At 44.1% G+C, this 231,660-nt stretch overlaps 2 protein-coding genes, 1 long non-coding RNA gene, 3 other non-coding genes and 1 pseudogene across 10 annotated transcripts; 5 read left to right on the top strand and 2 right to left on the bottom strand.

Annotated features, from left to right (window-relative positions):
* Positions 1-31,876: 31,876 nt before the first annotated feature.
* On the top strand, positions 31,877-32,008 carry LOC116276754 (small nucleolar RNA SNORA36 family). Its single transcript, XR_004186248.1, has one exon. It is a non-coding gene; the product is annotated as a small nucleolar RNA SNORA36 family (small nucleolar RNA).
* Positions 32,009-35,898: 3,890 nt separating this feature from the next.
* TMEM131L (transmembrane 131 like) lies at positions 35,899-195,077 on the top strand. Of its 2 annotated transcripts, none has more exons than XM_072975396.1 (35): positions 35,899-36,091; positions 36,795-36,865; positions 46,069-46,112; positions 112,190-112,258; positions 116,621-116,744; positions 118,086-118,202; positions 119,033-119,143; positions 141,430-141,507; positions 141,692-141,845; positions 143,276-143,334; positions 143,642-143,750; positions 144,762-144,858; positions 145,475-145,628; positions 146,202-146,372; positions 147,648-147,717; positions 148,804-148,921; positions 150,300-150,441; positions 152,431-152,540; positions 153,513-153,585; positions 156,624-156,751; positions 158,619-158,761; positions 160,411-160,597; positions 160,807-160,992; positions 161,617-161,766; positions 162,889-163,427; positions 169,608-169,756; positions 178,258-178,382; positions 180,879-181,045; positions 182,374-182,559; positions 184,588-184,666; positions 185,543-185,625; positions 190,523-190,643; positions 192,102-192,190; positions 193,796-193,935; positions 194,667-195,077. In XM_072975396.1, exons 1-35 carry the CDS (start codon positions 35,968-35,970, stop codon positions 194,940-194,942), a joined length of 4,743 nt encoding a protein of 1,580 aa, XP_072831497.1. In that variant the 5' UTR covers positions 35,899-35,967; the 3' UTR covers positions 194,943-195,077. The 2 variants fall into 2 exon arrangements, with proteins under 2 accessions (XP_072831497.1, XP_072831493.1); XM_072975392.1 differs by having other exon boundaries at positions 192,099-192,190.
* On the bottom strand, positions 98,867-98,939 carry TRNAT-UGU (transfer RNA threonine (anticodon UGU)). The gene has a single exon. It is a non-coding gene; the product is annotated as a tRNA-Thr (tRNA).
* Positions 170,967-171,041, top strand: TRNAS-GGA (transfer RNA serine (anticodon GGA)). The gene has a single exon. It is a non-coding gene; the product is annotated as a tRNA-Ser (tRNA).
* On the bottom strand, positions 184,776-185,543 carry LOC140700808 (uncharacterized). Its single transcript, XR_012079509.1, has 2 exons — positions 185,322-185,543; positions 184,776-184,917 (listed from the first exon to the last, which is right to left on the bottom strand). It is a non-coding gene; the product is annotated as an uncharacterized lncRNA (long non-coding RNA).
* Positions 195,078-214,080: 19,003 nt separating the features above from the next.
* Positions 214,081-219,838, top strand: LOC102544590 (toll-like receptor 2; annotated as a pseudogene).
* Positions 219,839-221,264: 1,426 nt separating this feature from the next.
* TLR2 (toll like receptor 2) lies at positions 221,265-229,357 on the top strand. 4 transcript variants are annotated; one of them, XM_072975384.1, is made up of 3 exons: positions 221,889-222,178; positions 225,729-225,792; positions 226,805-229,357. In XM_072975384.1, the coding sequence occupies exon 3, from the start codon at positions 226,821-226,823 to the stop codon at positions 229,176-229,178; it is 2,358 nt and encodes a 785-aa protein (XP_072831485.1). In that variant the 5' UTR covers positions 221,889-222,178; positions 225,729-225,792; positions 226,805-226,820; the 3' UTR covers positions 229,179-229,357. The 4 variants fall into 4 exon arrangements, with proteins under 4 accessions (XP_015102483.2, XP_006213232.2, XP_072831485.1 ...); XM_015246997.3 differs by lacking the exons at positions 221,889-222,178; positions 225,729-225,792 and adding an exon at positions 221,265-221,628; XM_006213170.4 differs by lacking the exons at positions 221,889-222,178; positions 225,729-225,792 and adding an exon at positions 221,629-221,762.
* Positions 229,358-231,660: the final 2,303 nt, after the last annotated feature.

Here is a 231,660-nt window from a genome sequence, read left to right as displayed (position 1 = left end):
CGAGATTATGCAACAGAGGCTGTATGTGGCCTGCAAAGCCTGAAATATTTACTACCTGACCCTTTACAGAAAAAATTTGCCAGCTTCCAAAAGATCAAAACCTGACAGGCCATGGTCTAGATATGACCTGCGAGGTGTATTTTATTTTGCTCAGACTTTCATTGTTCATTTGCATTAGTTGCTAGCATGTCCACGTATAAAACGTCACATGCAAATTGAGATTTTCAGCTTCTTTTGGTAACAGTGATTTAGCAACCCGCATGGCAAGCTGCAAGCCCACGAGAGGTGAGCAGGCCTGGCCCAGCGGTGACTGGTTCCTTTCTGAGAGGGAAGCCTCCCAGCTTTCGTCTTCAAGTCACAGTTTTGTTCCAAAGTTGATAAACCAACTTGAGGTCAAACTTTAGTTTCAACTTTTCAAATTCCAGGAAAAAAATCTTGGTGCTATTTTTATTGTTGAGATTGTATTAAATGTATAAATTAACATAGAACTGGTAATCTTGATGATGATGAAACAAGTCTATTCAAGAGCAAAGGATGTCTTTCCATTTGCTCAAACATACTTTTGTGTTTTTCCAATAGTTTTACAGTTTACTTCACGTAGAATTTTCAGTTTTCTTAAGTGTATTCTCAAGTATTTTATTTTTTTGTTGTTGCCATTGTAAATGGAGTTTTCTCTTCCATCTTATTTTATTTATTTTATTGAAGTTTGGTCAGTTTACAATGGTGTTAATTTCTGGTGTACCATCTTATTTTCTAACCGGTTGTTATTTATGTATCTGAAGGCTATTGATTTAACATATTAACTTTACATCCTGCTATCTTCCTAAATTCTTTTTTGTTTGAGTTTGTTTTATAATTAATTCTCTTAAGTTTTCTAGGTATCCTATCATGTCATTTTCACATAGAAATAGTTTTAATTCTTCTAACTGTTACGCTTCTAATTGTTTTCTCTTATCTAATTGCATTGGCTAATACCACTCTTAAAACTGTAGTGGAGATAGAGAGCATCTTTGTCTTGTTTCTGACCTTAGTAGGGATACCTTTATAATTCTGCATTAAGGAGAATGTTGGCTTTTTAGAATATGTAATTGGTAATGTTAAGGAAGTATTAATCTAGAAGTATTTTCTCAAGAATTTGTGTAAGGAATGCTTCTTGAATTCATCAAAGGATCTTCCCCGTCTGTGTAGCTAAGCATATGATCTTTCTTTTAAAATCTGCTAATGTAAATGACATTACTACATTTCCTAATGCTCAATTATCCATACATTCCTGGCATACAACCTACTTGGTCATGGTGAATTACTCTCTTAATATGATGTTAGAGTTCATTAACAGTTTGTTTAGATTTTTTGCACCAATTTTCATAAGTGATTCTCATCTGTAATTTTTTCTTTATGTGCTATCTCTGTAGATTTGAGTATCAATGTTTTACCTGCTTCTTTAAAAAGATTTGGAAATTTTATTTCATTTCATTTGCTCTGAAACAATTTATGTAACACTGGGACTACCTAGTCTCCAGAGATACTTCACTATAATTTTAGCTAAGAATAAAAACAAAAATTGGATCATTCCATATATATGAATCAATGCTGTTTTGTTTTCCATTTAAAAATCTGACGTTCGTTCAGAAAGTGTGTTTTGCTTGCTATGTATTACCTCTTCGTAAAGATGGACTAAGATTGATAGACATTTGGTTTGTTTTCAGTTGCATGCTATTTCAGAAAATATTTTTAAAGACCATTTCCAAACATATCTGCTTGCACATTTATGGGTGTTCTGAAGATGAATCCCTTGACAAAAGAAAAGAATCCCTATTCATGAAGAAAGGATCTTCTAAAGAGAATATAAGAAACATAGGACAGAGCTGAATTTTACAGAAAAGAAGTTGAAGGGTAATGGCTTTGAGGGCTTTTTAAATTGCTTTTTCCATGGATTTTCTGAAATGAATTCTAAGTAATTCTTTATTAAAAAGATTTGTGAAAAATGAGCTGGGAGTCTATTATCAAAAACAGATTTGTAAAAATTGCTGCCTTTTAGCTGGAATGGATTTTTGTTTTTATTATTTATTTATTTTTAAATTGAAGTTTAGTCAGTTACAACGTGTCAGTTTCTGGTGTACAGCAGTGTCCCAGTGCTGTAGTTGGAATTTATTAATGAAAAAAATGTGTAATTAATGCTCAAGTGTCTTTAGGTTAAAGATTAGCTTTTAATAGTTAAATCCCAACTGCTTTCTGAAAAACCTCTCTAAAATGTACCTGACCAACTTGCAGACTGGGTTTGATGCAGAAAAAGGGCGAGTTATTTTGTAAGCCCAAACTTGGAAGGTGTCATGTTTCTCATAACATTTTGAAAAGTAACTATGGGAACTTTTTACAAATTTAAATTGAACAGATGTGTGACTTTTTTCTGTCCAGTTGTGGTTGTTACCGTTGTACTTCCTGCTTACGTGTTTCCTGTGTTATGAGAGCTTTGGAGACCCACACCTGGCATACAACCTGACTGAGTTTAACTTGCTTAGCAAGTTTCCATCCAAGCAGATTTGGTTTGATGCTGATGTCAACTGGAACAAATATTTTGCCTTTAAGGGCCCTAATACAATCAGTTTGTGTTTACAGGGACTGAAATGGTCTGCGTGTTTGTTTGTTTTTAACAGATAAAATACACTTTTAATGACAACAGTTTCCTTAGTGGATCCAGAAAGATAACGTCTTTTTTGAAACGGTGTCAACATTTTGACATAGCACACCTTCAGGGAATAAAGTATCTGGATATCAATATTATTTTGCATAACCATAACTGAGAGTATCTAAGAAGTTGCTTCACTTTTCTCCAATGTGGACAGAAGATTTAGAAGCAGTGACAGCCATGTTATATTGCAGTGTTAACTATGTTCTAATAAGATCATTTAACGAGTAAGGTGGTAATGTGGGAACTAAATATATTTTGAAGGGTCGGATGACCTTCTCTCTACTAGAAAAAGGCTCCTTGAGGGCATGTTAATTTTTCATCTCTGTAGGCCCCAGAGCACCTCACGAAGTATTTGGCACAAAAGAATTACAGCTTCATAATCTCCTGCCTCAAATAGATTCTCAGCATTGCTTATCAACATTTTTACTTAAAGCTGTAACTGGCCTTATTCCAGAAAGGCTGTAAAGCAGCTGTTACTTTCAGTCAGCTTTTCCTCTCAGTCCCGAAAACTATTTCAAACATTTACCACCCAGGCCTCTGTACTCAGCCCAACTTTCCTCAATTTTCTCTATTAAAAAAAAAAATTAAATTTGAGCTCTTCAATCATAAATTTCAACTCCCTAACCCCCCACCTCTAATTATTTCCACACCCATGCTTCTGTGGAGGCCAGCCTCTCTGCTATGCCCATGACCCAACTCCCTCCTGGCTGCTCCAAGACCTTCATCTTCCTTCTCTTCCTCTCCCTCCAGTGTCTTCCCTCTTCCTCTCTGCTGCCTGGTCTTTTGTCACACCCCTACAGTGTTTCATCAGACTACATTGCCAGACAGAGCAAAGTAACGTTCCTCCCCTTGTATTCTGACCCCCTAGGGCTCGGCCAGGTTGCTCAGGTTGATTTTTGAACATTTTATTCACATTCACTTTTTCTCCATTTATTAAAACATTTGAACATTCATTTACTAATCTCATATTTGCCAGGCATTATATTAGATGTTGATGATACGAAGATAAATGAGTTCTATGGTTCTTTCCTCAAAGAATTCCAATTAAGTGAAGGAGGCAGACACACAAACAGGGGATGAGAATACTGAAGAAAGCCAAGGCGAGGAGGCACAGAGTGTTAAACGCGAATGTGGAAGAGGCGCACCGCTCACCGACCTAGACCCACACTCCTTAGGGTTTAGATCCATAGACAGAAAACTGACTCTGGGTGAGTCCACCCCTGGAAATCACTCTCCCAATTCTTGATATTTGTTTAATAAATCCATAGTGGGAAGCACCATTATATTTTAATAAGTAAATAGTCATTTTTAAATAATACTAAGAAAAAAATATATATATATATATAATTTATTGCTATCCAAAATTTCTACAGACCATATGCTACTTTTTAATAAAGGGGGGAAATAACATATTTATAATTGCTTGTGTTTACTCACACACACAAAAAAACCCTGAAAGGATGCACAGGACACTTATTAGTCATGGTTATTTATGTGAAAGGGAGGAATTTTTCCTGTGCTTTTTATAAACTTTATTTTTGAACTATATTTTGCTTGTACAAAAAGTTGAATTACAACAAAGAAATCCTTAGAGGTCTTGGCACCATCTGGCCCCAGCTTTTCAATCTTATTTTCCACTTCTCTGCAACATGAAACAAATCAAGCTGGTCTTGTATCTTAATTAAAGAATCATGAGGATGCAAATTTTGCTCATCTGAGCCTTTCATCAGGCATGTCCTCTGTCTAAACCCTGTTTCTACAAGGTGCAGCTCAAATCCAGCATCCGTCATGAGACCCTCTGTGATATTGCTCACAGTGACCTGTAAAGCCATTGCTGTCTGTAACAAGTGAAGGTATCTCCACTCACGTGGCACTGGCCACCTGCAGCTCTTAACATTACCTAAATCATGTTCGTGTTTGGACATCTTGTATCCGCGAGATTCCCAGCTCATTCCTCCTTGCATCATCCACATATAAATAAAGCACTTAATATTTCTTGAATCAATTAATCCAGTCCCTTCACTGAGGAGGATAATTACTGTCTTAATTAAAACCACTGAATGAAAATAAACAAGCTGTTGGAAGTGTTCCCTAAGTCCCTGGAAATCTATGGATTTGGATCAAACAAACTTGAGTTCAAGTGCTGGCTCTCACTGTGGATTTAGCCTAAGTTACTTAATATCCCTTAAGCTTTTCTGTCCTGTTTCTGAAATGCAGATGAAACAACTGGCCTCGAAGATGTTGAGTTTGTTTGGAGAATTAAGTGAAATAATGGAGACACAGCAATGAACACTGTGCTCTGTGCTCAGTAGGAGGTAGTCCTCTCATTCTGAACCTTTATAAAGGAAGTTCTTGCCAGAAGAAAATAACATCCTTAACTGCAAATACAGTGACAGGTTACTTTCACAGGCGCACTGCCTTCCAGGGCTGGACTCCACTTGACCTCACCCTGGAGCCCGTGCTGTGGCCTGTGGAGAAACCAACTTCCCATGCATCGCGCCCGCCTGCAAGCAGCCTCTGCGTTCAGGGCATCCTCATGCCTCCCAGGACAAGGGAATCCCAGCTTAGAAATCAGGACACAAGCACTGTCCTACGTGGCGGTCAGGGTCTTCAGTAAAATTGCTGATGGGTTAATGGGCTCCTGTGGCCATATCTGGCGATCTGAGCTACCACATCTCAACTTGTTTCTATGGGAAACTATGTTCCAGCCTAACAACTGACTTAGAAATGAGGTATTGGAATGCAGCTTGTTCGGGGACTGTCTGTAGGTCAACGTTCATAACCTCATTGCCAGTGAGAAAGGAAACGACATTCATCCTGCTCTTACTGAAACGAACTACACACATATTTTGACAGCTATTGCTTGAGGACTCCACCTAGCTAAACGGTGTTTAAAACAGCAGCCGCCCAAGCCCATCAGACTGAACGGATTTTCTGGGTCTAATTATATTTGTGCTTCTAACTCCAGCAGCTCTGCTGTGCTTGTTCGGTGTCTTTTAGACATTTTTAGAATGTCACATTTTTAAGGAAGGCAGGGAGCTTTTCCTTTCGCAGCGCTCCTCTTGTGGTTACATAACACTGTGCTAAGGCAGCCGCTCCCTCCCGCCCTCCCTCCTGGAAGGCTTCCTGCCCTTGTATGGTCACTGCTCCACCGCAGTTCCCGGGACTGAGGCGAGCAAGTCCAGCCTTATTAGGATCCAAGCTTAAAAGTTAAACAGCTCAGGGGCTAAGATTAAGTGTCTCCTGAAATCTAGTCGATACTATATGAATCAACCCCATGGGGCTGGGGACGAAATTATTAGATAGGAAGATAGGTGATCTGTGCGAGGTTGGTGTCCTAACCAAAAAAAAAAAAAAATTACTTATTTTGTTTTAAATTTTTCCTAAGTCCTGAGAAGGCATTTAACTCTCCTCTGTTTCCATTTTGTGTAATTACCACAAAAAGCAGCAGGCACGTCTTTTCCTCCGTTTTCCTTCTCTTTCTTTGGTCCTTGTGTTGGTGGGCAAAAGCCACTTCCATGTCCTCTTTGCTATTTATTCCAGCTTTACACTCAATCCCTGTGTCACCCTTCCTTCTAAACTGGTTTCTCTAAGAGAGAGAAGAAAACTGCAGAATCAGGGAGGCTGTTAATTTTCTTCCGTCCCCTCAACAAAGCCAGTTCTCAAGAAGGGGAGTGCAAGCATTTAATCTATCATAGTGAAGCCTTAGTAAGATCCCCCAAGCCCCACCCAGCGCACTTGCCCTGTTCTAAGGGATACTTGTAACTTTCTGAGAATTCTGGAAATTAAGCAAGCTGAAACTTTTTCTTACAAAAGAACTTGGAACACCAGAGATCTCCAGTCCCCTAGGAAATGGCTCCTTTACATCATTCCCAGAGATGAAGGAGAGGTCTTGCCCTGAAACGGAAGTAGACCTAGGTGGTTACTCATTGCTCGGGGCTGTAATCAAGCTTTTCAGGGGGTGCTGGGGAGCAACTGTTCCGGGACCTCGCAAAAGTCCTCATAGAGAAACAGGTGGTTCCTAGTCTTAGGTGTTCTGCAGTGGGGCAGATGAACCCCGGCAAGGATAGAGATCCCCTGAGGTGATGCTCTGGGGATCCTCCCAGGCTCCCTAACTCTTGAGAATTAAATGCAGGAGTGAGAGTTGGTACATTCATTCATTCTTTTTCAACAATACTGTGCCCTTATTAGGTGCTGGAGGTTACAGTGGTAAACGAGTTTTCGTGAAGATGGTGGCCTAGTGTGGAAAACATTAAACAAAAACCTATACATACATCATAGCAACTCTACTAAGTACGGTGGTGGAAAACTCAGGGTTTAAGAGAGTTTAACCAAGGGACAGTTTGGATTGGGGAGAGATGGTGTGTGGGGAAGGGGGTGTCAGGGAAGAAAACAGCATTAAAACCAAAACCTACAGCTTTGTGGAGGCAGAGGTAACAGGGGTGTGACAATTTCCTGTGGCAAAAAACCTGGCTTCAGGGGAGTCAATGGGAAAGAGCCCCACGCCCAGGAAAGGGGAGAGGTGGCCACACAATCAGAAGGTGACAGACCCTTCAGGGTTTGTAGGAATTGTCACAGATTGTGGATTCTGTGGACAATGGGAATCCATTGAGTGGCTTCAGCAAAAGATTTAACCCAGTCAGATCTGGATTTTTCAAAATCACTCTGGCTGCCATGTAAAGCTGGGGTCACCAAACTTTTAAAATAGTGTCCCTCTACCAATAAAACATTTAAAACCCACGTGCCAATGCAAGTATATTTGTTCTTACATCATGTTATGTGTATTACAAAATACAGAAGAGGGAGGGTCTAGCTCAGTGCTGGAGCGCATGCTTAGAATGCATGAGGTCCTGGGTTCAATCCCCAGTACCTCCATTAAAAAAATACATAGATAAAAAATCAAATTATCCACCCCAAAAGTAAATCAAAGAAACAAATAAATAAAATAACTTTAAAATAAACAAAATACAGAAGAATAGTCATTTTTAAAGGACAAGTTGAAGTCCTAAGTTTTCATCCCACAGCCCACTGGCTCCTCCTGTGATCTCTGTAGCTGCAGGTCCCAGTCGAGGGGCTCCTGGTATGCGGTGTGGACGGAGAACAAGACTGGCCAAGAGGAGAGGGGTTACTATAATAATCCAGGTCAGAGGTGCTGGGGGCTTGAATGAGGGCAGGGAAGGAGAGAAGTCAACAGATCTTAAACATATTTTACAGGCTGAACAGAGGAGACTGAATGGCTGGTTGGATGGGATGGAGGGATGGAGGGGGAAGGAGCAGGAGGAAGCATATGATGTTAAAAGTGGTTCCCAGTTTCTGGTTCGAGTAACTTCCCAAATGATGCTGTCAAATGACACTTGAAATACAGCTGAATAAGAGAAGTCTGCCATTTACATTTTGGAAGAAAAAGTAAATTGAAGAACGCTTACAGTCATTTTAGCTGTATGTGTGTGTGTTTATTTTTGTGAGAAGGATTGCCTCTAGCCCTCAACTGTTCTGTTCTCAGCTTTTATATCTCTAAGGGTAGGAAGTTCCAAGATTTAGAAATCTTAGACCCCACCTTTCTCTCTCTCTCTCTCTCTCTCAGTATTGAATACAGGCTGGATTGTAAACCTTACTGGAATATTTTTATTGTTTGCAATTTCGATTGTGATATATATTTAAATATATATATATGTGTGTGTGTGTGTATATATATATCACATATTAAATTATGTGTATAAAAATTATAACTCCTCCTTTTTCCCACTGACCCATTTTATGACCCTTTTCTTTCTTTTCTTAAACTGAAGTATAGTCAGTTTACAATGTTGTGTCAATTTCTGGTGTACAGCATCATGTTTCAGTCATACATATACATGCATCTATTCATTTTCATACTCTTTTCCATTATAGGTTACTACAAGATGTTGAATATAGTTGCCTGTGCTCTACAGTAGAAACTTGTTTATCTACTCATGACTTTTTCGTGGTCCATTTTCAGAACTACTTGAGTATTTCAGTCCGTAGTAAGTACACTGAAAGTAATGCTATTCATGGATTTCCACAAAAATAAGAAGAATGGGAGGAGTTACCGTCGTTCTAATATGTAGCTGGCAGGCCTCTTCTGCGCATGTCCGGAGACCTGGCTGGGCTCCCCTCGCTCACTCAGCCCCTGGCTCGGCTCGTATCTGTAGCCAAATGTCAGCTGCAGGTACTATTTTAAAAGCCCTTTAAAAAACCACAAGTACTTAGAGTTATTATGAGGCGCCAGAAGATAATGAATCTAGAACATTGGGTAAACTGCAGGTTCATGTACGAATGTACATTAACATCTGTAAAACAAAATTATTTCAAAGTGCTCCTGAAGTAGCAACTTATATGAAAACTGAATAAATCAATGCAAGAAATGTGAAAAGCTGTCCCAGCCACAGCCCTGTGCCACAATTAAAAGTTTGCTGCACAGAAGGGTAGTAGCTGACTGGTAGAGCATGTGTTTAGCATGAATGGGGTCCCAGGTTCAATCCCCAGGACCTCCACTAAAAAAAATAAGTCTGCTGAATGATTCCAAGTTTGGGGTATTTAGGATGGAAGCAAGATGATTTTCCTAGATGCATACTGAGTAAAAATAGGTATTCTATACCCTGTTAGATGTCTTTAATTACTTTTGCTTCACTTTTTAGTTATAAAAATTAGTAAGCAAGCCAGAGCTGTGGGCCTATTTGGTAGTCGTAAATTATAGGAGTATTATCTATAAACTTAGAAATGTCTTGCTAATTTTCTCCAGGAAATAGAGTTTGAGTAACTCATGAACTAATTTTAGCGAAATGCAAATTTTTCGTCTATATATGCAAATTTACATAAAGACTAGACAATTACTTAAAGTGAAGGGTGCTCTTTAATCAGTGAGGTAGCCAAAAATCATTTGTAACTATCACATTCAGTGCTGGTGTTCAAAAACTCCTGCTCACTATTTACAATAGCCAAGACATGGAAACAGCCCAAATGTCCATCAACAGATGACTGGATGAAGTAGATGTGGTACATATATACAATGGAATACTACTCAGCCACAAAAAAGAATGAAATAATGCCATTTGCAGCAACATGGATGGACCTGGAGATCGTCATTCTAAGTGAAGTAAGCCAGAAAGAGAAAGAAAAATGCTATATGATATCACTTATCTGTGGAATCTAAAAGAAAGGTCACAAGTGAACTTATTATTTATAATTTAGATGACTGATTTCCTGAATGTGTGTAAGCACATTTGACTGTCCTTTATGACTGGATTACCGCATTCTGTTGATTCTTATTTTGTGGTTGGCTTTACTCCTTTGATAACTATGTAAGTTTAAAAAGCTGAAGCTCTAAACTGTTCTTAGAAACAATGAACAGTACATATATGTAGGTTTAAAAACTTTGTGAAGTATATTGTATATATGAATTTACATGCAATGTCTTGTATATGTGCAGTCAAACTGTGTCAATTTTACCTAATAAAACTGAAAAATGAAAAAAAAAGTAATAAAGGAAAGTAAAAGCAGGCTTAAAAAAACAACTCCTAAAAGCATGAGGGAAGGGGAGTAGCCAAAATATCTCGGCCAGAAATATGAAGGGAAGACGTCCCTGCTATTAGAAGCAAACTCCTCGAAGAGCTGCCTGCCTAGGGGTCTTCTTTGCAGCAGGTAATGACTATGAATAGAGGACCAGCTGTACAAGCCCTTGATAGTTGGTAAGAGCCCAAAACTGTGGCACAATCTTGGGAAACAGGGTGAGGTTAAATTTCCCATCCTGCAGGATGGGATCTGAAATGGAAAAGAAGTTGAGGTAGAAAATAAAAGCATATTTCTGCAGAAATGAGTTTGGGGACTGATATTTATAACCACTACAAAGGGCAAACTCTTTTTTGGTATAAGTGTGGCAATAAACTTCAGCTTAGCCTGTCTGAGCACTGGTACACGCCCCAGAATAGCAGGATGGGAAGGGGTGAGGGTTAACCACACTGGCACTCTAAAATGAAAAGATGCAGAAGGGGTTCTGGGGACCAAGTCAGAGTCACTTAGACCGAGTCAACCTGGAGGGGATTTAGAAGGTTGTATAGGATCGGAATTTTTGGCAGGTAGTGAAGGCCCTGATGAGAATTTAGATTTCAGAAGCAACTTACCCGCTACAACTCTCTTTTATTTCTATTTTCCCAGAAGACACGATTGCTGTGAAATGAAGACCTGTAACTCCAGGAAACAGTGGGAGGTAAGGGCTTCCCCAGGAGTCTCTCTGAGTCGCCAGGAAGCACCAGGGAAGCTCACACGTACAGAATTTACCTCCCTCGCACCCTAGACGCCTGGTGGCAGGTGATCGCAGCCAGAAGGCAGCCCTGACTCCCTCCCCCAGGGCCTGCTGTGTGCAAACGTGCCAGGAAGAACCACTGGGATCGCAAAGGCCACGGAGGCTCTTGAAAGCGGCAAGTTGTGTTTGCTAGAGGAACGGCCCGCGGATATGTTGGGGGAAATGGAACTCAAGATGTGAAGACAGAGAGATGGGCAGTAGCAGGGTGACAGGGACCAGCCCCTAAGAGGTGTCGAGAGAGAAGCAAAAGGGAAATAACAGGGAACTGAGCGGAGAAAGCATCGCCACCACAGGGGGATTTCTAATGGGAGGGGAAGTGAGAACCACAGAAATAGAAAGAGGAACTCGGGGACCAGAGGGCTTTATTTCCCAGCGTGCTCCCCACCCACGTCCCCCGAAGAGGCAACCACACTGGGGGAAAGAGACACAGGAAATGTCCCTCGCACCTTCGACCCTGATTTGGTGCTGGCTAAGCTGCCAGCTCTTTAAAAGGGCACTGCCACATTGGAATGGAATGCGGGATGTTCCCAGACTGGAATGTGGGTTGTTTGCAGGCAGAGAGGAATGACGTCCCCATCCAACTCTGATGCTCCTACTTAAAAAAGAAAAAAAAATTACAAATTGACACTTTTTATGTGGTGCTCATGAGGGACAGAAGGAGAGAAAGAGGGTGGGAAATTAAGAGGAAAGCCTTGTCTTCCAAGAAGTTATTTTATCACGCATTTAATCAACTCTTGCTTGAGGCTAATTACAAAAATAAATCGTGCACCTCTGCCTGCGGCAGGCAGCTTGCAAACTTCAGGTGCAGTTTGAGAGAGTCACTGTCAGGTTCCCAGTTGCGATTCAAAAGATATTTATTAAGAGCTAAACCAAATTTATGAGCATAAACATTCAGTCAGAATCTGATGACTTTTTAATAAAATGTGAATGTAACATTTTTATTCACATATTACGCTTAAGAAATGAATAGACTCCTTAAATACATCACAAGAATTTAACAATCAAACCTTTTTTCCAATCTTATTGAGATATAACTGACATATAACATTGTATAAGTTTAAGGTGTACAACACAATGATTTGATAAATGTATATACTATGAAATGATCGCCACCGTAAATCTAGTTAACATCTGTCACCGCACAAGGTTATACATTTCTTGTCTTGTGATGAGAACTTTAAAGATCTACTCTCTTGGCAATATTCAAAAAGACAATTTAAAAAAGGCATTTACTAAGATAAAACAAATTTACGAGTCTCGCCCTGTGTTTTGGGAACCAGACATAGATTACATCAGGTTAAAATAGCTAGAAAAAAGAACTGTCACCAGATGAGGGCCTACACTTAAAAAAAAGTTTTACATTGTGGTAAGTTATACATAATGCCAAATTTACCATTTTAACCATTTTTTAAAATTGAATTACAATGTGTCAGTCTCTGGTGTACAGAACAATGTCCCAGTCATGCGTATACACACTTATATTCATTTTCATATTTTTTTCAATTAAAGGTTATTACAAGATATTGAACATAGTTGCCTTATGTGGAATCTAAAAAAAAAGTAAAGGAGATTTTAACCATTTTTAAATGTGGCGTTCTGTACCACTCAGCACATTCGCATTCTTGTGTAACCATCAGCACTGTCCACTTCCAGAGTTCCTTCATCTTCCCAAACTGAGACTCTCTACCTATTAAACAGTAACATCCCCGTCCCCCCGTCCACTAGCCCCTGGCAGCCACACCACTCTGCTCTCTGGGTCTATGAGTTGACTGGTGTAGGCACTTCATGTAAGTGAAATCTGAGAGTGTTCTTTTGTGACTGGCTCACTTGATTTAGCATGATGTACATCCATGTCATAGTGAGTGTCAGAACTGTCTTCCATTTTAAAACAATTTTTTTAAATTGAAGTACAGTCAGTTACAATGTGTCTATCTCTGGTGTACAGCACAATGTCCCAGTCATGCATATACACACATATATTCGTTTTCATATTTTTTCCATTAAAGGTTATAATAAGATGTTGAACATAGTTCCCTGTGCTATACAAAAGAAACTTTTTTAAAAAATCGACTTTTATATACAGTGGCTAACATTTGTAAATCTCAAACTCCCAGATTTATCCCCTCCCTCCCGCTTTCCCTAGTAACCATAGGATTGTTTACTAAGTCTGCAAGTCTGGTTCTGTAAAAACAATTTTTAATTTATTTTTTGGTGTTCCATTTTAAGGCTGAACAGACCTATATTTTTTAAGAGGGAGACGTGATGCAAAGGGTCTTCTTTTTCTAAAAAAAAAAACAAAGTATATCTTTCCACATCACTTTTTAAAAACAACTATGGCAGCGAATACATCTTCTAGCATTTATTTGGTTGCCAAAGAGGCTGGGGCTGGACTTCAAGGGCCTCGTTCAAGGGCCTCTTAGTTTCTGAGGTGGGTCCCTTCCGATCTCACAGACAAGAGACCGAATCCAGACCCTTGTCTCTGTTTGTGGGTGAGACTGAGGCCTGAGTTCACCCTCAGCTCCCCTGACTTCCTCCTCCCCTCCCTCCCTGACCCCTGACTCCCACGGTGGTTTTCTGGGTAGAACATATGGGGACAGAAATAGGAGGAGGCATGTCTCTGCTCTTTCAAGTGGAATTCCTGACACAGGAATATCTTTCCTGGATCCAAATTTTGGACACTTTGAGTGTTGAGCTGGGTTCTGGCTTTTAGGTAAAACGAATTAAAGAAATTCCTAACCTTTCTCCTCTCAGCTCTCACCTTAATTTCAAAAGTCTGCCTTTTACTGAATTTTTACTGAAATAAGACTCTCTTTATCAGCTCTAAAATGGCTTTGGGGGCAGCTTTTGACCTTATCCCCCCACCCCCCAGTGAAAAAGTCCTTTTCCTTGAATTCACTGCAGGGCATCCGCTGTCAGGCAGATGGGAATGCCACCTTATATTCTGAAAGGACCAGCTGGCCCTGACGGTGTGCCCCCAAACTCAGTGGGCTCTCAAGTCTCTGGTGTTGAACGCAGCACATCGGCAGCACCAGGACTTGGGAGGAACCCACCGGCCTGTCCAGTCACTCCCTGGACAGGAGCCAAAGGGGATGAGCATTTACAAGAGCAGCGCAGAGACCTGACCTGCGTGGAGATAACGCAAAGGGCCGACATAAGGGAAGTGGGAGACATTAGAATTCTTCTACCTTTGAAGGATTTTTAGATATACGCATGTATACCTGAAAATCTATTTAGATAGACTTTTAGAGCCTTGGATAAAATTTTATTTTGAGGGAGTACGTTCATGTCTCTTACAAGTCATCCTGAGCTGTTTTCACCTAAAGTTATTTTCTGGAAGATTAAAACGAGTGAAGGCCTCTCCTTTCAAGCCGGACAAGAAAGTCAGTTGTCGCCCCCATCAAGTGAGCTGAGGAGAGGAAACTGTAGCCCCTGCAGTTCAGTGTCAAGTTAGACCACTGACTGTTCCACTGAATAAAGTGGAAGGAAGGCCTAAGGTCAGGAGTGGAGGGAACCTCTTCCTGAAAGGGGAAAATTTGGGAATGAAGAAGGCCCGGGAATTCATATCTCTAGACTCAGCTCTCAGGGACATTTCTGCCTGATGTAAAAAATCTTGCCCCACTCACCCATGCTCACAGGTGTACTGGTCCCCAGCCTTGACTCAGACTCTGCCCAGAGACGGTCAGGGATGTGTCACCAACTACATCCAACCACTCTGCGCCCGTATTCAAGTCAGAAGGCTACATTCTAACAGTCTCCATTGCTCCCTTGAAGTGCTTTTGCAGGAAAACTGAGGCTAGTAAAAGCAACTGAGAAAAATAGATGACTTGGTATATTTTGGGCGCTGTGTAATAACATTCCTAAATATTCCTAATATGCCTAAAAGTGGCATTATTTGGGAATTGGAAACATATTAGCTCTCATTTTCTTTCATGGATATTGTGTGTGTGTGTGTGTGCACGCGCTTTAAATATACATAACATAAAATTGACCATTTTGACCATTTTTCAATGTACAGTTCAGTGGCATTAAGTACATTTTATGCATATTTTAGAAATCCTTTACTGCTCTGACTGCAGAGGCTTCTTCCTAATTTTGTAGAAGCCATGCTCCACAGGAGTACTGACCAACCCTTCATTTCTCAACCTCACTTTAAGAAAGTTATGAGACTTCCATCACTTCTTTTTATCTTTTATTTTATTTAAAAAAATTTTTTTTTAACTTGAAGTAGAGTCAGTTACAATGTGTCAATTTCTGGTGTGCAGCACAGGGTCTCAGTCACGCACATGCATACACATACTTGTTTTCATATTCTTTTTCATTAAAGGTTATCCTGTAATGTAATCCTACATTACATCTTTTTAAAAATAGAGATTCTAAGATGGAGTGGCTGGAAGATTATGTCTTTTTCCCAGTGGTCCCTTGCCCCTCTGTGACCTTTTATCTACTAAAGATCACTATTAGATTGATCCTAAACTTACTTTCCCCCAAGCTAGGTGATTTCTGTTTCTTTGTCTATTAATAAACACCTTCGCCCACGCGTCAGTCACGGTGGTTCTCACCGGCGTTATTCTCTGAACTCTGCCTAAGTTATTTATACTACTAAAGTTTTGCAGTCTGGCAGTAGTGTCTCTCAACTCCACTGAAAAGAAACAGAGCAGAAAGTCAAGAAGAATTTACCAGGACAGATTCCTGGACTGGCACCACGAATGTGAGAAGCAGTGACGGTTCCAGTGGGGCTGTCACATCTTGTCCTTTCTCTCCCTGTGTCTTGCTCCCTCTCAGACCACCCCCACCCCTTTCCTCTGCCCCCTCAGCTCTGGTCTTATCTCAAAATTCCAGTCCAGACTACGAAAAACGCTTCTTTCCTTAGTTCCTTACAGAGGAGACAAGAGGGCAGTGTGGTCCGGGAAGGAAAATGTTAAACTATGCTTTTCCAGGGCAGACTGGACTTCAGATGTCCTGAGCCGTTATATATCCTATGTCAGGCGTTTGACTGACTTTTTTGTTCAGAAAATATTGGGAACATATTAATTTATTATTATTTGAACACTTAATCAAGGCTTAATGGAGAAAAAAGCAGCCAAAGAAGAACAAGCTTGATGTGAAGAGCATCTTGGTGCGATGTGAAGGTGCTAACTGGCGCTCCTTCCTCCTCCCAGCCAGGTCCTGTAAACACGGATCTTTTGTGAAGGTTTGTTGACAGAATAAATGAAAATGGGTCTGTGACATTCTAGCCTCCGGTAAGCAGAATAACTCCAAAGTGGGAGAAGAAGCGAGTATGGCAAGTTAGAGTGAGAGGTGCTTTTGACCTCAGGTGAGGACGTGATTCAAGTGGGAGAGATAAAGTCCCGAATGAGTATGAAATTTAACCGTATCGTCCTGGCTGTGACAACCCCAAATGATTTACAGATGGCTCTGCAAAGAAGATATAGCATCAGAATCCTAAACCAAGGGGGGGAGGGTACAGCTCAAGTGGTAGAGTGCATGCTTGGCATGCATAAGGTCCTGGGTTCGATCCCCAGTACCTCCTCTAAGAATAAATAAATAAACCTAATTATCTCTCTTCCCCTAAATAAATTTTTTTAAAAGAATTCTAAACCAAAGTTAATTAATTATTATTTTAAAAAAAGAAAGGATTAATTCGTTAATTCTCTTTTGCTTGCTCCCACCTGCATTTTTCTTGCCTGTCACTCCTCATGGGCACGAACCTAATTGTTCTGCGGGCCCTGGCCCTACACAGCAACACAGCCATACCCAGAACGCCCCATGAAATGGGGCTAATTCGGAGTCTGTTGGTATTGTAGCTTTGATCATATTTACTTTGTAAATTTCTTTTGATTTTATAATAAGTGCATAAGGGTTATATACCCAGTTTTATGTATGTACATTTCAAGATAGCATTCAAATAAAAATTTGTGTTAAGTAAAAAAAAAATGCCCTTCAATCTTGGGTATATTCAAGTGGTAGAGCACATGCACGAGGCCCTGGGTTCAATCCCCAGTGCCTCCATTAAAAAAATATATATGTATGCCCTTCAAATAAAGGTTCCAATTCCTCAAAATTGGAAAACCATCAGACTCTCTTGTCATATGTAAATGTCAGTCACAGTCACCAAGTACTTAATTCAGTCCAAGTTTAAAATGACTTGGTTAAAATACTGTACTGTAAGTCGGAAGGACTGACAGGCACACCTGTGTCTCAGAGAGTCTCCCTGAGCTCGGTGAACATAACTGATGGGACGAAGGGGGATCCTTCTGTGCCAGTTCTGGGCAACGTCCTTCTCTCCATCAGGAAGGGGTTAGCAGATTGGTGTCCCCTGTTCCAGCCCTGCTCTCGGCCATAAGCAGCCGCTGGAGGTTCTGTAAGGGAAAGGCACAGTGGAAATGTTTTAGAGGATTAAAAAAAAAGGGGGGGTTTAGAAAGTCTATTAGAGAAATGATGCTCATTCTAGATTTACATGAAGACTCTAGGAGGTGGCATTATTGCTGCTGATCCTGGCGCTCGCTGCCATTTGGGTTAGGTCCGGTGGAGGACACAGGTAGGTGCTGACTTGGTTTTCCTGAGGACACGGCCACCTGGTTCTGATACGTGTGCATGAAATGTCCCAGGTACTAGGGATGCAAAGAACAGTAAGATCACAAAAGTGTGACCAAATCTCCTTGAGGGCAACACAGATGAGAGGGTGAGCAGCTCTGCCTGGGGGGGTCTAGACAAGAGAGGGGCACCAGCTCTCCCTGAAAACTAGGAGAAGGCACCACCAGGTGGGCAGGACCGGGCCTGACAGCTCTGACCACCTTGTGTGGTCATAAAACCCAGTTTCTCAACCGGACTCTACCACTCTGCTGCTCCTGAGCAAGGCGGGTTGGTGGAGGGGGCGGTGACATCTTTTAGAGTGGCTTCATGCACTACTTGGCATGGGGTGATTGTTGCTATAATCATAGCAAAAGCGTGGAATTGGGAAATTCAGTGAGATTTTTAGGAAATGCAATTAGTTCATTCCTGGAACTTGGGGTGACTAGGGGAGGGGTGGGAGTTAAGAAATTCTGAAGTGTGGCCAGGAGTCAGACAGGAGGGCCTCGCAGGCTCTGCTAAGAATTTAGACTTTATTCCATAGGTAATAGGAACCCATTCAAAGTTTTCAAGCAGGGAAATAATTAAATGTGTGTTTTAGAGGGATCACTGGCAGCAACCTCAAGATGGGCTGGAGTCAGGGGAGGGTCAAGGTCACACCCATCTGTCCTTTCGTGTGTGGGGACAAACATTTATGAGAAAATTCAGAGTGGAACTCCTAGTATCAAGGGAATAGAAAACAGAAACAGACTCACAGACATAGAAAACAAACTTCTGGTTACCAAAGCGGGAGGGGAAGGGATAAATTCGGAGTTTGGGATTAGCAGATACAAACTACTATACATAAAATAGATTTAAAAAAAATAAGGACCGAGGGAGGGGATAGCTCAATGGTAGAGTGCCTGCCTAGCATGCAAAAGGTCCTGGGTTCAATCCCCAGTACCTCCAGTTAAAAAATAAGTCAATAAAAAAATAAGGACCTACTGTACAGCACAGGGAACCATATTCAATAGCTTGTAATAACCTATAATAAAAAAGAATCTGAAAAAGTATATACATATAGATGTATAACTGAATCACTAAGCTATACACGAGAAACTAACACAATGTTGTAAATCAACTATCTTTTATTTGAAAAAAAAAAGGGAAACTAGAGTAGAAGGTTTCTAGTTAATTTGACATTGAGCAAGAAATCAAGAGAAGTCATAGAAGAGAAGCAGGTAGGGGAAGAGAGACTCATTCAATTTTGAATTCTGGGAGTCTGAGGAGTCTACACATTTCCCAGGGAGAGTCATGGGTGAGCGGTTAGCAAGCAGTCGCCCAGAAGAGAAATCGGGCCGGAGTCACGGTTCTGGGTGTGGGAGTTGGAACTGTTCCACTGGATGAAAAGCCCTGAACCTTCACCCAGAGAAAGGAGAGAAACTGTGAGCCCGGGAAACAGAGATTTCTTTCCCTATTTTAAAGTTCACTGCCTTTCTCCCTGTTATAAAAATACCTGAAACCAACAGCAAGACAAGTGAAGTGGAAATGACACCCACATTTTTCCCCAGAAGTCCTTTAACGTCTGGCCCTGGGACGGATGGGCTGGCACTTTAGAGCTTAGAGGTGCTTCCCTGGGAGCTGAGCGCCGTGGGGGGGATTGGGGATCGGGTGACAGGAGCCCTTCCCTGAAGTCAGCTCCTCACCAGCCTCCAAATGCCTGCACTCGCGACCCCAGCGCATCAGGACCCACGGCTTCCAAAGCCTTTGTGTTGTCCACCGTCCGGAAACATCCAAAGATGTCAGGATGGCGAGCAGTCGCACCCACCAATTCTGGTGGCGACCAAACAAACCCCCCCACCCCCGCAGGATGAACAATTTCTTTTTATTATATCAATATTCTGTTTTATTTCCATTATATTTTTCATAAACCAAGGGAATCAAGATGTTTCTTTAAAAAGTTAGATGTTCTCTCTCTTATTAACTCTGTATCATGATATTTACAGTTGAAGAAAAACTGTTTTAATTGAAGAGCAAAATGGTTAACAAAGGCCAATGATGCAGTCCACTTAGAGTTTACAAAGAAATGTACAGCAGACAGACATTTAATAAATAAAACAAGCACTTGGAAAAAGTCCTTTGAAAGCAGGTCTAGGGACATCACCTGCCTCCTTGGCACCACCCCAGCCTGGAACATGACAGTGTGAAAGTCTGTATGTGGTAACTCAGATTGGGGCTGAGCGGATTCTTGGTGCGGAAGATGAGAGAAAGAGTTCGAAGCTGATGAATGCACAGAGGTCAGATTGGTGGTTGCCAGAGGTAGAGGGGAGTGGTATCAGTGGGCGAAATGAGTGAAGGGGTTCAAATCTACAAACTTCCAGTTATAAGACACACACGTCCTGAGGATGTAATGTGATGTACAGCATGGTGACTATAGTTAACAATACTGTATTAAACGTTTGAAAATTGCGACGAGAATAGCTCTTAGAGGTTCTCATCACAAGAAAAAAAGTTGTAACTATGTGACTTGATGGATATTAACTAATCTTATTGTGGTGATAATTTCCACTGTATACCTATACAAAATCATTAGGCAGTGTACCTAAAAGGAATACATTACATGTCAATTATATCTCAATCAAACTGGAAAAAAAGAAGTTGAAGACAGTAACAACTTAAGCAAAAACAGCTATTGAAGGATCACACTTAACAGTAGTTTCATGAATAATAGTATTTCATTCAAATAAATCATGGCAGATAGCACACTGAAGACAACCATAGTAGAGCTCTGTGGGGATGTGGTCAGGGTGGGCTTCCTGGAGGATGTGGAGCTTGAACTAACCCTTTAGTGATAAAGAGAGTGGCAGAGAGGGAAGAAGGAAATACGAGTTATTACAGGCAGAGAGAATAGTTTGGGCAAAAGAACAAGCTTGTGGAGGGTGGATATAGCTCAGTGGTGGAGCATGCACCCAGGACCTCCATGAAAAACAAATAAATAAATATTATAAATAAGTAAATAAATAACTTTTTTAAAGAACAACCGTATGTAGAAACTGGAGTGATCATTGAAATTATGCAGTTAATGCAGATCATTAAAAAAAAACACACGGAAAAATAGAGATTTGTGGCAGAGTGGGATGTTTCATTTTATCACCAGCTCAGGTGATGGTAACTCCACTCCTCAGGTTGCTTGGAGTCATTCTTGGCTCATTTTTTTTCATTTTCATCTTTATTTATTTATTTATTTATTTATTTATTTTAATTGAAGTATAGTCAGTTACAATGTGTCGATTTCTGGTGTACAGCACAATGTCCCAGTCATGCATATGCATACATATATTTGTTTTCATATTCTTTTTCATTTAAGGTTGTTACAAGATATTAAACATATTTCCTTGTTTGACTCTTTTTTTAATCACAGAAAATATTTATTTCGGAGGATTGCAATTCTATGCATTTTGATAGATAGATAGACAGACCAGACAGCTAGCTAGATAAAGATTTCACGTAACCACAACCACTTTTAGGATACAGAGCAGCTTCATCATCCCCAAAGAAACCTCCCTTCCTGGTCACAAAGTCCCTATCAACCACACCCCTACCCCTAACCCTTTGCAACCAGTCATCTCTTATCTATCACTATAATTGTTTCTTTTTGAGAAAGATTTGACTCTTTTTTTTTTTTAAATTCACATCCCACATCCAATCTATGTCAGGAAATCCTGTTGACTCTACTTTTAAAACAGATTTGAAATCTGACTACCTCCGCGCCCTCTCCTGCTAATACCGTCTCCACGTCGCTGTAATCTCTAGACTAGATTTTCACATTAGCCCCCTACACTGGTTTGTTCCATCCTTGCCTTCGGACAGTCTACTCTCAAGACCAGAGAGGGAGCCCTTGAGATGTATGTCAGATGAGATCTCTCTGTTTAAAACCCTTCCTGATGCCCCATGTTTTGCAAAGCAAAAGTACATTTCAAAGCTTTGACAGTGGCCCCCGAGACACCACTCATTCTGCCCTCTGATCTCATCTTCCAAACTCTCCCTCTCTCCCGACTCTGGCCACCTTGGCCTCCTGCAGGGACACTCCTGCCACAGGGCCTGGGCTGTCCTCTGCCCGGGGCGCTCATTCCCCGGGTAGCTGCAAAGTTAAGTCCTGCTCAACTGTCATCTTAATGAAGCTTACCTCCTCCTTCCCCTTGAAAACTGTATCTCTTCCTGTCTGCCACCTCCTCCTCAAGGCCGTACAGAAGAAATGTCTCCAGCCCCCTTAAAAAAATGTTTTTTAATTGAAGTGTAGTTGATTTACAATGTTAGTTTCAAGTGTATCTCCTGCCCTTTTCCAGGTGGTTCTTATATTCTCATCTCACAACCAACTAGAGCAGACCTCCTTCCTTCCAGAGCATTCCAAGATTCTCAGGGGCGACCCAGGTCAATGGATCCAAAGAGCTTATAGTCAGTGGCTTTTGCAGCAAAATGCTGACCATGATATCTGCTGTAACAGAATACACAGAAATAAAGATAGGAGAACATTTCTCAAGAGGGACTTTTAACATACTTATGTCTTGATACTTAAGAAGCCACTTTTGCTGCTATAGCATTTAAATCTAGTTTTCTAGACGTTGTTTGTCATTTGGCTTTTCAGGAAATGAAAACATCTATTATACTTGGACTGAACTGAATTATTCTTTCCTACTACAGCCTTATGTATTGCCTTTCCCAAACAGACATAACCACACCTTTTTAAAATGGTGTAATAAGGTTAGAGTTCCTTTATTTTGAGAATACAGCCTCCTCCTTCCAACTTTATTGTTTTCATATCTTAAAGGTTTTAGGTTAGCAAGATCAAACCAACCAACCTGGAAATGGACAAGAAAATCTTGAATCTCAGAGAAGAAAGGACCCCTAGGGAGGAGCAGCACTGGGTCTGAGCCCGAGGGGAGAGATTCAGGATGTACTGCAGCCCAACTCCTCCGTCTTGCAGTTAAAGAACCGGAGGCCCTGACAGCACAAGTGGAAGTCACTCAGCTGGCTGACCCGAGCTGGTCCCCGGACCCAGGCCTCCCGGAGGCTAGTGGAGCAATGTCTTCTTTATGCCAGACCAACCTGAAAATAAACTGCGGTGATTATTCAGTTAGCCACATTTTATTTATTAGTTAGCACCGGCTGGTTCACTTGGGGAAAACCAGGCCATGCTACCATTACACCACCATTCTTCCATATATGATGAGATTTAATGTGAAAATACGCGGAACCCTCTTCTATAAAGTTTGAGGAGCCTGTCTGGCAGTTTGCCCTCTTGCATTAATCCGTTTGTCAGAAAGTATTTAGTCCCTGCTCCTATGTGTGCATATGCGGCTCTTTCTTAGGATCTAATGAGAAAGAGTTGGATCAAAGAAGAGTGGGAGGGGCTAATGTTCCAGAATGATGAAGCAACGGAGACCTTGTCTCGTGAAATTGTTGGGTGGAACCGTATTGCCGTGGTAACCAAGCTGGGGCTCCGGGCTTCCAAGGAGATTCAACCAACCTCCCTGCTTATCCTCAAGATGTTCCCAATGCCAGGTGGCAAGGGACACTTACTGTCTCTTTTCCCAGCTCCCACTCGTCAGTCCTCAAAAGTCACAAAAATAAAGAGAAGTTTTAGTGATAGTTGTTCGCTAATCTATACAATTACTCCGAATAAGGAGTAAATTGACAGCAGCTCAGGTTATCCACCAGGAAACGCATAGGACTGAAAATAGATGTTTCCTCTGTACATTGCCATCCGCGCCAGGAGTTCATTTCCAAAGTAATTGCAGAGATTCTGCAACTGTTTATATACCACTTGAAATCCTAGACCTCTCCTCCCAGGAGACCATCACAGTCAGACTGTTTACGTCTCTCATCAGTTGAAAGAGAGGCATTTTATTATCTTAAATGTGCTCTCCCCTCCGTCTTGCCCTATTTCCTGTTAACCACCTTTCGCCAAGAGACTGGAAGTGACATTAACAATCGAAGGGACTGGGGATCTTCAAAATAAAGTCTATTGTCACTAAGGTGTAGAGATTTTGTGGGCTGTTGTATGTTTTCAGAAAAAAAACCCCAACATATTCTAGGAATCAACTGTGTGTAGCAAACTTATTCATGCTTATACCAAATTAAAGGTGGAAGCATGGCATATTTACTTTACAATTCACTGTCCCAAAGCCTCAGGTATTTGGAATGCAGACTGTGCCCTGTTGGCAGGGATTTGGAATCAATTTACAGTGTGATATGATAACACATGTTCTGGATCAGTGGCAGGGGAATGTTTGGAGCTGTAATTCTGTCCGTCTCCCCATTAGCAGGAAGGCTTGCTAAACTCACAGCTGGAGAATTGCCTGAAAAGAACTAAGCTCTTTGTGCATGTGCGTGTGTGTGTGTGCGTATGTGTTTATAAAGGCAACACAAAATCCAGCGGCAGGGATAAATGCTAAATTACAGCCATCAAAAATGAAATGGCACTTCCATCGCAAGGATAAACTCGTATCAAGTCAAGATGACTACCTTAATCTTACGGTTACCGGGGGAAAGGGAGTGGGAAGGGAGAAATTTGGGAGTTTGAGACTTGCAAATTTTAGCCACTATATATAAAAATAGATCTAAAAAATAAATTTCTTCTCTATGGCCCAGGGGAATATATTCAATATCTTGTAATAGCCTTTAATGGAAAAGAATATGAAAACAAAAAATAATGACTACCTTTCTCAGCTGGAATTGCCACCGTGTACTTTCATCCAACTGGGATTAATGATATCAGTGATGTTTAACAACAGTAGAGAAAGAAAATAGCCCTAGACCCCAGTGGTCACAAGGAGAAAATCAAAAGAAAGTTTTCATTTTTATAAGGCACAGGGGGTGGGTGGGTTGGGGGGAGGTGTTTAGATTCAGACATCAAGAGTTGAAACCTGATATCTCTGAGGCATGAGGTAGAAGCTGACTCTTGGCCCTGGTGAGTCAAACATTAAGGGAACATGTAAGTGCGTGTTAAGTGCATGCAGCGAGCATAATTCAGCAAGCTTGATGAAGCCAAATGCTAAGCTCAAGCAAGAAAGATCAAATATTGTTCTTTGCAAAAATTTCAGTTATTTATTCACTGAGATCAGCAGAAAGGACAATCTGTATAACGTAGCCTTACTTTCATATTTCTCTTTTCTTAAAGTCTATAGTGTTCCATACCTTTCTATTGCCTTACTTTACCCTGCTTATACAGACGCACCGTGCCTCTCCAGGCTGATCTGAATGAATGAATGAATGAATGAATGAGTGTTCGTGTGATTTAAAATATTCAGAATTCAAAAATCATTGAACCAATTACGGTTGATCTGGTGTTTGGGGCTATTTCACCGATTCATGTGATCAGTTTAATTATGGCTAGCTTAGAGATCACCAGAAATCCCTTGAAAAGAGTCAGTCTGTTTAAATGGCTAAGATACAAGCATATGATTTTATCATTACTTGTTCAGAACTAGAGCTGGAAGAATTTATATATAAAGTCATCTATTGATTTAGGATTAATGTACCTACCGGCTAACTTTGCAGTCTTTTTCATTGAGTAAAGCCCTGGTCTTCAGAGCAAGTATTTATAAAGCATTTCTCAGTTGGCAGAGTGTCTACACATATTTAAAAAATTTTTTTTAATTGAAATGTAGTTGATTTACAGTGTTAGTTTCAGGTGTATACACACGTTATTTCATCTAATTCTCTCAACCTCTTACCTTTTTAAGATACCACCTGGGCTTGTTTTTCAGCGGTGATCTGAACTGTTTGGGCTTAATAATTGAGCCACATTTTCCCAGAGTCTTGTCTTCATTACATCAACTTCCTTTGACAACTAGAAAGACCGTCTTAGCCATTTCCTGTTCAGAGCCCTGCTCCCTCCAAGCCACCAACCTGCATACCGGCCTCCGGCTTCAGAGCTGATTTTGATTATCTGCCCATCAGAGGGGCAGAGAGAAGTCCAGCCACCGATCCCCTTGCCCACGGAGGTTACTGACTTCACCCCTCACCCACCTTCTCTCCTACAATCCAGTTGTTTGTGACCCCTGAGTTTTTCAGGTCTTGGTTTTGTTGAAATCTACACGCCTCATCTGTGCAGATCCCAGCACTTACACCCTTCCAAGTGGGCCTGACCTCCTCTCTTCCTTCATGAACTCCACGTTCTGCCTGAATTAAACACTGTCCTCCACCCTTGCCCAATTTTGTTGCCTGGACATCCGTTTCACTCCCACCTCATGTGAATGTACCTTTTCCTCTGTGCAGTATTTTAAAAACCATATATATATACATGTCACTGTATCTAACCTAATTATCTTTGCCATTTCTGTGTTCTTGGATTTCTTTGGGGTGTTTCCAGTTTAGAGCTACTACAAATAACATTGCCATAAGTAGCTTGCAAAGTATCTCTCATTTAAAATGATTTTTTTCAAAATAAATTTCCAAGAATATTACTGTGGCAAAAGATCTGGCCATTTTTATGTCTCTAATTCTGTAATCAGGCCACCTTCCAGAAGAAGTACCAACCCGTCCTGTCTGTGGCATTGATAAGAGTGGGCTTCTTGGAATCTTTCCCACCCCTGGGTTTTATTATGATTCGCTTTTTGGCTGTTGTCATTATGTCATCTTAATCATCATGAAATGATACTGCAGAGTTTTCTTAATCTAAGTAAGGCTGACCTAGCAATAAACATTTTCAGGACTGAAGAAATCTTCAGTAGAGAGCAAAAATAATTTCTAAGGGGAGTGGGTGGGGGTCATTTCTTCAGATCTGTCCGGTTGACAAAAGAATTTGCCTACACACTGGGGGGGGGGCGGTGCGGGAGGGGGATCTCTTGATTTCTGTTTAGCAAAGTTGCTATTACTGCTTTAGTCTAGATTCTTCTCTCCTCACACACAAGTGATTGCCGAAGACTGCTAACCAATTTACGGATCTTCAGCTCTGCCAGTCGTTTACTTGCAGCAGCTCCGGGCTGAAGATGCTCACAGAGGAAACAGGGCCCGGGGAGGAGCCAGGGGCACAGCCAGCTGGGACTGAATCTGGCCCCCTAGAGCTAGACGGATTTCTTACTCCACCATGCGCCTCTCCCTACTTTCCGGGAATCCAGACGGCTCTGAAGAGCTACTGGCTGATGCTGGAGGCCTTCCTTGCAGCCCCTTGGCTGCAGCAGCGGCGGCCGCTGCGCGAGGTCCACACCCCGCTGTTTGTGATTCTGCCCCTTGGCCTCCCGCGGGCCCGGGCTCCTCAGGCCTCAGCGCTGCGCCTGTTCCTGCTCCCCCTGCCAGGTTCTCGCTGGCGGCCGACTGGCTCAGGTTGTGTTCCCGGCCTCTGTCTGCCTCCTGTCTGGTTTCTAGGGCCTGCTCTCCTGCGCTCGCCGCCCAGGCGGCCAGGGTGCCGCAGGGATGCGAGATGCAGGGAACAAGTTCCGCGCGCGGCGGAACCGCCCCCCCGCCCCCCCCCCGCACCGAACGCCCACCCCGATCACGTGTCTGCAGCTTCTTTCTAGACCCAGGTGTCGGGAGGTCTGAGTTTCGCATGATGCAGTCACTGTCCCCTGTGAGCGTGTTGTGTTTGATCATCCAGATCGGGTATTCCGCAAGATGCTCCTTTTCCAAGTGGTGGGCAGTTTTATTTGCAATTGGAGGGAAAATAGAAGCCCTCTACTGTCCTGTGTGCCTGGAAGTGAAACACGAGTCTCAGCGGATGCACTGAAGTGGAGCATTTTCACAGCACGAGGGCACTGGGTTCACACGGCCTGGCATTAAGGTTGACCCGCAGAAGCATTTTCCAGGCCATCACCTGAAGTTTCCTGTTGCTGTGGTCCCACAGACTCTTTGGGTTGACCTTCAAGGTCTCATTTTGTTTACCTTAATACAGGAAACAATTGCAACAAAGCAACATAGGCCAGCCACTCCTCTAGGGGCTTGTGTCTCTGGACTCACTTTTCTGCCACAGCTGTTGAGGTAGACCATTACCATCTTACAGGTGAGAAACTAAGGCACAGAGAGGTTAGGTGAGTTGCCCAGGCCCCACAGACAGGACACTAGGTTCCACGGACTGTAGCTTAGCCAGTGGCCAGAGCCTGGCAGTCCTGGCTGAGCCACAGAAAAAACAGAACCCCCCCCACCCCCGCCCATTATCACCTGGGAACTGGGACATCTGGCTCTCTGCTGCTGACCTGGCAGCTTTTTATTTGAACTTTAAGTGCCAAACTTAACATGATTGTAATCCGAAAGCACGCAGATTCAGGAAGCCGTGAAGTTGCTTTACTCAGTGGACTTTGGAATCGTAAGAAATGATGAATAAAAACAGTTTAGGCTTCCACCTGCCAAGCCATCAGGTCTGGCCAGAAAATCATTCAACGTTAGACGTGGAAAGGACTTCAGAGGTCAGATTACTTTAGGGCTTTAGTTTCTAGGCAAGAAAAAAGGCCCAGGAGGTGGAATGCCTCGTTCAAGGTTGTGAAACCCATTTTCCAAAATTGCAGTTAGATTGTTCAGACGGGCAAGTCAGATAAGAATTGTTGCTATGCAACTTTTGGATCGGCTCTAGTTATGGGACTTGATGGAGGGTATTAATTTGGGGAGGTCCGACAGCAACATGGGTTCACATGTCTTAATTCATATTCATAACCCTACATTAGGGTTACCTCACCCAGACAGACCCATTTCCAAAACTAAGCATGCCATTCTTTCTGGAACCATGACCCATTCCATGACCTGGAGTTAGTTATACCAGCTTGACATCCTCTTAAAAGCGATTTGTTAGTTTTCTTAGTGCCATGATGGCCTTCATTCAGTGTCCCCAATTCCCTTGTGCTTTGCCTACATTTCTAGTGATCGCCATTACATCACTGCCCATTCACATGAGGGTCTATGGCGGTATTGCTCTGGTGGTGAAGAATGTGGATTTCGGAGACAGCCAGCCTGAGTTTGAATTTCAGCTCTGCACCTTATTGGTTTATGACCTTGGGCAGTCATACTTCCCCTATCTGTGCATCAACTTCTCCATCTGTAAAATAGGATAATAATAGTACCTACACCCCACAGGCTTGCTGGAAGGATTAAATGACTTAATATAAGCAAGGCCCTTAGGGTAGGATTTGACATGACGTGAGAACTATATGAAGATTATCATTATTTCTAGAAGCGGAAGCTTACAATGGATCACTTCAGACTGTTGAATGGAGCTGAAAAACTACTTCCTATATTACTGCTTCCCAGATGTCTTGTTTCATGGGTCCCCACTTTAAAGGACCTTAAAAAACAGTTTTTCCAAGATCATCTACCAAGAAATCGACTCAATTTACAGAATTGTGATTCTCGCCAAATTTCTGAATGAAATATACTTCTTTAACTTTTCCAACAACAAGGAAGAGAAAAATAAATTCTACTCTTTGGTTTACATTTTGGATCCCCAAGTAGAACATTTTAATAACAAGTACAAACAACTAACTTAAGGCAGTCACTATTTTTGAGATTTTCACAAACAACTTGCTGAAATAGACTATAAACTAGTATGTTCAAAAGTCAGCAGAGGGAAAAGATCTGTCTGTACCAAAGCGCGGAGACTCAGAAGAAAAATGATGGATTTTAGTGGATTTCATATTGACCTTAGTTTATTGCCTGGAAAGTGTGTAAGAGGTTTATGCTCTGTAGGGATATGTGCAATAGTAACTTCTTCTTAACGGCTAGAGCTAGGTCTTCATAGACTATTCCAACCTGCTTACAAGCATCCTAAAATAAGTAGTATTAAAACATGAAGACAAATGGGTTTCCAAGTGAGTTCTTGCTTCTTATCTTTAGAGACAGTATAGTGTGGTAGAATTAGAGTCCAAATTCTAACTCCAGATGAACAATTGACCCTTCCAGTCTCAGTTTCTAACATGTAAAATAAGGCCAAGTAAGGCCCCTCAATGGGGGTCAAGCCCAATGAGCTTGGAGGACACAAAGGTCCCCGGGCTGAAGAGCACTTATCAAGGGGAAGACGGTAGATGAGGCCAGAAAGGGGAGCAGGGCCAGATGTCACAGTTCCTTGTAGGACAAGGCTAGGAGTCGGGGTTTCATTCTAATTGTATGGGAAACCAATGTAGTGTTTTACACCTAATAAGAATTCTGTGTTAAGATCAGTTTGGCCATTGCACAGCAGAGATACAAGTGGTGAGAGCTGAAGCAGAGAGACCGGTAGAGGGCAGTTGTAGGAGTCTACGTGAGGGATGGGGCACTCACATCCGTCCAGGTAGCAGTCCGGAAAGAAAGGAGAGGTATGGGAACTATTTTGGAGGTGAGGACCACAGGACTTGTGGAGAGATCTAAAGGGTGGAAAGGAAAGAGGAATTAAATATGACTCCTTGGGCTTTTGGTTTGAGCTACTGGGTCGATGGTGTTGCCAAGGACTGGAAGTTAGGAAGGGTGGGGCTGTACCAGGTTTGGGTAGGCGGACTCAAGAGTTTCGGACATGCTAGGTTTGAGATGCTTATTAGCCATTCAAGTAGAGATGGCAAGTGGGCAGTTGGATAGATGATCGCGGAACTTCAGGATAGGGCTAAAATTATAACTTGGGACTCACTGGCTTATAGACATTTAAAGACATAGGGCTGGATGAGTTTGCCCAGAGAGAGAGAGAGGGTATCCAGGACCAAGCCGTGGGATCCTCTTACTTTCAAAGGCTGGGTATAGAAGGAAGTGGCTGCAAAGCAGATTGAGGAGGTAGAGAAAATCTCACAGGTGGTAGTCATAGCTGTACACCACTCAAACAGACTTGCAGTGATGGTTCTGGTGACAGTAGACTCTCCCTTGGAGAATAAACTAGTTTATTAAGAGATAAGCACTGTTTCTCTGCAGCTGTCTAATCTGTATTTACTTTTGTTGCTTTTATTTATTTTGCAAATTTGATATAAAACAATGCACGAAAGTGCTTTGAATTTGCACTTGTAAAATAAACCGAGTATTACTTTGCTAGTTCTTCTTGTTATATGAGCATTCTGTTAATATCTTTGAGATTGGTTATTGTTAATGATTATTGTTTACTTCCACTTTTGTGTTGGTTTTTTCCCTTCTCTCTCTTGGGATTGTTTCTAGCTGTGAGTAACAGAAAACTTGACCACAGTAAGAAGGGATTACTTTTGCTTACAAAACAAGATGTTGAAAGGGAAACTAGCATTTCCTAATTCTTCTAGGATGCAGACTTCTGCCTTTCCAATCCACCATCCTCAACAGGTACTTTTCTTCCTCAGGCTTGTCTGATGGCTGCCGAACCTTTGTACATCACATCTTATATTCCAGCAGGAAGAAGAACACGGAGCAAAACTCTTGTCCTAGCTGAGTCTATTCCTCTTCATTAGGAAAATAGCTTTCCTTGAAGCCATGCCAGTACAAGTCTGTTTGCATCATATGGACCAGAAGTAGACCAACTAGCAAGCAAGTTGCAAAGGAGGCTGGGAAGGTGACTTTTTTTTACTCCATTCATGTAACATTCATTTAATCATCATTAAACATGTAGCAGGACCACACTTAAGGCATCCTGTGTAAATCACATGCTAGACTCTCTTTAAATTTTTTGTCTCTACAAATAGTGTATGATAGCACTTATATGTGGATTCTAAAAAACACAACAAACTAGTGAATATGACAAAAAAGAAACAGGCTCACAGATATAGAGAACAAACTAGTGGGTACCAATGGGGAGAGGGAAGGGAGGAGGGAAATAAGAGGTACAAACTATTGGGTATAAAATAAGCTGGAAAGACACATTGTACATATGCACTTCAACAGAAAAAGAACGAAATCCTACCATTTGCAACAACATGGATGAAATTTGAGGACATTTGCTAAGTGAAATAAGCTAGTCACAGAAGGATAAATATTGCCTGATTACACTATACAAGGTATGTAAAATAGTCTCGTAGAAGCAAAGAAGAGAATGGTAGGAGGAAGGGTATAGCTCAGCAGTAGTGTGTGCTCAGCATGCACGAGGTCCTGAGTTCAATTCCCAGTACCTCCATTTAAAAAATAAATAAATAAACCTAATTACCTACCCCCTCCCAAAGTATGTAAGATTAAATAATACAATTTAAAAAAAGAGAGGCAGAACGGTTGTTATCAGAGGCTAGGAGGAGGGAGAAATGGGGGAGTTGCCAATCAATATGTATACATTTCAGCTATGCAAGATGAATAAGGTTTGGAAACCATGTGCAACATGGTGCCTGTAGATAACAATACTGTACCGAACTCTTCATCTGTTAAGAAGGTAGATCTCATGTTATCATGCCAAATGAGATAAACAAGAATAATCATGTTTATTCCAAAGTGTTGAGTTCAGTTCAGGGCAGCTTCCCTGTTCTGTTAATTAAACTTTGGGACATTGAAACAGGCTACGGTTGCTGATTGAGTGCAAAGCATTACTGTGTTCATTTACCTCCTAGCCTACAGAGATGAAAAAAAAAAAAAAAGAATAATCATGTTTAAAAAACTGTCTTTAATTTTTAAAAAAGTGATCTAATTTAAAAATTTGAATTTAATCAACTAAATTTATACGCAGTCAAATTTACCCTTTTTGTTGTAGTTTCATGAGTTTAAAAAAAGTGGAGAAAAAAATGACTATTTTTTTCTTTTTTTAATTGAAGTATAGTCAGTTTACAATGTTGTCTCAATTTCTGGTGTACAGCATAATAAGATGACTATTTTTAGCTATGAATACTGCCTCTCCCCCTAAACTGTCTGATGGTCCCAGAGCAGAAAAGGACAATTGTTTAACACAACAGAGTTGTCTGAGAAAGAAAGGTGAGAACACTTATCTGATGCACATGACTGAGGCTTCCTGAGATGAGATGAAACAGAAGAAAGTTAAAGAAGAGTCCCTTTGAGTCAAGGGGGCAGTTTGCATCTCAAGAGGACCTGCCCATAATCCCTAGGTTTCTGCCATGCTCAAGAACCCTCCCTCTGAGGATCTCCTCCCAGCCAAGGATGACGCTTGCATCCCAGCAATGATGGTGGTGGAGATTTGATGAAACAACTTTGTTGTCTCCATTGGGGTGAGGCCCGAAATGTATGCATAGATGAGCTAGAAAACAGCTGTTTCATGTGCACTGTCATCAGTCACTCCCATTTCCAGCATGTCTGAGTGATAAGAGATAAGACAGGAATAGGTAATATGACGTCCGTATCAAATCTACTACATTCAGCGTGATGCTGTACACCAGAAATTGACACAACATCATAAACTGACTATACGTCAATAAAAAAGAATGTTAAAAAAAAAAGAATAAGAAAAAACCCCACCAGGATTCATGGCATTCTGGCACAGTCCCACGATGCAAACGCATGGTAATACCGTTACTAGCATTTACTCAGTCCCTATACTAGGTGCTTTACCATCCGTTATCTCAAAGTCTTCACAACCACCTTGTGACCTGCTGTGCTGAATCTTCTCTAGATCAGAGGTAAGTGATTTGGGCTTGCCACCACCCCGTCAGTTTTATGTAGGCTGTGTTGAGATATAACTCACATTTATAAACTTGCTTGGTTTTCATCTGTACTAATTAAGAAAAGAAGAACAAGAGTAAAGTAAGTCAAAAGCATGGTCAACATCTGGCACGTTTAAAATAAGTATAGATTTGTCAATTTTAGGTGTGATTTTACAAAAGATCATTTAAACTTATACGGATCTAATTTAAAATGCATATACTCCAGGGAGGGGAGGGTATAGCTCAGTGGTTGGGTGTGTGCCTAGCATGCATGAGGTCCTGGGTTTAAGCCCCAGTACCTCCATTAAAAAAAATAAATGAATAAATAAATAAACCCAATTACCCTTCAAAAAATTTTTAAAAATTGATATACTCCAGTAAAATATCTCCTTAGTGTCTCTTCCACGCTTTACTCTTCTTCATATAACTTGCATATCGAGTTAGTTCATGTTTACATTAATTTTTTTCTGGGTAATATTATTTCATACATACGTCTCCATAACTCTGCCACTACACAACTTGGGTATTTCTCATCCTTTCCAGGCTTCAGTTTCTTCTGCAAAATGAGGCATTTAGGCTATTATTTAATAGACAAAGTTTTTCCAGCTCTAACAGAATATCTATTATCCACAGGGGAATAATGGAAATACAGCACCAATGACACAGGAGTCTTCTCTGGAGAACAAGTTTACTTCAAAACATGGATGCTACTTAATGGGCCATAACTTTCCTGTTGTTCGTGAGTCAGCATGAAAAATACCTCCAGAGAAGGCTAAGTAGGTCGGATTTATCTAAGAAGACAGCTGTGTAATCCTGTGTCCCTCTCCAACCCCATGGCACTGCAGATACACGCTTTTGGCTTTTTGAACAACAGTCAAATAGCATTACCAACTTTGTAAAGTCCACGAGACCACAGCTCGAAAACTTAAGCTGGTCTTTAAAAAGGTTCAGTAGAAGAGCAAAATAGAGCTTCATTTATATATGATCCGTAGCAATTTTCCTCTATCTTTTAAGCCATTTCCATTGATTCTGTGATACTGGTTAGTGCTTGGAAGACTTTGAGTAAAAAGTAAAATATCTTAAAAATCAGTAAGAACAAAAAGTTTTGTACTGCGAACCTGCTATGCTGTCAATGTTTGCTTGCTTTCCTTTCCGAGTAATATAGTCGTAATAGAACTTAAAAATACATGTTGTAAATAAATAGGCCAATGAGGGAACTTTCATGTAAAAATTAACTTTGAAGGAGCAGTTACTGCCTAGTGGGCTGTGCAAGTAAGTATTCTTGTCATAAGAGGCCCCCTTAACACAGTAGAAGAAAGACCTTCAGAGTCCTAGAGGCAAATACGAGTTTAGAGAAATGAAATGAAGAGAAAAAAGGGCCGAGCTGGGTTGGGAGTGGACAGCCTCGCAAAGGAAAGGTAATGCTGGCAGGCAACAGAGAAAAAAGGCAAAGGACAGAATACTGGAGGAATTTGAGTTGGATAATGCAAAATGACTTTTTTTTTTCCACATCGAGGGCTTATATTTATGCTAATCTTCTTAAATGTTGAGTTCTGGCGGAGCAATTAGGCTATTTAACCTTGCTTAGAGTTACGCCCAGACTGCGTGAGACTGAGTTCACAGTACTGTATTACGTCCTGGGGAGGGAGAGGATCCATAATTGGTTTAGTCCTTCTCCGCATCTGTCCTGCTATCCGACCACTGCTTTTCCATTGTCTAGACTTTAAGGCACCAGAAGCAATTAACTAGAGGATCAACGCAAGCAGACAGGTGTGCCCTGGGCACTCCCCTTCTCTATTCCATACTGTTCATATTCTCTGAATTTCATACAAGTTACTTTGGAAGTAGCAAATTAATGAAAAATATCTTAAGACTGACAATACTTCCAGATTGTGCAAATAGATTTCAGAATAAACTCTTGCTAGCTATACCTCTGGCAAGGCATGATATCAACTTAAAAGAGACCTCGGATCTTAGTCATGCATTTTGGTTACAGGCATCAAAAAATGGGGCTAGAAAACACATTTCTAAGTACCACGTATATTACTCTGTTAATGTTAGAGACAGACAACTGATCACGTCCTCAACTCCAACCAGGTTTCAGAAGAGGCTGGCTAAATTTTGTAATAGGTATCCAAAGGGGAGTAGGTGCAGGGTCTTTAAAGCGACAAATCCCCTAGGAAGAGGATTCCCCACCTGTCACAACCTGGACCGGTTCCATGGAGGGTGCCGGGCGTCCCACCGCCACGCGGCGCTGAGGTCAGCCTCCGGGTCTTGGGAGAGCTCTTTTTATTCTAAATTACAGACTTTGCAGCCACCGGATATCCTCGCTGCAGAACTGGCAGTAGCAATGTGGCTGCACTCGCCTTTCCTGACAACCACTGCATTATTTCCACTAATGTCCTGTCTAGGGCCTCTCGCCGGGCGACTCCTCACTCCCACCACCCACCGCCGCCCCCGCCGCGTGGGCAATAACCCGCTTGTGGCCCGTGTGCCAGAACAAAGCGGAAACCACCCCCAAAGTTCTTGGCGACAGCGGCCCGGGAGCCCCTCCCGCCAGCTCTCAGCGCCCCAGTCACCGTCGCAGAGCGCGCCCGGGCCCCGCAGCTTCGGGAAGCCAGCGGCAGACAGCTGCGGGGCGGGCCCGCAGCCATGTGCTCCGCATCGGGCGGGGCGGTGGCCGCGCCGTGCGCATTGTCCACGTTCCCCGCGCCCCGCCGCGCTCCGTCCCTCCCTATCTGTGGCGCACACGCGCGGAGCGGGCGGCGCGCAGGGCGGGGCGGGGGCGGGGCTGCGCGGGGTGGGGCGGGGCGGGGAGTGGAGGGGCGGGGCGGGCGGCGCGGGGGCGGGTCCGGGGCGAGGCGGCTCGGGCGCCAGCGAGCGAGCGGCGAGCGCGGCGAGCACCCGAGAGGAGCGCGAGCAGCAGCATGGCGGGGCTCCGACGCCCGCAGCCGGGCTGCTACTGCCGCACCGCCGCGGCCGTGAACCTCCTGCTGGGCGTCTTCCAGGTCCTCCTGCCCTGCTGTCGCCCGGGAGGGGCTCAGGGACAAGGTCAGCCTGGCGCCGCTTCGCTGGCTTCCCTCTTCACCCCGCCCCCCCTTCCCTTTCTTTTGGGGAACTGCTGAAATCTATCAGAAGGCGAGGAGGGGAACGGGAAAGGGGCCGAAGAAGGAAGGAAAGCGATTGCAATTCCGTGCTAATAACCTCTGCTAACCGCGGTGTACCCTGCCGCGCCCCCCACCCCCTCGACACCCGAAAGCTGGGAAGTCGCGGGGCTTGGGGACCGCCGCGCGGACCGCTAGCCGCGCACGCCCCGGAGCCTTTGTGCGCGGGCCCCGGGCGCCCCGGGCGCAGCCCCCGCTTTGTGTGGCGCGCGCTGGGGCCCCGCCGCGGCCCGGCTTCCTGCAGCTTTGTTCCCCGAGCCTGGCTGCCCGGGTCGCATCCCGCACACGCCCGCCCCGGCTGCCGCGGGATGCGGAGCGCGGCGTCCCGCGGAGTGGCTTCCCCTCTCTTTCCCCCACCAGTACGAGAGCCCCGGAGTCCGCACGCCCTCTCCTCTCCTTCCGAGGGGCCGCCGGCTTGCACCCCGTCCATTGTGTTCTGATCCTCGCCTCCCTCCTCGGGTGGCCTCCACTTCGAGAAGGAAAGGGAGGCTTGTTTTGGTGAGGCGGGTGCTTGGGGGGACGATCGGGAAACAGGAAGCGTTTCTTTTCCGTGCATTAAAAGCGCGGTGTGTTTTTCGGTGTTCTTGCAGCGGTTGAGCCTTTGCCGAACGTGGTGGAGCTGTGGCAGGCAGAAGAAGGGGAACTCCTGCTGCCCACTCAGGTGAGGACGACCAGGTGACAGGGCGGCTGCGCGCTTGCGAGCGAGCAGAGGCCCGGAGGCCGCCGGCCCCCCGGCGGCACCGACGCTCGGGCCACTTTGCAAGGCAAATAAACGGTCGGCCGAGCCTTAACACCTGGCAGCGGTGGCCTGCCCGGCCTCCTCCCGCGCCATGTGACAGGCCGTGAGTCACGCCCGCCCCAAGTTCAGGAGGTGGGAGCCCAGGCCACCTCAGCAGGGCTGCGGCCAGCGGCGGCGGTGCCGAGGGGAAGGGCGGGCCCCGCGGCCGCCTGTGGGCCGGGGTGGGCGAGGGACCCGTGCCCTGATCTCTGCGTGAGCCGTGCTGTGTGCCTGAGGACCACAGGAACAATATAGAATATTGATTTCAGAAATGTTAGTGAATGATACTCACCATTAGCGTTAAGTAGCTTTGGGATGGAGATGTGACTTTAAAGGATTGTAATCTTGGATTTTTTCCAAGTACCTTTAATTCGTGTTAGAATACACCCTCCTGTTAAGAACCTGAATTTCAGGTTTTGGGGTTTTTTCCCCCCTATAGGATATAATGATTGCATGTGGAAAAATCATTGCTAACAATTTGTTGGGCATCTGGCATCATACAGGGTTCACTGCTGCCACAGATACAGGACTGCAAAGCTGTTGTGTTTCAGGTTTAACTTTTAGCTGAGATTCTCATTGACTGCAGATGTGCACACTGAAATATCATGTTGGCTGTTTTTCAGCAGCAGCAGTAGTAACCTCAAATGCATGGTTTTTTTTTTTTGGTGGGGGGAGTATTTTGAATTACAAAGAAATATTCAGCTTGTGTGCCGTGATTTTTCAGATGTTCATTACTTCCCACATTGGTGGCAGCACTTAATTCTATGTTGTCTCTTGTGCCTGTTCAGAAAACAGGATGTCTAGCTGTAACTTGACTGGAGTGCACTTTTACATTTCAGTGTTCTCCCTCCTGTGTGAAGCGTTTAGAGTGCTGGTTTTGAGATATTTGGAATATTCCTTTTAACCGGGCTAATGAATAACAGCTTCAAGGTAGAGAGGTGATTTTTAGAGGAAAAATTTCCTGAACCTTCCTTGAAGGCCAGCGGGCTGAATGGGACCAGTCCTTGGAGAAAAAGCCCCATCAGGATGGGGAGCAAATAGTTTGTCCTTCTCCTAAAAGTTCATTCTTAAGTGGATTTTTTTCCTGATTGTAGTTAGCAGATATATAGAATATAGAAAGAGAAAAAGAACGGAATAGAAATCATGCAGTTCCTGCTGCGAGAATCACACTTAACATTTGACATATTCACTTTTAAAGAAATACAGTGTAGTTGTGTTTGTGTGTGTCAGAGTTTTCAGCAGAGGCGTTAGTGACTGGAGAACTCCTTATTGTGGGGGACTGTCCTGGGCACTGTAGGCTGCTGAGCAGTTAGGGCATCTCTGCCTCTACCCGCTAGATACCAGTGGCACTCCCTACCCCACCCCCCAAATAGTGACAGCTAAAAATGTCTCCAGACATTGCCAGATGTCCCTGGGGAGCAGGATTGCCCGGGTTGAGAAGCACTGGTGTATATCTATACATATTTGCATTTTCACTCAGTTGTGGCCTCTACCTCTTACTGGTTAGTCTTAGAAGCCAACTCAGACAGAAAGGAAAGGAGATTAGAGACTTTCATTTGTTACAGCGGTAGTTGAAATCAGTCGCTGTGCTCAGAGGTGGACATGTCAGAGCCTCTGATGTGGTTAATGATTTTATTTATAGGCTCCAAAGTTATTTTATACAATTCTTAATTTCTGGTTTTGTTTATATGTATAATGCAGTTTGTTTTGGGGAAAAAATAGCATTTGGAAGCCGTCTTTCTGGGCTACTTGTTACAGAAGCATTTATAGCTATTTTAATCAAAGCTATATTGAAAGTGAAACTGGTATTCAAAGTAATTTTCTAAATATTTCATCTCTGTCTAGATGCATATTTTTAGGGACTGTTTTACCTGGTTGTGGGTGAAGATATATATGGGTCTGTCTATTTATCTATCTGAACTGCATATATATTTCTCTCTAAACTGCACATGTGTATGTGTGTGTTTTCTGAAGACAGTTATTTTTAGGGAATTCTTTTCAAAGTATTTTGAATTTTTTTTCAGAGAAGGTTCCCTCATGTGTATCACAGAGTCTGTTAAAAAGAGAACAATTATAGGTGTTATTTAAATTTGAGGGTTTTCTCCTTGATTAATTTGTAAGTTGGCTTCCTTTCAGGAAGACTTAAAGATGGCCTTGGAAACTAAGATTTGTCAGTGATAGGTGACGTAGGAGCATCAGAAGGTGTGCATTAAAACGTTGAGTACTGACATTTGCCACCACTAATTATTTATACAGTTACCTATTTTGAAAATGTTTTCTGTAGATTGGGCCTTTTTTTTCTTTTTTTTTTCCTTGTCCTTGTTTTTTTTTCTAGCGAGTCTCTCTGAAGTAATCAAGAACTTGAAAAATGCATTACTAGTAAAATCAAATATTACAGTTGAATACTTATAAACTGCCAGGCTTATAAATCCCTCTGGCCAGGCCTCCAGGATTTGACTCATCGCTCCATCCCTTTTCACCTCCTGTCCTCGGTTTCTTCATCTGCAAAATGGGGTGAATAGCAGTGCTAGTCTCAGAGGATTTTGTGAGGATTAAGTACCTGGAAACTTAGCACTTAGTATAGGTCACCTATTACTTTGGCAGTATCTCAACTGACCCCTGGATTTGGTCATTGGAGAGCACGGAACAGCTTTCCTGCTTTGAAGGGCCTGAACCAGTGCAAACAGCTCAGTACTGTTTTGTGCCCAATAATTGCATAGGTAAGTTACGTTATTCACATCTTTTTGTTATATACTCTTTGATGTGGTAAAATATTTTGGTCTAGGAACATTAAAAGCTCTATCAATGGTGATAATAAGAAGAAGGAAGGAAAAAAACATGTGATTTTATTTTTAGATTTACAGAATTTTTCCCTCTCCTCTGACTCTACTTCACTGCCCTCACCCCAAAGTGGTGATATTACAGAAACCAAACAAATGTTTTCATCAGCTCATTGGCAAGAAGTAATTGTGTGTGTGCAAGATACTGCTTTGTGCGCCTTCTGCCTTTTTTTTTTTTTTTTTAGGAGTGAGTGGGGAGGTAATTAGGTTTATTATTTATTTATTTTTAGAGGAGGTACTGAGGCTTGAACCCAGGACCCCGTGCATAGAAAGCATACACTGTACCACTTGAGCTATACCCTCCCCCTGGTGCACCTTCCGACTCCACTTCAGGATCAGAACCTTCTGTGATTCCCTGTGACCCACTCGACTTGGCTCTGGCCCTCGGGGCCTTTTGCGCTCTGACCTTGTCTGCAGCTCCGGTCAGTCCTCTGGGCTGCTCCCTCCAGCTTGCACCTTGGCCAGGCAGATCCAGCGGTTCCCTGCTGAATGAAAGCACAAATGCTCCTACCCCGTGGTTCGTCCAGGGCTGGTCCTTCCTGACTCCCAGCCTGGCAGTGCCACTGTTACCGTCACTGTTCCTCTTCCCTCCTGGACTTTCTTGAGAGTCTGGATGTTTTCTTTGTTTTGCGGATGCCTTGTTGCCCTAACTGGAATCCCTTTAAGAGTGTTTGGGTTCCCTGTTGTGGCCACGATGTTGGGCATATAGTAGGCATTCTAGGGTAAGCGCATGCGTTCTTCCTAGTGGAGAGGCAGTGGTCAGAGTCTTGTCCAGTTCCCCTGTGTATGAGTTAGTCACTCCTGAAGATGGCAGGTGGAGTGTCTTAAGGGTTGAGTTCCTATTATTGGTTAATAACCACACTTTTGTTTTGTTTTTGGTTGGGGGCCGTAATTAGATTTATTTATTTATTTTTCTAATGGACGTACTGGGGATTGAACCAAGGACCCCATGCGTGCTAAGCACGCGATCTACCACTGAGCTAGACCCTCCCCTCTAATAATCACATTTTGGTATCAGGTCTAGCAGCAAGAAGGGCGGTGTAGAATTTGTTCATTTAATCCATTCACTCCTGAGGCCCCTGGCTGGGTCTGGGACGCGGACCTTGGTGCTGAGTGGGAGCAGCTGTCACCTGCTGAGAGCACGTTGGTCTGGTTTGGGATGGGGAGGCTCGGGGCTCTCCTGGCCTTGTTGGTCCATCTGGCAAACACCTGACATGGGCCTGGCCCAGATAGGCCCTGCAGGCCAGTGACGAATAAGAAAGTTTCTGCCTTTACAAGTCCCACATCTTGTTTATTTTAGTCCCTTAAGCCTGAGAGTGAAGATAACGGAAACTGGTAGAAAGTGAAACAGGAAATGGCACCCGAGTGGCTCAGGTACTGAGTTACGTAACAGCATCTCGCGCCAGTCCAGGAAGCACTGACTAGTGTTTGGAAATCTTTTTGTCATAGAGACTTCTTATTGGTTGAATCACCTTCCACTGTTAACATAAAAAAAAAAAACAACTAACAGGGGTTGAATACCATTGGCATTGTTGAAGTGCTTTACAAGTATTAACTCATGTTAATACACTAAAAAGTATGACGTGTTGTGAGCTGATTTTAGATAAGGAAATGGAGGCACCCAGTAGGTAAATGACTTGCCCAAGGTGACAAGGGAGTGGCAGTGGTGGGGTTTGAACCCAGGAGGTGTTTAGCTCCAGAGCCTAAGCTTCTGTATTGTCTGAGTTTTAGGAGTCTGACCATAAAGTGGTATTGTGGTGAATAAAGTTCCTGTGTCTCAGAGAAATAATTTCATGTTCTGTGTTGAGTTAGGAAAATTTTCTTTATGATGTTAAAAAGAATAGTTCCATCTACTGGTATTTTTAAATTTTATTTTTATTGAAAAAAATGTTTTATTGAGGTATAAGTAACATGTTATATTAATTTCAGGTGATTCTGTATTTGGAGAGATTGCAAAATGATCACCGCAATAAGTCTAGATAATGTCCATCACCATAGAGAGTTACAAATTTTTTCTGTCTTGCGATGAGAACTTTTAAGATTTTCTGTGTTAGTAACCTTCAAATATGCAATAGAGTATTATTACCTATAATCATCATGCTGTACATTTCACCCCCATGACTTATTTTATAAATGGAATCTTGTGCCTTTTGATGCCTTTCATCTCTTCTACCCACCCCCCACCCCCTGTTTCTGGCAACCACTAATCTGTTCTCTGTATCTTTGAGCTTGGTGGTTTATTTTTTATTAAGATTCCATAAAAAAGTGAGGTCATATGGAATTTGCCTTTCTCTGTCTGACTTATTTCACTTAACATAATGCTCTTGAGATCCATTCATGTTGCCCCAAATGTTAAGATTTCATTCTTTTTCATGGCTGAATAATATTCCATTGTATATATATACACCATATCTTCTTTATCCAGTCATCTACTAATGGACACTTGGCTACTGTAAATAGTGCTGCGGTGAACATAGGTGTGTGTATATATTTTCAAATTAGTGTTTTAGTTTTCTTTGGATAAATACCCAGAAGTGGGATTGCTGGAGCATATGGTAGTTCTATTTTTAAGTTTTTGAGGAACTTCCATACTGTTTTCCACAGGGGCTGCACCAGCTTGCAATCCCAGCAACAGTGCTCGAGGGCTCCCTTTTCTCCACATCCTCACCAGCCTTTGTTAACTCTTGTCTGTTTCATGAGAGCCGTCTGACAGATGTGAGGTGATATCCACTAGTATTTAAACAGCTGGACTCTACTTAGCCCCGCAGACATTCATGAACATGTACTGAGGGCCAAGCACTGTTTCAGGCTCTGAGGCTGTCACAGGGAACCAAAAAAGAAACCCCATTGCCCTCGTGGAGCTGGCAGTTTAGTGGAGGCATGTAGATAATAAATAGGAACTAGACCCAGTTGTGAGTTACATAGTCTGTTACAAGGGCATCAGGACTGTGTGGTAGCAGACTGGAGGAAGACTCGGGTGATAGGAGTTTTGATTTTAATTTAAGAGGTCAAGGCAGATCTCTTTGAGAGGGCCTGTTTTTGATATTTGAGCCAACCCCTGAAAGCAGTGAGAGAATTAGAATAGCTCATGCAAGGGCCCTGAGGCACTGTCAAGAGGGAGTGGGGAGAAGTTACAGGGTTTGGTTTCTGACCTTTGAGAGCTTGGTGGTGGTGGGGAGATAAGGCCGGGTTCAAGTGCTGAAATGTAGATACTGAGGGGAGAGAGGAGCTGTGTGTGTTGGTGGGTCTGTTAAGGCTCTTGGGAGAGCGGGGCCACTTAGAGACCTGCATTGGCCTGGAACCTCACGTGGGTGTGTATGCTGAGGTTTTGAATGGGAGCCAGCACGTCTGCTGAAGTGTGGTTGTAGAGATTGGGATCAGTGTGTTAAGTTCAAGTGATAGTTGCTCAAGTCCAGGTTCAGGAGCTTGGAGTGTACCTGACTAGAGGTTAGGCAGCCATGGTAGGTTCTTGAGCAGAGATTAACACGATGATCTTGACTCCTGGGTCCATACTGTGCAGGTGGGAAGTAATGACTGATGTTGAGGAAGGTTGGTTCCTCGTTGACACACAGGATGGGTTGAAGGCAGCAGTCTTTTTTAAAACAATTTTTAATTGAGATATAATTGATGTGCAATATACATATGTTTCAGGTGTATAACATAGTGATCATAATTTTTGAAACTTATATTCCATTTATAATTATTATGAAATATTGGCTAGATTCCCTGTGCTGTGCAATACATCCTTGTAGCTTATTTATCTTATACATAGTAGTTTGTATCTCTTAGTCCCCTACCCCTGTCTTCCCTCTTCTCATTGGTAACTTCTAGTTTGTTCTCTGTATCCGTGAATCTTTCTTTTTTTGTTATATTTACTAGTTTGTCTAATTTTTTAGATGCCACATATAAATGATATCATCATATGGTATTTATCTTTCTCTGGCTTATTTCACCAAGCATAACCTCCAAGTCTATCCATATTGTTGTAAATGGCAAAATTTCATCATTTTTAATAGCTGAGTTATATTCCATTGTGTGTATGTGTACACACACACACACACACACATACATACATAAACATTTAAATATATATTCCTCATCTTCTTTACCCATTCATCTGTTGATGGACACTTAAGCTGCTTCCATGTCTTGGCTATTGTAAATTGTGCTGCTGTGAACATTGGGGTGCACGTATCTTTTCAAATTAGTGTTTTCATTTTTTCTTGATGTATACCCAAGAGTGGAATTGCTGGATCATATGGTAGTTCTGCTTTTAGTTTTCTGAGAAACCCTATACTGTTCTCCATAGTGGCTGTACCAATTTACCATCCCACCAATAGTGCATGAGGGTTCCCTTTTCTCCCTGTCCTTGAGAGGCAGCTGTCTTAAACAGAATGACAAGCCCGTCTGCGGTGGTAATGCAGGCCTGGGCTACTGAAGGCTTGGTCTAATTTGCTGGCAGACAGGATGGAGGACAGTCTGAACTTTATTTCCGATGAGTGGGGAAGTCCTCATGCTTGGAGATAAAGGAGACCAGTGTAAGATGACCTTAAGCTTTGCCCAGGGGTCAAGGAGTATGATGGCATCCCGAACAGAAGGAGGCCCTTGGCAGGGACCCCTGCCTTTGAGAAGTCTGGTATGGGTCATAATCGTCTCTGGGGACACAAAGTGCGTATATCCTGGAGGTTCTGGCAGTAGGGCTGGAGCTGTAAACGAATTCATCTGACACGGACCGTGGAGTCCCTGGCATGTGCTGGACACGGCTTGGTGCTGTGCTGACCAGAGCCACCCGAGCCTTGGCTCTTGTGGGAGGATAGGCTTTTGTTGAGTATCTGCATGTGTGATTGAGCAGTTGGGGCCGGAGGCTGGGGTTTGGTCTGATGGTTGCCAGCGTAGGTCAGCATTTGGAGGGCGTTAGTGGAGAGGGGTCTGGGCCCAGGAGGACTGGCAGTGATGGGGAGGAAGAGGGCAGTGTGACCAAGAGAAGCTGGAGGAACAGGAAGGGTCGGTATTCCCGAAGCCGCTGAGCTTGGGGAAGACTCTTCCGTCACCAGCGCATCTGCCAGGCAGACAGCAGTGAAGCGTTTAACTGGATCTGCCCTTCCGTTTCTGCTGCAAGTGCCTTTCCTTTTCCCCGCCCAGTGTGTGAGTTTTGGTCCCATTTTGGCCCGGGCAGTCTCGGAGAAGATGTTGAAAGTCTTGTCGAGTATGATATGTATGCCACGTATAATGTTATCAGCCTTTTTACGTTGGTGTCACAATATACCAGGGGTTCATTTGGAGGAGTCTGAGCTAAACAGTGCATTTTTGATATTGGGGGATTTGAATTATCATTAAATTTTATCTCATGTGATTAAACTTAAACATCAGAGAAAGGCTCGTGGAGAGAGGAGTTTTGTCGAATTTTGAGATTATGTTTTGGCTGTGATTTTAATAGGTAGAATGTTTACTTACAATGACTATCTAAGGGATCACTTGGCAATTTATGGCTTTTAGTGGTGTCATTCTAATGTCATTCTTTTTTCCAGTAAATATTCATTGAATGTCTGTGAGATTTTTTAAAAATTGTATTTGCATTCTTCTTTTAATTGACATATAGCCAGTTTACAATGTGTCAATTTCTGGTGCACAGCATAGTGTTTCAGTCATACATATACATACATATGTTCATTTTCATATTCTTTTTCATTATAGCTTATTACAAGATGTTGAATATAGTTCCCTATGCTATACAGTAGGACCTTGTTGTTTATCTATTTTATATACATTAGCATCTGTAAATTTCAAATTCCCAATTTATCTTTTCCCACCTCCTTTACCCCCTGGTAACCATAAGTTTGTTCTGTCTGTGAGTCTGTTTCTGTTTTATAAATAAGTTCGTTTGTGTCTTTTTTTTTTTTTAAGATTCCACATATGAGTGACATATGGTATTTTTCTTTTTCTGGCTTACTTCATTTAGGATGACAATCTCCGGGTGCATCCATGTCACTGCAGATGGCATTATTTTATTCTGTTTTATGGCTGAGTAGTATTCCATTGTATAAATACACCACAACTTCTCTATCCAGTCATCTGTTGATGGACATTTAGGTTGTTTCCATGTCTTGGCTATTGTAAATCGTGCTGCTGTGAACATTGGGGTCATCACCCCTGTGAGAGTTGAAGAACAGTTTTTTATTTGTTTTGTTGTTTTGGAGATTTCATGTTCCTTTGAAACAACTGTTAAAGCATTGTCTTTCTCAATAGGGTGATTCTGAAGAGGATGTGGAGGACCATTCTCAAGAGCAAAGGTAAGGAAAAAAATGGGAGCAAATACATGCTGAATTTCCTTGCCTGCTAGGATGCTATCTGAAGTCTTGGCCTATGTCTGTGTTTGTATATCTAACATTATCTGTGATGTACCTTTGTCTTTGGCATTAGGGTGTCTGTACTCTCTAATAATTAATATGACTTTGTTTAAAATAAGGTTGCACAGAAAGCTGTTAAAACACCCCCTCCTCCCACACCAACTTCACTTCTCCTTGGCGTGCTTACACCTTCCTTCTTGTTTACAAACATCTATGGAGCATCAGGCATGGTGCTGGGTGCTGGACTTAAAACATTGACCTTCCTGTTTGTGTGTAATAGAGAAGTCAGACATTATTGTAAAAAAAAATTATGCTTATAATAAGAACTATCAAGAATTAGATTTCTGTAGATGAGAGTAATGAGGTGGATAGGGTGGTCAGGTGGTCAGAGCTGACAGCTGAAGCCTGGAGGATGTGTGGGAGCAGCCATTCAGCAGGTGGAGGGAATGGCAGGGGCAAAGGCCCTGTGGTAGGAAGTGCTGGCAGCAATCCAGGAACTTGGGGCAGGCAATGTGGTTTTGTTAGGATAGTGAGATGAGGCTACAGTAAGGAGGCTGGGTTTTATTATTATTATTATTTTTAATGTTTTTTAAGTGTGGGATAAGTTGTCAAAAGATTTAAAGCAGGGACTAGCAAATCAAAAGATGAAAATTAAATTTTTAAGAGACTGCTTTGGCCATAGGGCAGTCTTGGTTAGTTGTCAAACTGGGATATCTGTTAAACTGGGGTACATGAAGATGCTAAGTGGTACCTGGGCATGGGGATAACTTTCAGAGGATCAGCTTTTAATCCCCAACATTTGTATATTCTCCTGAAACTAATCTGTCTGTAGGTTGCAAGTTGTCCTTTTCCACGTCTTCTTTTTCAATCTCACATCTCCACTTCGCCAAAGAAGGGCATACCTCTTACCCAGCCCTGATCCTGCTATGTGCTTCATCTTGGCGAAGGGACAGTGTGAAATATTGGTTAGGAGAAAGCAGTTTAACTCTGATTGGATGACAGATTCATTTGTAACTCTGGTGGTTTTCAAATCTCTCTGTAAAATTGAAGGCGGACCCGATCAAATTGGCAGTTATTAGACCATCAAAAGTTCTTTTCAATGATAGATAAAGTGATTTTTGGATAAAGTGCTGAGGGAGTTTAGAGAATCTAGGGCCAGTGCTATACAAAGCTGCTTCCTGAATCACATCTACTTGTGTGAACAAGCTTTTCCAGTGCTTACATTCAAACCAAACAAACAAACAAAAAAACCGAGGACGGTAAGACGAACTTGGTGCTGATCACTCCTGTCTCATTCTAGCAGTAATACTGACATGAACCAGTTAGGGGGAAGACAGGTCCATCCATCTCATTAAAGGATGCATTTTTAATAAAATGTGAATTTGTATGTTCAGTTACCCATCCAAATTTGTGAAACTTGTTGGTTTGATAAGTTGTGTGCTAATCAAAATTACATTGATAATTCAGAAGAAAAAAAATTTAAGATCTCGACCCTATGGTCACAGGAAATCTCAATTTACAGTTTTGTTGAATAAGGCTTTGAATGTAAAATATATATTACTTTCAAATTCTTTGTGGGACTTCTCAGCAAGAGAGGAAAGAAAGCCTCTCTGTATATTTTCAAAAATGGATGATGACAGATGTCATTGCAGTGTTATTTAGAGTCCTTTGAATATGTTTGAAAAAGTGTGAGTTTTATGAAAAACGCTGATATTTACAGTACGCCAGAAATTACATTCTTTGCAAACATTTAAATGCAGAGTGTAACACCTTAAATACTGGAGTCACTTAACTATATGGGGCAGCGTTCAGAGTTTGTCACAGTCTTGTATGAGGGTCTGGAAGCAAGAAACACTGAGCAGTGCTGGTGGTGGTTCCGGCTGGGCTGGCGGTGGTGGGGACGGAGGTGCGAGGAGGGGTCTGAGATGAATTTCTGTTGACTTGGTCGTGGAGAGGGAGAGAGGAAAACCGTGGAGGGCTTCTGGAATTCCAGTTCAGCATCTAGGGAGAGGATGACTGTGATGGGAGAGGATCTAGTGGGAAAGAGATCAGCCCGCTTGGCTGTCTTCTCGGAATCTCAGGCTTGATGGAACACGTCCCGTGGAGGGGGCAGGTGGGCAGGTGGGCAGGGGAGGTGAGCGTGGAGCTGGGAAGGCCCAGGTTGGGCTCCGGGGGCCTTGTGTGTGTGCCTTGGCCCTGGTTTTCCTCTTTTCCAGGTGTAGTTCTCCTCTTTCTTATGAATGAGAATCAGTTTCTTTTCACCAACTTCCCGTCACAGGTAAAGGTATTAAGTCAGATTTTATCCTTGTTGCTGGTTTGGCATAGATTATCAGAGTGAAGGTGTGGGAGTGAGGGAGATTGAGTCAGTGGCTTTCAAGCCTTTTGACAGTGACTCACAGTAAAAGATACATTTTACATCACCATTGCTTACGCACCCAAAGGCAACCTGTGTAGATATATGAATATGTCCCTGCATGCTTATTTATTTATGTATAAAATAGTGCTTACTCTTGCTACCTGTGGTGTCCTCTATTTTCTATTTCATTTTTTTTATTGTGGCAAAATATATATATTTACCATTTTGGCCGTTTTTAAGTGTAGAGTTCTGTATATTAGGTAAATTCACATTGTTGTGCAACCATCACGACCATCTGTCCATGGAACTTGTTTTGTTTCTTTTTATGTGTATTTTTTTTTCCTTTTTCAGTTTTAATAGGTGGAATGATTACAGTTTGCACACGTATACATTATGTTGCATGTCAATACATATATACAGTGTACTGCATTTTTTTTTTTAGTTTACATATATGTACATTGTTTCTAAGAACAGATTAGAGCTTTGGCTTTTTAAATTTACATAGTTATCAAAGGAGTAAAGCCAACCACAAAATGAGAATCAACAGAATGCAGTAATCCAATATTAAAGGACAGTCAAATATGCTTATGCATATTCAAGAAATCAGTTATCTAAGCTATAAATAATAAGTTGTTCATTTGTTTTTAAGTGTAGAGTTCTATGGTATTAAATAAGTTCACATTGTTTGTAACCATCATGACCATCTGTCCAGGGAACTTTTTTATTTCATTCAAAAAATGCTAGTTGCCACGGCTGAGTTGATTTCAAAACTCCTTAATCATGATTCACAGTTTGGTCAGCCCTGATTTATATGTTTTAATCTTCTCAGAATCAACTCTTCCAGCATTTTGCTGTGTTTTATCCCTAGTTGCTTTCCTTTTAGCTGGACTTCCAAGCCTCTTGGTTGCTTTTGGGTTTTTTTGTTTGTTTGTTCTCAGTTGAGATTTTTTTTCCTCTTGTGTGACGGCAAGTTCGTGATGCAGGTTGGATGTTGAAAACCTTCTAGAACACCTTCTTTGTGTCCATTTCCATAGCTTCTGGTGTTCTCTCTGGAATTCTAAGTCTGATGTCCTTTGATGGGTAAAGTAATCACCAGAGTTCTTACTATTTATTTACCTTCTACTGCACAGAAGGGATTTTTTTAAGAAGTTGAAAGTTTTAATACTTTCAAAACTCATATAATCTCTTGTGACTTTTAAATTAAACCTTTTGCTTTAAGATACATGGAAAAGCTGTAAAGATCGTGCAGAGAGTTTACCCTAATGTCAGCGTCTTATGTTACCGGGGTACATTTGTCACAGCTGAGAAACCAGCACGGGTCCTTTACCATGAACGAAACTCCATTCTTCATCCGGATTTTCCTGGTTTCCCCCTAATGTTCTCTGTCCCAGGGTCCTACCCAGGACACCATATTCCTTTTAGTTGTCACATCTTAAGGTCCTCTGGGTTGTGACAGTCAGACGTCCCTGACCTTCGAAACCTTGGCTGTTTTGAAGTTCTGGTCAGGTGTTTTGTAAAGTGTCCCTCCATTCGGAGTGGTGTGAGGTTTTTCCTCATGCTTCTGTTACCGAATCCAAACTCATTCCGCTCGCTGCATGACAGGCCGGTAACTCGGTAGACAAAGTGTTGGGGCAAGGAATAATGACTTTATTTGGAAAACCCACAGACCTAGAAGATGGCTGACTACCGTCCTGGAGAACTATCTTCCCCAAATCTTAATTCAGGCTCTTTTTTTCCTAAAAAGGGAAGGGGTGTGCTTGTTGCAGACTTCTTGGTGTAGGAATCCTTTGTTCTTGCAGCTGTCCACGTGGGTCCGATCATGGTGTCCCTGTAAAACCTCCAACAAAACAAACTTTTCCTATTCTGCAACTTGTTATCTCTATATGAATGGGAAGGTGTTATGCCCTTAAAGGTCAGAGTCTTGAGAATGGGCTCTCCGGTATATTTCAGGCCGTAGGCAACTTTCTGCAGAAGGTTCAGAGCCAGCAGAACTAAGAAACAGAGCACAGGGTTAAAGCCAAGGGAACGGCTCTAATGTGGAGTCAGATTTGGGCTTTTCTGTTACTGTCTGGTTGAGTTTATGGGCTTTGGGGAGGAGGAGCATTCCCATCCTAGTCAAGGGTACCGCTGTCAGCGTGACTTAGCACTTGACATTGACCTTGGCCACCTGGTGGAGGTGCTGCTTGTCAGCTCTTTCCACTGTAAAGTGACTTTTTTCTTAAACCTCTTTCTTCAGAGGCGAGTCATTAAGTGGAATCACACTCCACCTCCATGAATTATTTAGAATTCTTCTGTGTGGGAGATTCGTCTCTTCTCTCCCATCCATCGATTTACTCATTTATTTATGGCGCGGGTATTCATTTTCTACTCTGGGCTGTGATCAGTCCTAGGTTTGTCCTGCTCTTTTCACGCCATTTTCCCTTAACTTGATTTATGAAGTTGTTGGTATCTCTCCACACATTTTTCAAACTCTTTTCGGACTGTCATTTTAATCACTCTCCTGCTGTGCTAACTTTAGTGAGATTAAGATGAACTTGAAGCAGGTGGGAAGGGTTAAATTGGAAACTGGAAAATTGCACCTCTTGGGGAGTGATAAAAAGAAAAAGAAAAAAAGAAAAGAAAAAGAAAGGAAAGAAAAAAAAAAAAGAAAAAATGAACTTGACTTCAGTAGAACCAGCATGTGTGAATCCCACAAAATGAGCGGGTCTCTGAGAGAACCCATATAGGAGAGCGGCTCCTGACTTGGGATTCAAGAGAGCAATCTGACCATAAAAGAGAGTCTCAGGATGTCCCGGGAAAAGTGTAGGCGACACTGACATGTCGCTGGAGAGTCTAGACCGTGAAGGGGGCTCTCTGTTTCACTCCCAGACTGCCCACGGTGGGACCAGAACCAGACCACTGCTGACTGGGGAGCCGGCGCAGGGCACCAGAGCTGCTTGCCCGTAATCTCAAAGTTCGGGAAAGCTTTTAGGGTCATTGGCCTCATTGAAGATTTTGTTTATATTATCTTGACTTCATCTTCCGTGCATGCTATTTAATTGTTCTTGGTTGAAAGCCAAAGAAGCAATATTTGAAAAATGTCTTCCCTCTCTCTGGTCCAATCCCCATTTTTCTCTGGGGTGTTCTCAGATATCCACAGTCATCTGTTCCTCTGCTGAGAAAGAAAGAGTGCTGCTGTGAATTCAGGAGGAGAGCGGAGGGGAGCGAGAATTGACTGCTCTCCGGGAAGCAGGTCCAGCTCTCCCATACGCCTTTGTGGAGTGTATTTGTTAGAAGGTGAAAAGTTTCAGCATTGGCCAAGTATGAATAGTATATTATGTCAACTTTTGAAATGATCATGTTAAATCACAAATACTGACTGGCTGGGGCTAGCTAAGTTGCTGTGGAAGGCCCCTTTCTAAAAAAATGTGCTTTTATCTGGTTGGAAGCAGCAGCAACATGTGTTCTCCTGAAACCGTTTACAGCCGTTAGAGGCCATCGGAAGAGTCAGAACACGAAGGAAATCTCATTAACCTTTCAGCAGCATACTGAAAGATGTAATTGCAGACAAAAATGACTTAATCTTCAGGGAAGCTTCCTTTTGGCGATGAAGGGATCTCAGAGCCCCTCAGGGAACAGAACTCCTCTCCACTTTTCTTTGTTTTCCTTCAGAAATTGGAAGCTGTGTTTTTAGCACAACCCTCAAGTTCCTTCCCTGTTGATAGGATCATGCATCTTAAACCTGAAGTTGGCTCCCCAGGACTCTGTCCTGATCCCGAACGCCCTCTCTTCCCCTGGGTCATGTCCCTAGGCGATCATGCCTGCTCTCTGGGCTTTTTACGGAGAGAAGGAACTTGAACTCAGTGGTACCTGCTGCCCAGAGGCCTCACCTGTGCACTTGCCCACAGAGCTCACCTCAGTGTGTCCTGCATGCAGCTCTGGGCTCAGTCTGCTGCAGCCCCTTCCCCACGCTGCTCCTCCAGCGTGGCCCCTTCCTCTCTACTGACCTTGAACCCCTTTGCTGGAAGTCAGGAAGCCCCTTGCCGCCTCTCATACTCTCTGTCCCCAGTGGCTCACCAGGTCTGGCAGCATCTTCTTCAGATGGTCTCCTGCCTGGGTTTTACAGCTGCCACAGCCTGTTCTCCGCATTCCTACCCAGGTGACTCATCTCAGACGTCCATCCTTGGGGGAGGGCCTCGCTCAGTGGTAGAGCGCATGCTCAGCATGCGCTAAGTCCTGGGTCCAATCCCCAGGACCTCCATTAAAATAAATACATAAGTAAATAAACCCATTTACCCCCCCCCCCCAAAAAGATACATCCTTGCCTGTTATTCCTCTGACAAGCAGCCTTTTGTGGACCCCCTTACCTTCTGGATAAAGTGCATGGCACAGAAGGCCTTTTGTGATGGAGGTGCTGCTCACCGGCCTTCCTCCCCCTGCTTCTCACTTCCCCTCATTCTCACGGCCTCTCTCTCTCCCTGTCTGCTGCCCAGACACTCTTCTCTCCCCTGGCAGACCCCTCACCCTGATCCATCCGTCTTGCTCCATGTGCATTGTGGGCTTCTCCCAGCCAGGTGCGTACCCCTCTGTGTACAGTCGCCTTTCTCAGGGGACTTGTCCGCGTCTCAGTCCACTGATTCCCCAGCACCTAACCTAAGTACCTCACCCCTTGGAGAGGAGCTGAGTATAGGGGTGCCCCTCCCTCCTACTTTTAACGTTTCTTTGACGTTGATTGCTTGTCGTGCTTCACTTGTTCTTCATATCCAAGTGCACAAACTGTGTTTGCCCTTGAAACCACAGTACTGCTACGAGTATTAGGGGCTGGTGGCTTTTAAATTGGATTATTGCAGTCGGCGTGTTTTTAAAGAGACTGGGTTCTCTCCCTCTTGCCCCGTGGTACCTTCTGCAGGGTTATATGGTCTCAGGAAGGTTGTAGAGTGAACAGGTTCAGTCGTAGTCTTCGTGGTCACGAGAGTATAAAGTGACTTCCCTTTGACTGTAATAAACCTCATAATTTAGATGTTGTCCTTTGAATACAGGCTTTAAACAGGGTTCTTGGTATGTATTGAGTTTGTTAAGCCATGAACCCCTTTTTGGGTTTTCTTAGGTTGTGAAATTTTTAGCAGAGCTTTTGACACTTCTATAATGTTGTAGCCCTCAAATGAAATCAGTTAGAAAATGAATATAATCGGATCAGAATCCTAATTCTGATTTTCACCGAAGGTTTTACTTCTACCAGATATATATATATATATTTACACACTCCGGAGTGATGAGGGTTGTGCTAATTTGTATCTTTATGTTGAAAAGGATGTTTGAACCAAGTTTAATAATTCCAGGTATATTTTGAAGGGTTAATTTAGAATAAGGACAGGCAAAACACTTCATTAATGTTGGTATCACTGAAACAAAAAAGTGGAATTGAAGTCTGGAGAGCTTGGGTGTGTTCTGTAGATGTGGCGGTCTAGCGCCGGGACCTGTGGGTTCATGACGTGGGGTGCCTTTAGGGGAAGTGGCTTAGCTATTAACTAACCCTGAAAGTCTGACCCTCATTGGCTTCCTTCCCCTTGCCGCTCAGTGGCCTGACTATTTATTACTACTTGTCATAATATTTAATGGTGGAGTAACTGGAATCCATGCAGTCTGGTGGGCGTTCCAAGCAAAGAGCAAGGCAGATTCAACAGTCCAGGAAGAATTCCCCGTGGAAATTACACATGGTTAAAAAGCATTAAAAAAAAGATTTGAGAAGCTTTATTTTAGACAGGAGTGAAGGTATGGCTCTGAGCAAGACATACTTGGGTGTTTTGCCATTGGGAACCCAACTTACGTCTTAAGAGATGAGCTGACATTTTGGTCATTTGGGGCTTCTTCTACCCCCCCCCCCCCGCAACAGAGGCCCAGGGGACTGAACCCGGGACTTTGTGCACACCAAGCACGTGCTCTACCCCTGAGCTGTACAACCTTCCCCCCAGTTTTGGGCTGCTTTTATGCAGCAAGCGTTGTGCTTTGGGTTACTGTTTGCTCCCCTTGCCATGGTGGGTCAGTGAGGAATAAAGATACTCGAGATGGCTCACAGTATCTTGGCAGCAGTATTGATTGGTTCTGTAAAGGTGTTCCAGACATGTTGTGACACCAAGCTGCTTATCCTTAAGAAGGTGTCAGAGTCTAGGATTTCCAGGTTTAAAAGAGAAGTAGAATTTCCCAGGGCAGTGTTCTCTGTCTAGGAACACCGATAATAAGATAATGGGGTCTCCTGGGAGCTTGTTAATCTAGTTTTAAACAAATTGTCATCAAATTATTAGTTTGTTGTTAGAATCTTCCACATATGAAATAGGACTCCAGGGTGATAGTGACCCCCCGCCCCACATTGCCACTTTCCAAGTAATTACTGTGGTAGTCTGGCGTGTATTTCACAGACTTTGTGCTCAATAAAGATGTTTTTGGAACCATTGTTTTAGGGTTTGCCGGGTTGCATCTAATTTATAAATGATGCAAGAAGAAGTCTTGTGTGCTTATTGTAGTCTTTCCTAGTGTTTCCCCCCAAAACAGTGGGGATGTAGTTTTGAAAAGTGCTCTGAGCATAAAAATTCTGTGAAATCAAAAAAGAAAAAGCATTTATTGAGAATTTGCAGTCATTTAGAAGTTACTCACTGGTGATTCCTTGTTTTTTTTTCCCTTCTCCCAAAATCTTTTAATAAAATATATGTTTCAGGAAAATGGCCATATTTACCTCCTGGCATTTCCCTCTACCATACGGATACTTAGCCCAGGTGGGGAAGCCTGGATTTAGTGCCGTACCTGCTTCCCCCTACACCCCGACTCCAGTTCCTGTTGTTTCTACCCAGTTTGTTCCAGCAAACATGGCTCTGAATGGCATGCGGCTCTTGGGCTAAAACCAAACTTCCCCAGTAGTAAAGCTGATTTGTCAGCTGTGGAATGTCCAAAGGAGCCCACTGCTGCATCTGAAGGTAGTGCCCAGAGAATAGCTTCTGTGAAAGGGAAGACGCAGCGTGTGGCCTCCCGAGGTGACCGCTGTGGAAATGTACATAGCAACTGCGGCACGTGGACGCCGCCTTGTACAACGCTGACTTTCCGGGCTGTGCGACCTACCTTGCGGGTGTTGGTTCCTGTAACTGTCACTCAGTTATTGGTAATAGGTGAAGTCCTGTTTGAATAACAGTCCAGCAGCGTTCCAGTTCACAGTTGCAGCAGATGCATGTATTAGGAATTTTTGGTGAAGTAATTCTGCTGGTATTATGATTAATCTTTATCTCTTAAAGTCAGGCCATGTTCATCCAGTTAATCCATTCTGAGTTGAATTTAAATCATTGCCTAGGACTTTATGGTTTATAGAGTGTTTTTCACACATGCATTTTTCTTAGGAAACCAGCATGTATGTACTGGTATTCCCATTCTGTAGCTGAGGAACAAGTTGCTAAAGGCAAAGCAGTTTAAGATCACAGAGCTACGTGGTGGCAGAACAGGCCAGTCAGCTGGGGTGTCCTCTTCCCAGATCCACTGGTCCACCTTGTATCTACAGTGAAGTAGGTTAGAAAACTATTTTCCCTGTTAGATATACTCCATACCTGCTCTCCACAGAAGGAAGGTAAGTCTAAAATTGATGTGTGAAAGCAGGTGAATTCTCTAGGAAGCTTTAGCAGCTGGGGTTCCTAGCAAACCCCTGGGAAAAGTGAGCATGGTTCTTGTAAGGCAGACCCTGAGCCGGGTCTTCAGAACCCTTCCCCGTGGGCTGGATGGTTTGTTTCTTCAGTTTCACATGATTTCTAAGTGTTCCTCCACTGTCAGCTGCATGGCTTTTGGAATCATTGGCAAAGTTTACCTTTGGGATTTTAGGGTGACATTTTGGAACACCTGCCACTGCAGCGCCCGCTGAGAGGTTGCCCTGTGTCCTTGGACGGATGTGCTATCCGGTGAGCTGGCTTTGCTTTGTGATTAGATATTTTCAGCTTCAAGTAACAGAGAGCCCTGACTCAACCAGCTCAAATAATAAAGAATGTATTATGTCACTTAACAAGAAGCCCGGAGGCAGGGTGGTGCTGGGTTGGTTTACTGAGCAGGTGAGCCCAGCCAGGCAGCCGGGCCCTTCCCACCTGTCTGTGCTGCGGGCCCCTGTTCTGCCCAGCACCCCCCGCCACCCAGCTTGCAGGAGGCCTGCGGGGCTTCCCACGTGAACATCGTGGTCAGGTTACAAGAGCCTCGGTCCTGTGCCTCTTTCTCAGGGGCACCCCTCGGCGAACTTCCCTTTACACCTCACAGATCAAAATGGGTCTGTACCTACTCACCCTGCACCCTCCCCAGCCTAGGGAGTGGTGGGACCGCTGGGATCAGCCTTGGGGTCAGTCACGGGGTATGGTGCACCCCGAGCTACCGTAGGGGAGGGGCTGGGTGGGAGAGGGTCATTGCAGTCCCTGTCACTTGTGCCCAGCAAGGAAGGAAAGAGCCAGGCAGCGTTTCTCAAAGTCTCGTCCTGGAACCGACAGAATCAGCAGCGCCTGGGAACCTGTCGGGCCCGTTCCCAGACCCCACCCCAGGCCTGCTGAATCAGAGGCTCCCGGGTGGGGCCTGCGAGCTGTTTGAACAAGCCTTCCAGGTGATTGTGATGCAGCCCAGGGCCGAGAACCACAGGTCTCGGCCAAGGCATCTAAGGAAGCACTTTCTGAAATATGCTTTTGGTTGAAGGTTGAGTAACGAGAGGCAGAAGTGGACTTGCAGATGAAACAGTGGGTGTGAGTGGGGAGACCTGGCTGTCCTACAGCACCGGCCCCCCATCACCACCTGGGGTTTTAGCAAACCCAGATACCCATGTCCCTCTCGGTGTATCAGGCTTCAGCCAGCCAACCGTTTTCCTAACAGAGTTCTGTCGTGGTTATGGGATTGGGAATAGGTTCCAGGGTGAGCCTGACTGTCCCTCACCCCCTGCTGGTTGAGGTCCATCCGGCCCTGGCAGGCCTGGTCAACAGGTGGGTGAGGCCGTCCAGGGCGGCTTCCAGAGAGAACTGAGGAACTTTCTCAGGGATAATCCATTCATTATAAGGGAAGTGAATCTGGCAGAAAACCTTGGCCCCAAAACAGAAAGTCTCAGTTATGGGATGGGAGTGGCCATTCACAGTACTGGGTGGTGTGTATGTGCTCAGATCTGCTTCTTGGCCCAGCTCCCTGTGGGCACGTGGCTGTATGTGTGTGTGTGAGAGCGAGTGTGTGAGCCTGTAAGGGGGCTTGCTAGGGCATGAGGAAGCATATTACTTAAGTAAAAACTGAAAGAAGTGTTCTAAAAATGCTGTGAGAAAGTGGGGGGGTGGGCGGAAACAGCACAGGCCCCACCCACACCGCAGGACCTTGCACATCCGGCCGATTCCCCCACCCCACGCCCCTCCCGGCAGGGACACTGGCTGGAGGAGCAGGGATGGTACCCAGGGGCGGGGAGGGCTGGAGAGAAGGGACATGGTTGAGACCAGGGCCTGGGGTGGCTGAGCCTGTCCTGAGACCCCTTGGGGGAGGGAGGCCCCCCAAGACAAACCACAGGCTAGGGGTTCCCTGTGGCTCTTTGTGGTGCAGTGGGAGCCGTTGGCAGCTGAAGGGGCCAGAGAGGGGAGGGCTGGAGGAAGAAGCCCAAGTTCAGGTGTGCTGCCTTAGTTTCCTGGGGCTGCCATAACAAAGTACCGCAAACCGGGTTGCTTCAAACAACACAAGTTTATTCTCTCTCAGTTCTGGGGGCTGGGAATCTGATAGCCAGATGTTGGCAGGGCCACACTCCCTCTGAACCATGTAAGGGGGCTCCCTCCTTGCCTCTCCTTAGCTTCTGCGGACTTGCCAGTGACCTTCAAGATCCTTGGCTTGCAACTGCATCCCTCCAGGCTCTGCCTCTGACATCACACACGGGTCTCCTTGTGTGTCTCCATGTTTTCACATGGCTGTCTCCTTAGAAGGGGTCCACCCTACCCCATAAGGCGTGATCTCATCTAATGACGTCTGCGACCACCCTGTTTCCAAGAAAGGTCGCGTTCTGAGGTCCCGCGGGTTAGGACCACAGCATGTCATCATCGGGCACACAATGCAAGCTGCTACAAATGGAGACTCGCTGACTCGCTCCTGAGCCCTCCTGAGGGTCCCCTCACCTCCTTTCCCTGTGCCCTCCCCCAACTCTGGGGCTCCTAGGAAACACCTTTGGTACTGAGCTGGTGTCCTGTGAAGCCACTGGCTGGGACTGTCATTCTTTGAGCTGCACTTTCCAGGACTCCAGGGGTCGCAACAGGCCCCATGGGTTTTCTTTACCAACTCATTGAACCTGGCCTTTTGGTGGAATGGGTTTTATTTCTAAATTATGTCTTTGTGTATCTGCAAGAGCACATCCAAGGGAGTTCTTTATTTTATTTACACAAAATGGTGGGCGCTAGAGACAAATTTTTTTGTGGGTTTTTTTTTGTTTTGTTTTTCCTTCTGGGAAGATTGAAGAATATTTCAGTATATACTGAGGCTTAGCAAATAGGCAAAACCTTGAAATCAAACCACAGTCCTTTGATTCGTATTCAGAAAAATACAACCACCGAAGCCGCCGCCGGGCTGCATGTGTTGTGTTGGGTCTGCGTGTGGAAGTATCTGAAACTGGTTTTATTGCCAGTTTAAACCCAGCAAATGAAGCGGCGTGGGTTGACTCGCATGCTGCAGCCGATCCCTAAGAGCCGTTTATTGGTTTGGAGGGAGAATCCTTCTGTTGCTTCCTGGAAGTGCTCGAATCACGAAAATGAGTCTCCTTCTGCTTCCGTGTGCTTTAGCTGCCATGATCTGGGTGTGTTAATAGCGCTCACGGAAGGAATAGTTGCTGTTACTGTGAATGTTAATACTTTATCTCTCCATCTACTTTGAGGATAAATGTCACATCCAAATTGCCTGTTAGTTTGACTTTCATGTAACTTAATTAGCAGATTTCATGTTTGGGGAAAATCTGATCTGTGATCTTGAAATTGGTTACGGTTGGCGTAATTCGTGGGCAATTAGGCGCCTTCGCAGTGACGACTCTGGTCATTAGAGGGCTGGGGTAATTTGAGGTTGAAATGTGAGAGTGAGGTGGAGAAAGCCCTTGCTCGCTAGTCCTTAATCTTATAATCCATTCAACCTGGGTTGTAAATTCAGGTTTCGTTTTAATTTGAAAGTGTGTTTAGGTAGTTGGGAAGGGGTTTCATTAATTGACCACATTTAGACCATAATTAAGGGAGGAAGGTACTTCCCAATTGCCTAAGCTTCTTAAAGTTACCGTGGATACAGTAAGGGTCCATTAAAGTCATGTTGCTCCCCACTGGAAACTGAATTCCAGATGGAAAAAATGTGCCGAAAACCAAAGCACACAAGCACAACAAAGACAGAACGCAGTTCAGAGATGTGTCGTGGGCACTGTTTTGGAGAGTTCAGAAACATATTCGTGGCATGTGGAGCTGGGTTCATGGACGCTCAGATATCAGGTGACCTGGTCTCTGGCTGAGTTTAAGGACCGTCTCTCACTTAAACGCATACTATTTACATTTTCTTTTTATTTCTGCTTTTGAATTGGGGATAAAAAGGGAAACTGGAGAAGGAGAGAGATGCTTCAGGAGACCTGCACACCTGGGATATTGACTAATAAAGGAGAGAAGGGGGAGGTAAGTGGAGTAGGATACTGGGATGAGGGAAAAAACATCTAGAGATTTTGGACTGTGTTTTTTGTCTGTGCCCCCTTCCCTTTGGGATTTTGATCAGGTAGGTGGTAATTATAGGTGTTGATCATATGAAACTAAATCTCAGTCTTCTGTATTGTTTTCTTAGTGAACCATGTCACTTTTCTGTCTCTCTCTAAAATCATTCAGGTGGTTAGTAAAAATCACTCTTACTCCTTTAAGTCTGTTTCGGGACAGCTTTATTTTGTCACATTAGTCGTTTTCTTCCAGTTTGTATGATTTGTGCATTTATTATTTTTTAAACATACTGAAAACCCTCCATATATATTTAATATAGTTATTCTCTGTATTGCCTTTTAAGTAATATGGGTGGTCTCCGACATGGAATAGTTCAACTTTATAAAGGTTCAACTTCACGATGGTGCAAAAGCGATATGCACTCAGGAGACGTCACGTGTGGAGCTTGGAATTTGCGTCTTTTCCCGGGCTAGCGCTGTGTGATCTGATCCTCTCGTGTAGTGCTGGGCTCCCAGTCAGCCAGGCGATCACGAGCAAACAACCGATATACACTGACAGTCATTCTGTTTTCCACTTTCAGGGCGGTATTTAGTCAGTGGCATGGGATAGTCAACACTTTATCAGCTCTGTTTTAGGTGATTTTGCCCAAACTGTAGGCCAACGTAAGTGTCTGAAGTATGTTTAAGGCAGGCTGCACCAAGCTAGGTGTTCAGTGTTCAGTGTATGAAATGCATTTTTGACTTAACGATACTTTCAGCGTGTGGTGGGTTTGTCTGGACATAACCCTGTGGTATATTGAGGAAGAGCTGTACTTTCCTGGAGTGCTACTATTTTGTAGAGTACTTTTTTTTTTTAAGGTTTCTTTTGTTTTCCCAAATAAACGCTTTTAGTATCCAGAAGTTATTCAGACTATTAGAGTATGTGGGTTTTCTAAACTTAACCACTTTTGAGGCATTTATCCTATGATGTCTAGTTTTAGATATATTTGGTGGTTCTTCGCACATGTTACTTCTACTGTAAAACAGAATCCTGAGCACGAGACTTTAGCATACTTCTTATTATAGTAAATAAGTATTTAGCTTAATTTTAATGGAAATTGAAGTGCTGAAGCGGTAAGTCTGTTCTGGCCTTCAGGGAGAGGGGCTGGAAGGGTAGGTGACCTGATTGGTTTACTTTGTGCTGCTGCACACGGGTGGCCACACCAACCTGCTGCCCTTGCGGCTGCGTCCTCCCAGAGGGGGCCTCTCATTCAGATTTGTACAAAAGCACCATACGGGCAAGTCCTGACCTTGACTCCACTTGCTACCGTTTTTATTTTATTTTTATTTTTTATTGAAGGATAGTTGATGTACAGTGTTGTATTAGTTTCTGGTGTACAGCATAGTGATTCAGTTATACATACATACATACATATATATTCTTACTCATATTCTTTTTTATTATCGGTTATACAATATATTGAATGTAGTTTCCTGTGCTGTATGATAGCACTTTGTTGTTTATTCTGTATACAGTAGTGTGTATCTGTTAATCCCAAACTCAGTTTATCCCTCCCCTTCTGACCTTTTTCCTTTGGTAGCCATAAATTTGTTTTCTATGTCTTTGAGTCTCTTTCTGTTTTGTAAATAAGTTCATTTGTGTCATTTTTAAAGAATTTACAGATAAGTGATATCATATGATATTTGTCTCTCTGTCCAACTTACCTCACTAAGTGTAATATTTTCTAGGTCCATCCATGTTGCTGCAAGTGGCATTATTTCATTCTTTTTTATGGCTGAGTAGTATTCCATTGTGTGTATATGTGTGTGTGTGGGTATATGTGTATATATATATATGTACACCACAACTTTGTTATCCAGTCAGTGAACATTTAGGTTGCTTCCATGTCTTGGCTATTGTTGCTATGAACATTGGGGTGCATGTATTTTTTCGAATTGGAGTTTTCTCTGGATATATGCCCAGGAGTGGGATTACCTCGTTTTTTAAGGACTCTCCATACTGTTTTCCATAATGGCGGCACCAGTTTGCATTCCCATCAGCAGTGTAGGAGGGGTTCCTTTCTCCACATTCTCTCCAGCATTTATCATTTGTGAGCTTTTTAACAATGGCCATTCTGATCAGTGTGAGGTGATTACTTTATTGTAGTTTTGATTCGCATTTCTCTGATAATTAGTGATACTGAGCATCTTTTCATGTGCTGGTTGCCCATCTGCATGTTTTCATTGGAGAATGTCTGTTTAACTCTTCTGCCCATTTTTTGAATGAGTTGTTTGTTTTTTTTGTTACTGAGTTGTATGAGCTGTTTGTATTTTCTGGAAGTTAAGCCCTTGTCAGTCGCATCATTTGCAAATGTTTTCTCCCTGTCTGCGGGTTGCCTTTTTTGTTTTGTTTATGGTTTCCTTTGCTGTGCAAAAAGCTTATACATTTAATTAGGTTCCGTTTGTTTATTTTTGCTTTTATTTCTGTTGCCTTGGGAAATGCTACAGTTTTTACTATACTGGGCATGTATCCCTTTTGTAGCCTAAAAAATTCACTTGGATATTAAATTAAAATTAATTTTTAAAACTAAGCATGCTGGTTTTCCTACACAGTTTCCAGCATAGAACACGCGGCTGTGTATTCTCACCTGGTCTGTGTGACCTTGTAGAGCGGACCTTGGCTGGAAGATGAGGGCAGTGAAACCAGGATTCTGGGTGTAGACAACGGACAGTAATCAAATGTTTCACATTTCTGGTTGTTTTTATAAGTATCAGCTTATTTAATTCAGGGACCCTCCCAAGAGAAAGTGACCATCTCGCCATTTCATTGTGACCGCAGAGACTCGTGCCTCTCAGTTCTTCCACGGCTGCGAAGTGGTGGAGCTGAGCCCGGGATCAAACCACTGGACTCGGATTTCTCACGTCAAAAGGCATAAAAGGACTAGAAAGTTCTCCCTTGTGCTCATTTCTTTCTTTAGTTTCCCTCTGTTCTAACATGAGTAGAACAAGAAACACAAGGTGGGCAAGTGCCATTTATTTCCATGTATTGAAATGTTGTTAATCCGTGTAACAAAATGCAGTATTGAGTTATGAAAACTTTGACCCAAAGATTATTTAAAAGAACAGTTTTTTTTAAAAGTACATCATTTAGCTCCAGCGAGCTGATCAAAACATCCATGAGGATGGTGCCTTACAATTAACATATTGGTCTGATTGTAGGTAATTCTTATTAGTTAAATGCATAGTATTATTTTTCTCTTCAGTTCGCTTGGGATTGAAAATAGTGAGAGCTTGTTGAAAATTTGTTTTTTCACTCATCCTCATCCAAATCATTTCATTTTCCATGTTGGAGAGATTTTCAAAGGCTATTTTGAATCTCTACAGTTACAAATATGCACAAAACTTTGCTTAAGTCATTGTTTGAGTCCCAAGGTTATGCGGCAAGTATCTCAGAGTTACCAGATTGGACCTGGGGAAAATGAATATTCTGCTGTGATCAGTGATGAAAAGACAATATTCCAGTAATAGGAACCGGCATTGCGTGTTACTAGAAAACTCGTAAGCGCTGATTAAACTAGGACGTTATAAACACAGGCTCTGCTCTCAAGGGCTGTAGATAACGTTTTTAAGAGAAGGAATGTGTGACTTTGGCGACACATAATGTGTGTTTATGAGCTGGGTTTTCAGTTTGGTTCTTTTTTGTGTGGGGGTTTTATTTAATTAATTTTTTATTGAAGTGCCGTCAATTACAGCGTGTCAATCTCTGGGACATTGTGCTGTACACCAGGGTTTGGTTCTCTTTACTTACATCTTTGGCTTCGTAGGATGTTGGGTTGGGGCTAGGGGAGGGAGAACAGACCAGGAAGCTGGGCAGAGGTCGGGGGTGTGGAGGGGTCCTGGATGAGAGGAATCCTGGGTGGGAGGGTGGGCGGTGGGTGGAGTGGAGGAGACAGCTGGTGAGGAGGGGCCCAGGACGGTAGGAACTGAGCCAGGCTCGGGCCCTTCCTGTCAGGTTTCTGAGGTGGTTGTGGGCAGAGCTATGAAATAAGATGTGAAACTCCGCGGAGGTGGGAAGGATGACCTGAGACAGGGCGTGACTTCTAACCTTGTGGTAGGGTCGTAGGTCCGTGGCTGAAAAGTGTGCTTGGAGCCAGACCATCTGGGTTGGGAGCTGACTTCCTACTTCTTAGCAAGTTGCCAGAGCTCTCTGTGCCTCAGTTTCCCCTTCTCTAAAACATGTGGATTGTGAATAGTTCTTACCACAGAGCTTGTAAGAAACAGGTAAGTAAGCGTAAGTGCTCCAGTATCACCTGCTGTGAGACTGAGGAGGTTGTCATCGTTTTAGTTGTGGCCCCCGTGGCACATCCAGGGACCCTGCTCCGACCTGCACCCTTTCCCTTCTCCAGGGGAGAATCCTGTTTTTTAGAAATTGTTGCTTTTGAGAAGCCAGAATTACTGTGAGTAGGGCCCCTGCCTCTGTGACTTACCAGCTGTATGATCTTGAGCCTCAGTTTTCTCATCTGTGAAATTCGGACAGTAATTGTACCTGTAGCACAGTCACAGGATTATGTGAGGATTAAAGGTGTTCTGGGTAAAAGAAACTCTTCAGAGTGGAGTAGGCCGTCAGCAGCACATATCAAAGTGTGTGTGTGCTTTAAAGAAGTTAGACTGCTTCTTAAAGAAACAGTAGGCTAAGTTTACAAAGATATCCTTAAAAGGATGTTTATCTTTCTGTGCTGGGAAAAAATTAGAAACAACCTATATGGTCAACAGTACATCCATGTAGGTAATGTTATAGTGAAATATTTGAGAGAGAAAGATGTTTATGATAATGAATTTTTAATAGAAAAAGTTATAGGCAGATGTTAACTTTTGTGATGATCATTTTGTAATACACACAATATCAACACATTATGTTGTACACCTGAAACTAATCTAATAATGTTATATATCAGTTGTACTTCAGTAATGAAATCATTTATCTTCAACGGGGATGTTGACTGAGTGGGTCTGTGCCAGGTTCTATGATAGGGCTACCCATATGTTTGTTTTATCTTTGTAACAGTTCCCAGGGATGCTATTCAAATCCGGGAACTACCAGAGGTGGGGTGGGGTGGGGTGGGTATAGCTTGGTGATGGGGAGCATGGTTAACATTCACAAGGTCCTGGGTTCAATTCCCGGTACCTCCATTTGAAAAATAAATAAATAAATAAATAAAATTTTCCATTTAAAATAATTAAGTAAATAATTTAGTAAGTTAAATACTTTAATAAACCAAATAAACAAAAAAAGTTAAAGAGAAGAAACAGAACTACCTGTATGGCACTGCACAGACAGACAGAATTGCTTGTGCAGTCGGGAAGAATGCACTTGAAGCTGTTCAGTGTTTTCACTTGGTCGTGAAATGTTATTTTTGCTTCTTATGCCGTAAGGTACATGAGAAAATAAGGCGTCTTGGCTTAGGGAGACTCAGGATAAAGAGGGAAGCTGACTGAGAAATAGCTACCCGGAGTGCCTGATACCATCTGCACGCCAGGGCTGGGCTCCCGCGGAGGTTGTTAGCACCCAGTCATGGACCACCCAGTTGGAGACCTCGCTGAAGGCTGTCCCACCTGGAGAGTGGAAACTTGTCTTCTTGCAGATGAGGGTTCTGAGGCCTTGGGAAAGGGGAAACTCTGCAGAGCTGTTTAGTGACCAGGAGCTGGGGTTGTGGAGGTGGGGCTGTGGCATAGGGGAGCTGGGGTAGAGCTGACAGCCTCAGGTGGGTGGGGATGAGGCTCTGGACACGGGCTCTGACCTGGGCAGTGGGCTCTGGGGGCACCTGCTCTGCCAGGCGTCTCCCCTTTACTTGCTCAGTCCTGGGGAGGTGGGAGGGGTCCTGGGGGAGGAGTAGCAGCTCTCTACCCAACAAGTGTGAAACTGCTGCAGCCTGTTAAAAGGATGTGGCTGCCCTGCTGCCTAGGGAGAGGGTGGTGGCCCTGGCCAGAGAAGTCTGAAGGCTAATTCCTCCAGGGCCTGGCCAGCAGGGCTTGTGATGCCAAGCCAGCTGCGCTCCGGGGAGGGGTACCGGAAATTGGAAAGTGGCTGGTTGCAGAGAATCCCATTCAGAGTCAGGGTAGCCACATGGATGGGGGTATGGATTTAGTGGATGGCAATTCCTTAGAAAGATAACAAATAGTACTTGCCTTGAAGCTTGGCCTAAACCACAGTTTCAAAAAATAAAACATTTTAGAGGGGAGGGTATAGCTCAGTGGTAAAGTGCATGTCTAGCATGCACGAGGTCCTGAGTTCAATCCACAGTACCTCCGTTAAAATAAACAAACAAATAAACCTAATTACCCCCTTCCCTCCAAATAAAATAAAACATTTAAAATCACTGAGTGCTTTGTTGAAGAAGAATTTTCTGTAGAAGCCTGGTGTACAAACCATACATGCAGGCTGCTCTGTTACGCCAGGGATGGGGAGGTCCACTGAGGCAAAGGGATATTTTCCTTTCAAGGACCTCCCTCTGCCCATCTCATTAGGCCGACCCTGTCCCCCAGCCCCAGAGGCTGATCTCAGTTCATCTCAATCAGTCCCCTCTGCACAGATGTGTGTGTGTAGTGTGACTACAACAGTGTCACGCTGGTTCCCTCGCTTTCACCAGCGGGTGATTTAGGATTGGCCATTCTGAAGACAGTTTTGAAGGGAGTGTAGCTTGAGGACTCTGGGGAAGGTTTTTCTGGCCTCTGAAGAACCCTAGTGAGGATGTGAGGCTGAGGGACCGGCCAGGTGGGAAGATGCCACAATGCTATGACGTCACTGAGCTGCGGAGTCAACTGGCCCCAGAACCGTCCGCCCCAGGACGTGGGCTCATTGGAGTCACAGGAGAGAAATACCCTCATTCACCTTGTTCTGAGCTAGGCCTTGTGATGCTCGAAGCGCAGAACAGCCTGTCACACCTGCGTTTTCAGCACCTCTCCCTCAGCCCCCGAGATAAACTGGTCAGAAACCTGTAACTCTCCAGCCCAGTTTGAAACGCTATGCTCCATAGAATCATCTACCTGGAGACTTAATTTGTTTAAATTAGATCTTACATTTTATGTTATTCATACTTTCAAAGATACATTTTTGCTGTCTGCCTCTCAGGTCAGGCATTTTCCACATCACAGTGGAACGACGGCTGTAGGTGCTTCTTTGTCCTGTTCTGGAAAATAAAGTTATTTGTGTGTTCACCTCTCAGACTTGAAATTAGAAATTACTGGCAAACATGGGTGTCTGGCTCTTTTTTTTTTTTTAAATCACAGACTATCCTCTTTTCCACTTTTCATCTGTGTTCACCAAGATACCTCTAAAATGCAGAAGTACGTACATTTTTCTTCTTCTCATGAAAAAGTTCAAAGAGAAAGAAGACTTGGAAGAACTGTAGAGTGAACATCCAGTTCCGCATCTCCTGGATTCAGCTTCTGTTGACATCCTGAAAGCTGTTGATAGGAGAGGCCAGCGTTTCAGCATTTTGAAGTTTCTGTCTTAAAGAAAAACTGCTCCGTTGCCTTCTCTGCCTTTTTATGCTGTCAGATTTAAGGCATGGCTCCTTTTCTGTCCGCCTGCCGCTCTCCGAGTTTATGTAAGTTGCAAGAGGCGGCTGGGAGAAGGGGGGGGCCAGGGAGAGACAGGGGTGCTGTCTTTATGCACACACATTGCTCAGGGGGCCTGAGCAGAGACAGGGGTGCTGAGGGGTCCTGTGCAGGGAACCCTTTTCCTTCAGCCCTTTATGTGCTTTAGCCCCTCAAGAGGATGGAGAGACAGCAAGGGGCCCTCCCCTACTAGACACTGTTTCTAAAAGTCCACTTTGGGCAGAGAAGCAGGGCTGCGGCCGCAGAGCTGGGGGCCAAGGCCAGCTCTTCCCAATCTCCCACTCATTTCCGGCTCGCTGTTTAATTTGAAATCCTGGAACATGTGTTTCAGTGAATTGGTTCATAAATTTTTTTTTTCAAGATTCTGGAGTAGAGGCTGCACATTCCTTAGTACAACATCCATGGATAAGTGCACTATGTGAGAGAGAGAGAGAGTGTTTAGTATGTCGTTTTGGAGGTGCGCAGCGCGGTTGAGTGTGAATACGATTCTTTTAAACTCTGTCTTCACAATGTGCAGACTGTTTTCTCCCTTAGTATTTATGCCGAGTGTGAACAAGGAAGAGCTGAGACCCTGTGGTCCTCTGGGACCCCAGGATCTTCTCCCTTGGCCCTTCTGGGCAAGGCTGGGCCTCCCACTTGCTCTCATCTCTTTCTGTTTCAATCTCTTTGGAAATGAGTAATTAGAAGCTGGAAATTGAGAAGCTGCCATTTAGAAGTTTATACAACATATGCAAGAGAGAGTCTCTTCCAAACTTTGCAGTTATATCAACTTGGAGTTTTTGCCAGCCCTTCTTAGGGAAAAAGATAAATAAATAAAAAAACGGCTGGAATTAAGAGAAGCCTCCCAGTCCTGCACAGAAGGGCTCGTCCTGCATTGCAGGGTGTGAGCCTGCATTGTTTTTGTTGTCTTTTTCTTGGAATGCAGTCTTTCATCAAGAGCGTGGACTGCCTCTTATTTTCCAAATCCTTTATCTGGTTTATCCTTGGCAGTTCTTTCTTTGGCAGCATTTAAACCTGGGTGAGGCCTGAATTCACAGTTTCTTGGCTCCCCTTCTACCTTTGCAGCACTGGTCCTGGGCCGTCCCTTTCCCCCAGGGGGCAATGCTCAGGTCTTAGGTGGGGTAGCTGACACAGGTCCTCCGGAGGTTTGGACGCTGCCCAGCGCCCCGCCCCCGCCCGCGGCAGCGCCCTGGGCAGCGTCACGCAGGCGGCTAGGGCCGGGCTGCAGCATCCTCTGCTGGAGTCTCAGGCATGACAGGAGTGGTCCAGCTCTCTGCCGATGAAGAAATAAATCCCTTTATAGCATCCTCTACACTTGATTGGTTTTTCAGCCTCAGCTTGGACACATCAGGGATGGGAGTTCACGTCCTCAGAAGCTGACTTTCCATCGTTGGACCCCTCTCACGGTTAAGATGTCCCTGATGGGATTTCACACCTGCTGTCTTGGCTTTCCCAGGTGACCCCAGCTGCCTTCTGCAGCAGCGCAGAACAAGGCCACTCTCTGCCGGAGGGCAGACAGGTCTTCACAGGCTTGGAGACGGTCATCAGACATTAGCTGTTGGTTGATTTTACCTAATTATTTTTCGAACATCGCCAAGCTAAATTATTCCTCATTTTTTTCAGTTCTTATGTTGACTTGGTCAGAACTTTTGTTTTTAGATTGAGCTCAGCCAGTACTGGATGAAGGGAATCAGTTGAGATCCGAATGGTGCCATGTGTAGTGAACTCATTTCTTTTTTTGTCTGGACTCTCCTTATTTTAACAAAGCCTAAGATTTCGTTAGCACTTCCGCACAGTTTCTTCCTACTTCGACCATGTGGATTTTATGGCCAAATGAAAACAAGGACAAATGCAAAAATAAACAAACAAACAGAAAACTCCAAACCCCTTAAGCCTTTCTTTTTCTCTTATCCTTTTTCTTCTTTTACCAATCTCTTTCTCTATATACACTCAGGTAGTTAATTGTCTTCTTTTAGAAAAAACAAACTTTATGTACTTATATTTGGTCTTGTTAAGGTTTCATCTTTTTCATCTTGTTGATTTGGACCTATATTGGCCTGTTGAGACCAGAGAAAAATACACATGCGCGTGCACACACACACACACGCACACAGAGGCACTTTTTCTCCTAATTGTGAAAATTGAGTCCTGAATGACCATGTGACTTAATCTCCTCTCTCCTCAAAACCTCATTAATATGATGGGAGATAAATTTAAAAGGTAGAGAAAGCCCATAGCAAACGTGTGTCTGGGAAAGGAGTTATCAGTTGATAAGAAATTTCAGAAAAAATTCTGGAAGATTGAAAATGGTTGAAGATGGTAACTGATGAAGGAAACAGAGAAGGCCAACAACATGATGATGAAAATGGCCCACCATGTGTGTTGTGGACTTTCAGAACCGCAAGGATAAAGAGATGGTTTTTCTTGGGAGGTGAGTGGGGCTTGGTGGGGACTAGGTCGCTAAGGACGATGCCATGGGGGGACTTCTGGTCGACCCCGTTGGGTGCCTAATGAGGACATGGGACTAGAATGCCCACCCCATGAGGTTGTTGCAGGTATTAGATAATGCATGCAAAGCATCCAGTGGACTTCCTGGCACGTGGTAAGAACTGTCAGGTGAGTGTGCAGGTGTTACTGCTGCCCTTCCTGTCACCATGACTGCTGTGCCAGGGAAGAAGTGGGTCAGCTAGGATCAGGATCCGCTTCGCAAGACAGACAACCCAGTGGCATAAACAGAATGGAAATGGGGTAAACAAGGTATCTTTAGACTGCTTATCTGAGAGAGCCGTGGGCAGGCCAAGCCTGATGTGATGACGTCATGATCCCCAAGGTTGTGGCCCCTTTGTCTCCTAGCCTGAATTGACGCTCACCCTGCAGGGTCGGGTTCATATCTGCTCTAGGGAGGAGGGAGGAGCTGCAGTAGCATTTGGCCACCCTGCCTCACTTTAAGGTCACTTCCTGGAGGGAGCCCCCAAATTTCAACATACATCTCATTTCCAGAGCTTAGCCACATGACTGCATCTCAGTTGCAGGACAGGCGGGAAAAGAAGTCTGTTCTGCAGCCATGTGCCTAGTTAAGAATTGCTTTTAATACAAACCAGTATGTAGAGAATAAACAGGGTGCTACTGTATAGCACAGGGAACCAGAATTAATGGCTTATAGTAACCTGTAATGAAAAAAATATGAAAAAGAATATATATATGTATAACTGAATCACTGTGCTGTATGCCAGAAACTAATACAACATTGTAAATCAACTACAAAAAAAAAAAAAAAAGAAAAGGAGTTGCTTTTGAGGAAGAAGGGAAAAAGCTATTGTGGTTAGTAGCAAGCATTCTCTTTGTCACATTAAGCTTTTACTTACCATTACGTTAGATCCCAAACTTTTGGAATATAAGATTTGTTTCAGTCCTTTGGGAGTTAACACAAAGGTCCATTGACATTAACATATACGTTGGTTGACTTAACAGATTATGATGTGTTCAACTCGGCATTAAACCGCAGAAGCTGTTAACATGGTGGAAATTCATTTAAATGAGTGCCACTGCAAAAGTTCGGTTTAACATTACTTTCGAAAAGATCTGCTGATAAGGAGAAAGTTGGAAAGTACTGAGACTGTCTTGCGAGGCTGGTGTGAGTCACCCATTATCCTTTTGGTATGGAGACAATTTGTGCAGATTGCTTTGACTGTTAGAGGATGCTTACAACATTCGGTGTTTATAACTTGTTACTTGATCTGTCTGCCCTGGGAGTGCTGTGACTCGCTATCGTCACTCCTGGGAAATCTGCATCTTAGAATTTTCACATTATTCTCGTCTGTTAGGAAGATAACCGTGGGGTCCCTGACCCTGTTCCTAGAGAGGAAATTTCTCGAAAGCCAGTTACTACAAAGGCTCATCTTGCAGGATGACCTCTTTTTCCGTCTTCCTGTGTTTATTTCTATTGACCCAAATACTTTAGATTTATTTTTAGTTGGAAAAACTCAGAGATGGCTGAAGGTTAATCTTAAACTATATAAACTGTGCATTAAGACAAACACAGACTCAATTTCAGTTTCTCACACATCGCTTGGAGTGTACTTTCTCACTTAGGCAATTTCTCAGGAACCCTTAACACTTAGCAAATGTTCATGTGATGTTTTCCATTGCTGTAACTTTCTTGTTCAATTAATTTTTTTCCTTATTCATTTTTAGAATGCAAGGGAATTTTCACGTTTCAGGGATTTGGTTATTATTCCTTCTTGGCCTTGGAGCATAACATAGCTTTTTAAAAATTTTTTTAATTTTTAAAAATTTTATTGAGTTACAGTCAGTTTACAATGTTGTTGACACAGCTTTTTAAACATAAACTAGGACAGGATTAACCATGTTAGATAGGCTAGAATGGAGTACGTTAAGTAGCACAAGTGAACAGCTGTTTAAAATACAGCAGAATGAGTGGATTCTTTCTCTGAGTCACTGTCATTTTCAAATTCAGGCATTATTTATGCTAAATTCTGTTTAAAGCAAGTACTAGGATAGAGCTTTGAAAGATCTGTTAAGATAGATGTTGGTTAAACCAGACAATTAAACAGTTAAGAAAAAATGTTAGGTGTATGTTAAATTAATGCCTGAATTCAGTTTTGTGGCCAGAGCCAGGACAAGGAGTCAGGGCATCTGGGTCCTGTAGGTTGCCAGTGATGTGATTTGGGCACTTGACTTCTGAGTTTATTTCACCAGGAGCGAAATAAGGCTAATGTCCACCTTGCCAGCCTCATTGCAAGAATTTAATACGATGCAGTTTGGTTATGAAAGTGATTTGAAAATGATTGATGAGTCATGGAGTGTAAGGTTATGTTATGGAAGAGTCCCAGCTGAGACGAGAAGCAAGTCTTTAAATTAATGAAGAAGAACAGAAAACTCGCTGCTTTTCATTAAATATTGTTTTCTCTATATATATTGAAGTCTTTGCTTTTAAGATATAATTAAATCTAAATGTGTTGATTCTTTGTGTTGTATCCGAAGAGTTGTAATAGAAATTTTCTTCTAGGTCATTTTTTTTTTCATCATCCCATTGAACTAGCAAAATATTATGATTCCTTTAACTAGGTTATCAGATTGTCTTCTACCAAAAGGCTTTTTGTACAAATGAATGACATTTAGGGCATATGAAACACAGAATCCTTGACTTTGTGCCTCTTCATTGCTTTTACCGCTGACAGCATGCCTTTGTGGGGGTGGATGTGCTCACTGGAATCTCAGCTTGTTTTTCCAGAGTGAGCAGCCTTGCTGAGCAGTGACAGAGGTTTGGGTTCTGGGGTGGGGGGCCCATGGGAGGATAGGTTAGGGTTGGCTAGGTGCACACTGTAGGAGTGGAGAGCAAGTGTCAGGGGACCTCGGTGGGAGGGTCAAAGCAGCTTATGTGTATTTTTGACCATAAATAGTTGCAGCGTAATACTTCCCTGTAATGAACTCCAAAGCTGTGAATTCATTTTTTTTAATATATTTGTGTGTCCCTTGAATGAGAATTTGAAAGCACACTATGTCCTGAGGAGGAAAAGAAAGAGCATTAAGTCATAGTCTCAGCATTCAAGTTCTCATTCTGTTTGGGACTTGAGTTGTAAGCCCACGGCACATCAGTGGTGTGAGATAGTGCTGTAATTTTATTGCCTGGCAAGAATGTCTTATGCCACTAAAAGGAGATGGGCAATAAAATAATAAGGATTCAGGAAAATGGAGTTAATCTGGGGACAGAATGGTAGGAGAGAGACTCATGAAGTAAGCAAGAGAGGACTCTAGAGGAATGAGGGACATCAAATTGGAAGTGAATAGGGCAGACCCAGGGTTCTGCCAGGGCACTGCTGACCAAAGCAGAGGGCTTTTTTTGTTGGTGGCAAACAGATCTCGTGGATAGGTACCAGATTTTGATAGCTTGAATTCTTGTGTGAGCAATTAAACTTTCTCAGGAATTAAAAAGGATCACAAGCTAGCCCTGTTCTTTCTTTCTGTAACATTTGATGTGTGACACAGTTGAATTAAGTCAGCCAAGTATTGCGCTCCAAGGTGAATATGGACACTTGAGGCAGAAAGCCCTGTCTTCCCCTAAGGGAACACTCTAAATCATACGAATCAGCTGAATTTTGACTCTAAATGGTTCTAGTTCTCTAGCAATTATACTTCAACACTCATCCATCCAGGAGGGAAGCACCTCACCCCCACCTTTCTTGTCTGTCCTCTGAGTTCTGTTCAGTTTGATCTGCTATGAAGGTGAATCTGCCTCCTAAATTCCTGAACTCTTCTTTGATCTCTGAGCCAGTCACAAGGGAGGCTGGATGTGCTCCTTCTCTGTCTCACTCCCCCCAAAAAGTGCTCGAGCACGGAAGAAAAAAAAAGGATGAGAGAGAAAGTGAAGAAGAAGATGGTTGCAAAGAAACAACTTATGTATAATTGGGCAACAAAGGAGAAAGACAAAACTGTGCAGTTGTACTGATATTTAAAGTCCAAAAACTTTCTGAAGATAAAAAGGAGACTTGAATCTATCTTAAATCTATAAATTGGAAGAGCCTATCAAGTATCTGGGGAAATTAACCCAAAAAGACCTATGTGGAGATATATTCTCAAAAAAGCATTAGACTTTGAAGAAAAGGAAGAAAAAATTCTCAAGGACTCCTTGTGAAAAGATGGAGTAACATACGAGGGCAACAAGGGTTTGATGATCATCACACTTCTCAAAATAACATACAAAGCAAGGCCACAGTGGAACAGGATTAGCAGAAGATGTTAAAGTGACAACCATGGATACATGATGCTTCAAATGTCAAAGTTAGAAAATAGTTCAGTTTTAAAGATACACAACCTCAGGGAATTCTGCACCTTTGAGCCCTTGTTGAGGAATTTGTGAGAGAATGCACTTCAGTTAGCCAAGAAGTGACTGGGGGAACTTCAACAAGGTGACCGAGGGCAAGCATTGCATATTTTGTTTGCAGATCTGAGACTAACGTGGGGGGAGAGACCAGGATGGGAGAGAAGAAACCGTCCCTGTAATCTTATGGGAAGCTCTTGGAGGTGGTTTTCTGTCTCAGTGTGGGTTCCTTAGAAGCTGATGCTAAGACAGAGTTTGGTGTTGGGATATTTCTGAAGGATTAATGCCTGTGGAAGGGAGGGGGCAGAAGCAAGATGGGGCAGAGGGAGAGGTCAGCTGTGTCCAGGTCTGCAGAGCCTTGGCCAGCACTCCAGGGAGCTTTGCAGGGAGCTTTGGAGTGTTTACGGCCCATCAGAACTGTCCAGTCTTGAGCTGGAATGGCTGGGCTCTTGCACCCTGTCTTCATCCACCCCTGGGAGTGGACTGCCCTTTGAAGGACACATTTTTGAGTGCGTGGCCGAGGAAGACCCTGCAGGAGCTGGCCGCTGGAGGCTATCCGCCCACCACTCTCTGCACCACCACTAGCTCGACTCAGTGCCCACCATACCTTTCCTTTTGGAGAGGCCTGTGGTCAATGTGATAATTTAGACCATTGCGGTAGACCTCTGTTCTCTGGTGAGTTCCCAGAATCTTCTGAACCTCCTCTCCACATTTGGAGAGCTCTCTCTCTTGTGAATCCCGACTTTCCACAGAGAATACACAACAAAACCCCCAAACATACAGACCTCTCACCCTTTTATTACCAGCCTCTCTGGCTGTTCGGGGGCAGACATATGACTTCAGATCTGCCAGTTTGAGTGTGATCCCCGAGCAAGACTTGCATTCGGAAGTGAAATGTGAAAAAACAGGCCAGGCTGGAAATACCCATTCTGAGGGTGGGGTGGCTTCCGAGGCAGCTTTCTGATCACAGGAGAGCTGGGCGGTTCCGGCTGGTAGCCAGCCGCTCCTTTGTGAGGTGACTTCTGTAATGTGATTTCGCCTAAATCCTAGGACTGGGTCATAATCGAGTTCCCGGTTGCAATAAATGCCTGGAAAACCTGTAGAATGGATTCTGTCACAGGCAACTAAGAACCTGACACAGGCATAGAATGGATTGTGGGGGAAACAGCCTGGGGGCAGGGAGATTATAAAAGACACTGAGTGTAGTACAGGTGGGAACCGGTGAAGGCTTGAACTAGGAAGGACTTAGTGGAGGAGCATAAGGGTGGGTTCAAGGAGAGTATGGAAGAAGGAATGCATTGCATTTCGTGTTGGTTAGAATAAGGAAATGAAGGGAGAAAAGTCAGGCAGCATTCAGTGTTTCCTCTGGGGAGATGGATTTGGGTGTGACAGGAATGTTTGGGTATATGTGGATGATAGGGAGACAGACATGCTTCTCAATTTTTACCCTCCCATGTGTTGGGTTTCTTATATGCTTATAATATTTTCATGATTTTCAAAAAGATAGTTCTGAGGTTTGAGCCAGGAGGGTCGGAAAAATTGGGGTGTCCAGATACCAGATTTTGCTATGTGCATTATACCTGTTTGAACATGTTATTGTTTCTAGTCTGAGAAGTCACAAGCAGTCAAATGAGGGAAGGCGGCATAAAGTTAGAAAATTAGGTAGCTTTTACATTTGAATCCTAAGTTCAGAACTTGAGCACAGTTATTCTGAGTTTCGGCTGTGTAGCAAACGATGTGCTAGGTTCCGTAAATGTTTTCTCATTTAGTGCTTTCTTCTCACCTCTGTATTGTAAGTAATGGCATTCACTAAATAAACTCCTGGTATACATTGATTAAAGATGTATCTCATAGGTTTCCTTGAATTGAGGGATGTGATTTAGTGTTTGCTTTAAACGGCTTCCTTTAAATAAAAAAAGATGGTACATTTTTATCTGTGTAGAACTCTTGTCACTATAATGCTTTTTAAATTATTAATAATATATCTTAAAAATGAAAATAGTTTAACCTTGGGTTAATCTACAAGTCAGGAATATACATCACCCTTCCACAATTAACAATGAATTTTAATATTTACGTATTAATTAGTTTAGTGATTCTCAACCCTGGCCACACTTTAGAATCACCTGGGGAGTTAAAAAAAATAACAACAAAAAACTGGTGCTACTGGCCCCACCCTAAAGTAATTGAATCAGAATATGGGCAGCCAAAGTTGACACTGCTGCATCAGGATTGCTTTTGTAATAGCCCAGCGGCTGCTTTCATGGTGCCCTGGTTTTGATCTTGCTCCCTGGAATATGATCTGTCAGGAAGAGGACGACAATGTTCATTTTGCAGAAGGCTAAATTTTCATTTTTAGATGAAAGCACGTCTGATGATGTGAACGGGTATGAAACACTCATCCCTATGTTATAATTTTGATACCTGACTCTCATTTGTCAAAGAATATGTGTATGAGACAGCCCAAATATTCTTTTAAGTTAAACTCTTTTATTGAAGTATAGTCAGTTATAATGTGTCAGTTTCTAATGTACCACGTAATGTCCCAGTCATGTATAATTATACATATCTTCATTTTCATATTCCTTTGCATTAAAGGTTATTACAAGATACTGAATACAGTTCCCTGTGCTATACAGAAGAGATTTGTTTTTTATTTATTTTTATATATAGTGATTAACATTTGCAAATCTCAAACTCCCAAATTTATCCCTACCCACCCCCCTTTCCCCTGGTAACCATAAGATTGTTTATAATGTCTGCGAGTCTGTTTTTGTTTTGTAGATGAGTTCGTTAGTGTCCTCTTTTTTTCTTCTTCTTCTTTTTTTTTTTTTTTTAGATTCCACATATGAGTGATATCATATGGTATTTTTCTTTCTCTTTCTGGCTTACTTCACTTAGAATGACAATCTCCAGGTCCATCCATGTTGCTGCAAATGGCATTATTTTATTTTTTTATGGCTGAGTAGTATTCCATTGTATAAATATACTGCAGCTTCTTTATCCAATCATCTGTTGATGGACATTTAGGTTGCTTCCATATCTTGAAGACAGCCCACAATTGAATCAGATTTTGGATAGTTTTCTATTTTTTCAGTCTTTGTCCTGTTTTTCCCTATCATCCCTGTCTGGTTTTGAATTTAAGGTCTATCCACGCAGGAGTCTTAGAGCCTTCAGATCAAGAGGATGCACTCCTGGGGCAACTTTGAAGCCTTTCTGAGGGACCTATGTACAAAGGGAATCAATTTCGGATTCTTAGATCTTGGGTGTTATCAGTCCGAATATTGACCTGCCCCAGGAAATGCCTGTGGCCCAGGTGGCCTGCTGACTCTCCTTGTAAAATTACCACTCTTTACAGGGAAGGCACACCTCTCATCTACCCCTGGTCATCAGGGTGCCAAGAAAAGAGGTAATTAAAAAACTGGTGTGGCTGCTGAGACAGGGAATGACTCAAAGGACTAGGTAAATGGTCCTTTGCAAATGAATTTCCCATTCTTTACTTGCAGTAAAATTGAAAGAAGACTTCGTTGAGTGGTCAACTGAGAGATTATGAAATATTATTTTAAATTATTTATTAAATAATTAATATTTATGATATTAAGTTATCAAATAATGAATATTTATTATATTAAATAGTAATTAAATATTATTATTCTTTGCTAGAAAAATCTTCTATTTCCATCCACCTGTTTATGTGAGCATATTTTCTCAGTGCCTACATCTATAAGAACTAAACATAATAATAGCTTTCATGTGGAATCTTGTCTTATTCCAGTAATAAGTAATAATCTTCAACAAGGAATGACTAATGGGAGGGAAAGGACCGTCCATGTCATTAAGATATACGTTTCCAGTAAAATTTTACTTAGAATACTTTATAATATTTCTTTGGTCAGTTTTGTTTTTATGATACTATTATATTTATTATTATTGTTGTTTTTAATGGAGGCACTGGGAACTGAACCCAGGACCTCATGCAAGCTAAACATGTGTTCTACCACTGAGCTATACCCTCCCCCCCATCTAATTGTATTTAATTCAATTTGGAAGAAACTTTTAACACTGATTTTAATGGTTAAATCCATAAATCTCAATTTGTTTACAGATTTTTGAGGTATGATGGATTTGCAAGCATAGGAGGCTGTTAGGATGGGATCCTGTGCGGAGAGTGGAATGGAAAGATGAAGTCAAGAAGAAAGGGAAATGATGTACAATTTCCAACTCTTAAGGAGTTTATTCATGTATTTTTTTAAAATGAAGGTTGGTGTGTGGGAAATGGCGATGGAACTTAAACTAGAATAGATATGTTTAAAAGCGATATAATAAATAATTTTATTTAAAAATCATTGTTTACAATATGCCAGAAAGCATAGGCTTTGCAACCATTTAAAATTACAGTGTGAGATTTTGCATGTTAACTTAAAAATGCATGGAGTACATAGTTTTTCCAAATCCGCTTTTGGATTATGCGGACAGAAATGTGAAGGCCTGTTGTGGGGGCGGGGATGGGGAGGAAGACAGGGTCATTTACTTTTTTTCCTTCATTAAAATAGCTGGAAGGATGATACACTTGGATATTTTTAAGCCTCTCAGCAATATTTGAACAAAAAAAGGATAGCTGCCAAATTTTATTATGGTGTCCAAAAATGCACACCCTTTTTTTTTTTTTTTCCTAAGATGACTTAACTTTTCCAGGCCCACTCTGTCTGAGCCTTTGTCGATAACATTCCTGTCATCTCCCTGTCTTCTGCCTTCCTCCTGCGCTCTTCCGTTTGAGATACGCAGGCCCCTTTGTGTTATCAGTAGACGGTGGTTGGGTTTTAACTCACCAGTTTGTCCTCCTCAGGTATGCCTTTATCTTTTGCTAATTTTCATTTTTATCTGCTGGTTTTAGTTACCAAGGAGTCTAGAGAGATTGGGAATGCCCGGAGAAGTAGATGGAGCCCTAGAGAAAGGCAGGATACACATGGTCGCCTGCTATTGCCAGCAAGCTGTTTGAGTTTACAGATCCTTTCTGTCCTGGGAGCGCACAGTGGGGCGCGGTCGGGGGTGGGGAGCTGGTGTCTGTCTTTCTTGCTGCCTTCACCTGAGCACGTTTATGCCCTTAGTGGAGGAAACTGTGAGATCTGACTACAGAAAACTTATTTCTGTTGCTTCTGGGTCTCCTCTGGGTAGGATAGGACCTCTCCTCTATCAGTTTTGAGTTGATAGTTTTGAAAAGATATACTAACCAAAATATATTTAGCAAATGAGTAAACTGAAGATCGGAAAAGGGCAGAAAGAGTTCAGTTTGGTTTTTACACTTGGTGAGCAGATTAGGTCTTGGGAGGACAGGACAGGGATCCTTGTTTTCTTGTTGATTCTCTGAGCTCCAGCATGGAGGTTTCAGAGCAGTGCAGAAGCTGCCACGACACAGAAACATTTAATAAGAAATGTAACACTTGTGAACTTGGGCTCCGTTCAAACATGCCTTCCTGCTTCATTCTAGCTGCTGTATTAATGGGTGCATTTCCCATCTGGTTGGTAGCCAGTGTCTTTGTGTTGGCACTTGGAGAAGAGGAAAGGGCACACAGATGATATATTTGATTGTTGCGTGGTTTAAATGTCAGCACATTAAGATGTGCCCTTGTGAAAATGAATATGGCCCTTATAGATTTTAGCTGAAATTACCTCCGTGTTATATCATGCTAATACTTGCTAAGAATCATGCTAAAAACTTTCAACTTTTGACTTTTTTTTTTTTTTTTGTGCCTGGTGAGATTTAGGGCATGGTTGGGATTATAATGAAATTTATTAAATGCAAAACACTTAACTGATTTTTTTAAGATGTCAAGTCCCAGATAAGTCTCGCTCTCCCTGTCTCTCTCTCTCTTTTTTTTTCCCTCTTACTCTTACGGATTTCAAGTGATGCCTTTGAGCCACTGTTTTTTCAGGTACCACAGTTCTCCCTCAGGTGTGGCCTGGCACAGACTTTGGAAACAGAAACCTGGGTTTGAGACCTGGTTCAGCCCCTCACCCTGGGAAGGCTTGGTCAAGCAAACCCCTGCAGGCCTTGATTTCACTTCTGTAAAGCAGACTAATGTCCGTTTGCCACAGCTGCTGGGAAGGTTTAGTACACGTGCACATGAAGCTCGTGGTGTGGGCTCCACTCAGTAGCAAACACTCCCCGACAGGACGGGAGGCTGTCGTCAAGCAAGTGCCTCGTGACTCTAGTACCTCAATGGCTTTGCCCTGGGCCAGTTTGTCTCAGCTCCTGTGATGCTTAAACAATGAGAAACGAGTCAAGAATGTGTAGTGAGTGACGTAAGTAGGAGGACATGTTTCCATTTTCAAAATGGAAATCATTTTTTCATTTAAATGCTTAAGAGATCGTAAAGCTAGTTTTTGAGTGCCTGCTTTGTGCTCGACACTTTAAAGCCCTTTACAAATGGAATCTCATTCAATCCTCCGGAAAAACTGTGAGCTGGATACCATTAAGGTGGGTGGAATTACCATCCCCATTTTATAATAGGAAACTAAAGTTACAGTTAATACTCACTCAAGCTTGCTCAGCTGGGAGGTGTAATGCCTGTTAATTTTTTTTTTAGAAAATACCGTAAAATATAAAGAAGAAAATTTAAGCCACCTTTACGGAAAGAGTTACTGTATTTTAAAAAACAGCAGCTTTATTGAGATTTAATTCACAGTTCACACAATCCCACATGCATGCACCCTGTGTAGGTGCCCAGTCCAGTGGTTTTTAGTATATTAGCAGCTGTGTAGTCATCACCACCATCTAATTTTACTTTTATTATTTTATTTTTATTTTTATTTTTTAAACTTTTTTTTAATGAGTTATAGTCATTTTGCACCACCATCTAATTTTAGAACATTTTCGTCACCCTCAGAAGAAACCTCACACCCATTTGCAGTCACTTCCCATCCTTTCACTCCAGTCGCTGACAACCACCAGTTTACTTTCTGTCTCTCTGGGCTTGTCTGCTCTGAATATTTTATATAAAGGGAATCATGCAATATGTGGTCAGTCTTTTGCGACTGGCTCCTTTCATTTGACATAATGTTTTCAAAGTTTACCACATGGTAGCATGCATCAGTATTTCCTTCCTTTGTATTACCAAATAACGTGCCCTTGTGTGGATATACCACATGTCTATCCATTCATCAATCTCTGTACTTTTGAGATGTTTCCATTTTGGGGCTGTTATGAATAATGCTGCTGTGAACATCGGTGTGCAGGTTTTTGTGTGGACATATGTTTTTAATTCTGTTAGGGATATATATCTCAGTGTGGATTTGCTGGTTCCTATGGTAACTCGATGTGCAACATTTTGAGGAACTGCTGAGCTGTTTTCCAAAGTGTCTGGACCATTTTATATTCCGACCAGCAGTGAATGAGGGTTCAGATTTCTTTACACCCTCATCAGCACTTACTAGCTGACTTTTTGATTATAGCTGTGCTAGTGGGTATGAAGTTTCTCATTGTGGTTTGGATTTGCATTTCTTTAATGACTAGTCATGTTGAGCATCTTTTTATGTGCTTATTGGCCACCTGTATGTATTCTTTGGAGAAATGGCTATTCAGTTCCTTTGTCCATTTTTAATTGGGTTAATTGTATCTGTTGTTGAGTTGTATACTGAAAGTTTTTAATGTATCCTACCAGAACTTTTTTCTGTTAAATAGTGTATTGTTTTTACTGTACATTTTAATTTTTTTAATTAAAAAATTTTATTGAAGTACAGTCAGTTATAATGTGTCAGTTTCTGGTGTGCAGCACAATGTCCCAGTCATGCATATACATACATATATTCATTTTCATGTTTTTTTCATTAAAAGTTATTACAAGATATTGAACATAGCTCCCTTTGCTATACAGAGGAAACTGTTTTTACTGTATATTTTTAAATAAGATTTTTTGACACATATAACCTTGTAACTTGATTTTTTCCCTTTTTTCCAGCTTTACTGAGATATAATTTGACATACATCACTGTGTAAGTTTAAGGTGTACAGTGTAGTGAGTTGACTTACATATATTGTGAAATGATTACTGCAAAAAGTTTAGTGAACATCCATGTTGAATTGATACAATAAAAAGAAAAAGCAAAACATGAAAAAATTTTTTTCCTTGTGTTAAGAACTCTTAGGATTCACTCTCTCAACAACTTTTCTGTATATCCTACAGTAGCGCTAACTGTAGTCATCATGTTTTACGTTACGTCCCTGGTACTTATTTATCTCATAACTGAAAGTTTATACCTTTTGACACTTGCCTCCAATTCCCCCTTCCTTCATCTGCCACCTCTGGTAACCACATGTCTGATCTCTTTTTCTGCAAGTTTTTGATTTTTAGATTCCACACATAAATGAGATCATACACTATTTATCTTTCTCTGTCTGACTTATTTCACTTAGCACAATGCCCTTAAGGTCCATCCATGTTGTTGCAAATAGCAGAATTTCGTTGTGTGTGTTTTTTTTAATGACTGAGTAATATCCAATTGTACATATATACCACATCTTCTTTATCCATTCATCCATTCGTGGACACTTAGGCTGCTTCTGTGTCCTGGCTGTTGTAAATAATGCTGCTCTGAACACGGGGGTGCAGATATTTTTTTCAAGTTATTGTAGCTTGGTTTTTAAACTTAATTTATTCTGACCATCGCTTCTCATGTTTGCTTTGTAGTACATTATATAAATGTTCCATAATTTAAAGTCTAATACTTTATGTGATTTATTTAAAAGGGAAAAAGAAAAAAAAACCCTCATTTGCATCTGCATCTTTGAACAGTTACTTCTTTAGGAAGCATTCCGAGAACTGGAATTACTGGGTCAAAAAGTGGGCATGTGTTAAAGCCTTTGAAAAATATTCCCAAATTGCCCTCCTGAAAGGTGGTTCTGAGTTTTAGTCTCATGCCAGGGTTTTAGGGCTGCTGTTTGCCCACAGACTTCCCAGCACTGAGCCACCAGCATTTTGTTAATCTTTGTAATTTCAATCTAAGAGCCCCAATTGGTGTTACGTACCCTTTTTTCACGTTCATTTATTAATGAAAGTGATTGATATTGTTTCCCACCACTGGACTTGTTTCCTGAGCCTGGAGATTACCTCCCACGCCTCCTCCAGGTCATCTCTGCCTGGACAGCCCTCATCTAGGAAGTGTCTCCTACCCGCCCCAACCTGCTCAGACACAGACACGCTCAGACTCTGTTTCACGGGTCCTTCCCAAGGCCCTGGGAGGGAGCCTAGGAGTGTGTTCACACGGTTATGTTTTTATTAAATTTTCAGAAGTAAAATATATTGTGTATTTTTTTCCCCCCTTAAACAACCCCTCCCCACCCCAAGCAATAAGTTTCAAGCCCCACAAGGACAGATCTGCCCTTGCCAGGGACGTGTTGGGTGCTCAGTACAAAACGGAATTGAATGAAACTCATGGAGTGTAGGGCTCAGTAGCTTTTCTAGCATTTAGGCGAGGAACCTTTTGTTCACCTGACACTTGGTTCCGTGGGCTCATGAAGAATATGGTAGCAATGAAAGAGATGCTCTTGGAAGGTTTTTAACAGTTAAGGTTTTTAAGTTATTTTCTGGGCAGTATGTGTGTTTATGCAATTGTGTGTTCCCAAACTTTGTTACCCAGAAGTTGAAAGTCTGTTTTGGCACATGCCTGATTTCCTGTGATAACCTAGTTAAATTACCCAGTGCGCTTACAGCTGCTGCTGCTGCTGCTTTGTTTTTTTAAGACTCACTCTGTGATTCACCTCTTTTAAACTTTATATGGAGTTAGGAGTCTTTTGGGACCCTACTTTAATGTCTTGAGAATTTGCCCGACTTGAGTGATGAGGTTTCAAGGTGATTTGTGTACCTCACTAGTTTTCTTCCTAAACTTATTTCGAGTGTGTATTTAATAACGGGGCGAAAAGAACCTACGAAGCCTTTTGTTGAGCAGAACATTTCTGAACAGGGCGCACACACAGGACGGTCACTTGACTCCAGCCTGGGCTGAGTTTAGAACTGAGGCAAGTCAGCAGGTGTTTGAGTTCTTACACGTTTCCCCCGAACGTGCTCTGCCCTGTGACGGTAGGGTTGACCACTTAATGTAGAAATGTCATTTCCTGAGCAACTCTGGATAGCCCTGTTGGATGCTCCTGAGTATTTCAAAAGGCAATGTTTTGGGTGTCAGAGAAAGCTGTGGCAGCCAGGGGGTGAGGCAGGGCATCCAGGAGCAGATCCCAAGAGGATGCAGAACCAGACGCGGCTGAGCCCAGGGTCGAGGTCTGTGAAAATAAGCAGCATGTGCCATTAGCTGAGCAACTGTTACTGGCCTAGAAAAGCTTGAAAACACAGTGAAGAACTTAGCTTTGTCTCAGCATTAGCTCATCCTGCAGGGAAAGCGTGTGTGACGCCGCGTGTGTGATGTTGCGGGGTGGGGGGCGGGCTAGACTCGCGAGATTCTGGTGTTGTGACGCTTGGAAAGGCAGAATTGGGTTGTTATTGAGAAACTTAATATTGATTCAAATCATGGGTGATAGTTTCAAAAAATTAAGGCAGACTTTAGTATCGGTTAGTATAGGTTTCCTGTAAAACTCAGTGCCTGTCTGGGGGCCCAGACTCTCTTCGCAGTATCCTGAGGGTAGGTCAGAGCCAGTGTTCAGCTTTTGGATGGAATCTGAGACTCCGGCGGACACAGTGCTGGTCATTTAGGCATTGACTGGTGGGTCTTTCCCTTGTCTGTTTGCTCCACATGAGGGCAGCCACCTGGGAATCCTAGTTGTTGGGGTCCTACAGACATTGGTTCACTTGCTGTACTTTAAACTTTTGACCACCTTTCTGTCTGCCCTGTGATCAGTTTATAGTCTTTATGTGCAGTACGTTTCTGCCCGCCCTCCTGGAGGGGTGATACTCTCTTGTGTGAGGGGCTTGTCAAGTGGGTGAGTTGGCCTTGGGCATTCAGAGTGGATGGGATCGGGTGGCGGCAGGCGATACTTTGTGTTCTTTGCTTAGAGATTTGGTTGAGAAAGCTCTCTGGGATTTCGACAACACTTGTCCTGATGTCATATGTAAATATTATCTTTCTGAGTTGCTTGCTTGGGGCCAAGCTTTCAAGGAAAGTTGCTGAAGTGACAAAAGCTGTGATAGAAAATTTGGTAGTGGCCCAGCGTACTTAGTTTTGAAGTTGAAGACTTTGGACCCAAACCCAAATGGATCGTAGGTCTCCCACTTTTATCCTTGCCATGGGGGCTATGAAGTTGTACTCAAACCTCAGATGACATTGACATCAAAGCAGAGAGAAACTAGGATAAAAGCAGGGAGACACTTAATTGCTGTGGGAGGAGTTTGAACATCTTTACCTATTGGCCAACACGTTTTGAATACGGACTGTGAGCAATTTGAAACTTGAATTCTTGGGTCTGCATTAGAGGGAAACAGTGGCAAATGTAATTTTAGAGCAGGTACATGAATTTAGTGCATATATGACTTGGCCAATTGTAGCAGCAAGGACAAAGAAAAATGGTCCTTAAGGCGGTCGGATAAATTGGTGCCCTCTTCTTGGTCTGCATCAGAGCCAAGTGGCTTCTTAGGCTTTGAGGCAGAAATTCACTGAGTCTCTAGGAAGATGGCCTCTTGGCTTCTTAGGCTTTGAGGCAGAAATTCACTGAGTCTCTAGGAAGATGGCCTCTTGGCTCTTGTCACACTCTTCTTTCACACAAGGACTCTTTGAAAAACTGCTCTACCAAGGGTCTGCTGGGTGTAAGAAACAGGGTTGGATGCCGTGGAGGACAGGAAAGCTGACAGCCCTCGCTCGACCACAGGGAATTTACAGTGATGCATGTGAAAACAAAACTGGCAGGGTGAAGCCCAGGACAGAAATGCCACGTGAGGGATGCAGGGACCTCCCGGCCCTGGACAGCCATGCCCTTTTCTTCCTCTGATCTGACTTAGGGGGTGGGGGTCTCTGGAGGCTTTGAACATCCGTGGTCCATCTTCTTGGGTGCTGATTTTACTTAAGATTTGGGAGATTTTTTAAAAAAATTCTTAAACCGCAAAGCTAGAGTGCTTAGTTTGTATCTTAAGAATAGACAATGAGCCTTTAATTATTTTTCACATTTTAGGCAGGAAGCTGGGGAGGCCCCGGGCCCCCGGAGCAGCTTAGTGTCGTGTATCGGGCGCTGAGGCGGGGAGGTGGAGAAGCAGTGGCTCGAGCTCGGGAAGGCAGACCTCTCCTTTCCCTATTGACTGGCTGGGCTGGGTCAGGAGCCCTTTGAGTTACACGTGGGGCCTGGGATTCGTGCTTGAGTTGGGTTAATGATCACAGGTAAAGACCTGGAGCATGACTTAGTTTCTCTTTGGAGCCAGTTAATGGGAAGCCCTGAGCAACCTTCCACGGGATGGTTGTAGCTTCTGCTTTTTCTGTTGAGGTCTTTGTACGCAGCAGTTCAGTGGCGCCCTGAGGTTGTAGAGCAGGTGGCCCACGTGGGTGGGCTGCAGGAATGGGTGGGTGGAGGGACTTGCAGTCCTGTCCCCACTCTGCCCCCAGGGAAGCCAGTGCCCTGTGTGTGTGTGAGGACGGGTCAGGGGAACCCCGAGCTGGGACACACACAGGCTTCAGCCACTGTCAGCGGTGTCCTCTTGGGCCTTGTCTCTTCATGTGTAGACTGGGGACGATACCCACTCTTCCGGGGTGGCCATGGAGCCAACTTGTATCGGGTGAATCTGTGTTAGGTATTTGGCTAATTGTGGTGGTTGTGTTCGGGGTAATGGTGCTGATATCATTGGAAGGGAAAGGGGTGGCTGTTTGTCCCAGGAAAATTCTGGGCCCTGGCTTTCCAGGCAGGAGTGTCTCAGTACACATTTCCGTCCTTGACGTGGTGGTTAGGAAGGAGACAGTCTGTGCATCCCCCAAGAAAAATACGTCTTGTTAAATACAGATGGACCGTAGTTTAGATATGATACGTTCCGAAAGACTGCTCTTTTAAAACATTAATTTATTTTAATTGTGATATATATATAATATACAATTTACCATTTTAACCACTTTTGAGTATACAGTTTAGTGGCATTAAATACATTCATGCTGTGCGACCATCACCACCGTCCATCCACAGAACTCTTTTCATCTTGCGAAGCTGCAGCTCTGTACTTTTTACATACCAGCTCCATTCCTGGTCCCCCAGCCCCTGACAGCGACACTTCTGCTTCCTGCTACCATGAGCATGACCACCCTCAGCACCTCGTGTAAGTGGAAGCATCACAGCGTTTGTCCTTCGGGGACTGGCTTATTTCACTGAGCATCATGTCCTCGAGGTTCTTCCCGGTTGGAGCCTGTGTGGCCTCTGTTTTGCTGCTGTTCTTTGTTTTATTTCTTATTCTTGTTACAGAAGAGATACGTGTTAATTTCACAGTCTTTCAACAACGTAGAGAAGGAGGCAGACACTCCAGAACGCTCCTGCTGAACATAACCCCTGCTAGTCTGGTGTCCGCTTCTCCGGAGGCTGCGTCTCAGAGCAGAATGGCTTAGAGTAGAATTGCATGTACACCGGGGCCTCGGCCTCCCCTCTGGATGTGAGGGAACTGTGGGATCTGAGTCGTGAAGACAGTGGGGACTCAAGCGTGAGTCAGTCTGGGGCTGTGGTGGGGGAGCTGGGAGAGACCGTGGAACAGAGAAGTGGGAACCCTTAACCGCCTTTTATGAAATGGGACATTCTCATCTTTGAAGCTTCAGCTTGTGGCTTTTGAGTTCCTGTTGTGTGCCCTTTAATTTCAACTTTCTAAGTTCCTAAGGGTGTAGTAAATAGGTGTGTTGGCTTTCATTATGTGCAAATATTAGGAGGCCTCAGAAGGATGGGCTCTTTCCTTCGGGGGATGGGCGATGGTGGGTGGTGGGCTGGGATGGAGGCCATGTGCTGGGCATCAGGCGAGGCAGGCTGGAAGCAAAGGAAGATTCAGGGCCAAGAAGGTCCAGGGTGGAGCTTTCAAGAAGACTGGCCCCTCCCCCTGCCACTGGCTCCTTCTGAGAGTATTCTGCTCTCTGCCTGCCTGACTCTCTGGCCTGTGCCTTCACCCTGCTAGATGAAGTTCTCTCAGAGTAAGGTCCTTCTGTTTTTAATTTTTGCAGCCCCAGCACGTCACTGGGGTGCCTTTTAGTAGATGTTTCTGGAATGAGTCGAGAGCTTGCCTAGAAGGTGGCCGTTCCCAGCTCTCAGAGTTCGCCACGCCTGTTTCCATCCGCCCCTCAATTTTTCCATTCTTTACTTTCACTCTGGTCCTTACACCCCAACCCGCAGGGCCTCCCCATCCTCCCACTCCTACCTCCCACGGACCACTTTCAGCTCTGGGTTGGCCTGAGGCCCTGCCTCTAGTTGCCTTTGGTGATTCGGAAAAGTCAGAGGAAATCCCCGTGGCCTTTGCCTGGGCCGGAGGGCTCCTGGGTTTTCCCTTAGCCCACTCTTGAGTACTCGGTGGTTCGGCTTTACAGGACTTCAGGATTGCGTAGGTTTTTGTGGCTTTGTCTATTCACTTAACTATCATGTAATATCTGTATGGTACTGTGTTTTCTTTGGTCTTAAAAAAAAAATTGAAGAACATTTGTGCCTATAGGATGACCTGTATTTTTCGCTTTGGACATTTGTTGTGTCTTTACCATTTCACTTTAAAATAAGACCCAGAATAGAGTTTCCTGTGAAGGTAAAGTCCCATGTGTTATGTCAGACATCAGCAAACCACGTTCATGAAAACAGTCAGGATTACGATGCTTTTTAAGTAGAAGTATTTGTGAAATTTAGGGATTTCCTAAAGTTTATCTCCATTACTATCTGCTGAATGGGATTCCTTCTGTGAGACGTGAGGTTAGGCAGTTCGCCTGAGGCTGGAGAAGGGGGCAGATGTCTCAGGAATGAGATGGAGAGGGGAGAGAGGCATAATAGTAGACAAAAAATTAAACTTTTAAAAGAAAGCATCACTGCATTGTGTGCGATGAGACTAGATCAGACACAAAGCCCGAAGGTAAGACTTGGGGTAAAAAAGAAGGGAAAGTCTTTGAGGAAGAGGAACTGAGGTTCAGAAATGCATTAAGGCTAACATTTGCACAGTTGGGTGGCTGTTTTGGAGGAGGTGCTGAGGGGAGCAGTCAGAAAGGAGGTTGCGTGCTTCTAGCTAACCTCAGGTTTTGCTGTTGAATTTTCCTGTGCTCTTTACTGATGGGATTGTAGGAAATAGCCTGCAGTTAGCTCGTGTTAAAATTAAAATGAATGTCCGAATGGAAACCACACCCAGAAAAGAAGCTATCACCCTCACCGTGCAGTCAGCCTCATAGATTTTACAGAAAGTTTTTTTTGTTTTTCACCCGGGGTCAGGGTGATACCTGGGATTCCAGCCAATCAACAGAGGCCGCAGGCAGTCAGGCAAGGGAGGCCATCCTAGGGGAACATCAGCCCCGCCCTTACTTCTCAGAGTTTTCTCACTGCATTTCTCATTACGAAAGTCATGTTTGGTGTAGCAAGATGAGCTAATTCAGTAAAGGCCAACTGGGATCGGGGCTGCCCTGGTCCCACTCTCCTCACTGAGGCTGTTTGACCAGCACACCTCACTCTGCGTGTGCAAGGCTGGCTTCCTCTCCCATCTTTCTTTAAGTCACTTCTGTTTGACTTTTTCGTTCTCTCCTGCAGAAAGTCAAAGGGGGAATTGGGCCACTGGCCGTGTGTGCTAGGTAGCCCTTCACAAAGCTCTGCACCCTGAGAGCTCCCTTCCGGTGCACGTGGTTTGGGGAAGGGCCAGGGAGGAGGGGATGGCCAGGAGCCATGGCTACTTGGGACCGGCAGACCACGTCTTCTCCTAACACTTTGTAAATTTTAAAAACACCAGAAAGAAAGGTAGCTCATCACAGGCACAGAAATATATAATTTTTAATGGTGGACACTGCTGGCAGGTAAAGTGTGTCACAGGGAAGTCATACATTTGTTTGTTCTGTGTGTTGTTTTGGAGACAGCTTATATAATAGCTGTCTATGCTTTTTGTCTGTTTTCAGGGACTCTGGTGAAGAAGGTAAACTTATCTAGTAGCACATGATTGGTTGGTAGGAGACCTGGGTTTCTCACGTGGCTTCTAGCTCATCCCTGACCATGGGGAGGTGGTCCTCTGGGCTTCCACTTCCTGGCCTGCTGATGCTATGGTCTATAAGGTCACGGCTAACACAGAAGCTCAGGGTTATGGCTTGAGTTTATTGCTTTATATTAATTATTTAGAGGACTTGTCACTGGGTCTTAGGTTTTGTGCAGCATTGTCACTGCTGTTTGTTTGGTGCCTTTAGCTAGAACGTATGTAGCCCTTTGATTTTACAGTGTTAGTGTTGTAGTTCCTATGGCAAGATCTGATTGGCTTTCTGTGCTGGCTTCTAGGAGGTACTGTGGTGGGGGGAGCGGGGACTGTCTCTGGGGAAGGATGCCTCCCCTTGAAGACCGCACTGCCTGGGTGGTGCTGCCCCCTGACGGTGCTGAGGGTGTGGCCGGCACTCTGTCCAGTACCGACAGGTGACCCGCTCCTGCCCGAGTGTTAGCCTTTCCTGCCTTAGTGGACCACCTTGCCTTTGTTTTTCCTTCCTTCCATCTTTTTGGTACCATAGTTTTACAACATGGGAGGCTTCGTTGATTTCTGGTCCTGTGTGTTTCGAGTGTTGGCCACACTGGTTGTGTGAGCAGCTGCTCTCTCCCCTGGTCTGCCCCGAATTTCTCGGGCACGCAGTAGACCCCCGCCTGCCTGCGCCTGACGGGGCCCCCGCCGCTGACTTCTGTCTCTCCGACGCGGATAGCAGCGTGGAGCCAATGGGATTTCAGATCTGGGGGTGAAATAGTTTAACCTCCACTTACTTTCAGATTTTGACATTAGGTAATATAAAACAGGTGACAGCTTGCCTCTTTAAAGAGCAGGTTACTTGTAAAAATGTAAATTTACGAATCGACAGAACCCAGTGTATGAAAACAGGACGGAGAGTAAGCCGCTCTGGAGCTCCTGGCCGTTGGCATTGGTAGATCTGTGTGGGTTGGAAAACGTAAGTTATATATTTAGTGCATCCTTTTCCAGTTACTGGAGAAAACTATGTGGCATGTTTGAAAATACTGAAAAAAGAGAACTGGTTTTAAAAATAGAGTGTGCAGACTGGTTACAGTAATGCAGATAATCTATCCACCTGTGAACGTGCAGGGAGAAACCTCTGGGTTTAAAAACAAAACAGTTTAAAGCGATGAGAACAAGTGTCGGTTTAAAAGCAGGTAGAGGAAGGAAGGACTGACTTGAGAACGTGATGAAACAGCTTTCTCACTTCCATTTCCTCCTACCTTCCTCCCTTTACTTTCTTGAAAATATTGGTCTCTCCTCTTGGGGGTGCCCATCCTAGGCCTGTCTCCTAGTGTTTGTTTCAGGAAGGCAGTTACAACATGTGACAACCTCAGTTTTAATATTTTTTATTTATTCATCATCATGTAATTTAATGATTTTATTTGGACCGGGTGGAGGGGGAGGTAATCAGATTTATTTATTTTTAGAGGAGGTACTGGGGATTGAACCCAGGGCCTCTTGCATGCTAAGCATGCGCTCTACCACTTGAGCTACACCCTCCCCTGAGGGCTTCAGTTTTAGAGTTTCTAGTAGGAAAGAGCACTGGGAGAAAGGGGCTTGGTCTGGGTGGGGAGCATGCGGGCTGGAGATAGGGTGGACTCTGGAACATCACATGGGCCTGGCTTCTTATCTGGCTTGTATGCTGTAGGTGATGTGAGGCGCTGCAGTTTTGCTCTGTTTCTGTGGGGCACCTTTCTACTTAGTCTGATCTGGGAGGCTTGTGTCCTCTGGATTAAGTAAGGAAGGGAGGGTCCTGGGAGGTGAGGAAGGCCCTTCCATCGCCTTTCCCCTCCTTGTCCAGAGGGCTCCGGAGACCATTCATCAGTTGTCAGTTCCATGATTATTGGTGATTTCCAGGATATTTTGTGATTAATTTTATCCTGATGAGAAATTACACTGAATTCCGTGTCCATAAACGCTGACTCTCACCCGTACAAGATGGAAATGTTCCATTCCACGTAGGGTTGGTGGTACTGGCAGTAGTAGAAGAAATGATGTGATTACTTTGAACTTTCTGTTTGAAGAAATTGCATGCTTCTAAAATGTGGTAGATGGGATGGAATCCTTTTACAAAAGAAATGAAAGTAAAATTTCCACTTAAATGAGCAAACGTTTGCAGGCGTGTGTCTTCCACCCCCTCAAGCCCACCTTGAAGAGAAACTCAGTGTATGTTTCCACTTACCGGAAGTATGTCAAGTCAGAGACCTGTGTGGACTCCTTATTTAGAAGCAGGCGCTTCTGCTTTGGAAGGGAGTGGGTTGAAAGAAGTAGAAAAACCAATGAGAAGAGAAGACTGAGTGGGAGAGAATCTTAATGCAGGTACAAATGTGATGCCAAATTAATCTAGGAGTAAAAGTAGTTTATTCACAGGACAAGACAAATTAAGAAATTAACATGCACCTCTGTAACACATGTTGTGTTCTCTGGTCAGCTCCTTGTGATGGAAATGATTCCATTTGCTCGAGAGACCTCTCCTCCCTCCCCACCCCATCTGGGTAACTGTGGGAGAGTTTTCGGATTTGACATATGCCTGCGTTTAGAAGTCACACGGTGTATTGAATTAAGTAAGATCTGATTGCAGAAATGGACTCTGTGGGCTGTTACACAAGATGTTACCATATGTTGGTTTCACGAGACCTCACACACGCTTTAAGAGAAGAACCACTGACATTATTTCAAACCTGAGTGGTTCATAGTTCATACTGGTGTCAGATGTCCTGTTCGCAACACCTAGATTTCTTGCTGTTTCTGCTGTTCTTTTTTTCTCAGGTCTCTGCTGCTGCTCTGAGAATACCAACTTCTTGTTTGTGGTCAGGGGCTTTCATGCATTTTCAGGATCTCATGCTGTGTTGGACGTATAGTCCAGAAAACAGTGTGTAAGAAGTGCTGGTTGACTTTGGGCAGATCTTGATCATGCTGATCTAATGTTAGAGCTTCCAGGTGAAGGTGGTTTTAGGATAGCTTTAAAATTAACCTTATCTGTTCAGTTCAAATATCATTCATTTGGTGAATGACAATTTGGGGGCAAAGAATCAGTTTATTGGATGATACAAATCAGGACGCTAAAGATCTTTAAAAAAGTTTTTTTTAAATTGAAATATAGTCGATTTAAAATGTTGCGTTAATTTTAAAAGATCTCGACAGACTGCATTTTGCGCTGAATCAAAGAAGAAATTCAAAAGATACCTGAATGAGCATGGTCCCCACAGGAAGGGGAAATGCAGAGTAGAGAGGCCAGTGGCGGGGAGGAGACCGGAGGGGTTCGACTGCTTGGAGGCCACATGGGTGTGTGCCAGAGGCGAGGGCCTCTCATTACAGTAAGGCTGGCCTGCCGGACACGGTTTTGATGACTACTGTTCGGTGCAGCCGTTTCAGAAGCACGTTTAACTCACGGAAGTTCAACCTTTGGATCATGAAGGAGTGAGTGGGTCTTCCCGCCATGGGACTCCGTGGCTGGCTGGCGCAGGGCAGGCGGTGCTGGCCGAGGCAGTGTGCGGGTCCTGGGGTCTCAGCCCACAGGACGCCCCTGGCTGTGTGGGCCCAGGGCAGCCTCCTGAGGAGGGATGAGGGGGCGGTTCCCTGTTGCTCTGGGGCTCCTTCCTGGAGGCCCAGCACCAAGCCTGCCCCCTTGAACCCTCTCAGTGGTCTCATAAGCACCTAATTCCCTGTATTAAAATCCCTTTCTGCTGAAAGCAGCTAGCCTGCTCCCTGCAGCCTGACCCTTGCTGGGACTGAAGCATTTTATACTGGGAATGAGCTGCACTGGAGACATGTTATCACTGGGAGGGTCCCAGAGTGAACGCAGATAGATGGATCGATGGACCTGTGGTCCCCGGATGCACACACTCCTACTCCCCTCATGGGTGCAGGGGTGGTGGGGTTGCTTGAGGGAGTTATTCCCAAACACAGATTTCCAGGCTCTGTCCCCAGAAATTCTGATTCAGGAGGAACTGGTGGAGCCCTGGATCCATAGCTTTTTAAAATTTGTTTAAGTTCTTTTTTGGGGGGTAGTAATTAGGTTTCTTTATTTTTAGAGGAAGTACTGGGGATTGAACCCAGGACCTCGTGCATGCTGAGCATGCGCTCTATCACTTAAGCTATAGTTTTAAAAAGCTGCCCCTGGTTGTCCCTAAGATGTGGCCAGACTGGATACCAAGGGACTAAATCATTTCTTGACTCTAGGAGCTGATGCTCATGATTCTTTTTAAAAGGGAGGAAATGTTAGGAGCCATACATTTAAAAATTCCACTGCTGGGGGATTTACCTTTTCTTGGATTTAAAGGGATTAATTCTATAACTGCTGCCAGAATGTGGCAGTATTTCTAGTGTGCAGTGTACAAGGGTTTCCCTCTTTTGTTATTACTAGAGGAAAGGAATATATTTGGGAAGTGTTACTGAGTATAGAATGAAAATTGCGTTGTCTGTAATGAGAGTTAAAAATTTAACTGAATACTTGATATCCGGCGCTTTATTGTATAACTGTGGCATGTCACAGTGTCGTCCCCGCTTTCATTGTGTAAAGTACTGTTAGTGTAGTTTCTTATCTCTGTTTATAGTTAAAGGGAAGCCACAATGGAGGCTGTTTGAAATACGGAAATGACTCCTCAGAAGAGAGGTCAAGGGATTATTTGGAGAACCGGAGAGTTCAGAATCATTGAGCAGGACTGAAGTTCATTGTGCGCTGCAGGCCTGTGGTTTAAGGATCAGGGCTCACGCGTCCGTGGAGATTGATGGCAGTGGGAGGACCTGTCTTGGTGTCAACACTTGTGTCGCTCTTATTTGATCTCCTCCTTCTAAAAAAATAAAGCCCCAAACAGAAGCCCACAACCCCAGTTCTGATTTCTGCCCTTCTCATGCTTTTGTACCTTTTGGAAGGTACATACCAGTCTAACGCATGAAGTCAAAGGGCGCCTCCTTAATGGAAATGGATTTCGCCCTGGATGTTTGGAGTCCTCGTAGCAGCAGGGGTTATCTGTCAAGTGGGGCTCCACTGAGGGCCAGGCCTTCCTTCCCCTGCAGCTGCCAGGCTGCTTGAAATGAGGCGGAGTGGTTTTGCACTTGGATAACAGGCAGGAATTAACTGCAGCTTATTACAGAGTGCTGCATAATGACAGGGATGCAGCCCGCGCTCGGCAAGGGCATCTGCACACGGCATTTTCATTATGCATACGAGGGGTCTGTGTGCATAGAAAGGAAGCGGGCCTGGAGGGCTTCTGTGGGGACATGTCTGAGAAGACGCATCTGTAGAGACAGCCCTCTCTTCCCTTTCCTGCACTGCATCCTGACAGAGTGAATTAGGAGGCTGGCATGTGTACTTGCCTTTTTTTTTTTTCCTAAAAAAATCAGCTTTATGAGATATAATACGGATACCATGTAATTCACCCATGTAAAGTCTGCAGTTCGGTGCTTCTTAGTATATCTGCCAGGTTGTGCAGGATCACCACCATCTAATTTTAGAGCCTTTCTGTCCCTCCTGAAAGAAGCTGTGGTTCTTTTACGAAGAAAATCTAGTTTATACTTTTTAAGGGACACTTTTTTTTTCTTGGTGGGGATGCGGGTTACCTGAAGCCTGTTGCGAATCATCCTATTTCTCAGAAAGCGTTTGTTTTCAGACATCAGATGTATTTTCATGTTCCAAGGGCTACCAGCTTTCCTAATTTTTGGACCCAAGCTCATGAATTAGGTTTTAGTGACCAGGTTCATCTAACTACTGGTTGGGACCTTTTCAGCTTTGAGTGATGGATTCCAGTGGAAAGGAATTCATCAGTTCACATGACCTGGAAGAAGGAGGGCTGTCGGCTTCAGGAGGAAGCGGAGTCAGGGATTCTCTCTCCATCCCTTAGATCTTTTATCCCCATGTTGGTGACATTCACCCTCAAGATAGCGGGGGGACTGGGGGTGGGAGTGGGGGACAGTCTGCTCCCACCGGTGCTTGAACCCGGGATGCAGTTCAGGTAGCAGAAGCGAGGTCATCAGGTGCCGGACCTCACCTGAGCTGCCTGTTTTTGTGTACCTGCCGTTTGTAAATATTACAGACCTTGATTTATTTCTTCATTCTGGAATTGTGAATCCACACATTCAAGCAGTTGAACCATCTCAGGCATGTTGCAGTAACAGGTGCTGCTGACTGGGGTGGTCAGTCAGAGGATTTGAACCGGCTCGGGCCTGGGGGCTGCTTTCCAAAGAAAGACCCTCCCCAGGCAGGCGGCAGCAGACAGGGTCTCTTCTTATGGCTCTAACTTACTTTATCCACACGTTTCAGTGCCGTATTTTTCTCGATAGACTTAATAGCCTCTCCGTTTTTAATTTCTTAGTTTTCTCAGCATTTTTTAAACAACTGCAGCATTTGCGATTTAGCAAGTCACTCTATACCCTTGACATGACTAGACCTGACTTTTTTTAAGGTGAATAAAAAATATAACTTAACCTGACATTGGTTTTTAAAACTGTTCTATACATTGTTTATGACCCCTTTTTAAAAAAAAATTAGATTTGGTAAAGATTTATATTGAAACTTGGGAAACCTTTTTCCATGACATTTCCTGTGGTTTCTGATATATTACGGTGAGGCTGACTTTATACTGAATAACTGAAAAGATATTCTGAGGCCTGAATTGTGATTTTATAAATCCGTGACGCTAGTTGAGAAGTTTTTCTCCTATTCAGCAAATCGTATTGAGCCCCTGTTCTCTAAATGCTTGGGACACGTTGGCACACAAAATTGGCGCATGAGACCAAAATCCCCGTCCCAGTGGGGCTTATAATCTAATAAAATATGAGAAAGAGACAGCAAACCTCAGTATAATAAACAACTACAGTTTTGGACCAAATATGCCACACTGATGAGGGATGTTGAGGGTCGGGGAGTATATATGGGCGGGTGGGGAGGGCTATGTGGGAACTCTGGGAACAGAGTTCACAGAAAGGAATTTTCTGCTCAATTTTGTTGTGAACCTGAAACTGCTCTAAAAGAATAAACTCTATTTTAAAAAAGCGCAAAAAAAAAAAAAACCCCTACATTTTTGGATGTTTGAAGGTGTTATGTCGAATGGAGAAAGTTGAAAAATGGGGCAAGGAAAAAGAGGGTGAGGATTGTGGGCTGGGGGCTGTCATTCTAAGCAGACGGGGTGTCTAGGCTCGTTCAAAGGGTGAGATTTTACAAAGATTTGGAGGAGGTGAGGGAGTTCACCGTGGAAGAAGAATGTTCCAGACTAAACAGTAAGTGCGGAAGCCTTTAAAGAGGGAATTAATGCCTGGAGTGTTTAGAGCAGCGGGAGCTGACCAACTGTGTCCCAGGGAGGGGAGGGGACTGAAGGTGGTGGAGTCACTGGGGAGAGCGTGCTGTGGGGTTCACGTGAGACCTGTGAAATGGGGAGTCATAGCGGAGTTCTGAGCACAGCAGTGATGTGGTCTGAGTTAGGTTCAGGCAGGCCATCCTGGCTGCTGTTGACCTAAACTGTGAGGAAACCACGGGAGGCCACTGCAGTCAGTAGTCAAGAGATGGAGAGATGCTGGTACTACCCGGGCCAGGACGGAGGTGGGGAAGGTGGTGAGGGCCTGGGTGTGTTTTGAACGCAGAGCTCCCAAGCTCCCCAGTAGACTGATGTGGAATGCAAGGCAGAGAGCAGTCAAGGATGATTCCAAGGGTATTGGCTTCAGCAGCTGAAGGTGAAGAGTAAGGCGGGGTAAGGGGAAGAGTTTTGTTTTAAACTTTGTTTTTGAATGTCTTCTAGACTTCCCAGTAGACCTGTAGGAGTGCTGGAATTGGAGAGAGGGCTGGGCTCAAGATGTGGGATTTGAAGACTGTATCAGATCAGTGAGTGAACAGTTGTAGATGGGAAAGGAGGAAGCCGGGGGCTGGATGGAGCCCAGGGGTCTCTGTGGAGAGAGGTGGGGGAGGAGGAGCCCAGAGAGTCAGGGAAGTGGAGCAAAGTAACAAGACGTGTTTGGGAATTGAAAATTTTTTAAAAAATTGAAGTATAGTTATTTATAATGTTGTGTTAGTTTCTGGTGTACAGCGATTCAGGTATACATATATATAGTCTTAAATTTTTTTCCTTTTTTTGGCGGAGGGGAGAGAGAATTACGTTTTTATTTATTTTATTTTATTTATTTATCTAAAAAAATTTTTAAAGGAGGTACAGGGGATTGAACCCAGGACCCTATGCATACAAAGCACACACTTTACCACTGAGCTATAACCTCCCCCATATATGTATTATTTTTCATATTCTTTTTCATTATAGGTTATATAAGATATTGACTACAGTTTCTTGTGCTATACAGTAGAAAATTATTGTTTATTTATTTTATGTATAATAGTTTGTATCTGCTAATCCCAAACTCCTAAGTTATCCCTTCCCCTTTTCCCCTTTGGTAACCAGAAGTTTGTTTTCTATGTTTGTGAGTCTGTTTCTGTTTTATAAATAGGTTCATTTGTGTCATTTTTTTTAGGTTCCACATATAAGGGATATTATATGATATTTGTTTTTCTCTGTCTGGTTTACTTCACTTAGTATGATCATCTCCATGTGCATCCACGTTGCTGCAAATGGCATGATTCCATTCTTTTACCTTGAGGAGTAGTAGGAAATTGGAACTTTTGTTACCTTTTAAATAACTTATAAATGTGGAAATGTGTTACTTGAATCAATCAAAAGAAATAATTACAAGTTGTATGTAAGACGCATGTACCTTCCTCTTACTCTTGAGTTTTCTGAAGGCATATACCTCTGAAAAGTGTTAATATTTTCAAAGATATTGAACCACTTGATAGTTTCAGAAAATCGGCGGCGGGGTGGAGGGAAGCGCTACCGGGTCCCCCCCTCCCCCACTCCTAACATTGCCGGTCGGTGTTTTGGTAATTGCCTCCTCGCTTTCCTCTGTGTTTTTAGTTGTCATCGCGCTGCACATGCCTGTCTTGCTTCCCTGTATTTACTTGTTGGCAGCTTTCCCCCCACGTTGCTATTATTATCTTCACAACTAGGTCTTTACTGGAGAGCTCTACTTGTTTTGCAATCGCTGTTCACTGATAAAGCCTGACCCTTGCCTTGCCCTCCCTGCTCTGCTGGGCCCTGGAGCCGGGTCCGGCTTCACACTTGGTCTGAGAATGCGGGAAGGAGAGAGCGAAGTGCTGGACGAGCAAGACCCGAGCTGGCCTGGCCGGTGGGAGGGGAACCAGCCCGCAGGGCCGCACAAAGGGAGGGCGGGCCTGTGCCCAGGGGCTCCTTTCCTGGGCCCTAGTGACCTCGAGGCCATTCTTTCTTCCGTGACATCTTCAGTGATTACATTTCAGTGCCTCAAGGCTTTGAAAGAAAAATTACAATTTAAAAGGAAGACTCTTCATGCACTATTTGCATATGAGTGGCGTCTGTATAATTAAGAACAATTAAATTCTCTGGGCTGGATTGAAAGGGAGGCGCCTGCTACTCTTTCAAGTGGGGTGCACCTGGAGCCGGCGCTCTCTTGAAGTAGATAGGAGCCATTCTGCCCACCTCCCCAGCTCTACCCCCCTCCCCAATAAATGAAATTCTGAAAGATTCTTCAGCCTTGTCCTGATTTGCTTCTGTAGTCTTTCCTATTGAATGTGAATCTTTACTATTTTGCTTTGATGCTGGCCTAGAACTGACACGTTCCCTGCCCCCACCTCCCCCTGCCCTTTGCAAAGCTCTTTACATCCAAATTTCATTTAATCTCCTCACAGTGGACCCAGGGGGTGTTACCTTAATTTTACAGTAAACAGAAATTCTGGTTACATGGACATTAGATGATCTCAAGCATTCATCTGGCTCGTTGAGACTACCTTTGTGTATTGTTCTCTGATGGGGACCCAGTGACTCTAGGCCCTGGGACTCCAGCAGATTTCTTTCTTTCACTGCTATAACCCTCTTATCATCCTTGGACTCCTTTCTCCCGAGACTGACTAGGAAACTGGACCCAGTCTGGCCCCCTTTTTCCCCTTCTGATTTTGCAGAAACTCTGCACTTCATCACGGTGTGGAAGAACTTCGGATAGAGCAGGGAGACGGGCGTTTTCTATTGCAGGGTTCCCGCCCGCCACCCCCGGGGTGGGAGCTAGTGTGTGTCAATGACTGAGGAAGCTGCAGCAGTCTTCAAAGAGTAGAAGAACTTTTACTCCCCGCGCCCTCTCTGCAGTGGGGATGGTGTTAGGCTCTGACTGGCAAGGCCCCTTCTGGGACTTTATTCCTAGAAGTGGGGACAGTCACCTTTGTGTTCCTTCCAGCATCTTTTGTAGTTCTGCTGTGGTCACGTGGTCTGGGTTCCCCAAAGTGTGTGACAGAGGTCCTTGGGGTCCCTGGGTGGGACAGGTCCCTGCCTGTGAGGTTATGAGGCAGGACAGGATGCTAGGTTCTGAACAAGAAGGTAGTTTTTGTGTGCCCAGCTCTGAGGACATTTCTCACTTGGCACCAGCCTGTGACCAAAGCCACCACAGGCCACCAGCACAGTCGGTGGCTTTCCCCAGTGTCGGGCAGCGGAACCAGCCTTTCTTTACTCAACAGTTTTCTTTGTTTTACTGTCAGGTTTGGGTTCCTTTTATTGCTTTCACCACTTAGCCTTCTGGTTTATTGGGGAGCTCTGGTTCTGGACCACAGGAAAGGCTGGTGGTGCTGGAACTCACCTACCCGGAGCTGGCAGAGGCTGGGGGATGGTGCTGTTGTGTAGTGTGGGTTCTGCTGGGCAGTGGTCACTGGCAGTTTCTGGTGTTTGAAATGGGTGAGAGCTGTTTCAGTTAGTCTTAAGTTTTGAGGGAACGGAGTTACAAAATACCAGTGATTTAAAACATGATAGAGTTTTTTTTTCTTTCTCGCTCTCATATGACACCTCTGGCTCCAGAAAGTCTTCAGGGAACCCACTCCCTCCAGCTCCCTGTGTTCCGTCCCCTAGGGTACCAGGCCTGGCACTCAGGGTGGATACATGGGATTAGCAGCAGCAGATGGGAGGAAGGCGTGCAGGAAAGGGCCAGAAGCTTCCTGGCAGCCTCCACTCAAACCTTCCACTTACACCTCATTTGCTGGAACCTGGTTCCGGGACCATTCCCAGCTGCAGGGGCTTCTGGGAGATGTGCCCAGCTAAAAATTATACAGAAGATAGAGAGAAGGTTTATTAAGTGCCGAAGAACAGTCTTTGTCACAGAACCCTGGGAAAGAAAGCATGAAACTGTATTTCTCAAGGGAAAATTGCTTTTGACACAACACATCTCCTCCATCCCTGGGAGAAAACCCAGCCCTTCTGCCTTGTGTTAAGGAGTACTTGTTTTTCTGGGCACACTCGGGATGATTTCTCCAGTGTCAGTAAGCCTCGGGTTTCATACGAGAAGAATCAGCGTTTAAGGCATTCTGACAGTGGGATTATATCCCATAAGCCGTGAACTTGGCTCTTTGGGCAAGTACGGAGTATCTGCTCGTGTGTTAAGTGGACAGCCTGATGGACCAACTAAAAAGAGCTGCTTCTACTTTTTTTTTTTTTTTAGCTTACATCCAGAAGGTAAATTGTTTTTTTCTTTTAAAGGGAGAAGACTTATTTTTTTTTTTATTTGGCATTTTTACTGCTGACAATCTATAGAAGTTTTAGTATTTAGTGTCAGGTCTGGCTTAAGGAGCAGTTTCTATTTCTTTCTTTTGTTTTTTTAACATTTTTTATTGATTTATAATCATTTTACAATGTATCAAATTCCAGTGTAGAGCACAATTTTTCAGTTATACATGAACATATATATATTCATTGTCACATTTTTGAGACTTTTAAAAAAATGGTTTTATAAGATAATGTCTTTATTCTTAAAGTTTCTTTTTTTTAATTGAAGTGTAGTCAGTTTACAATGTTGTGTCAATTTCTGCTGTACAGCATAAAGTTTCAGTTATACATATACATACATATATTTGTCTTCATATTCTTTTTTCATTATAGGTTACGTGCAAGATATTGAATATACTTCCTTGTGCTCTACAGTAAAACCTTGTTGTTTATCTATTTTATATATCATAGTATCTGCAAATCTCGGTCTCCCAATTTATCCCTTCCCACCTCCCCCTACCCCTCCACCGCCCTGGTAATCACATATTTGTTTTCTATGTCTTTGAGTCTGTTTCTGTTTTGTAGATAAGTTCATTTGTGTCCTTTCTAAAGATTCCACATATAAGTAATATCATAGGGTTATTTTTCTTTCTCTTTCTGGCTTACTTCACTTAGAATGACGATTTTCAGGTCCATCCATGTTGTCACAAATGGCATTATTTTATTCTTTTTTATGTCTGAGTAGTATTCCACTGTATAAATATACCACAGCTTCTTTATCCAGTCATCTGTTGATGGACGTTTAGCTTGTTTCCATGTCTTGGCTATTGTATACAGTGCTGTTACAAACACTGGGGTGCATACATCTTTTCAAATTAGTTTCCTCTGGATATATGCCCAGGAGTGGGATTGCTGGATCATAGGGCAAGTCTATGCTTAGTTTTTTAAGGAATCTTCATACTGTTTTCCATAAAGACTGCACCAAACTACATTTAAAGGGAGAAGACTTGAGCTTGTTGAATAGTGACATGCAGTCCAGGGAGTCCGAGGAGCAGGAGTGCCCTGGACACACAAGTTGCTGTCGTGCAAGGCTAGTAGCCACTGTGTTCTTCCCAGCCCGCCCAGGCTTCAGGCCCCACGGCCAGTGGGGCACGAGGCTGGCCTTCGAGGGACACTTAAAAAGCTTAGGCGTTTTTCATTAGATTTTTTCCAACAGTATTGCTAATATTCTTTGTAATTGCCTAAAGAGTGTTTCGATATACTTGCTCACATTGGGATTAAAACATCAACCAGTTCATTGTGTTTGAATTAACATGTTCTGGGCCGGGAAGTTGTATAGGTTTATTCTTTCATCCTACCAAGAAACTCCAAGAAATTACCGTTTGTACTTCCATTCTTATGTTACCAACCTTCCTGCAGCCCATATGCCTTTGTTTGTCTTTTCCCCTTGTCTGGAACTTCTTCCTCTGTTTTTACCTAAAGACAGCATCTCCGGCCTGTTGACCCTACTCCAGTGCCACCTCTTTCAGAAAGCTTTTCTGAACCGGCTCCACACCATCTTTCCCTCTTCTGGACTTTGTTCCACTTTGTGTCCTGGTGGGACTGTCAGCCCGTGAAAGTTAGCTGGTCTCTCATTCTTCTTCGGACTCTTGGGTCAAACTGCCTTGGCTGCAGTAACGTCTAATGCAGGTAGAGAGAAGGAGTGAACGTCAGTGGGATTTGGCATTGTTGCTCTTACAGTACGAGTATATTTATCTGCAGAGTTGCTTGGAGGCTCAGAGATGATCGTTAGAAAACAGCTTGTTCTCTGTGTCTGTGAATTCTTTTCTGTTATGATTACAAAAGGGGAAAGGAGTGGGAGAGGGATAAATCAGGAGCATGGGATTAACAGATACACACTACTATATGTAAAATAAACAACAAGGGTTTCCTGTAGACCACAGGGAGCTCTTCAAATCTTGTAATAATCTATAATGGAAAAGAATCTGAAGAAATACATATACACACACACACGTGTATCTGTATAACTGAATCACTTTGCTGTACACCTGAAACTGATGCAATATTGTAAATGCTCTATAGTTCAGTTGAAAAAAACCCAACTTGTTTATGTTCACAGAACTAATATCTAAATTTATATGGGCACTTTGGAAACTCAAAATTGCTTTTCTAAACATAGCTACAGTATTGCACAAACTTGTTTTGCTTACCTATGACTGGGGAGGAAAGGCCTTTATACCCTGTCTCCCCATTCATTTATCGTCTGTGTGAGTTTCTGCTTTGGCTTCCTCTTTCCCATGGGCAGCATCTGGCCAAGATGAATATCGCTAGAGATGTCTAATACTGAATTACTGTTTCATGCTGACTTGCCCTAGAGCTGAATGGTGGTGCGGAATGCATTTTGTATTTTGCAGATTTCAAAATCATATTTAATTGTTTTAACATATAGCAGAGTCTAGGAAAAGATGTTACATCTTAAACCATAAGAAGCCATGCATTGCAGTAAAGAGAACGCTGGATGGGTGTTAGGAAACATTAGCATAATTACTGGCCTTTTCTTTTATAGGTTTTTACAAGGGTATTTAACCACTTAACTAAAGGAGGTCTTAATGGCGTATGGACTGTGGTGTGATTAAATGTGTAAATGTAATAATATATTCTTTAAAGGGCAAATGTAATGCCTTTTGAATGTAAGGTCCTGCTAGTGAGACTAGAAGGTGGAAGCTGATTTGCGTGGTATCAGTGTGTCAGGTCCCAGGATAGCCCTCAGCATTGGCTGCACGTGGAGCTAAAAAAGGTAGAGTCAGGGTCTCAACAGGGCTCCCGGTGGACAGGGTGGCTGTCACTCACCAAGTTGGGGAGACAATGCTGTGAGCTGATGGGGAGACTAAGTCCGATGCCCAGCTCCGTCTTGGGTTCCATCTGGAGGTGCCCGTGGACCGTCTGCCGGGTGGCATCTGGTTCAGATGGAAACACAAGTCTGAAGCTCAGCAGAGGTGTCCAGGCCGCAGATGCACAGGCTTGGGGAATGAATCAGTCAGACCACAGGAACCAACTCTGGCTGATTTAAGCAGAAAAGGAATTTATTGAAAAGATGTTGGGCAGCGCACAGAATCTCGAGGAAGACTTAAGAACCAGGCTCAGAAAACAAACAAGCCAAAAGGGGACTTAGCAGCTAGAACCACAGCCAAACCGTGCCGTGGAAGGAGGCTGCCAAGGAGACTCCCGCCCCTGCCGCTCTCACCCTGCTTCTGGTGGCTGTGGTTATCACCCCCAGAGCCAGTCTCCACCTCCGGCCCTCCTTGTGGCATCACCTCCTGGTGCCCTGCCTCAGGCAAGTGACTCAGGCTAAGTCTGGGTCATACGCCTGCAGCTAGGGTGCTGGCCAGGCTGCTAAAATTGGTACAGTGGACCCTTCAACAACACGGGTTGGAGCTGCATGGGTCCACATAAATGCGATTTTTTTCCTGTAAATACGGATGACAAGACCTGCAGTTGGTTGAATTTGTGGGTAGGGAACCGCGGATGCGGCGGGCATCCCGAGGGCTGGACTGTAGTTATGCACAGACTTTACACCGTGTAGGGGCGGAGCTGCAAAATGCTAGCCGGTGTTCAGGGGTCACTTGTAAATGATCTTTTCACAACCCAGACGGGGTAACTGTGGGCAATCTGTGAATGTGGTAAGGAAGCTTACGTGCTAGACAGCCAAAAAAATCCAGATGTTTGTATAGGAAAGCACCACTCTCTTGGTGATGGGTGCCCCTTGAGCCTAGGGGGTGAGTGCAATTGGCTGGAAAGAGAGGGTGACCTGGTACAGGTGAGCAGAGGGGAGGACCTTCACGGAGGGCAGGAGCGGCCGCAGAGCGGGGAGGAAGACTGGACTATATTTCCTAGAAACCAAGGGAGGGCACTTCAGGAGAGGGTAGCTGGTGGAGAGATTAACTGAGCTCAGCCCTCGACATCACAGCTTGTTATCATCGGTGACCTCAGCAAGAGCAGTCCTGGTTGTGGGAGGGGCAGGATGCCAGAGGGAAGTGGGGTGGGAGGCAGCGCAGGGGAGGGGCTCTGAACACACATCGTGGTCCCGTTCAGCTACCTGGCCGCTGAGTGGGCTTTGGCAAGTTGTTCAAGCTCTCAACGCGTCTATGTCCTTGTGTGTGGAAGTGGGATAGTAATAACATTCACAGGGTGTGTGGGATTATGTGGGATGGTCAAGGGCTTGGCGCAGCATCCAGTACACTGTAAGTGCTCAATAAATGTGCTTGCTGTCATTGGTACTTTCATGGGCAGTTGGGCTGCAAAGGGAAGAAGAGGGCTTGAAGCAGGTAGGGACCATCAGGGGGTCTTCTCAAGTAAGGGGCCGTGAGTTTCAGGTGTGTAAGTGGAGGAGAAAGACAGTGCTGGTAAGGAGATGGTGGAAATCCTGGGGAGGGCAGGAAGCGGCTCTGAGGCCCTGGAATCAGCCCAGGACCCATGCATTAAGGGGCGGTCGGGGTCACCTTGAAGGGAAAAGAACACCTCCTCTGTGGGTGAAGAAGGTCATCAGCAACTCAGGGGACAGACTGGTGTGGAGGACGTTTGTCTTGGCCTGGGAGGGCTTGGCCATCCGCTTGCTAAGTGGCTGAAACCCCAAATGTCTTGTTGGCGAGAGAGCCTCCAACAGTCCGTTGTTGGTATTGCTCCAAGTACTTGGCTTGGCTTTGACTTTGAAGCCAGACGCTTTCTGTGAGTAGAAGAAAGTGGGAAAATCCTATTGTACCAAATGACGTTTTGCCCCTCTGTAGGAATTTAGTGGGGAAAAAGACTGGTTTCTGCATCCATTTTTAAGTGGTTCTTTGCAAGTGGTTGATTTACTGGGAAGAATGACATTTCTAACTTAAGTAGATTGTGTGTTTCACATTTTTTTCCTCTCAATAAACTTTTGGGGAGAAGCATTTTTTAAAATTAAAAGTCAAAAAGCCCAAATTCCCTGGGAATAGCAACTGAGTCCTAGAAACACCTGTTTCCTGCTCAAGGTCCAAGGGGGTTAACAGTCCCTACCTTTGGGAGTCTCCAGGTCTCTTCAAGGTGCCTCACCTTCTCTGACTCTAAGGAGAACAGCCCAGTAAGTAGCTCATTAGCATAACATATCTTTCCTTGAATAGTCTAGACAGGAGCATCATTTTGGTGTGGTCTACTTTGTTACCTTCCTGAGGCAGAGAGGGTTTGTGAAATGGGTGGGAAATCTTTCCTCTTGTTCCTGCAACCTTTTTGCCCTCATCCAGTGGCTGAAACCATTGTCTTAACCTTAAAAATTAAAAACAAACAAACAAACAAACAAAAAAGCCAAAACGTGCTGCTTCCCCCGGGGTGCTGAAAGAGTTTAGATATAAAAGGCAGCTAGCTGTGGATGTTGGGGCTTTGAGAAACAGATGAAAACCAGTCCATTTAGGAATATGGAAAATCAGGCAGTCCCACCCTTCCTGTCGGTGGTCACCGTGAAGTTGTCTCCCACCTGTTTGGCAAGGATGGCAGCCTCTGCAGTCCTGTCCTGAAACAGCAGTGTTTTCCAGAAGCTAGGTAGACCTGTAGGTTTACCGTGAAAAGGTCCAGCACAGACCCACGGCACAGGAGACTTGCTTCACGGAGTGATAGGGCGCACATCTAGCTTTGCCACTGTTCCCGGTCCCCGTGGTCCAGGAGTGCCTCCCGGGTAGCGGCACTGCTGTCTGGGGCTGCCCTCCTTTCTGCACCGCTCACACCGCCTTCTTGGCTCTGTGCTCCACACTACCAGGTGCTCAGAAGTTGTTCTCCCAGTGTGGCTCCTGCACCCTCAGCCGTTGCATCTTCCCTCACGCTGTTAGCTTTGCTGGAAGCACCTCCGTTCCATTTCCACTTGGGGAAGCTGTCTGTTGAGTCCCAGCCCTTGATGCCTTTCCTGATTCTTTTGGGTAGATTTCTTCTCTCCCCTCTTTGAACTCTCTTGATCTTTGAGTTTTGCGCATTGGCACACGAGCCTTGTCTGGATGATCATCTTGAGGGGCAACTCTTCCTGAGCCGGCCGCTCCCCTGACCTCCCTTCCTGAGTGGCCCAGAGCTGCCGGGCTGGGTCCGGAGCCCCGGGCCCTGTTGCTCACTCCCAAGAGGTGGAGCACCGCGTTGAAAATGATGTGTTTTGGTCACATAACATTTGTGAATGGCCAGAACGGTTGGTGATAGTTAATTCATTTTTATATCTACGTTACTGGACTGAAGTTTTTTAAAGGGTGTACCTGATATCGGCAGATGGATTTAATTTGCTTCGGAAGAAGGACCGGACTTCCTAGCACGTTTTTAAGGATCTCGGAGGCACCCAGTCCAACCCGTTCAGTTTGCCGAAGAGGGAACCGAAGCCTTGTGTCCCATGCCAGGGCTCATGGCTGGGACCTGAGCCGGGGTCTTCTGGTTTCTTTCCTCTTGTTTGTATTAGCTGCTTTTTCGAAGTGTGTTTCTTTGGTATATAGAGGAAAAAACGATGGCAAAAGTTAAAAATAAAATAAGTCAGGTAGCCTTAGGCAAAGATATTCTTTCACAAAAGTGTGTGTGGAGTTCCTTGTCCGTATGTCCTGCTGCCGAAGGAAGGTGCAGCTCTTGGCAGAAGGTGGGCGTCTTCAGAATAAGGGCTGAGTGGGTGTGGGATGGGGTCCATATAACTGAGATGCCTCAGCCCAGATCACTGGCACTTCCATGCCCTGTTCCTGTGCCTGCCTAGTCCTGTTACAAAAGCAAAATGGCCCCTCTTGCTTCTCTCTTTTACTAAAAGACTTTTCCTTATAATTATCTTGCAGATGGGGAAAGGGTGAAGATTAGAAATATGTGGTATGAATTTATAATTTATCTTTACAAGATGCACGTGTTCATTTTATGGCAGTTGTGGGGACTCTGAGTGAAAGAGGCCAGCTGGACTTTGATGCAAAAGAATCATCCGTATTATTAAGGATGCACATGTGAAGAGGTTAATGCTGACTCTGGAGGGAAAGGGGAAAGGGGGAGACATTTTATCTTTTTATTTCTGTAGCTCTTGAGGCTTAAGTTATTTTTTTCGACGTTGTGGGATTTAGGAATGAAAGCGTTGGCATCTTTTAAACACAGTGAAGTTTCCTCGCTAGCCCTGATGTTTGAGGAGAATTGCTGATGTCTGTGCTTGACGAAATTTCGGCAGTTCGCTGCTTTTTCCCTCTTTGGTCTTTAACCAGTGCTTGAGGTCGTGTATGTGTGTGAGAACTCTCCATGTCTACACCTGTATCTAACATGGTTTTATCTATGAGAACTTACTTTTAAACTTAGAGAGTGGTGTTAAATCTCCTTGTGTAACTTGATCTAGTTTCCAAATTGTCAAGTGAATAGAAACTGACTAGTGAGAAAAGATGAATCTGTTTTATGGCTTTTAGGAAGAAATATTGACATGGTTTTATTTCTCCATTGTGAGGTCAAAATAGAGTCTCTTTGCAGTAAGAGAAATTCCAGCTATTTCTACCTTATTGCTTTAGGTTGGACCTTAATCTGATTTGTTTAATTTTTTTTTTATTGTGGGGGAGGTAATTACATTTATTTATGTATTTATTTAATGGCAGTACTGGGGATTGAACCCAGGACCTCATGCACGTAGCCATGAGCTCTACCACCAAGCTACACTTTCTCCCTTAGGTTGGGCCTTAAATGCCCGATTTTCTTTGGGTGTGTGATACTTCCTGATTGTAGGACTTAGAAAAGTCTGTTACGGTATGAGCCAGGCCAGGTTTCATTTGTTCTATTCAGAGGTAATTACTGCTACCCCACTTGGGAGCTTTAAATCCCGAGGTCAGCTCTGACTCCGGGCTCCGTTGGCTCCTGGATCTGTTCCCACTGCTTTTCCTGTTAGATGAGCACCGTCCTCTTAGTAACATGACCTAATATTTATTGCGCTTAACTATGTGCCAGGCATGAGGCAAAGGCCTTGTTATTTCGTTTTAACCTCATGGTGACTATAGAGAGGGTACTGTTGTCATCTTCATCTTACAGACAGTAAGGCTGAGACTTTTGAGAAGTTGAGTGACAGGCCCACGCAGGAGTAGAAAGTGGTGGCTTTGCACCTGATCTCTGAAGCTCTCTCCCTGCAGGCGAGACATCCTTGGTTCCTTGGGTAGGTCGTGTGAACTTGGATAGGCCTGAACACCCCGGGCTCAGGTTTCTGACCTGGACACGTCTGCGGTGGAATTTCGGCTCTGCCTCTGAGTAGCTATTACGTAATCTTGGGTGAATCACTTAAATCCTCCAAACCTCATCTTCATTCAGAAGTTGTGTGTGAAATCTGACGATAAATCCACTTTCAGGACACAAGGCAGGAAGAAGACTGTCCGTAATTATTTTCCTTCCTCCTGTAGCAGCAGCCTGACTTTTCTAAGATGATTTTTGGCAGGTGAGGTCGCCTGTTTTCTTTTTCCTCTGGAATGCTGAGCCCCGGCCAGCTGGGTCTGGAGTGGGGGTGGCTGCGTGCATCTGATGCTGGCAGCTCTTTACGTCCATGGCCTCCTGTGGCAATTCAAAACATTTCTGGAGGCCACTGGGTGTGTGAGTGGCCTTTTTGTTTTGCAGGCAAGTCAGGGACTTAGTCCTGGCCTTTTGGGGTTTGAGTACATGGCAGACCTCTTATCTGCCCAAGCTGGTCACAAGTGAAGAGGTTGGCAGGAGAGGCAGACGGAGCCTGAGCTGTCACCCTTATTATTAATACAGTTAATGCTGGAGATAGAATAAAGGCGATATGAATGGAAGATAACAGAGAAAGGATGCTTAGGAAGGAGGATGGAAGAAGGGAGCTTAGAGGCAGAAGAGTGGAGGGAGGAAGAAAAGTGTACAGCCAGGATACTTCCTATGAGATGAGGAGTTTGGAATGGGGTTCTCTGGTCTCCGTACTGTTTGCACCTTCAAGAAAAATGGGAGAGGGGCTTGCTGAAGGTCACAAAGCGTCTATAGCCTGGCGGGATTGACACTCAGATGTCTACTTGTGAACCAGCCTCTGAACTGTACTCAGCAGAGGGCTACTTTGTTGGAGGAACAGATGGAAGGACTGTTCTGGCAGACTTGCTTTGAAAGCAGTTATACAGGCTACATTTAGGAGCTTCTCCAGTCAAATGTTTTTGGAGTATGTGGCTTTTAAAATGTCATATGACAGTTGATAGTTTCTTGATAGACACACACATCCTTGTACTTTATAAATGTTATATATTTATATGTATTTCATATTTTATGTCTTTAAGTATGCTTCTGTGTTGTTATAACTCATTTTTTTTTAGTGTGTCATCTTTATGTGTTTTTTGGTATGTTAACTTGTGGCTTCTGATTCTGAAGGAAAGTGAAATCATCATTATGATAAATAACTACTGAAAATATGACCTGTCCTGTGAGATTTTATGTGATGGTTAATCTTAAAAATAAAGACCTGGTGATGGGTTCAACCTTCAGGAGCGAGCCTGGCTGTGTTTCCTGTGCTTTCTGTGTTACAACTAGTCTAACAAATTCAGAGGCCCAAGTTCCCTCCCTCTCCAACCCTCTCTACCCAAAACCCCCTTACTTGGATGTCTTTTCTTGATTTGGGGTTGGTGAGAATAGATATGTTGTCTGAATTCATCCAGAAATGAAGTCTATGAAAATTAAATCTATCTTCATTTGTATCTGAATGCTTACAGAATCGGTATATTTGGTATGAAGTGATACTGACCATAATCTAAGAGTATCTTAAATTTTTGCAGCTGTATTTGACTTCTAATAATTCAACTTTCACATTTAAATTCTAATTCAGACTCATCTATAAGGGAGTAAAATTATACCTCACGAGAGGCATTGCCTAAGTATATCCTCTTAACTCTGCATTCGAATTTTAAAACTACAATAAGTTTAATTGCTTCTTTTCTTTTCTTTTTTTTAGCTTCTCAGACAAGCTATTTAGTGGAAAGGGCTTACATTTTCAGCCATCAGTTCTAGATTTTGGGATTCAGTAAGTATCTTTTCCTTATCATTTTTAGTAATTTACTATTTGCATTGTTTGATTTTGGATATCTTTTAAATATTTGTGATGTTAAATATATTATAAGTATATTGATACTATCAAGAGATATTCGTCCTACAACTTGTTAAAAGGAACATTTCTGTGAAGAGGAGAGTGTAAGGATTGTGTTAGTCCTTTCTTTAGTTTTTAATAAATGTACCTTATAATTTAAGAAATAAGTCCTTGTTCTGAAACAAATCAGGTTATTTTGTAATGAAAAACTCTACATAGTGATAGTTTCTGAATTTTTAAAAAACTGGATTCATTTATTCACTCATATTTACTGCTTGCTGTCCCTCAAGATTCAAAATTGTGCAAATTAGTTATTATGACTGAGATTCTGGAAACAAGGGCGGAAGACGGCGTATAAGCGGTAATGACTCACAGTACGTCTTACTGAGGACCATGACGTGAAGGGGCTATGATCTGAGAGCCAGCTGAGGACTGACCTGGGAACTCGGAGCAGTTAAGGAGGAGGAGGATGAAGCAGTGCAGAAGAGGGGACTGACAGACTGGTGTTGGTTGTGATGAAGTTGAAGCCTTAAAGTGTTAGACTCCCTGCATGCAGAATGGTGCTGCATTGAGTGGATACAGTTTCACGTTAGTTGAGTTTCAGAGGGTGGAAGTCACAGAGTGTTTCAGGTGTAAAAACCCTGCTGGTTTTAGCAGCCTGGAACATCAGTTTGATGAAGAACTTTTCTGAGTCACAAGAAGAGTTATGTAACCATGGTGACAGGAGAGCATCTGGGCTGTGTTAGCGGTGGTCTCCTGGTGTGCTCTCCTTTATTCATCTGGACTTCCTTCTTTCCGGTTCCTTCTGATCATCAAAAGATGAGAGCTGCAGTAAAGGATAATGAATTTTAAATTTAAAAGTACATTGTTGAGCTCTTTCAGGAGAGCCTGTAAAAGGAAGAGAGAAAAGTGTGAAGGAAGCTTTCTGACTCTACAAGATTCTAGGTGTCTGCTTTTTTGTTTTTGAATTTTTATATTTTTACTCTTTGGTAAAGAAACTTTATTAGAAGCTGAATATATAGTACGGCGTCATTGATTTCAAATTTTAAGAGAGCCCTTTGCTTTTGTGAAAAATATTGTAAAGGAAATTTTGATGCAGGACCTTCTTTGCATATTACAGATTGGTAGATGTAATAAGATGGAGAGCAGTGAGTCTCCTTAGACTAGGATACAGTTCCAATTCATGGGATGCCAGCTGTCTGTAGTATATTTACTCTTCAGTAATATAAAAATCCTGCAAACAATGTCCATGTGTGTATGTATGTATGAGCTAGGTATGTTAATTAGCTCTGTATTTCAATTTCTGGTAGCTGGAAGCCTGTTGAAAAGGAGTATTTAACGTCTGGATTTGAAAAGGTTACTAAGTTTTAGACTTGAGTCACCTTTGGGCAATTCAGTTTTGTTGATGTAGTAGTTCATAGTTTCCAAAGTACAACTTGTCACTTGTGGGCTGGGTCTTATATCAGTCCTGGAAGGATGGTGGAGGCAGGTGTTGAGAGAGAGAGAGGGGCTACTGAGTATGTGTGTATCATTTCCAAATATCTGTGTGTTTGAGCGTGTACTACAGATGCTCGTCTATTTGTTGCTGAGAAATAGTGCATTTTTCCAAAGGTCATTTCACTACAAGTGGCAGGACAAACCCGATTTCTAAGCAAGCAGACACCATGCTGTTTTTCTTGTAATTGAGATCCAGGATATAGTTATGTGAATAAATTATATTTGCTGATGTTAAAAAAATCTAGATAATAACAAACTATAGTCTAAATCAGAACACATTTAAAATTACTCGAGTTTCATCTTACTTCTAACAAATGGTCTAATTTACAGGCATTAGATACGCACTTTAACCAGAGCGTTCTCCGGATCACTTCACTGCCCTAGTTCAGGCTTTGCTATTGTTTATTTTGATGTTGACCTTGAGCATACCTCACCCTTCTCAGAGCTTTGGTCTTCCTCTGGGTTGGAGAACCAGGATCATGTTCTTCAGTTGCCCTCTGCCTACTTCTGAGGGCTTATTTTAAGGGTTAATATTCTGCTGGTCCTGAGATTAAAAGTGCTAATCATTCACAAGAAATTTTCATCATTCTTTTGTAGTATTAAATTAAGAGAATATCTTCCAGTTGTCACTAGTGAAGGAAATTCTTATCCTCATAACACTTTTAAAAATAGAATTTAAAAAAAATAGACTAAAAATAGCACAGTGGTCAGTAGGTTTCAGCCAGCATTCTCTGTGAGGTCTGCTGAGGCTTCTGGCGGACGCCGCCACTGGGCTGTGTAACATGGCAGTTTTGCAGCCTTGTTTTTTGATGTTTTGCTCTGGGAGACATTTGTATCATTTGAAACTAAAAAATCTTGTGTTTCAACTTTATGAAGGAGATAAAAGCTTTGATGATAAGTATTAATAATAATAAATAGCTTTCAGCTATTCACCCAAAATCATGGAAGTTCTTACATATTTAATTTAATTGAGGGAAAAGGCAGTTGGGAGCCCGGTACTTGTGAGAAAGGGCTTTCTCAGGTGACCCTTGATGCTTATGATAGTATGAAATTTTTAGTTGTATTATTTAAGAATGCTCTAAAAAATCAAGATTTTAATCACACTGCTGTGTATTTATAACTGACTGTAAAGGACTTATTTTATAAAATACATTTTGGACCTATTAAGCCTTCAGTTAAGACTTGTGATTAAAAGTAGGAGGACAAGCTGAAAGAAAAATTTTAAGGATTTGATGGCAATAACACAGCATTTTAGACGGGAGGGTCGAGCTCAGTGGTAGAGTGCATGCCTAGCATGCGAGATCCTCGGTTCCATCCCCAGTACCTCCATAAAAAAAAACAAACAGCATTTTAGAAATCCCATTGAATATAAGAGAAGCAACACACATTTGATTTTTCCTAAAGCATACTTTCTTTTTTTTTCATTTTTCAGTTTTATTAGGTAGACTTGTTATAATTTGACTACACATATACAATATATTGCATGTAAATACATATATACAGTATACTGCGCATTTTTTTTAGTTTACATATGTGTACTGATCACTGTTTCTAAGAACAGTTTAGAGCTTTAGCTTTTTAAACTTGCATAGTTATCAAAGGAATAAGGCCAACCACAAAATAAGAATCAACAGAATGCGATAATCCAATCATAAAGGACAGTCAAATGTGCTAAAGCACACATTCTTAATGTCAGAAGTTGGAATAAAGGCAGAGAAATGTGAACAGAAGGTAGATGAATTTTTGCTGAATTTAGAATCTAGTATTTCCAGGCCATACTAATGAAAACTGTCTCTTTGGAACTCTGCCACTGAGGGTGTTAAAACTGGAGAGATGACTTAAGTGAAGTTTTTGCTGGCTCTCTGTTTATTACAACGTGGTTGAACTAGAGTGAATTTGGTATTGAGCAGCAGGATTCAGAGTAAATGATTCCAGGAAACATTGCAGGTAGCTCCAGGTAGGTGGGCCGGAAGCCGGCCCCTTTCCTCCTGGGGTTCCTTTGTTGGAGCCCACCTTGTGAATGGAGAGCCCGGCTGAAAAGAATCAGCAGCAAGGTCTCCATCTCTTAGTGTGTTTGCTGCACAGCAGAGTTGCTTACTCTGAGGGTCATGGAAAGTTATGGGCGTAAGTATAAAACTTTTGTGTGTATATTTGGGGAGAGAAGAGCCAAAGCTTTCAGCAGGGTTTCCTGAAAGACTCACGATTTAAATGCATAAGAGCCACTGCTAGAAAGAGCCACAGAATTTTCATTCTTTGAGGAAGAAAATGGTCTTTCACAATGAAGCTTTCCTTTTATGAGACTTAAATCTCTTTGCCATTTAAAATCCATTCCCCCCAAAAGTCTCTTTAATTTTATTGCTTAGAGAACAAACTCTCAGAAAATTGGCTTTTTCTATGAGTATAGTTTCTTATCTGAAACATATTTTCATTTGAATTAGAGACACATGTCAGACAAGTACCTAGTTCCCACTAGGTGTTTTTTTTTTTTTAAACAAGTATTTAATGGCCTAACTGGATTGAATTCTTCCAATATAAAAATCATTGGGGTGCTCCAGTGGGGTGGCTTAAGTGTCTTATTAAAAAAAGAATTAAAAAAATTTTGGACTAATTGTTGCTTTTAATTTTGTAATGAATATCAATAGCTTTCTGGGTTTAGACTATATATATGTATGTATGCATGTGTATATGACTGTATGTATGTATGTGTGGATGGATGGATGGATGGATGGATGGATGATTTTATTTAATTTAATTTTATTTAACCATGCAACACCTTGCATTTTCTCCTTGTTCCCCTCCCAGATTCCTGGGACACCCTGTAGCAAAGATCCTCTATGCGTATAACCCTAGCAGGGAGAGCGAGGTGGTGGTGAATTCCGTGTTTACAACCGCAGGACATTTCCACGTGCCTCCCGTTCACTGCAGGGTGAGTGTGGATGTTCCTGTGGAAACTATGCTATGGCTGGCAGCCAGATTTTCTTGCTTTCCTTGGCCTGAAGTTTTCACTTTCTGCTCCCGGTCTCCCCTTTTCCTGCTACCCAAACTCTTTCCTTCTGTGTGTTTGCTTGAGCATTTATTTTTTCAGTTGTTCAGATTCAGAATTTAGGTGGCTCTTGATAGCTACATGGGGGAAAAAAGTTTGAAGGGTTTAAATGCGGTAGTAATGTGTGTCTGTTCAATATGACTTTTTCATGCTTAAAGAAACTTAACATTACTTGACTTATAATGACTGCAAATGCTGAAGCATTTAGTAACTAGTACAAGTTTACAGTGGTGACCTCTTCACCTGGCTCATTAAGATGGTTAGGACTCTTTTCTAAATATAGGACTGAGAGGGAGTGAATGGCCCCTTATGAAGCTAAGGGGCCATTTGCACTGGAACACAGAGCTCAAAACTGATCTCCTAATAGTTTTAATTTTAGTAATTCAATTTAATTCGGGTCTTTAATTTTTGTTTTTTTAATGGAGGTACTGGGAATTGAACCCAGGACGTCACACATGCTAAGCGTATACTCTACCACTGAGCTATACCCCTACCCCCTAGGTCTTTAACTTTTAATGAACATCCTAATTACTAGCTGGGTTTATTTATATATTTTCTGATAGACAGAGTAAAATAGACACTTTGTCTTTTTTAGGTACTGGGACTGAGGATGTGGTATAAGGGGGAGCCCAGTGTTTTGTTTATGACAGTCTGCCCAGATAAACACTGTCCTTGACTTAAAAAAATTTTTTTTTGCTTTTGTTTTTTTTTGGGGGGGGAGGTAATTAGGTTTATTTATTTACCAATTTTTAGAGGAGGTACTGGGGATTGAACCTAGTACCTTGTGCATGCTAAGCATGGGCTCTACCACTTGAGCTATACCCTCCCCACAGTCCTTGACTTTTATGAAATATCCACACGTTTGTCCATCGGTGCCTCTCTTTGCTTAAGTGGAGGTAGGACTGTGTCCCACACAGGCCCTTGAACACGGGGGAGAGGAAGAGGAGGGTGGAGGAATGGTGTGAGGCACGTGACCGCCACCCGGGGTGAGAGCTCTCTTGCCGTAAGTCCGTGGTGTGCACTTTGATATTTTCTCTTAGATAGTTAGGTGTTGGTCTGTTCGGACAGCCTCAGGGATTCATGATACATGAATTCATTTATACAATCAAGGGTGCGGGAACCTGCAATTATCTGGCAACAGGAATCGTCAAAAAGAAAGTCTGTGACAGATAGTTTGTCACAGAGGGGCCGTTCTAGGTGGCTAATGAGGTCCCTTTCTTCCAGGTAATTCCTGCAATGGGGAGAACCTCCTTCAGAATTATTTTCTTACCCACTGAAGAAGGAAGCATTGAAAGTTCTTTATTTATTAATACCTCCTCATACGGAGTCCTTTCCTATCATGTAAGTCACTTTTTCCTTCTGTCATGTGATTTGGCTGTTGACTTAATGAAAGGGTTTGGGGAAAAAAAAGACTTTTGGAAGCGTTGCCACCTGGTTGATGTCATGGAGATAAAGGACTATTTCACTGATGACAGCTCACCAGCAATCCCCCTTCCCCTGGTGGGATGTCCTCAGGACAGAGTGCAGAGCCATAGCTGGCCCTGGATCTTGGGAGGGTATTGGAAAGAAACAGAGAAACCTACAGTACAGATTTCTAGTATAAAGAATAGTGGGATTTTAAAACTCACGTCCCTCACCTCAGACAGTCCAGGGGTCGGGAGCTCTGGGCAGCCCCTGGTGACGTTGCCTCCTCCTCTCTGGGACTTGGAACTCTTTCTGGTTGGGGACAGGGGTCCCGTGCTGGGGAAGCCAGTTCTCAGGGAGCTCACAGTTCTCTCAGAGCACTGGGGAGGGAGGGAGAAGAATCTTTCCCTTGTTCACAAAAATAGTTAGGGCTTTTGATCTTAAGTGGTATCTGTGACACCTTTAAGTGCCAAAAGCTATCATTTTTGTGGCAAATTCCTACTGGAGTCCATTAAACACATGATCCCATGTTATTAAAGATGCCTGTTTCTGAGAAGAGTTGCTACAATGAGGAACATCCAGCTTAGATACAGCAACTTTTGTTGCCTTTTTTTTTGTAGTCAAAGATAATCATAGTAATTGGACTAATAGTCTTGAAGGCCAAGTTGATAAGCACAGATGTGCTTTGGAAAGGTATTTCAGTACTATGTCATGTGTGTTTCAAAACTGACAGAGGAGTAATCTGCCTCCACCCTTTTCTCCTGCAGGTATCTGGAGTTGGCACTCGCAGAATCTCTGCAGGAGGGTCTGCAAAGCAGCTACCGAACGCTTACTTCCTCCTCCCACAGGTCCAGAGCATTCAGCTTTCGCAGACACAGGTGATCTTAATAGTAAATTTATTTTGAATGCCAGTAAACACCACATTCGGTGACCTCTAAATTTAGATGTCTTTTGCAGAGTACACACAGACCTTTTTGCATCATCAAGATGAGGATTTTAATATGTGCTCCTCTTGGAAAAAATCCTGATACGTATGGAAATAATATATATATGTAAAGTGTCAGTAGACGTCGTAATAGTTCTTTTTAACGGCTGGATAGTCCACCGAACTGATATTTCATGGTTTGCTTAGTCCTGTTGTTGGTCATTTGCGAAGTGTCCAGTTTTTCATTATTGTTACCACTAGGCTATGTACATATTTTGCAAGTTTCTCAATTTCCCTTTTGGACTACCTGTTTCCTTGGGGTGTATTTTGTAAAGAGGATTCTGTAGCTAAAGACTGTGAAACCGTTTTATAGAACTTGTTAGTCTTGCCAGGGTGCTTTTCAGGAAGGCAGAACCTCCCTTGTCCCGGTGATGACATTTCAGCAAGAGTGTTGTACCCCCTCCCCTCCCCTGCTTGGGTGTGGCTTGGTGGCAAGAAACGTTTTTGATGTTTTAATAGGTGTATAATGCTACCTTAAAATTCTTTTTTTTTTTTTGGCTTTTAATTTAAAAACAATTTTTTTTTTTGGTTTTTTGGAGGGGAGGTAATGAGGATTATTTCTTTATTTTTAGAGGAAGTACTGGGGATTGAACCCAGGACCTCATGCATGCTAAGCATGCTTTCTACCCCATGAGCTATAGCCTGCCCCCTTAAAATTCTTTTAATGCATATTTAATTAATAGCTTATAGGGTTGGCTGTTTTTTTCCCTTTGATTTTTTTATCCTGGTAACTATGGATGACTTTTGAAATTCAGAAAACTGTTGAACCAGTGTGTTATGAAGCTTACCACCTTACCAGCCTTTCTTTCTGATGAATGAATAAAGACTACTGCTTGGACTTTCTGTCAGTCATGGTACCCAGGCTTCCTTCACCATCAAGTCTTCCTGAGCCTCTGCTCTGGGCCAGACATCAGTCCAGCACTTCTGTCTTCACGGAGCTTTCGTTCCAGTCGGGAGACAAGTGAAGTTAATTTACCTGTAATTAAAGGTCCGGGTGCTTTGCCCGGTTAATTCTTAGGGTTTTAAATGTTATTATTATTTTTTTATAAAATGGAATAATAGCCCTTCCTCAGGCATTTAAGGGAGGTTTCTTGTAATTTGCAAATTTGGATTTGGTGTAAGTCCTAAAACCAGTGGGACTGTACTGAGAGGTTTGGGGCAGGAGATGGCTATGATCTGACTTGCGTTTCAGAAGGGCTCGAAAGGGCCACAGAAAGTTTCATCTGCGGGTTTTTCCTGTGAACGTTTTCAGCCGTATCTCAGGGCTGTCCTTCAGTGAAGGGGGGCGGCTAAGAATGCCCAGGTTTCTCTGGTGGCCGAGAGTGAGAGCTTTGAGTGCCTCATGCCATATTAGTGGCGATAAAAGTGCTGAAAGCGAGGCGGGTGTTCAGATCGCCTTTGTTAACGAGGTTAATTTAAGGATACGTCGAATTAAAGGCCTCAGAGAGAGGCCCTGCTGGGAAGAGAGCTCACCGGTCCTTCACTCTCCCTGGAGACCCTGTCCTTGCCATGATGCACTCTGCCCTTTCCTGCCTCCCTGCCATCCTCATCTCTCTCCTGGACCACTGCAGCAGCCCGTTAACTGGTCTGCCAGCATCTGCTTTGACCCTTCCCTTTGGGAAGTCCTCTTCCCAAAAATGATAGCTGGACCAGATGAGTCACCTGCTTACCACTTCCCCGGGCATTCCTGTAGGTGTGAGGGCTTAAACCGAAGCCTGAGTGTGGCCGGCAGTCCTGCTCACCATTCTGGCCCCTGGGTTACTGGCACACAGGGCCCTTCCTCCGCCGCCCACCTGTCCACTTCCTCTCCTGCCCCAGGTCCTCCGTTGCGGCGGTTTCCCCCAGACTCCCCTCCCCGTCTTTTCATCCTTCCTTTCCTACCTTGCGTCCTTCAGGGCACCTTGCGGTCTCTCCCAGTCTAGTTCCTGGGCTTCCTAGTCCAGCTGGACACTCCTGTAATGTGGTCCTTAGCCACTCTTTCCTTCACTCCGTGGACTTTCAGCCCCGTGAAGGCGGGGGCCATCTGACCTGGCTTTCCACAGCGTCCCCTGGCCTCGCCCAGGGCCCGCCGTCGGAGGGCTGGTGGCTGGGGGTTGAGGGAAGCTTGGACCGGAGGGGCCTGCGCTCACCTGCCCTGGGCCCGGCTTGACGGTGACTTGGCTTTTCTTGGTCTTTGTTTCTGCTTCAGCTGGTCCCCAAACTCTCCGTCTTGCTTCTTTGTTCTTTCCCTTTGTGCATTTTTTATTTATATTCGAACAGCTTTATTGAGATAGAGCTCACATGCCACAAAATTCACCCACTTCCAGTGTACAAGGCAGCGGTTTCAAGTGTAGTCACAGAGTTATGCAGCCATCGCCACAGTCCGATTTTAGAACATTTTCATTGCCTTAATCGCTGGCAGCTACTGCTCTATTCTCTGTCTCTGTAGGCTTGTCCACTCTGGACATTTCATATAAATGAATTGTGTGGTCTTTTGTGATTGGCTTCTTTTGCTTGGCGTAATGTTTTCGAGTTTCATCCATGTCATAGCACACATCAGTTTTTCCATCCTTTTTATTGCCAGACAATATACTGTTGTAGGCATATGCTAGATTTTGTTTAACCATTTATCAATCAGCGGACATTTGATTTGTTTCGACTTTTGGGCTGTTATGAGTTCTGTGGCTGGGACCATTCACGTACAAGTTTGTGTGAACATACTCCCTAAAGCAGCCCATGTTACCACCTGGTTTAGTTTCAGTTTTTTTAGTACTAAGTAACATGTTTACTACGTGCCAAGGGTATTGATGTTCTTATGACTACATACCGACAGTACTTTGTCTCATGTAACTCTTAAATCGTTCTCCTGAGTGTAATATGTACGAGTGGAATTTTGCTGGGTCATATGGTAATTCTGTGTCTAATATTTTGAGGAACCGTCAAACTGTTTTCTGAAGTCATTTTACAGTCTCACCAGCAATGTATAAGGATTCCAATTTCTCTACAACTTTCCCAAGGCTTACTATTTTCTGGGTTTTTTTTGGGGGGCGTTTGATTTGTTTTTTTATAGCCATTCTGGTGGGTGTGAAGTGATATCCCATGTGGATTTTATTTGCACTTCCTAAATGGCTCACGATGTTGAGTGTCTTTTCTTGTGCCTTTGGTCATTTATTTATCTCCTTTGGAGAAATAGCTATTCAAATCCTTTGCCTATTTTTAAATTGGGTTTTTTTAAATCACTGAGATGTAAGTGTCCTTTATATATTCTAGATACTAGGCTTCCATCAGGTACATGATTTGTAAATATTTTCTCCCATCTTGTAGGGTGCTTTTTCATTTTTCATTTTGATTTTTTTTTTTGGAGGGGGCAGGTAATTAGATTTATGTATTTATTTTAGTGGAGGTACTGGGGATTGAACCCAGGACCTCGTGCATGCTAAGCATGCACTCTACCACTGAGCTACACCCTCCCCCTCATTTTTAATTTTGATGATGTCCAGTTTAGTTGTTTTTTATTTGATCACTTATGCGTTTAGTGTCATATCTAATAGAGCCCTAGGTTATGAAGAGTTCCTCATATGTTTTCTTCTGAGAGTTTTATAGTTTATGTTTTCCAGTGAGGTCTATGAGCCGTTCGGAACTCTTTTTAGTGTATAGTGTGCGCTTGGGGTCCAAGTTCATTCTTTGGCATATGCTTCTCCAGTAATCCTAGTACCACTCGTTGAAAAGACATTCCTTCCCCATTGAATTGTCTCGGCATCCTTGTTGAGTTTCTCAGCTTTGACTCCACTCCTAACCATAGATTGTCTCCTTCATCTTCATTTCTGCTGAGATCTATGACTTAAGCGAGTTACTTTCCAAGGTTGCCCCCAGTGGGCACAGCTCCTCGCATCAGTCAGTTAACAGTTACTTACTGGATGTCATTTCTCTAATGTTCCAGTAAATGACAGAGCAGTGAACACAGCACAGTGTCCCTATAATATAGAGAACATTTCAGAGTTTGTAGGTAAAGCTTACTATTTTTTTTGGCTGATCTTTGGTGAAAATCCAGTATTGAGAGATCCAAATATCAAAAAATATTTCTTAAAAGACATTTATTTACATTTCTTTTATTTTTATGGTGATTCAGAAAAAGAAACTTTGAAATCATTTTCATGGCTTACTATACCTAAAAACAAAAACAAAACCTATAAAATTTAGAGTTAAGAAATAATCATGTCATTCCTCAGAAAACATCTCAACTGTAATATTTTTTGCATTTAAACTGCATACATAAAATACATTCTAGCTGTGTCTTGAGAGGCTGTGAGATTGCCAGCTATCTTTCCACAGATAGGAGTGTCTTTATTTTGATAGTCCCGTGTTTTTATCTGCTTTCTGCCTGTGGTCAAGAACCCATCATCTGGTGGGAAGGGTATAACTCAGAGGTAGAGTGCTTGCCTAGCATGCATAAGGTCCTGGGTTCAATCCCTAGTACCTCCATTAAAAAATAAATAAATAAACAAATTAGGGAAAAAAAAAAAAAGAACCCATCATCTGGGGTGGATACTAAGTTCAGGAGGTCGATTCCCTTAAAAGGGGAAGGAGGGTGTGGGGAAGTAGTGTTCATAATCGAATCTTTTCTAATACAGAGCTAGAAAGTGTATCTGGTAGAAAGCTATGGAGCGAGAAAGCTTAGGCAGAAATTAATATGTTACCAACTTGGCTTGGAGTTTCTCAGATACAGAGGATGGTCACTGGCCTTTGCTTGCACTTGCTCAAAATTGCTTCCTAAGGCAGCAGCTAGAAATTTTATGTGATCATGAGGGTTAGGCTCACTAATTCCTTGCAACTTCCTACATGTTACCTCCTACAGATGCCCTGTGGCAGCACTTGGTCTTGTCTCCCGAGCTGCTGAAAGATTTAGTTAGTTATGACAGAAATCAAGTTTAAATAATGCTCAAAAAAAAAAAAAACAAAAACCCCAATGGTTTACTTTAGGGGTACAAACTGGAGGAGAAATGAACTACTTGTATGAGGTCAGAAAGCTTATTTCTTACCTCTGTCTGGTCTGTCTGTTTCCAGGCTTGTGATCTTTCCGCTGAACCACACTGCCTCTCGTTGGAAGCTTTAAATGATTACCTGTAAATCACCCAGAACAACATCAACCCCCCAAAATCACAGGGTATAACTTTACTAAAGCACTCTGAAAAGGGCATTGTTTGATATTTTGCCCCTCCCCCGCCTTTTCCAAAAGCGCTTATATTCAGGGAAATTGGCCAAAAGAAACACGTCCATTTTATTTGATCTTTTTTCTATGAACAGGGGAAAACTGTTAGCATTTATTATGTTCTATAGATTGTAACTTGTTCTGCCTCTTAATATGGATCCTGAGTTCGATCTCAGTTTTTTTGGAGTAACCAAAGAATGTGTCCCTCTTGTGAAATAAACTAGGGTGCCTGTGAATAATTGTTAGGTTATCTCAGTGTTTTTTGTAGTATGAGCTCATTTCTTTCCTTCTTGTGTGTGTCAATCCATATCTGACTTTTGCATTTTCCCTGCTTAGTGGAATTGGATTAAATGGCTCACTCTCTTCTGCTGAAACCGAGAGTGTTTATGTGATTTGTCCTCTGTCTAAATTCACGCTGGCTGGCTGGTCTGTGGCGATCACTGAGTTCACTGGAGAGAAGGGTGTACATTTCAGCCTCTCTGCTGTGCACGTGTGTCTGCTCTTGGGAAGAAAGTAGGCAAACATGAGGAATTAAAATTGCCTTTTTTTCCCCCATTTGTTTTGGCCTTTATGAAGTGAGCATTCCTAGCAGATGAGACATCACCATGACAGTGGGTTTAAGTGAGAATCTGAGGTTCCCCTGCTTTTATTGTCATCTTGGGCACCTGGGTTATTCCCCCTCCCTTAGTCAGGCTTTCTCCCCTCCAGTGCACATGCCGCCCCTGCTGGTGAAGTCTTCTTAAACACGACTATTCGTTATCTTCCTGGTTACTGCACTGGCCGGGTTTCCCGTTGTTTGCAGGATACAGCCCAAGCGCCTTAGTTTGGCATACAAGGTCCCTCATCACCTGGGTCCAGCTTCTTCTCCAGCCTCGGAGGTACCACTCCTGTCTTCTCAACTCTGGCCTCACAGACCGCTCATCCCTGCCATCCCTTTGTACAGACTGTCTCCCCTTCATAAGATTTTACCCCATTCCAACTCCAGTTCTCCTTCTGATTCTATCCGTCGAGACCCAGTTTAGATGTTACCTCCCCTGGATCCTCTCCAGGTACCTGGACAAGTCTCTGCCCTGGTCCCCCGGCACGTGGTGCAAACCTGCTTTAGCACTCAGTGTCCCGGGCTGTCCCCACCCTGGTTCTTCCATGAGCTCTCTGGGTCCGGGCCTGTTTCTTTTTCATTTTTATAATCTCAGCATCATTTTAGTGTTTGGTACACTGAGGGCAGCCCCCAGCGTTTTTAATAGGTGGATGGGTCAGTGGGCATCTGAGTTGGGAGCCCCAAATAGCGTATCTGCTCGTTGTAGTATCAAGATTTGTATAACTTCAGCTTCTCACCACACCAACCAGATGGCCTTCAGCAGATTTACTACAGGGCAGGTGGTATTATTCTTATTTTAGAAATGGTAGAATGGTCTTAGAGGTTAGGTTACTTGGTGGAGATTGAGAGCAGAGCTAGGACTGGCCGTGCTGGCTCAGTGCGCTTTAAATTTTCCGCCATGTATATAGTTTAGTGGGGTATGAGTTTCATATCTGTTGACTTAGTAATTCATGTTCCAGGAAAGATAAATGCAAATAAAATGTTTTTCTTTTGCAACCTTTTTGTAATGGCGAAAACAGTAGAAACAGATTAAAGGCTCAACAGTGGGGAAAGGATTTGATAAATTTAAGAATATCAACATAGTAGAATTTTCAGTAGTTGTCCCAAGTTACAGTTATGATGCTAATGTAGTAAGGTCCCACAGGTGAATAGCTGAATATAAACTAGATCACACTCTGTTGTGATTGTGACCATCAAGTACCTGGCGGGACAGAACTGTGTACACAGAATGGTGTTAGGCTCATGAAGAAGCAAGGAGTTTTATTTTTGAACGTTTTCTTTGGTGTTGTTTTGGATCCAGGTCATTGAGGTTTGAAGAATGTTTACTTGGGCAAAGCAGAATATTTGAAGTTGGTGTTCTCTCAGAATCTGGCCTGTAGGGTCATGACAGCAATAACCTTGTCTCAGAGAGTTACAAGAACTTAAATCATTATTATTGGAGTCGTAAAATAGCATTTATTGTTAAAAATCGAATTATAAGGCAATTTCGGAAACACAGAGAGACGTTTTCTTCCTTTTTTTTCTTTTAAAACATTTAATTATTTAAAAAAATTTATATCTTTTGAGGGGATCAATTAGGTTTATTTATTTATTATTATTATTATTATTATTATTATTTTAATAGAGGTACTGGGGATTGAACCTAGGGCCTTGTGGATGCATGTGCTCTACCACTGAGCTATATACCTTCCCCTAATTTAATTTATTTTAATTTATTTTTTAACACCTTTATTGTGGTAAAGAGAGGTTTTATTTATTTATTTATTTAATCTATTTTTTTCTTTTTAAAGCATTTAATTTAATTTATTTTTATTAATTTATTTTAATTTATTTTTATTAATTTATTTTTAACACCTTTATAGTGGTAGAGAGGTTTTAAAGTTGGAGGGAAACTGGTGACACACAGTTCACAGCAAGCAAAAGAGGTTTTGTGTATAGCTCCCCGACGTGGTGTCATCTTATTGAATTCTCCCAAAGGGAGATCGTGATTATAAGAAATTGTAATGTAATTACAAGAAAACACAGGAAACCAGAGAAGTGAAAATTTAGAAACAGGCTGCACGACCACAGTCACACTCAGCAAAGGTGACCAGGAAGAATATTCTGTCATCTCCTTTCTGTATTTTTCTGAGTGTGTATGTGATGAGGGGGCCCCTCCCCCGCCGCAGTGTCCTGTTACTGGGTGGTGTCCAGGCGAGATTATTTCTGCGTATTCTGTGTGCTATCTAAGACCGTTTGGACCAGGAGTTCCTGCCCTTTCAGGATTGGCACAGCCTTGCGTTGGCACGCTGGTGCCAGGCCCTTGTTCCTGCCCGCCCGGGACAGGTGTTGGCCCAGGGCCAGCCTGTGCCCGCCAGGCTTGGGGTGGGCGCCCCGCGTGGCCTTCCTGCTTCTTGCCTCCTTAGGTGCTGATCCCTGTCAGTCTGGAAGGGAAGCTGTAAAATCGGTGTGGGGAGGAGGACAAGGAACATTTCCAATCAGGGGAGAAATGAAAAGGGTCAGGTTTCTCACTCTCAAATAAGTTGCAAAAGTCTGAACGAGGAGCCGGAGACGGAAACTAAAAACAGAGAAAGGTTAGAGGCTTCTGTAGCTGCCCTGTTTTCCTGAAATCTTACATAATTAGTTAAGTGAAATAAACCAGTTTTCTGGGTGTGTGATCACTGAGGCTTCCTGAAAACCTGGGTGGAATCGTAATGTGTTTAATCAAATTTATTTGCCTGTGAGATGTTGTCTGATCTTCTTTGCATTAAAAGTTTAGGCTGTCAGACTCAGGAGAGTTATTCCATCTGTCAGGTAAATATATGTCATGACCTACCCGTCTACCTCTGAATATAGCTTTTAAAAGCAAGGAAGTTGCTTAAATTCTAAAAATTTCCTTTTTTTTTTTTGCCCCATTGGCACCTCCAGTGAGAATGATTCAGTGGAGTGGGAGTTCGGGAAGAGATAAAGCGTTGCTGAGTGTAAGATAGGAAGGAAGTGGTGAAGACCAGGGGGAGATAGAGAGAAGTGTGGGTGTGTCTGGGGCGTGTTTCCCCCTCCAGTATTTTCTGTACCTAGCGGAGTCCCCTCCCCTGCATCACCCCCGTGGGCTTCTCCAAAATCTCTGCCCTCTTGGTAGAACAGAACAGTTTTCTAGGAGAGAACAGTTTCTTGGCCCCCCCCCCCTTTTTTTTTAAGTTTCTTCTTTTGAGGGGGGAGGTAATTAGGTTTATTTCTTGTTTTTTTTTAGAGGAGAAACTGGAGATTGAACCCAGGAACTCATGCATGCTAAGCATGACCTCTGCCACTTGAGCTATACCCTTCTCCCCTCTTGGACCCTCTTTTAACTTAGCACTTGCTTAGTCCCTCTTTTGCCTCCTGGGAGAATTGACCAGCTCTTTACTGAAAACCCTGAGAGGCCCCTGTTGCAGCAAGGATAATATGCCAAAGCTTTTGTTTTGATATACGTGCTTTCATTTACTAAGACTCTTAGCTCCTTAAGAGCAGGAATTGTGTCCTAATCAATATTTATTTTCTTATCACCTACATAGAACTCCTTAAGAGCAGGAATTGTGTCCTAATCAGTATTTATTTTCTTATCACCTACATAGAGCCTGGTTGTGTAACATGAAGTAAGGGAATGCTTGATAATTAAGTAAATGACCTTAATTTTTAATTTTATTTGGTGGCAATACTGGGGATTGAACCCAGGACCTCGAGCATGCTAAGCATGCGCTCAACCACTGAGCTAGACCCTCCCTGTGAGTAAATGACCTTAGAAAGCAGGAAGTTATCATCTGTGCTATTGATAGAGTTACGAGGTTTGAATCTCTTTTGATGTGCTTCCAACATTCACTGTGTTGGGATATTCTAGAAACTTTTGTTAAAAGTCTTGAAAATGCCCAATAAATAACGCCTCTCTTCCTCGGGTTCTGAGCCAATGAATAGATCAGGATCAGTAGCCAGAAAACTAAAATGCCTTCTTTGTATCGTTACTGATAAGCCACATTCTCCTGTGTCAGCTGAGGTGAGAAAGAGTTGCTAACTCCATGTCCCCTAGGTGGACCACGCCATGGCCCACAGAAAGGGACTTTTAAAAAAATTGAAGTATAGTTGATGTACAATATTATGTAAGTTACAGGTGTATAGGGTACGGGGTCAGAGTTTTTGAAGGTTCTGTTCCATTTATAGTTATTATAAAATAATGGCTCTATTCCCTGTGTTGTATAATATGCCTTGTAGCTTCTTTTATATGAAATAGTTCATACCTCTTACTCCTCCACCCCCTCCCCTTCTCCGACCTCTCCCCACTGGTGACCACTAGTTTGTTCTCTGTATCTGTGAGTCTGCTTCTTGTTTGTTATATTCACTAGTCTGTTGTAGTTTTTAGATTCCACGTGTAAATGATACCGGACAGTATTAGTCTTTCTCTGACTTACTTCACTTGTGAGCATAATGCTCTCTAAGTCCATCCACATTGTTGCAGATGGCAAAATTTCATTCTTTTTTATGGCCAAGTAGTCCCATTGTGTATATGTGTGTATATATGAATGTATACATATACATATGTGTGTGAATATTTACACACACACACACACACACACACACACACATCACATCTTTATCCATTCATCTGTTGATGGACCCTTAGGTTGCTTCCGTATCTTGGCAACTATAAATAACGCTGCTGTGAGCATTGGGGTCCATGTATCTTTTCAAATTTGTGTTTTCATTTTTTTCGGATATATACCCAGAAGTGGAATTGCTGGGTCGTATGGTAGTTCTAGTTTTAGTTTTTTGAGAAACCTCCGTACTGTTTTCCACTGTGGCTGCGCCAGTTTACACTCCCGCCAACAGTGTACGAGGGCTCTCTTTCTCCACATCCTCGCCAGCATTTGTTATTTGTGGTCTTTTTGATGATAGACATTCTGACAGATGGCAGGTGATAACTCACTATGGTTCTGATGTGCATTTCCCCGACGGCTGTCAGTGTTGAGCATCTTTTCACGTGCCTGTTGGCCACCTGCATTTCCTCTTTTGGAAGGTGTGTTTGAATCAAGGACAGACATCTGTACCCTAGGTGGAGAGAGAAGGAGAAAAGAAAAGCTCCCCGGATAGTCCCCGCCCTGTCACCCTGCCCGCAGCACAAGGTCATTGTCTGTCCCCCACCAAGAGGGGAGAGGTAGGCTTGGGGCGAGGGGGCAGGGGTATTTAGTGTTTACTTCCCTTATAACATCCCTCGGTTTTGTACTTTCGACCTGTGGGGCTCACCTGGTAAACCCACGGCCCTGCTACTCTGATGGGAGATGAGCAGCCGTCTAGTGGCCCTCCCTGCTCCTGCCTTCCAGAGCCTGTTCTTTCTCCCGCCAGTCCTGGTGCCCCCTTGTGGATCCGCCGTGGACTGCTGGGGCGAGCTGGAAAGCTCTGTGATGGGTTATAATGATGCTTCATCATCTGCTCCAAAGCCACGCTATGCCCAAGGTTTAAAGTTCCTGCTCTCGTCTGTTTCCCATCCCAGATTCTTTTCACATATCCAAGCAGCTTCCCAGAGCTTTTGTGATGGGATCCAGTAACATAATTAAGATACTACAATTTTTAAAAACCCAGCCTTAGAAGGATGCCGCAACACAGAGGTGTGGAGTGTAGTGAATAAGAAAGCGACTTATAAAACCAGACCACCTACGTAAAAATCTTGGTTCTGAGTGATTTTGGCCGAGTTACCTAACCTTTTTATTTCTCAGTTTATCTATGGAACAGATAATAATAGCCCTCCCTCACAGGAGTGCTGTAGCTCTTGAATAAATTAATACGTGTCAGAAGCTTGGAACCTAGCATCTGGCACGTAGCCAAAGTGCATTTATCACTTAACTTTATAAAGTTTCTGTGTATAAACCCTCTCCTGTTATGAAACTGTCAGGGAGAAATTGAAAATTCAGAGATTCAATTCCTGGCAAGACATGAAAGTTCAAGGCTCAGTCCCATATCAAATTATCTTGGCCTGTGAGTTAACATTGAAAGAATTTGAAGTCCTCCCCTATTCCTTTTTTTTTTTTCTTTTTTTCTTTTTTTGGTCTTAGCCAGAGAGGTTCTCCATGTCTGGTGCGGCTCCTCTCGCTGGAATCTGCAGGGCTTCCCTGGGGTTTCAGAAGTCACAACAGTTCAACTCCAAGTCTTTCTTGAGCCTAGAATCTTTTTGTTTGTTTGTTCTGGTTTTGGTTTGTTTGTTTGGGTGAGTTCATTAGGTTTATTTATTTTTTTAATAGAGGTACTGGGGATTGACCCCAAGACCTCATGCATGATGAGCACGCACTCTACCACCGAGCTATACCCTCCCCTCCAAGCCTAGAGTCTTTTTTTTTGGTGGTGGTGGGGGAACTAGATCTATTTATTTATCTTTAGAGTAGGTACTGGGGGTTGAACCCAGGACCTTGTGCATTCTAAGCATGCACTCTATCACTGAGCTGTACCCTCCCCTCCAAGCCTACAATCTTAATAGGACACACAAGAATATTATATTACCAACCTTACATCCACTGACTTTGGAAAATGTGCCCCCCATCCCAGCCCTCAAGGCACTAATCCTGAGAGGAGTTGTTCCCAGGGCTTTGTCTTTGCCGGAGAGAGGGATGCAGGATGGAGAGAGGGCAGCACCTTGGTTTCAGCTTCAATTCATGCCCGTTGTTCTTAGTCCAAGACCTTTGCCCTTAAACTCCACGGGCAGAGGTTGCCTGTGGGAGGAGGGGGTGGGCACTCATTTGAGGAGGAGGCACTCGTGCAGGTCACCTCCTCTCTTGGGGACTGGCGCCTGCCTTATTCTGGTCTGCCCTCGGCATCAGGACTTTGTGGTGGCGGCAGCCTTGTCCCCAGGTGTTTCCCATCCCAAATTCTTTTCACGTATCCAAGACAGCTTCCCGGAGCCTTTGTGATGGGATTCACTGACAGGATTAAGATACTTCAATTTTAAGAAGCCCAGCCTTAGAAGGATGTGTAGTGTCTGTCCTCTCCTTTCTGCAGGGAGCCCCTGTTTCTGGCACTTCTGTGCTGAGTGGTACCCAGGCTCTGTTTAGGGATGCAGCTCCTGCAGCATCTGCGGGCGGGCACGAGACCTGGGCAGGACAGGGTTTTTGTTGCCTCTTACCTGGGACTCACTGAGGCTTCTGCAACCTGCTTCCTAGGGAAGGTTTTGCCTTTCTGTCCTGCGTGTTTCAAGTGGAGCGTTGTTTGCTGCAGATTCCTGGCGGGGAGCTACTGTTGACACTTGGGGAGCTGGGGCCCTGTGGGGGTAACACCTTGGCCCCGAGCCACTCACTCCTCCTTTCTCTGCCGTCTGCACTCTGCCTCCAGGTTGTACTTGTCTCCTGTCCCCTCTTCCTTTCAGGGAGGCTCGGACGAGTTTCTTGCTGTTTAACTAGCTCCTTTTGCTGGTCTCTTTTTTCTCTAGCCACTTGCAAGCTGCTACTGTTTGCTGGACTGGTGCGATCCTTTTTTTTTTTTTCCCCAACCTTTTCCTTTACTTTTTGGTCTAGATCTATTTTTTTCCCCCTCTGGGTGTTCCTCTAGACATTTTCTTGAGTTCTCCCAAAGCAAGGGAGATCCAGTTGATAACATCCTGTGTCGGCTGTATCCCTGCTGTGGAGACTCTTACACTGGAGACACTCTCCCATTAGACGCACGTGTTACGTCACGGCTAGGGTCAGTCGTCTTGTCCTGCTGGCTTCCCCTTTAATGAGCTTCCTCGTTGCCATGTCTTCTCTTAGACTGAGTCCGAATTCCACAAACTTCTCAAGCATGTTCCCGCAGGGCGCAGGCAAGGACCGTGTCCCCGGGCGCTGTGCTCTGAGCATCCTCCTCTGATCCTTGCTCTCTCCCAGCCTGTCTGGAGGTGCGGTAGCCCTTGGCAGAACTGTCTCAGTCTTTGGAGATGCACGTAGGTCCTCTCCTTGGAGATTGCTCTTACTGTGGGTTCTGAACCTGGCTTTAAAAGTGTGTTTCTCCAGAGTTCTTAGCACTGAATCCTGATTCCTTCTGGGGGAGCAGTTCCAGTCTGTGGAGATCTTGCTTGTCTGTCTTTTTGGATTTTTTTTTTTTAAAGCTCAAACAAGCACAAAGCGACAGCTCTTTCATTTCAGTTGGATTCCAGGATTCAAGATCTCCTTTCCTGTTTCAGCTCTGTCTGGTTTTTCCTGAAGACATCAGCTTTTCTCTCTGTCTCTGGCTTCATCAATCTGCTTCTTTTTTTTTTTCCCCTCCTTCCTCTTGTTCTAAAAGGAAGAATAGAATGCAGTTTCCTCCTATTAGGAAAAATGACAGGGACTTTTTTTGTTGTTTTGTTTTGCTTTTGATTTCTTTTCTAACCTTCCAACACCTCTTGGATTTCCGGAGTGAGTCTGATTTTTCCAAGGATAGCCCTTAGTGGTGGTTGTCTTTGTGCTGGCAATAATTTTGTCAAATTGCTTCTCTGACTCAACCCAAGATGACAGCGTATCTCCTTAATAAGGATATCCTCATTGCTGCTTTCTTTATAAAATCTGCCTCTTCTCTGTGTAGCTGTCACTTTGGACCTGGAAAATCAGAAGTGGCTGTTAGCGCCTAGGTGATGAATGAATATAGAGCTGGTGAGTTGGAGAGGAACTTTTGAGTCTGTGGCCCAACCACGTGAATTTAAAGCAAACCCTTGCACATTTCCGACTCTTGGCCATGGAACAGGATTTGGAGCAGCCTGTCTACACTGGTTGCCTGGAGTTGGACCCAACACAGTTTCTTTAAGATCTAGCTATAGAAGCAGCAGATAGTATTCTGGAAGCTCTGTTTTGAGGAGAGCCCTGACGGGGACATTTTTCTGTTTTTGTTTTCTTTTTCTTTTTTCTTTTTGCCCCTCTCTTTTCCCTTTCTTTTCCTGTGGTAAAATACGCATAACACGAAATTGACCATTTTGACCGTTTTCAGATGTCCAGTCCAGCAGCATTCATTATATTCACATTGTTACACCACCGTCCACCTCCAGAACTTTTTCATCTGCTCAAACTGAAACTCTGTCCCCATTGAACAGTAACCCCTCGTCACCCCCCTCCCCTAAGCCCCTAGCAACATTATTCTACTTTCTGTCCCTGGCTTTGACTGTTCTGGGTCCCCGCATGAGTGGAATCTTACAGTATTTGTCCTTTTGTGACTGACTTACCTCCCTTAGCATGGCTTCAGGGTTCATGCGTGTTGCAGCAGGTGTCAGAATTGCCTTCCCTTGGAAGACTGAGGAATTATGCCACTGTTCGTATATCCTGAGTTTTGTTTATTCATTCATCCATCCGTGGATTTCGGGATGTTTCTACTTGTCTACTGTGTTACTGCTGCTGTGAATATAGGGGCCCAAATACATGTTCGAGTACCTCCTGTGACTTCTGGGTGTACGCCCAGAGGTGGAATTGCTGGGTCATGTAATTCTGTGTTTAGTTTTTGAGGAACTACCATCCTGTTTTCCACTGCAACGCCCTTTCTGTCCTCGCCTCCTCCTTGCCATGACTGCTTAGGTCAGGGCTGTGCTGTGTGGCTCAAGGTCAGACCATGGCGGCCGGCATAACAGAGGCCGAATTTGTGCCGTGCCAAGCCGGGCGCAAGGGCTGAGCCAGGCCTGCAGGGCCCACTTGCCGTTTGCTTGAGGCCCAGCATCACCCGACAATATAAAAATAGCCGCTGAGGGGGAAAGTGTAGCTCAGTGGTAAAATGCATGCCTAGCATGCATGAGGTCCTGGGTTCAATCCCCAGTCCCTCCATTAAACATAAATAAACCTAATTACCTTCCTGCCCCCCAAAACAAAATAGCTGTTTGCCTTTGGATAGAGCCCTTATGTGCTGCATGACTGACCAAGGTGGAAGCTCGCACTGCTGTCCTGAAACTGCTGGCCAGATTATGGTCGTTGAAAGCCAGCTGCCCAAGTGTAAAAGCCAGGGTGTTGCCCAACACGGACCACTGCCCCTCAGTCCGACCAGAAGTCCCGGTATCTCAGGGTCCACTCCATCTCCAGGCTACTGTCTTGTCTTTCACAGTTTCTGGCACATTTCAGGGGGTGGGGGCAGGTGGGAGATGATGTGCAGTAAAGGACGCTTCTCCCTCTTTTTGGGTTCTGAACCAATTATAAAACAAGACGAGAAGAATTTGAAGCATTTAAGAAAAAAAAATCCCTTGTCTTGGAAACCAAAGGATTGGGGAAGAGGAGTTTCCCTTCTGACAACTTTGATGCGGGGGGAAATGCTTCTGAGAAGCATTTAAATTACTTGTTGAGGAATTTTCCTAATTTAAGGCATAAAGTGCAAATGAACAAGTAAAAAGAATGCTCCTTTTTGAGGGCCTGCTTGAAGGCTCTGGGATTGGCGTGTGTATCTCATTTAATGCTCGTAATGTGACTTGTGAGTCCTAAACTCTTGTGTTATCCAAGAGGAAGCTGAGGCTTGAAAAAAGTGGGGACTCTCCCCAAAGTTCACAGCTGGGGCCTTATCTTGAGTCTGGGTTGACTGCAAAACCACTTGGCCACACTGCCTTTTCTTTCTTCCTTCCTTCCTTCCTTTCTTTTTTTTAATGAGGGGAGGTAATTAGATTTATTTATTTATTTATTTTAATGACGGTCCTGTGGCTGGAACCCAGGACCTCATGCATGCTAGGCACGTGCTCTACCACTGAGCTAAACCCTCCCCCCACCAACACTGCCTTTTCTAAAAAGATGTGGATAAGGGAAAATGTGTTGCATGTGCTTTACACATTTTCCCCTTAAAACAAATCAAAAAATTCATTTCCACCAGTTCCTAGGGTTTTACAAATATTTTAGTGAGTGAGTCTGGCAACGTAGGTAAATTTTGTTTTCGGTGGTTAAATAGCTGAGATATAGAAGGTTAGTGGTAGTGGTGAGGGTGGAAACAATTGCTGTTTATAACATGAGGGTGGAGCAACTATACAGTGCTTACTAATAACTTAGCTGAGCCTGCCTCTTATGCAGGAAATACTAAATTAAGAGTTTGATTTAAACAACAAGGCCCTACTGTACAGCACAAGGAACCATATTCAGTATCTTGTAATAGCCTATAATGAAAAAGAGTATGAAAAGGAATATATATATATATAACTGAGCCACCATGCTGTACACCAGAAATTAACACAACATTGTAAAATGACTATACATCAATAAAAAAAAAAAGAGTTTGGTTAAAAAGTGTGAGTGTTGTGTGGAACGGACCCAAGAAAGCACTCATTTTTTTTTTAAATTTTTAATTTTTAATATATATATATATATTCCTTTTCATATTTTTTCATTATAGGCCGTTACAACTTTCTGAATATAGTTCCCTGTATTATACAGTAGGACTTTGTTGTTTGAAAGCTCTCATTTTACACAGAATCATTTGCTGTGTAGAATGTACTCTACATAGTGCCGTGCATGTGGGCCACTGGCTGGGATGGTCACGTGGCTTATTTGGGATCATGTTCCCACTGAGACACACGTGGGCCTGAGAGATTTATCTTTGTAGGGCCCTCTGAAATTTAGCATTCAGAATTGTGAAAGGGAGAGAAATGTCTGAGAAGAATAGAATCTCAGGTTGGGATTTGTCTAAGTGAGTCGTTTGTATTTCATAAGTTACATTCCTTAAATGAAAGGTTTTCATGTGTGGTCGTAACTGTGAACACCCTAATTTCAAGACTCTTGTTCATTTCTGTCTGGATTAATGTATTCTAGATTCTCATCTGCTCTTGTTGGGGCGTGATTTACTCTTGTTAATGAAAGGCATCTCAGATGACTTAGAACTTTAAGCCTGTCATTTTCTTTCCTATTTAATTGCACAGAAACAGCCCCCACCCCCCCAATCACATTCTGCCCCTCGCCTGGTACACGAAGACCAATTTTTAAAATTTTTTTGAATTTTTTTAATTTAAGTATCATGAGTTACAATGTGTCAGTCTCTGATGTACAGCATAATGTCCCAGTCATGCATATACATACATTTATTCGTTTTCATATTCTTTTTCGTTGAACGTTATTTTAAGATATTGAATATAGTCCCTGTGCTATACAGAAAAAATCTGTTTTTTTTAATCTATTTTTATATATAGTGGCTAGCATTTGTAAATCTCATTCTCCCAAAGTTATCCCTTCCCACCCCCTTTCCCCCGATAACCATAAGATTGTTTACGATGTCTGAGAGTCTGTTTCTGTTTTGTAGATGAGTTCCTTAGTGTCTTTTTTTAGATTCCACATATTAATGAGATCATATTTTTCTTTCTCTTTCTGACTTATTTCACTTAGAACGATGATCTCCAGGTCCATCCATGCTGTTGCAATGGCATTATTTTATTCTTTTTTATGGCCGAGTAGTATTCCATTGTATAAATATACCACAACTTCTTTATCCAGTCATCTCACAAAGACCATTTTTCAGCAAGTAGAGAAAGGTGGTTTTTTCCTCTCTTTTATCCAATCCCCTAAACTCATACGCCTTCACCACAAAATCATGGCAACACATGTTGTATGAAAGGAGTTTTAATAGTGCTGTCATCTTGACTGTTGCATTATCTCTTGGTGTGCTTTTCTAAGGCATATTTTCATGTTGAAGAAAAGTACCTAGGAGAAGTAGACTTGGCCTGTTCTGATTTACTTGGAAAAAATACTGATGACTTATGTTAAAAGACCTTCTATTTTTTTGTTTGTTTTGCCACTAACCAACTGTCTGACCTTTGATAAGTCATTTAACCCCTCCAAACCACATTTCCCTCCATCTTCTAAAAGGGAATAATACCATATCCTTATGGGAAAACTACTGAGGAATTATTCTTCCTTTTAGCCATAAAATTCATGAGCTAATTTGTTACAATAATGTGGGAGATTTCCAAAGTAGAGAAGTAGATTTTTGTTTGTTTTCCTTTTATAATCGGCCTAGGCACACTTTTGCATAAGAAGTGTCCTACCGTCCAAACAAATGTGCTTGGCTGGGGCCCTTTCAGAGAGAATTTGTAATCCCAGCGTGTGTGCAGTTGCCCCAAGTGCCTCATGTTTTAGTTCTAGTTTTCCTTTTTAAGTCAAGATGGCAATACTTTTGTTCTCTTGGGAGAGGAAGACATGGAACATTTAAATTTCTCTGAGAAAAATCAGCATGCTTCAAGGGCAGTTTGGAGGTGCTGGAACTCCCCCTTGTGGGATTCTGAAATATGTTGTACAGCAAATGAAACAATATTGTTGTTTGTTTTTGTTATGTTCCCAGCTAATAGAAGAATCTTACTTAACATGGCAAATTCTTAATTCACTCATCCAGAAATTTACCGAGAATGACGAAATAGAAAGTTTTAAAAGATATCAGATAACTGTGCAGATAGGATTTTTAGTCGTGTTCAGAAGCATAATTTTGAACTTTTAACATTATTTCAATATTTGGAGAAAAACTTTTTAGGCAAGAGAATTGCCTGTCAGATAAGACCTTATAGTTAAGTTGTTGTAGATCAAACAAAACCCAACTTAATTATAAATGATACGTTGACAGTGTATTGATATGGGTTTTTCTTTAAACTTCTTCTGTGAAGGTTTCAGATCAGAAGCACATGCCAAGTAGCAGGTTTTGATACACACTTTTATTTTATAGCCATTGATTATTGTTTTTTAGTTTCTTGCCCCTTTCAGGCTGACCCTTTGCAGGTGACCATCGGTGGCTGTGCGCCCACTTCTCAGTCTCCAGCTGTCTGCTGAGTGCCGGTTAAGTGGTAGGCATCGTGGTAAAAGCGTCAGACAGGGTGCTTACAGTCTGCTGCGGCAGGCAGACCTTGAGCAAGTTGTGACGTTGTAATGAGGGGTGTTACAGAAGGTCAGGTGAAAGCTGCTGTGGGTGTAGGTAACGGCACTTAACTGAGCTGTGGTGTCACGGATGACCTCCCCGAGAGGGAAGGCTAAGCTGGGACATGAAGGATGAATCAGGTTTTGTTAGGCAGAGGGGAGGGTAGGTTGGAGATGTGAGTTCTGAGCCAAGGAACAGAGGCTGAAAGTAAAACAGAGCAGAAAGGAGACCAGTGAGGCTGGAGTGTAAACAGGGAGGTGGATCCTGAGGTTTATGGCTACAGTTAAGGATTTGGGACTCTGGCCAAGCTGGGAGTCTTTGAAGGGTTTTAAGCCGGTAGTGACATGACCTGCTTTGCTTATTTGTAAACTCATTCTTGATGCAGAGTGGAGAGTGGAGTGAGGAGGGCAGAGGTGGACACGGGGAGACTGGGAGGAAGTTACTGCACAGCTTGCCTGCATCTTACCACTTCCCTCCCACTCGGACAGGGCTCTGTGAACTTTTTCTGTAAAGGCCCAGAGAGTAGTTATTTTTGGCCTTTTAGGCCATGTGACCTCTGTTGCAAGGACTCAGCTCTGCCGTAGACAGTGTCCAAGAGAAAGAGCATGGCTGTGTTCCAGTGGGACGTTATTTACAAACACAGCCAGCAGGTGGGGTGTGGCTCGCGGGCATGGTTAGCCGACTGACCCCTGATCTTGAGGGTCCTTCTTAGGAATGAAGAGAAGTGAAGGGATTCGAGGCTCTGCTGAGGAGGTGCAGCCAGGATTCCTCGGTTGGCGGATGTGTTTGAGGAGGGCGAGTGAGGAGGTGGAGTGAGGTTGGTTTTCAGGTTTCTGGCTTAAACCCGATGTGAAGGATGGTGCAGAGATGGGGCCCACAGCCAGCTGGCTGTCGCGGGGTGTGTGAGGATCCAGACGGGTGCCCCGTCGTTGGTTGGACACGTGGGTGTGCAGAGAGGTCTGAGCTGGTGAGGTGAGTGTGGGCGGTCCCGCGTGTCGCAGATTCCCGCAGGGAGAGTGGTGAGGGCAAAAGACAGGATCCAGACTGACTCCAGCCCCTGGTGGACAGAGCAGGAGGAGCCGGGGAAGGAGAGAAGCCAAGAGAAGGAGAAGCTCCTCATGGCATCATGCTGGGGAGAAGGGTCAGGAAAAAGAGAGGTTTCTACTGGATTTGGGCACCAGGAAGTCATTTATAACTATGCTCAACACAGTTTCAGGGACTAGTGGGCTTTTTTCGGTTTATGTCTTTGATGTGGGACTTATTCACATAAAGACAAATTTAAAAATCCAGCTTTTAAGACTTGAGGCTCAGTTTACAGATGTTTATTACCCATGTAAGTGTAGCTGATAGTCGCAATTTTGCAAAGAGCCGTTGGTTAACATTGGGGTCGGTTTATGAGCTGGGTTAAACTCATTTTTACTACACTTTACAATGTAATATGCTGTGGTCCCTTGGCACCTGCCGGGGATTGGTTCCTGCACCCTGGCTTGGATACCAAACTCCGAGGATGCTCAAGTTCCTGACCGTCAGCCCTCTGTATCTGCCGGTTCCGCATGCACAGAACTGAGGAGCAACTGTGTTTTATTCTCGTTTAGTACTTTCATTGCTGGATGACAGTAGTAGTCATTAAAAAATGTGTTTTTATATAATGTACTTAGGTAATCCTTATAAATCTAACAAATTAAACCCAATTGTGGTGATTCTACTTAAAACTGAATCAACTGGACACCCACAGTTAAGTCAGCCAAAGCTTTGGGGAATGCCTTCTTACCTGGCTGAGATTTCCTGGTGTTCTGACTGTGACTGCCAGGCCAGGTGGCTTTTTGGTCATCGCTATGCCAGACACGTCAAATGAACAAAAGGGGAACTCTCCGCTGAGATCCTTTAGATTCACGTGCTGCACCGCCTGCCTTTTGTGGGTATTTGCCGTCTGCTGCCCCCACCCTCCCACCCAAATGGCTGTATCCCCTGATTGGACTTTGCGTTTCCTCGTCTTCAAAATATGCCGGTATTATCCCACATGGCGGTTAAGATCTTTGAACGTCTCGAAATTCTACATTCTTTTCATATACTTTTGTCTCTTCAACCCACATCCCTTCCACATATTAAAAATGATAGCCAGGTGAACTTTGGGCGTCTCTGGTTTTCTCATGGCTTCTAAGGTCATTCTAGTGATGGGAGGCTGACGTGAGAACTGTTGATTGGCTCTCCCTGGGTGACCCTACTTTTAAATAAAAGCAGACTCCTACGCAGGAACAGAATGTTTAGAAAGTATAAGAAATACCAAATTACAGTGTTCCTGTGTATGTTTAGAAATTATTTATCTGCTTGTTGCCATAATAGGAATTTTCATGTCACCCAAGGGTGAGCTTATGATTTCCATTAGAAGTAAGCTCAGTGACAGGACAGATTTTTCTCTATTTTATTCACTACTGTATTTCCAGTAATAGAATTATACCCAGCATTTAGCAGATACCGAAATTTGTGTTGAATAAATAAAATGAATGAATGAATGTAATTTCTAAATAAATGATAGATTGTTTACTGTTTATACTAGATTGAACCTTTTGCTTCCTTTTAAGTTCTTTCCCCCCCTCTTTTTTTCTTCCAGGCAGAAACCACTAATACTAGCCTCTTACAGGTGCAACTGGAATGCAGTTTACATAATAAAGTGTGTCAGCAATTAAAGGTAAAATGAAAAATTGTGTTTTCTTCCTGGGTTCCTTCCTGCCTCTTTGTTTAAAAATAAATGTTCTGTTCTCAGAAATGCACACGTCCTCACCATAAATGCCCTCCCCACCGTAGAATTCGAAATAAAAAAATTTCAGATTTTTTTTGAGTTTTTCCTTTCTTTCCCATCCCTCCGATCTCAGAGTTGTTACGTGGAATCTGACGATGTTTTACGGCTACAAATGAGCATAATTGTGACAATGGGAAACTCCTCCAAAGAATTTGAAGAAAACACACAAGATTTGTTAGATCATCTCTCTATCATTTATGTAGCGACAGATAAATCTGAGACTTCAGGTAAGGTGGAGTCTGAAAATTTCTATTCTATTTTGATCAACCTGCATCATGATTCTCTACCATCTGCTTGCAGATTGTATCACTGCAGTGCAAAAGAGAGAGCCTTTGCCTTCATTATGAACAGCTTCCAATAGTAGCTGGTTCTCAGCCTGCATCTGCTAGTAAGGCCGTAATAGTTTGGAGTAAATTGAACGTTAACTGCAAACCATTCTGCTCTTCCCTGGGAATAATTTTTCTTGGAGTTCTGGAGAGAGTGAACAAGTCAAATGGGCACTGCAGCGTAATACAAATATTCACGAAGTATTTGAACTCCTCTGTCTCTTGTTACAGTTTTACTGATTGGCAGCAGCTCAGTTGACCGTATCATACTGTTTGTATTTTTAATAGTTAATTGGGGGGAGGGTACAGCTCAAGTGCTAGAGTGCATGCTTGGCATGCACAAGGTCCTGGGTTCGATCCCCAGTACCTCTGTTAAAAAATAATAATAATAAAATAAAATAAATAAAAACCTAATTACCCCCCTTCCAAAAAAATAGTTGATTGGATGCTGCTTGTTCCTGTGTGCCCGACAGGTTACAGCAGTGCAGATTTTAGTGTTTATTTCTATGCCTTTTATCTCTGAAATTGTGTGTTTCAGTTACTTACCAAAAATAACCTAGTTTATCAGTTTGAGTTTCTAAGAGATTTTGCAGGAGACACATACTATGTGATCTGTGACATTTATTATGTAGGGTTTGCTCTTACCCAGTGGTTATCAATGCTGTTTGTTGTGGTGTGTGTGTGTGTGTGTGTGTGTGTGTATACACATACACATTCAGAGAAATGGTCCCAGAGTGTCCTTTTACATTGGCAGTCTTAACTCTGTCCTTCCCAGTCCGCAGATTTAGTTGTGTTGTAGTCAGGGGTCAGCAGGAAAGCTTCCTGCCCTTGGGTTCACAGTTCTTGGTGATTCCCAGAATGTCCAGGTGGACCTCAGTGTAGAGAAGACCCCTGTCCCATGAGGAGCACTTCTCTTGGGGAGGATGAAAAGGAAGGCTGCATTTTGAGATCCCAGGGTTTTGTTTTTCCTGAGTGGAAATAAGGAAATGAGGGGCTGTCTAATCAGCAGGAGGACCTGGCTTTATTTGAAACTGTCCAGTTGGTTAGTTTCATCCAGGGGAGTCATAATACGGCCCTGAAGTTAGACTTTTTCTATGGGTAGTTCATCATTCAGAGAGCCTGGGGTGGTAGGTCAGTCCTTTTGCCACTGCCCTTTCTCTTGTCACTTAAAAGAATATCCAACAGAAAGTAGCTCCTCATTTCAATTTTAGTGTTGAAGAACGAGTTACGTTTTTTAATAGAAATGTGTAATGTGATATTTTAACTACTGTGTGAAGGGGTGAGAAGATGGTCCTTTGTTTTAATCTCATTTCTCTGATTCTTTTGGGCAGATGATTCGGCGGTAAATATGTATATATTGCATTCAGGAGACAGCCTTCTATGGATACAGGTAATTGTAAATGCTTGCATGGGGTGGATTTTAAACTTACAAGTGTATATGGCATTGCAGAACATGAGGATTTTTGAGGAAACACTTGTCTCTGTTCTCTTCTGCAATGATTTAAACCTGTTTTCGCTGCTTGAACCCATGTTTGGACGAAGGTCGTCTGCACCCCTTCGTCCTGTTACAGGCTTATCTGCTAAGTGGTTGTGGTGTACACCAGTCTGAGCTACCTAGTCATTGGAACAGAGTTAATTCAAACCGGATACAGCTTCGCCTGGCTGAGAGCAGTCCTGTGGATTGTTTTTTGTTACAGGATGTCCATCATTTCTCACAGAGAGATGCCCTGTCTCTGCAGTTTGAACCAGTGCTCCTACCTACTTCTGCAACAAACTTTACAAAAATTGCTTCTTTTACTTGCAAAGGTACAGATTTAAAAAATACTGAAGGTTGTCTTTGTGTTTTGGGGTATCTAGCTGTTAGGATGGCCATTCTTTCTGTAAAATGACTCCCAGCTACAGCTTAGGCAAGGTTGTAAGAAATGAATGGGTTTGGTTTCAGTTCCACAGCCTTGGTAGTTCTGAGATAGCATGATGGAAGAAGTGATTGATGCTACCACTTTTTTTGGTGGCGGGGAGGAGGTAATTAGTTTATCTGTTGATTTATTTAAATGGAGGCACTGGGGATTGAACCCAGGACCTCGTGCATGCTAAGCACACACTTTACCACTGAGCTATGCCCTCCCATTGGTGGTGTGGCTTTCATTCTGCTACATGTGTAGAATTTTGAATTTGTAAACCATCACTCAGTTGGCGATTTGAAAGACCAGGTTGCAAATGCATCTGATGGACGTGCTGCTTTTACAAAGAGGTGGTGCTGCCCCAGTTTTGTTTCTTTGTATAGAACGTGGTGCAGACTGACTAGCGCTGGAGTATAAACCTAATCCTTTAGGCTCTTACTTAGAGTTAAAAATATTTCTGTAAAGAAATGCAGATAAACATAAAAACAAGCCCCACCTCACTCATACTGAAAGATATGCTAAGGCAATAAGTGAGATATAATTTATTACTTAGCTCTGTTGAAGATCATAAAGACTGTTGATGTTCCATTTTGGTAATGATTAGGAAGAAAAAAAGCACTCATATTTTTGACACAGGTATAAATTGATACAGGCTTTTTGGAGGGAAAATTGGTGATCTCTATGAAAATGAATGAACGTACATGTTATGGGCTTTAATCCTTAATTCTACCTTTAGAAATTTATCTGCATATACACTCGTATATGTGTTCAGAACTCTACCTGCAGAAATGTGCATTGTTTGTGCAACAGAGCATCTCCTGACAGGAGACTGGTTACATTGTGGTTTATCATTTCCTTCAGTAATGAAAGAAGAGATACTTACCCTTCACATTTATTTCCTTCTACCTCCAAACAGCTACGTTGTCGTGTGACAGTGGAATGAAAGAAGATGTGAAGGAAACAAAACACGCTCCAACACTAAAAGCCTGCCTCTCCGCTCCTGTGGTTCAAGGGTGGGTTAATTCCACTTTCCCTGGAATCGTATGTTTTTTTTTCCCCTCCCCATCTAAAGATGACTTAAAAATGTAACTGAACTCTGGAGAAAAGGGATGGTTGTACGAAGTTTTAAGACGTTTGCTCTGTGGTGCAGGCTGCGATCTTTTCCCGTGGCCCCTATGTATTTTATGTACAAAAAAAAATTTACAGGTATATGACTGAGACTCATCTGATTCTCTCTTCAGGATTTGCCTTCCCTGCTACAGGCAGTGCGAGGGTGGTTTGCAGAGTGGGAAGGAGGAACCTGAAGGTCTTGTATGGGCTCCGGCCAGGTAGCCAGGTGCAGGGTGGGGGTAGGAAGAAGTACCCCCGCCATGTTTCTGAGTTACTTTCAGGTCCTAGTTTTGCCCTGTGGCCTCTGTGAGCCATCCTGGTCCTGGCCCCATTGCACCCTCTGGCCTTCAGATGCTCCCCCGTGGGCAGGAGAGTTGAGGAAGGTGATGGGTTCCGTCCTTTCCAGCGCTAACGTTCATTTTCTGATGTTCTGTGGTGCTGTTCTTCTTGAATCTCGTGAGATTCTTGTGAGACGGTCTCACACTCAGGGCTGACGGCACGCACGTCTTGTGTTCACAGGTACTTTAGAATGGACTCCTCTGCAACCCAGTTTCACATGGAGACTCACGAGAACGCGTCAGGACTTTGGTCAATGTGGTACCTCAACCATTTTGACCGTAGCATTGTCTTGCATGATGTGTTTGTTTCCAAGGAGACCAAGCACATTTTAAAGGTACACATGGAAGGTACACATGGTACTTTCATCCAAGTTGGAGCCTATTTTAACTGGTTTCAAGTCAAATGCTGTGAACTTGATATTTACAGGATGTAATTTTTACTGATAAATTTTAAAGCAAGTGTTTTTCTTTTCACATTTTCAGAATTACTTTGAGGCTCTCTTTACTTTTTTCAAACTGTTGTTCAAGTAGCTCACAGAGACCAGGATATATCGATTGGAGATATTTGCTATTACCATGAGTTAAAAGTATTGTAAATTATAATTTGTCCTAAAAAGATGATATTTAGTAAAAATAAGCCTGGTTCATGAGGAAAGAGTAGGTTTTTGTAAAATACCACAAATGAAAACTTCAAGATGACTTTTGTGAAATTTAAAAACACTGGCATGTTAAATATTATGTGAGGTGTACCACTTATCTAAAAATATTTCAATTTTTGACCTGGAGATAATTGCATAAAATGGTATTTCTCGAAGTGGAAAAGAACGTTAGTATGATACATTATAATGATTTTAATCCTAACTAGTGGTATTTGGGAAAGTAATTTCTCTTACTTCTTTTCTTTATAGATTCTGAATTTCACTGGCCCTTTATTTCTACCTCCAGGCTGTTGGAAAATATTTTCTTTGAAACTTGCTGTTAAAGACATTGCCATAAATCTATTCACCCATGTATTTCTGACTACCAACATAGGTGCCAGTTTTGTAATACCTCTGCATATTTACTCAGCCCCGACCAAGGTATTGTCCACATGCTATATATGTGTTATGATTTTTGTAATAATGACTGTTTCTTTGTATTAATTTATCTCATGGTGCTTGGATTTTATTGACCGGGTTAAAATGATGTTCTTGAAGGCTATCTAAGGAATTGAAGGACATTATCAGGACAGTCTTAGGTGATAAACTATTTAGATATGGAAATCTTTATTTAGAAAGAATTTCTATTTTTCTGAAGTAATCTGAGGTAATTCTTGAATGAAATAAGACACTGCAAGTTGAAGATCTCTTTCATTTATTTCCAGAATTTATAGAGCAAGGCATATGTGCCTGCTGTAGAAAACACAGTTGAACTTTTAGGGCATACTTGCAATGACTTCAGATAAACTAAATTGTTAACTGCTTTATTTAGACGTCTGGTAAGTGACTCTCAGTTGCTGACAATCCTTGAATATCCTTAACGGGCCAAATCTAAAGCCTGCAAGGGTCCACAGTTAAAATGCTTTCTAAAATCTGGGTCTGTTGTATTTAGTTTAAATCTTAGCTTAAACATGCCTCATTTTTTCTTAATGTTTCTTTCTTTTCATTTAGTTACTGTTATTGCTTCTTTTGGATCCAAGCTATTCTGTATAATGCTGGGTTCTAATTTTTCACTATGAGACATTCATGCAACCATCTTTATGATTTTTCTCACTTACTTAGCGTTGGTGTTTCATAGATAGACATGCCTCATGTTTCGCTATAAGCATAAAGACAGGGCTTCTAAAATGAAACTAAACAAAACGCAAGGTTAATTCCATTCATCCCTATTTTGAGCAGGGGAGGTTTCATAGAAATTTCCTTCTTCCAAATCAGCGATGCTTTACAAGCAGAGTGACCGTGGATGGGAGCAGGCAGGTTGCAGGTGTGTGTGGAAGTTGCCGGTCCGCATTTTCCTAACCTAGGAAGCGGGGCATTCTAATACTAAAGGATTAGAATACAGTTTTTTAAAAACCCTACTAAGAATGTTCTCTTAATTCCGAAGGCAGCCTGGTGTCTGTTGGGCCCAGGGTTTGTCACTCTGGGCATTGATTATGATGATTGATTATGGGCACAGAATCCACTCCCTGTGAGAGACAGGGAGAGCTGTCACTCAAGGGCACAGAAAGCCAGGAATCTGCTTTCTAGTTGTTTGGCTTCTGGTAAAAGGGAAGCTCACTGAGGTGGAGGCCAACGCCAGCTACGCATTTGAGTGCATGAGGGTTTTTGTGTTTAGTGTTGTGCTTTAAGTTATTCATATATTACTTTTCAATCTAGGAAGGGAGTCTGGGTTTTGAAGTGATAGCACATTGTGGCATGCATTATTTCATGGGAAAATCAAAAGCGGGTAAGTATTTTGCCCTTAGGTTTTCTGTAGAACTCTAGTTTGGGGTGGGGTGGGAAGTAGTGAGCAAAATTAGCATCTGTAGATGAAATCATTAGTCCTGTTCACGTAATTGCATCATATTCTATTCTCAAAGAGCATGATCATTAATGGAATGACTTGATACTGTTAAGAATCCTCCAAAAACATCTGAGGTGCTCGGGTAATTAATTCCCCCTTAAAGCGGCGTGTCCTTTTCACGAGGGTTTTCTTCAGACATGTTATTTAAGCATCATAGCAACCTTGTCACGAGGAAAAATTGGAAGATTCTGGTTCCTTTATAAAAGGGCTAACTAGAAGTTGGTAAAAAATAATGTGAAACTGAATTTGAAGACGTCAGGATAGGAGCATGAACGTCTTACAGGGAGCGCTAGTGCTGTGTGAACCGACGGCCAGGGCGTTGAGGTAAAGCCGTCTCTAGGTCTTTCCCTGCCTTTTGGCTTATTAAAAATATTTAACCTAAGGAGAGCATTCTAGTACAGAGATTTCTTTTGGGAGATGCTGATAACGCTCTTCAGCACAGACAAGACAGAATGGATAGGCCAGGAGGGCGTGGTGAGCAGGGCACCAGTTTATAAACTTAAACACACACCTTCTCTCTGCGGAGCCCTGCTGGTGTCCTCTTCTGAGGTTTGCCGTTTGTCCATCAGCCTTCAACAGAGTAAACTGACTCAGATGATGACCAGCACTGACCTGGAGATAGTTTAGCTTTTTAGATTGAAAGCTGTTAAACATGTTCCAAGTATAATTTTAACTTGTTTCAGGCTGTCTCCATGAGCCATGCGTCTTTTATGTTATTACCTTCACATAATTCGATTGAGTTTTGTTTTACGCATGTTTGTTTGAGTTGGTATATCATTTGCCATCGAGTTAGAGGGGCTTTCAGGACAGTAGTCAGAGGAGAGAGGGGGGCACTGATCACTTTACCCGCCTCTCATTTTGAGAAGTTTTGAACACTCAGCCCTTGGCATTACTTACTAAGCAAATTGTGGGGTGTTTTTTTTTTTTTTCTTTGGTACATCTAACTAGTAAATCTGATCTAACTTTTAGAAGATCCTAATTGGGAAGGGAGCCTTTCTCTGGATCGGTCTACCTGGGATGTGGATTCCGAACTTTCAAATAAGTTGTATGAAAGATGGAAGAAATTTAAAAATGGTGATGTCTGCAGGTAGGTCTTCACCCTTCTTCATTTCATTTACTTAGCACTGGGGAGACAGTTCAACCTAGACTTTATTGAAATTTCAGTATGTAATTTTTTAATAATTGAGATTTTTCTCTCCAGCCTCTTATTTTGACAAATTTCAAAGCTCAGAAGAATTGAAATGTCTAGTACAGTGAATATGCAAACGTTCCCCCTCTGGACTCCCCAGTTGTTGACATGTTAGCACTTTTGCTTTTTTCTCTCTCTCTCCGTCCGTATCTATGTGCGCACACACGTTTCCTTTGTGCTGAGTTACTTGAAAGTAAACTGTCAATATCACTTCAGCCTCCAGTACTTTATTAGGGAATAATTTCTTTCCTAAGGAGAATATTCTCCTACATATAACAGCACTGTCATTACATACCCTGCAAACTTCATATTGATACAATTATGTTATCTAACATATGTTCCGTATTCACATTTCCCAAGTTGGCCCCCCAAATATCTGTTACAGTTGTCTTTTTCTTTCTCCTTTTTTTTTTTTAAATCCAGGATCACGCGTTGCATTTGGTGGCCACGTTCCCTTAATTTTCTTTAGACTACTGTCCCCTCCCTTTTCTTCCTTTTTCATCATAGTGATCTTTCAGAGCATCCTAGCCAGTCTCATAGGACATTCAGCACTCTGGATTTTGCCTGTTGCTTCTTTAAGTTTGCCTTCCTGTTAAACGTTCCTGTTAAACGTTCTGGGGAAGAGTGCTGATGACTCGGTTGGCCCTGGTCCTTGTCACTTCAGGCCGCCTGTCAATGTCATTTGGTCCCATTACTGGTGTAGCGCAGTTGAATCCTTTGACTTGCCGTTGTACGTGTGACGGGCCTCTGTCCGTTGTAGGTGTTTTTCCTTTGGCAAGTAAAAAGCTGTATGGGCTGTGATCATTGGAGACCTTGCACATTTCCTGTTCCCTCAGAATGTTTCCCACTGTGATTTTATTAACCATCGATAATCCTTGCCTGGGATCGCTTGTTGAATTGCTGGCTGCAAAAATGGTGGTTTCTAATGATTCACTCTACACTCTTTTTGGGCATCACTGTGGATTTTTTGGTTATTGCCACCATTACCATCATTATTATCTTTGATGCCAACTTGCCCCAAATTTGGCTGAGGGCGTCCTTCAAGGCTCGCTCGTGGGTCCCTTTGACACATGCCCATCATTCTTCGAGCACTTTCTTGCTTTCTAGTAAAACGGGATGTTCCAGGATCATCCTGTACTTGGTCTTCCCCAGACCCAGAAGAAGCCATTTTTCTTTCCAAAAGCCTTTTACTCCTTTTAGGGGGAGTGATATTTAGTGATTTCTCTTTTTTCTGCCCAAGTTATTTTGATGATTTCTTTCTTTATGAATCACCCAGGAGGAGTGTATTAGGAACAACACGGTTTGCCCACTTGAAGCGATCCAGGGAGTCAGAACCCTTTGCTTCCTTCCTGCCTCGCCTGATCCCTCAGCCTGGCATCATGCTGAACTTCAGTGCCACCGCCCTGAGGAGCAGCGTGGTGAGCATCCTCGGTGTCTTTTCATCTCTCCGCCAGGGACACCCCAGCGCTTGGGTTTTTACATTACCAGAGTCTTTCCACCTTGAAATGCTGCTTCAGAACCAGAATTCTTTTAAATTTAAGAGACACACACCTACCACTCAGCCCTTAAAGTTGGAAGGTGTCCAAGTAAGGAATAAAACTCTGAAACAGACTGGAAGTGCATAAAAGAAATACATTTTATGAAGTCTGTGTTCAATTCAAAATCTGCCAGCTGAGCAAGTGTTCAGCTGCCCACCACAGAGAATCGTGACTGACACAGGCCTCGGCAGGTGTGAGTGGGTGCGGCGCTCACTGGGAGAGGTCTGGGAAGCGGCTCGGTGATGCCTGCTGCCCCGCCATCCTCATCCTCGGCCGCTGGCTCCCGACTGTGGGCCTCTCTCCCCCAGCAGGGGTGGTGGGGAGGGCGGGCAGAGGGAAAGAAGACGCCAGCAGACCTGAGTTTTTGTCTCGTAAGCCTCCTTGCCCAAGAGCTAGATCACACGTGGTCTGAGTAGTAAGTTACACTTATTCAGGTGCTTGTTGAGTTTCTTAGGACATCCTAAAACCGCTTGTTTTTTTTTTTTCAGTATATACATTTTTGTTGAAGTACAGTCAGTTGACACAATATTGTGTCAATTTCTGGTGTACAGCACAATGCTTCAGTCATATAGCAACAAACATATATTTGTTTTCATATTCTTTCTCACCATAAGTCACTACGAGACGTTGAATATAGTTCCCTGTGCTACTAAAACTGCTTTTTAATGAAACTTTTATTTTGAAATCATTTCAACTTGGAGAAAAGTTTCAAGAGGGGACAAGACCTCCCCATTGCCCTTCACGAAGATGCATCCATCTCTGACGTTTGCCACACTCGCTCCACGGCTTCCTCTCTCTTTCCACACACACGCATTTTTAGGGGCCACTTGAGAGGGCCAGACGTTATGCCTCCACCTCTAACTACTCCTCCCGTGTGAATTTCCGTAGAGCAACATCTTCTGACGTGTCAGAGGATAATGATCAGAATCAGAAAATGTAACATTAATCATAATAACGTTCTCTCACCTGCAGTCTGCCTTCCAGCTCTCCCAGTTATCCCACCAGCAGGCTTCGCAGCTTTTTTTTTGTCCTGGCTGGGGGATCCAGGATCTCTCAGGGCTGGTCAGGTGGCTTCCCCTTCTTGGATCTTTCTTAGTCTCTCTTCTCGGAGCACACTCTTTTTTTTTTTTTTTCCATTTTTCAGTTTTATTAGGTAGAATTGTTACAATTTGACTGCACATATACCATATATTGCATGTAAATACATATACACGATATACTGCACATATTTTAAAAATTTACATGTATGTACTGTTCATTGTTTCTAAGAACGTTTAAAGCTTTAGCTTTTTAAGCTTACATATTTGTCAGTGGAATAAAGCCAACCACAAAATAAGAATTAATTCAGAAAGACACATACAGCCCACTATTAACAGCAACATTATTTATAAGTGCCGAGATATGGAAGCATCCTAAATCAGTAGGTGAATGGATAAAGAAGATGCAGCATATATATGTAATGGAATACAGCTCACCCGTAAGAAGGAAGGCTATTTTGCTATTTGCAGCCCTTCATAGACTTTTTTTTTTCCTCTTCAAAAACCAGAATTGTATAACTGGCATAAACATTTCTACTGCATCAAGAGAACAAAATACCTAGAAATAAACTTAACCAAGGAGATTACCTGTACTCTGAAAACTGTAAAACACTGATGAAGGAAATTGAAGATGACACAAAGAAACCGAAAGAAATCTTGTCAGAGCACAGACACTTTTGAGGCGTTCAGGCCATCTGTTCTCCATGCTGTCCATCGAGTTGATGGCTGCGTTGCTTTGCATGGTTAGCTGCAGGGGATACGTTTGTGCAGGAATGTCTCAGAAGCGGTGCCGCCTTTCTCGGGGTTCTGACTCTCCTCTCCCCGCATCTAGGTGAAGTACTTTGTAGTGAAGAATCCTTCCTCTCTGCCGGTCTCCCTGCAGCTCCTGCCCATCTCCCTGTACCCCAGACCCGAGGCCGCTGTGCGCCTGCTCCACAAATGGTAACGCCCAGTCCTGAAGACTCCTCGGGGGGAGGGGTTTTGGGAAGTCCTGTTTAGACCCAGCATTGTGAAACATCCTTCACATTCTCCCTGGGGCCTGTGTGTGGCTGTGCACCAGCTGCCTGTGCACACCCCTGATGGCAGTTCCCAGCTATGTGTACCTTGTGGTGTCTTGTCTTCCTGGGTCAAGTCCAGGCCCCCAGCAGAATATTCTTTTCTTGTCAGGGAACCTTTGCAGTCGCAATGATTCACATACATTCCTAAAATTTATCATCGAAATGCTGGTGATCTCTGGGCAACGTGAGAAATGACGTTATTGGTTTAGTGCGTTTTCATTTCATGTTGCTAATAAACAAGATGGGATAATATTGTTTGTGTCTGTTACATCTAATTTTCGCATAGCAATCACAGTTCCACCTAGAACATTTCCTCTTTTGGCTTAGTAAGACCTCCCCTGATCCCCAGGTCTGAGCTTCAGCCCTGTTCACGTGGCAGAGCAGAGGAGTCTGTGTTTGAGGAGGGGGACGGGGTGTTCTGTGCTTTGAAGGTATTTAGCAGCGACCCTGGTTTCCACCCAGTGGATGCCAGTAGGACCTCCCCAGCCGCGACAAACAAATGTCTCCAGACATGGCCACGTGTCCACTGAGATAAAACTGTCCTTGGCCAAGAGTTCCTATCAGGTTCCATAGCTGTGGACCATTTAAAGAAAAAGAAATTGCTTCATCTTTAGAGCTTTTGTCACCTTATACTTTTTTACATTCTGTGCTGTCAGCGTTATTCATTCCACAGTATTTATTGAGTTCTTAGAATATGTCAGGTATGGTGTGAGGGGCTGGGACCCCAGAGTGTAAGGACAGGTGGATTGCGTCTGTGTGCAGGTACATGTACTTGTGTGTGTGTGTTTGTATTATATGTAATTCTTCCTTCCTTGGTGCTCTGAATGCTATTTTACACATTTTTTTTTCTTTGTAGGTTTGGCACCGATACACAGATGATTAATTTCACAACTGGTGAATTCCAGCTCACCAAAGCTTGCCCTTACCAGGTAGGGTGTCGTCTTTAAACAGAAAAAAGAATGCTGACAAACTAGACGCATAGCATTTGGGCCTCACTGATTTATGTTCCAAGTGTTTTTATGTAATATATGTGGCTCTCTTATTTTTATATTCTAGAATTAAGTATGCATAGCAGATTTTTCCAATTAACTCAGGCAGCAGGAGCCCCTGGTTCATGTGAGCCTGCAAATCATTTTAATGTGATTATTTAGATTCTTGTGAGTGAAGAAATAAAAACTGAATCAGAGCTATGGAGAAAACCATAAAACTTGAGACCCCATAATTTATAATTCTCCTAAGATTCCTTGGCCCCATCAGATTCTTTTTAAAGGCAAGATAAAGTAAAAGCAATTAAAAAAATCTTCTCTCACTAAACTGACTTCATATTTTTTTTAGCAAACCAGCCAATTTCTGTGATAGTCACCTCATCTATATAAAAGGATTTCTCTGAAAATCTTAATGCTCTGGGCACTCAGGAGGTCTTGGATAAATACTGAGAAGACGGCGTAAACACGTCATGTGGCAAGGGTGTTGTTTGGGAACTTGGCAGCCTGGTTTCTGAGTTTTCACGCAGTCGTTCTGTGGCTCACTGGTGTAGCTGAGCACTTTCCTCACGTGTTCTGTGCCAGAGATCAATTCAAACATGAAGCATCTCTAAAAAAAATACGCACATACCCCTGTGAACACACATATGCGTATCACTGTATTTCTAATGCACAAACGTATTTAAATACCTTGGGTGCTTTTTTCTTTCTCTGCCCTTACCACCCCCTCCAAAGGTACACTGTTGGCTCCAGATTACCTTGAAAGAGGGAGGCCATAGATAACCTCCAGCTGAGAGTTAAAATAGAAGGAGTCAAAGCAGGCTTTTTAAGTGGGTTTTTTTTTTTAATTGAAGCATAGTCAGTATACAATGTTGTGTCAATTTCTGGTCCACAGCATAGTGATTCAGTCATATGTGTACGTACATGTATTCGTTTTCATATTCTTTCTCATTGTGTGTTACTACGGGATACTAAATACAGTTCCCTGTACTATACAGAAGAAACTTGTTGTTTATCTATTTTATATATAGTAGTTAGTATCTGCAAGTCTTGAACTCCCAATGTATCCCTTCCCACCCCCTTTCCCTCTGGTAACCATAAGTTTGTTCTCTGTGTCTGTTTGTTTCTGTTTTGTAAATGAGTTCATTTGTCTTTTTTTTAGATTCCACGTATAAGGTATACCATATGATAGTTTTCTTTCTCTTTCTGGCTTAACATCGCTTAGAATGACAATCACCAGGTCCATCCATGTTGCTGCAGATGGCATTACTTTATTATTTTTATGGCTGAGTAGTATTCCACTGTACAAAAATACCACAGCTTCTTTATCCAGTCATCTGTCAATAGACATTGAGTGGGTTTTTAATGGAGATGTTTTTACAGTAGGAAACACACAATAGTAATGCTTGTTTCCCTTTGTATGTGGTCTGGGCAGCACCACCTTGTTGTGTTAGGAGCCTACCTTGCTCTGTCCCTCTCACTTTTCTCTCCACCAAGCAGTCTCCCAGGGCTGTTGAGCAGTAAACGAGGCCAAGATGCTAACAGGATTTTGCTCCACTACTATTTAATCATATATAATTTGAAATTCAAAAAATCATGCCAGTTTCCTTTACATGGCAATATCCTTTCTATTCAGATTCGAAAAGATGGTGCAGCTCTCTTGGAAAACATTTTTAATTGGTGATTGAAGATTTTCCCCAAGAACATATACACCTTTTATGACAAAGGAAATGATTACCATGGTTAATTTACTACATTGACAAAAAGAATAATTTCCGTGTCTTTGAGACACTCAAAACTTTAACTTAAAATTCTTATTAGAATTCTTTGTTATACAAAGGCCTACATTATTTTTGTCCATTTGCTTTTAGAAATGTAGCTCTTTTGGTTAAGAGCATGTGGGACTGGACATTCAAGTTTCCAGTTATTCCGGCTCTTCCATGTAATCCTGGGGAAATGCTTGAACCTCTCCAAGCCTCCTCGTTCTCACTCGTAATAATGTTTGAAGATTCAACAAGTTTATGGAATGCTTAGTATTTTATATATGCACCTAATTACTTTCCAGTGCCTGGCATGGAAGAACTATTTAATAATTGGTGCTGTCATGGTTATACTTTTAATACCCTAAGTTGGCAGCTTTTTATTCAGTATTCGCATGTGTATAAAGCAGAGTTTCTCCCTCATGAAGTTTGTAATTTTAATGAAAGTGAATCAGATAACCATCACTGTTTCTTCTTTTAGGTAGCGTGGGAAATGCTAGCAATAACTGAAGGATAAAACAAACTTAAAACCTAAAAATACAGAAGAGAGAAATACTAAGCAGACTGTACAGTTAGCTCTAAAAAAATTAATAAATTATTTTCAGTGAGAAGGAGCTAGAAAAAACAGTGGAAAGAGGGAAAGTCTACCACAGTGATAAAGAACCAAGTCTTGAATGTTAAATTTAGAACACAAAATTTTATCCAGAGAAGGTTAGAAATCTTGGAGAGAATAAAAGAGGATGTGAATAAATAAAGATCTTTCTCCTGAATGGAGAGACTAAATATAATGAAGATGGTTTGTTTATAAACTTAAACTTGACATTAAAGTGAAGTTAGGGTTGACCAGCAGTGGATGGGTGGCTCGGTCAGATCCCTGTAGTGTTTGAGCAAAGGCTATGTGGTCTGTTTTCTAGGTGATGTTTTACATTCACAGCATCATTCCATCAAAGACCTCTAGCCCCAGCTCCCATCCGCTCCAGGAAGCAGGTCCCCTTTCCAGCGTCCGTGTCAGGTTGTCCTGCAGCCTCTGCCTCTGCCTCTGCTGCTCAGCTGTGGCTGGGGCACCATGGATGGACGTGGGCTCTCAGGATAAACAAGTTTCACAGGTTGATTTGGCTGGTCAGGTCTAGACATTAAAGAAAAAGCAGTCATGCTTATCGTCCACAATGCACTTAATGGACGCTTGCTCTCCGGGAGTTAATTGCATTTATGAATACTTTGCAGGGTGTGCATGCTGAAGAATCCGGGTTTGGCGTCCTCCACTTACATTTGCAGCCTTTGGAAATGAAAAGGGTTGGAGTAGTTTTCACACCAGCTGACTATGGGAAAGTGACTTCACTCATCCTAATCCGGTAGGTGTGTCCCTGTCTCTTTCTTGGCTGACTGAATTTCTCAAGAATACACAATCTCTTTAGCAAAGAGTTGACATGTACCTCTAGTCAGGCCCTCAGTGATGAGCTGTGTCTCATGGTAGGAGAGGCGTGGCTCCACACTTAATCCCAGTGCCGCAGGCTCCTTCCTTGTACCGTGGGGTGTGAGTGCCCGTCTTCCTGGGGTGGTGGTACCCTTCACTCAGCGCCTAACCCACCATCAGAGAGAGCAGAACACACACATGAGCACACAGACACGTACTTCTCTGTCCTCAGCTCTGAAAAATAATCGAAACACTGCTGTATTTACATTTTCATTCCTCAGTGTTTGGATTTATACCATTGTCCCATCTGTGTGTCTTGCTACTGGAACTCTCTGTAGCTGCAAAGGACAATGGAAAAAGTGCTTGGTTCAGCCCCCTGACTTGTATTGCTTCTTTTCCTTCCTTTTAAATGAACAATTGTTGTTAATTGATTTAAGCAGCTACATGTTTTTCATTCTTAAAATTTTTGCATCTTTAGGTAGTCTTTGAGTCTCTTCTCAAAAATTTGCAGTCAATACAGGTCTATGTTGAAGCTCTCTGAATGGCTAAGACGTCTGACAAGTTCAGTTTTTCATTAGTGTCATTTTTGTTATTTTTTTTTGTAAAGCTTTTCTAGTGTCAGATCAGCAGGCAAAGACTTTCTGATTTTGGACGTTCTTTACTATATCATATGAGTTTGTTCTTCTGCAAGTGAGTGCTACTAAAATGAAAATGCACTAAAATAAAGTTCTTAAAATAGTTTGTTTTATTAAGCATTTTGACTAGTGCTTACTAGAACAAACGAATAACCAATGTTCCAGTAAGCATTTTAATGCTCTGTTGACAATGTTTCATCTTAAACCCATTCTCTGTTGAAGAACTAAGATTGTAGGAAGTACAAAGATAAGCTTTATCTCATCCCAGCTTCAACTATCCCAGACTTAAAAAGTCTCGATTTTTTTGTACTAGTTAATTTATTTTTGATGGTTTCTGTATTGAGAGATATTTTTCTGTAAACAATATTGATCATCTAACGTCACTAAAAGGCTTTTAAGTGGTTTTCCATAAAGGTTTTAATCCTCTAGAAGAGGTAAAGACATCTCAGTGTATTCTGCATAACTAGGAATGGGTTCTCTCTCTGCTTCTACTATTTACGTGAATGATAACTGGCTTTCAGTGCCGTCTCCATCATTTGAACATCATTTCCACTTAACTTTTTCATCCTGGGATTCATGATTTCATTTAATGAAAAGGCAAGAGCTAGTCTGAATTACTGTTTGACTCTTAAGAACTTGAGTCGATATATATTATTTTTGGATGATATTTTATATCTTTAGTTCAGAAGATAGGGTCAGATTTTACTTCTAGAATTATCCCTAAGGCAGAATTTCTTAGAGTCACAATTACTGTGAAAACTCCTTAATTCACCCTGTTAACGGCTCTTTACCAATTTGTCCTAATTTGTTAAGTGTTTCTGGGTGGCCCCCAGTTTATTTCTTCATTTTTTGTCTCTTGGAGAGTTGATGACCCCCCTGGTGCCTGCTTAGAACACTGCGGGTTTCCATCCTTGGGTGGAGACTGGAGACCGGTCATGGTCATTCGCTGGTTCTCACCCAGTCCGCTTGCCGTGACTCTGCTGGGGCTTGGCGGCTTCCGTTGGCTCATGGATTCCCTGAGATGGCAGGAGATGCCACACTCTTTAAATGGATTTTTCCCCCCCAAATCTTTAAAAACGTTCTTGCTAACTAGGAATATTCAAATTCAAGTCACTGTATCTTGTGACTCTCCTGGTAATGCTTTTTTATTTGCATCTCCTTTCACCATAGAAATAACTTGACTGTTATCGACATGGTTGGCGTGGAAGGATTTGGAGCAAGAGAATTACTGAAAGTGGGTGGAAGACTTCCTGGTGCAGGAGGGTCTCTGCGATTTAAGGTGCCCGAGTCCACGCTGATGGACTGCCGCCGACGTGAGTCCGAAAGCGTGGTTCCTGCGTGTGGCCTGTGTGCGTGGCGTGGCCTGTGTGCGTGGCACTCGGAAGGGCAGGCTTGGGCTTAAGCCAAGAGCAAAATGAGATTACAGGATTCTTTAAAAAATTTACATTAAATTTGTTGTATCGATGCAAATAATTAGGCAAACATTTGAGCATGTGTAGACAACTCAATTAGAACAACAGCCTTAGATATTTAACCCAATTTAAATAATAGATATGGGGGGACAATGTATAATGTTAAGTTACCAGTAGAGTATGAAATATTAAAGATAACTAGTAATTTGGTGTATCAGTTAGCTAATCATAGAAAATCACACCAAAATGAGAAGCGGAGAGGAGACTTGGAAGTGTGCTAACCAGTAGAACTTTTTGCAGTAATGGAAGTGTTGTACATTGTGTTGTCCAGTCTGGCAGCCGCTCGCCATGTGTAGCTGATGAATGCTTAAAATACAGCTCGTGTGACTGAAAAAAAATCAATTTTTAAATTTATTTAATTTTAATTTAAGTAGCCATATGTGTCTAGTGGCCACTGTATCAGACGGTACAGATTTAAACATCTACATGATCCATTAGAACTTTGTAAATTATGCATGAATTTAAATTAAGTGCTTTTAAACTATTTGTGTTAGTTTCCAGAACTTCCTCAGGAACTAAGACAAAAAATAAAACAGATGAAAATGTTTTTGGTAAATTCTATCTTATTTTCCTATTATTAGTTTTAGTTTCAGGAACCCACTGAAACATTATAGTGTAACAGTATGTATCCTATGGGAAAAACTCATTGAAACCAGTGAATAATTTGTAGCACGACTTTCATGACTGTTTGAATTTTTTTTTTTCCAGAAAATTATGCCAAATGAGCACCAAGTTTGAAAAGATTAGCCATTTTGCATTCAAATTTTCATCAGAGTGTTTCTTTTCTTCATTCATTCATTTGTTCAATAGTTTAAAGTTGGCCTTGAAAGTTTGAATTAAGGAGGAATACGAAAACTGTAGAACCAGATAAAATGTCAGTCCTTATGTGGAAAAGATTGTGCATTATAGATTTATTAGAATATTTTAACATTTGATAACTGTTCCTTTTTTAAACTCCCAATATGAAATGTGCTTTTATTGATTTGCAAGGATATACCTCCTTACTGCATCTTCCTGCAGTGGGAGTTTGAACTGTGTTTTTAGTGGCTGTGATGGATTTACACAGAAGCACACCCCCTCCTAACTGGGCCCTGTTCAGTGTGAGCGAGGCACAGGGAGTGTGCGTGGTGGCTAGTGGTAAGTCCAGACTCCTAGGCTTCTGAGAAGAGTAAACTTACCACCTTAACTTTGAGTAAGTAAAAGAACAAAGAATAGATTTTGGTTACTTTGGGTACCTAGGCAGATCATTTAACTGAGGAACAACCTTGACTAATTAAGTATTTTTATCATATTCTGATAGTACAACAGAATCTATGACTGTTGTAGAAATTAGCTAGGAAATCATACTTTGAGCTTATACTGATTTTTTTTTTTACATTTTAATCATGTAGATCATGGTTTGTGGATTCAATAAATGTTAATTTAATAAATTGTTTTAAATAAAATTTGCTGGTTCATCTGTACTAAATCTCACTTTCCATCCTCACTAGAACTGAAAGACAGCAAGCAAATTTTATCTATTACAAAGAACTTCAAGGTTGAGAATATCGGACCACTTCCTATAACTGTGACGTCTCTGAAAATTAATGGGTATAATTGCCAAGGTTATGGCTTCGAAGTGCTAGACTGTCATCAGTTTTCCTTGGACCCCAGCACATCCCGGGACATCAGCATTGTGTGAGCACTGGGCTGGAACCTCATTTAAGTTTGGGGATGCATTTAATATCTGGTGGGGAGAAACCCTTTTTCATTGGTAAGATGTCTTAAGTTGTTTTCATACAAGTATTTATCTTGTCAGTGTAAGAAATTTTGCTGCCATGATTATTTTGTTTCGTGCCTAAAATGTAAACAATGAAAGTTCGTAAAGATGGCTCTTCTGTTGTTAGGTTTACCCCAGACTTCACCTCTTCCTGGGTCATTCGTGAGCTGACTCTTGTGACGGCAGCAGACCTCGAGTTTCGCTTTACTCTCAACGTGACCCTCCCACATCACCTGCTGCCTCTGTGTGCGGACGTGGTTCCAGGGCCCAGCTGGGAGGAGTCGTTTTGGAGGCTCACGGTTTTCTTTGTCGGGTAAGCTACCACCTTCTCCACTGGAGAAGCCATCCCGGCGCGTTGCATGAAAATGGGTATTGCCCAGATGTGAGCGAAGCATATGGGTTGAGTGGAGCTTAGGTTGCTTTGAGAACCCTGACATTCACGAAGTAGATGAAGTAGTTACTGATAAGCTTTAAGATAATAGTAAACTAATTGTAAGAGATTCACAGGGTGACCCAAGAGTATAGTGGACATTGTGTTCCGTCTGTGTTCAAGGGCAGTCACAGTGGAAGGTGTATATGTCGTATAACGTCTAAGATACATAAACATCGTATAAGATGCATGATGTCTTATTAGCTTAGGACAATGGCAGTTTGAGATTAGAAGACTAGAATGACCCTTTAAGATGTGATTTTATCCTAGAACTGTCTTTAAAAATTGAATTAGAATGTTGGAGTTAATAGTCACATTATTAGAAACTTCGTTTTTTAAAAAAATCTTTAAGAAATGTCAGAAATTGTGATGTCATACATCTTATGGGATTTTCATACCGTATCTTTAGGCATTTCCCATCAACCATTCACCACTCTCCTGTAAAGCTGGTGTTTTTAACGCCAGTCAGAACCAGGCAGTAATGGACCTCGTTGCTTTCTTCCTCAGTCTGTCCCTGTTGGGTGTCATTTTAATAGCCTTCCAACAAGCGCAGTACATTCTGATGGAGTTCATGAAAACGAGACAGAGGCAGAACGCCAGCTCCTCTTCACAGCAGAGCAGTGGTCCAGTGGATGTCATCGGCCCCCATTCCCAGAAGTAAGGAGGATTCTTGTAGCATGTGTGTGGGCGGGTCTCACCTTTGATATCACTCATTTCTGGTTTTTATTGTAAGGTAATATACATTTGGATTCCAAGTGTGTTTTTGCACAATTTTCTTTTAAGTCTTATGTGACCACTGTGATACTTCTTTTATGATAAGATAGACTTCACGTAAGTGTATCCAACTCTCCGAGCTTTAGAAGAACAGAATGAGTGGGGAGGAGGGTGTAGCTCAGAGGTAGAGTGCTTACTTAGCATGCATGAGGTCCCGGGTTCAATCCCCGGTACCTCCATTAAAGTAAATAAGTAAATAAATAAACTTAATTACCTCCCCCACCAAAACAAGACAAAAAAACAAAAACATCCATGTTGCTACAAATAGCATTATTTTATGATTTTTTATGGCTGGCAACCTTGGCAACCACAAGTTTGTATTCTATGTCTATGAGTCTGTTTCTGTTTTGTATTTATGTTCTTTTTTTGTTTTGTTTTGGATGACCCTAAGTGAAGTAAGCCAGAAAGAGAAAGACAAATACCGTATGGCGTCACTTATACATGGAATCTTAAAAAAAAAGACACAAATGAATTTATTTACAAAACAGAAACAGACTCACAGACACAGAAAACAAATTTATGGTTATCAGTGGGGAGAGGGGGTGGGAAGGGATAAATTGGGAGTTTGAGATTTGCAGATACTAAGTACTATATATAAAATAGATAAACAAGTTTCTTTTGTATAGCACAGGGAACTATTCAGTGTCTTGAAGTAACCTATAATGTAAAGAATATGAAAATGAATGTATGTGTGTATCTGTATGACTTAAAAAACAAAACAAAACAGATATTAGTGGGGAGTGTGTAGCTCAAGTGGTGCATGCATAGCATGCACAGGGTCCTGGGTTCAACCCCGGTCCTTCTATTAAAGTAATAATTAAATAAACCTAGTCACCCCACCCCTCGCCAAATGAAAGAAGAGAAGGTGGAGAGCTCCATGATACACACAGCACTGACTGCTCCCTCTTTCAGCGGGAGTTCAGGTAGAGGTGTCTTGGGTCTGCCTCGGTGTTACGTTTGTCAATTCCTAATACATTTGTTAATTCCTAATCTTCCTCAATTCAGAAGCAGCTGCAAGAACTTTCTCGACACCTACGGCCCCTCGGATAAAGGCCGGGGGAAGAGCTGCCTGGCGGTCAGCGCCCCGCAGAGCAGGCTGCAGAACGCCCCGAAGAGGAGCCCGGCCACCTACGGCCACTCGCAGCGGAAGCACAAGTGCTCCGTGTACTACGGCCGACACAAGGCGGGCGCGGCCGGCGCGCGGGAGGACGCATGCGCCGACGCGCTGGGGGACGGCTGGGCGGGCGCGGGCGCGGGCGCGGGCGCGGGCGGCGGCGGCGGCCTGCACAAGCCCCTGGCGCTGCCCAGAGGCTGCCTGCACAAGGCCGGCGGCCACGCGCCCCCGGGCTGCCCCGCCAAGGAGGGGGCACCAGCGTGTATGTTTCCTAAGGAAACGGCCAGTAAAGGACCCGAGAACGCGGCCGCGCTCAGGGAGCGCGAGCCCTGTCCCCTGAAGCCCCCGAAGAAACTGCCCGAAAGTCATCTGCCGAGAAATCCACCTCAGTACCCGCCAGACCTGCCCGAAGTTTCCAGGAGAACTAACGGTAACTTTGCATCCTCTCTGATGACTCTTGTCTCCTGCTTGGGGCCAGTCTGTTTTGAGTGGACTTTGTTCCCACCTGTGCCTTTAGGCTTAACGGTGGCGACTCAATTTCCGGTTCACGCGCAAAGGCTTATGAGCAGAGGCGTAACTGTTGAAATACGGTCTGTAAGATGGAACGCTGAGGACGACGCACCAAGTTTTTATTTCATTTTTTTAACATTTTTTATTGATTTATAATCATTTTACAATGTTGTGTCAAATTCCAGTGTTCAGCACAATTTTTCAGTGCACCAATTTTTAGAGTGTCGCGGTTGAGTTTACTTTTCCGTTTAGTACGTATGTTAGAATGATGGGAGTACCACGTTTTACTGTGAGCATCTACGGGCACCTATTCCTCATTATCTTTTTTTTGGCTTTCCAGACTATTTATATAAATCAATCAGCCCATCCCCCCAGATAGGGAAAAATCAGTCAGCCCATGAAATGTTTCTGACTGAACAAAACTTACTTTCTTACCGATTTACCAGCTGCCACCATCACCGGCTCCTTGTCCCTGTTTCTTCTCTAATTGTGTCCCTTGGTTAAAAGAAGACAGAAGTTCTCTTGTAGCAAACACAGTTAATAAAAATGCCAGCAAAACTAGACGGGGAGGCTTACTTCCATATCCATTTGTTGTTAGCTCTTTAATTGATCCCTCTGGCTCCTGGCATAAGAGCCTCTGCTTATATTTTCGCGTCCATCCTGACCATTTTAATAAGCACATTTCTGTTCCTATTAAAAGTCACATCTTTGACAGTTTTTAATATGGAAGAATCAGTGATCTTTGATCTTATTTGAAATGTCTGAATATAAGTGATTTCGTATTTTTTACTTCTTGATATTGTAGAGAAGGTGGTAGATTGGCTGATTCTAATTAGCTTTATGGATTTAGTAGAGAAGAAACCAGACTGAATTGTACACGTTCCGTCAAGAGGACATTTCTACTTTAAAGAAAAGCCGGGGTCCCCTGAGTAGAGCATGGATTGGGCCACTGTGCACGCATTCCTGGTACCCCTCGTTCCAGCCCTCTGTGCCATTTCCCTGGCCATAGTGCACGTGCTTGAATGGACTCCTGCTTGCAGGGTCAGCGCCATCCCCATGTCCCCTCCCCGTGTCGTGTGGGTATACCCCCCAGATGATGTACTCAACCCGGTCTCCAAGAAGTCAAAGCCTTCCTTGTCTGAGGGGGTTTATGGCGGGGCAGTGGGGACTTCCTCCCCCTTTTCTGTCACTCTCGACACTCTCTAGGGCCCAGGTTGCAAAGCTCTGTGAAAGGGCGAAATGATGGGGTGAGTCTGGTTGGACTTTCCTCTGGTTTTGTGTGTCCTTTAGGTCTGAGGACAGCATCTGACATAGGCTGACTTCACATCAACTTAAAATCATAGATAGTTTGAGGGAATTTTGTCTGTCCAGGAGTGCTGCTTCTGTGGTCCATTGCATCCATCAGGTGTCTGGGAAAATGCACCTGCAGAGTGCAAAGGCAGTGGCATTGCGGACGGATGGATGGGAGGGGCCTTCTGCATCATAGTGCTTTGTTGTTGGTTTTTAATTGAACTATAGTTAGTTTACAATGTTGTGAAAAAAAATGTTAGGTAGGTGGCAGTAATTAGGTTTTATTTATTTATTTTTGATTGGAGGTACTGGAGATTGAACCCAGGACCTTGTGCATGCTAAGCATGCGCTCTGCCACTGAGCGAGATCCTCCCATCCATAATTGCGCTCTGGAGGGCGTGGCCCAGCTGTATAGTGCCAGGGCAGGGCAGAGGATTTGATTTCATGCTTCAAGGTCCTCTTGTCTGATGCTTGTGTCTTAATGCCTGTAATTGAGATTCAATGACCACGTCATATCCCATCACTTCAGCAAGTGTGACTAAATTTAATAAGGGAGCCAGTAAACACAGCGTTTGCTTGTAACATTGTAGATGGTGAACCTGCCCGGAATCTTTTCTTCCTGGGCAATGACTGGTATGCCTGTAATGCTTTATGAAATGAAATGAATCTCTTGCTACAAGAACTTTTTAACAACTGCCTTTTGGCTGGCTCATCAGCATGTGAAGCAGTAGCAGGCTGGTTGCTGATCAGATCAGATCAGAGTTGATGAAAGAACCCTGGCTTTCCACCACGGTCATACGAGCAGATGCAGAGGTGCTAATTCTCAGTCCTGTATTTGTCTCCAGAAGTCCTAAGTCAGCAGGAGGCTCCTCACAGGGAAATCCATTGACTGACAGGTATTTGGTTCTGACTGTCTTCTGTTTAGATGACTATTCTAGGAAAATATCAGAGAGGTTAAAAAGTAAACAAATTGCCTGGCATCAAGTTAACCATTTAAACATTTTAAAGAGTTGAAAATTTAAAAAATAAGAACGGACTGAGAAATCTAGAGGAAGAAAATTGTAGTTTGCAGGTAGCAGACGCAGTTTTTTTGGTAACATTAAGGGTGTTGGGTTCTTTTGTCGGATTTTGAAGGGAAGCGTCGTAACAAACTGACAGGTGGTGACAGGCAGGGACCCCCAGTGCGCAGAACACTCAGGAATGAGAAAACCAAAAATGTAAGCACCTCCCGAGTCTCCACTTTCGACTTTGAGCGTTAGTTCTTTCCTTATTTTGAAAAGGATTGCACTTTGTGAAAAGCTTGTCGTTTTTATATTGAGATCCTTTCTAGAGTCTGCAGTCTTGAGAGCTGAACTCAGCCCACCTGATGGTCTGGGAGCCTCTTCAGAACATCCTTTCACTCAGTGGAAACACTCAGTGTGTGTGCCACGTTGTGGCCATTTCCCCCAAAGTACGCAGATATTTTCAGAAACACTAGTGACAAGACCACCTTTGGGGAAGGGGTCAGGGAGGTGACCTGTCTCTTGAGTAGTGTCCCGAAGCTGTCAGAACCCCTGAAGGCACCTGAGGGATTGTGTCTTCTTTTACTGAGGCAGTTTTTTTCCCCGAGTGTAACTTACTGTGTGTGAAGAAAGCAGTTTACTTTTCAATTCAAGTATAGTCAGTTATAATGTGTCAATTTCTGGTGTACAGCATGCTTCAGTCACACATATACATACATTTATTTGTTTTCATATTTTTCATCATGGGTTACTAGAGGATATTGGATATAGTTCCCTGTACTATACAGAAGAAACTTGTTTATCTATTTTATGTATGGTAGTTAGTATCTGCAAATCTCAAACGCCCGATTTATTCCCCCCCCCCCCCCCGGCCCCTCCTCACCGGTAACCATAAGAGGAAAATCTTCCAAGGTGTGTGTTAGTGGCTCTGGCTAGGTGCTCACCCTTGTCGGGGAGAAGCAGACTGTTTTCTGAACAATAGAAAATGTGTCATTCCTTTCTTCCCTGCTCTTTCTCCCATCTCCTTCTGAGAAGCCTGTAGTAAATCATAAATTAAAATTCCCAACAATAAGGAAGGCTGTTGCCAGATTGCTCAGGGCTGTTTCACACTCTTGCTCTCCGCGTCAGCCTGTTGGACAGCTGTGAAGGGAGCTGCATCTTCCAGGCTTGTGTTCCGTGTCCAGGAGCCCCTTGATGTCCTGACAGGATCGCAGGGCTTTGTGTGTAGTGTAGATGATCTTCTGAAATAGGTCTCTTTTCAGAGGTTTATAACTATTATTTTTTCATGATGTGATCAAAATAATAAAAACTTAGAGCTGAAGATAAAATTGCTACTGATCTCGGCACTCTAAAAGAGGACCAGTCAGCATGTTTTCTGTTGTTTCTGCCTATGATAAAATAAAGGATAATGAACTTTTAAGTTTCCTAATGCCCCAAAGCCTTGAAATTAACAGTACGTGAAAGTGCTCACCAAATTAGATGGATACCTCCAAATGTTCTGAAATACAGTCTTCGCAGAAATTTAAAAAATCGTCTCATTCTCTTATAGATACTAATAACTGGAAATAAAGAAGTAGTGGTTTGTTGAGTGCGCCATGCCGTTAGACTGGCTTCAGTAGGACTCTGAGCAGGATTCTGGTCAGTTCGCTTGTTCCTGTTCCATTTGTTTTTTGTCTTGTGGCTCAGACACTCCTCCTCCGAGGGATAAATGGAGGAAAGATGTGTAAGCAAGTGCTCTGAGTAAGCAGGCTTAGTAGGATGCCCTGGAATGGTTCTGCTTTTTAAAGGAAGTACATGTTCACAGCATTTCTAAATTCTTGAATATCGTCACGTTAGAATTTCTCAGAGACTTAACGAAGGACCTGTTATTTGAATTCATTTTGTGGTTTGCCCTGATTCTCAGCCCCACAACAGGCATTACTGATTTTCTCAGAGCCTGCTTTACCTCTTCTTGGGCATGGTTTAGTGTTGGATGTTAAATTTGGATCCTTCCTAAGAAGCTTTGATGACTCATGCCGAACTGAAGTGCTGTTCTTGACCTAAAGAAAATGCGAGGAAATCCGTTTTCCCATGAATTAAGACTCTGGGAAAGTTGTGGCACATTTTCTTGAGAATATCTGTGTTCTGTTCATACTGATGGCTTCCGGAATCCAAAGGGGTGTCTTAATTTCTGATTTCTTTTTCTGTTTGGACCCCGTCTCCCCTGCTCTTGGCTCTTTCCTGGGTTCCTTCATCGTGTTGGACGTTTTCCTCTGTGGGTGTCGAACGCCCAACACATGCGGGAGAGGAATTAACACTTCCCAGAATTTTTATAGTTATGTAACATTTATATAATTTTCTGTTAACCAAATGCAAGAGTGCTCACTTTATAAGTATTCTTTTTTAAACGTGTGTGTGTTGCCTCGAGTGAGTTGAGTTTGCAGCGTGAGGATTGCAGAGCTGGAGGGCACGGCCCGCCCCCTCGTGTCCGCAGCCGGCTCTGCTGCGGGGTCTTGGCGCTGGGGTCACCTCCGCTTTCTCAGGTGGCCAGGGTATCGTGAGGGAGTCTTAGTTAAAGAAAAAAGGAGAAGGTGTTGAAATACTTTCTGTTTCCTATGAGAGAGCTGAGGCCTGTTACCGTGGGGTTGAGGTTGACTTGACCTTATGTCGAAGTCAGGAATAGAAGAACAAATACGGATGAAATCACTTGAAAAGAATCTGGAAATATCACACTCATGATGTGGTTCCTACTGCGTGGTGACGTCGCGCCCAGAGCCCATCCCGCAGGCTGGCCCCGCTCCCGGGCAGTTGGACGCTGACCGCGGGAGAAGGCACTGCCCTCAGGAGGTTCATGTGTGAGATGGCTGTTACCCTCTGCATTTCTCTCTGTTCTGGTCACTTCTTTATAACAGACAGACAGGATAGGCAGAGATGGCGATAATTCATAAATAAGGAAACTGGGGCTCAGGCAGCTTAGAGACTGACTTTGAGCCTCGCGCTGGTTAGTGCCTGAGTCATACCCAGAACCCAGGATCTCACCCCTCTCTCTCCCTCCCTCAACTTAAAACAAATCGTGGTAAAATATACATAACATGAAAGTTCCCATTTTAAATGATAAAGCTCAGTGGCATGAACTGTTCACATCATTGTAGAACCATCACTGTCATCCATCTCTAGATGTTCTGATCACCCCAGACAGAAACTCTGTACCCATTACACAGTAATTACCCCTACTCCCTTCCCTGGCCCCTGCCATTCTACTTATCTCTATGAACTTGATGACTCTAGGTCCAAGTGGAATCACACAATATTTGTCTTGTCGTGACTGGCTTATTTCAACGAGCTTAATGTCTTCAGGGTTCGTCCATGTTGTGGCCTGTGTCAGAATTTCATTCCTTTTTTTTTTTTTCCATCTTAACCACTTGAGTGTACAGTTCAGTAATGTTAATTATATTCATATTGTAGTAGCATGAATTATTCTTTTTTAAGGTGTTCCCTGGTACTTACCACGTTTTGTGTATCCATCCATTCGTCCACATACATTTGGGGGGTTCTGCCTTTTGGCTTTTATGAATAATGCTGCTGTGAACAGTGGTGTGCCCCCATCATTCTTTCCTGGACCTCTTTTAATGGCTTTGTAGAACTCTTAATATTAAAAGTAAATTTTCACCTGTAAACAAAATCAGTTTCTTAGAGCATTATAGGTGTCAAAAACCTTAAGTTTAAATCTCATTAAATCAAACGAGATCATTTGGTGTAAGGAGATTTAACTATGGGGAACACAAATGGAAATCATCAGCTAGAAATTGAATCATTTTTATTTATTCAAGGGAATAACCAGCAAGTGCCTGTCAAGAATGAAGCAGACAATTGTGAAACTTTGAAAAAGGTTGACACAAAGTCTTCTTCAGAAAAGAAGATTCACAAAGCATCTAAAGAAGACATGTGTTCTGAGAAACAGGACATACCTTCAGTCGAGGTTTGTATTTCTTTTCTTCTTGCCTATTAGAATTAAACCTATTTTTAGGGCTTAGCGTACGAATATCTGTGTGGTAACTGTACATCTATATTTCATACTTTTCGAAGGGGATAGCTATATATTTGAATTTACATTGATGATTAAGGTTGATATGTTCAGAGAGTTTGTCTTCTAATTATACAAGAGATGCTAAAATAATTTTTAGTGACATCAGATAGCTTTTACTCTCAAGGAAGCTGTTCTTAGGCAAATGGTTTAACTCCTGGGTAAAGATGTTAGAATAGAACCAGGGCACATATCCAGCATCCATTTTTAGAGCATAATCTTTCTGAGTTAGAAGCATAAGCTTTTACATAAGCAGCCCCAGGAGGGAGATGCCTTTCTTGCTCTGGTGTGTGGGCTCTAGTGTGACAGAATCCCAGAAGAGAGGGCAGAGCTTGTACCGATCCAGCTAGCTCTTTCCCTACCCACCAGTGTGGGCTCCTGCAGAGTGTCTAGAAAGCAGAACTCATCTCTGTATCTCACAGGGGAAGCTACAGTTCTCAGATAAAGGTGGGCAAGGGATTTAGGAGAATTATCTACTTTAGATCAGAACAAAGCAATCTGTGTATTAGCACAAGCATAGTGAAAAAAATACACAGATAGACTGTAGTAAAAATGAAGGAAAGGAATAAAACATATAGAAGAAAGATGGAGACCCCAATCTGGAAGGAAGCATATCCAGAGACCTGAAGGAAACTGAGAATACGTCACACTATAGACTATGAATTCAATAAAATAAGAGTCTTTAGAGGCAAATTAATATGCTAGGATGAGGTTGAAAGAGGTATTATAAAGCTCAGTCAATACATGTAGACATTACGTTACATGTGCAGTGGCCGAAAATTGGCTTATTGACCTGAAGAAAAGGCTTTGAGATCATCAGAGTGAATGTGTAGGGAAAAACTTGAGAGACTGAAGATTTTGGAGAAAAGGTGATGATAGATACGGGTACAAAGACAAAACAGCCCAAGGTAAGAAGGATGGTTGTCTAAGTCAATGGCCCAAAAATGGATCAGAAAAGTATTTAGAGATGTAATAGAAGAAAATTTTCCTGATGTGCGGGAAGAACTGAATTTAAAGATCCAAAGGGCACACCGTGCACACCAGGAAAAGTGGATGGACCTGGGCACATCCTAGTTAAAGTGTTCGACTTAAAGCTTAAAGAAGGGGACAGGGTATAGCTCAGTGGTAGAGCGTGTGCCTGGAGTGCATGAGGTCCTGGGTTCAATCCCTAGTACCTCCGTTAAAAAAACAAAAGCTTAAAGAATTGTGCAGGAGAGGCAGGAAGATCAAAAACACACACACTTAAGCCTGCGTCAGACTTTGGAGAAACATCTAAAGCCAGAGAATAGGGGAACAGTACCATTTAGAGAAAGATGAAAATATGAACCAGAATATTGTGTCCAGCAAGCTGACACCCAGGCACGAAGGCAACAGGATAATTCCCTAAACACAAATGAACTCAGGAGCCTTCCTCCAAAAAGGAAGTTAATGAAACTTAGCCAACTAAGGTAGACCTAAAGACAGAGAGCCAGGATTGAGGAAGCCATGATAAAGGTCTGTTGTTGAGGTTTCTGTCCACTTTATATCCAGACTAAGACCTGATAGTTATGACTGCAGCCCAGATCGCAAATGTTAAAACCTTAACAAAGCAAAAATAATAATAAAATCTGCAAAAACAGGAGGTGAAAGGTAGGTGAAAGTAAGTTTTAATTTTTTATTTTTCTTGGTAGAGAGCTAGTACTGTGCAAAACTGAAACGTGTAGTTTAATTAAAAGGGTGAAAACCTGCAAAAATACCTTTCACTATCCTTTTCTTAACCTTAGAGAGATCCTTAAGGAATTAATATATTGTGGAGGAAACACAGTTATTTGAAAGTTAGTAATTCCTTTGGTTCTACTTCAGTTTCTTCTGTTAAGTTCAGATAAAACTGAGCCTTAATTTTTTTTTTATTGAAGTACAGTCGGTTTAAAATGTTGTATTAATTTTTGATGTACAGCATAATGATTCAGTTGTACATACATATATTCCTTTTCATATTCTTTTTCATTATAGGTTTATTAAATGATGTTGAATATAGTTCCCTGTGCTATACAGTAGAACCTTGTTGTTTATTTTACATGTAGTATTTGTATCTGCATATCCTGAACTCCCAGTTTATCCCTTCCCTCCTCTCTGTCTTCCCCTTGGTAACCAAAAGTATTTTTTCTCTGTGAGTCTGTTTCTGTTTTGTAAATAAGTTCATTTGAGTCATTTTTTTTTTTAGATTCCAAATATAAGTGATATAAGTAAGTGATAACATATGATATTTTTCTTTGTCTTTCTAAGGCTTAAACTTATATTTAAAAGCAATACATGGCCCTGGTGTTGTAAATTATTCCCATCATCTGTCTTGCCTTCCTTACGTGTGTAAAAGTTCACAAAAATATAGTAAAAAATAAGGTTTGGGAGAATAACCTGGTTATTTCAGAGTGGTAGGATTTTACATGATTTTTTTTCTCTTTCTTTAAATGACTGTTTTTGCTTAAACTCTGTCATGTAAGTAAGTGAAGTGAGAATGATGAGAAAATCACGGACAATCCCAACTAGGAATCTGCAGCCTGCTGAGAAAGACAGGGCATTCCCACATAGTCACGTGCTAAAATCAGTCCACCGTGGAGGTGGTGTCGGACGGGAGATGCCCATCTAGCCTGCAGCAGCCGCGGGCATTCCCCGGAGGAGGCAGGCACTTGTGCAGGTGGAGGGAGGAAAGGCAGGGCAGGGGACGGGAGCAGTAAGGGAATCTTCTGACGAGAAGAAGCTCAGGACGGGGAGTAGGGGGAGTCGGCGTCCTGCCAGGGGGCCAGGGCCCTCGCGTGCCAAGTCCAAGTTTGGCCTTTATTCCCTGCATCTCAGTTGGGAACAGAATGAAGTAAGTGAGCGATAAGCAACAGGAAAGGATGGTCGCCTGCTGAGGAGTTTTGGGATCGAATTTTTAAAGGCACATTGGTTCACACAGAAAGTCTTTTTGGAGTTCTTGGCCTGAGGGTGGCCAGCCTAGGGGCCCTGCTGCAAATCATTGAGAGCTATTGAAGGTTCCTGAACTTGGGCGGCTGGGGAGAGGGTGGATAACAAATGAGAAGCCACCTGCAGGCTGTGATCTTTTTGCAGGTTGTCATTGAGTGTCTCTCAATTCAGTTTCACCGAGGCGGGCAGAAGGCCTGTTATAAAGAGCTCTTGCACTGGTTTAGTAAGTGCTGGAGTGAACATGTGAATTGTGTCTCTGAAGGGTTAGTCTGCGTGTTTTGGAGGCTGGGCTGGGGAGGGCACACATGGGCAGCAGCCCTCTTGTAACCAGGCTCTTCCTCTGCCGGGGGTGTGATGCGGTCAAGACCGTATCTGGGCGGGAGCCGGCGTAACCCATGGGGAGAGCAGGGGGAGAGACAGAAGAAGAACCAGCAGGACTTCTTAGTGCCTCACTACATAAAGGGACAGGACCAGCTTTTCTGACAGAGCCGTTTGTAAAAATAACGGTTTTAAGTCTGGGTAACTAGAAGGTGGAGAATTGGGATTTACGTGGTAAGTTCATTTTTATGCCTGTCAAGGCAGTGTTGCTTCGAGGTTAAGAGCATAGACTTTGCAGTCAGACTTCTTGAGTGTGAATCCAGCGTGACACTTACTCCTTTACCTTGGCTGAGCTACTCAGCATCGCTGTTCCCTCATCTGAAACATGAGGGTAATGACAGCATGCGGACCTCATAGGGTCAGGGGGGTTGGCTGAGTGAGTGTCAGTGCTGAGAATAGCAGCACCTGCAAGTACCGCCCAGTGGCAAGAACCACAGGAGTGACAGGTCTTGACTGATCATCGCCAACAGAGAGGGGCAGCCGGAATGGGACCCCGGGAGTCCTGGTTGCGGGAGCTGTGGAGCCAGCACCTTCCATGGCGAGGCAGGCCTGGTGTCCTAGACTCGGGAGTTGTCCCCGTGGTGGTTAGAATGGGGGGGTGGGGTGACGGGCGTTCTCCAACACGTGTACAGAGATCAGGATTGCAGACGGCTTGATGGGGCACATACAGCAGAGGGCCGGCCGGCTCGCCGAGCCCCGGAGGCAGAAGTCAAGCCATGCATTTGATGGAGGAGGACATGAGGTCATGAGTGGAAACTTCCATGGTCCACTGCAGTGAGATAGAAGCTGAAGCTGAGATGGGCAGGCCTGTTGGCCCCCCAGCCCTGTGTCCTGGAGGAGAGGTGGGCGCTCATCGCTCCAGGCCCCTCGGTCTGCTGGCAGTCAGATGGTGCCCTGCCGGCCGCACGTGGGGTGTGGGGCCCCCATCTCAGACTCTGCCGCCAGCCCCAGCTCTCCCCCAGCTCCTGTGCCAGACTTGCCCCGTCCGCATGTGCCCTTGGCTGTGGCCCTGCTCTCACTCGGGGCATCCTCTCCCCGGTGTGTCCTCACAATCAGGTCTCCGGGAGCACGAGCCGCGTCTTTATCTCGGTCTGCAGAGCCCAGACACTTCCTTGACACGGTCCCAAGGGTTGTGTAAGTTCCTCCCTACCTTCCTGATCTGTGAGCCTGGGCAGGACAGACATCTGGCCTGAGTGGGGGCAGCCGGCGTGGCAGTGGGGATGCAAGGGGTCCAAGGATGCAGCGGGTCTGGGGGACTCGGGCGGTGCTGGGTGGTCCTCGGCTCCTCGCAGTGACCGGAGTGGGTTTTCTGGTTGCGGCCTGGTCAGTCATTCCTTTGCTGTCTCTGTGACTCACTCTCAGAGTTCCGTAGAACTCTTCCTTGAAACCCCCTGAGTGTACTTTCCATTTCATTGTTCATTTGGAGAAAATCATTCTCAATAAACACATTCCCAAGTGCAGGGCTCAGTGTTTGTTTTTCTTGTACATTCTTGGGGCCTAACTTTGCAGCTAAGAAAATTGTATAAATCTGTCTGTAGCACATGGGGAACATTCTTCTAGATTTATTGGCAAAGGAGGTTGGAACCCACATTTGGGAGCCACAAACTAAATTTTAATCCCAGCACTGGCTGTTTATTTTCTTTTAAGCAGATCTTTTTTCTTTTTTCTTTTTCCCTTAGAAAAGGAATTCATGATTATTATGAAAGCATAAAGGAAGGAGGGAAAGATCTGTCCAAAATGGACTCCTTTTTGCATTCTTCCTGTGTTCTCTTCCTTCTCTGAGCAGGTGTTTAAAAACTCAGGGTCCTTTTTATTGTCTCTGTGTAGTTTTGTTATAATGTCATACTTCTGAATTTTCTCATGTTAGAAATTCACGGGGAACTTTGTTTTTGGTGGTTACATAATGTTCCATCATTTAGCTGTGCCCATAATCCAGACCGCTCTCCTGCAGTTGGACTTTAAAGTCATTTTGCAACTTTGACTTTTCGTAAATAACACTATGATGAGCTGTTTTGTTGTTAAGTCTTGCCTGAATACCTGGTACATCCTTCCCCTGGACTTCCCGAAATAGAATTAAAGAGGATCAGCTGGGAAGGCCCCTCGTGCGAGCTGCCAGCTTGCTTTCCAGAAAGGTGGAGCAGATTTCCCCTCACACGCGGTGTACGAGAAGGATCATTTTACTCTGGTCTCAGCAGCACGGTTATTTTTTTTGACAAAATCTTGGTCAGTGTGATAGGTAAACAGTTGTCTTGCTTCACATCTCAATTTGCATCTCATACTAGGGGAAAGTAAGCATTTTCCTTCATTGTTTTGTAAAATTCTGAAAAACAGAAGCAACAAATCATGCATCCATGATCTCACCATGGACTCTTGAAGAATTTTTTTTTTTTTAAAGTAAGTTAAGCAGTAAATGTCCAACCGGGTGTCACTGGCCCCGCTCAGAGGCACACACCGTTAGGTATGCTGCCTCCCCAGCCCTGCCTCCTGTTTGCAGCACAGACACTCCATGTAAACACACTTTGTGGTTTTAAAGCCAAAATGGAAAGATGAGGCACTTGTCTATGATCTGTCTTTCCTAAAAACATACTTTATTATTAAATATTTTGAACAAACTCTTCATGTTTTGGGCCTTTTCTCTTTCTTTTGTGAATTTGCATTTCATGTCCTTTGCCCACTTTTCTAGTGAATGTTAGTGTTTTTCCCTTGTGTTCTGTTAAGAACATGGGTGATGGTATTAACTCTATCAGATGGTAACAGCAGATCTTTTTCTTTGTTTGCCCTTTCCCTCTTTTTTTTTTATTTGCTTTGACTTGTATGCAGTGGCTTTAACAATACCTTTGTGCAGTCAGCCTGTGATTGCTCTTTGATTTCTTCCTTTGCTTTTATCAGTAAAGCTTCGTAAATCGTATTTCCCACCCTGTGGCCAGTTGAATTGTCCCTCCTGCAGGGAGATCAGAGAACTTAGTTCAGACAGTTCAACAGTGGTGGAGATAACAGCCCAGTCTTCTGTAAACTGCTTGCTGTGCGTCGGGTAATTTAATGCTCACAGCCGTCTTCTGAGGAAGAAACCGAGGCAGAGAGAGGCTGTCTCCTACCCGAGATTCCGCAGCACGTCAGCACCGAGGTTCAGACCAGGCGGTCTGGCCTCAGAGATGGTGTCTCAATTTCAAGTCTACGTGGACTCTTTCAGTTTCCTGGTTAGTCCCGCCTCCCCGCGTGGGACCCCTCCCTCCCAGGAAACAGAGAGTCCACTGTCCCTTCATCCTCCCTCCCGCGTCTTGACGAGTCTGTGGGTCTAGTTCTCCCAGTCTGCGTTCCCCTCTGTCCCACCACTGCCGGCCTGGTCTCCCCCAGCTGCCTCGGGCCGGGGTCCTCACTGCCTGAGCTCCCCTGTCCCTCTCCATCACGCACGCACACGCAGCCAGCGGAAGGGCCACTCACTCGTTTTCTGTTCCGCCGCGTGTCTCCTGCCTCTTCGCTCCCCTGTCCACACCCTCTTCCCGGCCCGTCTGATCTTTGCTGTGGACACTGCTCCTCCAGCACACCCCGCATGCTCCTAAATTCACTCTCCGTATATTCATAGAAGGTGGTGATGCCCCTGACCGCCGAGTCCCACCCGCGTGTGGTTCTGCAGTACCTGCCCTCTCGTGGGCACGCGATGGCCGTTCTGACCGCATTAGGTGGAAAGGCAGCGTGGGGCAGAATGACTCCGGACTGGCTCACCCCCTGACTCCACGGAGAGGCTGGTCCTTTTTGTGTGTGCCCCTGGAGGGACGGAGAGGCTCAATACTTACTGTACTGAAAAGCCTTTTCATCCCTTAAAAGAAGACAGGTTAGGGCAGGAGAGGGGGAAACTGCCCTCCCCAAAGCTGGAAATCCACAAGCAGCACTACAGGAATAAATGTGGTTTGTATTTACCGTTTAACATTGGGTCATGTCTGACCATACGTCTTTAGTGTGAGTATTTAGCATCAAACTTAAACAATTAGCAGAAGGTCCTGGAGGATAGGGCTTTGTGTGTTTAACTTGTCATGCTTTCAAAATACCTTCAGAATCAGAAAAAAAGTTAATATATACTGGGGGGGGGATAGAGGAGTCTAAAGAAGAAAGCAAAAAATACCATAATCGCACCACATGTAGAGTTACAGTTTCATTGTATGTCTAGTGTTGGCTGATTGTGGTGAGCATATTGCTTTAATAGATAAACAAGGCCTTCAGTACCCAGATGTATCATGTGCAGACCTCTAAAACCTTTCATTTCTCTTCTTCCAAGTCTGTTTTAAAGGGGCAGCGTGATGGAAGGAAGAGAAAGAGTTAAGTGTTAGAAGGCGTAAGATGTGAACTACTTTAAAATGTTAAAGGTCAGCGGAACCCCCTCCCTTTGGGCCTGTTAGGAGACCATGCCTGACACTGAAAAGGGGAAAAAGCCCAAATTAAAAAAAAAAGGATGTCTATGTATATAATATATAGTATATTATCTATACTGTATTAGTATCTCACGCTCAATTGCTTTTCAGAACCACATTAAAAAAACATCAAGCATATTCTTGCCTTATTTACTTAAAAAGCTTAAACTTGTTTGGAGCATTCTCTGGAGTTTTGGCCATTCTCTTAAAGTTCATCTATAAACACAAGCATAAATACATAAATTATTCCTAAGTTGAGTTTTTACGTGATTTTTCTTCAGTAGTTAATTCATGCGAATTGCACATACCAAATAAACAGGTGAAGGATGGAGGATTTATTGCCACTGAGGCTAACAGCAAGCTGACCATAAATTGCTAACAGATGTTTTGCCTTTTTAGCCCCTGAGGAATTTTATAGGCAACGGTTTTTTTTTTTTCTTTTTTGCAGAGGTTGAAGGAGGTAGAGAAAAAAAGGAAATGAAAACAAACTGGAGACTGAGAAATGTATGTCTCAGTTTTCACCAGTGCTGGAATGTTCTGAATCCAGACTGTGTTGGTCTTCAAAAGTTATAAAGAAGAAAAAAAATCATGCAGAAGTTTTTTTTATAATGTGTATTTAGTAAGTTTAAGCCTTTACTAAAAGTTGTCTTTTTTTTTTTTTCTTTTTAGCAAGAAGATCCTTCTAGGAAGAAGAAGCTTCAGGAGAAGAAAGAAGGAAGTTTACAAAATTTAAATTGGAATAAAAATCGAACGTGTAGAAAAAACAAGAAAAGGAGTGCTGCCCAGGTCTTGAGGTATGTCATGTTTGCAGTCCCTTTAAAATCTTCATCCATTACTTAACTCTGCAATTTTCCATTTAGCTCTTTATCTTTCAATCTTATTTTTGTGAAGTTGGGTACAGGTAATAGGAGAGTGTCGGTTTTGGATTTTGAGATAAAAATATGTTATGAAAATGAATATCCTTAAAATCAACATATCTTCTGGTTACATTTTTATTTATTTTGTTGAAAACCCCTTAACATGAACCTATTTTTAAAATTTTACTTAATGAAGTGCTAAAAGCTGTGGGTGCTTTTAGGGGAAAAGCATAGACACCCCTCCACACCAGGACCTTCCTTCTGCCTGTGACACGCAGGGGCGCTGGTGGGGCGGGTCACAGAGAGACGCCCTAGGCGCAGGCAGCCCCGAGTCTGCACTTGATCCTGACCCCGCTGGGCTGCCTGGGGTCCTGATAATGAAGGAGAATCCTCCTCATGCACAGAACCTTCAGGCCCTTCAGTCCTGCAGAAGGTGGGTTCCCAGGGCGGTGGGCAGTGAGGTGCGGACACCCCGTGGTTTGCTGGAAGGGGCAGAGCCGGCCGTGAGCCCAGCCAGTTAGGCCCTCTCCTGGGGAACCCTTGCTTCCTTGAGACACTTAATCTCCCTGAGCTTTCAGTATCTTATCTGTGGTTATCCCATATTTCTGGGTTTCCAGAAATCTCTCTTTCCATTGAATTTTCGGTCAGTTCTGCAGCTTGAGGAATTTTTCCAGCAGGTCAGGAGTGTGTGCTTTCTGACTCCAGATCCCCACCTGGTGGTGTCGTCTCAGAGTTTTGACTCCTTAGGTTAGGTTTCCAACGCCCTGCACACAGGCACGGGGAGCGCCTCCAGCAGCGGTGCCCTCCCTGGGCCTGGTTTTATGAAGGAGACTCAGGCCCAGCTCCCTGACCCGCCCTGAGTGGGCGGCGAGGCGTGTTTCCTCCCTTGACACCGCTCCGCGCCCACCACTCTGGCTTTTCTTTTGAGTTCCAGCAACTGGGGATTTCTCTTTCCTATGAACCCAGCTCAGCACTTAACTGTGTTTCTGTCAGCTTGTCCTCTAGCAGGTCCAAACTGGTGTGGGGAGAGGGGTGCAGCTCGCTGCACTTCCTCTGGTTGGAAGGGAGCTCTGGCAGAGCCTCCGCCTGGTGGCAGGAGCCCCTGGTGGGGGCACATAAGATGCTCCTTACAGTGTCTGTCTCCAGGTCCCCACAGAAGTTGTGATCGGGAGCTCAGACCTTGGGATTCAGCCTTGAAATGCGCCCCCTGGCACGTCCTGCTCTGGGGAGGTGACCCCAGGGGGGTCAGCAAAATGCAAATAGAGAAAAAAGAAAGATACCCACGGTCAGATGATTATTAACCCTGAATACTGATCACTGACTGGTAGTTATTCTCATTTAGGCTGAATTATTTGAAAGCTGCAATGTGGTCTCCGGTAGAAAGGAAAAATCACCCCTTGTATTCCTTTACATGTATTTTCGTAAAAATTTGAAGGACTTAAGTGGAATCGAGAGAGAGAAAACTAGAGTGGAATTTCGCCAGTGAAATGTTCTGATGTGTTTTTAAAAGCAGATTTCTGACATGCTAAAGAAACAAATTAAGTAGTTAAAGAGTAATTCCCAGGTAGCTTGTAGCTCATCAAAATGTTTTGAGAACACGATGCTTAAGGAGGTGACTGTCACTGGCTTGTCTGTTTCCTTGGCTTGTGCTTCTGTCTGTACGCCATTTAGCCCGAGCGGTCAGAAACGAGTGAGACCGTGGCTCCAACTCACACATCTAGTCTTGCCTGCCACCCTCCAAACCTGCCATGAGTTGCTGAAATTGGACCGTGTGCAGTAATCATCTAAGCATTCCTGTAGCATTCTCTACGTGTTTCTGTGTCTCCTATAACTGCGTTATAGGTCTTTCCTCAAGTTCACGGTCTAGCCAGAGAGAGATTAGTATTGGACTATGAACTCCTGGGAGAGGAACTTCATTCTTTGCAGACACTGCACTGCTTTTCCTAACAATATGTGGCTCGTGGTCATCACTCAGCAAATGTTTGCTTAAGTGGATGAATGAGGAAAGATTTAAGTTAACACTCAGGACCTTCCCCTGGACCCCACAGGCATGTTCATCTGCTGAGAATCGTATTTTACACTAGAACCAAGGAAGACATGCCAAGCGTTGTGGGCTCTGTCTCTGCACCTGCCACCTGCCAGTGGACCTTGGGTGACTCCCTTAATCTGCGGAGTTTTATTCCTCTTGCTGAAAAATATGAAGAGATTAAATGAGCACCAACTTAATTCTGATTCTGAAATGGTAAACTCTTGTCCTTAGTAATAACATCTTCCCCTTCCTCATCATCTTCTCCCCGCAGACCCGAAGAGAAGGGGTCTCCAGTTGTCCCAGATTCGTATTCTCCCCTCGGATAAGTCTTGAGGAAATCAAGTAGGTATGTTTGCAGGATAACACGTGATGTGATTTTTTTTTTTTTTTGGTGGCTCTTCCAGGCCTTCTGAACAGAGTGAATTAAAGCTTGCGTGCAGTGAATTTGAAAGGTCAGAGCTGAGTGGCGACCTGGATGTAAGAAGCTGGTGCATCCAGGAAAACCCCGGGGAAACGTGTAAAACAGATGCTGGCCTGGGCTGCAGCTTACCTGCCGCGCAGGGAGAGGCAGGTATGGAGCCTTGCTGAGCTGCCCACGTGCTGCTGTCGGGGTTGCTGCTTCTCCGGGGGAGTGTCCAGTGCGTCTTGATGAGATTGTCACCTCCCAGGCAGCGTAGCTCACTGGAGCCCGAGTAGGATGCTGTCAGGAGGAGACCAGGCGCTGGGATTCTTCTGAGATTCTTTCCCTAGTGTTGTTGCCCCTTCCGACCTCCCCCTCCTCTGACACGTAGCCATTCTCATCTCAGTGCGTGCAGATTGCTGAAGGGACGGTGGGTGCTTGCTCTGGACTGACTTCCTCGGGGAAGGAGGGGAGTGGGGAAAAGGCAGGTGAGAACAGCGGCTGTTCTCATGCACACGCACTAGGCAGTTCCTGCAGAGCCAGGCTGCTGCCCTGTGAGGGCTGATGGGTTGGGTCCCGGGGTGGGCGGTAGAGGGCACCCAGCGCTGGGTGCAGGGTAGGGCAGTGCACATTGGGTGCCGGGTGGGGGAGTTGGGGTGCTCCCGCCGACACCCACGTTCCCAGACATGTGCCCACGTCAGTATACCCGAGACAGTATGCAGAGGTAGCGGGCTTCTCGTTCAGCCCCTTGACACGTGTGTGTTGCCTCTGGATCTTACTAGAGGTTCTTCCCACCCACTCTGGAACTCTTGGTGGACATTTTAATAAAGAAATTACCTATAAATCTCCAGTCCAGTAGAATAGCTTTGATTTTCTTGAGAGAAATGCTTGTTATTTCCAGAACCATTTTGGGGTCAAGATTATTATTGGAATTGATGGTCTGAGCCCCAGACAGCATTAATTGTCCGTCTGACAGCAGAGCACGTAGCACAGCACAGCTCACCCCAGCGGTTTCTTAACGTCCCATCATTAGTTTCAGTTAATTTTTTTTTTAATTGAAGTGTAGTCAGTTTACAGCGTTGTGTCAATTTCTGGTGTACAGCATCATGTTTCAGTCATACATATACATACATATATTCGTTTTCCTATTCTTTTTCATTATAGGTTACTACAAAATGTTGAATGTAGTTCCCTGTGCTATACACTATAAACTTGCTGTTTATCTACTTTATGTGTAGAAGTTAGTATCTGCACATCTCAAACTCCCAGTTTATCCCTTCCCATCCCCTTCCCACCCTGGTAACCACCAGTTTGTTTTCTGTGTCTGAGTCTGTTTCTGTTTGGTAAATAAGTTAACTTTTCTTCTCTCTGGATGAGCAGAGGTAGCGAATCTGAAGTTGAACCTTGCCGTCTTCATAGTTTGGCCTCCCTCCTTTGATGAGAGTTGGCCTCGCGCTGAACGTTGTGTAGGTGAACGTGGCCTCTCTTCCTCCCTGCAGAGGGTTACTACCAGGATTCCGGGAAGAAGTGCGGGGAGAAGTCCTGCTCAGACTCCAGCTCGGACTGCGGCAGCTCCTCGGGGAGCGTGCGTGCCAGCCGGGGCAGCTGGGGCAGCTGGAGCAGCACCAGCAGCTCCGACGGGGACAAGAAGCTCACGGCGGGCCCCCAGCACTTCCAGCCGGCCGGTGAGTCCGGGGCTGAGTCGTGGCCCCGGGACGGGGGCCAGGGCTGCCTCCCCGGCCCAGAGCACAGATGCCTGTGCCTTTGAGTGTTTGCTGTGCTTCGAATTTTATCCACTTTCTTTTTCTTCCTTCTTTCCTCCATCTGTTATTATTAGTATTATTATTATTTAAGTCTCCATCTTGGAAACAGTTGGAAGAATTCCCACGTTTTCACTTGTACATTTTTATTGTGATATACACAACACAGAATTTACCATTTTAACTGTTTCTGAGTGTACAGTTCAGTGGCATTGAGTACATTCGTATGGTTCTGCAACCTCCACCACTGTCCATCTTCAGACCTTTTCCATCTTTTCAAACAGAAACTCGGTACCTAGTTAACCCCAGCTCTCCCCTCCCCGCCCCTGCAGCCCTGTGACCTCTGCTCCACTTGCTGTCTGTGAATTTGGCCACTCTGGTAGCTGGTCAGGGGAGTCACACAGATTTGTCCTTCGGTGACTGGCTTTTTCATTTAGCATGATGTCTTCAGGGTTCACCCATGTTCTGACATGGCAAGGTTTCCTTCCTTTTTAAGGCTGAATACTATTCCATCATGGGTATATACCGCATTTTGTCTGTCCATTCTTCTGTTAACGGACACTACCTTTTGGGTATCATGAATAACATTGCTGTAAACAGTGGTCCCCACTTTGAGAAATTTGAAGATGCAGGAAAGGTGGAAGCAGCATCTGTATTTCTGTGACCCAGAACTAATCCCTCTTAATTTTGTCAGATTTTTCCTAATTTTGTTTTTAAAGAATAATACTTTATAGCCTGTTCCATTTCCCCCTCCTTGAGAGACTCACCGTCCAATGTCACGGACTTGGTGTGTATTCTTTTAGTCCATATTTTATTTTACATTCACACAGCCATCAACAAAATAGAGAGTTGTTTTAATTTACACAAAGGAGATCGTACTTCAGGGTCGCACACTGTGGCTTGCTTTTCCCTTGGCATCATTTGTTACAGCTCAGTGTCTATGTAAGGATTTAATTCACCCCTTTTCACTGTTACAGTCGACACAGAACGTGGTTAAGCATTGTATCAGGGCAGGGATTCCCGCTGGTGTCACTGTGGATCTGTGGGGCGCTCGCTCTGTGGGGTGCAGAGGACCCGGGCTCAGGACCCCACGTCTCCCTCAGAGCCCAGCCCACTTCCCCCACCTCCCACTCCGTACAGCAGGCTCTCGGCTGGCCTCTGTTCTCCCTCCTGCCAGCAGTGGTACCTGTAAAGAAGGTCTCATCTGACAGTCCAGGGTCCTGGTACCATAGTAGCCTAGACAAACGCCCACTTGTGAGTTGAGTCTGTTTCTCAGCCTTTTTCTCATCGTTGGCCCCTCCAACAGGTTCCTTCGTGGACACCGTTTGCCTAACAACCCACCTAAAATTTCAGTGCCACTGACATACACTGTGTATCTGTTTATTACTGTGTGCTGTGTCTCATACATAAATGATAAGCTATTATTCCCAGCTCCAGGAACCAAACCAGCCCTGCCCCATCTGTGGGGACAGTACCGCCCGCGTGGAGGATGCGCGGACTTGGATATAGGCCTGGCTTGTGGCGTTTTACTTGGGGGCAGGGATGGTTTTCTTGGTCACTGAAGACAGCCTGCCTGATAGAAGTGCAGCTTGGGGCATAAGGCCAGCGACAGGAGAATGAGAAATGTGTTGCTGTGACACGGTGGCATGTGATGCAGTCTGGGGGTGTCTGGAGATTGTGTAATAAGTACCAGGAAAATGTCCCCATTATAATTAACGGTGTGAAAGACCAAAAAGGCAAAGTGTTTCTGAAGTATGATCCCACACATTTTATGCATATACATACATAAAAAAAATTTTAATTAAAAAAATTAAATTACTTGATGTGTAAATGTCAGTTTAAAGTGAAAAATCACTCGTCAGCGGTTAATGATATTAGCAGTCTGCATCTTAATATATATACAAGTGAATTATGCTTGTAAAAACTTGTGATCCTCTCTTTGTTTTTATGCAGGAGACAGTGTTTTGCAAAGTGACTTTCCCCCCGAAACCCCCATCATCTTGAATCTTTCTCATAACATCTGCAACCCCACGTAAGTGTTTCATTTTCCAGCTTCTGCAGTGTGTTTTAGGTACTGCTTTTCCTGTCATTCAGTGTCTTTTTTCTTTGCACTTGGTTCTGCAGGCGAAAATATAAACAGCTTTTTAAGGATGTGAGAAAGTAAAGTCTGATTTTATTAACAGTTCAGAGCATGTGGTCCCTCCACGTGAACACGGTCCCGTGGGAGCGTCGGGTATCGCTGGTCCTTTCAGTGATAAGGCCACGCTAGAGAACATCTCATTCCTGAAAGTAGGAAGAACACGAGTTAGGGATGGGAACCATCTACTCTTTGCTAGGACTCGAAATAAAACTGAGCACTGATGATTCAGAGAAGTTTGCAGGAACCTAGTTGACCCGCATTTGTAATTTCGCCATGTGCTGATTTCTGCAGCATTGGGCAAGATAAACAAGCCCCATTTACTGAGAGAGAGAAGGGGAGGGGACGTAAGAAGGAGAGGGCTTCAGAGTGAGAAGTGGAAGGAAGTGTTAGGCGCCTTGAGGGGACAGGAGGGTGTCATTCAGTGGAACTGGACAAGGGAGGCTCTGTGCGAACTGTTTCTGTCTGGGGTAGAGAGTAATTCAGGGCAAGAACTGCTTCCCGCTGGTGGGAGGCGGATTGGAAACTGCAGATCGATGCCCGAAGTTACCTTGGTTAAACCGTGTTGTTGTTTATTAAAACAAGACTTGGCTGGACCTGGGAAAGTTAACATCCCCAGCCCTTTTCTGGGTGTGCAACGTTGTGTCTCCAGTATCCGTATGTGTTTCAGGGGAGGCTTTCATGTAAAAACTCAGTCAGAGTGGGTCGTACAAAGTCAGTATTGCCTTGTTCAGAAAGCCAGTAGTTCCCCTCTTGGTGCTCTCCCCGCAGACATGCGACTGACCTCCCCCGGTTCTCGAATGCTCCCTGTCCCAGCCTTCCTGCTGGACCTGCGGGTGTTGAGGAAGACAAAGGTGAGGCCTGTTCCTCTTGCTCGGGATGCCGGCCAGGGGTCCCCGTTGCCCTGCTGGCCGGGGAGCTGGGGGGTGGATGAGGCAGGCTGGGGACCAGGGCCCAGGACCCCGTGGCTCTGGGTTTTCGTGCCTCGGGAAGGCACCTGTCCTCTGCACGGGCATCCTCGGGGCCTCTGACTTCAGCTGCCCTTCTGCGCTGGCCCTCAGCCCCCTCCTGGTAAACGAGGCACAGATGGCCTGTGGCCCCCAGGCAGCAGTGCGCCCCTAAATACCACTGCCTTTAGTTCCCCATTCCCGTCCAAGGTGGCAGAAATAGAGGGTGGTGGCAGGCCGGCTGGAGAGCCGACCGAGGGCGAGGGTCTGGCACCTCTATCAGCCGACCTCCACTTCCCCTGCGTCTTCACCCTCCTCCCCTGCTGCAGAAGCCTGTTGGCCGGCCTCAGTGACCAGCCTCGCTCCTGCCCCAGAGCCCACTGAGCTCTTAGCTTCTGCCGGCCCCTGCCAGGCGGGGTCTGCGGCCCCGGAGCGCAGAGTGCGGACCCGGCGGGAGGGAAGCCTGCTCCCTCCTGGGTCTGTCCCGGAGGTTACCTCCAGGCCTTCTTCTCCCTTTCCCCTCCCCTTTACCTCTCTTGCCTTGGTTGGTCTCGTGGCTCCTGTTTTCTTCTTGTGCCGCCTTCCTCCCTAACCCGGTCAGGGCTCTGCAGGGTGAGCCTGGTGCGTTTCACCCTCCGGGCGCTCCCGGCTCTGATGCGCACGTTTGCTCATGTAAATCGTGCGGGAGCTAAACGCTGCTCTGCACAGTGGAGCTGTTCTACTATGAAGGCATGAGGCTTCTGTGCTGTCCTCTGGTCACATTTTGGACTGGCTGTCAAATTATCAACAAAAATAAATGAACTATGAGGTCGATCTAATTACTAGTCCAATAAAATTAGTTTTCAATTAAAAGAACCTCTTAAATTCAGTAGTTTTTTGAGGTAATATTTGGAGGTGTTTAAATGGTACCACCTTTTTTCTTGGAGATAATAGAGGATATAGTTGATGGTGGGGAAGGAGAAAACCTGTATCAAACAGACATGTCTCAACGTGTTGTCCTGTGTTTTGTCATCAGTTGGAGAATTATATGTCATCTAGTGCCTTAATCCATGGTGTGTATGTGTGTGTGTGTGTATTTCAGGTGTCTTTTACCTTGTCTTCACTAATAATCTGTTTCTTTTTGACGATGGGTTACAATCCCTGGTTAGACCATAAAGTCACTAAAGAAATAGAGCTTGTCCACAATTCCTGTCTGCAGAGCCCCGGTCCTGTCCCTGTCTCCCTGCCCATCACCTCCCTCGTGTGTGCAGCCTCAGTTCTCTGATCCATTGTTACATCACTTCCCCACCTCCCCTCCCGTGATCGCACCCCCTATGCAAAGCCGCAGTCGTGGTTCTGCCCGGTTCTCCAGCTTCTCTGCCTGTTTCTGTGCTGATGAGCGAGACTGGAACACAGCTGCTTGTCAACACGCGATCCTTCCCGGGCAGCGGCTGCATCTCCCTGGGCTCCTCACCCCCGACCCTCCTTCAGCATCTCTGCCTGGTTCTCCTAGTCGATCTTGCGTCCTGTTTCGCTGGGGAAGAGAGAAGCAGTTAGAGATCTTCCCCTGCCCCGTCTGTGACCTGTCACCCTTGCTCCTTTCATGTTGCGACCTGTGGGGTGGCAGTGCAGCCCTCCTCGCCAAGGGTTCTTGCCAGCATCGGGTTTTCTCTAAAGAGTCGTTCCCAGCAGTGTGCAAATATCCTGTAATTCTCCAGTCTTTGAAAAACCGACAGCAGCCAGAACCTTCTCCCTTGGCCCTGTTGTCTAGTGGCTCCTGACCTCTTTGTTTAGGGGAACAGCTTGCTGATTCAGACCCCTTTCTCTGGTTCTCCGCCAAACCCTGTGGACTGGCTGTGCTGTGACGCCCTGAGGCAGTGTCTGCAGGGCACTAGTGACTTCCTTGTCTGCAAATCCCACACTCCGTCCTTTGTCTTCAAGTCGACCTCCTGTGGACCCAAGACATTCTGCTCTGGCTGTGCCCTCCGGGGTCCCTGTGCGGTTCCTCCTCCCCTCCCCCATGCTGGACGCTGTCCCAGGAGGCCAGGCCCATGCTCCCCTGCTGGTCGTGTCCCTCTCACAGCTTCTCCCCCTCCCCCAACAACTCCCACCTCTGTACCTTCAGTCTGGCCTCATACAGCCACTTGCCACGTGCCCTCTGTCCTTGGGGGACGCACAGATGTCCCAGAGTGACTGTCACCTCCTCCCTCAGTCCTGTTCCTCACCGGCTCCCCACTTGGTCTGTCTTGTTGCTCAGGCCAGTAATCTAGGTGCCAGCCTCGCCTTTTTCCTTGTCCCCCATGCACAGTCTGTTGTCTTACTCTCAAAGTCGTCTGCCTTCCAGATGCATCCAGCGTCTGTTCACTCCTCCCACCTCCACCGTGACTGCTCTGGTCCAGGCCACTGTCATTCCTCACTTAGGTGGTCACCGTGACCACCGGACAGGTCTCTCTGCTTCCGCTCTCTCCTCACTACTGTCTCATTGTTTTCTCTTCTCTTTTTTTTTTTTTTTGAGGTGTAATTGATACATAACATTATATGAGTTTCAGGTGCACGGCATAATGATTGCACATCTGCATATGTTGCAGAACAGCACAGCAAGTCTGGTTAACATCCGTCACCACCTTGCCGTCTGTTTTTAACAGCAGCCAGAGGGGTCGTGTTAAACCTAAGTCAGATCACGTCACTGTTGAGGACTGGGAGGGGTCTGAGGCGTTCTCCCTAACCACAAGCCAACCAGCTAGTCTGCCACAACTCTGCAGATGCTGGCAGAAGACAGGGAACTCCTGGGTCAGAGGCAAAGGACGTTTAGCACCGCAGGCAGCCCGGCACACTTCCTTCAGGCCCCCTTGCTGCCGGTCTCTTGGGGGCCGCCTGCACGTGCAGTGGTCAGTGGTTGCATGACAGGAAAGGAGCCCTGAGCTAATGGAGCCCAGGTGTTTTTTATAAGAGGCAGGAGATGTTACCTTTATCGTGTTGGACAAAACAAACTTGCCCCCTGCTCTAAAGGGAGACCCTGTCTCTATCTTCTGAGGCTTTGTTTAGCAAATACCCTTGAAAGGGTAGGTCAGAATGTGGACAGCCAGAGCATCTGCTCTCAGGAAGTACAGAAAGGTGAGACCCACAGAGGACTGTCTCCTGGCAGCACACATGCCCCTTGTTTCTGTGTGGTCTTGGCTTCTTGTCCCTTTGCTCATGAGGACATCACTCCGTAAGCAGTTCTTGGTTCATCTGATGGACAGAAGGGGGCAGTGAGTCTCTTAATTGGCTCCTACAGCATCTAGTTCCCACTGCTCTCAACAGGACTCAAGCAGCAGGGTGCAGCTGCCCTGCAGCGCTGACCGCAGCCCTGCTGCGCAGCGTCCCGACCCAGCCGCTGAGCGAGGCCGGGCGGCTCGCTCCTCACGTCTCTGTCCTGACCTCTCCAGGCACGGCAGGGGGTGTTAGTGACGGCTAGACTGGGCCTCCGCCAGCCAGAGGGTGTCCAGGGCACTCCTGTCCCCAGCAGCCCTGACCAGTGGGCTGAGGCTGCCCTGAATGCCTTCTGGGCCAAGGGGGTGTCTTTTACCACTTCAGCTGATTTTAGCAAAGTTTATCCCACTTTTTCTAATTGGACGGCTCCCTCGTGGTGAACACTGCCCGTAGGAGGTACATGAACCACAAGTTATCCTTCTGGAAAGCTCCCTGCGTGGCCAAGGGTAGCCCCTCATTGAGAGACCTCCACACTATGAAAGCCACGTGGTCTACAGATGCTGTTTCTTTAAACACTCCAAGGTCTCTCTGACCACCCTGAGCGGCCAGTCTCCGGGTTTACAGGAGGGGGACTACCTCCCACACAGGAGGTGCAGTGAGGTTTGTGTCCACTTGTTGGGCTCCCCCCATGGCAGGGGCACAGGCAAGCAGTGTCCCCAGCGTAGCTGGCTGGCTGGCAAACCTTTGGGTTTCTAAGTCATTTTGAATGGTTGAGTCACGTCTTCCTATGTGGAGGCACTGCCTGTGTGCAGATGGCCAGCCTGTCCCTTTAGTCCATGCCACTAGCCAGTGGCATCCATCTGTCCATCTATCCATCCATTTATCCATCCATCCATCCATCCATCCATCCCATGAGTGACTGAGCAGTGGCTATGGCAGTGAAGGCGGGAGACCAGCAGAGGTGCCAACAGGTGTTTTGCTGGGAGGTGCAGGAGTGGGGCATCCCCTGGAAAGGTTAAGGGGGTCGGTGATCAAACTGAGTTCAGAACCATGTGGCGGGTGTTGGGAGGACCCAGCAGTCAGGCCTTTACCCAGCTTTAGAGAGCCGTCCCTGGCCCTGCTTCTTCCTGAGGAGGGGTCCGGGGGCAGTTCTGAAAAACTGGGATCACTCATGTCACTTTGTGCCCCAGGCCTCCTGGAGTCTACGGTGGTCCCTCCCCAGGTGTTGACATTGGTCCCCAGCCGCCCCACTGCCGCAGAACCCTGGTGTCTTACCCCTGGGGCTGCACCGTTTCCCCAGCTTCTTACTTCTGTTCCTTGTTTGGCTGACTTGAATGCAAACATGTTCACTGCTGTGTCCTTGGACTCTGGGGGCTTTGCAGAAAGCAGGCCCATGTGTACCGTTGAGTCATCACAACGGTCTTGTAAGCTGGGTCAGGAGACCGTGGTACCTGCCATCTGAGGTAAAGGTCAAAGCCGCCTGCTGTGTGTTCACTTGACGTCCGGACAGGGCTGGAGGAGGGCAGAAGTGGTCCCCATGATGGGGGATCGGGGTGTGCTTTCTGAAGGAGGTGAAGTTGAGCTGGTCCTGCAGGGCTGGGAGGTGGACTGAGAGGCCAGTTCTCTTCCCTAGGTCTGTACCCGCCAGGAGACCTGTGGCCCTCGCAGCCCGTGTGTGTGACGAGCGGCTTCAGCTGCGCCCTGGAAAGCGGCATGCCGGCCGGGGTACAGGGACCCGCCCCGCTACCCAACAGGTACGGCCTCCTCTCCCACCGGCGACCGGAAGATGGCCTCGCTTGGCCCCGTGGCGCCTGAACTGGGTGCTGCCACCTGCCTGGTTGAATCGCGATGTCTTAGAAATGACAAACCAAGAACCGAGAGAAACACGAAGGGGAAAAAGTAACGTAGCTGGTGACCATGTCATTGCTTCACTTTTTAAAAAGATGAGCTATTAATATATTCAATGAAAAGATGAACTATTAGTAGATTAGAGACAAAATGGAAAAAACAAAAACAGTCGCTCGTAATTCCTACTCGCTCACAGGAGACAAACTGCCATTTTTCCACGGCATTCATCTTGCATTTAAACATTTAAACATCAAAAGATCGAATAGTTTGAGTACTGGGAAATCGTTACCCAATGGCAGTTTCTTAAATTCATCATCGGATATGTCATTCAATTGTGAAAACTTGAGAAAATGTTCATATCTGTGTGTAATCAGAGTCCATTTGAAGTTTGTTTGTTTGTTTGTTCAGCTTATTATAGAGGTATTTACTTTCTTACTTTCTGTAGTGAAAGTCCACATTGGAATTGGGATCCTAGTACCTACCACGAGTCACAGTTTGTGTGGTTGTGGTTTCCGTGAGCGACTGCCCCGAGGGTGGACTTTAAATAGCGGGACGTGTTGAAGCCCCTGGATGTGTGCTGGGACCCTGGATGGCATCCAGCCCTCCGCACGTTAACAGAGCCACAGCCACAGGGTCTGCCTCCCGTTAGAACAAACGTGGGTGGATGCTTTTTGGAGTCTATACCTTTTAATTAGCAGTGAGAGCCAGTTTTTCAAATTTTGATCTTGCTCATTACACGGTTGCTATCTGACACCAGGTGAGAATGATTTACAGTCTAAATGGAAGTAATTCTCTGGCAAGTGAAAGCTGGGTTTGGACCCATTCCCCTTATCCTTGGGTAATTTATTTGCTTTTCATGATAAGCGTCTCATTTAAAGGAAAGCTCCCCCGGCCCCTTTTCTCCTGGCTCCTTGGCTCTCTCTGCTCAACAGATCAAACTCCCATCTCTGAGGGTTTTTTCGGGAATTACAGTTTACATACAATATCACATTAGTTTCAGGTGTACAACACAGTGGTTTGATATTTGTACACATTGTGAGATGGTCACCATGCAAGGCTGGTCACCCTCTTTCAGCACCGTTATTCCGACAGCCCTGACCATCTGCCCTGGGCTGTGTTTTTCACCCCCGTTGTGAAGGAAGTGGGCATCCAGTCCTAGCCGTCCACCCTGCAGTGGTAGGTCGTGGGTGATGAGCACACTGAGTTAGTCTTTGATTCCGTGACGGTAAAGTACACCTTTTAATTTCCAAAACTGAGGGACTGGCAGTGATGAGGATGCTAGGCAGGTAAACCGTTTTCCTCTTTCTTCCCTTGGTCAGTTGACATCCTGTTTCTGAGACTAGACCTCTTGCTTTTTGTAGCAGTTTCATTGATTGGAGCGCGACCTGTGAAGGCCAGTTTCCCGGTGTGTACTGCCCCCTGGAACTGAACGACTACAACGCCTTTCCAGAAGGTAGGAGCTGTTTGGACAGTCCCAGCGCCATCCTTTTATTCTGGGAAAGTCAAAACAGGGAGGGTGTGGACCTAAGACACCAGCTGCAAAGAATGTGGCCTTTGAGAGCCATCTAACAGGAGGCTGCTCAGTCCTTCCTGTAGGTCCTGCCGTGTGTCATTTTATGTGGCCTCAAGAAGCCCCCTCAGCCCGAGTGTACAGGGGCTTCTACACAGAACCCTGATCCACCCAGTCCCTCAGATCAGGCGGGACGGGCTCGTCTGCATTTGTGTGGACCTAACGTCGTGGGTGGTCCGTCGGGAGGCCAGGGCTTTAGTTGTTACTCTTTAAGCAAACATCCTTGGTGAGATAGAATCATTTACCTCCTTGTTCCTCAGCATGTCCTGACTCTTCTGCCCCTGGGAGATGCTGCGGAAGGAAAGAAAGGAGCTCGGAGGGGAAATTGTGGGAAATTACAGGTGCCTGGGCTGGAGTCAGCACAAACGCTTGTACTGATCTGGGTTTTGGCATATGCAGTGCTCTCTGATAGCCACAAGGGGGTGCTGTGGGCACTTTCTCCCTGCGTGAGGCTGTGTTTATCATCTTCTTACTGACAACTGCGAAGTGCCGGGTGCCTTCTGCTCTTAAATCAACGCATTTGGTGTATGTGCAGGTGGCTGACAGTGGCATGACAGGTAATAAAGGAAAATTTTCAGGATCAATAAGAATCTTGACACTATTTAAATCTATGGTAGTATTTACACTACCCATCACATTATCAAATACAGAAAATAAGTCCCAGAGGAACTACGTCCTCCCCGAGGGCTTCCCAGGTGATGTGTCTCAGGGAGTAATTACTTTATGTCTGTATTTTTTTTCATTTTTTATGTTTTTTTAGGGGGGGTTAATTAATTAATTAATTTCTTTTTGGGAGTATGGCTACTTTATTTCTTTAATTCATAAGCAAAATATGAAAGTTGTATTTTTCTTCATAGAAGCTTATTTGTGTCTCTCCCTCTCCCGTCATTTGCAGCCTTCTTGTTCACTCCCATCCCCCAAATGATTGCTTTGTAAATTCAATTTTAAAGATCCTGCTACTTAGGACCCACTTCTCCGACTGTTTAGTTGATGATTTAGTTTGTGCTAAATGGAAGTTTACCTCATACTGTCTATGCAAAAAACCACATTTTGTTAAGAGTCACGGAAATACGCTGCCAAGGGTATGGGAAGTCTAGTATCAGCCATTAGGAGACAGATGATATTAACTGCAGATCAGGGTTACAAAGCTAAACTGGAAGACAGTTGGTTATCAATGAATTGCCTCTCAGAGTAAAACTGTCCCTATGAGTAGCATGTTACAGATGACAGGACGAGTCTAGACCAGTGATTCTCAACCCTGGCCCCATGTTAGGGTTTATTTATTAATTTTTAGAGGAGGTACTGGGGACTGAATCCAGGACCTCGTGCATGCTAAGCACGCAGTCTACCACTGAGCTATACCCTTCCCCCACCACGTCTGTCTTTGGTCATATCGTAAGGCCTGGAAAGCTTTTTTTGCCTGAGAATGAGAATTTCATTCTTTCCAGAAAAATGTTCACTTCTGTCGATGTCTCCCATTTTTCACAGAAAACATGAACTACCCCAATGGCTTCCCCTGTCCTGCCGAAGTTCAGACGGACTTTGTTGACCACAGCTCCCAGTCTGCCTGGAACAGCCCCCCCAGCGTGCCGACCGCCTGGGGACACGCTGGGCTCATCAGTTCTCCGGTCAGTGCCGCCCGCCCTGCTGCCTGGGCCCCGGCTTCTTGCTGGTGCTTCCTTCCCCCTGGGCTCACCGGAGCTTTACAGCTGGGTTTAGATCAGCTGGAGAGCCTGGCGGCTTCCCTTTGGTCACCGGCCACACTCTGCGGGGCCCTTGCACGTAGTTAGACCGGGCTGGGTGGGGTGGATCGCTGCAGACACCAGCGGCCTGGCCACCCAGTGACAGAGACACCCCGGCCACACAGAGGAGTGATGGTTGTTGATAAAAGCAAACTCGGGCCAGGAAGCTGTCTGGGACACAGCTGTGTTTCTGTGGTCCTGCTGACCTTTCAGCTGTGGGAGGAGGTGAAATAAACGTCCCAGAAAGGTCAGTCAGTGGTAGGCGACCAAGGCCCGGGGGCTTCTGCCCCTGAACGCGCTCTGTGCTTAAAAGCCCGGCCCTTCCGCCTTACTCAGCCCTTTCTTACAGAGAGAGGCGTTTGACTGTGGGTCCTTCCTGGGGTTGAAATAAGTTGATCTAGCTTGATGGGGCGCTCACAACCTTCCGTTTGAGGAAAATGGAGTGACAGCAACCCAGATTGTTGAGAATAATTTAGTCACTTCCAAGTAGCTTGGACTGATACCACCGTGGCATCCACGGCTGTGTAGTCAACCTTGATATTGACATTGACATTGCCTCTCTAAGGCGTCTTTATTTTTTTTAACTTTTTTTTTTCCCCTCCTCATGTACACTTCAGCCCTACCTCACAAGCACCCGAAGCTTGTCTCCAATGTCTGGACTTTTTGGTTCCATCTGGGCCCCGCAAAACGACGTATATGACAACTGTTGCCCTGTCAGTCCCACCACGGAGCACTCGACTCACTTGGACAACCAGGCGGTCATGTGCAAGGAATACTACCCGGGGTTTAACCCGTTTCGTGCCTACATGAACCTGGACATATGGACTACCACAGCCAACAGGAACGCAAATTTCCCGCTGTCCAGGGACTCCGGTTACTGTGGGAATGTGTGAAAAGAAGAGTCGGATTTTTAAACAATGTGAATAAAGAGGCTTGTGTTTGGATGATAGCATAAACTGGCTGTTGAAATAGATTGACATTGGTGGATATTTTGGCACTTTTATATGAAAATAAATTTTTTTATGAAATCTGCGTGCTCTATTTTTTTTTTAACCCTTCGCAAATCAGTGGTAGAAACCAAGCATCTGGGCGTTGGACCTTCACAAGTCAAGAAGTGCCTCAGATGCACCAGATGTTTCTGTCAGAACCGGGGTGACTTCTCAGCAGGTAAGAGCTGAGAAAGAAGCGGCCAGTGTGGTTCCCTCCCACCGTGGGCACAGGAATCCAGGGAGCCTGCAGACAGCAAATGTGATCGGCGGCACCCCCAGAGGTTCTGAGCTGATGGACCGTAGCTCAATCAGGCTTTTGTTTCAAGCTCTCCGTTGACTGGAATGTGCGGCTGGTGTTGGCACCTTCGCCGATGGTCGCTGGCCTGGATGGACCTGCTCTGTCTGGGTGGAGGGGGCCCTTTGCAGACCTGGTGGGCACAGCTAAGCAGGGAGCCCGGCGCTGTTCTGCCGTCCGTCTGGCAGGGATGTCCCCTCCTCTCCGGCAGGCTGGTCCCTGGGGCGGGACAGCAGCACGGAGGTGCTGGTAGGTGTTCAGTTTCCCTCCGGGGGCGCAGGCTTCTGCCCAGCACGGGTGCCCAGGGACCAGGGGCCGATGCACATTGGCCAGGCTGGTTTGTATCTGCTTGTCGGTGATTTTAGAAATCCACGTGGTGGTAGAAGTATGTTTGTATGTGTAAACTTGGAAGACATTTTAACTTTTAATAAAAATGCCTTATTTTTATATTTTGTTTTGTCTTTCTTAGAAATTCAGTGGGATGGAGTTTCGAGTGGAATGCCGGGCTTGCTTGCTTTGAGTTTCTTTCTGCCGTGGTTGTGTGGGGCCTGGCCGAGCAGGGCGAGGGCACCATACACCGGGGACTGCCCGTCTGTCAGGAGCACCTCCAGGCATGCTCTCGGGTTCCCCGGTTAGAATCCTGATCTGAGTGAAGCAGACCCTCATCCCCAATACTGGATAACGCTGAAAAAAATAATTTACCTTCTAGGTATACACCCAAGAGGACTGAAGGCAGGGACTTGAAGAGATGTTTGCATGCCATGTTCACTGAAGCACTATTCACAATAGCCAAAAGGTAGAAACAACCTAAATGTCCATCAGTGGGAGAAAGTTTAAACAGAACGTGCTGTAGACGTACAATGGGATGTCACTCAACCTTAAAAAGGAAGGACATTCTGACACATGCTGTGACCTGAATGAACCCTGAAAACACGCTGAGTGAAGTCAGCCAGTTACAAAAGGACACATACTGTATAATTTCACTTATATGAGGTACCTTGTGTAGTCAAATTCAGAGACTGGAAGTAAAATAGAGGTTACAGGGGGCTGGAGCGGGGAGGCGGGTAGGGAGTTGGTGTTTAATGCAGACGGTTTCAGTTTGAGGATTTGAAAATATTCCGGGGATGGGTCGTGGTGGTGGTTACACAACAGTGTGGATGCACTTTATGCCGCTAGATTATACACATAAAACGGTGAAGGTAGTGAGTTTTGTGTTATACATGTTCTACCAAAATAAAAGAAATAGTATTTAGGTTGATGAAAAAAGGCCCCAAAGCATTTTCAATATTGAATTCAAAACTTCCCCACTGGACTGAGTCTAGACATTAAATACACGTTCTGCTCTCTCCTTAGTCCAAGGATCTAATTTTCCCCCTACTTTCATTGACCCCTCAATTCCCCTTCAGGCAAACATGAGAAACCAAAACAAGTACTTATTCCACTATATACAGAAGAAAGTAAAAAACCTTCACTTCAGCTGGAATATTATTTTCAGCCATAAGATAAAATCAGTCGGGGAAACTGGAAGTTTTTATCTTTTAAAAGTACATACCGAGCGCCTCCCAGGAGCTGGGACCTGCCCCGCAGGCTGTGGGTGCAGCAGAGAACAGGACAGAGGAGGTCCTGCTGGCACATTCCAGAAGCAGGATTAGGGGAGAAGCCCACAAAAGGTTCAAGGAATATTTTGGATATGACATGTGCTGTGAGGGCAGTTCAGGGCGATGTGGTCAGCTCAGGGGAGGTGGCAGTGGGGACTAGGGGTGGGCGGGGAAGGTCTCCTTGAGGAGGTGCATCCCAGGTAAAACTTGATGAGGATGAGGAGAAAGCAGAGGGACGAGCAGGTGCAAAGGCCCTGGGGCAGGAGATCAGAGGGGCAGGGGCCCCGTGAGTAAGGGACACAGGGGAAAGAGGGGAGCCAGCAAGCTGGACAGAGGCCACCTCTGTAAGGCCTTTTTGGCCACCAAAGAGAGAATGGAAAGTCCAGCGAGCAGTACCTGGAGAGTCTTAAGAGAGAAGGAACGTTACCCGATTTGAGTGTCAAAGAAATCACCGACTGCTGGCAGGAGAGCTGGTACTGGGAGTGCGGGAGTAACAGCAGTCACAGCAGTCCCAGCAGTCAGAGTCCCCCACCCCATCAGCGGGATGAAGGACAGGACAGGCAGGTTGTGTGCAGACAGGCTGGTTGAGGGGGTGCAGGAGGTGAACACCTCAGACTGGGAGGCAGTGGCAGAGAGCTGGGTCGTGGTGATGCCCCTGACTGAGAGGAGGAGACCGGGCAGGGGCGGGGGCCTGAGGGTTGCATGTCAGACGGGTTCCGTGTGAGGCCTCGTCTCCCAGCGGAGACGGTGTAGAGGTAGCGGCACCGACAGATCAGGAGCCAGGTGAGGCTTAGGGCTGGAGCCGTCCACTGGGGCATCCTCAGCCTGCAGAGGGTTCTAATGTGATGGGAGTGAGTGATGGGGGCCTTGTGGGGAGAAGAGTCTCGGGGAGTGAGCCTGGGACCTCACATTTAGTAGAGGAGGCAGCGGCAGAGAAGATCAGAAGGAAACACTGATGAGGTCGGAGGAAGCCAAGAAGGGGAGGCAGTGGCCAGCATCAGGTCAAACGCTGGAGGACCAGGTCAGATGAGGGAGCCGTGAGGGACCAGCCAATGACCGGCACTGGTGTCGTCACCGTCCCAGCTGGAGCCAGTGGACACTAAGCGAGGTGGCGGAGGAAGGTCAGTTGTGAGGGGAGCTTCGAAACAGGCAGTGGATGGGAGGCTGAGGGGGGCGATGGCCTGGCCTGCTGGTGTGCAGGGGATGTCAGAGCAGCAGGGAGCAGGCGGGCTGCGGGGAAGATGCAAGTCACCTTCCTGAGCCTGGACGGGGCAGGGGAGCGGCGCCCCTCTTCTGCAGACCCAAGCAGAAGTGATGGCGCTCCCTCCTGGGATTCTGTCGGGTACCTGCTGCACATCACGTGCTGTACACGCCTGTTTCGTGGATCACGTTGTACCGGAACCCGGCCACTCCTTGTTCATTCACCTAAAGGGGCAGAGTTGTTGCCACTGGTATGGCCTAAAATATCTACTCCAGTCAGTCCTTTACAGAAAACGTTGGCTGATCTTCGCTGGAGGGGACAGAAGGGCAACAAGAGAGCAAGAGCCTGGGCCTCCAGCTCCATAGAGGTGCCTGCAGCCCCGGACCCCTGACTCTGCAGCGGGAAGGGAAACAAACTCTCGTTTCAGCTACTGTTGTTGGGTCCGTTACAGCATCCACACGCACACCCACCTCCGCACATGTCCGGGTCACCGCTGTCTCTGGCACCTGGCGTGGTGTCTGCTGCACAGGAGGGTGTGTAACAGGATGTGTGGGAGGGGCCTGTGTGAGTTCAGCCATCTGGCCGTTAAAGAAGAGACTCTTCATGATTAGAGAATACTTCAATTACTCTGGGATTGACCAGAAGCAAAGGCACACTAAACACACATACGTGCACGTGTCACACGTCAGTCTCCACGTGTACAGCTCTTCACGACGGTTGTTACTCTGCTGGATTATGCTGCCGCTGGGGGAAACTCAGGGATCCCTAGAGTAAGCGAGGCGGGAGAGGAGACCGACCCCGCCTTCCAGGAGCTTAGATTTTAATGGAAGACTCATCAAAAAGCATCCCCTTTGGGGCCAGATGTCGTGGGGTCTAACTCCAGCTTTACTACTTCTCAGCTTCCCTGTGCCTCAGTTTTCTCTTCTGTAAAATGGGGCTAATAATGGCAACAGACCTCATAGAGACGTTGTGAGGATTAAATGAACATTTAGATTGTGCTTGGCATGTAGTAAGCCCTCAGTGGGCTACTACTGCTGTGGGATACGCTTACTATCATCAATTTAAATGAAAGAACATGAAACAATAGGATGCCTATGAACTTAAGTCTCAGGGTCTGTAGGGGCAAGCGAGGCAAGCACTTTCTACATGGCTGATGAGATTGTAAACTGGTTGGCGATGTGTATTAGGTACCTGGAAAACTCTTCTAGGAATTGACTTCTAAGGAAAACTGTAAAAGATGTGCACAAAAATTGGGTATCAGTTTCCTACTGCTGCCATAAAAACTTCTCACAAATTGAGTGGCTTAAAACAACACACACACGCACGCATATTTATATTTTTACAGTTTTGCAGGTCAGAAATTGAACACACATTTCACTGCACTCAAACCAAGGTGGTGGCAAGGCCGTCTTCCTTTGTGGAGGCTCCAGGGGAGACTCTTATTTCCTTCTTCCTTCTCCAGCCTCTCCAGGCTGCTGACTTTCCTTGGCTCATGGCCCCCTTCCTCCATCTTCAAAGCCAGCAATGCAGCATCTCTCTGACCCCATCTCCGTTGTCACATCTTCTTCTCTGACCACAGGGTTCTCTTCTTTTAAGGACCCATGTGATTAGACTGAGTCCACCCAGATCATCTCCCCATGGCAAGGTTCTTAACTTAATCACGTTTTCCAAGCCCTTTAGGCTCTACCGTCACGTGTTCACAGGTTCCAGGGTTTAGGATGTGGGCCTCTTCGGGGGCGGGGTCGTTATTCTGCCTATGACGTACCGGCGTATCCATTACTGTGTTTAGAACAGGGATGTGTTGGAAATAAATGTTCGACAGTAGGAATATGTTTAAATTATAGTACATACAGATGGTGGAATACTAGGAAGCCTTTAAAAACCGTTGTAAGAGAACGAGGTAGGCAGTGAAAGAGTTAGGATACAGTTTATACGCTGTTCGGGTTCGCACTGAATGGGGGCAGGGGAGGATGCGCTGTCTTGGGGGTGGGATTATGAGTCATCTTCATTTTTTGTTTGTTTCTTTCTTTTTCTCTTTGGTATTATCTATTATTAGCATGTTTACTATCACCCCACCTCCTCCCAAAACTTTTAATTAAGTCTTAAGGGAAAGTGTATTTTATTTAACAACGGTGAAAGTAAGTATGTTAAAAACAAACACTGAAGTCCTAATAAAATTTACATCATACTATAAAAGGACAGGATTTAAAGGCAAAGGCAAAGTGAAACTTTCACTAAGCATTCCCTAATAAAAATCCTATAAAATGAGGTATGTAGAAATTACTTGGGCTAGGATTAAAGGCACATGAGATTGTCTTTAAATACTCATACAGCCAACATCCAAAATGCAAGGCAGTCTAATTATAATTAGTTAAAATACTGGGCAAGCGTTATAGAAGTCACCTTTAAAATACAACTTTGTTAAAATACATATAATATTTATGCAAACTCAGATTAACATTTCAAAATTATTTCTGTGTGACCCAGACATTTGGACAATTTACCACTCCCCGTGGAGTACAGAGAGGTTAGTAAAGTAGAACGTATTTATTAATTGTGTAATAGAATGTATGCAGTATTTAAAAAAGAAAACTTACTTTAGAAACCAAAAGCAAACAAAAACTCTACCTAATGTCATTGCATCGGGGGGATGTTTATTCCAGTTGTATGTTTAGTTGTTCACTAGATGGAGAACGTATTTAAAATCCTTAAAACATGTAAGGAACAGACCAAGGACAATGACCTCAGGATTGGAGAGGCTGCAACACTGACGGGAAACATGACCGCTCAGTCTCTATTTCAATGTGAAAAGCAATTCCCGCCGCAAAAGGAGCAAGAAGCTCTGAGTGAGGCCATGTCCCCAGATTTATCAAGTATCCCAGGCGCCCAGTGCTACCGGAGAGAAAGCAACCACTTGTTTGCCGTCCCTCTTTAATTTAAAAAAAGTCATTAAATCAAAATGATGTGGCAAAACCCAGAACTGATTGTGTGTTGGTTGGGCTAGGCTAGGTTACGCTGCAGAAACAAAGTGATCTCCCAGCAGACCCAGATGACACTCCAGGGACACCGTCCTGCCGCGGGACTCAGTATCCAGGCCACTCTGCTCTTGGATTTTGCCAACTTCTTAAGCGTCTCCCTGTTCACCTCCACAGGAAGGGGCCTGGAGGCCTCAGGCTGCTCTTCCGGGCTCCCCTCGCCCCACAGGGTCGTACGGTACGTGCAGTACGTCACTTCCGCTCACAGCCCATTGGTGAGAACCAGTCACGTGGTCCCACTCGAGCGGAAATAGCGGCTTCCACGTGGCTGAGCGGAGAAGAGAGAGTGGTGCCAGGCACTCTTTATGTTTCACCGCACTGTACCGGCTTGGAGAAGGTTTTTGTTAATTTCTTCCCTATTTGGAGAGGTTTCTCGTGTCTAAGGCAACCAGGCAACCAGTAGGGCATGGGCTTCCTTCTGGGGAGAAGGCCCTGCAGTGCCAGCAGGAGTGTGACTTGCAGCCCAGCTGTTGCAGCTGGGCCATGGGACTTCCGCAGAGTCCAGTGCAGCTTCTCCGTGGTGCCCAGCCGGCACCCACGCCTCCAGGCTTCCACATCCTGGGGAACTAGATGCAGCCTCTGAGGTCTGTGTCAGCACCAGGAGCCCAGCCTGGTCCTCAGACACAGCGCCCTGTGTTGCCTCTACTTCAGAAAAATAAGACTTCAGGTGTTAGGTGCCAGTACACGTCAACTGCTGAATAGTTAATTGAGAAACAGTCTGCCAGAGTAACTAGTAGGCCTGAAACCCAGGTAGCCATGAAATGAGTCATTGCTCGATTCATTCTGGAACAGAACTTGGAGAGACCAGTAGTGGTTACTGGAGGTAACTGGTGGTTTCCTAAGTGTCACTTTCTGATGGGAAGTGAAAGACTGATCAAGTTCATCTGGGAATGAGATGAAGGATGACTCTTCCACAGTCTTCAGTTCATGATTTCATGCCCCAGCTACAATGAGAAGGATGATCAAAACAGTTGTGGGACAGTATTCTAGCTGTTGAATATGAAGCAGCCTCCAGGACCATGGGAAAACAGGCAGTAGACGTGTAAGTGTGAGAAAAATAAAGGCTGGACCAGCATCGTGTCCAGAAATGGATTTGAAAGAAATGAGAAATGATTTGGACAAGGAGGGCCATCAGGGCAGGTGGAGGGAGTTTGGCCGAAGAGGAAGTGGCTGTGCTGCTGTCAACACCAAATGCTTTCTCTAACCCGATCGGAAATCTTGCTTTAGAAATGCCTGGGGTTTTGCCCACAGCAACCATAGTCCTCTCTCCTCTTCCCTGGTCACTGAATCTACTCGTCCCCCCAGGGAATGATTGCTTCTATGGTGCTGACTTAAATCCACTGTGGGTGCTTTATCCTCTAGTGTCTTAAGAATAAGTGGACGTACCTTTGTTGTTTGTTCTGTCTGTTGTGGCAAATACGGATAAGCAAAACGGAAAAAAATAAAACCACTGGAATCCTACCGCCCACCAAGTAGGAGTTAACATTTTGGTGTGTTTCCTTCCAGACTTGTTTTAACAAAGACAGGATATACACATGATCGCTTTTCTCATTGAATATTCTGTGAAAAGCTGGATTATTTCTGAATGCCTTTTAGACATTTTGCTGATCTTTCTCATTCAAGGTGTCAACATCAACATCACTTCTAGTCTATCCTTAAGTGAAGCCTGTGCCTGAGTTTGTTCATCTACTAATGTATTCATTTAACATCTTCCGAGCCCACACTAGGGGCCTCTTGATAAAGATAAGTCAGCTCAAATACTCTCCCTCTCCCAACCCTCCTCACATTTAATTGGTCATTAAATTACTCATTCATTCAACAAATATTTATTTCATCTGTCTTCACACGCCCTGTAGGCAGCCTGTGCCCTCTTGACTTGCTCATTCAGTAAAACTGAGCAGCTATTACATGCCAGACTTTGTTTTGTGTTGCGGACATACTGCACTAAACAAGCCACGCATGGTCCCTTCTATGATGGTGTTAATATCCTAGAGGGGAAATAAGCAAAACATCACTGCTTCGGTTCTTGATTGCTGCATAACAAATCACCCCCAAACTTCGTGACTTCAAATAACAACAGTTATTATCTCACAGTTTCTGAGGGTCAGGAATCAGCCCACAGCTCCACTTGGACCTTCTGTTTCAGAGCTTCTCCCGTGACTGTGGCTGGGGTGTCCATCAGGGCTGCCCCCATCCCCAGGCTCAGCTGGGGGAGAATTTGTTCCTAGGCTCCCTCCTGTGGCTGCTGGCAGGAGTCAGTGTCTTGCTGGTTGTTGGCTGCAGGCTGCCTTCAGTTTCTGGCCACATGCACCTCTCCATTGGGGCAGCTAGCTTCATCAGAACAAGCAAGTGAGGGGGGAGAGAGAGACAGCGAGCCAGTAAGACAGAAGCATGTCTTTAGGACATAATCCCAGAAGAGACAAGCCATCACTTTGCCATATTCTGTTTGTTAGAAGCGAGTCCCTTGGTCCTGCCCCGACTCCAGGGGAGACGATGGACAGGAAGTGGGGGTCTTTGGGAGCCATTTTAGAAGGCCGCCTGTCCTCTTCATGAGTAGCCAAGACGATTCCCGCTCACGTTCAGCCGTAGGAAGGATGAAATGGGGATGAGGCCAAGAGTGTCTGGGAGAGCTGGCAGAGGCCCTCCTGCGTGAGCGGGCAGGGAAGACCTCCCGAGGAGGGACTAGACGAGTCTGGGCCCTTCCCGACAGAGGGACCGGGGAGTGCACCGTGGGAGGGTGAACATCGCAGTCTCAAGGAAGAGAACGGAGGCTGCTAACACCGAACAAAGTGGGCGAGGGGGCTGCGGGTCCCTCGTGAGGTGAGAACTTTATCACGAACCTTGTAACAAACCATATGAAGCAAATATGAATCTACGTTTTGAAATAACGAGTAACTTCCGTAAGATCACACCACTTGGAAGTGACGTAGCACATGCAAGGATTTGAACTTGGGTCTCTGTGGTGATACAATCCACCTGTTTGCCACCACGTCCCCGGCAGTTCATGCAGGGGCCACTGGGAGGGGTGTGGTTGGGTGATCAGCCGCCCCACTGGCCCAGGACCGAGGAGGTGCCTAGGATGTGAGACTTTCATGGTTGAAACCAGGAGAATCCTGAGGAGACCAGGACAGTGGGTCACCCTAAAGTGAAAACCTGCCCCCTAGGCTCTTGGATGTGATACTACACCCAGGCTAAGCCAGCAGTCGTGAGTCAGCCAGGTGCATGGTTTGTGACCAAGAGAATAAACTGTAGCATGGCCCCGCCTCGTTGCTAAAACAGGCTATTGAAATACTTTGCTTTTGTTTCCTTTTGTTTTTCTCAGGTCATTCCTGTGGGAAAAGCCGGCCTAACGCCCAGGTGCAGTCGTGGACTCCTAGGGCGGGGAGAGACTGAGGCAGTCCCCCGCGTGTCCTCGGCCGCTGAGTAGGACATAGGGCACAGACAGGGCTCCTGGCCCCTCAGACACCTTTCCCGCTGGGCATCCTGCTTACTGGTACCTGTACATCGTGTCCCTTCCTGAATGATCTCTCTCCCTCCCCCACCTTAATGCAGCACTGTCCCCTGGAAGTTGCTACCCAGCAGGTCGAGGCACGACAATGACCTGTGCACAGCAAAGTGTGATAGGATGTGAAGAGGTGACACCGGCGAAAGCTGGAAGCTGAGCTCTAGACATGTCTTTGTTCACTTTCCCACATCCTGGTGACTCGAAGCAGGAAGATGGTGACTCTAAGATGGCCCCAGTGGGATTTGCCATCTCTCATCGAGGCAACTGGCCCTTCACTTCCCTGCAAACCAGCTCTCCTTTGTGAACCTCTCCGACCACAGACTCTGTGACCGAGAAGTTCTCCTCTGCTCCCCGCAGCCCTTTCTAACTCCTTTCCTGGCCCCGCTCTTCCTTGGAGAGGGAGTGACACCATGACCTGGCTCTGGCCCTTCTCCCTCTCCCTAGAGACCTCCACGCTCAGCGGGAACCTTTGCCTCTAAGTTGAAGACCTCCTAAGGGATCTCAGACCAGATGGACTCAATTTAGAGACCATGGCGGACCATATCCATCCTCTCCAAACAGCACTCTCTATGGGTGGAGCACACTCCATGCCCCATTGTCAGGCTTGGCCCAGTGTCTTGCGTTGGCCATGAATGTGGACGTAAGTGACAATGTGCTAATTTCCAAGAGAAGCTTTAACCGGCCCTGCATAGTCCTCTGTCTCTGACTCTTTTCTTCTGCCACCAAACGGCAGGCTCAAATAGAGGCTTCTTCATCAGCCTGGAATTTAGAAGGAGCGAACCAAATAGCTACCCTTTCTGTTTTCTGCAGAACATCCAAAGCTGATGGTATCACAAAAAGCACATGATTGACAGGTGTCTATTTGCAAATAGGATCCGATCTCTAAGGATGACTAGATAGGCAGCTTCTGCCCAGTAATTATTCAAGGTGAAATTTAGAACGGATGCACTCTGAAGGAGTACATAAAATAATGCCAAGATCCAATATTCAGAGACCAACTGAAAGTCACCTCCGAGAAAGCCGAGCTTTAAGAGAATTCTGCCTGCCCCACGTAACTAAGGTTGGATTGCAGAGCATGGGGGCTCTTGGTTTGAAAGACAAGCTGTTGAGATAGTCTATTCTTAACAGAGCAACCGGGAACAGTCCTTTCAATATGTCAGCCATGTCACACTTTCACTCGACACCCACTCGTGGCTTCCCATGACACCTGAGTGCCACAGCATCCAAGACCCTGTGTGATCTGACTTTCCCCACCTAGTCTCCTACACTGCCTTTCTTTCTCACTTAACTCCAGCCACGCTGGCTGACTTATCATCTCTCAAATACACCAAGAAAGCTCCTTCCTCCAAGCCTTTGCACTTGGTGTTCACACCACCCAAAACACTCACTCCCTAGATGCCCCCGGGACACTCCCTTTCTCTGTTTAGGTTTCTGACCAGATATCACCTTATCAGAGAGGTCTTTCCTGCCAGCCCTTATGTGGAGATTGTACTTCCTTGCCCATTATAGCTTTTGTTAAAATCAAATGCAAGTGGAGACCGGACTTAAAAATGACCTGCATGGTCATACAAGCAAAACTTAATTTAATTTATTTTGCAAAACAAGCGAGGTTACTAATTACTATGTCAGTGATTTGTTGGTTTTGTTTCTGTTTCTTATGAACTTTTGATGCTTGGGACAATGAATTTGAGCAAAAATCACATCACTCCTGGGTTGAAGCATTTAAGAGTCAACGTATAAGATTGATGTTTGCCCTCTACTGTCGCAAGCAGACAGACCACATGTTCCAGATGGTTTGATCACAGGATGGGGGCAACTATATTAGCCCGAGTTACTGAGTCACTACCTAGAGCAAAATTTGCCTGGAGACTTGTCTGGACCCACAGTGGACTCCCTATATTTGTTACAGCAGCATAACATAAGTTATGCTGATTAATACCCACTCCCACGTACCATCAATCCCTTTCCCCTTACACTACTTTATTTTGTCTGTAACATTTATTATCACTTGATATATACTGACTTGTTTGTAAAGGTCATTTGTGCTGCTCACCAAATATTTCCATCTCTCTGCTTCCTGGACGTGTGGAAGGATTGTGGTTAGATGGGGCCATGTTCTAGAGTTTCCCTTGTGCACAAATGGCCCCTTTGGACTCATCCTGGGTCACCAGAATGTGGCAGACACACCCAGGCTGGTCTCCAGGATCCCTAAATCCTGCTGTTTATGCCCTTGTATAATATTCTCATCTTCAGTACGGGCAAGACCTGTGACTTACTTCTAACTGATAGAATATGACAAAGGTGATGGGCTGTCACTCCCATAATTGTTATGTAGTATAAGACCCCCGTCTTGCTAGCAACCCCTCTCTCTCTGTTGCTGGCTTTGAAGAAGCAAGCTGTCATAAAGTGAGTGGTCATGTTGGAGACACTCATATAACAAGAGACTGCAGGTGGCCTCTAGGCGCCAACAGTGACCCCAAGCAAGGAGCTGAAATCCTCAACCCACAGCTTCAAGAAATGAATTCAGCCAAACACCTGGGAACTGTTGGAAGGGAGTCTTTTCCTAGTTTAGGCTGTGTTGAAAGCCTTAGTCAGTATCTCGGTTTCAGCCTGATGAGACCCTGAGCAGAGGACCCAGTGAAGATGTGCCACCATGTTGGTCTCCTCACCCGCCTGACAACAGTGAGCCCCCAAGAGGGCAGAGATTTGTTTTGTTCACTTCTATTTCCCCAGCGTTGCTTGGCACATAGTGGGCACCAGTACATATTTATGGGCTGAATGAATAAATGGGTAAGAACTTGATTTTGCTTAACTTCAGAGAGCAATTCTTACCCATAATACAATCATTAAATATAATATGTACATTTAAATGTCATTTGTATACATATGTTTTGAAAAGTCTCTAGCAATTAAACCTCTGTCATAAAATCATCCTTGAGTTCCAGTTCTCATTATGCACAAGATGATATGATTCAATCCCTGGTAGGACAAAATTTATGCTAAAGCCAAAAATAAGTTTTAATGTAAAATGAGTGTTTCTTAATCTATACAGATAAAACAGAACTTCCATTGGTCTTAACTGTGTCGTGAGGAGTTGGCTATTAGCATTTTCACATGCCAAACCTGGAGTGTATGTCTGAAATGGTCTGCTTTACGACATAACCTACATAATGGGCCTGAAGTCACTTAGTGGTTGCTTGAAGTGAGAACTTCAAAACAAAAATTATGAGGACAGACCTCGATTTACAACAGAGCCATTTCTCACGTGGGCAACTTCAAAACATACTGTAAGGTTTACAGCGATGGTTATAATTCTCCTGAGCAATACAAGAGACTAAGAGACAGCCAGATTCAAATATGTGGCTATTTTGTGGCAGTGGTCTATGTAAAGTGGCTTCCCTTTGTCGGCTGTCACACTTCTGAATTTCTGTCATACCGCCTGTGGTAGGCAGAGTAATGGTCTTCCAAAGACGTCCACATCTCCATCCCCAGAACCTGTGAAGGTATACCTTACATGGCAAGGAGGAATTAAGGTTGCAGATGAAATTAAGGATGCTAATCAGCTGGTCTGGAGATGGGGAGAGGATTCTGGACTATTGGGTTAGACCCAGTGTAATCATAAGTGTCCTTGTAAATGAAGGAAGGGCGCCAGAGAGTCAGAGAGAGGGTTGATGGTCTTATGGTGCTGGCTTTGAAGAGGGAGGAGCCAGGTAGAGCCAAGGGGGCATTTAGAAGGAGGAAAAGGCATGGAAATGGATTTTTCTCCAGAAAGGGTTTTAGCTCGGTGAGACCCAATTTGGGTGTCCGACCTCCAGAACGATAAGATTAAAAAAAACTGTGTTGTTTTAAGACACTCAATCTGTGGTAATTTGTTAAAGCAGCAATAGGAAACTTATACAGCACCGTCCAGAAGTGACACGTCCGAGACTTTACCCCAGTCGCAAGCTAACCAGTTGGCTTGTCTCAGTCCCTCAGATGCTAGCGGAACACATGAAACTGGTGGGTCAGAGACAAAGGACAGTTTCTTACTCACAGCAATGGCAGCAGCTAGACTGTCAGCAGTTTGCATGGTTCACTGAGCCCACATTCCCCGAGGGCGGTGTGACACCGGCACACGCAGGGGGGTGTGTGACGGAGGAGGAAACCTGAGCTTGGGGAACTCAAATCTTTCAAACTAAGCAGTAAGCATGCCGGCCCTTTGCTCCGGAGGCAGCTACTGTTACCTTCCAGAGCTGGGAAGTATGCATGAGAACAGTTGTTTTAATTTATGAACCACTTTTCACCTCTACCCTCTAATGTCATCTTTGTAACAACCCTGTAAACAGGTTAACACTTCCACGACACTGACACTCAGAAACACTGAATAATGCCCACAAGACCACCGGCCCGGTAAGGGCGGGGCCCCTTTCCTGTCACTTTCTGTTCTCCTGCTCTTGGCAAATCCACCTACTTGTGCAACTCTTCACCCTTTGAAGGTATGAAGCTCTCTGAATAGAGTAGATCATTATTCAAGCTCTCACCCCAGTGACGTGCACATGGCACATATGAGGTCAGCCGATAGAGAGAACGTGGGCTGTGGAACTGGGTGCCTGGATGTCAGATCCCGGCGGTACCTCTTACCAGCTTCTCTGACCTCTCTGAGCCTCAGGTTGCAAAACGGGCTTCATAATTCTTCCACGGGGTTGTGGCGAGACTTCCGCCCCGTGTGTACTACGTCCACGTTGTCCTTCTTGGAATTGCTTGCACAATTTATCTCTTCCTCATAAGACTGTGAGTCTTTTTTTTTTCCATTGAAAAATAGTTGACTTACAGTAATATATTAGTTTCAAACGTACTACAGAGTGACTGTATGTTTTTATAGATTATGCTTCTAAAGCTCTTAGAAGGTATTGGCCATTTTCCCTGTGCTGTCCCTGACATCCTTGTATCTTACCTCCTTATTCCTAAGAGTGTAGCTCTTAAGTCCCCTCCCCCATTTTGCCCCACCCCCACACCTCTCCCACCTATTGTTTGTATCCGTGAATCTGTTTCTGTTTTGTTAAATTTGTTCATTTTGAACACTGTAAGCTTCTCGAGGGTGAGGACCATGACTTTGGACTGTTCACCCTAGCAAACGGGTGACCAAAGACATACAGAGTAAATGTTGACAGGACACAAATAAGGGGGCACCCAATAGGTGCTTGACACCCAGTAGGCCCCTCCTCTCCTGCCGTGCTCCCCTCGCCAGCACAGAAGGCTTGTGCCCGGCTGGGGCAGTTTCAGAGGAAGTTCAGGCTCTCCGCAGCCATCACTTTCATTTCCTACATCTGAAATTTCTGTGAAGCACATTATGCAAGAGTGGAATTTTAATGCAGTCCTTCACTGGACGTCCTGCGGCCAGACAGCGCTGCCTCTGTCCCGGTTCCTGGCAGAGCAGGCGTTGGCACCGTTGGGCAGGAGTCTGAGTGCTTCTGTGGGTGCCAGGGACAACATCCTGAGCAGGTCGTCCCTCAGTCTTGGAAAAGAGAGCAGCATCCTTGCCATCCTTCCCGCCCCAAAGCCCAGCCCCGGGGCTCCCTCCTCTGAGAGTGATGAGAAGATTTACCCGGAGCCTTCCCCTGACAAAGGGGCAAAACCCTTCTGCCAATGATGCTGTCATTCAGTGGGTCCTTCTGCGTCTCCTTCCCCTGTCCTGGACTCTATGCGCTACTTCTGAGGGGATCCCCCTTCTTCCCAAACACTTTGCCTTCATTGTGCCAACTGAACCTGTGTGAGGCAACTCCCTCGGCTCCCATGTTGTACCTCCACCCCTGTCATCCCTGCTCTCACTGTCTGAGAGAAGCTAAGCTTGTCTAATTGGTAAGAAGGAAACAATATTCATCCTAAACTCCACAGTCCAGTGGCATTTATGTTCCCTGGTCTACCTGCCTTTTCTCAAAGGGACTTACTGAGCCAAGTGGATGCTGACAGCATGATGTTCATAGAGAATTTCTGACCAGTTGCTCCACTCCAGGTCCCTTAAGGACTAATTCTTTCTTGATCACACCTGTCTCTTTGACAGTGACACAGGGGGACAGCTGGGGACTTGCTGTCTGGTCTACACCGGACAAGGCCTTTCCTGGCCTGCTGAGTCTTCTGCACACAGCAGGCCGGAGACAAGGTAGGTTTGGGATCTGATTATTTGGGGGAGAATTGTTATCTGGTAACTTTCCTGGCAATTGGCTTAAGGTTAGAGACAAATGCTTTTTAGGAAAGACTGAGGAGAAAAAATTTACCCAGATGTCCACACCCACTCACGTAGTTTAATTTCCTCTCTGAATGTTCATTCTCTGCCAACACAGCTTTGAGCTTTGCAATTTCGTATGTCTAAGGGTTCCTCAGTCAACAGCTTGTCTTCTGACCAGGGCGCACGAGGTCACAAAAGGCCAGGCACTGTTTGTGTTTCGCACGTGGCATTTTGCCTAATTTTCACGATAACTCTAGCAAGTTCGTTTTACAGAGATGGTCACTAGGTGAAGACCATGCGGTTAGCCCTGCTTCCCTGCTTTACTTTCAGGTCAGAAATGTTTTTAAGTCACTCTGAAATAGTATCTCTCACAACAAAAAAGAGTCAGAGCATCCTAATTTTCCAGAAGCCAGTCTTGACCGTCAGACAGATGGACAGTTGAGGGAGGATCAGACCTCATTGCACCCGTAGCAGGTTCACGGCCGACAAGGTGACGTTCCTCCTGCTCCCTAGTTACCTGGAGATGCCATCACTAATCTTAGCAGGTTCTGTGGGGCTGGGGGCAATGGTCAGGATTTTCATGGTTTTATTATGATCATGATCACGATTGCTCCTGGCTCATTACAGCTTTTCATTTATTTTCTGCGTACATACTGAAATATTGGTTCTTAAAAATACGCTGTGTTGGCTCTAAAGGACTCACATGAGTCTCTGCCAAAGTCAGCTCCTGGACTGACTCAGGGCAGCTGCCAGCCGTGGCCCATGCACCACGGAGCACAGACCCAGTGCTGAACCAACTGGTTCGGGAAATCAGGAAATAGAAGGGTGGCTGTGGGTCGAGCAAGCGACAGTGTGATATTCCTTTCTTCCAGGACAAATGTTCTATTGTTTTCCTCCTGATCCATCAACAATTTGAGTAGACTGGCCAACCTCCAGCAAACTAGAGCAAGAACTAAGTTCCCATACTTTCAATGCCAGGACCTTTCTTAGAAATAATAGCTAACACTGAACATTTACCAGATTCCGGGCACTGTCCTCTGGCTAAGAATTATCGTCCCCCTGTAACAGATGTGAAAACTGAGTCTTGTGATCGGTGACAGAGTGGGCAGGTGGAAGAGGCAAGCTCTGAAACCAACTTGCTGTGCCACAAAGCTCTTGCCCTTACAAGCCATGCTCCGTTGTTCCCGTAACACGGTGGAGGAGGGCGCCGAGGGCTTGTGCTGAGCCCTGCACACCGGCCGGTTCAGCACTGGGTCTGTGCTCTGTGGTGCATGGGCGACGGCTGGCAGCTGCCGAGTCAGTCCAGGAGCTGACTTTGGTCGCGACTCACCTGAGTCTTTTAGAGCCAGCACAGCGTAGTTTTAAGAACTAATAGTTTAGTATGTATGCAGAAAATAAGCGAAGAGCTGTAATGAGCCAGGAACAATCATGATCATGACCATAATACCACCAGCTAGCGATGACTGATCTCTTTCTCGATGCCAGGCTTTCTGTTAAGCACTATATGTACACAACCTCACTTAAACGGGAAGGAAAATCAACTGGTATTTGAGAATGTTCCATAGGAGCCATTATTCAATCATCATTTAACTTCCTTCTTGGACTTGAAATAGTAAATGACGTCATTTCAGGCCGGGTTTGTTTTGCTTAAGAGTCTCACATGAGGCAATCACCCTTGAATTGTGCAACGCATTGGGGCAACGTTTATATAAAGAAACTTTGCAACAAAATAGGTGCACATACATATACACTATAACAAATCTAGCCTTTTCTGTCCTTTGAGTGTTCAGGCACATTCTCATTCAATAATATTATTCTCATTGATTAAGTCTAGCAAGACTGTGAAGCCTAGGAAGTTGTCTATGGAAACCTAGTGAAATGCATGGTGCAGGGGCTTGGAAATCAGACAGAAGGAGGCTTCAATCCTAACTATGTCACCTGGCAGTCCTAGGACCCTTCTGAGCCTCTTTAAGTTTAAAATGCAGATAATGCCTGCCTCATAGACTTGCTAACGCATTAAACAAACACACATTAAACAACACGCAGAGAGATTAACACAAGGTAAGGTCTCAGCTGAGGTAATTACCTCCCACTCCTCCATCCCCGCTTTGGATTCTACTCACCCAATTTGACAGTGTTCACTGACTTCTCCTCCATTCTTCAAGCTCTATTCATGCCCCATTTTATGGTTCTTCATTTCCTAATTATCTTGAGTTATTCATTTATCTATTCAACAGTTTTTACTGAACCATACTACATACAAGTTACTGGGTAAACACTGAGAATACAATGGTGAGTTAAACACACCAGTTCTGTTTATGGCCTGGTGAAAGAGACAGGCATTAATCACACACTTGGGAGGATACAGCTACAAACTAAGCTAAATGCTATGAAGGAAAGGAAGGCATATCTAGGGTGAAAAGTAAGGGAAGTGAAGGTGAGTGGGGACCTGAAGGAGAAGTGAGTCTCTGCGGCAGGTGGTGGTGGTGCTGGTGGAGGTGGTGGTGGTGCTGGCAATTCTATAATGATGGAGGTGGTGGTGATGGTGGGGTTGATGGTGATGGTGGAGGGGATGGTAATAGAGAATGACATTCACAGCAGAGGAAACAGCATATGCAAAGGATCTGTGGTGAGTGGAAACTCTGAAAGTCTGATGTGGCTGGTGTGTCTGGCACAGGTGGTGATGGGGAGAAGAGGCAGAGACAGGAAGTTTAGCACGAGCTGCACCACAGATCCTGCAGGAACTTGTAGTCTACGTTAAATATGTAGATCCTCATCCTAAGAACGATTTGGAAGCCATAGAAGAATCTTAAGCTTGAGGTGGGATGAAATGATCAGTTGCATTGTTAAACGATCATTCTAGATCCGTATTGTCCAATGGTTGCCACTAGCTACATATGGATATTGAACACTTGAAGTGTTGCTGGTCTTTGCTGGGATGTGCTATCAATGTGGACTATACACTGGATTTCAAAGACAGCATAAAAAAGGAATGTGAAATAGCTCATTAATTTTTTCATAGTCATTACATATGGGAATGATAATGTTTTAGGTTAAATAAAATAATTTTATTTTGTAATTAAGATTCGTTTTACCCGTTTCTTGCTTACCTGTTTAAATGTAGCTACCAGGGCATTTAAAATTACGTAAGCAGCTTGCACTAGTGGCTCCTGTGATATTTTCATGAGTCAAGGCTGCCCTAGATGCAGGGTGAAGCAAGCGATACGGAGAAGGCAAAGCAGGTGAGACCACTGGGAGGCTGTTTTTGGAGTCGAGACAACAGGTGAAGGTAGCTTGAACTAGGATGACGAAAGTGGGAGTAAAAAGAGTTGGATGGATTCGAGGTAAAATCAGCAGAACAAGTCTCCCAGCAGAGTCATCTGGGTGGATGGTGGTGCCATGTGTTGAAATAAAGACCACTGGGAGGGGGTCAGCCTCGGGAAGAGGTGTCATGAGCTCAAACTTGGACATACTGAGTGGACTGCTCTGAGACACCCACGTGCACACATCTCAAGAAGGCAGCTGCCCATCTAGGTCTGCAGCTTGTTGAGATGTCTGTGCAGGACACTTCAACTGGAAAGGTGCTGGCACGCAGATGAGCACAGATGAGACTCCTCAGGGAGAAAGCAGCCAGTGAGGAGTGGCCTAGGATCTAGACCTGGGAAACGGGGAAGGGAAGGATAAGTCTGAAAAGGAGAGTCAAACAGGAAAACTAAGCATATGGAGTCATGGAAGCAAAGGGACAGGATGTTTTAAGAAGGAAGGAGTGTCACAGTGAGATCTGTTCTAACTGTTCTAGGCAACAGGAAGAGAGTCAGCGACATAGTGATCGTTGATAACCTTTGCAAGCTGTTTGGAGTCACACGGGTGGAAGCCTTATTGGAGGAGAGTGAAGACAGGGCAAGAGGAGAGGAAATAGAGACTGGACATGTAAAGCGCTCTTTCCAGAGCTGGTGTATGAAAGAAGAGAAAGAGAGACACTTGAGGAAGATAGATGTTGTTGATTTTTGTTTGTTTGTTTGCTTTAAATAAATATGGAAGAAGCTGCGGCACCGGCAGGACACAGAAGGACACTGGCAGACTGGAAGATGAGGCCACAACTGACGCAGGCTGGAGGAAGCTGTGGGCACAGCAGAGGAGGAAGAGCAGCAGTTAACATGGGGAGAAAGGAAGCACTTGGCACATTTTTTTCTCTAGTGACTCAAATTTAATTTTGTCAATGTTGGCATTATTTTAATGTCCCCACAAAGTTTTGTCTGCAAAAGAGATAATTCAGAAGTTTGCCCTGGATTTATGATTTACTATCTAATGTACTAAATTTGCCAAATTAAAAACCTTGTCATTCCTTCAGCTTTTAGGCTGGACTATATTTATTTATAAATATACCAAATTTAAACACCATTTAAAAGGAACCTTGGCTTTTGTTTGATCCTACTGACAAACTCAGCTAATTAAATGTTTAAATAGTTTAAGTGGCATTACAGCACCATACATAATTCGGGAATTCCCTCTTAGACAGTTGGCCAATGATACAGACCAGGAAGCTGGCAGCAGCCTTGTCTGTGACCTTGTTTAGTACGCACTGAACCCTGGTTATGCTTTATAACATGACTGGGACCTGAAGAAGACAGTGGTCACACAGCTCATGTCCCTGGGTTTGTCATTAACATGAGCTCATTTTTTCCATCCACACAGAAGGTAGCAACTCCTACCCAGACTGCCACACCACATGGTTGGACTTAACAGTTATCTGAGTCTAGATATTTCAAAATATCTTCCAAGGAGCTCCAAGGAATTTGGAAGTGGATGAACTTTTGTGTTCTTTTCATATTCTTCCTGCCTGATGAGGACATAAAACCCTTACAGATATTAAGATGAAGCCAGTTGCTCACTCACGGTTGTGTCTGACTCTGTGATTGGAAAGAATACACTGTATGTCTTCATTCTTGTCTTGGCTATTGTGTGGCAATGGTAGGAAGCTGGAGCAAGAAGCCACTGGTCGGAGTTCTCTCCTTGCAGTTGCAGCTGAATCTCCAATGTTTATACTCCATTCCTCTGGACCTAATTGATGCTCTGAAGGGGCATGTCAGTTCCCCACCCAGCAAGTAGTAGGTGACAGTACGTTCCGTGCTCTCAGGGCTGGTGATACTTCACTGCAAAAAGGAGAGCAAAGCCCACGCCCTCATAACATTTACATCCAGCCGCATTCAGCAGGTGAATGTGAATTTGGAAGCTCCTTTTCTTTCGTCTAGAACAAGTCCTGCAACAGATGAAAATTATTTGCCTTGTCCTTGACAGTCTTGTATATTTGGACCTAAATTATAGCAATTTATCTCAATGTCATCTTCATAGCTCGGTCCTTTGCTTCTGGGATAGAGCATCAAAGAACTTGAAGAAAAATCTCCCCCCCCTTTTTTTTCTTTAACTTTTTTTATTGATTGATAATCATTTTACAATGTTGTGTCAAATTCCAGTGCAGAGCACTATTTTTCAATTATACATGAACATACATGTATTCATTGTCACATTCCTTTCTCTGTGAGCTACCATAAGATCTTGTGTATATTTTCCTGTGCTATACAGTAAAATCTTGTTTATCTCTTTCCCTCTTTCTTTTTTTCATTTTCCCAAGTTTCAGACTCCTGCAATATTTACAAATTATCTAAATTATTGTAAACTGATTATACTTCAAAAAATATATATATACAAAAAATAAAAAAACAAGATTTTTATGGAATTTCTATTCTGAATTAACTTAAGACTGATGCTTCTAAGCCTTGGCAAAATGTACCAAGAAGTTTGAAATCAAAGTAGAAGATCAGTCACTGGGGCTGACAGCCGAAGCAGTCAATTTTACTCTGAAAGATTTGGTTGGTCTTTCTTTCTTCCTTTTTTTTTCTAAAAGAATAAACATTTAGACCATTCTTGCTAGGAAAATCTTAATTTCTGGAATCATTATAGGATGACGAGTTTAGTCCTGGAATGAACTTTGTAAAATTTGGGTGGTGAATTGCTCTGAATATACATGGTGTGCTATTGGCAAGATGAAAAGTTGGAAAGTAGCATTCCAGAAGGGATAAAGCATCTGAATATGATATTAGAAGATTTTATGATATTATATTTCTAGGTAGTTTGGACTTCCTGAGTTACTTAAGAAACAATTTTCTTTCCATCAAGAAATATCTTAGTCAAATCTCTTTGGGTTACAAGTGAGAGAAATGAATGTAAACTTATTAAGGTGAAAGGAGATGTTTTATATGTAAGGCAGGATGACCCGCCAAAGAAATTAGGTGCTTTCTCCTTCCTTCTCTCAAAGACTAGCAAGAGATGGCACCTCTGTTTTGGAGATCTGATATATCCATCCTTTGTACTTGGGGGGAAGATTTACCAAAGTTGATTTTTTTTAAGATAATTTATATGCAATAAAATTTATCAATTTAAAAAGCACAGTTTGATGAGCTTGACAAAGACAGTCACGTAACTGCAGTCACAATCATGACACAGAACATTTCTGTTGCCCCCGAAGCCTCCTGCATCCCTCTTTGTGGTCAGTCCCTTCCCCCACCTGGCTCCCTGACAGCTCTGCTTTCTGTCACAGTTTTGCTTTGTGTAGAATTTCACATGAATGGGTTCTATAATATGTATTGTCTGTGTCTGACTTCTTTCACTTAATATAATTCTTTTCAGATCATCCATACTTGCATATTTCAGTGGCTCTGCCTTTTTATGTTGAGTAGTTTTCTCTTGTACAGATACGCAACAATCTATCTATTCACGAGTTGTTACATATTGGGGTTGTTTCTAGCTCTGAATAAAGTACATGCTTTTGTGTGGACTTATTTTTTTTCATTTCTTGTGGGTAAATACCCAGGATTGAGATTGCTGGGTCACTGAGTAAGTGCGTATTTAATTTTACAGGAAATGATCAAATTTTCCCTAAGTGGGTACGTCGTTTTGCATTCCCACCAGCAACGTATGAGAGTTTCAGTTATTCAACATCTTTACCAACACTTGGTGTTGTCAATCTTTAATTTTAGCCATTCTAGTGAGCATGTAGCAGTATCTTAATGTGTTCCCCTCGCCCCCACAGTTTTATTGCAATATGATTGCCATGTACAATTGTATTAATTTAAGGTGTATAACATAATTATTTGATATATGTATATATTGTGAGATAATTATCACAACAAGTTTAACATCCATCATTTCACATAGTTACAACTTTGCTCTTTTGATGAGAACTTTTAAGATCTACTTTCTTGGCAACTTTCAAAAGTATAATACACTATTATTAACTATAGCCACCATGCTGTATGTTACATTCCCAGAAGTTATGTATCTTATAACTGGGAATTTGTATCTTTTGACCACATATGAAGAGATCAATTTTATTCTGAAAGGTTTTGGGCAATCTTTGAAGTTTTCAAAATACTTAAATGTGAGAAAAACTGCTCTTCATATGAGATCACAGGTAACAAGAAAATCTTACACTCAGGCTCACAGCGAAAAAAACTAATAGTAAAACAAATTGAAGTAATTAAACAGTAAGATTTGAAAAACAGTTATTGGATGTTGAACTGGAAGACTGTACTTCAGGAAAATGGAAAATGGGATGGCTGAGATTCCATGATCAGACCAGGCTCAATAGAAGCTATAATAACAACAGGGTTTAGCTATGAGAATCTTCCATGATGACAGAACTTTAAAGACATGCTTGTTTTATATTAACTAAAGATATTCACAGCTGAAAGTGCCAAAGTCTGCTTAACACCAACCACATCCTGGCACGCAATATTTCAAATCCACAGGATACCTGGATCTCAGTGAAAATTTGATGCTTGGAGACTAATTGAAACAGTCAGTTCATAAGGATGTGTGGGGCTTCCTACAGAGTTTGAATTTAAGACAAAATAATCTATAAACTCTGGAGAACATTACTTACTCTAGAAAAACCTAATTAACATTGATCTTGGTCAGTGTACACTTGGTTCTTTACCTAACTCCTACCAGTGGCCAGAAAAGGAAACATACTTGAAATTATTCAGTACAAAATTACACAATTTAACACTCAGTGTTTCCCAGACTCTAGGCATATTAGATGTTAGCAATAAAGTCTTTTATTTTGTCATATCCTAAATAACTTTACATTTTCAAGTATCTGTTGAAGACCCTCCCAGGTGCTTCCTTCTGCTTTGGTAATTGGTAGGAAAGTAAAACTTTCTCTAACAAACAACTTGATTTTTTTCCCCCCAAAACTGAAGACCTTGGAAGCCAGCAGCAACAGCTTCATTTGCTCCTGTGACTTCCTGTTTTTCACGCAGGGGCAGCGAGCACGGGCCCAGGACCTGATCGACTGGCCAGAAAACTACGTGTGTGACTCTCCATCCCACGTGCGGGGCCAGTGGGTTCAGGATGCCCGGCTCTTGCTGGCTGAATGCCACAGGGCAGCCGTGGTGTCCGCCAAGTGCTGCGCCCTTTTCCTGTTGCTCCTGCTCACCGGGGTTTTGTGCCACCATTTCCACAGGGTATGGTGCATGAAGATGATGTGGGCCTGGCTCCAGGCCAAACGGAAGCCCAAGAAGGCTCCCCGCGGGGACCTCTGTTATGACGCCTTTGTGTCCTACAGTGAGCAGGATTCCTACTGGGTGGAGAACCTCATGGTCCAGGAGCTGGAGCACTTCAACCTGCCCTTCAAGTTGTGTCTTCACAAACGGGACTTCATTCCTGGCAAATGGATTATTGACAATATCATCAGCTACATCAAAAAGAGCCACAAAACCATCTTTATGCTCTCAGAGAGCTTTGAAGAGTGAGTGGTGCAAGTACAAGCTGGACTTCTCCCATTTCCGTCTCTTTGACGAGAGCGATGACGCTGCCATCCTCATCCTGCTGAAGCCCATTGAGAGGAAGGCCATTGCCCAGCAGGGAGGGTTTAAGTTAAAGAATAATTCTAGTTGGTAAAAGAAAAATATTTACACAATGAAATAGTCTCAGTTTTCAAAACTTGGCTCTATTTTGATTTAGAATTTTGCTATCATTATTTTGCATAAACAGTAGCAAGTAGGATTCTTAAAAAATTACAGGTGTTACTGAAATCTGTTCAAAGCAGAAAAAATTTGCAGAATGAGCGTTTGTGTACAAAGATCTGTATATTAGTGCAAGGATTATAGCAGATTTTCATTAAGTGGTTTTTGATGGATGTATTATTATTTTCTTTAACAATTACAAAATATTGTATGTGAACAAGACACAGACTGTTTTTCGATAACTTCACTTTAGAATTGCAGTCAGTTTCCAAAATATAGATACCATGAGCATTACATTTTTACCAAATACTTTTCCATATTTTGTTCATTTTCCAACTGAAAAAACAGTTTTGTAGGGAGTTAGAGGAGGTCTCAGGTCACAATGAAAAGAGGCTGAGGAGTTTTGGAGCCTGACCTGGGATTTGCCACTTGGCTGCTGTGAGTCATGTGACTTGAGGCAAGTTCGTTCTTTAATCACTTGACCTGAAGGTGTAATAATACCAGAACTGTTTATTTCATGTGTTAGTGTGAGATTCGGGTGAAAAGATTTATGTGATAGAGCTTTGCAAACATTAAGAACTGAACACGTGTAAGAATGCTCCTGAGTAAAACGTGCTAATAGCTTCCTGAGAACGTTTAGAAAAATCTTCACTGTATACAGAGGACACTGGTAGTAAGTTGTGGGTAAATAAACGATTTCCACCTAACTTTGCCAGAATATTCGAATTGACTTTGGGATTATGAAGCAATAAAATCAATCAATCTAGGCAGTTCATCTAGAAAAGCTAGATAGAGAAAGAACAGAGGTTTTTGATTTCAAGGCAAAGAAATTGGAAAGAAGTTTTCTTAAGTATACAGTTGAGAAATCATGAGGAAAAGAGGTGGAGAAGTAGGAAGAAGGAAGTCTTTCAGACATCTGAAGGGCCTGGATGGTCAGGGATACAGACAAATCGCCACACAGTAATCAGCAACCTGTATGGAAAATCAGACTCCACTCTCTCAAGTTCACATCCCATCACGTTAAGCCTAGTGATTAAGTTTGTCAGAGTCTGGAACCTTTACTGAGCACTAGGCATGTAGAATAGGGTAGATAGAAGGTTGGGGCAAGAAGCCAGGGTATCAGAAGGAACCCTGAACATAGGACAGAATTCTGGTTTCACATCTCACTTCTGCCACTTGCAATTTGCATGGCATTTCCTCCCGGGTAAAAGAGGAACAAGAATACTTCTTCAGCCTCCCACCTCAATTTGGGAAGATCAAATGTAATTGTGAATATAAAATGTAGTTTATGAATATTAAGGCAACTGAGTTTTTAAAATTTGTTTCCCTTAGAAACATGCCTCGCTAGTTTCTGGGGCAATGAAGAAAGCCAGTCTGACTGCTTTTGAAATTGCTTACTTTGAGAAGCAAGGATAGAAATGAGCAAGGTATGGACTAAGGTTCAAAATCTTGGATGTAGGCTGGAGCCCACATCTTCTCATGTTAAGAGCAGGGATCGGAGGTAGGTGCCAGAGGCGGTCACGCACCACCAGGGGACTGCCACAGGACTGAAAGTTTTAAAACATCTGGGCTGTCCTTAACTGCAGCTCAGGCAAAATCTTGCTGTGTCAGTCTGGGAAGTGACTGGGGAGTTACATAACGCAGGAGAGCACAGGCTTGCGGGTGGAAGTGGACCCTGGACATACACTGGCCGGTGGGTTGTGCTGAAAAGGAGGAGGAGCACAGGTGGGTATCAGGCATAATTCGCGAGCTGGAATTTGGACTTCCGAGGACGGAGAAGAACGGAGACGTGTAAAGCGGCATGTTTCAGGGCAATAAGAGGCTTTGAGCGCCTGAAGCTTGAAGAAAATACTGGCAGGGTAATAAGCCTTCTCTTGGTTTCGAAATCTGCTTCTGTCCTTGGGGGAATCCCAGGCTGGAGGGGGCTGGGGGGTGGCGAGGTGGGGGTGGAGGTGGGGGAGGTGTGGACTCAAGCAACCCGGTTCGCGTTCCGCTGCCCCGCGACCCCCACCCAGGCCCCAGCATTCTTTTCTGACCCGGGCCGGCACGAGGCTGCTGTCAGGGCAGGACCTCGGTGACGGTCACCTGACGGAGCCCGCGGGGAGGGGCGGAGGTGGCGTTGTGTCCCTGGTCACCGGAGCCAGGCGCACTCGGCGGAGCGGGTGGTCCCCGCCCACCGGGAGAAGGGGGCGCCGGCCGCGCGCACTGCTCTCTGGAGGTTCTCCTGGGCGCGGGCGGGTCCCGACCCGAGGCGGCAGAAGGCGCGGCCGCCCAGGTACGTCGGGTGGAAAGCGCGCTCGCGGGCCTCCTGGCTCCGCAGCCGTCCCCGGTCGGGCGGGCAGGCGGGGCCGGAGGGTGGCCGCGGCGCGGATGCGGGCGCCAGCGGTCTCTGCTTCCCGATCGGTGGCACCCGATCGGTGGCACCCGGGGTCCCAGTCTCGCGACTCGGCTCCGGGGGAGGCGGCGCGGGCGCGGGGGTGGCGGGAGCACCCGGTCCCCAGGCCGTCGACGCTCCCGCAGCCCTGTCTGCGCGGCTCCGCGCGTGGATGTGGACACCCGCCCGGTGGAGGCGAGCCCGGGGGAGAAGCAGGAGCAGCCCAGAGGGGACGGGGCGCGGCCCAGATACGCCCAGCCCTTGGCGTCCCGGTGCCCGCCGGCCGCGGGGCGCCCAGCGCGCTCCAGCCTCCAAGGGGGTGGCCGCGGGGCGCTTCCGAGGGCTCCAGGCGGCCGCATCCCGGAGGCGGGAGTGGGCAGTGGCTCGGGCTCCCCTTAGGGCCGCCCTCTCGCTGGCGGCTCTGTGCGCCCTGGCCGCCTCCGTCCTCGTCCCCCCCCCGCCCCCGAGCGGCGATGGCGGGGATCAGGTAGAGGCTTTCCAGGTTGCACAGGCGCGTCCTGCTGGGGGTGCGTCTGCGCTCACTGGTTACCGCTGGGGCCGAACTGTGAAAGGTAGATTTCGGCCACCAGGGTTCAGAAGTGGGACAGGGTCAAGATCCCGATCTGCCCAGGACTCTTCGCTCCCCTGTTCAGAGCCTGGCCTCTGCGCCAGGGTGGGCTCCACACCCGCTGCCGTTACAACTTCTTCAACTTCTATAAATGAGAACTTGTGTTTAGAACTTCGAAGCCGCCAGCCAGGATGGTGTTTTTCCTGCTGGGAGGGTGGTTGCGGGGGAAGGGCTGGGAGACAAAGGAAACTGATCCGGATGTAAACAAAATCAGCCTGGTGAGGTGCTTGTAATCTTGCGGAAGATCTTGTCTGCACCATGACTAACTCAGATTTTTACCAAAAAGCAACTGGTAGATAAGATGGCCTGACTTGAAAGTACTCCCCACTTCCCAAAAAAGGGGCAAACATCCTTTCAAAAAATGACTTGTTCACCAATATTTTACGTTTGTTCCTTTTTTGGAAAAGCAGAGAGCATTTGTATCTTTAAACTTTTTATAATGCACCTATTACGTAACTTGCCGGATGTTGACAACATATTTTGGAAGTTTCTAAGCTGTCAGTTAATTTTTTTCATTATTGTATTTAAGAATTTGATGTGCTTGGTTAAATATCTTGTTTTGATTTTAGTGATGGAGCATAATTTATTGTATGTGACATCCTGAGTGTGACCTCCTCATAAAGACCTTTTAGTAAATCTAAATTGTATTCGTCTTCCCAAATAGGCTTACTTGTCAAAAGTGTTTTTATCTTCACAGTATCATTTAAAATTTACATAACTTTTTCCTCATACCAAAAAGCCTCATCCGGGTTTCTGAGCGTTGTCTTTTTTCTTATCTACCATTACATTAAAAAATTCAATTATTGCTTCTTGTTGCCTACTCTTACCAGGTTTATTTTCCATATTGCTGAAGAACATGTTTTCGGGTACTTCTTTCAGTGAGGGTCTGTGGATAATAATTCTTTTTTAGGTTTTGAATGTTTGAAAATGTCTATCTCATCTTTATTCTGGATGACGATTTGTTTGTTAATTAATTAATTTTTATTGAAGTATAGTTGATGTATAATATTGCATTAGTTTCAGGTGCATAGCAAAGTGATTTGGTTATACATATATACTCTTTTTTTGACTCTTTTCCAGTATCGATTATTACAAGAAATTGACTATAGTTGCCTGTGCTATACAGTAAATACTTGTTGTTTATCTATTTGATATATGGTAGTGTGTATCTGTTAATCCCATAGTCCTAATTTATCCCAGCCTCTTCCCCTTTGGTAAATTTGTTTTCTATGTCTCTGAGTCTGTTTCTGTTTTGCAAAGAAGTTCATTTATACTATTTTTTAGATTCCACATATAATTGATATCATGTAATATTTGTCTTTCTCTGTCTGACTTATTTCATTTAGTATGATAATCTCTAAGTCCGTCTATGTTGCTGCAGATGGCATGATTTCATTCCTTTTTTATGACTGAATAATATTCCATTCCATTCTTTATCTTGGATGGTAATTTAAATGGGTATAGACATCTAGACTGACAGGTATGTTTTCTCAGCCCTTTGAGGATATTATCCCACTGTTTTGAGGCTAGATGAGAAATTTCTATTCTTTTTTTGCTTGAGATTCAATATGCATTTGAAATTTGGGAATTTATGTGTTTCTTCAATTCTGAAAAATTCTTAGTTGTTGTATCTTTTAATATTTGGTCCCATATCAGCACATGTGGCAGGCTTGGGTTCTGCTTTCCTACGAGAGAGAGGTAGCAGGCTGGCTTCCAGCCAAGTGGAGACCCTGGGCAAGAGGGCAGAGATTTTTAAGGTGTCTGTTCACGTATGGTGTAGCCTTTTCCCTGCATGTGGCTCTATGGAAAGCCCACTTTCAGTTCTGTATCATGCACTGGGTCAGGAGTCCCTTCTCCACTCCAACTTCCCCCAGACATCACAGCCCTCATCCTAAAGTGGGTGTCTGGCTCGGGTTTCACTCTGGGGCACAGGGCTGCAACTTCCTCTTGGCATGAGTCACCTTTAGCACCAGGCTTACTCCTCAGACTTCCATCTTTTCCTGAGTCTTGGACCAATAATTCCTCCCCACTTTGTCAACTTTCTGTATTCCTTAAGCAGGTGATTTTTATATTTTGGCCAGATCCACGACCTCTGTTAGATCTGACACCACTCAGTCTAACTTGAGCCGTCACCCTTGCCTTGCTCAGTGTCTTACACTGAGGAGTTCTCTGCCCCGTGCTGTAATGTACTGGGGAAGCGGGAGAAGAGATAGGTAATTCTGATCTTCAGTGTCAAGTCATTAACTGTAGTTCTGGCATCACTGATAATTTTTATTTGTTGAAAATCCACCATGCAATAGGTACCAAATAATATCTGTATCAAATAGCCCAAGATCTCTGCTCTTATAAATTTTATCTTTTAAAGAGAAAAGGCTAGAAAAATTAAAAATGGATGTGTTTGACATTAAATCTTAGCCAAAATTGATATAGATTTCTTAAGATTTGTGCAATATATTACAAAAACGGGGGAAAAAAATCAAATAAATTTTGGTTGCCCAGAGCAATTATACTAAGAGGATTTTTTAATGGCTGATTAAGCAGAAAGACAACGGGATAGATATAGTACCAGACAGCAATAGGCGCCTCATCTTAACCCTGTCAATTTTAGAGGTGGGTGCAATGATGGGTGGGTAGCCCCTGGGGGTTAGTTTCCATTGTCTGCTGTTTCTCCTCTTCTCATGCTTAATGCCTTGCTTCCTTTCACGCCCAGTTGTTTTTTATTTTATTCTCGGCATTCTATTTGAAAAATTACTTGTAGAAAGCAATGTGAGGCCTAGGATAACGTTATCTTCTTTGAGAGAAAATCTTCCTTTGCTTCTGTAGGTACCCCCGTTCCAGAAATAACCGTGGTCCGTTTTCAGAGACTGAAGCAGTCTGAGCCATCCAGGTAAAGCAAAGCTCTGCTGCAGTTTACCGGAGGGCTTATTTTCTGAAGTTCAGCCTTACCTGTCCCATCCGTGACTGCCCCGGGCCTTAACCTCTGACTCCTTGTCTTCCAAGGTTGTCAGAAGTGCCATGCACCCTATCAGACTGTGCTGACTGTGTTCATGGTGATCAAGGACAAGACTGGACATTTTGGCAGAGAATTTGAAACTATAAGAATGACGTAGCAGATGCGAAAAAGAACCCAATGGAAAACAGATAGATGAAAACTGTAATACTGCCATGTGGATCGTTTCCCCTAAATGATCTTTTAAAAAATAGTGCTGGGTCACTCAAACGCTGCTCCCTGCACTTAGTCCTCTGCAGGAAGAGAAGCTTCTCGTGGTCTGATTGTCCCTCTGTCCAATAAACCACCTTGCTCTCCCAGGGGTTCTCAGCATCCCTCCTGCCCGCTAGTTGGAGGTGCAAGACAGGTTGGCAAGCATGGAACCTTCTTCTCTGGGTTAAAGAGTGGGTTCCTCCTGGATCTGCATTCAGTGAAAGTTGTCCAGTGAGAGCCGTGGTCTGGCTCTGTTAGGCCTCTAATTCTGAGGGGTATCAGGGGGTATCCTACATAAGGTTTGAAGTGTAGGAAAGTGTAGAAATAGGTGGTTGTACATCCGTATGCTTAAGCCCGGCCCATTTCTTAAACTGCTTGCTCGTTTACTCCTCCTTTCATTCATTTACTCGTTCTTTCAACCCACGTTTGGTCCCGATCCACACTCCCAGATGGAACTGTGCTTTTAAGTCATGGCTCAGTGGCAGTCTGTCTGTGTTAGTGTTGCTGGATGTGCCAGGGAATTCATTTTTTTATCCCCATTCATACATTCCATTTGCCTGTTCCTTCTTGGTAGTTAGCTCTGTGTGTGTGTGTGTGTGTGTGTGGTGTGTATTGCATTTTACAAAGTGTTTTTCAAGACAAGCATTAAGATATGCTGTCAAACACAATCACTCATTTGAACCTCTCTTATTTGTAGGTTGCGTCGCTGGACAATGCCACATGCTTTGTGGACAGTGTGGGTCTTGGCGGCAGCAATCAGCCTCTCCAAGGAAGGGGCCCTTGATCAGGCTCATTCTCTGTCTTGTGACCCCACTGGCGTCTGTGATGGCCGCGCCAGATCTTTAAACGCCATCCCCCCAGGGCTCACGGCAGCTGTGAAAAGCCTTGACCTGTCCAATAACAGGATCACCTATGTCGGCAACAATGACCTGCAGAGGTGTGTGGGCCTCAAGGCCTTGAGGCTGGGGTCCAATGGAGTCGACACAATTGAGGAAGATTCCTTTTTTCCCCTGAGGAGCCTCGAACATTTGGACTTATCCTATAATCGCTTGTCTAACTTATCAGCTTCCTGGTTCAGGACCCTTTCTGCCTTGAAATTCTTAAACGTGCTGGGAAATCCTTACAAAACACTTGGCGAAACGTCTCTTTTTTCTCATCTCCCCAGTCTGCGAATCCTGAAAGTAGGGAATAGTAACCCCTTCTCCGAGATTCAGGAAAAGGATTTCTCTGGGCTCACTTTTCTTGAGGAACTTGAGATCGATGCTTCAAATCTGCAGAGGTATGAGCCAAAGAGTTTGAAGTCAATTCAGAACATCACTCATCTGATCCTTCACATGAGGCAGCCGGTTTCATTGCTGGAGATCCTTGGAGATCTTTTAAGCTCTGTCAGACATTTAGAACTGCGAGATACTGATCTGAACACTTTCTCTATTTCAGAAATAGTTGTCGATGAAACCAATACATGGATTAACAAGTTGACCTTTAGAAATGTGAAAATCACTGATGAAAGTTTTAGTGAGCTGGTGAAACTGCTGAATTATATTTCTGGGATGTTAGAAGTAGAGTTTGATGGCTGCACCCTGAACGGACTTGGTAAATTTAGAACGCCTGTTTTAGGCACAGTTAAATATCTAGGTAACGTGGAGACGTTAACAGTACGGAAGTTGACTATTCCAAATTTTTTCTTATTTTACGATCTGAGCAGTATATATTCACTCACGGGAAAAGTGAAAAGAATCATAATAGAAAACAGTAAGGTTTTTCTGGTTCCCTGTTTACTCTCACAACACTTAAAATCGTTAGAATATTTGGATCTCAGTGAAAATTTAATGTCTGAAGAGTACTTGGAAAACTCAGCCTGTGAGCATGCCTGGCCCTTCCTGCAAACCTTAATTTTAAGGCAAAATCATTTGAAATCATTGGAAAAAACTGGCGAAGTTTTGCTTACTCTGAAAAACCTGACTCACCTGGATATCAGTAAGAATAATTTTGATTCAATGCCTGAAAATTGTCAGTGGCCAGAAAAGATGAAATACTTGAACTTGTCCAGCACAAGAATACACAGTTTAACTTATTGCATCCCCCTGACCCTGGAAATTTTAGATATTAGCAATAACAATCTCAATTCATTTTCTTTGATTTTGCCGCAACTCAAAGAACTTTATATTTCCAGGAATAAGTTGAAGACCCTCCCAGATGCCTCCTCCTTACCCACGTTATTAGTTATGAGAATCAGTAGAAATACAATCAGTACTTTCTCTAAGGAGCAACTTGCCTCTTTTCAAAAGCTGAAGACTTTGGAAGCTGGCGGCAACAGCTTCATTTGCTCCTGTGACTTCCTGTCTTTCACGCAGGGGCAGCGAGCACTGGCCCAGGTCCTGATCGACTGGCCAGAAAACTACCTGTGTGACTCTCCATCCCATGTGCGGGGCCGGCGGGTTCAGGACGTCCGGCTCTCGCTGGCTGAATGCCACAGGGCAGCCGTGGTGTCCGCCGCGTGCTGCGCCCTTTTCCTGTTGCTCCTGGTCACCGGGGTTCTGTGCCACCATTTCCACGGGGTGTGGTACATGAAGATGATGTGGGCCTGGCTCCAGGCCAAACGGAAGCCCAAGAAGGCTCCCCACGGGGACCTCTGTTATGATGCCTTCGTGTCCTACAGTGAGCAGGATTCCTACTGGGTGGAGAACCTCATGGTCCAGGAGCTGGAGCACTTCAACCCGCCCTTCAGGTTGTGTCTTCACAAGCGGGACTTCATTCCTGGCAAATGGATTATTGACAATATCATCGACTGCATTGAAAAGAGCCGCAAAACCATCTTTGTGCTCTCGGAGAACTTTGTGAAGAGCGAGTGGTGCAAGTATGAGCTGGACTTCTCCCATTTCCGTCTCTTTGACGAGAGTGATGACACCGCCATCCTCATCCTGCTGGAGCCCATTGAGAGGAAGGCCATTCCCCAGCGCTTCTGTAAACTGCGGAAGATAATGAACACCAAGACCTACCTGGAGTGGCCTGCTGATGAAATGCAGCGGGAGGGGTTTTGGTTAAATTTGAGAGCTGCAATAAAGTCCTAGGTTCCTTTACCAAAGGCCAGTCTTGGTCTGGTGGTGGTTTCAGTCTCACTAGGTATAACCAAGTCCACTCCGACACAATTATACATAAGCCACACGAATGAGGACCTGCTTACTAAAACCACTAAAACTGTTCAAATTTGCTCTAGAGTGCTGTTTTATAAAAACTGCTACCAGAATGGGAGACCATGGTTCTGGGCTTTTCTTTCTCCTATGAGAGAATCATGATCAAAGTCCATTATTGATATCTGAATTATCTGTACCAATTGGCTTAGTCCACTAGGAAACAGCATAAAGAAACAGAAAGTTGCAAATGGAAATACCTACACGGTGTGTTTCATGTGAACTGGGTCTGTCTTTTTGGGTATTTGATGATCGAGTTCTTCAGCCCCAGGGAGAGGGTACACAGCACAAAGTGCAGTAAGTTCTGTGTTTCTACAACAATGAAACTAATAATACATAGGCAAAATACTCAGTTTAGAAGAATTTGAAAGAAGCCTTCTGTATCCGTGACTCTGGTCTTCAGCCTTTCACTCTTTGTGAAGCTCTGACTGGGGTCTGGTTCCTCTGGTCCCTCAGCCCCTGTCTTCAGGTCTGCCTCCCCTGCCTCAGGTTGCTTGTGTCTGCTTTGACAAGTCTTGTTTCTGATTCCAAAAAGGTCTTTTTTTTTTCTTTCTGAAACTTTATAAAAGTATGTGTGAGCTAAATAGGTGTTTAACAAGTATAGACTTGAATCTTATAATGACTGGAAAATATTTGAGACCTGATAATGTAAAAGGTAGATGCTACTTCCATGGGTTAATTTTTATAATTAGGTAATATGACGTTAAAGGAATGCATTATATTGAAAAGCAGGGAGTTATTTATGGATTTCGGGCGACCCTTTTCTTAAGCTGGGAACCACACGTGACAGGAAGTGGCCTTGCTCAGCTCTCAGCCAGGACTGGGTCTGTGTGGTTAATTGGGCTCTGGAGTCAGAAAGACCTGAGTTAGTACATGTGTATCTTTGGGCAGCTCAATCTGAACCCAAATATTTTCCTGTCCTTAAGACAGGGATAGTAATAGCTACATGACAGGATGTGATGTAGTTATTAACATGCAGTTAACGCCAAGGAGGGAGGGTCTAGCTCAGTGGTAGAGCACATGCTTAGCATGCATGAGGTCCTGGGTTCAATCCCCGGTACCTCCTCTAAGAGTAAATAAAATAAATAGACCTAATTAGCTCCTCCCACAAAAAAATTAATTTTAGATAAACAAGTTTATACAGTATAGTACAGGGAACTATATTCGATATCTTGCAGTAGCTTACGTGAAAAGAATATGAAAATTAATGTATGTATATTTATGACTGAAGCATTGTGCTGTACACCAGAAATTGACACGACATTGTAAACTGACTACACTTCAATAAAAAAAAAATACAGAACATGCAGTAACATCAGTGAAGCCCAGATCATGTACCCTTTCGTTGCCATTCAAGCTGAGGTGACAAGAGGGCCACGCCCTGGAGAGTGGGAGCCACGGGAGCTTGCACAGGGCGACAGAGGTGCCTGTGGGTAGATGTCACCTGTTATTGTTATTTTCCAAGAAGTCATTCACCTTCTTAAATATTATGGTTTGTAAGTGAATGTTTTTCTGTTATGGGTACTAGCAGAGATCTAAGGTATATTTTCTGTTGTCTGCAGAAAGTTACCCTGAAGAAATAAGTTCATGAAGTGCACAAAAGGCTTTAGTCCTTGGGAAACTCACGTGGTGTTTCTTCTCTCTCATACAGACTCCTGGGAGAGTCTAACGGAGGAGGCAGCAGCCAGCCTAGGAAGGAAATGGGCAAGTTTAGGAGGAGGGAACTGGAGGAGTTGCCATAGAAACCAAACACACAATGAGCTTTTTGCTTTACTTCTCTGTTTCTTACATGAGGCACAGTGCGAATCATCATGAGTACCAGATAGATTTCATGTGGACTTAGTTGATCCGCAGATTTAATTTTCAATAATTTAAACAGCGATAGAAACAGCTTCATGGTTAATTGATAGATATAAGGCACTATTTTAAAAGTAATCTTTATTTTCCTCATTGCAAATGTTGAACGTGTTTATGGCAGGAATTTTGGAAAGGAGACAGAGCATATAAAAGAAGATAAGAATCAGCTCTTACCCCTTCACTGTGAGAGAACCACTGGTGATGAGGGAGTGTTTGCTCTGCATAATTTTTTCCGTGTATTCAATGTATATATATATTACTTCATAAAATTGGGATTAACTTTTTAAAAGCCTAAACAGTGTAAAGAAAATAGCATCTTTATTTTTTTTCTGAGATTGTTTGGTGATTATCTAACATTTCTGAACTCGGAGGGTCACTCAGAATTCCATGCAAATACACACTGGTTTACTTGCCCAGAGTTTTAAAGGCTCTTCTTGCAGCCGTCCAGAAAAGGTAAGTGGCAACGACATCAGAGGTCAATTTAATGGCTCTTTCTTTTACAGAG

Source organism: Vicugna pacos, chromosome 2 (genome assembly GCF_048564905.1).
Source record: "Vicugna pacos chromosome 2, VicPac4, whole genome shotgun sequence".
NCBI classification, from domain to species: Eukaryota; Metazoa; Chordata; class Mammalia; order Artiodactyla; family Camelidae; genus Vicugna; species Vicugna pacos.
The sequence above is the reverse complement of the archived record's forward strand: the minus strand, read 5'-3'. Positions and strand labels throughout refer to the sequence as shown.

What these genes read in the sequence shown, in the direction of transcription:
- TMEM131L (XM_072975392.1), top strand. Translation starts at nt 35,968, where the DNA reads ATGGCGGGGCTCCGACGCCCGCAGCCGGGCTGCTACTGCCGCACCGCC. An exon ending in AAAAATGGTGATGTCTGCAG is followed by an intron (nt 148,922 to 150,299) that starts GTAGGTCTTCAC and finishes TGAATCACCCAG; the next exon opens with GAGGAGTGTATTAGGAACAA. An exon ending in CTCACGGTTTTCTTTGTCGG is followed by an intron (nt 160,993 to 161,616) that starts GTAAGCTACCAC and finishes TTTCTTCCTCAG; the next exon opens with TCTGTCCCTGTTGGGTGTCA.
- TLR2 (XM_015246997.3), top strand. Translation starts at nt 226,821, where the DNA reads ATGCCACATGCTTTGTGGACAGTGTGGGTCTTGGCGGCAGCAATCAGC.